This window comes from Elephas maximus, chromosome 25 (assembly GCF_024166365.1).
Source record: "Elephas maximus indicus isolate mEleMax1 chromosome 25, mEleMax1 primary haplotype, whole genome shotgun sequence".
NCBI lineage: Eukaryota > Metazoa > Chordata > Mammalia > Proboscidea > Elephantidae > Elephas > Elephas maximus.
In genome coordinates, this window is record NC_064843.1 from 33,024,037 (window position 1) to 33,311,066 (window position 287,030).

Below are 287,030 nucleotides of genomic sequence, written 5' to 3' on the forward strand. Positions count from 1 at the left end.
TGGATGGGTCCAGAGGGTACCATGGCTTCATGGAGACTGGGCCTGGGGGTGTCCTGTCTCATGGGAAGCTGGGACTGTGGTAAGAAATGGTCCTCTTCCATCCAAAACCTGGCTCTGGGGAAAGCTCTTACTCCTTAGCCCGGCATTCAGGGCCTGTCTAGCACTTCTCCCTCTCTGAGCACAGCACTGGTCCCACTCATGCCTCTCTGCTCACTATGCCTTTCCCTGCTACTGCTTGGAGGACTCCTACTCATCCCTCAAAGCCCAGCTCAAGTGCTGCCTTTTCTCTGAAGCCCCCCAACAAAGCCATTAATTGAAGAAATAGTTCTTGAGGCTCTTGTCTGTGCTAGGCACTCCTGCCCTCCCTCAGGGAGTCCATTATCTCCTCTGTGGAGACAGATTTTCACATATAACCACACAGATATAATTCATCCTCACGTTAGGGGCATCGGTGATGAACAGCAAAGAAAAGCCATGTGACTGTGGTGTAGCATGTAGAGGGGCTCACGGCGACCTGGCCCAGGCACTTGGCGGGGGCTTCCCTAAGGAAATGCCAACTGACCTGTAAACTAAGGAAAGAGAAGTTGTTGCCTGCGTTGGTGGGACATCCAGGGCTTCCTGCGCGAGGCACCGAGATGTGGCTGGAGAGCAGGGGGTGCTGTCAACGGAGGTGCGTGAGGACGGTGGGCAAGGGCCTCTGCAGCCAAGGTGAGGCCGGATTTTCTCCTGGGGGCAGTGGGCAGGCCACCGAGGGTTCTCAGTGGAGGGTGCGCCGCTCACTGGCATTTTGAGAAGTTTCCTCTGGCTGCAATGAGGAACAGGCAGGAGTGGCTGCAGGGATCATGTTGGTTTTACACATCATCCACAGAGTCAGGGCGGGAGAAACAATTTTATATTTCTCTTATAAACCCCACTCCACTGGTAGTGGTCGAAACTTCATCTCGCTCGGTGGTGGGATCTTCAGCAAAGTTTACCCTGCTGGTGCTTATGTGGTCCTTAGTCTTCAGGCTCATTCTTATCCCTTTGTCCTGTCCATAATGCTCCTGGACCCAGTGCTGTTCCAGGCTCTGGCCAAACCTTCTCTCTGGTCTTGAGGGCATAGGTAGGGGCTCTGCGACCCTGAGGGAGCGAGGGGGTCTGGAAGGGGAGCTTGCGTCTCTCTGCTGTCTCTGCCCTGTCTAGGAACAGACCGTGGTGGCTGACAAGCTTCTGTGCCCCTCTGCCTCTTCCCCAACCACCCTGCAGCCTTCCGGAGGTGCTTCTGTCTGTCCCTGTGCTGGGCCCTTCCTGTTTCCTCAAGGACTGGGCTTTGGACACTCATCCCCAACTGCTTTGGGAAGCTGCTTCTCAGCCTTTCCCTGAAGTGGAGGAGATGGGGCATCAGCTGTGTCATGCTCTTGTCAAAACTGTGTAATCTGAATGTAGTCACGAGAAAACAGACAAATCCAAGTTATGTGACATTCAACAAGATACTTGAACACTTAAATAATGTCCCTGTCCTGGAAAACAAAGCAAAAACAGTAGGGGAACTGTTTCTGATGAAAAGAGACTAAAGACACGATTACTGAATGCAATGGTTTCTGACCGGACCCTGGATGGGAACAAAGTCCATAAAGGACATTATTAGGGCAAGTGGGGAAATTGGATGACATCTGGGGGGTGGGAGCCCTCCCTGCATCGCTCCTGTGTTGTTTGAGAGATAATGGTGTTGTGGTCAGTAGGCATGTCCTCCTTCTCAGAGTTGCAGGACGTATTTTGGAGTGAAGTGTCATGCTGTTTGCAGCTTTGCCTCAGGAAAAACGTGTGTGTGTGTGTGTGTGTGTGTGTGTGTGTATATGTGTCTCCCAGGAGGGATAAAGCAAATATGGCAAAGTATGGCAAACACTGTGGCAAAATGGGTGATTCTGGGTAAAAGATATGGTGTTCATTGTAGTATTCTTTCAGCTTTTTAATTTTTTAAAATAACTAACTGGGGAATGAAATAAAGTCAAGGGTGGAAAACCTGCTTAATATTGACACCCCACACGTGGCATCGGGAGCAGTACCTTCACCTGCTCATCTGGGGCCTGCTGGGTGGATGGGCTGGAGGAAGCTGGCCGGAGGCCGCTCTGGAAACGTAGGGCTGTGCTCGGCAGCCCTGCTGGCCACAGCCTGGCACTAGGTGACCCCCTGGGTAACAGCAATAATACCCCCCAACCCCACGACATACCTTTGGGGCATTTTACTTCTGTTGGACTGGCCTGGCCCAGGCAAGCACCTTGCCTGGCTGAGCTCACACAGGAAGGTGGGGGCTGCTGTTGTCTTGATTTCTGGAGGAGGGAGTCAAGGCAGCAAAAACACTCAGAAGGGTCAGGATTCAGCCCCAGCCCCTAAGGCCCAACAGGAACAGAGCTGGGCCTCCTGCTGGACGGAGGTCTCAGGTCCAGCCTGGCCTCCCCCTGCATTCCACTCAAACCTCTGGGTGCTGGGCTCAGTGCTGGCCGCAGAAATGCAGACCCATCCAAGGCAACTGGAAACCTCTGCACTTCCCCTTCGAGTCGCCCCAGCCAGTCTCAGGGCAGGGACAGTTCTAGGAAGGCACCAGCCCCGGGATTAATCAGAGCCACCCATGGTCACCGCACTTTCATCTGCTGCTAACGGAGGCCAAGTACTGGGTCCAGTGTTCGGGGCAAGATGTTTCAAGCACACAACGTCTGGCCCCCACAGTTGTGATGAGCTTGTGGCAAAGGCTGGGGCAGCTTGAACAAAGCTCCTGGGAAGGTGGTTCTGTGCTCCCTGGGCCTAAGGTTGTTGGGATCCCAGCTGAGCAGGGAGGAAGGAAACCAAGTGTCTGTGTCTCCAGAGCCTGGCCCAAGAACTTTGCAAAAGGCATGTTCCCATCACAGGGTGCTGGACCTGCTATTCCTTCTGGAACAATTCTGTCTGGAATGTACTCTCTCCAGCTCCTACCCCTGCACACCACCCACCTTCCCCAGGTTGGTCAATACCCACTCGTCCTCCAGAATGCTCCTGCTCAGACTGCATTTGGTGGTGCTCTGCTCCACAGGTTCCCACGGCTTCATTCTGGTGTCTTCACTTCTACCACCCGCAAAATACTTGAGCTTATCTGACGTGGTCAGTGTCTGTCTCCCCGCCAGAGAGTGAGCTCTGAGAATGACCTCCACAAACCCCCCACCCGGCCTGGCCAAGTAGGGCTCTATTGACATGTTCAGTGCATGTAACCATCAAGTTGGAAGTAGTTGCCGGGGGGTTCAGAGTGCCCGTCCAGAGAGGCGTGCAAACAGCTGGGTGTGTGGAGGGGTGTGGACTGTCAGGGAGGGTGGCCTCGAACAGCTCATCTTGGTGTCGCAAGTCGTTATTTCTTGTGAGAAGCTGATAAGGTGAAGGTCGTGCCCTCATTTTCCAGATGAGGCAACGGAGAGCTTGGTTTCCTTGCTCAGGATCAGTGCTGGTGTGTGCTCGAGCTGGCATTACCATCTGCTTGATCTCTTGAGTCTCCAAAGAGCTGCCTTTGGGGGGGGGGGGTCTGGGTTGGTCTCCTGGGAGAGCCCATTCCCACCCGCCTCTTCCCAGCCTGCCATCCCAATGCAATAACACCAGGAGCCCTTGGTACACGTGACCTCATTTATTCTCACAACATGCCTGTGAGGTAGGGAGGGGCAGGGACTGTCCCCGTTTTACAGAGGAGGAAGTTGAGGCACACAGAGGTCAAGTGACTTGCCCAAGGTCACAGATGGTGGCCAAGCTGGAATGGGGCCCCAAGGGCAGCCCCAGAGCAGCAAGCGCCGGACAAGAGGATGTCTCCAATGTCATAGAGTCGTATACACAGTATAGAGCAGCCCCTTGCGTGCTGAGCTTGTGGCCTAGCTTGGCCCCTGCGCCAACGGCCTGCCCTTGCCCTCCCCACCCACCCTGCAGACCCGGGCCATTGCAGCTCAGGGCTCATGACACCCTGGGAGTAGGAGTGAGGGGCAGGGGAGAGAGGAGGAGGATTGGGGTTTAAAAAAAAGAAAACTGAGGCTGGGCAGATGGGCCCATGGGGGAGGGGGCAGGGTAGGAGACCAAAAAAATTGAAAAAAAAAAAAAAAAAGGGCTGCTTACACACAAGGTATATATTTTTACACACACTTGTACACACACCTAGATATAGTACATGTAAAAATATATGCTATTCACACACCCACCCCCTGCCGGGTGCCCCGAGAGACAGTGGTGGTGGGCATGGGTGAGCAGATGGGCATTTGTTAAATATACACTCTAAGGGTCTATGTGCATATGTACAGTACGTACAGACACAGCTGCCCCGCCCCTTGGGGACTGTACACAGGCTCGGCCGAGAACAGACAACCCCTTGGAAAATGGGGTCCCTCTCTTGAGTGCACCCTGTCATAAATTTTCTTTTGCTGAAGGAAGGGGCTGGAAAGAAGAAAAAGGCGGGAGTCTGGAGTACAGTAACTGTGGCTTTATCTCTTTTTCCCTCCAAAGACATTTTTAAACCCTCCTCATCTGCTTAGAGAGGCATCACCCGCTGCCACTGCTGAGGGCTGGAGGACAGCAGTGGGAGGTGCTGGGCCCGGGAGAAGGAACCTGCATGTGTGTGTGTGTGTGAGCACTTGGCAACGGAGGTGGGGGTGCATGGCTACCTCTCTGTCCTCTGGGCCCTCAACCACAAAAGAGGCTGAGAACCAGAAAGACCCTAGTCAGATGGTGGCCCCTGTGTGAGCTCTAAAGTGAAAAGAGAAACCCAAGAATGAAAAATCCAAGGTCAGAGGGGGAGTAGCTGGGAGAAGGAGGGACATGGAGGTGCCCAAGGCTGCCCTTGGACTGTCGTCATCTTGTAAACAAGCTAATTTCTCATTAGATAGAACAAGTAAAAAGACCGCAGTCTGGAGGCTGGGCCGGGGAGTGCCGGAGTCCATCTATCTAGTCCACCACGGCCAGCAAGAGGAAAAAAAGTTTTTTGTTTCTTGTTGATTTGTGTGTATGTGTGTGAAGTCTTCATAACCTAAAGCTGGGAGGGACCCAAAAAAGCCAAATTGTGAGCCCTTGTATGCATCAATTTGAAAGTTGGCTCAGGGTCTCTAGGCAATAATCATACTAAAGGTTGAGAAAATTTGTTCCATTTGCATTTAGTTTTTCTGTTTGTTTTTTAATGATGTAAAAATGATTTCCTTCCTCCTTCATGGTCTCAGAGCCGGGTCTGGGCCTCGGGGACGTAAATCTCGATGCTGTCTGCACTCTCTGTGGCTGAGTTCTGCCGCACAGAAGCTGCCCGCTTGGCTGCCAGGAGTCTCTTGCGGGCCTCCTGGCGCTGCTTGTCTCCGGCGTCTGAGGCCTTGTCGCGGCTCACTGCCGGCTTGGATTTGGCTGGCTTCTTTGGGACCGGAGGGGGTGGTTTCTTCTCCTCCTTTAGTAAGACAGTGAGCAGGGAACAAAAATAAAATAAAGGTGCCACATTTTGTGTGACACTACCCAACTATATGCTGGCAGCTGAAGTCTCTACCCCAGCCTCCCCGCATCGGCACAAGCAACACAAATTTGGAATCAGGAAGCCAAAAGAAGCAATGATAGTGGGAACAGCACAAGGCATAGGCGCAAAAGGCAAGCTTAGACCCCTAGAATGTTCTACCAGGAAGGCCTGGACAAATCACCTGTTCCTACCCTTGCTTGGAACCACTGGGAGTCTGAGTCATCCAGCTAGAGATGGGCCTTAAATGCAGGGTTCTTGACTCCCATCCCACATCTCACATGCTATTCTAGGGGATTAGAGCTTAAAGGGGCCACTATCCAATAACTACAGGGGTCATTGGGTTGTTCTACTGTTTTACAGAAGAAAGCCTGAGCCTCAGGGCAGAGGCTGGCAGAAGTAGGCTCAGCCCCAGTACTCCCAGCAGCATGGTCCCAGGAAAAGGATCATTTTGCTGCCTCCAAGGTACCAAAAGCCATGTCTAGGTTAGTACCCAATGGTGTGGGCATGTGTCTCCCAGGATCCCCATTTTCTGAACATGCAGGGCAGGATGGCATGCTTCAGGGGGCAGCCTCAACTACACAGAGCAAGCGGCATGCTGGACAAGTGCCAAGCATGGACCCCACGCATTGATGGATGCGAGCCCCCAGCTCAAAGACGACACACGGAGAAGGGAGCCAAGCAGCACTGACCGATGTGGGCAGCGTTACTGCCGACCAGGAATTTGTCCCTGGACTTCCCCTCCGCACTGCTCCATGCTCACCTTCCTCTTCTCGGGGGTCTCCACCAGCTGCCAGCTGTTGGCCTTGAGGTGGTAGAGCTCGTCAAACTTCATGCTGATGTCCTCAATGGACAGCTGCAGCAGGTCCCAGAACCCTGCCAGGTCCTGGGCTGTGGGACGTGGGTTGGCGTCGGGGTTCTGTGGGGCAGATGGAGATCAGTGGGGCTAACACAAGGCAGAGGCTTGTCCTGCACTCTACCCCACACAGGACCTCCCTGCCTGCACTGGTTTACATATACGTGGCCCGAGGCCATGGCCACGCCACCACTCTGGGTTATTAGAAGGAAGGCTCACGTATGCACTGGGTCCCTAATGCACACCAAGCAGACAAATGTTTTCGTTTACAGGGAGGTTAACAGGACAGATGGTTCTGCAGCAAGGCGGGGAAGCCAAGATTCGCACCCAGGTGGGTGTGGTTACAGAAGCTAAGTCAACACAGTGCTCATTACTGACTGTCCAAAGTCAAACCCCTAAGGGTCCTGGAGACATATGAACTCCCTCCTCTCCCAAAGTACACAGACTGGGCTAGCTGAAGAGCGCCTCCCCTGGGAAAAGCTACCTTGCTTCTGGCTTAACCTATTGCAAGCCCTCCTAACAGGTAAAGGTGAGGGAGTAGAAAAATACCACATCTAGTCTTTAGTTATTACCTTGAGGGTATTCTTAGACATAGGTTATGGTTTTGTTTGTTACATTCAGTGATTTTTAATTTTCATGCAGGGTTTAATTTCTATATATAAAGGCAGCAGAGATCTGAGAGGTCAATTTCCTGGGCCCTTTGTTGTGCTAGGCAGTGCCGACACACAGGCCAGTCCAGCTGGTGGGATCTGGCCGGCAGCCAGTCTGGAAGCCCCACTGTGGAGGAAGAAGAATCACACTTACCAAGTTTTGCTCACAGAGGCCCCGGAACTGCTGGAACTTCTGGGACATCAGTAGCTGGGCACTGCCCACAGCACTGAGGACTTTTCCTAAGACTGAGAAGGAAAGGGAAGAAAAAGACTGACTTAGCAGAGCACAGGGTTTGCTGGGGTAGAAGGGGGATCAGGTCATGGCTTTCATCTCCTACTTCCTTAAAATAAGATCAAATGCCATCACCAAATGATGATTTGTATTCTATCTTATTGTGAAACATACCAATAACACAGATAAAGTAAACCCCATCCTCTAGTTCCTAAGAACACTTTTATGGCAGTAAGTTTGGGGGGGAAAAAAAATTTAAATGGAAAAACTGAAGCAGAAGTTAAAAATCTTAAAAAGGATCTAGGCCTAGATAGTTTTATAGGTGGAATTCTATAAAACCTTAAAATAAACAAAAAAAACCCATTGTTGTTAATTCTGACTCATAGCAACCCTACAGGACAGAGTAGAACTGCTCCACAGGGCTTCCAAAGAGCAAATGGTGGATTCATACTGCTTACCTTTTGGATAGCAGCTGAATGCTTAACCACTGCGCCACCAGGGCTAAAACTTTAAAGGAACAGATAAACCCTATCTTATATATTCAAACTGTTCCAGAGATTAGGTACATACAGAAAATGACAACTCATTTCAGGAGCCCTGAAGAGGAGACAGGACACACCAATAACAGACCACTTTCATTATGAACATAGATGTAAAGGTCTTACTTATAAGATCTAACTGAAAGACACTAAAAACAAACAAAAACAAACCTTTTACCATTGAGTCAATTCCAACAGAGCAACCCTGTAGGACAGAGCAGAACTGCCCCAAAGAATTTCCAAAGGAGCTCCTGGCGGATTTCAACTGCCAACCTTTTGGTTAGCAGCTGTAGCTCTTAACCACTATGCCACCAGGGTCTAAATAAATGGAGAGACGTACCATGTTCTTAGAAAAAGCTCAATTCATAAAGATATTAATTTTCTCTATAGATTTAATACAATTCCAGTAAAAATTTCAACATGAAATTTGAAAAGCTGATTCTAAAATTTATATGGAAGAGCAAAGAGCCAAATTGGCCAAGACACTCTTGAAGAAGAATCCAAAAAGACAAATCACAAACTGAGAGAACATATCTACAATCCATATGACACAAAGGTCCAGAATTGTCCTTCCAATTATCAAGACTCACTATATAGTTACAATGTGACTGACCTAGGGAAAGACAAAACAGAAAGTTTAGAAACATATCTACACATATAGGGCAACCTGATAAGTGTTGGAGCTGGATCTGAGATCAGCAGGGTAGAGACGAACATTTCAATGTAACTATTCAATAAGAAAAAATAAAAATAAAGCCTTGCCTCACCCCAAACAGAAAAATCAACTACAGTGGGATCAAGGACTTAAATGTGGAAGGCAAAACTTGAAAACTTTTGAAAGAAAACAGTAGCATATTTTTTTGACCTTGTGATAGGGAAAGGTTCCTTAAGATAGACAAAATGCAAACTGTAACAGAAAAGACTGATAAATCTGACCACACTAAAATTAAGAATTTCTGTTCATCAAAAAATACCATAAACAAAGTGAAAAGACAAGTCACAAACTAGGAGAATATACCAGTGATACATGTAACTGACAAAGGTCCAGAATCTAGAATATATAAAGACTGCCTGGGAGGCACGAAGAAAAAGACGACCCAGTAGAAGTGCTCGGCTGCCAATGGAAAGGTTGGCGACCAGTGACTCCACGGTACAAATGATCTGGTGATCTGCCCCTGTACAGATGACAGCCTAGGAAACCACCCTACAAGGCACTCTATCTTATAGGTTGGTTGGTATGTTTTGGAATCGACTCGAAGGCACACAACAATAACAGTAGAAAAATGAGCAAAAGACATTAACAGGCATTTCACTGAAAGGGAAACATAAATGGCTAATACGTATAAAGATGCTCCACTTCACTAGTAACCAGTGCAATGCACGCTATGCTCATTATTTCATACCTACAGACTGGGGCAGGAAAAGAGCCTCTTACATACTATTACACAGTGCTCATGGCGGTATAAATTGGTATAACGCTCTGGAGTGCAGTCTGGCCCTTTACTGTAAATCTGAACATCTGCACACTCTATCCACATACCTAAGCATTTTTACTCCCAAATATGTACCATACAGAACTCTTGTACACCTGGAGACACAGTAAAAAATGTCCATAACTACCATTATAAAGGTGAATGAATGCTTTCCCGATAAGATCAGGAAATGAGACAAGGGTGCCCACTCTTGCCACATCTGTTCAACATTGTACTGGAGGTTCTGGCCAGGGTAATTAGGCAAAAAAGAAATAAAAGGTATGCATATTGGAAATAAAGAAGTAAAACTCTCTCTACCTGCAGATGACATGATCCTGTATATAGAAAATTCTAAGGAGTCCAAAATAAATAAATACCCCAAATAAATACCCTAAAACAATTAGAACTAATAAAGGAGTACAACAAGGTTGCACAAGGTTGCAAGATACAAGATCAGTATACAGAACTGAACTATATAATAATGAACAATATGAAACTGAAATTAAGAAAATTCCAATTATATCAAAACAAAATAGTTATGAATAAATTTAGTAAAATAAGTGTAAGATTTATACACTGAAAACTGCAAAACATTGTGGAAAGAAATTAAAAAGACCTAAATAAATGTATTCTCTGTTCATGGACTGAAAGGCTTAATATTATTAAGATGGCAATATTCAAATTAATCTGAAGATTCAATCTCTATCAAAATTCCAGCTGGCTTTTTTGCAGAAGTTGACAAGCTGATCTTAAAATTCATATGGAAATGTAAGGAACCCAAAATAACCAAAACAATCTGGAGAAAGAACAAAGTTGGAAAACTTGATGATTTCAAAACTTATTACAAAACTACAATATCAGAGCAGTGTTCTTCTACTGGCATAAAGACAGGTCAGTGGGCTAGAAATCAGAGTCCAAAGTCAAACCCATCCATGGTCAACTGATTTTTGAGAAGTGTGTCAAGACCATTTAATGGGGAAAGAATAGTCTTTTCAACAAATAGTGCTGGGACAACTGGATATCCACATAAGAAGTAGGAAGTTGGGTTGCTACTTAACACCATATAAAAAAATTAACTCAAAATGGATAAAAATTCTAACTGTAAGAGCTAAAACTATAAAGCTCTGAGTGACCTTGAATTAGCAATGGTTTCTTAGAGTTGATACCAAATGCACAAAGGAGAAAAAGATAAACTGGACTTCATGGAAATCAAAGAGTCAAATACGCAGATTAAAAAATGGACAAAGGATCTGGAAGGACTTTTCTTCACAGGCGACATACAAATGTCCAACAAGCAGATGAAAAGATTCTCAACATCATTAGTCAAAAGGGGAATTTCAAATCAGGACTTCAATGAGATACCACTTTATATTCACTAAGATTACTGTAGGAAACCCTGGTGACATAGTGGTTAAGAGCTACAGCTGCTAACCAAAAGATTGGCAGTTTGAATCCACCAAGTGCTCCTTGGAAATCCTATGGGGCAGTTCTGCTCTGTCCTATAGGGTCTCTGTGAGTCAGAATTGACTTGACAGCAATGGGTTTCATTGTTTTTTAAGATGACTGTAATCAAAAAGAGGGAAAATAAGTGTTGAGGGTGTGGAGAAATTGAAACCCTCATATACTGGTGGGAATGTAAAATGATATAATCACTGTGGAATACAGTTTGGCAGTTTCTCAAAAAGTTAAATATAGGACTACCATACGACCCAGCAATCCCACTCCTAGGTATATACCCAGAAGAACTGAAAGCAGGGACTTGAAAAGATACTTATATACCTTATGCTTATAACAGCACTATTGCCAATAGCCAAAAGATGGAAACAACACAGACAGCCATCAACAGATGAATGGATAGACAAAATGTGGTATATTCATGCAACAGAATATTACTTGGCAATAAAAAGGAAGTACTCGCACATCCTGCAACATGAATGAACCTTGCAAACATTATGCTAAGTGAAAGAAGCCAGACACAAAAGGCCATGCCATATATTGTATGATTCCATTTATATGAAATGTCCAAAATAGGCACATCCATAGAGACAGAAAGATTAGTGGTTGCCAGGGGCTGGTGAAGGGAAAATGGGGAGTGACTGCTCATGGGTACAGTGTTTCTGGGAAGATGGAAATGTTCTGGATTAGTGGTGATGTGCACTGAGTTGTACATTTTAAGATAGTGAATCTTGTGTGAATTATATCTAAATTTTTTAAATTGGCAAAAACTTTTTAAAAGACTACATTTTTTTAGCCTTTCTTGCAGGTCTAGAGATGAGTAGCTATAAGTATAAATTCCGGGCCAGAAACAGCTCTCCGGGGTCTCTAATGACCTCCATATTTCTAAATCTCACCGGTGCTCATCACTGGCATTTCACACAACTGATTGTCTCTTCTTCTTGAAACCTTTATTCAGTTGGCTTTTCTTGTATCTCACTGGTCCGTCCTCTAGTCCCAGAGCATCTCAGGACTCAGTTCTTGGATAGCTTTTCTTCTCTATTGTTTAGGCAATCACATCTCATTTTTGGCCTTCATCTATACTCTGAAGACTCCCAAATTTAATTTTCAACCTGGACCTCTCCCTGGACTTATATAGCCAGTTGCCTGCTTGACTTCTCTACTCAGTTGTCTAATAAAGCATATGAAATTGAACATGTCCATAACAGAACTCCTGACTTCTCTCCTGATACCTACAGCTCCTATAGTCTTTTCCATCTCAGTGGTAACCTCCATCCTGCTTGTCACTCAGACTCCAAACCATTTTTTACTCCACTCCTCCTACCGTGTTACCTAATCCATCAAGAAATCCTGTTCTAGGAAAGCAATAGGAGGCAGGCCCCAACTTCTCATAAAAAGACCAGAGTTAATGGTCTGACTGAGACTAGAAGGACCCTGGTGGTCATGGCCCCCAGACCTTCTGTTGCCCCAGGACAGGAACCATTCCCAAAGCCAACTCTTCAGACAGGGCTTAGACTGGACAATGGGTTGGAGAGGGATGCTGGTGAGGAGTGAGCTTCTTGGATCAGGTGGACTATTGAGACTATGTTGGCATCTCCTCCCTGGAGGGGAAATGAGAGGGTAGAGGGGGTTAGAACCTGGTGAAATGGACATGAAAAGAGAGAGTAGAGGAAGGAAGCGGGCTGTCTCATTAGGGGGAGAGCAATTGGGAATATGTAGCAAGGTGTATATAAGTTTTTGTGTGAAAGACTGACTTGATATGTAAACTTTCACTTAAAGCACAATAAAGATTAAAAAAAAAAAACCCTGCTCTAAGGGTCTGGGGTCCGGGGACCACGGTTTTGGGGGACATCAGGTCAATTGGCATAACAAAGTTTACTGAGAAAATGTTCTGCATCCCACTCTGGTGAGAGTGGCATCTGGGGTCTTAAAAGCTAGTTAGTGGCCATCTAAGTTGCATCAACCGGTCCCAACCCACCTGGAGCAAGAGAAAATGAAGAAACCAAAGACAAGAGGAAAATATTACCCCAAGAGACCGAAAGGGCCACATAAACCAGAGACTCCATCAGCCTGAGACCAGAAGAACTAGATGGCGTCTGGCTACCACCAATGACCGCCCTGACAGGGAACACGACAGAGAGTCCCTGACAGAGCGGGAGAAAAATGGGGTGCGGAACTCAAATTCCAGTAAAAACAACAGATACTAAATGGTCGGACTGAGACTGGAGGAACCCCAGATGACATGGCCCCCAGACTCGCTGCCAACCCACAACTAAAACCATTCCCAAAGCCAACTCTTCAGACCAAGATTAGACTGGACTTAAAACATAAAATGATACTCGTGAAGAGTCGCTTCTTTATTCCAGTACATACATGAGACGAAATGGGCAGCTCCTGTCTGGAGGTGAGATGAGAATGCAGAGGCAGACAGGAGCTGGCTGAATGGACCCGGGAAATACAGGGTAAAAAGAAGGAGTGTGCTATGGCATTACAGAGGGAGCAACTAGGGTCACGTAACAATGTGTGTATAAATTTTTGTATGAGCTGTAAACTTTGACTTAAAACACACACACACACACACACAAAAAAAAACTGTAAGCATTGAGAGCACAGCTGTCTCTTAAAATTGTCTAAGATCCCTGGACGCCCTGCTAACTCAGAACTAAAGCCGCTCCCAAAGTCCACTTTTCGCCAAAGATTAGATAGGCCTATAAAACAAACAATAACATGCATGAGGAACGTGTTTCTTAGTCCCAACAACTCATATGAGACTAATGGGCAACACTTGCCCCAAAGTGAAAATGAGAAGGCAGGAAGGGACAGGAAAACTGGACAAATGGACACAGGAAAACTGGACAAATGGACACAGGAAACCTGGGGCAGAAAGCGGAAGAGTGCTGACACATTGCGGGGTGCACCCAATGTCACAATTTGTATATAAATTTTTGAATAAGAAACTAATTTGCACTGTAAACTTTCACCTAAAGCACAATAAAGTCAAAAAAAGAAATCCTGCCCTATCTTCAAAATATATCCAGAATCTAACTGCCCCTCCTTCCTCAAAATCTCCATGGCCACCACTGTCTTCTCTCACCCAAATTGTTATATCCTCCTAACTCACTTCCCAACTTCCATTTGTCCCCCTGCCCCTCATTGCCCCAAGTCTTTGGAACAGAGAAACCATATTAATCCTTTAAAAAAGAACATCAGATCGCAGCCCTCGAAATCTTCCAGTGAGTTATCTTCTTAGAGTAAAAGCCAAGCCTTTAACAATGGTCTCTGAGGCTCTGTGTGATCGGGCTCTTCATGCCACTACCCTGACTTCATCTCTTATCACTCTCCTCTAGCTCACTCTGCTGCAGCCACATTGGCTGCCTTCTGGAGGCCTTGAACATGTACAGCACTTGCCTCCTGCTGTTCCCTCTGTCTGGAAGGCTTCTCCCCAGATCTCTACATGGCTTCTCTCCCTCCAAGGTCACCTTATCAGAGAGGCCTTCTGTGACCACTCTGAGTAGGACAGCAACACTGTTCCCACCCATGCAGCATTCACTATCCTGTTTACTGTGTTTATTTTCTCTGCTGCACATAGAACAATCTTGCATATTAAATTACTTATTTAACTGATTTAGTTTTCTGTCTCTCCCTAAAAGAATGTAAGCTCCATGAGGGCAGGGACTTTGTTTTTGTTCACTGCTGTATTCTAAGAAGTTAGAACAGTACCTGGCACATGATAGGTACTCAGTAAGTATTCACTGCATGAAGGTAAGGACTGAAAGGACACCTATTATAATCCTGGTAATTCCACACTGTCCTGGAGGTCCTTGTCATGCAGTTAGACAAGATATGCATGAGACATGGGACTAGAAAGGGAGGCCATAGATTGCCATTATTAATAAAAAGGTACACCTGAATGTAAGGAAAATGAAAATCTTCACAACTGGACTGATAAATGACACGGAGTAGAGGAGAAACTGAAGTTGTCACTGAAACTGTCAATGATTTCATTCTACTTGGATCAACAATCAACATCCACGGAAGCAGCAGTCAAGAAATCAAATGATGTACTGCACTAGCGATGTACTGCACTAGCGATGTACTGCACTAGCAAATCTGCTGCAAAAGACCTCTTTAAGGTTTGAAGAAGCAAAGATGTCACTTTGATAACTAAGGCACATCTGATCCAAGCCATGGCTTTTTCAATCGTCTCACATGCAAAAGTTAGATAATGAAAAAGGAAGCCACGAGAGCAAGTGATGCTTCTGCACTGTGGTGCAGGTGAAGAATATGGAATATATATTATCAAAAGGGTGAACAAATCAGTCTTAGAAGGAATACAACCAGAATGTTCCTCAGAAGTAAGGATGCTGAGACTGTGACTCACTTACCTTGGACATGTCACCAGGAAAGAGCAATTTCTAGAAAAAGACATCATGTTTGACAAAGCAGACAGCCAACAAAAATGAGGGAAGCCCTTAATGAGATCAGCTGACACAGTAATCGCAACAATGGACTCAAATGTACAAATAAATATGAAGATGGCACAGGACCAGGCAACGTTTTGTTCCGTTATATATAAGCTCGCCGTGAGTCTGAGTCAACTTGATGGCAACTAACAATGACAGTCATGGAGAAATTAGTCACACTTGACTGGAAGGATATAAAAAGAGATCTGAGTAAACAGCACTAAATTTTATTCATGGCTGTGAAGACTCAGTATTTTAAAGGTATCAATTTTTCCCAAATTAATCTATAAATCCACTCCAGTTCCAGTCAACATCCCAGCAAATTTTTTTTCTGAGGAATCTCACAAATTAATTCTGAAATTAATATTGAAAAAATGAAAGTATAAGAATACTTTCTCTTTTGTGGGGGCGGTAAAAAAAGCAGGGGAAGGGGGAATTCACCCTGCCAGGTATCAAGGCATATTCCAGAGCTATGGTAATTAAAATTGTATTAACACAAAAATAAAAGAACAGGAGACAGCCCAGAAATACACCCATGCACGTGCAGAAATCTGACAGAGGTTATGATTGACTAGCATCACTAATCGGTGGGCAAGGCAGAGACTCTTCAATAAACAGTGTTATGACAGGTGGTTTTTCATACGAAAAAAATGAGTGCTAGAATGCACACTATAAAACGAAGATGGATGAAACACCTAAATAAGAAAACAAAAACAAAAAATAATCAAAATGCAAATATTTGAAACCAGTAAAAAAATTTTATGCCGTTGAGACATGGAAAGTGTTCTGAAGACTCAAAGGCATGAGACATTTACAAAAAGATGAATAAATATGAATCTATCAATATTAAAAATTATAGTGATAAAAGATATCATTAATTTTAAAAGACAAGCAACAGTGTGGAAGAAAAAATATAAATAGTAAGTATCCACATATAATAACAAGTATCCACATATAGTAAGTATCCACATATAATAACTAGTATCCACATAGTAAGTATCCACATATAATAACAAGTATCCACGTATAGTAAGTATCCACATATAAGGACACAGTGTAAGTATCCACATATAACGCGAACTACAAATTAAACAATGAAGATGTGCAGAGCTCTTCCGGTAACCAAGTAAATGCAAAATAAATCAACCAGATACAATTTTTCACTCATCAAATAAAGTTTGACAGGGTTAAGTCAACGATGATCCTAGGGAAATATATAGCAATTTTCAAACATTGTTGGTGTAAAGATAAACTGGTATAACTTCTTTGGAAAGCAATTAAGGAAAGCAATTAAGCAGAACTGATTAAAATGTAAAAGGTGTGTTCCTTCCCACCCAACAGCCTGTCCGAGGTACCTACCCTAGAGAAATTCTCTCACGTGTTATACTCAGGGAGACATGCACCAGGATGCAAGATTGAAAATATTTAAATATCCATTATGAGGAAAATGGACAAAGAAAATGTAGTATATGCATATGATTGACCACTCTACAGAGTTTAATAGAAATGAGCTAAAGCTGTGTGTATTAAACTAGACAGAACCCCCAAAACACAACGCTGAGTAACAGAAATGTTTGAGAATCAAACCCACTTCATCACCACCTTGCCGTTAAGGTGTCTGAGTACCCCAGGCTTGCTCTCCTGATCTCTACTGTTATCTGACGGCTACGCAGCACACGGTGCTTAGGCAGCACCTGAAATGCAGCTTGTCTCAATCAAGATGCGCTGTAAGAGTAACATGCACGCCGGGTTTTGAAGACTTAGTATGGAAAGGAATGTAAGACATCTTATTAAGAATTTTTATACTGAATATATGTTGAGATAGTACTATTTTAAACATATTGAGTTACCTAAATTATTGATTACATTTTACTTTTCACATGTGGCTCCCAGAACATTTAAAATCAGACATGTGGCTCACATATTTCAGCTGGACAGTGCTGCCCTAGATGCTCTGAATCTGGGCCACCAGGCAGTGTGGAGGGCAACGGCTGATGCTGTGGATTAAATGACAGCCTGCAAGCTCTCTTCCTCTGCCTGGTCAGCAACCCGACACACGCATGCTCCCCAGAGAAATGGCAAGATTCCTTTCTGAAGGGTATTTGGGAAGATTCTCAAGAAAAGGTAATATTCAAGGTCCTCTCTCAAGGAAAGGGCCTGTCATCCAGTTACCTAGAGCAGGGATTCTCTGGGGTTCTCAGGACCCCAAGGGGTACATGGATATTCAGGATGTTCTTAAACTTGGATGGGCAACAAACTAGTTTCGTTTAATAACAGTACCTGTGACTTTGTCGCCAACAGAAATCACAGATGTCATATCACGTTACAGTTGTCACGGTTATCTTGAAATACTGTTTGTGGTCATCAATACTTTAAAATTATACTAATTAGACTCACTGCTAGATCTTGTTACTTAATGTGTTAACAAGTACATATATTGCTATATCACAAATTTATTTAAAATTGTGATAACTGTGTATTAATGTAATTGGTTTCCTTTGTAATTTTAATGTAATTATTATTTTATGTATTTAAACCTATGATTCTGAAAAAGTATCCAGAGAAGCCCACCTTTTGACAAGGCTGCCATCATAGAGCTTCCAGTCAACCTTCTCAAGTCCCTCAAACTTTTTTTATCCTAATTTTAATTTTTAGTAAATTAATGTATGTTCATAATTTAAAAAACCAAGTGAAAGCACAAGCAACGAAAGAAAAAATTAATTGGACTTCATCAAAATTAAAAATTTTTGTGTATCAAAGGACACTATCAAGAAAATAAAAAGACAATATACAGAATGGCAGAATGTATTTGATAATGGTCTAGTATCCAGAATATATGAAGAACTCTTACAACTCAGTATTAAAAAGACAAACCCAATTAAAAAATGGGCAAGGGACTTGAAGAGGCATTTTTCTCCAAAGAAGACATACAAACGATCAAGAAGTACCTGAAAAATGCTCAACATTACTAGTAAGGAAATGCAGATCAAAACCACAATGAGATACCACTTCACGCCCACCAAAAAAAATAAAACATGGCTGTGGAGTCAATTCCGCCTCATAGTGACCCTACAGAACAGAGTAGAGCTGCCCCATAAGGTTTCCAAGGAGCAGCTGGTGGATTCCAACTGCCAACCTTTTGGTTAGCAGCCAAATGCTTAACCACTGCACCACCAGATGGCTATAATCAGAAAGACAGATAATAACAAGTCTTGGTGAGGATGTATAGAAACTGGAAACCTCATACACAGCTGGTGGGGAGTTTAAGCTGGTGCAGTCGCTGTGGAAAACAGTTTGGCAGTTACTCAAAATCTTTAACACAGAATTACCATGTAACCCTGCAATTCCATTCCTAGGTATAAAAAACCCACTGCCTCTGAGTCGATTCCAACTCACAGCGACCCTATAGGACAAAGCAGAACTTCCCTAGAGGGTTTTCAAGGGGCAGCTGGTGGATTTAAACTGCTGACCTTTTGGTTGGCAGCCGAGCTCTTAACCACTGTACCACGAGGGCCCGTACCTAGGTACATACCCCGCAAAACTGAAAACAGATATTCACACAAATACTGGCACATCAATGTTCAGAGTAGCACTATTCACAACAGTCAGAAGGAGAAACAACCCAAATGTCCATCAACAAATGAATAAACAAAATGTTTATCCAAAATTCCATAAATGAAATATTATTCAGCCATAAAAAGGAATGAAGTATTGATAATGCTGCGATACAAAAGGTCACATATTGTATGATACCACTGATATGAAACGTTCCGAAGAGGCTAATCCACAGAGACGGAAAGCAGATTAGTGGTTGTCAGGGGCTGAGGGTGGGAGGGATGGGGAATGACGGCTAAGGGTATAGTTCCCTTTTGCTTGAGTGATGAAACTGTTTTAGAACTACACAGAGGTGATGGGTGCACAACATCGTGACTGAACTAAGTGCCACTAAACTGTACACTTTAACAGGTTAATTTTATGTTACATGAATTTTACCCAATTAAAAAAAAGAGCACGATCTGGAGGGAGAGCCAAAGCTGTGGGCCCAACAATCCTGAAGTCACCGAGGACCCAAGTCGCTACTCCTGCTTTGGTGAGAAGTCAGTCAATACATTTTTGGATGAATGAATAATTGAAAAGCATTAGTTTGTTTTAGTTTTCCTCGAGACTGACAGTACAGCAATGCTGTTTGTGTTGTGTTGTGGCTTTTAAGCAGAAACAAGAACAAAACTAATGTTGGTGACGATGTGGAGAAACTGGAACCCTCATACACTGCTGGTGAGAATGCTGAATGGCGCAGCTCCTGTGGAACACAGTTTGGCAGTTCCCCAGGAAGTTAAGCATTAAATTATCACATGACCCGGCAAATGGACTCCAAAGTATATACTCAAAAGAAATGAAAATGTACATCCACACAAAAACTTTGTACAAAAATGTTCACTGCAGCATTATTCATAATATCTAAAAAGTATCAACGACCCAAGGGTCCATCAACAAATGCATGGATCAACAAAATGTATATTCATATACAAAACCAAACCAAACCCAGTGCCATCCAGTCAATTCCGACTCATAGCAACCCTACAAGACAGAGTAGAAGTGCCCCATAGAGTTTCCAAGGAGCGCCTGGCAGACTTGAACCGCCGACCCTTTGGTTAGCAGCCGTAGCACTTAACCACTATGCCACCAGGATTTCCAATTATTCAGCCATAAAAAGGAATTAAGTACTGATACAGGCTAAAACATGCATAAACCCTGGAAACATTGTGCTAAGTGAAAAGAAGCCAGACACAAAAGGTCACATATGATATGATTCTATTTATATAAAATGCTCAGAATAGGGAAACCCACACAGACAGAATTAGTGACTGATAAGAGCTGGGAGGAGGAGGGAATATGAAGCGACTGTTTATTGGTAGGGGTTTCTTTTTGGGGTGCTGAAGATGTTCTGAAATTAGGTAGCGGCGATGGCTGCACAACAGTGTGAATGTACTAAATGCCACTAACTTGTACACTTTAAGGGGGTTAATTTTATGGTATGTGAATTATATCTCAATAAAAGTGTTACAGAGTGAAAAGAAAACCTTCCAGAAAGTACAACAAAAAGACAGACACGAGGGAAGAAAAGATGAGAAACTGAGGATCAATTCCGCAAGTCCAACATTTGACTAAGAGGAATTCCAGTCAGAGCAAACAGAGCAAACAGAGGTGAGAAGATTATTTTTACAAATTGATGGTGTAGGGTTCTGTCAAGTTCATCTGGACTCATACTGACCCCACGTGACAGAGCAGAACTGTTCCACAGGGTTTTCTAGGCTGTAATCTCTATGAGAGCTATCACCAGGTCTTTTTTCCTACGGAGAAGCTGGGTGGCAATCCAAAGGCAGTCCAAACGTCTGAACTGCCAGCCATGTGCCTAACCTTTGTGCCACCAGGGCAAGAATAGTTCTAAGAAGCCAAAGACCTGAGTCTTCAGATGGAAATGACCTACTAACTACTGGCACCATGAATATAAAAAGATCCATTCCCACAGCACGTCATTGAGAAATTCATAACGGAGATACTGGGAAGATTCTAAAAGCTTCCAGAGACAAAAAATACAAAGAACTGAGAATTGGAATGGCATCAAACATTTCACCAGAAGTAATGGAGCCTTTAAGATTGAGGGCAAAGTATTTTCAACTCCATTTTATACCCAGTCAAACTGTGTGAGGTCTGAATAAAAACATGCAAAGCTTCAAAAAATTGGTGACTTAGGCATTGCTTGTTAGGAAGCTAACTGAAGAGGTACTTCAGCAAAATGAGGGACTAAAAACCAAGAAAGCAGGGTGTCCATCACAGGAAAGTGGTCAATCAAAGGCACTCCAAGGTGATGAAGGGAAGTCTCAGGACAGCAGCTGGACAGCAGGCCCACAACCAGCCAGATCAGTGCAGAGGACCGAGGGCACCAGAGCAAAGCTGAGATCACGAGGTCATCTAATGTGTCTGCACATTTGGAAAATAAGAGCAGGTTGGCTGATCTGGTGGAATATGTGGAAAAAATTACAAATATATGTTTCGAAAATAAAGTATATGAAAAAATGAGGCAATCATTCATCTTAGGAAAAACAAAATGTATAAAAAAGAAAATGAAATAATGTATACTGTTAGGCTCTGCAGTGAACAATATTTGTGTGCTCAGAGTCAATAAAAATATTGGTTGTTATTTAACCAAAAACCAATGTAATATAGGGAGGGTGGGACAAAGGAGGTAGGGTGGTATGTAAGAGCTAAATCCTCATCTATTGTAACAAGAAATCAATACATAATGACAGTTTTAGACAAGAAATGTAATTATGTTTAAAAAAAAAAAAGAAACATGAAGGCAAATACCAGAATATACAGCTAATAAGAGCTGAAGGTGGAAAGGTTATGGTAGGGCAGTGGGCTGGACATTTTCTGTCAGAAGCCTTTCAGTACTCTCTGAATTTTGCCTCTGATTTTTTAATACTATTATTGCAAAAAGCTATTAGGCACATACCTCACAACAGAGCCCTACACACCAGTGGGTGTGACATCAAAGCTGGGAACTGGCCTAGAGGACAGTGAAAACAGAGACTCTAAAGTGCCCTCTGAATTATCGAAGGGTGCTTCCTTCAGGTCCCACCCCATCAGCTGGTCTATCTCATTTGGACACTGTAAAACTCTGTTCTTCCTGAACTTTCTGTCACAGAGGAGTTCACTGGGCACTGGAGCTCTGGCTGAATGAGGGCAGTATAGGGTGCGGCTTCTGGGGCAATAACCTGGAGCCTCCCAGGGACCTAGCTCCAAACTACTCCCTGCCCCTGCATCAACCGCCTATGAATCTAGGCTCCCTACATATTTCTAGTTCTTCAACTAATTTCCCAGGAGAATTTTTGGAAATAGGCATGGTATAGGTAGATGCCTAAGTGGAAAAGTAGATAATATCTGTCTTGCCCAGCACCCAGTCGAGATCCCTAGTGAGATCCCTGGAGCTCGGCACAGATGCTCTCAATAAGGAGCTGTTCAAGGCATAGTTATGGTGCCAGCTTCCTCTGTGCCAGGCACTGTAGTGGGGCCTTTATGTGCACTGCCACACTCAATCTTCACAATATCCTTATAAGGTTAGAAAGTAGTCTCACCCACATTTTATAGACGAAGAAACTGAGGCTCAGAGTAACTTGATCAAGGTCCCAAGAGATGGAATCCAAACCCAGGTGGTTAACCCCAGCTCGCACTACAATAACCAGCAGCTATGCTATAAATTTTTTGGAAAAAGGTATGGTTACATAGATGGATGGAAGAAAGGAACTGACCCAACATGAGGACCTAAGAGACCTTCCCCATTCACAGACTCTGAGGCAGACTGGAAGGAAGCTGCAGAACTAGCTGTGCACCCCTCTTGCCCCTGCCCCATGGGGGCTGTCCAAGCAGCACCCACCTTCTTCAGAGAGGTTGTTCTCTTTGGTCTCCTTGTCCATCTGGCAGCACCAGCCTTCCAGCCGCTCTGTCTCAGCCTGAAGTAGCTTCAAGAACCAGTAACCATCTCGGCGGCAGGCCCCTGGCTGTGCTGGCTCTGCTGGGGAGCTGGAGGTCGTCTCAAGCCAGGGGTCAGGCGGGGGCAGCGAGGACGCCTCTAGGGCAGGGTCGCTGTTGTCTCCATAGGAGAGGTTGCGCTTGATCTGGGCAATCTTGGGGGCCTGCCGGGGGCCAGCATCAATGCTGATGGAGTTGGGGTGTGGGGTACAGTCCGGGAGGCTCCTCTCAGAAGACTTACAGCTCGAGTCGTTGGCATCCTGGGTATCCGAGTCAGTGTCCCGTCGGGAGGACATGCTGTGGGAGGGGGCGCTGTTTCTGTGGGTTGGGGATGGAGCAGAGTGGGGTAGGAGAGGGTGAGAGTCACCAAGAGGGCCAGAGGCCGCCCCGACCCAGACACACAGGAGACAGAGAAACGGATGCATCATCTGCTCACCATGCGCCTGAAGCGGGTCCCACAGCCCCCATCTCATTCTCGGCTCAGCCCTTGCCCCAACCCACCCACATCCACACGCACACACACACAGACAAGGTCATAAGGTTGCCTGTTTACTGCAGTGGGGCCAGGAAGACCACCAACACCAGGGTAGCTGGGGCCACATCTCAGCCCAGCCATGGCCCCCCATGGTTGATGAATCTCACAGAGCAAGTGCTCACTGCCTGCCCGCCCGCCTCCCATGCCTGGGCTACCGCCCGCATCCCAAACCCAGCTTGGTTATTAGAAATCCAGCAAGGAAAAGTGGGTTAGGGAGAGCAGGAGGAGAAGGCACAGGAGAGGGGAGAGCAGAAGGAGGGAGAGGAGGGGGGGAGAAGCAACCACCACCTCTGTCCGACTTACCGCCAGTCGTCCTCTACCTGAACCCCGATGGACTGGAATTTGGTAGCGGGACTGGGCTCCTCTTTTGGCACTGGCTGAATGCAGTCAACCTTATTGAAGGACAACGACAGCAACGGCACGGAGACAAAGACAAAAATAAAAAACAAACACCACACTTGCTGCTGAAATTCACATTAGTGGGAGGACGCAAACAGACGTGTGGACAGACAGACGTGAGGCATGCGGACACTGCACGTGGGCCCGAGGCCGGACCAAGTTAAGCCGGGCACTGCTCATTCGCGCGGAGGCGGGAGGTGGGATGGGGTGGAGATGAATGGCTTTCCCTACTCTGAGGAGGGTGCCATCACATCGATCGCTTTGGGTCCGTTGTCCTCCAAGAGGTGGGAACCGTTCCTTCTAGTCCTCTCCTTTACACGCATCAGAGAGAAGAAATAAAAGAAGGACAACGAAAGAGAAAGAAAACACACACACAAAGCCACAGCCGTTATCTGGTGTAGTTGAAGCTGGGGGCTGTCTTGAGGCAAAGATCACTCCCCCAACCCTGTGGCTGAAAGCCTAGAAAAGCAACTGGAGGCACTGACCTAAGGGCAAACCTTAGACAGCAGCTCTTAGCTTGAAAACTACCACCAAGGCAATAGCCAGGTCCCTGGATACTGGGATGCTGTCCCTGGTCCCTGAGCCTCAATCACACTTGGCTAAGGTCACTTGCAGCTCTGGGTGGACCTGGGAACAGCAGGAGGGCCAGGGCCGACCCCAAAGTTAGCACTCTATGCTTCTGGGGAAGTGGGAAGAAACACGACAACAGCGATACCCTGGGCCTGCCTTTTTTCCTCAAAGGTGTCTGGCCATGAAGCAGCCAGGCCAGCCTTCCCATCACCTCTCATGAATGAGGAAGAACCCACACTTGGGCTAGGGCTTGAGGCACCAAGAGGTGGGACAAGTGTTATCAGGGTATCCTCAGAAAGCAGGGACTCAGAAGCAGGGGCCAGGGAAGCTTTCTGGGGCAGTGGGGCTGAGCCTAGGCTCCTCTTTGCCACGGGGCGCAGGCTCCTCTTCCCCTCAGCAAGCGCCAGCTCAGGGAGTACAGCATCATTACTTCCAAGGAACCACATGTGAGCATGGGATGCCGTGGGGCGAGCCCAGGGAAGGGGAAGCCCGGGATAAGCCCAAGAGGTAAAGAGCTTTTTCCCGCTATGATTTCCTGGGTGAAAGGAATCAAGGGTGGTTCTACTCTTTATAGGGTTATCTGGGAAGATGAGAGCATCTGGTTTGGTCAGGGAGTGAGTGAGTCTGCCCTAAACAAAGACCCTGGTGGTCAGAACTGAGGATCAGAGATTGGGCCACTCTGTTTTCCTAAGAATTCCACCTAGAAAAGCTGTACAGGACAGGGCTGGACCCTTAGGAAAAAGCCCAGCTGGATGATGCCAGACTAGTCCAGAAAACAAGAGCCTCCTGGTCAAGTTTCTTCTTGTATATATTGGGAAACTCAACCCAGAGCTACCTCTTAGGGAGAAAAAATCCAGGTGAGTGCGGGAAATTGGCCAGTGAGGCTTCTCTGCTACTCCTCCCTCCCACTGTTCCATTCAGTCTCCCCGTCTGTCCTATGGTCCTTCGCGTGCATTCTTGCACTTTATCATCAAACTGGCCATGCCCAGTTGCTCAGAGGTGGCAGGGAAATGGAGATTCTTGCCAACCCCAAGCCGTAATGCACACCACCTTGTCCTCCTTGATCCATTCCCTGGGTTTGGGATCCACCTCTGCAAGCGCTCGGCCCACAGCCACTGCCCCTCTCAGTGCCCTAAGTGTGCTCTACTTCAGTCTTGGGTGCCCAGCCAGGGTAGGTTCCAGGGCTGCTCCCATCTAGGGTAGGGAGAGGCCTCTCACTGGGGATTTTAAAGCAACACTTGAAAACCACATAGTAGGGCCCAAGTTTCCCAGCTCATCTAACAGAAGACAGATTATTCATGTGTGTGCATGCAGGAGGTGAAATGAAGCAGTGGAGAGGAAGCTGGCACACCCCGCCCTGCTGTCTGCCATGGCAACAGGTATGTAGAGAATCTGGCTTCCAGGAGGGTCTGCTGGCTTTGGGCACTTGGTCCTGGGGAACGATCTGCCTGGACCCTTTCCCATGGAGGGAGGCATCAGGACCAGCATCACACTTCTCAAACTGACATGGGCCTGGTGCCTCGAGCCACCTACCTGTCCCCAGGGCCCGAGAGGGCTCTGGGCAAAGTTCCCTTTGAGCAACCCCCACGGTTCAAGGGCCCTGGGCCCTTGGCCCATCGGTGTCTACGCTCCACGCTGCTCCCGCTGCCAGGCGGGGCTGTGGTCTCCGAGCCAGAGCTGACCTTGAATTAGAGAACTGTTAGGCCAGTTGTGCCTCCCGTGGGTCGGCGGCAGGACTAAGGGTGAATGAACAGACAGAGGACAGGCAAACGGGACAATCCAGCGGGAGCAGCAGGAGCAGGTACCCACAGCTGCAGACTCTGCAGCACGCACGGGTGACTGTGAGGAAGGCACGGCTACGGGTGGGACTGGTTTGGCCACTTGGGGCTGACCTCCCAAATAGACAGACAGACAACCTTTGCCCAGGAGACCTAGTGGGCCCCCGCCAGATGTAATTACACACAGGCAGGTCCATGGAGCAGACCGAGGACACAGAGTGCAAAGGGAGCCCCTACTTGTATTCCTATCGACGACAGTTTCCTTTTGGGGATGGCCTCAGGGTGGGACTCAGAGCTGGTCAGTGTCCCCTGGTCACTCTTCAGAGCTGCATGTTTTGAGGGCGGCTCAGGTGCCTCGGGGGCTGGTGCAACTCCACCCCGTGTCACGCTGGGTGGTCGGGTACTGCTGTCCAGGCTGTCCGATGAGTTGCTCAGGCCTGACTGACTTGTCACCTCACTCTTGTGGTCCTGGCTGTCCAGGTAGGTGTCCTGGGCAGACTCAGTACTGCTCTGAACTGTGACTGAGATGAACGGCTTTGATGTGGTGCGTGGAGGGACTGGTGGCGGGGTCTTCTTATATGCCACTAGGCATGATGAACCTGTAGACGGATGAGAGGAGAGGAAGGAAAAGGTGAGGCCCCAATTCTCTCAAGCCTCTTCCAAGTTTGAGGCCCTGCCTGACGTGGCCCTAGTTCTGACCTCAGCCATTCCCTCAGACAGGATTCCTGATGCAGGAGAATGGAGGTTAGACACAGTGGTGACCAAGACAGACAAAGATCCTGCTCAACTTCCTGCAAGGCCAAGTCTAGTGGAGGATGCCAACATTAATTAGACACCCTCCACCTCACAATCCCACACAAAGGTATGACCCAACTGGGGCAGCGGTAGACGGCAAGCACATGGTGCCAGAAGGCTGTGACAGAACCTTACTTGGGAAGTACTCCCTGAGGAGGTGGTGACAACAGAATGGAGGTCAAAGGCACAGCTAAAGGATTAAGGCTAACCTTGCTTTCTTCAAGCTCACTGAGAGACTTACTGAGTTCCCTCTGCCTGGATGCCCCCTCCCTGTATGTTCCAAGGCCAACGTATCTTCCAGGGCCCAGTTAACACCCCCTTCCCTGGCAATCTTGCTTTCCCCACTCTCCACACCAGTCTGCCTTCCCCAAGACTCCATCATGCCTGGTCCAACTCCCTCTTCTCCACCAAGCTTCAGGGAACCAGGATCTGCCACAGATGGGAGTTGAGGGTCATCTCTGAATCCCATTCCCAGCCTGCCCTGGGGCTGACTCATGGCAGGAGCGCAGAACACTAAAGGTCCACTGCATGCTTCTCAGGTGCTTTTTGTTTGAAATAGAAGGTATTTTTCAAACAGCGGTAGCTACTTATTGTGAGGGGCTGGGTCAGACTCAATGGCTTTTCTCAGCACCTTAACTCAAGTGCCCTTTCGCCAGTGACGGCTTAAATCAAGCCCCTACCCAGGGCCTGGCTCAGCCGAGGAGCTGGAGTCAGACAAGTAACTTCAGGCCCTGCCTTCAAGGAGCTTCAAATCAGCGGGGGTGATGGAGATGGCTCAATGGAAAAAACACAAAACGAAGCCCAGTGTCACAAGAGCTGTGGGCGTGGGACAGCAAAAACTCACCTATCTGCCACTATGAGGTATCACTACACACACCTATCAGAAGGACTAAAATTAAAAACAGTGACAACATCAAAGGCTGGTGAGGACGTGGAGAAACTGGATTGCTCATACATTGCTGGTAGGAATGAAAATGGTACACCTATTCTAGAAACGGTTTGACAGTTTATTATAAAACTAAACATGCGATTACTGTATGACCCAGCAATTCCATTCTTGGACATTTATCCCATAGAAATAACTTATATTCACACAAAAATGTATGCACATTGGTTTGGAGGTTTAGGGTCACAGTTTCATGAGACAGCCAGTTAACCAGCCTAGTAACATTTAGTGCTTCTATCTCCTAGTTAGTCACATTGTGCTTGGGGTCCTAAAAGCTTGCCAAGTGGCCTTCCAAGGTACAATAATTGGTCTCTATTCACCTGGAGCAACAGAAAAAAAAGGAAAATCAGGAATAGGGGAAGAAATGCAACATGTGGCTAGCTGCCTCCATGAGTAACTGCTTCCTTTGCCATGAGACCAGAAGAGCTGGATGGTGCCCCACTACTGTTACTGAACATTTGGATCCAAGATTCTATAGAATAATCCTCATCAAAAGGGGGAAAACGTAGAACAGAATTTCAGAATCTCATGGAATCCAGACTTTCTACAGCCATGCAGGCTACAAAAACCCGTGAAACTATTGCCCTGAGATAATTTTAAACCATAAATCTTAGACCAAAAATATCCCCTGAAGTCTTCTTAAAACCAAATAATTTAGCTTAACTAGTAAAGAATCACTATGAATCAGAATCGACTCAACGGCAGTGTGTTTGGGTTTTTTTTTGGTTTTGTAAAGAATATCTGCCTTGAGCACTGTGCTGTTTTAAGACTGATATGGGATCAAACTGACAACAGCAACTCGAAAGGTTAGTTAGGAAACTTAGGGGGCGGTGAGTTTATGTTAACGGCAGAACAACTCAGAAAAGGAGGGTGAGAGTGGCTGCACAGCTTGAAGAATACAGTCAGTGTCACTGAATTGTGCATGTAGAAATCCTTCAATAAGGTGTATGTTCTGCTGTGTATATTCTCAACAAAAAATTATAAAAAATTATTAAACAAATATATAGATGAATGTTCAAAGCAGCTTTATTTGTAATAGCTAAAACCTGGAAAAAGCCTAGAATGGTGAATGGTTAAACTATTGTACATCCATACCATGGAATATTACTCAGCAGTAAAAGGAATGAACTACTGATAAACCCAACAATGTGGATGAATCTCAAGGGAATTATACTGAGTGAAAAAGCAATCCCAAAAAGTTATCTAAGAGTCCATTTACATAACATTCTTAAAATTACCAAATTAGAGAGGTGGAGAACGATTAGTGGTTGAAAGGGGTGCGGGGCGGGGGGAGGGTGGGAGGGAAGTAGGTGTGCTTATCAAAGTGCAACAGGAGCCTTCCTTGTGGAGATGGGGTTACTTTGCATCTTGACTGTGGTGGTGCTTACATGAGCTTACACATGTGATAAAACTGCACAGGACTAAACACCCACACACAAAGATAACTAGTGAAACTGGTGAAATCGGGGAAAAATCAGTAGACTGTATGTCAGTATCCTGGTTGTGATACTGTACTGTAGTTTTGCAAGATGTTACCACTGAGGACACTGGGTCAAGGGTATACATGATCCCTGTGTATTCTTTCTTCCTATTGCTTGTGAATCTACAATTATCTAAAAATAAAAAAAACCCATCTATCCGTCCAACAGTTATTAAGCCAGGCCCTGTATTCCAGGAAAGCAAAGATCCCTCATCGGCAGAGAAACAGCTGTGAAATGGATGGTTCAAAAGTAACAGATACAAAAGAAAAAAAGTAGTAGATGTCACAACGCAAAGGCCCGGAGCTGGAAGCCATGTCTAGTGCCTGCTTGTCTGGGTATAAGAGAGGACTGTGGGAGAAGCACTCACTTTTCACTCCGTTCAACATTTCTCGGTCCTGCTCAGGCCTTGAGCAAACTAGGGGGGCCCTCCCAGAAAGACGCACTCACAACTTCTGACTCCCCAACCTAAGAAGGGCAGTGCTTGGGCAGAGGCAGCCACTGCTCTGGGCCAGGAGAACAAGGGTGGCGGGGGGCAGTTAGGTCAACAGAACAACCCTGCAATGCCCCACGCCTTAAGAACTGACAGGACCACTCAGGGACCGGAGCACCTCATGTTCACAAACTGGGTCATTTACTGAGCTGTGCTCAGTATCTTTGTGCCTTTGTCATTTAAGCTGCAGCGACCCTGTGAGGTGAAGACACAACTGTTCCCTTTTTACAGATGGGGCATGTGGGGCTCAGAAAGGGTTCCCAGTGGCTAAGTGGCAGCCACATCTGTTGTACAGAGCCTCCCTCCCTGCTGGGCTGGGGCTGCAGGTGTCTGGGGCCTTCGCTGATCACTGTGCCGACAGCATCCTGCTGGGCCCTGGGGCCAGTCTGCAGGCTGTGGAAGAGGAAAGGCCTCGATGGAAGGCAGACACTGGCTTCCAGGCCCTGGCTCTCCACAGATGAGCCCCAGCCCCCTCCTCTGGACTTCAGTTCCCTCATCTGTTCAGTAGAAGGCTTTAACTGGATAACAGCACACCACAGTCACACAGCCCTTGACAAGCTCAAAGCATTTTCCCATTTATTTTCTCATTCAAGGATGGTGCAGCACCTCCCATCACCCTGACTGTGGGAACGATCTCTGCCCTGAATCCCTTTCTCCCCACTTGCCTGAAACTCTACCATTTGAGAGTCACTCCTTTGGTGGGTAAAGTCCAGAAGCTCAGGGGCAGTGTGGAACCAGACAAATCCCAGTTCTGTGGTTTCCTCCTCGTAAAAAGGGAGTGGTTACACAGGCAACATCACAGAAGCTAAAGCCGAGACCGGCTGGGGCTGGCATGGTTCCTATTAGTCTCTGGTGACTAGAGGGAGCCGGGCCAGGAGGGAGGTGAGCCAAACTCTGCCACTCTCCTGCCCCTGCAGGGAGGCTAGCTGGTTCCCCCATGGACGGGATGTTTAGAGCAGCTCATTGAAGCCAGTGGCTACAGTGCTCAGCAGAGACAGGATGCACTGAGGATTTTCAGGAAAGGATTTGTTTGGCCTAACTCCCCAAGAAAGCAGACCTTCAGTGGGGTTTTCTGCCCTAGATCATAACAGTAGAGCCTATCTATTCAAAACGTTTAAGGGAAGAAAATCCCCTCTAAGGGGCAGCAGTTAATGTAGGGGAGGTAGGGCTGGTCTCTAAACCTGGCTGAGGTTGGGTGACCCCAGGCAGGGTCCTTGTTCCCTCTGGGTCTCCATGTCCTCATCTGTGGGACAGGACTGACACGGGGACAGAGGACTAAGCCTCCAGCCTCTCTCCCCAGGTGGCTGAAGCCCAGAGTCCTGCCGAAGCGTGCTTAGAGGCTCCAGTCCTAGTTGAGGCAGCCCATCGTTAGGGGGAAAGTGAAGCAGGAGAGGCCAGGCCAGCTGTGGTAAGAGGCAATGTGAACTTATCTGGGGTTCTCTGTGTCTCCTGGGGCACAGGCCACAGCCAGATAAACGGTGTGATTAGCAGAGAGCATTTTGGGGCCGTGAGGCTCCCTGAGTGGCAGGCATCCCTCAGCTCTGAGCACTGCCCTCCCCCTGGGGGGAGGTGATGGGACTTGGCAGTTCACCGGCCCCCTCCTAGCACTCCATACAGGACAGCTCTCACGCTGTGTGAATGTTGGGAAATACAGGCCAATACCTTGTCCTTGCCCTTCTGACACCATGCTCCAGCCACTCTTTGTGTTCCTAACAACTTAGGACCAGTGCACATGTTGCTCTCTCTGCCTGACAGGCTTCCCTCAGCTCCTCACATATTTCAAACATCACATCCTCAGAGAGGCCTTCCCTGACTACCCTCCACTCTTACTGCCCAGGAAGCTCCTTTAGAGCACCTATCACACTGGTTTCTGTGTTGATGACTGGAGACCTGGGGCAGGTTGGGGGAACTCTGTCTGTCTTGGCACAGAAGGTCATATCCCAGGCCCAGGGTAATACTTCATGCACAGAAGGTGCTCAATAAATATTTGCTGAATAGAAAAATGAACCTCATTATTGTTTAACCAAAAAAACTCAGTTGTCAAAAATCAAGATTATCTGGCCATAGTAGAGCCACCCAACACTTCAGAGTCCAAGGTTCTAGCCCACCTCCCAAATTCTGAGCCCTTTCTGCTGTTGCCCACCCACCCATCTTGGCAGCTTCATCTCCCGCCCCTCCCACTCCCATAGCATGCCTCTTCCAACTTCAGCAAACCACATGCATCATGTCCCAAACACACCACACTGTCATGCAGCCAAGTGTCTGCACATGCATGTTTCCTGAGTCCTCTGAGCTTCTCTTCCTGCAAACCCTCTGTCCCTCCTCCTGTTTCTGGCCCAAGGAGTCTACCCCCTCCTCCTTTCTTCTGTGGATCACTTGCAGCATCAATGCTGTGGTCATGTGCCAGCCTGAGAGCATTCTTGTGTGGCTCAGTGCCCAGTCCAGTGGGTACACAGCCATCATTTGCAGATTAAACTTTAAAAAGGGGGGCAAATACTCCAGAGACCCAACCAGCCCTGTACATTCCAGGATGTGACTGTCCTGGGGTGATGTGTGTGCCACAATTTACTGTAACATGGCACATGGGTCCAACCCTTTACCCATTCACTCTGGAAAACTTTTTGATTTGCCTGGGAAGCTCGGAGGCTGGCATCTCTTCAGTGTGACCAGGCCCCTCCAGCTGATCCTTGTTCAGATTTTCAAAGATCCCGAGAGGCATCTGGTGAGCCATAGACACAAGTATACCTGAACTGCCTGTCCCCTCGGGCCACATGCCTCCCTGCCCCACCTCTTGGCCATGCAGGTCCTTCATGCCAAAACTCAGACAGGAGCCAAGTGTAGAGTGCCTCTTCCATGCAGACATCCAGCCCAGCCTCCCTGCCCCTCAGCACACAAGTCCTTGCTTCATTTGAGCTAGAAGCTCCTGTCTCATTATAATTTCCACCTTCTGCTCCAAGATTTTATCCACCAAACTGCACCCACAAGGTCAGAATGAATTTGTTTCCTCATTTTGTTTTACTCTTAAGGTGATGGCCAAACACAGCTTCGGCTGCTCAGAGAAGTGGCTGGGATTCCAGTTCCTGAGAGATCTGGAGGACCCAGCAACCCCAGGAAGCTAGTGCCTTGGAAGCCAGGCTGGACCTGGTTCTGAAGCCTGGTATGGCCCCCATCCCGCTGGCTCCCAGGGGCACCAGCTTGGCATGGAGGCTGAAGGAGAAGAGGCCCGGACTCTTCACAGGGCCGCAGACAGCATGGGAGATGAGGCAGGAGGCTTTACTGAGGCAGCAGCAGAGCCCAGCTCAAGGCCTCACACAAGCAGGCAGAGCTGGCCTCAAAGAGAAAGAGGACCCCCTCAACCCTCTCTGGTGGCTCTACAAGGCTTGTCAAAGTAAGGGGTGAGAGCCTGTAAGATCCCATTCCCTCTCCCACCGATGAGTAACTTGTCAAATCAGGCAGCTAAACTGGGCAACTTATTTGCATGCCATGGTAAAACAAAACTCAAAGGCTTCCCCACCCACCCACTCCCAAATTCCTTCCTCCTTCCAAAAGCAGGGGAAGCTGGGAGAGAATTCCAAGCAGCTAGGTCAAGATGAGGGACAGTCTTAGAATGCCCTCAGAGCCACCTACCCTGACAGCCATGTCACACTCCCTCCTCCACTGTACCAGTCTGGGAGCCACCTCCCCACTGTGCCCTAAGAGTCTGCAACCTCAAACTTCAACTTCAAACTATGGCAAGGACTGGCAGCGGCTCTTACCAATATCCCCCCCAAGTCCTTTTGGGGATCTGCCACTGCTCCCCACAACCAGACACTTCCCAAGCACCTCTCCCCCTGGTCTCGAGCAGCCTTCTCCCCTGTCCCCAGACCACTGCCCCCCACACCACCACTTCCTGGACCTCCTGTCTGTCCTGCCCTTACTGTCCCTCTCTACTCCGGCCATCCAAGGAATCTGACCACATCACCTCTTTGTTTGAAACCTTTCAATGGTGCTACAACCCACCCAGCGGACTAGGTGCAAACCCTTTAGTGGGGCATTCAGGGCCTCCAGAATCTGGACCTGCCTCAGATTCCAGAGTCCACAGAAGCCAAAAGGTTACAAAGGAGTTACACTAGTGGAGACAAAGCCACAAAGCTGAGGTTGCCCTGGGCCTGCCTTCAGAACCCTGTCCAATGCCAGGATGTACTCTTGCTGTTAAAAATGCTGACGGTAATGGCTGACCTTACCGAGCACTAACTGGGGCCAGGCTGGAGCTGAGCACTTCATGTACCAAACCCTCAAATCCAGTATGTGTGAGGTAGGTGGTATCATTGCCCCAATTTACAGATGTGGCTCAGAGAGGTGGAATGACTCACCACAGCTCACCTCCCAGCTAGGAAGTGTTGGGGCTAGGCTTGAATTCTCCGAGCCTGAAGGCTGACCACTACATGCAGCCTTCTCTCCACTAAATCCTTGAGGGTCACGTGGAGGTAGCAGCCTTGGGCACACCAGTTGTTTCACCCCTAAAACGAGGTGTGATACCCAATGTGTTCTGGGTAGAAGCCAAGGAGATGACAACAGAAAGGTGCTCCGTAATCGTGGGGTGAGCCCATGTGACTCCTGTTACTGTGGTTTCTGGATGAAGGAAGGAGTGATCACCTCTTAGGAGACAGCCTGAAGACACTGAGGTTGAGTGGGTCTGGAAGGATGGGCCAGAATCACCAAGTGGCAAGAAATGCAGGGCATTCAGATGAAAGGGATCCTCATGAGCAAAGAAGCAGGGCAGGACAGCCCAGGGCAGAGCAAGATGGATGCTGAGCAGGGCCTGGCTTGGCAAAGTAGAATTTACATAGTTTAGCTGGTGAAGAGAAGATGGGGACTGAGGCAAGGAGGCCTGAGAGAGGGCTGCCTCCTCTTAGACAGCGTCCTTGAATTCTGCGGCTGTTTGGGTAATGGGAACAGAGCCACCTTCTTCCTGCTACAGCATCTTCATAAAGTCCCTCCAAACCAGCCTGTGGTTGGAGGACTTCACGGCATATAAGCTCTGACTGCAGCTGGGAGGGCACACTGCCCCTACTGATAGCCCCATTAAACTAGGCATCTCTGGAAGGTCAAGGCCATCTCAAGCTGAGCCCGTCCAGAATGAATATGAATCTTCCCCGCCCCCACTAGCACTGTTCTCCAGAGAGGGGATTCCATGCACTGAGTTACTCCCGAAGTCTGGGAATTCCCACACCTCTTCCTCACCCCCCTTCCCCATCTGCAAGGCACATCTTATAGAGACTCACTTTCCTCCATCCCCAAGCCTGGTCTAGGCTTCCACTGTCTTCCTCCTAGTCTGTGGGCAATCCCATCCACAATCACTCTCTAAACAAAACAACAGCCAGAGGGATTATTTTTAAAGTAAAATTGGATTGCTTCCTCCCCTTTCTGAAGCTCTTCAAGGGCTCCTGGACCCCACACAGAATAAAATCCACACTGCTCACCTTGGCTGTACAGTGCTCACTCGAGGAACTGACCCTGCCCGCCCTCTCCCTCTCTGATCCTATACTTTCCCCTTGCTCATTTTATCCCAGCTGCATCTGCCTTTGCTGTTCCTCAAACACTCTGAGCATGCTCCCACCTCAGGGCCTCTGAACCTACTGTTCCCTGTCTGAAGTGATCCCTACTCCCCATCTCTGCATGCCTACTCCTTCTCATCCTGATTTTAGGTCTCAGCTCAAGTGTCATGTCTTCAATGAGGTCCTGCCGCCCACCCTGTCTAAAGGTCCTATTCTTTCTTGAAGGACCCTGTTTGTTTCAATCAAGCACTGATCAACTTATTAGTTCACTTATCTTTGTCTCTCCTACTAGACAGGGATACTATCTAATGTGGGTTCCTGAGGGTGGGGACCTTATATGTCTTATATGATCACTACGCTGTCCGAACACCAGGCCCAGTACATGGCTAGGCTCAGTAAATATTTATTGAATGAATAAACAAACCCCTACCTGACAGGTAGATAAACTGAGGCTCAGGGAAGCAGAATGGTTTACTCTACAGACTGGAATCTTATGGTCAAACACACATCCCAGTGACCATAACGTGGTGGAAAGGTAGGACCTCAAGCAATTCTGCTTGAAGTTGGGCAGTGGGACTGTGGGAAGGAGAATCAACAAACCCAAAGCACTGGGCACTGAGAAGTGTTCAGGGGAGGGGAAAAAAAAAAAAAAAAACACTTCTGAAAGGTGGCAGAGAAAGCAAGCAAGCAGTGCATCCAGTGACAATTTTCCGGGCAAGGCCAAGTACTATTTTATCCTGGGAGGGGAGGTAGTTATCACGGATATTTCACAGATGAGAGGCCAGGCCCTTTAAGACTGGCAGCGGAGAAAAGCTCTGCAAGGCCAGGACGCCAGATTCTAATCTCTGGCAGGTCGTTCACCTTGTGCAGGGCCTGAGTCCTCTCTGGGCCGTAGTTTCTCCAGCTACAAACTAAGTGGGCTGGCTGAGAATGCGGGTCACAAGTTCAAATGTCTGCAGGGACCAGGCATCTAACAGCTCTGGCCCACGGCTGTCATGTGCAGCCTGGGCCCAACAATGTCAGAGCTGCCAAATGTTCAAGAGAAGCCAGAAATCTGGATTAAAAAAAATATATATAAGACCTCCGAATTTATTATTATTAACGTAGTTAATTCAGTTTTAAGAAAATCTGTACTGGTATGTGTCTGCCAGCTCATGTGGCCTCAATCCACAAGTCTGTGACTGTGATGCCCTCAGACCTCAGTGCTCTTTCTGGAGCTGCAGTCCCTCTCTCTCACTGCGCCCCAGGAAACCTGTCCCTAAGAGACTTCCTTTCTCTTGGAAAGGCCCAGGGGAACTCTGAAATGCGGGCAGCCAGGAGGCACTTCTGGTAGCCGGGTCTGGCTGCAGGCTCTCAGCACCACGGCACAGGTGGTGGAAGAGCCCCACCCGGAGTGCAGATGGCCATCTCCCCAACCCTTGCCCATGGGCCTGGAACAGCTGTCTGAGAGGTACAAGCTCGGTTGCCAGGGCAACACTCTCCACTCCACTCCAGAGACAGCTGCTCCGCAGAAGAGCTGCTCACACCCCAGTTAGGGTCCAGGGTGTGAGGAGGTTTTGTCCTTACGTGTTCAGGCCAGAGGGCCTGGGGAAGGGGGTTAAGCAATGCCCTCCAGTTGGGCCTGCAGCTCAGGCCAGCTGGTATGCAGTGGTCATGGGACTTTACCTGCTCCAGGGCATTGCCCACTGACTGAGGGTTGGCCATTAAGTTGGCCCTGCACGAAGCACTTCATATGTCTCAGCTTACTAACTTCCCTGCAGGCCTATCATCCCCATCTCAAAGGGGAAAAAATTGAGGCTTGGAGAAGTGAACAGCCCAAGGTCACACAGCCAATAAGTGGAAAAGCCAAGATGTGAGTGAACCCAGGCTTTCTGACTCCAGAGCACTTTTAGTCACTACTTAACTACATAGCCCAGTGCTGGGATTTAGGTGCTGCCTGCCAGGGTCTGGTTGAGGTCCCAGTCAGTGCCTCAGTGGGCCCCCATTTCCTGGGGTCTTCAAGCAGGGTTCACTATTTCCTCTGAGTCGATCAGGCTCTTCTGGCCAGGAGGCAGGGGCCTATTTGGCCCCTGGACCACAATTCCAACACCTGACAGAGAAAGACATCCTGCCCTGTCCTGCCGGTGATCACTGCTGCCCACAATCCATCCTCAGGCCCAGCTCCTCCAGACACATGGCTCCAGACCCGACTCCCACCAGGAACACCAGAACTCCTGACATGTGCTTTCCCGGGCACCTAGGTTTCCCCAGCTTGGCTGAGTCTCACAATGGTCTACAGGGTGAGGCCCAGAGAGGTGAAGCCACTTGTCCCAGGTCACAGAGCTGTCTGATGGGATTGGGAAAGGAATGTAGAGCCTCTAAATTCCAGTGATTTTCAAACTGGGTTCCAGGGATCCACTCCCAGGTCCCTTGGAGCAGCAGCTCCAGTTTGTTTTTTCCATACAGAATTCTCACATTACTATTCAGCTTCCTCAAAGTACAAATGATGAAACCAAGACTAAGGAGGCAAAGGGACTTATTCTTACTGAGGATCAGGTGGTGTAGATGTAGCAGAGCCAGGACCATCAACAGTTCTTCTCCACCTCACCCCAAATGAAGAAGAAGCCCGGCTTCAGATTCCCTAGCCAGTAGACCATCAGCTCCAGGCATTCAGGGAGGCACCCACCTGTAGCTGAGCCCCACCTCCTCCGGCCTCTGACTGGGGGTACCAGATAACATGCTGTTTCCCAGAAACCATCTGCTCCACCACCACAACCACGTCCAGTAAGCAACCTGTCAGGCAGTATTTGCTCATCATCCATTCCAGGCCAGAATCTGCCACAAATGTCACCTTGTTTATCCTCAGAGACCCGCCTGCAGAGTTGGCTCTGCCACCAGCTCTGCTCAGAGGTCCCTTCCCCACCCCTCAAGACACCTTATTACTGTCACCCCTGGGAGCTTGAGCTTTAAAGTGATGCCAGCTCCTAAGCTGGAGTTATTAAATCATGATTTCCTCATTGTATACCAAAGCTATAATCACCAGTAGGAGCTGCTGATGAGCATAAAATAGCCCGAGTCACAGAGCTGCTATGGCTTCAGCCCAATGCAAAAATTTGACATTTACAGCCCATCTGGCCTGGGGTGGGGAGAATGCAAGACTTGGCTTTTAAAATACTGTTTAGCTTAGTCTAAAGCAAAGATGAGAAGACAAGGGGGCAAAGAAACTAGAGCACTGGAAACAGAACAACCAGAACACAATTAAAGAGAATTTGAAACATTTTGAAAAATTTAACTAATGTCACTGAGCAATTTGTGTAGAAACTGTCAAATGGGAACCTAATTTGCTGTGTAAACTTTCACCTAAAACACAATAAAATAATATTAAACAAATAAAGTACCGTTCAGCTTTTCAAATATGGGCTCTAGTATATGGGCATCTTTGCTGTCTTTCCACAGCCCCAATATCCCAGGAGGGAGTCCCTGGGTGGCGCAAACGATTAAGTGCTGGACTATAAACTGAAAGGTTGGCCGTTTGAACCCACCCTGAGGTGCCTGGGAAGTAAGGCCTGAAGATTTGCCTCCAAAAGGTCATAGCCTTGAAAACTCTACGTAGCAATTCTACTCAGCACACATGCAGTTGCCATGAGTCAGAGCTGACTCGATGGCAACCACCACCACCACCACCACCAATGTTCCAGGAGCCCAGCCTGGGAACCGCTACTTAGAAAGAGCCTCCAAAAGCTACTTCTCACTTCAGGAGGGCTCATGTCAAGCCATGGTGGTGAGTCCCAAAAGCCTGGCTTTTTTTTTTTTTTACAAGCTGTCACAGGCCCCAGTGTCCAGTGTGCAAAGCCAGACATTGCCAGGCCCTGCACACCTCGATTGCTGGCCTCTTTCATCATTCTGAATGACCAAGCGAATCCTAGAATAGAAAGACAGTGTTAACAGGCTCATTCACTGTGCCTCGAGTGACAGGTGGTATATCGGGTGACAGAATCAGGAGCCAAAACCCTGGGCAGGCAAGAGATGGGATGAAACTAACTGGGCAGAACTGAATGGGGAAAACCATGAGTTCAGTTTGGGTCAGCACAGGCACTGCTGCCTACCTTTGTGCCATTGAAGGCTCTGGGAGAGACAGGCAAGACAGGAGGAGAGACAGGCCCTGTCCTCAGAGCTTATCTTAAGTCTTAAGATCCCAAGTTTGGGATCCCAGGCAAGATAATTACACAAGGATCACATGTGGAAAATGCCTCAGCAATTCCCAAAGCAAAACCAAACCAGTTCCTGTTGAGTCGACTCTGACTCATAGCGACCCTACAGGACAGAGTAGAACCGCCCCACAGCGTTTTCAAAGAGAGGCTAGTGGATTAACTGCTGAGCTTCTGGTTGGCAGCCTACTTCTTAACCACTGTGCCACTAGGGCGCCTCAGCGATGCCAGGTGACCCCACGTGATGACAAAGAGTGTGAGGCTGCATTATCAGAAGAAAGGCACAGGACCAGAGAGACCCTCTGGGTAAGATCATGGGCAATGTCAGCGATTCAGGGCAGTTTACAGTCAGATTGGAGCTGGATGAGAAGAGGTCAATCCGCATGGACAGAAGGCTCAAATCTACCCCGTTCTAACAAGTGCTATTTACAGAGGGGAAGCTATGGATCAGGCCCTAGGCGGGGCACAAGGGACCCAGAATGAGAAGCCCCTATCTGCAAAAAACATGCACTAAAGCGCCTCCTCTACTACCTGGTCATAGCCACAGGGAGAAAGGCTGGGACTGATTCATCAAGAATGCCATAACAGATCAGCAATGTCTATCACTGACTTGCCACACACCTGGTGTGTGACACACGTGCTCCGTAAGTCATGCCTAGTCTAACATGAAGGGCGGCTTGGACAGACTGGGATGCTTGGCCTGGAGAAAACAGACAACTTAGAAAGGCATGGCTACTGTCCTCAAATACCTAAAAAACATCATATATGCACATGGCCCCAGAGGGTCACACTACAACTGGGGTGGGGGGACGGGGTGGGGCAGGGAAGGTAGAGGTTGTTAGGGGGGAGCAGATTTTGCCTCAATATAAGAAGGAACTTTCTAAGAAGCAGAGCTGACCAAAGACGGAATAGGGATCTAGGAGGTAGCCAGCTAGGCTAGACACACAGGCACAAAGGACACTAGTGAAGGAAGTGGCGTCTCCATGGGTGTGACCTTTCAGATTTCTCTCAAGCCTGAGATGCCCATTCTTTGCCTTCCTACTTCATGCCCAGTTCTGGACATGATCCTGACATTTCTTTCTGTGTGACATTCACAGTTCAAACTTTTTTTTTCCCTCAGAGAACTGCTATCAACAAGCAGAAAAGGATAGCAGGGGAATGTTCATACAGCCTAGCTACACAGGGGAAGGGCGATGAAGACTAATATTAGGGACTCAGATGGCAAAGTCAAGGCAGCAGACTCCTCCCTGGGATGATAAATCCATCCCCAGAACATAAGACCAGCTGACACTTGCCAGCCACCTCCAAATACCTTTTGAGTTACAGAAACTGCTGGCAGATTAAGAATCCTGGGGGTCCAGCACTCGCTTCTATGTGACTTAGGCTCTCTGGGCCTCAATTTCTCCCATCTGTTGTTGCTGTTAGGTGCCGCTGAGTTGGTTCTGACTCAGTGACCCCATGTGCAACAGGAATGAAACATTGCTCAGTCCTGTGACATCCTCACAATCATTGCTATGTTTGAGCCCATTGTTGCAGCCAGCCACTGTGTCAATCCATCTCATTGAGGGTCTACCTCTTTTTCACTGACCCACTACTTTACCAAGCATGATGTCCTTCTCCAGGGACTGATCTCTCTTAATAACATGTCCAAAGTACATGAGATGAAGTCTCACTATCCTCACTTCTATGAAGCCTTCTGGTTGTACTTCTTCCAAGACAGATTTGTTTTTCTGGCAGTCCAGGTATATTCAATGTTCTTCGGCAGCACCATAATTCAAATGTATCAATTATTCTTCGGTCTTCCTTATTCATTGTCCAATTTTTGCAAGCATGTGAGGCAAATGAAAATATCATGGCTTAGGTCAGATGCACCTTAGTCCTCATGGTGACATCTTTGCTTTTTAACACTTTAAAGAGGTCTTTTGCAGCAGATTTGCCCAATGGAGTGTGCCGTTTGATTTCTTGGCTGCTGCTTCCATGGGCATTGATTGCAGATACAAGTAAAATGAAATTCTTGACATCAATAATCATAATGTTTTTCACTGGTCCCATCGTGAGGAGTTTCGTTTTCTTTATGTTAAGGTGTAATTTGTCTTCGATCTTCATCAGTAATGCTTCAAGTCCTCTTCACTTTCAACAAGCAACGGTGTCACCTGCAATCGCAGGCTGTTAATGATTCTTCCTCCAATTCTAATGGTTTGTTCTTCTTCACGTAGTCCAGCTCCTCGGATTATCTGCTCAGCATACAGATGAATAAATACGGTGAAAAGATACAACCCTGATGCACACCTTTCTTGACGTTAAACCATGCAGTACCCCCTGGGTGGATTGTTCTGTCTGAACAACTGCTTCTTGGTCTACGTACAGGTTCTGCATGAGCACAATTAAGTGTTCTGGAATTCCCATTCTCTGCAATGTTGTCCATAATTTGTTATGACCCATACAGTCAAATGCCTTTGCAGAGTCAATAAAACACAAGTAAACATCCTTCTGGTACTCTGCTTTCAGCCAAGATCCATCTGACATCAGCAGTGATATCCCTTGTTCCACGTCCTCTTCTGAATCTGGTCTGAATTTCTGGCAGTTCCCTGTCAATGTAGTACTTCAACTATTTTTGATTTACCTTCAGCATAATTTTACAATAACATATTAATGACATTGTTTGATAATTTCTGCATTCCACTGGATCACTTTTCTTTGGAATAGGCATGCATATGGATCTTTTTCAGTTGGATGGCCAAGTAGCTGTTTTCCAAATTTTCTGGCGTAGACAAGTAAGTGCTTCCAGTGCTGTATCCATTTGTTGAAAGATCTTAATTGGTATTCCATCAATTCCTGGAGCCTTGTTTTACGCCAATGTCTTCAGCACAACTTGGACTTCTTGCTTCAGTACCATCAGTTCTTGATCATATGCCACCTTCTGAAATGGCTGAATGTCAATCAATTCTTGTTTGTACGGTGACTGTGTGTTTCTTCCATCTTCTTTTGATCCTTCCTGTGTTGTTCAATATTTTTGCCCGCAGAATCCTTCAATAGTGCAACTCGAGGCTTGAATTTTTTCTCCACTTCTTTTAGCTTGAGAAATACAGAAAAATTCCCTTTTGGTTTTCTAACTTCAGGTCTTTGCACATTTCATTACAATACTTTACTTTTCCTTTTCGAGCCACCCTTTGAAGTCTTCTGCTAAGCTCTTTTACCTCATCATTTCTTCCATTCACTTTAGCTAGTCTACATTCTAGAGCAAGTTTCAGAGTCTCTTCTGACATCTATTTTGTTTTTTGTTTTTTTTCCTCTTTTTAATGACCTTTTGCTTTCTTCATATATGATCTAATTGATGTCATCCCACAACTCACCTGGTCTTCATTCATTAGTGTTCAATGCATTAAATCCATTCTTGAGATGGTCTCTAAATTCAGGTGGGATATACTCAAGGTTGTACTTTGGCTCTCGTGGACTTGCTCTGATTTTCTTCAGTTTCAACTTGAACTTGCATATGAGCAACTGATGATCTGTTCCACAGTCGGCCACCAGCCTTGTTCTGACTGATGATATTGAGCTCTCCATCGTCTCTTTCCACAGATAAAGATATTATAAATCCTGTGTATTCCATCTGGTGAGGTCCATGTGTATAGTTGCCATTCATGTTGTTGAAGAAAGGTATTTCCAATGAGTAAGTTGTTGGTCTTGCAAAATTCTATCATGCAATCTCCTGTATCACTTCTATCACCAAGGCCCTATTTTCCAACTCCTGATCTTTTTTCATTTCCCAATTTCACATTCCAATCACCAGTAATCAATGCATTCTGACTGCATATTCAATTTCAGACTGCAGAAGTTGGTAAAAATCTTCAATTTCTTCATCTTTGGCATTAGTGGTTCGTGTATAAATTTGAATAACAGTTGTATTAACTGGTCTTCCTTGTAGGTAGGTAGATATTATCTTATCGCTGACAGCATTATATTTCAGGATAGGCCTTTTTTTTTTTAAATAATAATTTTTATTGTGCTTTAAGTGAAAGTTTACAAATTAAGTCAGTCTTTCACACAAAAACTTATATACACCTTGCTACATACTCCCAATTACTCTCCCCCTAATGATACTGCTCCCTCCCTCCATTCTCTCTTTTTGTATCCATTTCGACAGCTTCTAACTCCTTTTACCCTCTTCAGGATAGGTCTTGAAACGGTCTTTTTGACAATGAATGCTGTTCCATTCCTCTTCAATGTGTCATTCCTCACATAGTTATGGACCACATGATTGTTTGATTCAAAATGGCCAATAACAGTCCATTTCAGCTCACTAATGCCTAGGATACTGATCTTCAAAGTGTTCCGTTTCATTTTTGATACCTTCCAATTTTCCTTGATTCATAGTTCGTAATTTCACATTCCAATTATTAATAGACATTCACTGCTGTTCCTTCTCCTTTTGAGACGTGCCACATCAGCTTTACTCCATCCACGTCATTAAGGTCTACTCTACTTTGAGGAAGCAGCTCTTTCCCAACCTGAGGGGCTCATCTTCCGGCAGTATATCAGACAATGTTCTGCTGCTATTCATAAGGTTTTCACAGGCCAGTGTTTTCAGAAGTAGATCGTCAGGTCCTTCTTCCCAGTCTGACTTAGTCTGGAAGTTCCAATGAAACCTGCCCACCATGGGTGACCCTGCTGATACCTGAAATACCACTGGCATAGCTTCCAGCATCACTGTACGACGAAATGACAGATAAGTGGTGCTCTCCCATCTATAAATGAGAACAATACTGGCCTGATCCACTGTTCTAGGAATCTCTTGAGAAGATAGGTGGGAAAGGCTTTGGAGTTCTAAACCACATGGGGATAAGTGAAAAATGTCATTACTTTATCTTTCGGAACTCATGCATCTCCTGAGCAAAGAGCCCACATAGTAGCTGCCCAATCACAGGCCCTCCAGAGACTTCACAGGTCAGAGGTTGAAGGCTTCTGGCCTGAGGCAGAGGTTGGGGTGGGGAGCACTACCATATCCTCTCCAAGGGGCTGCATTCCCTGCCTGAGGACTGATAGCTGTCCACCTATTCCATGCCTTGCTTGTACCCATCACCGTTCTAATATTTTACTGTAGTGACCACAGGTCTCTGTGCTTCCCAAGCACCCCTCTAAGTTCTCTCCACCATCCTCTTCATGCCAACATCCTTCAGGCCAACCCAGCAGGCTCTCAGCCTCCAGGCCTTGGCACTAGCTGTTCCCCTGCCTATAACATCCTTTCTCCTCCTCCTCTAGGTCTGTTCCAGCATCACTCCCTCCAAAAAACCTGTGACCACCCGCAGCTCCCCACACTGGGTCAGTTCTCCACGTTAAGACGTACCACAACCCCTTATCCAACATACTGTCCTATGGCTGGGTCTACTTTCCTGCTTCTCCCTTTAGACCCTGAGACCTCTGAAGGCAGGGCCCTTGCAATTTGCAATTCCCATCCTGTGACACCATCCGTGGCCCAGAAGAGGTACCTAAGCAAATGTTTGCTGACTCTAATGAAGTAGGAACCATTCTCTGACATGGCCCACACAATGGTGTAGACCTGCAGAGTCCTCTCACCGTAGAAGACCATGAGGATGCAGCAAATAGAGAAATGCAAGTCTGCCTGGAGATCTCCTTCCAAAAGGTCACAGCCTTGAAAACCCTAGGGAGCACAGTTCTACTCTGACACACATCGGGTAGTCGGAACTGACTCATCGGTAACTAACAACAGGCAATTTAGGAAACAGAAGACACAGGTGCAGGAGCAAGTCTTAGCTACATGCTTCCCCCTCATGTCAATAAACCTCCCTACTCAATTTTTCTCCCAGTCACCTCTGAAAATACAACATGATGACATTTGGGAAGATCTCTTTTGAAAGAACACCTATCAATAAAGGTTGCCAACCTCCCCATCCTGTATGCAGAATCCTGCCCCCACAAATGGCACAGTGTTGGGGACACAGCATGAACTGGTAGAATATCAGCAGCTAATAATTATGGCTACTAGATGTCTGTGCTCTGGCTCAGAGATCAGTGGCTATTGCCACCTTATACCTGCCATCATATTTGATCCTCACAATACTTTGCTAGGAATGTTTTCATCATCTCCCCTTTGATGCTGAGGAAACTGAGACTCAGAGAGGGTGAGAGATTTGCTCAGCGTTACACAGTAAGTCATGTTCTACCTACTGAGTGTAAACCCCATAGATTTCAACTTTTGGAGCCCATTTTTTTTTTTTAAACTGAGTTGAAGAGTTAATTTTATTCTTGTGTAATCTGCCCTAAAAGCAAGAGTTTTAACACAACAAATTTCTGAATATGATAATTTGCTATATCTTGACAATGTTCAAATCTCATAGAAAGCCAGAAAAGATGTTTCCATTTCATAAAGAGAAAAATGCATAAGAAGTTTATATGTTATGAATTACAGGAAACATATTGTCATATTGAGAACATTACCACATTTTACCTGAGTTAAAATGTATATGTCATAATTTTATTATTTCAATTGCTGACTTAGTTACAGTTATTGCTTCTTTTAAATCTAATATCATTAAGACCCTATTTCTTTATCCTATGGGAAAAAAATTTTTTTAATTTATTTTAAATTTTTATTGTGCTTTTAGTGAAAGTTTGCAAATCAAGTCGGACTCTCATACAAAAATTTATGAACACCTTGCTAACCAAACCAAACCCACTGCCGTTGAGTCAATTCCGACTCATAGCGACCCTGCAGGACAGAGTAGAACTGCCCCATAAAGTTTCCAAGGAGCACCTGGCGTATCTGAACTGCCAACCTCTTGGTTAACAGCTGTAGCACTTAACCACTACGCTACCAGGGTTTCCGAACACGTTGCTGTATACTCCTAATTGCTCTCCTCCTAATGAGACAGTACACTCCTTCCCTCCTCTATGTCTTTTCATGTCCATTTGGACAGCTACTGACTCTCTCTACCCTCTCACCTCCCCTTTAGACAGGAGATGCCAACATAGTTAGAGCCCAATTTTTATAGCATCCAGTCTTACACATAACAAAAATACAACCTCACTTCAACAAAACTGATGCACACATTTCTATAAAGCTTAGATGCTGCTGTTGAAAGACAAGTTTAGCCTCTTCCACCTGTCAGCAGACTCTGATGACAGTATATTTGCACAAAGACCCCAAAGTGACATTCCAAAGAACACATGAAGAAAAGGGACTTTACCTCCACAACTTCTACCCCTCTGGGAGCTGCTCTGCCCTGATGTTTTTGCAAATACACTGATCATCTCCTCAGGTGCAGGCTTTCCTGCCAAACACTTTTCTGCACTCACAAAGAGACCTGTGACATCACTTGACCCTCAAACCCTGTCCCTCCCCTCCCAGGACTGCCATCCATCCGTAAAAGTGGGGGACTCCACTAGGCTAAGGATGGCACAGGTTTCACTGAGCATGTCACTCCTGGGTGACTGGGACAAGGACCCTGAAGCTGTGTACGGGCTCAGTGGGAAAGAGTACAGTGAATGATTGATGCTGTCTGCCATGGGTCCAGAACGAGGAGTAACTGCCAAGTTTAAGGTATCTGTTGTCCCTGGAAAAGATGATAAGGACAGAAATGCTTTAAGACTCTATTCCTCTGACACAGAAGCACTGTCCCTGATTCTTAACCAAAACCTCCCTCCCTTACAGGCCCACTGCCATAAGAGCTTCTCAAGCAATGTTTTAAATCCAGGAAGATGAGAAAGACACCGTGTGTTTTACAATTCACTGTCCGCTGAAAGACTGGCCAACAACAAGCCCTAGATAGCTACAACTTGTAAAGTTAGGGTGACTGGCTTTCAGTCCAGTTTTGCCACTTAAGTGCTGTGTGACCTTGGGCAAATCACTTTACTTCTGAGTTTCTGCTTCTTCTGTAAAATGAAAATCAGGAGCCCTGTTCTCTTTGCATTTAACTACATCCGAACACTGTGCTAGAAGTCTCAAGGCTGCAAAGGGATACACATTAACTGCCTCACTGATTCTGGGAGGTACATACAATAGGAAGTATCATCCCACTTCCCAGAGAAAGAAGCTGAGGCTGAGAGAGGTGGAAGAACTTGGCCCAAATCCTACAGCGAGTAAGAAGCAAAGCAAAGGATTAAGTTTGTGTACTGTGATAAATTCATAGCCCTCCCCATCCCATTATCCTGCCTCCACAGAGAAGCTGTACCCAGGCTCCATGCAGCCATGACGCGAGTTGCAACCAACACTGCCTCTGCGGAGAAACCCCTCCCAGGAGATCATCAGTCCTTTAAGAATCCCGCTGGACTTGGAGAGAGAATTACCACCATCCCGAACCCACTGCTGTCAAATCAATTCCAACTCATAGTGGCCCTACAGGACAGAGCAGACTGCCCATAAGATTTCCAAGGCTGTAATCTTTACAAGAGCACACTGCTACGTCTTCCTTCCATGGAGTGGCTGGTAGGTTCAAACCACTGACCTTTTGGTTAGCAGCTGAGTGCTTAACCACTGCACCACCAGGGCTCTGTATCACCTCTAAATAATGAACTCTTATCACCACCATGAGTTCATTATTTGGGGACTTTGGCCTCACTTCTACCCTTTTACACTATCTCCTTAAAATGGTCTAGTGAGGACCACTGAAAAATTCCCTACAGTGAACCCCAGTTGTCAAACTGCTTTGCCTTTTCTCACCCCAAATATGAAAGTCACAAAATAAAACACTGGCGATTACTTCAGCATACGATTTTTTATTTCTAATTTTAATTAAATATATTCGTGAACAAGAGCTGATTTAAAATCTGCCTACGATCTTTTTCCTGAGATTCAATACAAAAGAAAATAAAGACACTGGAGGGCTACTGGGCAGTAATGGATCCTGGTATAACAGAGCCTGGAAAGGAGCCAGATGGGAGATGATGTGGTAATAAAAGAACAAAATTAAAACAAAACAAAACAAAGAATTTACTATAAATATATCGTGTGACATTATAGAAAACAGAAAGGAAGGGAAGCTACCTTAATCCCATTGCCCTAACACAATTACTATCATTCTACACCAGAATTTTTCTACTACAATCATTTCGGAATGATAACCTTGCTAAAAAGAAATCGAAACTTATGCTCTGACCTTAAACAGAAGCAGTGTGGTACAACAGAAAGAACAGCGAACTAGGGCATCCAGTCTTGACTAAGCCGTGTGACGTTGGGCAAGTCACTTCACCTCTTTATTCTATCACCCCTATAAACAGCAATCCTAACTGTATCCCTGCCTCCCTTGGCAGCAGAAGAAACAACAGGGCTCTGTGACTGTGAAGTAGTACATGAAAGAAGTTTGCAATAAACAGGGAATGCTGAAGAAGCCTTTTCTTAATGACTAGGGATCAGTATGAAAACCAACAGGATAAGGATTCATTAGTTCTGACATTAATTTTAAAACAAAATCACTTTCAGTACGTTCATTATCATACCTGTTAATACAGTGATGCCCTTGGCTCCTACGAGATGAGCAGAGCTGTTTGTCTCAGACCTAACCAGGATCACCAAGACTAGCAAGGCTCTGCCGGGCTCACTGGGACCTACCTGACCTTATATGCAGCGCTCCAGGTTTATCCCATGCCTCAGTGTACCAAACACTTCCTACCTCAGGGTCTTCACACTTACTGTTCCCAGCTCTGCCCTGACTGCCTCCTTTCATTCCTCACATCAACTTCCCAGAGATGCTTTCCCCATCCTCTGAGCAGGTCCCTCTCAGCACATTGTTTGTTTCTTTCAGGGCTCTTATCTCAATCAGATAGTATCTTGTTTGTTACCTGCTTGCATGAGGACTCCAAGCTGGATGGAAGCTCCAGGAAGAAAGGGACCAAGTCAAATCTTGCTCCCTCCTCTCCCCTGGCTCCCGGTACAGTACCTGGCACTTTAAGTCTAAGAATGGCTGATTGTTCAGGGAGAGCTGTGGGGTTGGACTGGGGAAGAAGGAGGAGCTGGACTGTTCCCACATACTGCTGCTGTTCCCACATACTGCTGCTCATGCTCCCTTTGAAGATACCGCTGGGGCAGCAAGAGCAGTGGCAGCCTTGTCTTTATTGGGTGCTGTCAGCAAGGCCCTGCTCCCCTGACCTCACCCCAGCTACAGGCAGGCAGATACCTCCTCACTGCTACCACACCCCTCTGCAGAGCAATAGCCATGCCAGGAAGCGTGGGAAGCTTGGGAGGCAAGAAAGAGTTCCAGGAGAGGCTGAAACCAAATCTATTTCCAATACATTCAGTAACGGCCCCAGCAGGAAACCCTGTGAAGAGAAGCCCCAGCTGAGTGCCCGGGCAGACCTCTCCAGCCTGATCTTAGCTGACCTCATCCCTGGACAACCCACCCCTGCCTCCTTTCCCCTCAAAATCTCCGCCCACTTGGAGTTTATCCAGCTTTTAAGGTCCTGAAGGTCACCTCCTCTCTATGGCCTGCCTCGATTCACTCCCTACGCCCCATCAGAGCCCTGTAAACTGCCACTGAACGACTGACTCCCCTCTGAACACCCCACCTAGTCCACCTGTGTTCTTTCCAGGCATGGAACACTGAGAATCTTTAGTTCTTTCAAGTCTTCTCTCCCCCTTTGGATATGATAGCGGCAAACATTTTTTTAAGTGCTTCCTCTGTTCCAGGTACTGTGCTTGGTACTTTACACACATTTGCTCTTGCTGAGACTACTGCCACATAGTATTTTCATCTCTATTTTGCAGGTGAAGAAACTGAGGCCCAGAGTTGTTAAGCAGCTTGCCTGAGGTCTCACAGCTTCTCGGTGGCACCCCCGGATCGGAACACCGTCAGCCTGACTCTAGAGCTCTGCTCTTAACTACTGGTCTGCACGACCTTCGGGTTGTGTGCTTCACCCCGCTGGCCCAGCTCACCGCACACAGCTGGGCTGTATAAATTCACCTTTCTGCATTCCAAGGGAGCAGCATGGCCAGGTATGGAACAGATATGGCCATTCCACAAATGGCTTCCTGATGCTACTACCTGCTGCGCACTCAGGGAACAGACTTGAACCTGATACCTGCTTTGTACGTGGAGGCTCTGATTTGCGCAGAGGAGAGAGTTACACAAAAATCATTATTTGTTGAAGCAACCAAACTGATACCATATCCGCTTTGGCAAGTCTGAGAATGTCCTTAGAACGCGCAGAGAAACAGGAACTTGAGACCCAGCTAGCCTAGCGAGGTATCAGCTAATCTTTAAAATATGCAAACCAACTAACCCAGGCATCATGATACTCTATCAGCTTTCAGGGATCAAAATCAATTCAGGTGGAATGGCAGAGCCGGAAGGAACTCCCTCCTGCTGAGAAACTAATGCAGACTCTGAGGTCCAGAGCCAAGGGTCTTGCCTGAGGTCACCCATCAACTCGGGGACAGAAAGAGGTGGGAGGCATGGCTCCTGCTCCCCCAATCCTCTGTCCTCTCCAAGTCCTTGGACTAAGAGCAGGGCAAAAAGGTTTTCAGGTTATCCTGGTACTGAGAAGAAACCACCGGCAGCTGAGGTAAGTGCCCACAACGGAAGAAAATTAAAATGTCTCTTCATGGTGGAGACAGGGCGCTTGCTCTTACCTTCAGAGACAGCAGAAATGTTCTGTGAAAGCTGGACTTGGAAGGCCAGGATTTCTTTCTCAGCCAACACAGGCCCAGCCCAGCTCAGCTCAGCCCTGCCCCGGAAGGGAATTTAAAAGGCAGCAGCTCCTCACCTGGGGCCCAGGCTGGGACCACACCCCATGAGGCTGACTTCACCAAGGAACCCGTCTGACTGGCCATCTCCCAGACAGCCACGGGCCAGACCAGAATGCCACCACCTGTCTGTAGCCTGGCACCTCTCTTTGACGGGAGCCCCGCCCAGCCCCCACCCCAGCCAGGCCTCCGGAACACGAAGAGTGCGTGTGGAACATGCCCACTCTCCTAGTCAGGCCAGCTTGGGCTAGGTCTCCCAGAGCCCACCCCAGCCTGGGCTGGGTCTAATGCAGCTGCTTCCTGCTTTGCCTTTTCTTTCACTTTGGTTTTTAACCCCAAAGTGAAACTAAAGACAGGGATGACAGGAGAAAGACGGTGAACGTTAGAGGTTGGGGGCAAAGGGAGATGAACACCTGCCTTCTAATCTGAAACTTGGAAGAAGGCCCTCAACTTCTCCAGGTTTCCCTGTCAAACAAATGGGAGGGAGGAACTAGGCTAGTTATTTAAACGTCATTTTAAGCTAGAAAAACTTCCTCATCCCTGCCGCCACACTGGGCTGAAAAGGAGCTGCGGGAGCGAACCATGGGGGCTCCGAAGAACCTTCCTGGAGGATGGAGTGGGCAGCAAAACTCTGGCCGCAGGGTAGAGACTCTGGTCTTCCTGAATACTTCTCCCCAAATGTGTCCCCACATCTGCCATCTGAACTCCTTTATCCAGAGCAGACCCTGGAGGTCCCAATAACCTGGGACAGAGAAAATTCAGGAAGTCCTTAAGCACAAGCCTGACCCTGTCTTGGCACAGCAAGAGGAGACACCTATCAACAGCTGACCTAAAATTCCCAGCCCAAGGGCTGATGAGGCCATCTACTAAGACCGATAGCAGCCTACCCAGGACTGGTCCAAACTGCTGACCCCAGCGTGCCTAGCACAGTGTCTGGCTAAACCACTGCACTCTATTTTATGTTGTTTGGCAACTGGCTGGCTTCTCACTAGCCAAGGACATAAGAAAGGCCGGGATGATTCTCCTGACCTTTCAGAAGAAAATTGAGGCTCAGAGGTTAGCAGGGACTTAGTGGCTGAGCCAGCACCGGGATTCAGGAACTCAGTAAATATCTGCTGGATGAATGAGCTCACCAGCCCAGCTGTTGCCAAGCAGGTGCAACACACACCAGAGACGCTCCTGGAGGAGGACTTGGCATGGGAGAGGAAACATGTCTCCCTGCAGACCAAGTCACAAACAGGTCCCAAGGTACCAGGAACAAAGCCCCCTTCCCCCCACCCCTGGCTCCGGTGCTGCCACTCCCCAAGCCCATTTCTTCCTTTCATTCTTCACTTCTCTAATCTGCACTTTACTCAGGAGATACTTCCTTGGTTGGGGACTGCTAAGTGACACTGGCCAGGGTCCTTCCCCTCCCTGGGCCTTGCCCCATGTATAAAATCATGGGCTGGATTAGAACAGTGGTTTCTTAACCAAGGAACTATATTGGACTCAAGGGATGGGCGGGGGGGGAGGGGAGGGGGGCTTTTTTAAAATATACATTCTCAGAACGGAAAAGGCAATTTGAAAATGTCTAACACAACTTTAAGTGCACAGCCTCTGAAGCAGTAATTCCACTTGCAGAACTGCTCCCACAGACAGGCAAGCACACATGCATAAAGACGGGTATCGCAAAGTGTTCACTGCGGCACTGTTCGCAGCAGCAACCCAGCGTCCTTCAGGAGAGGACTGGACAAACATCTGATGGTCTGCCCATCGATGGAATGCCACCACTGTGAAAAAAGGAGCCCAAGGATCTGGTACACCCACAGAGAATAACCTACAGCAGAGACTTGCGTGAAAATGAAAGGTACAGAACCGCGTGTGGAGAATACATCAACTTTTGGGTAATAACAGGGTTGTTCCTGACATAAAAAAAAAAAAACCCACTGCTGTCGAGTCGATTCCAACTCATAAAGGTCCTATAGCACAGAGTAGAACTACCCCATAGAGTTTCCAAGGCTGTAATCTTTAAGGATGCATACTCACACATCTTTCTCCCACAGAGCAGCTGGTAGATTCAAACCACCGACCCTTTGGTTTGGTAGAGTTCCTACCATGCACTTTAACCACTGTGCCACCAGGGCTCCTTGTCCCTGACATAGCTGCCTATATATACACAAAGTGTTTGGAGACTAGGAGTCTAGGTAGAGAGGCTAATTTTTCATTAAGTATATTTTAACAAAGTATGAAACTTTTAACCGCATACATGTATTGCTTTGTCAATAAAAATTAATTTTTATATACAGAAATGTTGTTGTTAGGTGCCATGAACTCAGTTCCGCCTCACTGTAATCCTACGTACAACAGAACGAAACACTGTCTGGTCCTGCATCATCCTCACAGATGTTGCTATGTTTGAGCCCATAGTTGCAGCCACTGTGTCATTCTATCTCTTTGAGGGTCTTCCTCTTTTTCACTGACCCTCTACCTTATCAAGCATGATGGCCTTCTACAGGGACTGGTCCCTCCTGATGATGTCCAAGGTACATAAGATGAAGTCTCACCATCCTCGCTTCTAAGGAGCATTCTGGCTGTGCTTCTTCAAAGACAGACTTGTTTGCTCTTCTGGCAGTCCATGGTATATTCAATATTCTTAGCCAACACCCTAATTCAAAGGCATCAATTCTTCTTTGGTCTTCCTTATTCATTGTCCAAAAATAACTCCAGCAAAACGCACACAGAGAAGCCTCTCCCTAGACCTCAGAAATCAGACTCCCTGAAGGCAGGGCCCACGCAGCTGGATTCGGAAGTCTCCTCAAGGGCTGCTGGTCTAGCCTTGTAGAACAGGAGGGCGGCCTCTGAGGGCAGACTGAGGCAGCCTGGACACTGTAGGGGAATAAAGTATCTGGGAAGACTCTGAGGATAATCTGGTCTTGAAGCATAGAAGGATTTAAAGAGGGCTTTGAGGGAACATCTACAACTGGGAGGAGAGGGTTCCTACCAGGAAGAATGAAGAAGTTAAGTCAGGCTGGTAGATGGGGAAAGGGAAGAAATCTCTCTCACTATGTGATCCTGGCAAGTCCCTTCACCTCTGAGGTTTGGTTTTCACTCATGGGAAGTGAGGGGGCTGGGCCAGAGTTCTTTCCAGGCCTGACACCCTAGGATCTGTCTTTATTTAATCTAATTTAATATTAAAGGAGGCAGGAAGGGTCCCCTGCTCAGCACATGGCCATAGGGCTCTACACCTGTGCAGACTCTAATCAAATATTTGGAGGCGGCAGAAAATTCAGGCCAGGATCTTGGGGCAGCAGCCTTGGGGCGACTGCCTCCAGGGAGTAGGAGCAGATGGCGTTCTGCTGAGATGCCCTTCCTCACCTTCTTGTTAATAATTAAGTCATTACTGGAGACCCTTTTGTCACTTTTGAAATACTGTTTGCAGAGACTTGCTGCCTGGGCTTGCTTACCATGATGTGCTAGGCTGAGGGCTCACGGGCCACAAGAATTTAGATCTAAGCCACAGGCCCAAACTGCAGGTGTCTGCAGTAGAAAAAGCCCAGGATAGCGGTCAGGAGCCCTGGGGTGAACCTGGCTAGACCTTTATGAGGCTGTGGGCTCTGGAAGGACAAAAACTAAGTCTGTTCTGCCTGCCACTGTATCTCCAAGGCCAGTCCACTGCCTGGCACACAGCAGGCCTTTAATTAAGACTGTTGAATACATGAGCAGCTCAGCCACTGAATCCCAGAGTGACCTTGGTCAAATCACTTTCTACTGCTGAACCTCAGTTTCCTCTTCTGGAAAATGAGGATGACAAGAATAGTAACGACCTCCCAGGGTTATGTAAGACTCAACCAAGATAACATGGGTGAAAGTGCTTTGCAAATCAAAATCAGGCTAAACAAAATTTTAAGGATTCAGAGCCAATGTGCTAAAAACAAAACAAAAAAAAGAATGAATATACATGAGAATGTGCAAATTTACGAGAATGTACTTGGCAAACAGTAAACCATTAATCAAATGAATTGTTACAACTGAAAGGAACAACACAGGTCACTCTAGTCCACTGTTCCAACGTCCAAATGAGATTCCTCAGGCTGTCTCTTTCTCAAAGGAGCACAAAAATTCCTCATCAAAACCTTTGTCCAGATTTTGGTGTGAAAAACTGGGTTATTGTTACAACCGTACTCTACATACGGCTGGACTCAAGAGTATTTGCCAAATTACACTGGCAGATGGGACCCTGGGGATGTTTAGTAGAGGCACAGGAGGAGTGGGGGTGAGGGAACACGGAGGCTGTGCCTGCCATGTGGTTGCTCTGCCTCATGACCAAGGTGGTGCTCAGGAGGGAGGTGCTGCACATAGGGGAGGGGAGAGGTGAATGACTGGCTGGGTGACCCCGGCCAAGCCATCAGTTTCCTAGCTATACACTGGGACCAACCATTGCTGCCTTCTACAGTAGTCACTCAGTAAGTACCCATGGGCATCCCTGGCTGCAGCCTGGAAAAGTGGAACTGAGCGCCATCACCCAACTCCAGATCTCCTGTGCTAAGCACATTGGGACAAGTCTCTTCCTGCCTTTATGGGTGACTGACTTCTCTGGCTGGGCCGGGTTAACACCTTTCATGGTGGGGGCTGGCTGAGAATTCCAACGGGCCCCACCGTAGACATGATACTGTTGGACTGGACACACAACTCAGGAGGATTCTCACAGCTTGGTGTGTAAAAGTGCTGGTGTGAAGGTCCTCCCCTTCCCTGACTCTCACTTTGAAGAAATTCTAGCTGGCACCCAACCCCGACCTTCAGGATCTTCAGAAAGCAGGGGCTGGGGAGCTGTAGGGAATGCGTTTGTGTGTGCCCCTAAATCAAGAGGCAAGAAGGCTCGGATCCCAGGGACTCTGACAGCAGGTGTTCTCCTCCCAAGAGCAGAGATGAACTGTGGGAAGAGCCTGGGTTTGGAGTCAGTCAGCCTTGGGCCTGAGCCACATTTTCTTAATCTGTAAAACGGGATGATTACATCCACCTGCCTGGAGCCTGTTGTAAGAATCTCATGAGTGTGCCTGTGGAGCACCTGGCACAGAGCAGGTGTTCAGAACGTTACTTCCTATTCCCACATCAGCAACACCCAACATCTTTCCCTCTGCTCCATTAGGCCCCCGCTGGCCTCATGGGCGTGGGCAGCCTTGGCTACTACTCTGGCCATGCTCTCCTCAGGGAGCACAGCATCCTCTGCTACTCCAACTGGCCCTTCCCATTCCTGTGGGCCCCACCCAAACCTCACCCTCTTCTCTCATCTGGAAGCTTGCAAAGCCTCCTCCCCGTCCTCACTCTTATTCATTCTAATTCACTGGCCCGATTCATCTTCCTGAAAAAGTCTCTGCTCTGAAATCTTCCATGGCTCCCCAAAGCCTCAGCTTTTCAGCTGGTGTTCAACACTGCCTGCAACTTCCTGGTCCATTCCCGATTTTCCATCCAGAGCCCTGATGCATCAGCAAAACTTGTCTACTCCCTGTTTCCTTAAATGCATGCTTACCTGCCAGTCCCATATCACTGTCTCTGCACAAACCATCCCTGAGAAGTCAGCCTCACCCTCTGCCTGGGTGATTCCAGCCCACCACCCCCTCCCCCACTCCCCGCCCCAAGAGGGCTGTTTCCTCTGGCTCAGGCTCATTTCTTCCTTCTCAGACAATGCTTTTCCTCAGCAGACACTTAATTATATACAGTCATGCAGTCTTTCATAATTGTAGCCTTGTTTTCCTATCAGGCCATAAGTTTCTAGGGGCAGGCCCTGTTTGTCTGTTCTTCCCTGTCCTCCCGGAGCCGTGCTCAGGACTGGGAGGGCAGGTACTTGCGCAAAAAACTGTTTTTTGAGCCCAGTTCAGTTCCAGGCTGAGCCAAGTCCAGCCCCCGATCCCTTGGGGCCACTTTTTTGCACTTGTCCTTTGAGGAAACTGTTCACTGGTCTATCAGAACCCAGTGCTCCAGGCCAGGGATGTGCAGAATGACGGAGGCCTGGGCGGGGAGGTAGGGCTATGGCTCTGGTTTGGCCCTGGCGTTGCCTTGCTCTGGGATCCTAGGGCTGGCCCTTCCCCTCTCTGTATCGGCTAACTTTACTACAACACAAGAAACAATCTTTTAGCTTTAGAATCTGCCTTTTGTCTTTAAGGTAGCCTTGGTTCTCAGGAGCAGGTAGGTGAGAAACAAGGCTGATTCCAACAAGGCTGTGTGAGGAGAGGTGGCCACAGCCACAACTGGAAGGGTATTCACACGCACACGTCATCAACCTCAATAAATTCGTGTTGACAACTAGATTTCATTCCTGCCCAGGTGTTCAATTCCACAGCCCCCATCCTGGCCAGGCCTGACAGTCTCTGCCAGGGCTAAGCAGGAGAAGGTAACTTGTTTCTGGAAATAACCAATCCTGTCCGAAACAAAGATGACAATATAACTGCCATTTCTTGAGGGGCCTTTACTACATGAGTTCTCATCCTCACAGCGGCCTGTGAGGTGGGTATTTCCATCCTAATGTGACAGGGAAGGAGACTGTGGCCCAGATAGTTGGCCAATCCATGGTCATACACAGGGACAAGTCAAGCTGTGATATAAATGCAAGACACTCCCAGTTCAGCTTTTCCCAGAGTTCACCCCATAGACTCTCAGTATCAGGGATCCTCCAGAGGGGTGGATAAAGCTGATTCCTACATCCAGACCTGCCAAATGAGCATCTTTAGGGGTGGAGCTCAGGAATGTGAATTGTACAGAAGAAAAACGTGAGGCATAGAGAGGTAAAATGACTGCCAAGGTCACACTTTCAGCAAGTATTGACCTGGGGCTGAATTCAGTCTGACTCCAGAGCCAAAGATCACAGACTTCCTGGAGAAGGCAGCATTTGACAATATGGGCCTCCAAGGGAAGAGAGGGCACCACCAGTACAGCACCAATAAAAGCTTGCGGCAGGAAAGGCCAGGCCACATGTACTCAACATGCTTTAGGGAGTGAAGAAACATGGAGCTGGCGCTGCAGCCTTTACCCCAAGAGCCTAGGCAGAATATTTCTGAGCCCATCTGAGCTTCTGGGCTGAAAGTCTGCCGTGCCTCGTGCCTACAACCAGCAAGTCTTCACAGCGGCCCTGTGGGTGTGTCTGACTGCTGCTCAGGATGAGACAGCCGGGGAGGTGGTGACTCAGTCTTCACCAAGCCTCAAGCTACCCCCGCTGAAATGCGAGATGAGCTCAGAGGCTGGGAAAATGTCAAACAAACCCTCCTTGCAGAACAGATGGCAGGCCTAGGGAAGGCGGCCTGAGGAGCCAGGCTACCAGGCAGGAGCAACAGACCTGGAGAAAAGCTGTGGGGAAAGAAAAGTCAAGAGGCCTGGGCTCCAAGCCCCCCACCAAGGCTGCCTTGCTGTGGGACTGAGCAAGTCCCTGCCCCTCTCTGGGACCCCATTCTTCATTCACCCCATGAAACGAGGAGAACTTCACTGGCTTCTGACTTCCTTCTAGGACAATTGTGAGAACAATGGTCAGGAAAGAGCCTGGCAGATTACACAATGCCTCACACAGCACGTGGGAGATTAGAGGATTACTCCTATTATTTATTAGACGAACCAAAGGTACTTTCCTTGTTACCTGAATCCCAACCACAAGGCGGTGGGGAAGAGGCTAGGCCTTTGTCTTGTTCCCACTGAGAGAAAAGTGACCCAGATATTATTGGGCGGGGAAAGGAGTTCACATTTACTAAGCACCTACAGTATATCAGTTATTTTTATATATACAATTCATTTAACCACCACAATCCTACAATGCAAATATGATTATCTTGAGTTTCCAGATGAAGAAAGTGAAGCTCAAAGTAATGTGCCCAAGATTACATAGGCAGTGAGTGATGGAGACCAATGAAAACCAGGTGTTTTGGGCTTAAAGCCCATACTCTGTCCCTGGAACAGTTTGTATAAGATAAGGGGGTCTACTCCTTAAAGATTTAGTGAAACAAAGCCTTTGCTATATTTACACAACCAAAGAAAGATGAGTTGCGAGTGGCCAAGGTTTCTAGATACGCACTCTTGATTTTGGACTTTCTGAATCGAAAATCTCGTGTTGTGCATTTTCAACACATTCAAATCCTACTGGACCTCATTCATCTCAGATTTCATGTCCAGTACATAGTAAGTATTCAGTAAAACCCAGATGAACGGAAGCCACAGGAAAGGCCGTGGGCGCTAGAGGTCAGGCTCTTGCCAAAAGGAAGCCGGAGGCAGGAGGAGGCTGAGCCTAGGACTTGGTTTCTTGAATTCTGATCTAGTCTATTTCCTAAGATGTTACAGAGCCCCTGAACCATAAGGATTTCAAAATCTCATAAATGACCACAGCAGAAGCATTCACAAACATTTTTCCTTGGCTGCCGGTAGGCGGCAGGCAGCCAGCGCAGTAGCTGGGTCAGCAGCAGAACATGTCTGGTAGGCTTGGCCAAGGCTCTGCGGCTGTCCCAGCAGATGCCCTCCACATCTTCCCCCATCATCAGAACCCTCAGCCCATGTCTCTGCCTCAGCCCAGGCCCAGCCCCCCACCTCCCAGCACAAACTCTCCCATTTCACCCAGTTCAAGGGTACTCTGTATAGGCAAAGCTGTACGGAAGACCAGCTTTGCAGGATCAGCCCTCCCAGCAAAAGGCATTGTTGTTAGGTGATGTCAAGTCAATTTTGATTCAATTGCTCCCTAGGGTTTTCTAGGCTGTAATCTTTATGTCAGCAGATCTTTCTTCCACGGGGCAGCTGGGCATCAAAACCAAACAAAACCAAACCCGTTGCCTTCAAAGTCGATTACGACTCATAGCAACCCTATAGGGTTTCCAAGGAGAGGCTGACAGTTTCAAACTGCCGAACTTTTGGTTATCCGTAGCTCTTAGCCACTATGCCACCAGAGTTTCCAACCAGATGTTAGCATCCTCCAAATTCAGGCTGTTCTACCTGGCAGTTGAAGCCCTTCAAGACATGGCTGCAGCTGATGCCTTAAACTCTATCTACAATTACTCTTTTCTTCAGGTTCTAGCAAAGTTGGTTTATTCACTGTCCCTGCTACATGTACTTTTTCTGGCCTGTGTCTTTGTTCACACAGTTCCCTTAGCCAAGAACGCCCTTCTCATTCTTTCCACCTCCACTTGTCCCAATCCTACACAACCATCCCAGCCCAAACACTGCCACCTCCCCCTGAAGCCTTTCTGATCCCTTTGCCCAGACAGGACCATCTCCTATGGAACACCACAGCTGGCACCCAGCTGGCAGCATTCAGCACCTCTCCCTCTTAGTCTGTGATTAAGCACACCTTTAAATGATAAGATGAGACATAGGTGCAAATAGGTGACCTTTGAGTTACCTTAAAATGCTCAAAATGTCAGAGCTCCAGCTACCTAAAAGACCATGGCATCCAACTCTGTCATTTTTCAGATGGAAAAGTAAGAGGCCCAGAGAGAGGAGGACACTCCTCTGAAATCTTAGCATCAGTGCCAGGAACAGGACCTTGGCATCTGCCTCGCATAATTTAAGGATCCAGTGAGTTTACAATGAGTCTTAGGACAAGGATTATTATTCCCATTTTACAGATAAACTGAAGCCCAGGGGAAAGTGACCTCCCTGAGAGCAGGTGACAATGTGGAGACCAGAAACCTGATCTTTGCACTTTCAGGCCAGGGACCAAACCCTTTCCCCTCCCCTCTCCAAGTAATGCGCTGAGCTCAAGGCACACAGTAAAAGGCCAACGGATGTTAGAGACTGTCATTATACACCAGTGAGCAGGTGACACTAGCCTGACAGTGACCTCTTCAGAGGCAGTGCCATGGAACACCACCTAGGAGTTCCGGGCAGGTCCTTGTCCTCTGGATCTCAGTCTCATATGTAAGACAACGGGGCTGCAACAGCTGATCTTAATTTCTGCTCCAAAGTTCTAGGAAATCCTAGGCTCCCTGACAGCAGACCCCAGCTGTCTGATGGAGCCTCTCTCAGCTGAGGTCTTTGTTCCTCAACTCTATGGGGAAGCAGGAAAAGCAGTGAGGCTGACAACTACAAATTGACTGACTTTATTCCTAAATGCCACTGGCTGGGCAGGGCCTACCCTTAAAAAAGATGAGACAGAAAATCCAGCTGTCTCCCAGCACAGACATCCCGCTGGGCACATCCACCTATCTTTACAAACTGACAAAGAGGAACCAGGAATCAGGGCGTAAGTAAGGGACAGTTAGCTCCCTGCTCTATTGGAAGGGCAAGCTGTATCCCTGAACAGTCAGGAGGCAGTGGAGTGCTGCTGGGTAAAGAACTCTGGACTGTGGAGCCTGGGGCCTGATCTCTGTCCCAGCTCTGCCACGAACTAGCTGGGTACGCTGGTGCAAACTACCTGTCCTCTCTGGGGCTCAGCTGAAAGACAGGCTGACAGTTCACATGCATGTCTACATGCTCACGACAACCTTGTGAGGTCGGCACAATTACCCCCTTTTTACAGATACGGAAACTGAGTTTTGAAAAGGCCAAGGGTCTCACTTTAGGTCATAAAGCTTTAAGCTGGCAGAAGAAGACCCCAGAGGCCTTAGACTTCCAAACTCAAGACTGTTCAGGTTAAGAACAACCTCTCTCCTCCCTCATCCTGAATCAAGGTTCTCAGCAAGACCAAGGAAGCACAGAACCTTGCTCACCTGCCCACTCTGGTGGCCTGCAGAATTCTGGCCACAAACTCCACAGCTCAGCTGCCTAGGAGGCTACACCTCCCTGTAAAATTTCATTAATTCAAGTTGGCAGGAACACAGCCCCCACCCCCAACCCGGTCTAAATAAACGCCCAAGTGATATCACATCCTGCCGGCTCCAAAATAGCCCAGGCCTGCCCACAAGCGATCACAAAGTGCCAGGCCATGCAGGGCCAAGTGGGCAGGGGTGCCCAGCTTGTGGCACCCCACACACACTCAAGCAACTAAAGCAGAAGCCTCAGGGCAGGAAGGACCCCTACTCCCACCTCTGCCAGACTGCCTGGCCCCACCCTCCTTCCCCCCCTTTGTTGGGAGGCCCCCAGAGCCTCCTGCCCCAGCACCAGCCCTTGCCCCAGCGCCAGCCCCCATGGAGCCTCGGCCGCTGCCAGCCTGCAGGCCGACTCCGGCCCAACCCAGACATCCCACCACTCACATTGCTTCAAGAGCTCCAGACACAAAGCCATGAGGGCCGGATGGGGGTCAGAGACCCAGAGACCGGCAAAGACAGAAAGAGGGAAAGGGAGAAACACAGGAGCAGAAAGAAGGGAAGACAGGGGTCCGGGCACAGAAAGCGAGGGTGCCAAGAGTCCTGGGCAAAGGAGCAGGCTCAACGGGGGACCTTTAGCGTGAGAAACATAAAGTGGTGTGACCACCCAGACAGATGTGAGGGCAGGAGCAGAGGCAGGGAGAGCAAGTCAGGGGATGCGACCCAGAGAAATGTGTGTGCTCGGAGGCCTGAGAGAACAGAGAGAAACAGCCAGCAGGGGAAGGCAGGCAGGAAAAAAAAAAAAAAGGCAGGGGAAATAACAGGGGTCCTCTACGAGGGAGACTCCAATGGACTTAGGAGGTCCTAGTGTATTAGGGACACCCAGAAGAGGAAAAACCCTGAGGGAATGGAAACTCAGGGGAGGCAAGACCCCAGGGACTTGGGGCTAAGGGAGGACCCCCAAGGATGTGCAGGAAGCGGAGAGGAGTGCCCTTGGGGAGTATAGAGGGTGTTCTGAAGAGGAGGCCCCAAAAGATCTGGGGGCACCCTGAGGAAAAGCTCCGACGAATGGGATGCTCAAAAAGGGAGGCTCTGAGGGACGAGAGGAGCGCTCTGGAGGGGGACCCCGAGATCGGGGAGCGAGGGAGGGGCTGTGAGGGAGCGCGAGGGCAGAGACAAAGAGACAGCGATGTAGGGAGAGACAAAGCAGGAGGAGCGGGGAGACCGGCCAGAGGGTTGGCGGCTGGACAGAGGGACAGAAGCGCAGGCGAGTAGGTGGACGGACGGACGGACTGACGGACAGACGGGGAGGAGGTCGGGGGCAGGGCCTGGGCGGGGGCGGCGCCCGTCTCCTCGCGGGGCCGCGGCTGCTCCGGGCGACGCTGGGCGGGCCCCGGCGTCCGGGCTAAGGAGGCAGCGGCGGCGGCGGCGACGTGGACCGGACAGAAGGACGGAGTGACGGATGGACTGGCGGCAGCTGCGGCCAGCGGCGGGCACTCACCCTCCTCCCTCACGCGGCCCGGCCCGAGGCTCCGGTTTTGTACGCCCGAGGGGCGGGGCCACTGGGTTAAAGCCCAGCGCCGGCCCCGCCCCGCCCCGCCTCCCGCGTCAGCCGCACGCGCGCGTCGCCGGGGACTCCCGGGACGGGCGGGGGCGCGCGCAGCCCCGTCGGCACGTGGCCAATCGTGCGCGCGCGCGGCTGGGGCCAGTGCGCAAGCGTGCAAGGCGCTCAGCCCAACCCACGCCCAGGCCGATTGACCATGAAAGGGAACGCGCGCCCACGTCGACACGCGCATGCCTGAGCGCAAGGGGGCTCCGCCCCTCGAACCGCCCCGGCAAACCGGTTCCAGCTGGAGCGGGACGCTTGCTTCGTGAGGGAGGCGGCGCGGGGAGAGTTCGGACTAGTTTACGGACGCAGCACCGGGGTGTGAAGGGCCGGGAACTGAGGCTCAGAGGAAGCAGCCTGAAGTCTACGTTTCAGCTTGCACAGTCCGCACTATGTCAAGTACTATCAAGTACGTCCTAAATGTTTCTGATTGTCCCTGCCGTTCCCGCTTTGCTCTCCTCGTCCTACTCAGCTTCTCCAAGCCTGTGTGACCTTGGACGAGATGCTTATTCAGCCTCCTCCGTAAAGTAAAAAAGGACCCCTTGATGCCCTGAAGGACGAAGCGCCTAGCACCAAGCCGGGCTGGCAGTAGGGTCTACCCAAATCGATAAATCGCCACTCCCTTTCTGCTGCATCACCACTGCCCCTGTGCCTCATCGCTTCTTCCCCTTCTCATTCCGCCTTCTCACTCTTCCTCCTCAGTCAATCCTGTCACTTCCTCTTAAGCCTAATCCCCAGGCCCTACCTACAGTAACCCCAAAGACCAACTAACTCCTCTGTTCCCTGACCTGGGTGACCTCGGGCAAGTCCTTTCCCTTCCTCTGTACGTCAGTTTTTCCCAACTGTAAAATGGAGAAAAGAATTTTAGGCATCCCATATGGCTGTTGTGAGGACTGAAGAAGACGATAATGTTGCTAATACCACAGTCAGGATTTTGCTTGCGTAAAGGTATAACAACAAAAGCAATTGAGGGGGGAAAAAAAAAACAACCTTGAAAACAATGGGAAAGATGGGAAGAAATTGGAGCCCTCATCCATTGCTGACGGGAATGCAAAATGGTACAACCACTGTGGACAACAAATTTGGTAGTTCCTCAAAAAGTTAAACAACACAACCAGATGATCCAGCAATCCCAATCGTAGGAATATAGCCAAAATAATTGAAAGCAGGAACGCAAACAGAAACTTGCACAACAAAGTTGATTTGGCTATTCACAATAGTCAAAAAGTGGAAACAACCCAAGTATCCATCAACAGATGGATAAATAAAATGTGGTATATACATCCAATAGAGTATTACTCAGCCGTAAGGAGAAACGAGGTTCTGATACATGCTACAACATGGATGAACCTTGAAAACATCATGCTGAGTGAAATAAGTCAGACACAAAAGGACAACATTGTATGTTTCTACTTATATGAAATAGGCAAATATCTAGAGACCAAAGTTAATTAGTGGTTTCGAGGGGTGGGAGGAGGGGGAAATGGATAGTCATTGCTTAGGAGGCCCTGAGATTCTGTTAATTGTGGTGGAATAATTTGGAAAAATAGTAGTGATGGTTGCACAACGTGGTGAATGTCATCGATGTCACTGAATTGTAAAAATTCTTGAATGAGCAAATGTTTTGTTATATGTATTTGAACCACCATAAAAAAAATTGAGGCTTCTTCAGCCATTTCCATGCTAGGCACTATGCTAAGCACTTTGAAAGTATTAGTTCACTTCATCCTACTCACAGTTGCTATGTTACACCTGTACTATTCACTTAAAATTTATGTTTAAATTGATTTACTTGGGGGGGAAGTAAATACATTCATGTGGCCTTGACAACCCAAGGCAGCACAGATTGAGACCTTATTATCCTACCCCCAGTCCTCCAAACTCAATACACACGCTCTGGGATCTTGGGCAAGTATCTTTTCTTCTCCATCTCACCAGCCTCACTTGTCCTCTGGAGAGAGAAACTGGACCAGGGCAGGGTTTTCTCAAAGCGTGGCCGTGGTTGACCCTTGCATCAGGGCACCAGTTGAAACACAGACCTGGGCCTGAACCCAGGTAGGCTCAGAGTTCACATTTTACCAAGTTTGAGACTCATTGAGCTAGGGGATTTCATTTGTTCTGCCGATGATAATGTTTTAGTATCCCAATAGACATTTATGGAGCATCTACTGTGTACAGGCAAGGGCTGGGTCTGGATGGAATCCCTGCAAAGTTGAGTTGGCTCTACCCTAGCCTGGGGGTGGGGAATAACCAGGACTCAGAGCCCTCACACTCAAATCCCCAGCTTGGCCCCAAGGCTTCCCTTCCTGGGGGGTAAAAAAAATAGGGATTCCAAAATCTTTCCCAATTTCCAGATAGTAGCTGTGCTGCCCCTGGTGGACAGAGCTGGCGGTTAGGGGCATGGACTCTACCTGGCCTGACTACAAAACAGTCTCTTCCCATCACCCCTTGACTGCTCAACTTCCCTACACCCTCCATCCATCCAAGCCACCAAGGAATCCTGTCGACTCTACTTTCAGAACCCGTCCAGGATCTGGCTAGTTGTCACGACCTCCTTTGCTGCCGCCCTGTGTAAGCCATCGCTGGCTCTCCCCTGCATTACTGCATCACCCTCCTATCTGGCTTCCTCAACCAAAGCTCCATACAGCAGCCTCAGTGTTTCTTTTAAAATGTAAATCAGGTTATGTCACATCTCTGCTCCAAATGCCCCAATGGTTCCCCATCCTGCTCAGAACAAAAGCTGAAGTCCTTTCCGGACCTATGGTCACACCCTGTGTGCTCAGCCCCGCTCCCTCTGACCTCATCTTTCACCACTCTCTCTTCTAGCTCACTCAGCCCCAGCCATACTGGCCCCTGCTCCTCCTCCTACACACCAGGCACCCTTCTGCCTCAGGGCCTTTGTACCAGCTATTACCCCTGCCTGGAGTACTTCCCCCCAGGACAGCTCATTCCTTCAGTTCCTTCAAGTCTTTGCTCAGTGTGTTTGACCGTACCTACCCTGCTTAGCTATAGGGTCGCTATGAGTTGGAATCGACTGCAACGGGTTTGGTTTGGAAACCCTGGTGGCGTAGCAGTTAAGAGCTACGGCTGCTAACCAAAACTCCTTGGAAACCCTATGAGGCAGTTCTACTCTGTCCTATAGTGTAGCTATGAGTCAGAATTGACTCGATGGCAACAGGTTTGGTTTACCCGGGTTAGTGGAAACCCTGGTGGTGTAGCAGGTAGGTGCTATGGCTGCTAACCAAAAGGTCGGCAGTTTGAATTCACCAGGCGCTCCTTGGAAACCCTATGGGGCAGCTCTACTCTGTCCTTTAGGGTCGCTATAAGTTGGAATCGACTCTATGGCAACGGGGTTTTTTTTTTTTTTTTTTTTTAACCCTGTTTATGGATCCCTGGTGGCACAGTGGTTAAGAGATCAGCTACTAGCCATAAATGCTGGCAGTTCGAATCCACCAGCTGCTCCTTGGAAACCCTATGGGGCAGTTCTACTCTGTGCTATAAGGTCTCTGTGAGTCAGAATTGCCTTGATAACAATGGGTTTTGACCCTGTTTATACTACAACACCTCTCCCCTCACCCTGCCAGCACTCCCAATAACCCTTACCCTGTGCTATTTTTTATACCACTTAACATTTTCCAATAAACCATATGATATACTTATTTATATTATTTATGTTTATTGCTTTACCTTCTCCCCACCACCCCCCATAGAATGTCCGCTCCGTGAAGGCAGGGGTTTTAGTTGTTTTGTTCACGGATGTCTCCCTGGTATCTAGAGCACAGCCAGGCACCTAGCAGGTGATTGTTCGATAAACATCTGTAGAATGAAGGGATGCCTGACTACAAGGCTCATTTCCTTAACTACCACGCTGTTTAGAGGGCCTCCATGGTTCTATTTAAGCACCTTAGTCTCTCCTCCTTTGGGGTGACTTCTCTCCCCTGAGGGCATAAGGGTGTCCCAGAGTCTCAGTCCTGGTATTTGAGGCCTGCCTACTAGTCCTTAAGTCCCCATCACTATTTCTCCAAGAAGGCTCAGCAGGTCTGCCTAAAAATGGGACTCAAGAGTGATGATCCCTGCACTGAGTACAAAACTGATGCTCAATAAACCAGGGATATCCTGGTCTAAGTGTGGCCCCAGGGAGAAAGCCTGCCCTCTATCCAGTGCGCTCTGTGGTGAGCTGCCCATTTCAGCAGTAGGGAATTTTGGCTACTTGTTACCCACTCTGAGAAGGCCTTCTGGGTCCTCCCACTCCTCTCTGACCCCAACAGCCCCTGGCCAGGCCTCCCTGGCCCTTGCCTGGAACCAGCCCCTGAGTGGCCTCCCTGCCTCCAAACCATTCTGCCCACGTAGCCAAATGATTCCCCCTGAAACTCTGTGACCATACAGTACCTCTTTTCCAGGACCACAGATGGCTCCCCCACACACGGAAGAACAAAGCTCAAGGCTTTTGAGTCAGGCAGATCCACCACCTGGGAAACTCAGTTCATTGACCCTCACCAAGTCATTCACCTTTGCTAGGCTATGGTTTTTGTGTGTAAAATGTATAAATGTGTGCATATCTGTGAATGTTGGGAAGAACTGGGTTGAATCAGGAATGGCAGATCTGTGTACCTATCCCCACCACGGCAGACATCACCAATCAATGGTGGCACACTTCTCTACTTATCTCAGTCCTGAGGGCCAGGGATCAGAGAGGACACATGAGTTGAAATCCATTTGCAATCTCTGGACAAGATGCTCTTTGGGGCTCTGGGGATTGGATGGGCTGAACTGAAGGTGGTGCCAGGGGACAAGGTTGACTAGAGGGTTGACTGCTTTCTGGAATTTTGTCAGCCTCTCCTCCTGTGTCTATTGGTGGGGGTATGGATCACAGAAGAAACCAGGAGAGCTCCAGGGGTGGGGAAAGAAGTAAAGGAAGGGAGGGGCAGAGCAGAGTGAGGGTCTTGGATGGTCACATAGGTACTCCAGGGTCTCCAAACCCAAGCCCTCACAACACAGATGGAGATTTTGAGGCCCAGAGGAGGGCAGGGACTCACCCAGAGTCACATCGCAGAGCTGAAACTAAAATTCAGGGCCCCTGAGCAAGGGGAAAGGGTGTTTCCCAGGTCTAGAATCTAGCCCAGCTCAGCCCAAGAGCCTCAAGCACTGCCAAGGAGTGACCCCAAGTGTGGGTACCTGTGTGTGTGTATGCGCACATGCATGCACAGGAGCAGAGAATGCAGGTGACAGGAGTGGGGGTGCCACCCCGCAGCCCACCACTACCACTATTCTGGCGCTTGCTGAGCCCCCTGGGCGATGTCACAGCCTCCCTTGTGATTCAGAGAAAGTGGGAGAAACATGGAAGTGAGGGCAGGGGGGAGGGGAGATCCAGAAACTGAAAGGGAAGAAAGGGAGAGCGTGGGGGAGAGGAACAGAAGGCTGAGGGAGACAGACAGAAGGCCAAGATGGAAGGGGAGAGAGACAGGGATGAAGAGGGAAGATGGAAGAAAGGGATAGAGAAATGCAGAGGACTAAATGGGAGATGGGCAGAGGAAGAGAGAAGAGGGAGTGGAAAGGAGGCTTCTTTCTTCCTCTCTTTCTCAGAGGCATACAGAGAGATGAGGGCTGAGGGGCAGACTGAGAGGTGAGGGTGCCTCTAAGGCCCCTCCTGGGGGCCCCTCCTCGGTAGGTCCCTTGACTGGGGAGGGGCGTGTATATGCAGTGAAGTTGCTGCTTCCCCCACCATCCAATGGAGCTGCCCCCTGCCTGCCAGTCACCTGCCAGAGCTATTTCTGGAATGTGGAATCTGGGTCAGAAAGGAGGAGGGAAGGAGGGGGTGGAGGCAGAAGCCCTGGCAGCAGGGAAGCTGGCCAGCTCTGTGAGGGTGGGTGGGCAGTTCCATGCCCTGCCCACAGTCACTCGGAGTGGCCCAGCCCCTGCCAGGCTCTCACTGCCTCAATAATGCCCCTCACCCGCGTCTACCCACCCACCTGCATATGGCATGAGGGCAAATGTGCCCATGTGGGAGTAACAGAGCTTTCATGTTCCTCAGCAACTTGGGGGCTTAGAATAGACTGACGAGGTAGGACAGCCTTCTGAACAGGGGTCACCCTGCAGGGGGACAGTGGCAGAGTGAGGGTGTGCTGCATGTGTGTCTGTGTGGAGGGAGGTGACTCTAGGCAAGACTGCCATGTACAGCTGCACACATTTTACATTGATTAAGGAAGCCATGTCTAAGGGGGGGTGGTGCTGTTCACAATACAGACATAACTGAATTATATAATTATTACAACAAATTTCTGGCAGATGGCAGTAAAGGGCCTTGTTCTAATAAAAGCTGTGTATGATGACAATTTTTAACAGATGGCAGTTAAGTGTCTGAAGGAGGGGCACCCTTTCCTAACTTAGCACAAACATGCCGTACGGACCAGCAGTAGCTCTGGCCACAGGCTCGGTGGTCTGGTGGCTTTGATTTTCCCTGTGAGGTAGGTGAGTTCACCTGCTGAGCATGAGAGGATCAGAGGCTTGAGGAGAAAGGAGTAAGTTAGTAGTGGTCCCTGTGGATACCTGAACAGAGGGCTGACCAGGGTAACACAGGAGGCCCCCTGAGGGCCCACGTGAGAATTGGTTTGGTGGCTCCAGCCTGCTAGAGACATGATTTGCTCACAGCTGTGGAGGTGGCATGAGCCTTGAAGGAGAAACACGTATGTGAGTGTGTCTGCAGGTACATGTAGATATTACCTGTATGTGTAACACGAGAATACCAGTATGCATGTGTTTTTACATGTTTTCCTATCACACGTAGGCCTAAGAGTACAAAAATTTATATCTATCTATAAGTAGACGAAAGGAGCCTTGGTGGTGCACTGGTTAAGCCAACCCACTGCCGTCAAATTGATTCCGACTCATAGCGACCCCATAGGACAGAGTAGAACTGCCCCACAGATTTTCCAAGGATCGCCTCGTGGATTTGAACTGCCGGCCTCTTGGTTAGCAGCACTTAATCACTACGCCACCAGGGTTGCACTCAGCTGTTAACTGAAAGGTCAGTGATTTGAATCCATCAGGTACTTCCAGGGAGAAAAGGCGTGGTGATCTGCTTCCATAAAGGTTATAGCCTAAGAAACCCTATGGGGCAGTTCTGCTCTGTCCTGTAGGGTCACTATGAGTTGGAATCGACTCGAGGGCACACAACAACAACAATGTAAGTAGGTACATAAGTTGTTGACCGGGTTTGTGTCATCAGGAATATAGTTGCAGTACCCAGTATTAACACTTGAAAAATAATAAAGTGCCATCTAGTGGATCCTCTCAGCTGGTTAGAAGGGCTTCCAGAAAACGTAAGGCCGTGGTCTCACAGATGTGCCCAACATAGTCATAATCAAGTCTGGGGCGAGAAGATCAGAGGGGATTTAAAAGGCAACAGTGAAAACAAAAGTTCACTTGGTCAAGAAGCTGGTTACCTGCATATAGAATATCCATGGAGGTTCATTTATTTACATCAAACACCAACTGAGCTGTTGAAACAGTTGTTTCTCTTCCTACAACAATCCGACCCCCAATTGCCTTTATGGCTTTGGCTCTAAGGAAGCTCAGGGTCAAGTCTGAGAAACCAGTAATAACAGCTACCACTTGTTAAGCTCCTACCAGGTACAAGGCTGTGGCGAAACCCTCCCTATGCATAGTCTTATTTCATCTCCCCAAGACCTCTCTGGGCTCTGGCTTGTACCCTCGATTTATATATGGAAAAACAGGCTTAGGAGGAGAGTTAGCTAGTGAGAGTAAGCCCAAAATCCTCTCTACTAAACCAGAAACCACTACATTTTTCTTTGGTCTTGATTTTCTGTTTATTATTTCATTCAGTGACTTAGGATCCAATTTTTCTCCTACCGGTCATCAGTTATCTTCAGGGGATTTGGAACAAGAATCAGGAAACGTAACTTATCTCTCCTTGTGGATATGAGAGAAACCTACTCAGTGCGAGTATTGTCCTTTCCCTGCAGGCTCTGCCTGCCTGCAGGTTCTGCCCCTCCTTATAGGCTTGCCAACCGAACTATCCAAACAGGTAGGTAGGGCTTCAGTAAGTCCTGCCCACAAGCAGGTGGCTGCACTAAGCCAGGGAGCCAGACTAGCTCAGGGGACTCAGGGGCAACCAAGTATCTGTAAGTTCCAGCACTCTCCACACCCCCACACCATGGGTGGCATCTGTCTCTGTGATACCCATTTGAGCTCCAGTTCGCCAGCTGGTGTGCAGTTCACCCCCGAGGCCTCCAGCCATCCCTCCAGTCCTAGGCAGCCCACCCTGGCTCCTCCCCAGCATTCCTTATGGGCTGGCCCAGAAGGCATGGTCCCTTGGGTCCCCTCAAAGAAACCCTTTCCCCCTCATCATGGGACTCACTTGGAAGCGTGCGGCTGTTGCTGAGGCTGCCAGTGCTGGGTGGTGGGGAGAGGGACTGCAGGGAGACACTGTCCTCCTCCTGCGAACAGCCTGCCTGGATGGCTCGCAGGTAGCTGTGGCTGCGGGAGCGGAAGTAGCTGGGCAGTGGCAAGTCAAGCGCCTCTGCCACTGCCGACTCTGCTTCGCTGCAGGCCGACTCACAGGCTGCCTCGTACTGGTCGCTCAGATCTGCCTCCCGTACCTGTCCCGGCAAAGGCAGGTGTCAGGGTCCAGCTCTGGTTATCCTGGGGGTAGGGGCACCTGGTGGTCGGCTCAGCTGCAGGGCTGGAGAGTCTGTGAGGCCTCACTTCCCATTCCCCCATCTCACTCAGGATATGGGATGGGCAGGCAGAGCCCTTAAGAAATACACAGCCTTTGCTGTGGGATCATGGGCAAGTCATTGCACCTCTCTGGGCCTCAATTTTCCATCTCTAAAATGGGGGAGGAAGTTGGAATATTATAGGATGTTAACTAGATTGTATCTTGTGTGTCCACACTGCTCAACTGATAGTAGATTTTGAGGTCACATCTGAGTCAGCAGGAAAGAAAAATGTAATCAATTAGTAATATTGGAATGGGAGTGGCAGCAGGCAAGCTGGCTATTTCCCATCCTATGGCCCAATCTCTCCATTTTACAGGCAAAAAAACAGAAGATCAGTGAGAGGAAGACTCTTGCCAGAGGCATGAATTGAGGAAGTGGTAGAGTCAACAATGTTTGAGGATGATTAACCTAGCCCTGGTGTGCAGGATAGATATTGGATGGGGGTCTGGAAAGGAGCCAGGAGGTTAAAGATGAAGCTGATGTAATAGTCTGGTGAGAGAAGATAAGACTGGTATGAGGATAGTGGCAGTGAGGATTGATTAGTGATGTCTGCCATGGGCAGTACTTAAAGTGGTGGCATACATGCTATTTGCCACTTGCATCTAGTTCAACCTCGTCTAGATGGTTTCTCAGTGTTCCTCCAGAGATGACCATGTAGAATCCTCCAAATCTATGGCTCTGCTTCTCTATTTTATCCCCTCACAATACATATTCTCCAAGAGTTCTGGAAGGGTCTGTCCGACCCATGCCTCAGGCCACGATGGTAACCGAGGACCACAGCATATAACCTAGTGAGTTAGCTGCCCAAAGATGGGCACTGGGCGGAGGTCCTAGGGGAAGGCCTGGGCTAGACTGAGGGTTATGTGGGGCAAAAGATGGAGTTGGGCCTGGGGGCCAGCTCTGCCCCGACCTGGCTGTGTGACCTCAGGCCATCACTGTCTTCTCTGGGTCAGTTTTTCCTCATCTAATTGAAATGGATGCCTGTGCACTTGTCTAAGACAGCATCAGATAAAATGACAAGATAGCTCCCACCCAATTTGGAGACTATGTTTGGAAAGGTCTAAATCTGTGCAATGTAGGAGCCACTAGCCACATGTGGCTAATTTAAACCTAAATAGCCACATGTAGCTAGTGGCTCCTATAGTCACGCTAGGACCCCTGCCGGCCACAATAATTAAGTGCTTGGCTGCTAACCAAAAAGTTCAGTGGTTCGAACCTACCGGTCGCTCCGTGGGAGAAAAAGGTGGCAGTCTGCTTCCATAAAGATTTACAGCCTTGGAAACCCTATGGGCAGTCCTACTCTGTCCTGCAGGTTGCTATGAGTCAGAATCGACTTGACAGCAACAGGTTTAGTTTTGGTGTAGAAACACTAACCAATTCGCTTGCTCAGTAGCCACATATGACTAGTGGCTACCTAATTGGACAACACGGATTATAGAACATTTCCATCATCGCAGAAGGTTCTACCTGACAGCGCTGATATATTAAAATATAGGCCATGTGGCAGAGCCAGAATTCATGGGAGTAGGCATTAAAGTGAGAACTGTTTATCCTCTCGCTGTGACCTGAAGCACACTGAGAGGCTTTTGTGACTGCCAAGGGCAATGAGGTCTTGCTTCGGGACTACAAGTAACAGCACAGCTCTTGAAGCAGTTTGCCAGGGCTTGGATCCTGGGTCCATCCCTTCCTCACAACTCACAGTACGAACTTAGGCAAGTCACTTAATCTCTCTGTGTCTCAGTTTCCAACCTATAAAATGGGGCTAATTATAGTCCTAATTTCATAGGGTTGTTGTCAAGATAAAATAATGCATATCATGTGCTCAGAACAGTGCCTGGGAGAGGAAGTACCCGGGAAGCTGCACCCATTATTACGGGCAGCTATGTAGCATGAACGTGAGGATTTATAAATGCTGGTAAGATGCTCCCAAGCTGGGGGTGTGGATGAGCTGGCCAGTGCTGCTGGTGTGTGTATCACTAAGGACCCGCTGTGTGGAGCACACTGCCCTGGGGCTTTGTATCTTAACACACGGCATCCTTACCACAAGCCTGTTGAAGTGGGTATTGTTCTGCTGTTAGAGGAGGCTCAGAGAAGATGGGAACAACCTTTACCACCTGGCCCACTGTGGACTCCCCAAAGACCTTCTGGAATAATGTGTTCAAGAGGAACTATGACAGGCAGAGTGAGGACAGAGGCATCTGTGGTTGGGATCAGGAGATGTGGACCCAGTTTTGCTCCTGCAGAACGTATGGCCTTGAACAAGTCCCTCACCAACTCTGGCTACCCTGAGGGGTTGAGCTCAGAGCACCTTTCCTGCCCCACTTTCTGGTCTTGGAGTTGCAGCCTGGGAGGGAGGGGTCCACTTCTGGGGCCAAGATAGGTGTGCCTGGGAGGCAGCACCCTTAGGGCACCCACACACTGCCAAGCCTGGCAGCGACTCCACCCACTTTGGTAAAACACTCTCCCCATTCACTCCAACACCCCAACATCCTTAAAGAGCTTGCTGGAGCCCTAGAAAGGAGAAAAGCCAGGGGACTTCAGGTCTGGGGTCTAGAGGCCAACAGCAGCAGACCCCAGCCACCAGCCCATCCAAATAAAACCCTCCTCAGGCCTGATCTAACTTTGAGGATGGAGCCAGAGGAATTTCAGGGAATGCCTTCCATTAACCTGAGGTCATTTCTTGTCTAATCCATAAAACCGAACTCATTCTTTACTATTTTTAAGAGGAAACTGAGGCACAGAGAAGTGAAGTGATAAGGGCAGGTAGGGGAGCATCAGGGCACCATTGTGGACCTAAACTCCATCCTCACTGGCAGTAGCTTTCTTGGTGGTGACTCTGCACCTGCCCAGGAGCGGGGCTAGGACCATTCAGATGCCAGGCCTAAGACCCGGCCCTAGACTCTGGGTTTAGGGGATGAGAGAATGGCAAACATACTGACCTGCTGCTCATGGCCAAACAACTGGGGGATCAGGGAGGCCTGTCCAAAAATCTGCAGGAAAGAGAGGGGGAAGGGTTATAGGGAGACCAGGGTTGGGGGCTGGAGTGGGGTATTTAGGCTTAGCTACAAGAAAACTTGGAGCTGGCTTGTCTAACCTCCTCCCAGACTGGGTGAAGCCCAGATGCTAGGATGTCTTACTTGGGTTCATCCTGGGATGGGAGGCTCACTCCTCGTGGGGCTGGGCATGGCTGAGGACTTATATGCTGCTCTTTATAAGTCCTTCTCTTGCCCTCACCCCTGGGCCATGGATCCCCCGTCTGCCATGTCTAACCTGGGTGGGCAGCTCACCAGGATCTACTGATCAGGGATGGTGCCCAGAGCCCTCTCTTCCCCAGGCAGGGCATAAGCAGTCTAGTACCTGGTGGGACAGGGGCTCCTTCTGGTAGGAATCCAGGCCTCAGAGACACAGCCCGAGCTGGGACATCTCCAACTTTGGGGCCACATATACAGCTTGGGTCAGCTCAAGCTCCTGAATATAGGGGCATGGGGGAGCCATAGGACCCTGGGCTAGGAGACAGCTGGGGCTGGGTAGAGGATGGTGGGAGAGAGCTGCCGGGGTCCCCAGCTTGGGTGATACCATAGGCCTTGTGTTGTCAAAGGGCAAAACTATTCCAGTTGCCAGGGCCAGTCAGGGGATGGAGATGGGGCATGCATGACAGACAGATACAGAGAGAAACATGGAAATGCAGACACATTAGAGAGACCCAGAGAAAAATGTGCATTAGGAGAGATAGAACACAGACAGAAAAATAGAGGGAGACAGACAGAGACAGGAAGACTGCGAGACAAGAGAACCTGGTAAACTGGGGGAGACAGGGAGGGGTACTGTCCATTCAGCAAACACCTGCTGGGCCCTGCCCTGGACTGGTATGTGCTAGATGCTGGGGACACCACGAGGAACAGGACAGCAAGATCCCCACCCTCTTAAGAGGGAGACAGTCATTAGATAAATAAACAGATATTTCAGATAGCATAAGTGCCCACAAGAAAATAAAACAGGGCGAGGAAACAGTGCCTGGGGTCTAGTTTAGACAGAGGCCAGGGAAGGTCTCTCTGAGGAGGTGACATTTGATTCTTGCTAAGATTTGAGAGGAGAGGGAACAATGAATGCAACAACCCTGAGGCAGGAATAAGATGGCACATTGATGTGTGAGGGGCAGAAAGGAGGCCAGAGTGGCTGGAGCTGAGTGAGCAGCAGAGCTTGTAGGAGATCAGCCCTGAGAGGGAGGCAGGGCCTGGACTTTGCAGGGCCTAGTGAGACCAAGTAAGGACTCTGGCTTTCACTCGGGGTGAGAGGGGAGCCATGGAAGGGTTCGGAGCAGGGGTATGGAGTGATCTGACTTACGTCTTTTACAAGCTCCCTCTGGCCGCTGGGAATGGATTGGAGGTGGAAGGCATGGAGGCCAGGCAGCCGTTCAGGTCAGACTTGGTGGGGCCTGGATGAGGGTGGCAAGGGCAAAGGGTTCCACGGGTTTGGAGCCCTCTACCCTACCCCACGTCTGAGGTTACTCTCCTGGGAGTCTGTGAATGATAGTGCTGGGGAGGGCTTGGCCAGGCTAGAACTGTGGAGTGGTGAGGAGGCGGGGCCCCAAAGCCTTCCTGTGGAGCCTAAGACCTATTCCTGCCCAGAGAAGAGCTGGTCTGCACCTGGCTGCCCCACTGCCTCATTGTGCTCCTACATGCGGGTGTCTGCCAGCTCCAGGCCTCGTCTCTTCTTCCACCCCATGGGGGCAGGGGTGGACTAAACAGTAAGCAGGCTACGCATGGGCTTACTTGCGTTTACTTACTAATCTGTAGTGAACAATTTCACTTTGACGTGGTGAAAAACTGGTGAAATTATTCACTACAGATTAGTAAGTACGCACAAGTAAGCCCATGTGCCCCTTCCTTATTGTGTAATTCATCCCTGCATGGGGGGAACCCTTGAGCCTTGGCTGGCCTTCCCTTTAAAAACCCTGAAGTACTGCACACACAGCAGAGGCTAGGGTCCAGGTCTGGGGTATGACAGTCCCAGATCCCTGCCCGGCTTTGCCTCCTCCTAGGTGCATGACCGCATCTCTCTGAGCCTCAGTTTCCTATCTGTGAAATGGGGATATGGACAACAAGGCCTCCTGGGGGTGACTGTGGTGAGGGCTCAGGGAGCTGAGGGTTGCGAGAGTAGCTTGTAAATTAAAAGCGCAGCACAGAATGCTTATTGCTCTAGTGGCAGAGTTGGCTGGGCCCTGGGAGTCCAGCTTTTCACCGAATAAGTGGGGCATTGAGGTCCCGAGTAGAAAAGCAACTTGCCCAAGGTTACACAGCAAGATGATAATAACAACCATAATGATAGCTGCCCTTTGCTGAGCACATTATTTATCTCATTTAGTTCTCACAACAACCAGGGCTTTGAACAAGTTCCCAGGAAGTTATACATAAGAATCACCTGGGGATCTTGTTTAAAATGTCGGTTCTGGTTCAGTATATCTGGGGTGGAAATGCAAATTCTCAGCAGGAGTTGTAACCAAAATGAACCGGTTCAAAGCCCTGCAACAACCCTTTGAACTAGGAGTGATCACCCTCCTGTGGTCAGTCAGGAAACTGAGGCTCAGGGAGGAGAGGTGACTTGTCCTGGGTCTTACTGTCAGAGACAAGACTGGGACTTGAACCCAGGTCTCCAGTTCCCTGTACTCATGGGTCAGAACCCAAGGAGAGGTGGCAAGACCCTGGGGCCTGTGGCCCCAGCCTGGTTGACAGCAGTGGTGTGGCCCCTCCCTCAGGGTCCTCGGCTCAAGAAGCCATACGTGTAGGCCCCATGACTGTGCTCTCCAGCCACAGGGACTGCAGGGGGAGCAGAGTGACACACACAGGGAGCCTTGGGGACGAAGACCAAACGGAAGCACACTGCAGACATGTGGGGACCACTCAACAGGACCTGGACATCTGTCCCTTTCCTGGGTGGGAGTCAATGAGCTAAGGGCCAGAGGCTGGGACCCTCCCAAGCCCACTGACCTTCCAGCTTGCTCACCACCCTCACCTGGCTGATGCAGCTGGAGTCGTTGAGGCTGTCGCTGATGGGATTGTAGTCCTCCTCCCAGCTCGGACACTTGGAGGGCAGAAGCATGTCCACTGAATCAAGGCGGTCCAGACTCCTGGTGGGGGTGGGGAGCAGACGGGGCTCAGCCCACCCATTGTTCAGCCTGGGAAACTGAGGCCCAGAGGGGGAAAGGCTGGCCAAGATCATCCAGTAGCAGAGGGTAAAAGGGAAGTCACTGCCAGCCCAGATGGTGGTTGGAGGTGCAGAGCAAGGGGAGAGCACCCAGCTTTCGGGAGGCCTTGACTATATGGTGAATCTGGAGAGTAGAGGTGGCCCTCGCCTGTCATGCCCATTGAAGCCACGAGATGGCAGCACCAGCTTGCATTTGACCATTCCGAGTCCAACCCCAGAGGAGCCCACCTTGACAGTCCCCTGCCTTCTTCCCTGCCCATCTGGGACAATCCTAGAGGCCTAATACCCTGGCCTCAGGCTAGGGCTGCCCAAACGGCCCCAGTTTTGCCACAGTGACCAGATGGACTCCACAGGTCCCTGGAGACTCATCCCTTCACCCCATTCCCTGCCTCCATCTTTCTCACACCTGCCTGACCCTGGGCCTCCTCCAATCCCTGCTCTGGGAATAAAGGCTGAGCAGCCAACAGCTCAGGTCCTAGACAAGAAGAAACTGAATTGGAATTCAGCTTCCTTGCTGGGTGACCTCGAAAAGTCACCAACCCTTGCTAGGCCTGTTTCCTCACCTGTACGATGGGGATGACACCACCTGCCTGCTGTGGCTGTGGTGAGGATTTCGTGATGCCGGTCATGGTGCACCGGGGCAGTGTGCAGTAAATGCTGATAGATAGCGGCCATTACTGGTACTGCTATTACTATAATTATTGATTTCAGGTCACTCAAGGTCCATGCCCTGGCCCTGCCCACCTCTCCCACCGTAATGCCCTCTGGTCATTCACAGAATCCTAGGACCTCAGGACTAGAAGGGGTCTTAGAGATCATCCAGCTCAGTCCCCTCACCTAAAGTGCAGATACCAAGGCTCAGAGAGGGGCAGACCTGGGAGTAGGCAGTAGTGTTCCACCCATTCCCCTGCCTTCTGCATCAGCCACCTGGACTTTTGCTCTGAGTACACTGCCCCCTCTCTGGTTGGTGCTACTGCTTGGTGCTATCTGAAGAACTAGGAATGAGCTTGTTCCCACTAACTCTTCCAAGTCTTAAAGCAAGAGAATGGGGCAGGATCGTGGACTTCCAGGAAGGGTAATGAGGCAGGTGAAGGCTGTCTCTCTCTTTGATTTCTGGAGCTGAATTTTGGAGCTTAGCATGGCGATCTGTTACAGAGGCTCTGGTCTCCTGGGCAGTGCTGATAAGTGTGATGGTCTCATTAAGGGCAGGGTTCTCCTGACCTGAAGAGGATCCAAAGGGGCAGCCTCTCTGTGGAAATAGAACTCACCTGGGGATGTAGCTCCTGTGGGCAGGGTTTACCTGAGTCAGGGATTCTCCTTATGTGCAGGGCTTACCTGAGGTCAGGACTTAACTGTGGGTGGGGTCATGGGGCGGTTCACCAAAGGGCAGGGTTCTCTGGGGTATACTCATCCAAGGGAGGAGCCAAGCTAAGGACGAGAATCTCAGGGACTGGGCTAACCTGAGGGCAGGTTCACTAAAAGGCCTGGATCTGAGGCCGGAGGGCAGGATTCACCCGTAGGGCAGGGCTGGGGGCGGGGGCTCACAGCTGGCGAGGTTCTCAGAGGCGGGACATACCTGCAAGGGGCTCACCTAAGGGACAAGGCTTCCCCGGGAGCGGGGCTTGCACGCGCAGACAGAGCTCAAGTGTGGGCGGGGCTCACCTGAAGGGGCGGGGCTCCAAGGGCCAGAATTAGTCTGTGGGCAGGGTTCCCACGGGGACGGGACTCACTTTAAGAGAGCGGGTCCCCTTTTCGGGCAGGACTCACTGGTGGGCAGGCCTCACCCCTGAGGTGGGGGCCCCTAGGAAGCAGGACTCACCAGTGCCCGAAGCTCTCACCGGGTGGGACTTAGGAGAGACTTTCCCAGGGGGCAGGGCCTGCCGGGGTCTAGGGGCGGGGCTGCGCGCTTACCTGCGGGGGTTGCTCTGCTCTCCGAGCGACTGCTGCGTGGCCCTCAGGTAGCTCTGGCGCCGCGCCGCCGTCTTGGGCGAGGGCTTGGGGCTGCCGCCGGACTCGTCACTGTCCTCGTCCCCCATGGCCTTGATGTAGCTGCCGCTGCGCATACGCCGGCACGGGATGGGGCCCTCGCCCGCGGCGTCCGCCTCGCGCGGGGACAGCAGCGCGGTGGTCCACTCGCCGCCGCCGCCGGGCACCTGCGGATGGAGGGCAGGTTTCAGCGGGGGTGGCGCAGGGGGCAGCCCACCCTCCCCGGCGCCCCACCAGGCCTCGGGCCACTCACCTGGAAAGAGAGCCAAAGGTGAGAACCCTCAGCTCCGGGCCCTGAAGCTCCCTCGCTCCCCACTTCGGAGAGTTTGGCCTCTGTGCTGGGTTTACTGACATGGAAACCACCCAGCAGCAAAGCAGGGCCCTGGTCTGGGAAGGAGGATACCCGGTTCCAGAACTGGCCCTACTACAACCTCACTAAGTGGCCTTTAGCAAGTCCCTGCCCCTCTGCTGGCCACAAGATTTTGCCACGGTTCCCAGACTGGGTTTGCCCCAGCAAAACTGTCCCAGGCCATGATCACAACGATCTCCACTGTAGCTACCTTTTCTGGCGCCCCTGTGTTCCGGTCACTTCACCCACACTCTCTGAGGGTACTTAACGATCCCCTGCCACTGTGAGAACATCAGGCCTGAGGACAGGAGAGGTCTTCAGACCTGGAACCCGAGCCTGGCCCTAGGCTGGTGGTGGTGGTGCTCAGAGGATACTGACACACCAGCATGGGGGCGGGGTCCTTAGAGCCAAACAACATTCCTTGTCTCACAGGTGGGAAAACTGGGATACAGAAAAATAGGGGCTTGCCTGGTCTCAAGCAGCCATGTGGTTAGGTAGAAAAGGGCTCAGTTTTCCCATCTGCACCTGGAACAGGGACAGTGACAAGGCTGGTGAGGTCATAGCTGTAAGGGCAGTGTGGACCCTGGTAGCCCTGCACCTCCCGCATCCCCAGGGGTGATGGTGGCAGTGAGGAGGCCTCCTCAGCCCTCCCCAGCCAAGCTCCATCGGCTGCTTTGAGGCAGCACACAGCCTACATCCTCCTTCACTTGATACTGTCATGTGCACACAGTGGATGTTCACCTCATGATGAAGTAATCACACACTTCAGCACTGTCACGAACTTCAGTCAGGGCAGAGTCAACACACTTCATTGCGTACACACATCTCACCGTGCACAGAGAGCCAGCATATCCTTCCCACACACCCCTCAGCAAGCACTTACAGCTTACTACACACCACCTCACCAAGGACACATGCTGGCAACCACTTCACCACGTACACACCCCTTAACATGTATGCAGAGTGTACTCACCTCACAGCCTCACCCTTGCTTGCATTTACACCTCATTGTGGACATACCCCTCCTCACAGACACACCAGCAACCGCTGCCTGTGGACACAACTTGACATGTCCCCACCTCACTGTGTCCTTGCCTCAACACATACAGTGTCCACCCCTTACATTCATCATGGACACACAGGTACACACGTTTCACAGTGTACATAGCACACACATTCTTCCCCCCACACACAAATGCACACTCCCCTCGTTACCATGCTCATACAGGTGCCACACCCTTCTCGGTGCCCTCAATGCCACTGGTTGACTTCTGGCTGAGGTTCCACCTCAGAGACCTCCCTCAGCCCTCCTATAACCCCTGTGATAACTGCCCAGCCAGTCAGCAGAGCCTGAGAATTCTGCTCCCAAACAACAGGCTAGTCCACCTGCCTTACCCTCACCTGTCCCTTGGGAACATGGCCTTGTCTCTCTCTGCTCAAAACCTGTCCCTGTCCTTCCCCCCAGCCCACCCCAATAACCCAGGCAGGCAATACAAACCCCAGGGCCTGCAGGGCTCAAGGTGCTTCCATGCATTTTCACACGACCAGAACAAACCACACCATTTTGAGAGGAAGCCAGGTCACACACCACCTTCCCTGATGTTTTTCAGGAAGGGGACTGCCCAGACTTCAGTTTCCTCCTATTGAAAAAGAAATTGTCCTTTCCCCCACAGTCTCACTGTCTCTGGAATTTAATACAGAATGATAAGAACCCAGGGCTTTGTCTGATCTTAAAGCTCACCGGGGTCAAAATGCAGCCTAAGGTGGGTTTCCAAGGCCGGCCAGGGCTGCTCACATACCCCTTGGGATGAGGTGCTCACTACCTACAGAAGCAACCCCTTCCATTGCGAGGTGTCCTGAAATCTGCTTCCTGTAACTCCCACCCACAGCTCCTTGCTCTGCTCTTGAGAGCCCTGTAGAGGTATGCAGCCAGGCCGCACCTCTCTGAACCTTCTGCTACTTTCAAGCTGTGTGGCCTTGGTGCATAAAAGCCTCAATCGATTTTAGCATTTGAAAGGAGAAATCGGTCCCCCCTGCTGGGCCAGGCCTCCTCGGGATCTCTATCACACCCCATAGCACTGACAGGACTATCTATTCATGCATCTTCCTCCTCCCAGCATGCTGATAGCCAGGACTGTGTCTTCTTTTTTTCTAGCTCTGTTCACTTAGTTGTCCACCTGTCCACCCAGCCCTCCCACCTCCTTCTTGCATTTCCTGAGTACCTCCTCCATGCCAGACTCTGTCCTGGGCCTTGGGGACATATGGCTCCAATAAAGGCGGTCCCTGTCCTCAAGGATTCCCTAGTCTGGTGGAGGAGGCAGGCATGAGGCTGACAAATAGCATGTGACAGTTGGCTCTACGATGGGGAGTGGGATGGTACAGCTTCCAGCTTTGTCTTCTAAAGGACAGGGACATGTTTTAGTTCCTACTGTGTCTCCCAGGACTGGGCTCAGAAGGGCCCTAATTAAAGCCTGCTGAGAGCATGACCAATGGAAGGAATTCCCTTATTAGTGGGTATCACAGCCACCCATTTCATAGCCCAGTAAACAGAGGCCCAGAGAGAAGCGATTTCTCAAGTAAATCTGTGGCACAGCTGGGCCTCAATCTGGTGTCTCCTCACCCTCCTGACCCTGGCAGAGACCCACCTGCAGGTAATGGTAGGCTAGACCCTGGTGGCAGGACTTGGACTTTAGCAGGCTCTTATCCAAGGTAGCTGAAGTCTTCTGGCAGACCTCATGGGCGTGGCTGAGGGTCAGAGTGGACCAGGAGCCTCGCTTGACATAGTTGGTGTCGGTACCCACCCCAAGGCTGGGGCACGTGGCTGGGGGAGCAGGCGGGGGTGGTGGGGCGGTCAGCTCTGCGGTGTTGTTCTTGGCAGCTTTGAGCATGTGCCCGCTGATAGTGTTGTAGGCATGCATGAAATAGCGTGGCTGGCTGCGCTCTGCCTGGCGGCCTAGGGTCATCAGCCCAGAGGCTGGACCGCTGCTGCGGAAGGCGCCTCCCTCACCATCCAAGTTGTCATCAGAGCTCCACCAGCCTGAGATGTTGGAGCGGCTGCGCCGTTTGGGCTCTCCGGCCTTGGCCCGCTCCTTGCTCTTGGCCCTCCGGCCTTTGCCGTCCTCCAGGCCACCTTTCTTGCTGCCATTGCCACCAACCTTGCCCGCTGTGCCCTCCAGTGAGGGTGCTTTGGTGAAGAAGAGCCGCTGGACTGAGTGGACCAGGTGGCGAATGCGGCCGGGGCTCTCGCCACGGGCCTTAGGCTCGCCGCGGGGGAACTGGAGTGTGCTGAAGCCATCGCGGTGGATGGGCAGCTGCTTCTCAAACTGGTCCAGGAGGTTGGCAGGCAGCCGGTTGATCTTGGTGGCCTGGGCATGGCTGGGGAAGGGGCTCTCCTCTGGCACCTCGAAGTGGGAGTTGTAGTGGATGCGGGGGAAGGTGCTGCTGGGTGGTGGCAGCTGGTTGTTGAGTGGGAAGAGGCCATCTCCTGGCAAGGCGTTCTGCCCAGGGAAGCGAGCCTCGCGGGCAAAGGCCTCTGTGGGTGATAGCAGGTAGGGGTTGCGGTCAGGCCCTGCGAACAGGGGCTCGTGTGGTGGGTCCAGGCTGTCGGAGAGGTGGCGGGGGCGGCTGTCACCGAGGCCTTTCATGATCCCGGCCCACGGGGCAGGGGCCGTTGCCCTAGCAGGGCGCCCAGGTCGCCTCTCCTGGGCGGCAGCTATCCTGGGGAGAGAAGACAGAGAAGGGTCAGACAGTTGAATGGACTGGGAGGGGACAGGTGCCTGGAAGGTCAGCCACACCGCTGCAGATCTCAGAGTTAGGAGAAGCTCTAAGATCAGTGGAGTCTCCAACTCTAGGCCTCCCCGGACACTGTGGGGCTCAGAACACGAGTACCTATGGAGGCTCACCTGCTATATGCGTAGATATTTAAAAGTTCCAAATCAAGTTAAAAAAAAACTGTCAAACAAAATATGTCCTACTCTCCTACCTTGACAAATATATCTTCATAATTACCCAGAAAGCCAGGTTTAAAGTCAGAATTCTTGGTCTCCTCCAAATTCTGTGTTGGAACGTGGCAGTGGGGGGGGAACTGCCCACCCTGCGTCTCTGCCCTTCTTTGACTCTGTCCCTCACCCTGAGGAGCTTCACACATGAAAGCACCCCAACCTACACATCTGTCTTAGTCATCTAGTGCTGCTATAACAGAAATACCACAAGTGGATGGCTTGAACAAAGAGAAATTTATTTCTTCATGGTAAAGTAGGCTCAAAGTCCAAATTCACAGCATCAGCTCCAGGGGAAGGCTTACTCTCTCTGTTCACCTTCTCATCAATCTTTCCCCGGACTAGAAGCTTCTCTGTGCAGGGACCCCGGGCATTGCTTTCTTGGTGGTATGAGGTCCTCCCCCCTCTCTGTTCACTTTCCTTTCCTTTTATCTCTTGTAAGATAAAAGGTGGTACAGGCCACACCCCAGAGAAACTCCCTTTACATTGGCTCAGGGATGTGATCTGGTAAGGGTGTTATAATCCCACCCTAATCCTCTTTAACATAAAATTACAATCACAAACTGGAAGATGACCAAACAATACTGGGAATCATGGCCTAACCAAGCTGACACATGTTTCTGGGAGACACAATTCGATCCATGATAACATCCAAACCCTGTCCACATGCCCCCACCAAAACAGCCACTCCAACTTGTACACGAATGTTCATAGCAGCTTATTCACAGCAGCCTAAAAGTGCAAACAACCCAAATGCCCATTAACAGGTAAATGGATAAACAAAATATGGTATATCCACAATGACTATTATTTAGCAATAAAAAGAAATGAAGTACTGCCGCATGGATGAACCTTGAAATATAAATGAAAGCAGAGAGACACAAAAGGCCATAAATTGTCTGATTTCATTTCTATAAAATGTCCAGAATAGGCAAATTCATACAGACAAAAAGTAGATTAGTGGTCGCTAGGGACTGAGGGGAAAGAGAAGGAAGAATAACTGCCGAATGGGAGTGGGGCTTCCTTTTGGAGTGATAAACGTGTTCTGGAACCAGACAGTGGTGATGGCTGCAGAACACTGTGAACATACCAAAGACCACTGAATTGGGTGAAAGGATGAATGCAGTAGGACATGGTACGGGTGCTGCGGTGGCCACCCAGATCCCTCCTTCAGTTTGGAGGCTCTCATGCCTTCAGTGGCCAGGAGCACTGGCTGCTGACATTCACAGCTGTGCCCCTGCCCAGAAGCTGCTCTCAGCCAAAGGGAGATCCTCATCCAAGGGTATGCTCCTTCCCTGGAGGCAGCCTGTGTCTGATAACCAGTTGACTTGGGCAGTACAAAGGCCTGGCTCCCCTACCCCAATTCAGAACAACCCTGAAGGACCATCCCCACTCCAGAACTGCCCACAGGGTCAGCTGCAGCCTTTTCTGTGACTGTACTTTGTTTCAACTCTTCCTTCTACACAATTCTGCTCCCCTCACCTCTCACAGGAGTTCCTGAGACTTCCCAGTAAACTTCAATGTGCAAATCTCAGAGCTGACCTGACAGGGCAGAACTGGGTTCTACTTCTTTCCCTCCTCCCTGTGATACCTTTGGCAGTTTAATTACTCTTCCTGGGCCTCAGATTTCCCTTCTATAACATGGGGACAGTGATCCCTACTTTCCAAGATTATGATGAGCATTAACCATGATGTCATATAGAAAGCCTCTGGAACTTAGTGCTAGATAAACATCAGTCACACTCCCCTCACTATACTTCTTGGGAGCAGGTCAAGGCTTCCAGTTTAGGGGTGTTGCCTAGCGGAATGGAAAGTGCATGAGTTGAACAGAATTCAAATCCTGGCTCTGCTATTTACTTGATGTGACCTTGGACTGGTCTCTTCCCCTCTCTGGGGTCAGTTTCCCCCTCTGGGAGTAGAGGGTTTGAGCAGGATGGGCTGAGGGTGTGGTCACACTGACTTCCTCTGAGCTCTCTGTCAGGTTTCCTAGCCCAGTGAGCACCAGCCCTCAGCACCCCTGGGTGGCAGGAGCCTCACCCTGGGGAGGTCTTAAAATAGGCAGGCCTCAGCCTTGCAGTAGGAAGCAGCTGGCTGCCTCGCACCGCCTTTGTCTCTGAGCTATACTTAGGCCCATCGGGTGCCCATAATTACCTCTCATTAATATCAGCCTCATTGCCCTCACGGAAATGTGGGGGAACCAGTGGAACTGCTGCCATCCCAGAGCCCTCCCTGCTCTGTGGTGCCTCTGTGCCTGTAGCCACTACCCCCGACTTGCACAGAGTGGGGCCTCCCTGCCCTACGCTGGCTCATCCGGGAGCCACAGTTGACCTGTGAGCATGGGAGAGCTAATTAGGGACAAGGCCAGGAACAAAACCCAGCATGGCTCTTCTTGAAGCAAAATTCATCTGTGTCATTCCTCTAATCCAGAATCTTCTTTGGATCCCTCGTTCTTCCTCAGTCCAAACTTCTTGGTGTGGCAGTCAAGACCTTCCCTGATCTAACCCATACCCTTTTTCAGATGTTCCCAATCCCACTTCCCTTCCTCATACCCTTTCCCTTCACTCAACCTAAACCCCTTAGCATTCCCCATTCATTTCTTCTATATATGCTGCTATCAAAAAAGTTGCTTCTGTCTAAAGTTGCATTAATAAAGGTAGAAAGTCTAAATAGAGGGAGGGGATAGTCCTGCTTAGCGCTGAGCCCTGCTTGGTAAGAGACAGACAACTGGAATGGGGCATGGGAGGGTGAGTCAAGTGATGAAGGGCTAGAAATGATATAACAAGGAATGACTGGACGTTCTGGGATGTTTACGACAGTCCATAGGGTCGCTATGAGTGGGCATTGACTCCACGGCAACAGGTCGGGTTTTGTTTATTTTATGGAGGACACAAATACTGCCTAAGATCTCTGAAGGAATGATGCATGGAAGGGGAAGGATGGGCTCTATGGGCCTCTAGGGCCTTGGTGCTGCTTGAGGTATAGGTGGAGGTAGAGAGAGTCAGGCTGTGTTGCACCGTGCCTTTCCTCTCTGGGTGTCCCCTCTTATTCTCCTCCTCCATCTCTTGTCACTTCTGCACCATTTCTTGCAGGCTTCTCCTCCTCCGAACTCTGAGCGCTAGAGGAACTCAGTGTTCTTTGCTTCTTTCTACACTCTCTCTCCTGGTGATCTCATCCAGCCGCATGGCTTTAAACACCACCTATATCTGACAACTCCTAAATTTACATCTTCTACCCATTCTCTCCTTCAAACACCAGACTCGCATGTCTAACTGCCTCTTTGCCATTCCCAGATGCCTGAAATGTCCAAAATCAAAAACCCCTGATCTCCCACCCCCAATCTGCTCCTCCCATAGTCTTCCCTACATCAGCTCATGACACCACCATCCTCCCAGGTGCTCAGGTAAGGCACCTTGGGATCATCCTTGACCCCTCTTTCTCTCCCACCCCAACCCAATCCAACAGCAAGTCTTTCAAAAACAACTCTACTTTCAACATACCTCTAGCATCCCACCATTGCTCACCAGCTCTACAGCCCCACCTGCTCAGATCCTTTCCAAGACTCCCATGACCCAGAGACTAAAAGCCAATCTTCTTACTTGGGCTTTTCCAACCTCATTTCCTGCTCCTACTCCCTGGCCTTCATTGTGTTCCTTGAACTTGGTCATCTGCTCCCACTATGGGGCTTTTGCCCTCACTGGTCCCTTTGCCTGAAATGCTTCTACCCCCGGTCTATGAATATGACTGTTCCTTCACTTCGTTCAAATCTCACCTCACAGGCCGTCTCCACTGAGAAGCCTTCCCTGACCACCCCATCCAAAGCAGCTCTGTACCTGCCAGCCTCTCTGCTGTATCGTCCAGACTTATGTCCTACGGTAGCCCAGAACAGCAGGGGCCAGGCTGCCTTCCTCACTGCAGTGTCTTCAGTACCCAGCACAGGGCCTGGAACACTAGGTGCTCAATAGACATTTCACTAAATGGGAGGATGGCGGAAGGTCTTCAGGATGCCTAGAAATGATGCAGAAAGTAAGAAGCAGTTATAGGGTAGTAAGTTTTCAGCTCAAGCTAATCATGGTATCCCTCTATACAGTGCTTACTATATATCTGGTACTCCATATATGTGAGCTCATTTACCCCTCACTGCAACTCTTCCTGGTGGGGACAAAGAGTGTACTCCAGTGATCCCCATCTCCTGGTGTTTATGCTCTTGTATAGTGTAACGACTAGGATATTGTGGAGAGGACAGTGTGACTTCTAAGGCTTGGTCATAAAGGATGTTGCTCTCTTCTCTTACTCACTCTGGGAGGAAGTTAGCCGCCACGCTGTGAGGACACTTGAGCAGTCCCAAGGAGAGGTCCATGTGGGGGAGAAACCAAGGCCCCTGCCAACAGCCAGCACTAACTTGCCAGCCACGTGAGGCACCACCTTGGAAGTGGATCCTCCAGCCCCAGAGAAGCCTTCAGGTGACTGCAGCCCCGGCTGACAACTTGGCGGCAACCTCCTAGAGACTCTGAGCCAAGACCACCCTGCTGGGCTGTTCCCAGATTCCTGACCCTCAGAAACTATATGAGACAATAAATGTTCATTGTCTTAAGCCACTGTCAAATTTTAGTGTGATTTGCTGTGCAGCAATAGGGAACTAACACACCACGTTGGGGGAGGAAAAAAGAGCTCAGATGGCTAACCTGTTCAGGCCCCACAGCTGGAAGGGGGTGGAGCTTGATGTGAATCTGACTCCTGAGCCCACGCTCCACGGCCCTGCCTGTTGGCCCAAAATTCCAGGATCCCTTTCATCTAAGACAGGTCCGTTACCCTGATGTTTTCAAGGTCCAAATTGTTTCCAGCCTAAGTCCGTGTTCATAGCAGCTGGTTGAAAAGCAAGCCATTCAATCAAGTGGTTATTTGGTCAAAAGATAGCAGGCAATGGCTTGAGCAGGTACCCCTCAGATAGGGCTGCTGGGAATGTGTGTGGTTGACACTGCCCCAGCTCGGGTCCCCTCCCCTCCTTGTAGACAGCCACTTGAAGCCAAATTCAGGTGTCCCTCCTAATGGTAAACACGCGGCTCAGAGTGTGGATGCAGCAGCTCCTCCGGGAAAGGGGCAGGTTTGAGAATGAGGGACTTGGTAGGAACAGGCTGCTTACCTGGGCCCTGAGTGACCACATCCCACTTGTACCTTGTCAGGGCTTCTGAGGTCAGAGGGACCCTATGCTCAACACCCATCTTCACGTGGTAGACATAGAAAAGACAGAAGGACACACGCACAGAGCTGAAGAATTGGAAGCCCCTAGATCCTCAGAACAGAGCCCTGGTGGCACAGTGGTAAGAGCTAGCACTGCTAACCAAAAGGCCAACAGTTTGAATCCACCAGCCGTTCCTTGGAAACCCTATGGAGCAGTTCTACTCTGTCCTATAGAGTCACTATGAGTCAGGATCGATTCAATGGCAATGGGGCGATGGGGTAGATCCTTAGAACAAAGGGACTACAAAGGAGGACCAAGAGCCATTCTTTAAAAATCCTGAATGGAATCACATCACCAAAACCATTGCCACTGAGTTGATCCCGACTCATAGCGACCCTATACGACAGAGTAGAATTGCCCCATAGGGTTTCCTAGGGTGTAATCTTTACAGAAACAGATTGCCACAGCTTTCTCCTGTGGAGCAGCTGGTCGGTTTGAATCACTAACCTTTCTGCTAGGAGCTAGCACTTAACCAGTGTGCCACCAGGGCTCCTTAAATCCCTTCAAGGTCCTCCCTGCCCTCAGTCAAAACTAGAGCCTCCTCACCCTGACTCAGCCATGTTGGCCGACTTGTTAGTTATTTCTCCAACACCCCCAGCTCCTTCCTGCCACAGGGGCTTTACACACGCTGTTCCTTCTGCCTGAGAAAGTTTTTTTAATCCCTCAACTCTTCACATACCTGGCTGCCTCTGTTGATTTGAGTCTCTGCTCAAACCTCACTCTCCCAAAGCCTTCCCTGTCCTCTGCATCTAAGAAGGTTCCTCCATCCTACTCCTGCTTCCCTCTCTCGACATCCTCATTGATTCCCTTCCAAGCACTCATCGCAGTCCCTAGTTACCCGGCTTGTTTACTTCTGTACTTGGGTAACACTTTTCTCCCACACTCTGTAGCTCTGAGAGGCAGGGACCACTCCTGTTTCATTTTCCACTGAATCCCTGGTGCTAGGCACAGAGTCAGTACATGATACCAAAAACCCAGCTGCTGTTGAGCTGGTTCTGACTCATAGTGGCCCCACGTGTATCAGAGAACTGGGATTTCAGTGGCTGATTTTTGAGAAGTAGATTGCCAGGCCTTTCTTCTGAGGCACCTGTGGGTAGACTCAAACCTCTAACCATTTGGTTAACAGCCAAGTGCCTTAATCAAACAGGAACTCCTGGTACAGATGTAGGTGCACAATAAATGGCTGCTAAATGAATGAGGTAGTAAGAACCTCAGAGGACGGAGAGCTGGGGAGAGGAGCAGGAGAGGGCTGGAGCTGCCTGACGACAATGAGTAGAGAAGGCAGTTGATCTTTGGGCTTCCTCATGCCCCTTTCTTCCTTCTTTCCCATGTCTGAGCTTCAGATGAGTTGGGTTGGTGCTTCCATTCCCCAGAAGCTTCCTGAAACATTCTGTCCCTAGCCTCTTCACCTGGTTAACATCCTTGGAGCTCAGAGGAGATAGCATCTCCCCTAAGAGGTCTTCCCTAACCTCACAAGTAGGGGACAGGAGTCTCCTGGGCTTCCCTGTGATGGTAGTTGCTGGCCTTAGGAGTCACAGACAATTTCGAGTGTCCCTGTGGCATGAGCAATGGCCCTGGCACAGAGCTGGCACTTTGTAAATGCTGATGCATGAAGAGGGTGACATGCACCCTGGTGTATCCAGGCTCTTCCTATTGTCCTGGAGTCCCTGGCGGTTAGTGCCCTGTTTCAGCCTCTAAAGTGTCATGATTTAGATGATGAATTATAAGCGCACCACATGCATGAGGGACCATTGGATGCAGGGCAAAGGAAGAGCATGGCTGAGATGGCGTGAACGAGGCCTGGTCTAAGCCTCCCTGGATTCCCAAGCCAGGACTCCCTCAACCCTAAGGGAATCAGGGTCACTCCACTCTCACCCAGGAAAAGCCTGAGTGGGGACGAGGGAGCGGCAGGAAGGTGATGGTCATGATTGCGACCCTGCCTTCCACTGCCAGGCCTCACCTGGGGGCCATGGCTCACCACTCTGGCCTCCCTTAGGCTGAAGACATGGGTTCCAGAGTCAGCCTCCTTGAGTTCACAATCTGGTGCTGCCGTTTACTTGCTGTGTGACCTTGAGCTAGTTACTTAACCTCCCTGAGCCCCAGGGTACTCAAAGGGCTGTTGGGAGAAATAAATGAATTACTACAGGCAGAAGGCTTTGCACAGCACCTGGCATACAGTGAGTGCTCCACAAGCATTCGCTGTTGTTTTTATCAAGGGGACCCACCCACAAGAGAGGGTCAGGGCGCTAGAAAAAGCGTGGGCCCTGGAGGCAGACAGGGCTGTGCACCATCCCTGTTTAGTTACTTCCTGTAGTTAGGTGCCATCAAGTCGATTTTGACTCCCAGTGACTCCAAGCGACAGACTAGAAGTATTCCATACGGTTTTCTGGCTGTAATATTTACAGAAACAGATCACCAGGTCATTTTCCCACAGAGTCGCTGGGTGGGTTTGAACTGCCAACCTTTTGGTTAGTAGCCCAATGCTTAACCATTTCTCCACCAGGGCTCCTAGTTAGCTATTTAGAAGTTCAGAAAAGGGACGGAATTTGGCTCAGATCACATAGCATATTGGTGGAAGCTGGATTTGAACCCAGTGCTCTCTGGAGGTCTCAAACCAACAAGGGCTGAGAGTGTTCTGGGCTGTGTGCACTTTCCGCATGGTCCTTACCTCTCTCCTCATGCCCCTCGGCCCAACTGTCTAGCCCTGCTCTAGGCATTTAGTTAAAATTAAATAAAAACTAAAATACAGTTCCTCAGTCACACTAGCCACATTTCAAGTGTTCAATGACCACGTGTGGCTAGTGGCTACCACATGGACAAGACAGATACACATTTCCATCACCACAGACAGCTCTAGGATAGAGCTGGCATCGGCCTTGATTGCTGTAATTATTTCCCATGATGCTTACATAAAACTGGAAGGAGGTAGAGATGTGGTCTTTACTCTCTGCAGTCTCCATAAAAGCCCCTTTAAATCCTAAGAATTGTGAGATGTTGTTCAGCACTGAATCTATCTTGTCTAACCCTCCCATGCTACAATTTGGTGAGCTGGGGCTCAACGAGGGGCTAGGATTTGCCCAAGGTCACACAGCAGGTGGAAGCTGCCAAGGGGTCAGATCTCCTGACTCGAAGCTTGCTGAGCCCCCACCATCCCCTTGGTCAGGCTGGAGAGTCAGCAGTTGGGCCCCTGTGCTTGGTGTGAGGAGCTGGTCACCAGAAATCATTTCCTGCTGATGAACAGCAGCTAAAAACCCACTTTGGGATTGATGTTCGTGAGGGGACAGCTGGCACAGCTGCAGACCCAGCATCTGTCAGCCCCATGGATGGCTCCCCAGGTGGCCACTGGAACAACTATGGAGCTGGAAAGGGGACAAGTGTAGGTGTACTTCTCTCCCCATCCCAGCAGGGTCTGGATGGACCTCAATAACCTTCTTGGCTGCCATTTTTAAACCAATATTTGTTGTTGAGCCGTGGGGGCTAGAGCCCTCAGTCCTGGGTAACTCATGGTGTCTCAGGCCAGTCAGCTCCCCCACCCTCAATTTTCCTATTTGGAAAATGGGGATGATTATCCTGACTCTGTTGAGTGCTTATGAGAAGGCAAATGGCCCTAGCTGGATGGAAAGGTGTTTGTAAACCAGACAGTGCTAAAGGAGGAAAAGAATGAGTTTTAGACCCCATCTGACTTGAGCTTAAATTCTAGCTTCACCTCTTCCGAGCGATGTGGCCTTACGTAGGTCAGGTGGCCTCTCTGAGTCTCGGTTTCTTCACTGGGAAGTGTGGATAAGACACATTCCATTGTCATACAATGGAATATTACTTGGCCATAAAAAGGAACAAGGTACTGCCACATGCTACGACGTGGGTGGACCTTAAAAATGCTATGCTGGCTGAAAGAAGCCACATATTGTATGACTCCATTTGTATGAACTGTCCAGAGTAGGCAAATCCATAGACAGAAAGTAGATTAGTGGTTGTCAGGGGCTGGGAGGAGGGAGAGTGGGAAGTGACTGCTTAATGGGTACAAGGTTTCCGTTTGGAGTGGTAAAAAAATTCTGGAGCTAGATAGTGCTGATGGTTGCACAGCATTGTGAATGCACTCAATGCCAGTGGCTAAAACGGGAAGTTTTATGTTCTGTGTATTCTACACAATTAAAAAAAAAAAGGATACTTTGTTTGCAAGGTATTTGTGAGCTTCAGTAAGAGTGCCTGCAGAGCACTCACTAAAGTTTCTGGTAGGTTCTTTGTAAAGAGGAGCTAGGATTTCTACAGAAACCCGCCAGTCTTGTGAATCAAATTCATCCCTAAGCTTACTTATCAAGTGCTTCCTACATACTAGGAGCCCTGGTGGCACAGTGGTTAAGCACTCGGCTGCAAACCGGTAGATCAGTGGTTCAAACCCACTAGCAGCTCCGCAGGAGAAAGATGCGGCAGTCTGCTTCTGCAAAGATTACAGCTTTGGAAACCCTACGGGTTTCCAAGTTCTACCCTGTCCTATAGGGTCATTGAGTCGGAATCAACTCAATGACAGGGGTTCCTACATACACGCGAGCACTTTAGACGAATTACCGTGATGAATCCTCATACCAGCCCTGTGAGGTGGAGCCTATTATTATTTTTTTTATAGAGGGAGAATCGAGGCACAGAGAGAAGTGACTTGCCCAAGGTCACATATGCAGGAAGTAGCCGAGCTGGGATTTGAACACAGGAAGTCTGGCTCCACGGCCTGTGTCTCTAATCATCTCCAGTGCTACCTCTCAGCTTTCAGAAAACAATGTCCGGACAGCCACCACTTCATAGACCCCCGTGCCTGGGCTGTGCTCAGGGGGCACACCTCTAACCTGCTGCTTACCATGACCTTCTTCCTGAGGTCTGGGAAGAGGACTGGTACGGATTAAATTATGTCCCCCCAAAATATGTGTTGTAAATAAATCCTAACCTCTATGGCTATGATTATAATCTCATTTGGGAGTGGGCTGTCTTTGTTATGTAAATGAGGCAGGATTCACGTGTAGGGTGTATTTTGCGTCAACCTCTTTTGAGATATAAGGGATTAAACAAGCAAGCAATCAAGCAGAGATGGGGGAAGACTGATACCAAGCCACAGGAGATCTCCAAGGAACCAGGAAACAGAAGGTGAAGAGACAAGGACCTTCCCCCCAGAGCTGACAAGGACAGAAAGCCTTCCTCTAGAGCTGGGGTCCTGAATTCAGACTTCTAGCCTCCTAAACTGTGAGAAAATAAATTCCTGTTTGTTAAAACCATTCACTTGTGGTATTTCTACTATAGCAGCACTAGATAACTAAAACAAGGACTATCTTGTCTTAGAGGACACAATGCCCCACCCCTTGGCCTTAGAGCTCTGACTAGGGGGTAGGTAGAACCCGGAGGCCGTCTGTCTTGGCCAGTTCTGTCCAGGCCCCCACTGAGAGACCATCACATAAGGTCGTGCTGGCAAACAGCAGAACAAAATGGTCAGGATGCAGCAATTACTGGCGCATTTAATTCAATTCCTCCAACATTTATGTGGGCCTGTTCTGTGACTCAGACAGTTCCAGCCCTGAAAGAGCTTGCGGCAAAGCACAGGAGGCAGAAATACACACAGTAACTAGACAACACCTAAGAAGAGTGTTGCCCAGTGGAGGGAAGAGAGTACTACTCCCTGGGGGCACCAGGAAGGCTCCCCAGAGGAGTCAGCACTCAAGTCGGCCATCTGAGGACAAGGAAGATTTCCACAGGTAAAAGTGCAGGGAAGAACATTTCATAAGAGGAAATGCAGAGACAAGATCATGGTCAAGGCTGAGAGGCTGCTGTGAGTGTTAGGCAACAGCAAATTGGCCATGTGGTGGGAATGGGCTTTGAGGGGAAGGGGGAGCCAGATGCCTAGAGTCAGATCAGGGTGGGCCTTGATGCCCCCCACCAGGCACTCTAGATTTAAACTGTAGGCCACTGGCCATCAAAATAGCACAGGGCTCCAAAGGTCACCAACACAAGCAATTCCACAATCCCGCCTTGTGCACATAGGAAATGAAAAATACGCAAGGTTCTTCTTGAAGCATTGTCTATACCGGCAAAAGCTTGGGGAAAAAAAAAACCTGATGTCCATCAGGGGACTAGTTAAATAGGTCACGATTCAGACTACAATGGAATACTATACAGCTATGTAAAAGAACAAGCCAGCTCTATGTGTATTGACGTGGAAAGGTCTCTAAGATATACTATTAAGTGAAAATAGCAAGGAGAAGAACAGTGCTAAGGTATCTGTCTTGGTTTGGGTTCTCTCAGAAGCAGACCCTCTGAGACAAGGATTCAAGGGTGAGTAGTCTATTTAGGAGGCGATCCCAGAGAGCACAATGAGGGGGGAACAGGGTAGCAAAAAAAGGCAAGAAAGAATGCGATATGGAGCTGTGGGAAACAGAAGCTCAATCCCACTGGGGAACTTTGGGCAACAAGGTAGAACACATCTCAGACTTCTCCACTGAGAGGCAAGAAAAAAAAAAAAAAAGGCTCTGGGGTATTTCTTCTCTGCCCCCTTCCACAAAGGCTGAGGGCTGCTCCTGGGTTATTACTCCCCAGCACATCCACCCTCCCCATGCAGGCTGCAAGGAAGCCTTCAAGCGGAGACTTGCAGGTGTTTCCAGAAGGAAGCAGTTGGCAGGAACCAGAACAGTGAGTCCGAGGTGGTAGGTGCAGGGCACCAACAGCATCTCTACAGTGTGGTATTCATCATCTAAAAAGGGGGGCAAAGGAATATTATTCATATTTTGTTTATCTGTGGGAGGGTACCCAAGACTAGGAACAGGAACTGGAAGGATGAAGGAAGAGGGTAGGAGAGAGATTTTTACTATGTTTCTTTAGAAAAAATATGTTTTTTAAATAAACGTTTTATTTTGGAATAATTTTAGATTTACCAAAGAGTTGCAAAGATAGTACAGAGAGTTCCCATATTCGCTTGATCCCGTCTCTCCTCATGTTAACATTTTACAGAACAATGGTGTCTTTGTCAATACCAAGATATTAACATTGGTACATTACTATTAAGTAAACTCCAGACTTTATTCAGATTTCACCAACTCCCCTAATGTCCTTTTTCTATATCCAGGATCCAATCCAGGATAAACCTGTTGCCATCAAGTGGACTTTGACTCATAATGACCCTACAGGACAGAGTAGAACTGTCCCATTGGGTTTCCAAGGAGTGGCTGGTGGATTCAAACTGCCAACCTTTTTTGGTCAGCAGCAGAGCTCTTAACCACTGTGCCATGAGAGGGCCATTCAAAAATTTATTAAAAAATAATAAACTGTAGGCTCTTGGGAGTCATTGAAGGCTTTTGATTGGGGTGACCTGACCAGGAGGGTCCTGGAGAGTGCCCCAGTGCCCCCTGCTTGGGGGAAGCGGAGCCGGGGCTGTGCAAAGAGCAGACAGGGGCTCCTGACTTTATAGAGGGTTGGGTTCCCTGGTATAGCTGTCTGTTTTTCCCTCTTCCCCAAAGGACAACAGAAGGATGGAATCCGTAGCAGATTCCATCAGTGTCCTGCCAATATCCTCTGGACACTTACCTCTACCTGTCAAAGGCTGTCTACCTGTGAGTCTGCCCCCTGGGGCATGCTCAGCCTATATACTTGGCAAGCAGGAAATAAGAGTTGATGCCCCCAGAAGCAGCCCTCAACTGATGTGGACAAGCACCCCAGCCTCCTCACTCCCAGGTGGGTGGATAACTCTGGGTTGTGTGTCCCCCATGGTCACCCAGAGGTCCCCAGTGGAACTGCACTTTGATCTTGGTCTCAGCCCTTTGAAGAAACATCATGGGGCCTAAGCGCTGCTCCGATCTTGGGCTCTTCTCTTCAGACCAGCCTGGCGTAGCTTCTCGGCCTTCCCTCCACGGAGACCCCTGGCCTGGTTTCCATTTGGGCTTGGGTATCCCCGCACAGCTGTGTCAACTTTGGAGCACCCTCATTCACCCTATCTCTCACATACAACAGGTCACCAGGCCCTTCTGGAGTGGCAGCATCCCCCACCCTAGTCCATCCCTTCCTTCCTTCCCCATATGCTGTGCCCAGTTGGACTTTCATGAGCTCTGGCACAACCTCAGCTATCCGGGGCCTCCCTGCTTCATCCACCATCATTATTAAAATAGCCCAAGCTGGTGATGTGTTCAAGAAATAGAAAGTCTCCCTCCCACCTGGGTGTCCCAGGTAATTCCCTGAAGTTTCTTGTGTGGTCTTCCAGAAATGGCCCATGTCTCCCTCCCATGTGTTTAATACTTAAAATAACTACATTTATATAGCAGCTTCACTCTGTGTCAGACTCTGATGTAAGCACTTCACATATGTTAACTCATTTTAACCTCTAGCGGTCCCACGAGGTAGCTACTATTTGTGTCTCCATTTTACAGATGAGGAGACTGAGTCACTGCGCTGTACTCACTTGCCTGTGGTCACAGAGCTTGTTGGTAGCGGAGCTGGGATTTGAACCCAGATTGTTTAAGTTCAGAGTCCATGCTTTTAACAACTCTATCTGTCTTCCTGATTCCAACCATGTCTTTACTGAAGACTCTTCCCTGGCTGCCCTATTTCCCCTGGCATTCAAGGCCCTGAACAATTCTGCCCCTGCCCACTTCTGCAACCACATTGCCACCAATGCCTTCCAGGTCCATGTCCTCTTCCCAGGACACATGCCCTCCAGGCCATTGCATGTGCTGTTGCTTATGCTGTGACCTTGAATGCCCCTCTCCTCCCCTCGGTCTGGAGAAAGAGCCAGCTCACACCTCCTCCTCAGAAGGCTCTTCCTGACCTACTAGCCTGGTCAAATGCCTCTACCCCCCAGGAGCTCTATATCCCTTGCAGAAGCTGCTGGAGCACCTCGCACATTGTGCTGGAATGAGCTGCCACAGGTCAGGGGTTCCCTCTTGTCTGGGGGCTCCTCACAAGCTGGGATGGCAACTTGCTCATTTGTGCGTCTGATTCATTCATTCATTCAACCAACCAACCAACCAATATTTACAGACACCGCCTATGAGTGAGGCCAGTGCTCACCAACAGGACTGTCTTGTGGAGGAGGCCTACGTCACACACAGAAACACTGTCTACACACGCTCATCCCTCTGCTCCTCCCACCCTACGCTGCCCCCTCACACACTGTCTCTTTCAGATTCCAAAAGAGCTCAGTGGAAGGGTAGATAGATGAAATAGGATCTGATCTATGAGGGATTTTTCAGGAGTGGAGGGGTGTGCCTGTTGCAGCCTACCGGCCCCCTTGCCACATCAGAAGTGGCCTGGTGCCTGGAGATGGCATCCTCCTAGGAAATGTCCTACAGCCTGCCTTGGTGCCCCTCAGGGACCCGGGGGTGAGAAGAGGCCTCCAATGTCCTCCCTGGCATGTCCCACTCCCAAGTTCTACCACCTGGGGCTCTGTGGCTGATCTGACATATTGACCCTGGATTCATCCACAGAGAACTGCAGGAGCTTTTAGGAATCACCAATCCACCCCCTCCTTGTACAGACAGGGAAACTGAGGCCTGGAGGAGATGCCTGATGCTGAGAGGGGGACTTCAGGTTCATAGTCCAATTTTGTGGACACCAGCCTCTAAGACGGCCCTCAATGAGTCTCGTCTCCTGGTATTCACACCCTTGTATAATCCCCTCCCATGTTGTATAGGGCTGACCCATATAATCAGTATAATATTACAGAAATGATGGGGTTAGGTCATAAAATGGCTGCTGGGGCTACGTCAGAAAAGGCATTTCAGCTTCCATCTTGCTCTCTGCTGGATCTTTTGTTCTGGGGAAGTCATCTGTCATGTCGTAAGGATACTTAAGCAGATCTGCGGAGAGCCTCCTGTTTACAGCTCTGTGAGTGAGCGTAGAAGCAAATCTTCCAGCCCCAGTCAAGCCTTCAGATGGCTACAGCCCTGGCTGACACTCTCACCGTAACCTCATGAGAGACCCTGAGCCAGAATCACCTAGCTAAGTTAATCCCAAATTCTTGATCCACAGAAACTGTGTGGTAATAAATGTTTATTGTTTTCGGCTGCTGAGTTTTGGGGTAATGAGTTACACAGCAATAGAAAATGATTACAAACCTTCTCCAGAAATACTCTGACTTTTTCTTGCATACTTTCAAGAATGGGCAGCTCACTACTTCATGAAGTAGTCTGCTCTACTACTGGGCAGTTCAGATTATCTAGCTCCCTGGGTTTCTTCCTCGGTCCCAGCTTTGTCCTCTGGGATTGCAGAAGTCACAAGTTCCCTCTGCCCTGGGCTGGCCCTGCAGGGACTGCATCCCCTCTGGTCTCCTCCTCTCCAGCTGTACAGCCCCAGGCCCAGCCACCATTCTCCTCCCCGGCCTCCTTTCTCAGAGGATGGGCTTCACGCTCCTCCCTGCTCTGTGCTCTCTCTCCGAGCCACAGTCCAAGTTATGACAGACCTAAGTGGCCAAGAGGAAGGAATATCAGCTACAGAATCCAGCAAAACCAGGTTTGAATCCCAGTTTCTCCACCAGCTGTGTGACCTTGAATAAGTTGCTTCCTCTCTCTGAGTCGGAATCGACTCGACGGCACTGGGTTGTTATTAACAGAGGGTCACTGGGAGGCATAAATGCGTTACTGTAATGATGATGGTACAGTAATAACAGCAACTAGTTCATTCACTGGGTGCATGTGATCCATCAGGCACTTGGCATGCATCGGCCCATTTAACAGACCTGAAGGGTAGGTGTGATTATTCTTCATTTTTACAGAGGAGGAAACTGAACCCAGAGAGGTAAAGTGACCTGCCCACCGAGTAAGTGATGGAGCTGAGATTTGAACTCCCAATGGCTCTGCCTGGGTTGAGAGATGTTCTGGGTAAGAGGCAGTTCCTTTCGCCAGTCTGTTCCCATCAGCAGAGCTCTGGCCAGGAACCTGGACTTGAACCACACTCATCTGGTGCCCCTCCCACTGGAGTGACTCATGACTTCCTGGCTGTGACCCCACCTGCTCATTTGTGGCTGTAAATGGTTTCAAATGCAACTCTTGGGCAGAGATACAGCATGAACCCACCCCCCCTGGCCCCCCGCCCCACGCTGATTCCAGTCCCCTCTCCCACCCCTCTCCCCCTCCCCCAGCCACATTGGTTTTCCTGATCCTCAACTCACCAAGCACTTTTCTACCTCAGGGTCTCTGCGCCTCCCCGGGGAGGCTTTCCCCGACCCTCCAATCTACAGTAGGTGCTCCCCGTTTTTCTCCAACACAGCAGCCTAACAGCATCCTTTGCAGCACTCAACTGTGTCAAAAGCGGTCTTTGTTTGTGTGTTTATTTCTGCCCCCTCCTCCCAGCTCAGGAGCTCTGCGAGGGTGGGGATTGGCCTGTCTCATTCATGGCTGTGTCCCCAGTGCCAACCACGTTGCCTGGAACACAGCAGCTGCTCAGTGACTATTTGTCAGATGAATGAACAAGTACTTCCGGCGTGTCCAGCACCTTGTTCAGCGCTGCAGGAGGGAGGAGAGACGGGGAGGGAGTTATTGCAAACCCATTTTGTTAGTAAGGCCACCCAGGCCCAGGATGGAAAAGCGACCTGCCCGAGGTCATGCGAGGGCTAAGCGGCAGCCAGCAGCATGTAGCATGGGACTCGGGCTCTGTCCTCCTAGCCCAGAGCCCCCTCCTTGGCCAGGACTGTTTGGACCCGCCAGGGAGGCAGCTGGATGCTGCTTGATATTCTGTCTGGGACTGCTTGGAATGGAATAAAATATTTATCTGCGGCTGGAGGTTTGCAGAGGACATTTAAGATGGATCTCGCTTCCATGTGCCCATGAAATCTAATTGGATTCATTGTAGGCTATTTGGTTTCTCAGAACAGACACACCATCTTCCCAGGGAGCGGCAGTCTCTGCCACCAGGACTGGGCGGGAGCTGCTTTGGAGAGGCTGCAGGCTGCCCATTGGCTGGGCGCGTTTGGGTCTCTGGTTATTACGAGGATGGGGTGGTGGGAGGGATCTGTCCCATCTCTCCGTGGGGTGGACTGATTTTCTCACGAGGTTCCCAGCCAGAAATGGTCAGCTCTTCCAGCAAAGGGAAGAATTCCTCAGGATTGAACTGAAGGCATGTCTCCCTCCCAGTGCCCCATGACAGCTGTCTGCCTGGCCTCCAAAATGCCCCCAAACTCTGCACCTTCTTTCCGGTCCCCAGTGCATAGCTACCCCTCCTCCCCCACTGTCCTGTCCCAGGCACCTCATTGGTCTTCTGCCTCCAACCCCCCATCCCAAAGTACAAGCTTTAAGCTCTGCCTCCCCTCGGCATATGAACGACGACGGCAAGTCTCTTCCCTCCCTGGACCTCGGTTTTCTCATCTGGAAGGAAGAAGTGGGCTACGGTAGTACTTCTCAACCCCATCACATCCCAAATCCCATTTTTATAACAAATATCTTGTAATGTCCCCCTTTACTATCCTGAAATGGAATTTATAGATAATATTACCTACCTACACACAGAATTTTAAAAAATTACAATGTCATAACTGAAATATAAAGAAGTGAAAGTAATTTATAATATAATACATATTACAAAGCATATATGCTGGGACACCACTCTTCTAGAAGGCACAATGAAGGAATCAGATGCTGGCACCTACACACAGAAGCAGTGACAGCTACAAATGCAGACAGAGAGAGATGTGTTGTTCAGTCGGTGACTTAAATATCACAATATAAGGGGAATGTAATTTTTTGAAGACGGTGACCAACTCTAGGTAAAGTTTTGTACAGACAGACAAAGCACACCACTCTCTTGGTATATATGATAGTTACATTCCTGGAAGACTCGGAGTGTACTAACACTGGGCAGAAAATACATCATTTTTTTTTTATACATGAAATATAGTGAGAGTCGAGGCCCAGGGACAGGTTTTTCACCTTCTGGAATGGCTGGTGAAACATTTGAAAGTTGCATAGGATGCAGGCAAGACAGTTCTTCATTATGAGCAGCTTCCCTGAGCACTGGAGGACATCTGTTGTTTCTGGGCCCCTGCCTCTAACAGCAAGTACCACCATCCATCTGTCAGTCTGTTGCACTGTGGTGGCTTGTGTGTTGTTATGATGCTGGAAGCTATGCCACCGATATTTCAAATACCAGCTGGGTCACCCATGGTGGACTGGTTTCAGCAGTTTCTGGACTAAGAGAGACCAGGAAGAAAGGCCTGGTGATCTACTTCTGAAAATTAGCCAATGAAAACCTTATGGATCACAACAGAATATTGTCTAATATAGTGCTGGGAGATTAAGTTCCCTAGGTTGGAAGGCACCCAAAATACACTGTGGCCACAACAGGGGACTCAAGCATACCAACCATCATGAAGATGATGCAGGACAGGGGAGCGTTTTGTTCTGATATACACAAAGTCTCCAAGAGTTAGAGCCAATGCGCCGGCAACTAACAAGAACACATGCTAGTATACTGCCTGCCCAATTACTGTGGTAACAAAAATGCCCCCTAGGGGGCAGTAACTGCTCCCTCGAGAGGCTCTGGACTGGAGTCTGAATGGCAGGTAAAGAATTTGCCAACACTTCGTTTCCGCACCCATAGCATGCATAGCTAATCAAAAGCTCACTTTCTCATAGATTACTTAAGGCTTGAAATCCTCACATCTGTACTTTGCAACCCTCTGGAATTGGCTCATAAACTGAAACTTGGCTAAGAGCTGCAATTCATCCAACTTTTACAAATATTTATTGAATGTGGTTAAGAGTTTGGCTGCTAACCGAAAGGTTAGCAGTTCGAATCCACCAGGTGCCCCTTGGAAACCCTGTGTCCCACAGGGTCGCTACGAGTCGGAACTGACTCGACAGCAAGGGGTTTGGCTTTTGGTAAATGAGGGTCTGCAAGATTCTTTTCAGCTTTGCTTTCAAAGGCTCCAGAATTCCCTGCCCCCTACCCCCCACCTCACAGCCCACCCATGGCTCCCCAGTGCTGACAGAATGCAGCCCTGTTTCCTTGGCCTGCCATTCTGAGCTCTTCCTGAGTTGGGCCTACGGTGGCACACATGTACACAGCACTTCACAAATCGCAAAGCACACACCATCTTATTTGATCTGTACACAAGAGGCAGGCAGGGCAGGGAGTAGCAGTCCCATTTTACAGATAAGAAAACTGAGGCTCTTCGGGTGGAAGTGACTTGCCCAAAGTCACATAGCTGGGAAACAATCAGCACTGGAACCCAGTTCTCTTGAGTGTAGAACTTTCATCTTGTCCAGCCTGTGCTTTTCAACCCTGCTTCATCTCAGGTATAACAAGCCCCAGTCACAGTAGGTCACATGTCATTCCTCAGCAAGAACCTGTCATGCCTGGGAAATAGCATGGCGTAATGGCTAAGAGCACGTGAGCTAGAGTCAGACTGTATCTGGCCAGTTTCAAATCCTAGCTGTGCCACCACTTGGCAGCTGAGGCAAGTTACTTAACCTCTTTGGCTTCAGTTCCCTAATTTGTAAAATGGAGGTGGTAATGGTATCTACCTCACAGAGCAGTTGAGAGGATTAAATGAGTCACTCCACGGAGAAATGTTTAGCACAGTGCTGGGCAAGGAGTAAGAGCTCAGCAGATGTAGCTGGTATTACTATTGTTACTCTCACAGTTCCTGCCAGCTGACATGCCCTTCTGCACAGTTTTATTAGTTGAAATCAGACTCATTGCACCATCCTAGGATCAATATGTTCTCCAATAAACATCACTCCCTGACTCTGCCATCTCAACCAGATTTATCTGACTTGCATTCCTAGAAACTTCTATGAGTGTTCCCATTCTTGCCCTGAGTTACTCCCTACCTCCAATATATCTTTGCCCGTGCTCTTCCTTCCAGTTAGAATGCTCTACCCACCTGTGATCATTAAGGTCTTTTGCAGCAGATTTGCCCAATGCAATACATCATTTGATTTCTTGACTGCTGCTTCCATGGGCATTGATTATGGATCCAAGTAAAAGGAAATCCTTGACAACTTCAACATTTTCTCCATTTTTTGTGATGTTGCTTATTGGTCCAGTTACGAGGATTTTTGTTTTCTTTAAGTTGAGGTGTAATCCATACTGAAGGCTGTAGTCTTTGATCTTCGTCAGTAGGTGCTTCAAGCCCTATTCACCTGCAGCAAGCAAGGTTGTGTCATCTGCATATTGGGGGTTGTTAGTATTCCTCCAATCCCAATGCCCTGTTCTTCTTCACAGTCCCACTGTCATGCTGCTGTTTAAATGGCATTCCCGACACTGCTCCATGCGCAGGTGCTGACCTCAGAGCTAGTGGCAAGGGCTAAGCTTGGAGACTGGGACTGGGCCGACCTGGACTTCAACCCCATCAGTCCAGAAGGCCTCAGCAACCCCTGGCACCTCTCCAGCCATATGCCCTCATTTGGAAAATAGGAAAAATAATAACTGTGCCTATATCATGGAATTGATTGTGAGGGTCACAAGTGATAAATGTGGAAGTGTCTAGCTCAAAGAGGTCTAATATTTGCCAAACTGCTACTAGACACCAGGATTAAGACTGGTAGTAATAACATGACTGGTCACTGAGGGCTGAACTCTGGGCTAAGTGCTTTAGGTTCATGCATTCATTCATTAAATAGATATTTACTGAGCACCTACTGTGTACCAGGCACTCGAGGCTCTGGGATACAACAGCAAAAAAGAGAAAGGCCCTGCCCTCACTGAGCCTATATTCTAGCAGGGAACGCAGGGAGAGACAGACAACAGACAAATGAATATATGATGTAATGTCAGGTAACAATACCTACCTCCTTGGAAGCAAATGACAGTAGGTGAAGAATGGGAGTCATGGGAAGCCAGTAAACACTTTCTGGAAAAGCGGCATTTGGGCAGAGTGAGGGAGTGAGTTCTGTGGATACCTGGGGAAAGGACATTCCAGGCAGAAGGAACAGCAAGTGTAAAAGTGGGAGTGCCTGGTGTGTCTGAGAAACAGCAGGGGAGCACCAGGACTGGAGCGGAGGAAGCCAGAAGAATGGAGAGGAGGGGCAGATCATGGGGCTTCATGCACCATAATGAAGACTTTGGATAACCCAAATCAGATGGTATTATCCTCAGGAGTGCCCTGTCTCAGGCGCACAGCCAGGGAGAAGGAGTTGGGACCCCATCCCAGGCAGCTGGACCCCAGTGCCCACTCTCTTTCCATGTAGTCTCAACAAGCATTGCTGGAATCTTGAGCTGATCCTGAATGAGAGCTTCTGGGGAGAAGTCCCTGAAGCTGGAGCTTCCAGAAGACAGAGCTGGGGGCAGGGTGGGCCCCACCGATGTGGGAGGCAGGCAGGTCGAATCTGGGTCACGGAGAAGCAGGGAGGGGAGCCGGAAAGGGTGGTGGAGGCAGCCATGTGGGGCAGGGGCGGGTGGGGGTGGCCTCTCCATGGAGATGCTGTTTGGAGGCACCTCTGGGATTACTCACAGAGGCCCGTGCGCACATGTGCACGCACCCAGGGCCACGCTCACACAGACACGCAGCACAAAGCCCACACAGCCCCAGCTCAGCTCAGAAGCCAGCCTAGTACCTGGCACTAGACCACAGCTGAGATGGGGCCAGAGAGTCCATCTCAAGAGCAGGGTTGGGGCCAGGAGCCCAAGAGGGCCCAGCAAGGCCAAGGCTCCTCATACCTCTCCTGCAGCCTTATGCCCGCTTGGGGAAGGACCACAGAGCAGCACCCCAGTCATCCACTCAACCAACATTTCCTGAGGTTCTAGGAGAGAATTCAGAAACAAATAACCACACAGAGGGGTAAGCGGGTCAAGGAGAGCATTTAATGGAGACAAAGTCAGAAAGGCTTTCTGGAGAAAGTGAGGTTGGAGCTGAGGTCTGAAGGATGGGTAGGAATTAACTGGATGAAATGTGTATGTGTGTGTGGGTGAGCTCCAGGCAGAGCGTAAAGTGTGTGCAAAGGCCCTGAAGCTGGGAAATGATTTGCAGGTTCAGGGAAATAGAAAGAAGGTCAGTGTGCCACAGGGAATGGGCAGGTGAGAACTCGCCCGTCAAGCTTCCTTGCGTGCACAGTAGGGACAAGGGCTGAGACTGTGCTGGAGATGGATGAGTCCCTGAGCCCCCTCCCCAGCTGCCTCAGGGTTGGCGGAGAAGAGGTTAGGGCTGGAATGCACTCATTCATGGTGTGACCTTGGGCAAGACACCTCTCCTCTTTTGGCCCCAAGTCCTCATAAGAACAATGGAGACCTTGATCTATACTTAATTCCAAGACAGCATGTATAAAGTGCCACAAAGGATGCAGACAAAGTAGTTGTCAGGTAAATGGAGCCTCTTTGCTTCTTCCCCTCTCCTGTGTTGGCTTCTGCCTTGGTTTCTCACTTCGCTGACCAGCTCTCCTTCCCAGGCCGGGGCCAGCTCTAGCTGAGCCCAGCACCCACAGCAGCTGGATCAGCTCCCAATCGTGCTCAAGCTGGGTTCCCTCTCCAGTCGTCCCCAGGGATCTTTGCCTTTGGAGACCTCAGGGGATTAAGTCCAGAAATCCACACCAGCCCTGCCCCTGACTCATTGTGTGAGCCTGGGCTGGTCCTTGCCCTCTCTGGGCCACAGTCTCCCCAGCTCACCAAAAGGGGCTGGACTTTCAGATCACCGTAGTGCCTCCTATGTGCATGGCACTTCACAGTTCAGCAGCCCCTTTTCCTGCTACCATCATCCCCTGGGGGGGAGGTATTGACTTTATCCTCATTTAACAGATGAGGAAGCTGAGGCCAGAGAGGGGGAGAACTGCCCAGGGTCACATAATGAGTGAGTAGAGGGGTCAGGGTTTTGACCCAGGCCTCTTTGACCCCAATGTCCAGGGGGCACTTCCAGGCGTTCTCCAGCTCTTGGCCAAGTCTGTGTTCCCCATTCAGCGCCCTCTCCCTGGGCCACCTCATCCCCTTTGGGATTTTAATCATCTTCTGCCCTGTTGATTTCTAGTTCTCTAGTCCCTGTGAGTTGGAATCGACTTGACTGCAGTGGGAGTGGGCTACTCCTACCCCAACCTTGCCCCTGAGCTCTTGGCCAAAACCATCACCTCCTGGAGGTCACAAGACTCCTTCCTGACCCTTCCGCACCTCCCCCTCATTCTCAGCCCTCAGCTGGCTTGGCCTCCTTTCCCCTCCTGGGACATGCCACACTTTCCTGCCTTAGGGCTTTTGCACTCGCTTCTCCCTCTACCAGGAATACTCTGCCCACAGATCCTCATGGGGCTGCTCCTTGCCTCATTCAGGGCTCAGCCTAAATGTCGCCTCCTCAGAGAGGCCTCCTTCACCTCTCCCCATCTAGGGGTACCCACTCCCTTACCTCCAATATGTCACCCAGATTTGGGTTATTTTCTTCAGAGCACTTGTTCATTTATTTTGCTTATTGTTTGTCTCTTCCACTAGACTATAAGCCCGTGAAAGCTGGGGCTGCGTCCTGTCTCCTGCAGTATCCTGCAGTCTGATACAGTGCCTGAAACACAGTAGGTGCTTAATCAATGTCTGTCAAGTGGCTGGATGCATAAATGAATAAGTGAATGAGGATCCACTGCCTCCTGGCTGCCTCTCCCTGGGTATCTGCAGGCATCTCAGACTCAGCACAGTTGAATGAATTCCGATCTCCTTGCAGCCTTGCTTGTTCCATGGCCCCAACCCAATGGCAGCCATCAGCACCTGAGCTGGATGCTGAGTTCCTTCTGGCTTCTCCTCTCTTGCCCCAACAGCACCCTCTCCTTCAGCCCACTGGCCAGGCCTGGTGGTTCCACCTCAGAGCTGGCTTTCAAATCTGCCTGTTTCTTCCTATCCCTGTTGCCTCAGCCCTGGACCTGGCCACCATCACCTGTCAGGAGGGTCACATCAGCCTAACCTCTTCAACCCATGTCACCTGACCATGCCTCTTAACCTTCTCCCTACTTCCCCGGTGACCACAGGCTGCAGCCCAACAGCAAGGATCCTTTGTGACATGACTTAGGCGGTTTCTCCAGTCTCAGCTGCCCAGCTGATCACATCTGGGTTTGCACCACCTTTTCGGAGACGCACCCCTGTCAGATTGTGGACCACCTCCCCTTGTCTGGGCAGTGTCTATTCCAGCCCTGGCCATGCAGCCCTCTGCCTGATCCCTCCAAAGGGACCATTTATCGGGTTCTGACCACATGGCAGCCCCCGTCCTAGCTTTACATACCTCACCTCCTATCTTCTTCTTCATGTAACCCATTTTACCATTGAGGACACCATGTCACAGAGGGAAAGTAACCTGTCTGTTATGGATGAACTTGTGTCCCCCTAAAAGATATGTTGAAGTGCTAACCCCTGGTACCTGTGTATGTGAACTTGTTTGGAAATAGGGTCTTTGCTGATGTTATTAGTTAAGATAGCATGAAGTCAAACCGGAGTAGGGTGGGTCCCAATCCAATATGAGTGATATCTTTATAAAAGAGGAGACGAGACACAGGGAGGCAAACAGACGGAAGATGAAGACAATGGGGCTATGCTACAGCTGCACACCGAGGAACACATGGAGCTACCAGAAGCCGAGAGAGGCAAGAACCTTCCCCCAGAGCTTTCAGAGAGAACATGGTCCTGCTGATAACCTGAATTTGGACTACAAGCCTCCAGAACTGTGGAACAATAAATTTCTGTTGTTTAAAGTCACCCACTTGGTAGCATTTTGTTATGGCAGTTCTAGGAAACTAATCCACTGCCCTGACTAACATAGGCAGGGTCAGGATTTGAACCCAAGTCCACCTGACTCTAAAATCTTGGATTATGAATTCCTTGACAGCAGGGATCAAGTCAGGCTTTTCTCCTGGGTCTTCATAGCCCAATGCACAGGCTAGGCTCAATGATAAATGTTTGTTCCAAGGGGAAGCATTAGGATAAGAGGGCAGAAATCACAGGGAGAAAGATTTTAGTGCAATCTAAGAAAAAACCCAGAGGTGCAAGGAGCTGCCTCAGGAGAAGGTGACCTCTCTGACCCTGAAGGGCTGCAAGCAGAGGCTGGAGGGACCGGCAGGATGTGAGAACAGGGTCCTGCCTGGGGGAAGGTGGTCCGGCAGACCTGTGTGGTCTCTGAGCTGTTGGTGAAGTGGACGTTGGGAGTGCGACTGTTCAGGCGCACAACCCCAAGGTGCTCCCTGCCCATTACCCCAGCCCTGAGGCCATGTGAAGTCAGGAGAGAGTCTAGGGAGGCCTCTGCAATGCCTCCAAAAGCCAGCATAAGCTGCCTCCCTTCCAGGGTGATTGATATTTTAACTGGGATTTCCAGATGACCCAAATGGTGCACCTTCAGGCGCTGTGATGGGCTGTGGGCAGTGGGAGTAGGTACTGGTGCTGGTTGGGTGGGGCGGTGCTAACCTCAGCTGCACCTCTCTGCAGGCTTATGCTGAGCCCTGTGCACCCGGCTCCCCCACCCCCACTGCCCTAAGGGCTAGGGGGCCACTGTTCCCATTTGCCAGACTTAGAGATGGACAGTGGCCCACCCACAGGCATCCAGGAAGCAAACTGCTGTCTACTTCCAGCGCCCGGGTCTCTCTGGGCTCACCCAGGGCTTGTGGATGTGGAAACAGTGTTCTGAGTCTCAGAGGGTGCAAAAGAGGGGCCAGCTGTGGAATGCAGGACTTCAATTGGCGGCAGGTGGGCTGTGATGAGGGCCCTTCGCGGTGGGTGCAGTTTGAAGTTTTTTGGGCTTTAGAGGATGAATAGAGCTGCTCTGGTTCTGGTCCCTGGGGCTGGCTTTATCAAGAAGGACACAGATTTTATAAATATCTCAGTCCTCGCTGCAGATCACATGGCATGGGGAATTAGACAGGAAGCAAACTGGGAAGGGGGGGAAGGGTTTCAGCTTTGCTGGCAGCCCATTTGGGGACATAGGTGAGTTCACGGTCAGAGAAGGTGGGACTGGAAGGTTTTGTCTATCATCCAGGGCTGCTGGTTCCCAGGCTATGGAGGCCACAATCATGTGTAGTGGGGGGCAGGTCTTTGAGATAGAATCCTCAGAGCACAACCTGAGTCAGGGACCACTGGCCCTCACTGAGTTTCCAGCAGTTATGAGGGGAAGGGCTGACCTCAGCTATTCCTGCCCCCAGCTCTCAGCCATCTGGGCTGAGGTCAGGGCCTAGTCTGGGGCCAGGTTCAGGGCTCAGTCTGAAACCAGGATCAGGGCTCTAAGTCTGGAACCAGGGTCAAGGCTCAGTCTGAAAGCAGGGTCAGGGCTCTCAGTCTGGAACCAGGGTCAAGGCTCAGTCTGAAAGCAGGGTCAGGACTCTTAGTCTGGAACCAGGGTCAGGGCTCTGAGTCTGGAACCAGGGTCAGGGCTCTGAGTCTGGAACCAGGGTCAGGACTCTGAGTCTAGAACCAGGGTCAGGGCTCAATCTGGAACCAGGGTCAGGGCTCTCAGTCTGGAACCAGGGTCAAGGCTCAGTCTGAAAGCAGGGTCAGGGCTCTCAGTCTGGAACTAGGGTCAGGGCTCTTAGTCTGGAACCAGGGTCAGGATTCTGAGTCTAGAACCACGGTCAGGGCTCAATCTGCAACCAGGGTCTGGGCTCTCAGTCTGGAACCAGGGTCAAGGCTCAGTGTGAAAGCAGGGTCAGGGCTCTCAGTCTGGAACTAGGGTCAGGATTCTGAGTCTAGAACCATGGTCAGGGCTCTTAGTCTGGAACCAGGGTCAGGATTCTGAGTCTAGAACCACGGTCAGGGCTCAATCTGGAACCAGGGTCAGGGTTCAGTCTGGGGTCAGGGTCAGGGGTTCAGTGTGCAGTCAGGGCTGCCCAGGTAATTACTTAACATTATCTCCTACACCCAAGTCTTAAGTAGGCCAAGACAGTTCTCCTCTTCCAACAACACAGGGGCCCGGAAGTTAGGACCCTACTTTCTCTTGGGAGCTGTGACCATAATAAGTTCAGTTAGACTACAGGGGAGGGTAGGGGAGGCATGGCTCCCTGGGGCTGCTATTCTGGGCCTCTGTAAGTCACAACATGGGAATTAAACATAAGGGGACACCACGTGGCAGGCAGTGGGTGGTTAATGACCCTGCAGGAGGCAAGTCAGAACCAGAGCAGGAGCTATGGGGTGGGGGTAGGGTGGGTGAGGGAGGGGGCTAGCCCAGGCCAGGGAGGCAGGAGGCTTGCGTTTGAGGCTGCTTTGTCCCAGACTCTCTGTGTGCCTTCTCCGTGCCTCAGTTTCCCCATCATGGGGATGGCAGTTGAACTCAAATCTCTGTGATAAAGAGGCTGGTGGGGATCTCATGACCTCCACCAGCATCTCCGGTAGTCAAAGCCTTACCTGGCCTTCGAGGCCCTGGGAAAGCACCACCTCCATGAAGCCTTTCCCAGCTGGAATTCATTGTCCCTTGGTCCACTTTACACAGTTATGAGCCTCCACTTCAGCATCAAGTCCACTCTGCCATGCAGAAGATTTGGTATGTTCATGGCTGTCTCCCCCACCAGACTTGGAGGCCCAGGCTTAGGCTACAGCACCCACTCCTTGGGATCATGGCCTCATGGGTCCCCTAGTCATGGCCTCAGACCCTTTGGAGGCTAGAGTTGTAGCAGTTCCGTCTCCCCTTACTCTACTTACTGTATGAATGGCACAGAGGACACAGTCACTATGCACCACCTGGGTAATTAGTTGGTTTCTTTTCCTTTCAAAAGCACTGTGAGTCATGCTGCTGTTTGTGTTTCCCTTTTCTCTTTGTGTAGTAGGAAGCTCAGAAGCAAATTTACAGCCTGCCTTTAGCAAAGTAGAACCTGGAATTACCTTATTTTCTATCTTTATTTTCTCTTCTCCTGATCTCCTTATTATTTCTTTTTTTACTATAAGGGAATAAGAAAAAAAAGAAGAAGAGAGGAAGGACAGGAAAAAAAGTAATGAATCAGAAATCCTCACAGCATAGAGTCACATACAACAGAATGAAACATTGCCTGTCCTGCACCATGGCTCCTGTGAGCGATGATAACCGCAGTTCATACAGAGAGACTGCTCAGTTTGTGACTTAGCTAAGCTCATGACTTGGCACTGATCATCTCCTACAATCCTCATCACACTTGTAAGGAAGACCCGAATCTGTTGCCATCGATTCGATTCCAACTCATAGTGACCCTATAGGACAGAGAAAAACTGCTCCATAGGGCTTCCAAGAAGTAGCTGGTAGATTCAAACTGCCAACCTTTTGGTCGGCAGCCAAGCTTTTAACCGCTGCACCGCCAGGGCTCCTGTAAGGGAAAGGTGGGCATTATTGTTCCTCTGTTTTAAGGATGGTGAAGCTGAGGCGCACGGCAAGGAAGTCCCAGGACGCACAGTGAGAAAGAGCCAGAGCTGGGACTTGAACCATCTGACTGCAGAAACTGCCTTCGTACCCACTGTGCTTTCTTGTCTCCCCAGGCACAGGACAATGCAATCTTTAGGCTGGTGGGGTCCTTAAGTGGGTCCATTGTTGTGAACCGGGACCCAGCTTGGGGCCTGGCTCAATGAATATTTGCTTTCAAACTTTCTAAAGAAACTTCTTACACAAAAGAATAAGGCCCATCTCTATGTACTGACTAGGAAAAAAAAAAAAAAAAACCTCCAAATCATAAGGATAAGAAAAGCAAGGTGCAGATCAACTGGAGTACAGTTCCATTTATGGGAAAAGCACACAAAATAAAACTACATCCGTGCAATTGCCTAGAAAGAGACCTGGACAGGTCATTAAAAAAAAAAAATTTTTTTTTTTTTTTTTTTATGTCTCTAGTCTGGACCCCTCCCCTGGACCTCAGACTTGCATACCCAATTGTCTGCTCAGAATCTGCACTTGGACAACAAACAGGCTTCTGGAATTTAACGTGCCTAAATCTGAACTTCTGAGTCTGCGAACCTCTTCTTCCTGAAGTCTCCCCATCTCAGTCGATGGCAGCTCCAGCCTCTCAACTGACCAGAAAAAAATCTTGAATTCAGTCTTGATTCCTCTTTTTGTCATCCCTATAACCCTGGTGGCGTAGCGGTTAAGTGCTACGGCTGCTAACCAAAGGGTTGGCAGTTTGAATCCGCCAGGTGCTCCTTGGAAACTCTACGGGGCAGTTCTACTCTGTCCCACAGGGTTGCTATGAGTCGGAATCAACTCAACAGCACTGGGTTTGTTTTTTTGATTTTATAACCTCCTATATTGGAAACCCTCGTGGCGTAGTGGTTAAGAGCTAGGGCTGCTAGCCAAAAGGTCAGCAGTTCAAAGCCACCAGGCGCTCCTTGGAAACCCTATGGGGCGGTTCTACTTTGTCCTGTAGGGTCTCTATGAGTCAAAATCAACTCGACAGCAATGGGTTTTAATGGGTTATAACCTCCAAATCCAAGTCAATCAGTAAATACTGTCATCTCAGTTTCTCAGACAAAGGAGAGGATGGTGGTCTTTACCCTGGCCAGAGTCCACCTGGGTACTCCTTTCTGCTCTAGACACCTTACCATGGATGGGCATGGCATGGTGTTATGGACTGAGCTGTGTCTCCCAGAAATGTGTGTTGTAAATCCTAACCCCTGTATCCGTGGTTATAATCCCATTTGGGAACAGGTTTTCTCTGTTATGTTAATGAGGCAGTATTAGTGTAGGGTGTATATTAAGTGAATCTCTTTTGAGATATAAAAGAGCAGATAAGCAAGCAGTAAAGAAGAGATGGCAGAAGACAGATCCCACACCACATGAAGATCACCAAGGAACCAAGAAACAGAAGCTAAAAAGAGACAAGGACCTTTCCCCCAGAGCCCACAGAGAGAGAGCCTTCCCCTAGAGCTGGTGACCTGAATTTGGACTTCTAGCCTCCTAAACTGTGAGAAATCGAACTTCTGTTTGTTAAACCACCCACTTGTTGTATTTCTGTTATAGCAGTGCCAGATAACTCAGACAGACGGTGACCAGGAGAGTCATGGAGGAGGAATACGTACACGAACAAGGTTAACAGCCATCAGGCCCAGGACATGTCATGCTCTAAATCTCTTACATCTCCCATCAACCTGTGAGGTGAAGGGTTGATCATACCCATTTAACAAATGAGGCACAGACAGGTTAACTGACTTTTCCAAAGTCATACAACTAATAAGTAGGAGAGCAAGAATTCAAACCGAGTTTGTCCAACTCAGTCTCAAACACGCCATGCTGCCTTTCACTGAAGCCAAATTCTTGAGGAACCTCTGAGGGAGCTGGGGTTACTGAGTCTGGGGACCCAGAGAGAAAACTCACGATAGAGGGAAGTGTCTGCTCTCATAGGTCAACGAAGGATAGGCCCAAGGATGAGCGACTTGTGTTCTCTGAGTTCCAGGGAGGCCAACTTCAGCTCAGGGTAGGACAGTGCTTTTCAATAATCGATGAAGGAATGGGCTGGCTTGGTTGAAGGAAGTCTCAACTCCAGAGTTGACTGACAGGGCATCATGCTACAGTTTCTACTCCTGGCAGCAAAGCAGAGTGGAAAGAGAATGTGAAAAAGAAGAACCAAGAAATACGGGTTCCCCCTAAAATCAGGAACAAGACAAAGATGCTCACTTTCACCATTGCTATTCGACATTGTACTGAAAGTTCTAGCCAGGGCAATTAGGCAAGATAAAGAAATAAAAGACATCCAAATCAGAAAGGAAGAAATAAAGCTATCTCTGTTCACAGATGACACAATCCTGTATGAAGAAAATCTGAAGAAATCCAAAAGAAAGCTGCTAGAGCTAATAAATGAATTCAGCAAAGTTGCTGGATATAAGATCAACACACAAAAATCGGCTATGCTTCTATATACCAGTAATGAACAACTGAAAAGGAAATTAAGAAAACAATTCCATTTACAATAGCATCTGAAAGAATAACTAACATACTCAGGAGTAAATTTAACCAGGTAGGTAAAAGACTTGTACATTGAAAACTGTAAGACATTGCTGAAAGAAATTAAAGAAGACCTAAACAAATGGAAAGACATCATGTGTTCATGGATTGGAATACTTAACATTGTTAAGATGTCAGTACTACCTGAAGCAATCTATAGATTCAAATCAATTTGTATCAAAATTTCAACAGCCTCTTTTGCAGAAATGGAAAGGCTGATCCTCATTTATATGGAATTGCAAGGGGCCCCAAGGAGCCAAAATAATCTTGAAAAAGAAGAACAAAGTAAGAGTACTCACACCTCTCAATTTCAAAACATACTATAGAGCTACAGTAATCAAAACAGCATAGGGCTGCTATCAGGACAGACACAGATCAATTAAATAGAATTGAGAGTCCAGAATTAAGCCCATACATCTCTGGCCAGCTGATTTTTGACAAGGGTGCCAAGTCCATCCAACGGGGGAAAATAGTCTCTTCAACATATGGTGCTAGGACAACTGGATCTCTACATACAAAAGAATGAAGTTGTATTCATGACTCACACCATATATGAAAACTCAAAATGGATCAATGGCTTAAATATAAGAACTAAAATCATAAAATCTTAGAAGAAAACATAGGGGGTAAAGTTTCAAGGCCTTGTTTTGGACAATGGATTCTTAGATATAACACCAAAAGCCTGAACAACAAAAACAGATAAATTGGACTTCATCAAAATTAAAAACTTTTGTGCATGAAAGGAATTTATCAAGAAAGTGAAGAGACAATCTACAGAATTGGAGAAAGTATTTAGTAACCATACATTTGATAAGGGTTTAATATTCAGAACATATAAAGAACTCTGATAACAACAAAAAGACAAACAACTCAATTAAAAAGTGGGAACCTAATTTGCACTGTAAACTTTCACCTAAAACACAATAAAATAAAAAATTGATCTATATACAGTCTTAGAAAAAAAAATTGGGCAAAGGACTTGAATAGACATTTCTCTAAAAAAGATATGCAAATGGCCAACAAGCACATGAAAAGACACTCACCATCATTAATCATTAAATCCACTGAAACCAAACCCACTGCTATCAAGTCGATTTTGACTCATTATGACCCCATAGGGTTTCCAAGGCTGTAAATCTCTACAGAAGCAGCCTGCCACATCTTCCTCCCACGGAGCCACTGGTGGTTTCACACCACTGACCTTTTTTAATCATTAAGGAAATGCAAATCAAAACCACAATGAGATATCACTTCATACCCACTAGGATGGCTATTATCAGAAAAAAACAAAATAACAAGTTTTGGAGAGGATGTCAAGAACTTGGAACCCTTGTGCACTGCTGGTGGAAATGTAAAAATGGTACAGCTGCTGTGGAAAACAAGTTTGGCAGCTTTTCAAAAAGTTAAACAGAGAATTGTCATATGACCCAGCAATTCCACTCCTAAGTATATACCCTAAAGACGTGAAAGCAGGAACTCAAACAGATCTTTGGATACCAGTGTTCAAAGCAGCAATGTTCACAACAGACAAAAGATGGAAACAATCCAAGTATCCATCATCAGGAGAATGGATAAACAAAATGTAGTATACACATACAACAGGATATTATTGAGTGATAAAGAGTTTTCTGATACATGCTGCAACACAGATAAACCCTGAAAATACGCTAAGTGAAATAAATCAGACACAAAAAGACAAATGTTGTCCCACTTACATGAAATATCCTAGAATAGGCAAACGCAAAGAGACCAAACTTTATTAATGGTTACCAGGAGCAGATGGGAGGGAAAAATAGGGAGTTATTGCTTACGGGGTACTGAGTTTCTGTGTAAGATGACGAAAAACATTCGGAATAGTGGTGATGGCTATAAAATATGGTGAATGTAACTGTCACTGGACTGTATACTTAAAAATGGTTAAAATGGCAAATTTTTTTGCTATACATACTTTACAATAAAAATGTGGGTGAGACTTGCTCTAACAGATATCAGAACACTTTATACAGCTATTGTTGTGGTTCACAACATGGGGTTGGAGGGACTCCCCTCCACAGTGTCTTTGGAAATGACCGTGAGGAAGGGGTGCTACTGGCATTTAGTGCTAAGGATTGGACCAGGGATTCTAAAGAACCTGTAATGAACGGTCCTGTCCAAGGAAGAATTCTGCTACCCCAAATGCCAATACATCCCCATTGAAAACACAGTGAGCTAGAGTAATTAGTATAGAATTGGAATAGACAAAAGGATAGACAAACAGATCAATGAGACAGAACAGAGTGCCCAGAAATAATCCGTAGAAACCTGAGAACTTGGCATAAAGCAAAGATGATATTTCCGATCAGTGAGAAAAGGATGGCATAGTCCATTAATGCTGCTGGGACATAGGCTATCCAAGTAAAAATAAAATTAGATCCCTACCTCACACCACAAGCAAAGATAACATCCCAGATGGATTAAAGCCCTGAATGTGAAACGTAAAACTTTAAAAATATTAGGAAAAAAAAAAAAAACAGAATATCTTTATGACTTTAGGTGGGAAAGACCTTTCTAAACAATTTGCAAAGAAGTAAAAGCAAATGAAGGGATAAATGATAAATTTTACTACACCAAAAATGTAAACTTCTGAATGAAAGAGACAAAAATAAAGTTAAATGACAAGCAACATGCTGGGAGAAAAAATCTGTAACAAATATAACAAAGGATTAATATCCACAAATATAGACCTCTTTTACAAATTAATAAGAAAAAGATAAGTGACCCATAAAGTTCTGCACAAAGGATATGAACAGGCATTCTGCAGGAGAGGGAATTCAGTTGACCATTAAACGTATTAATGAAACACTCAGCCTAATCATCAGGTGATGCTAATAAAAACGAGACGTTTTCTCTCAGCAGTTTGGGAAAATTAAAGAGTGATAAATCACCTGATACCGAGGTGCTGAAGAAATGGGAACTGAGATATATCACTAATGGAAGTGTGAAGTGGCATAACTACTCTGGAGGCCAATTTGGCAGCGCTCATTAAAATGGCAACTCCTACTTCCAGAGAAACCCAGTGAGGCAGGTCCCCAAGGGTGTTCACTGCAATGCTGCTTATGGTGAAAAGCTGGCAATGCCGATGCTTCCGCCAACAAAGGACGGACAAATGAAACATGGTATCAGTGTACAACGGAATACTACTCAGCAAAAGAAATGAATGAACTGCAGTTGGACTTATACTTGGATAAGTCTCGAAAACATAATACGTGAAAAGAAGTAAAATGCAAAGGTAGTTAATCTATTAGGATATAATTTACATACGAAAACTATTTAAACGATACCCCTGATCTTCCGTTTGTGAAAGTTCCCTCTACCTGGAATGCCTTTTACCAGGTCCTTCTCCCCTTCCTCTCTCCCATTCACCCTTCCTTCATCAAACGGGCTGGACCTGTACTGACAGGTGATGGAGATGAGGCCAAGGTCCCAGGTGCTACTCTTCCAGCTCCAGACGAAGCCTTCGCCTCAGACAACATGCCATGCCCTCCCTCTGGGTCATAATAGGGAGATGTCCTGCGTCTTGCTGGCTGCGCAGTTGAGACGTTCACAGGAGGGTATGGACGAAGCGAGTTTTGTGTCTCATAAAGTGAATGTGGGAGGGGTGAGTGCTATAGTTAGTAACAGCCTCCACTGAGGAGGTTGGCTGGTAGTGCTAAGTCCCCCACCTTCCTTTCCCTGCTGTTCTCTCTCCATCATTCCTGCCATCTTTCTTTCTTCACTTCATGATAGTGTTAGGCCTTGGAGCCAGGTTGGGGGCAGGGGAGGGTGCAGTCAAACATATCGGCCCAGGAACTGAGGCCTCCTGGCCTGGGCTGGGGTAGGTGGTCAGATTTCTGAGGTCACAGGTAACCAGACAAGCAGGTGGTCACCTCCTCCCAAAAGCCAAACAGCTGCCATGGGCAGCAGCCACGATCACGTCTAGGGCCTCAGATGGCCATGGCAGGGCACTGGAGAGAGGGTGGCTGAGGGCAGCTTAATTAGGCATGACAGCAGCCCCATGAGGCATATTAAGCTTGAATCCATTAGGGTGGCTGGTGGAGGAGCAGCCAGAGCTGGCCTGGCCACCGATCCCTGCAGGGACATTTGGCTCTAGGGCTCGAGTCTTCCTGTCTGGAGAAATGACTGTCAGCTGGGGTTGCCAGGTGCTAGCCCAGCCGTGGCCACCAGTCCTGCTGGGAAGTGGCACTGGTGGCTCAGGGCAGCAGTTCTTGGCCCTTCTCTGCTTCTAACACTTGCTGTGCTGCCTTGGGGGGCTTGCTTCCCTTCTTGGTCCTCATTCCTACTAATAACCACTAACCCGTCAACCCTTTCCCACCCATTGTCTCCTCCGATCCTCAAAACTACCCTGCAGAGCAGTGACTACAGTGCCCTTTTTTTTTTTTTTTCTAGCAGTGGGGAAACAGAAGCCCAGAGAGGGTAAGTGATTTGACTGAGACGACGCAGCTCTCAAATGGCAGAGCCAGGACTTGAATTTATTATTATTATTTTTTGACCCCTAGTGCCTGCTTGTGACATTACATCAACTCCTCGTATCCCCGAAGCCTAGGCTAGTGGTGAGGGGAAGGTGGTGAGGCCACATTCCTGGGAAAGACACCAAAGGGAGCCAAATTCAGTCACGGTCTTTCTGCCAAGTTGGTATGCCCCCCAGCAGGTCAATCCCCTTCTTTTGGCTGAACCAGGTGACACCCAGGATCCCTTCTAGTCTCAATGTTAAAGTATGGGGTTTCCAGTTCTCATGGCCTTTCTCAGCTCCCCCACTTTATAGCTAAGCAACCTTGGGCTTGCCCTTCCCCTCTGCTTCCATATCTGTAAAATGGACCCAGTTGCCCTTCTCAGTGTGGTTGTCAAGTGCCCAGCACAGGGCCTAGTACATAGTAGGTACTCCATAAATGGCCATCTCCTTCTTTTCCACACAGCTCACAAGCTTCACAGCCCCTTTTGGATCTGACTCAAACCTCACCCCTTCCAGGAAATCCCATGAAATTCTGAGACCATCTGTGCTGAACAATTCCCTCACGCCTTCCTCTCTGCATAAGGTTAATACCACCCCACCTATATATCAGTTTGCAAAGCCCACCCATTAGTTGTGTAATGCCACCAACAACTTTCCTTTTATGATTGAGGAAACTGAGACAAGAGGGGGAGAGAACACCCAGGTCACTTAATTTATCTAAGCTGCAGTTTGCTCATCTCTAAAATGAGAATAATATTAGTACTTCCTTTATAGGTTGATGTTTAAGAATAAGTGGCATAATAAAAAAAAGTTCTTAAAAGGGTGCCTGGTAGATGATAACTGAATCCTGCCTCGGATATTGCTGGAATTTGCTCAATGCCAGGGCCAAAGCCTCTGGCCTCCCAGCTGGTTCCCCAGAAAACTACAGCCTGGAGACAATTCCTGAGGCCTTTTGAAGGCAGAACCATGGACAGCACCTCCAGAGGCCTAGACGGGCCAGGCCCTCTCTTCAGTACCATGGACAATGCCACTGTCTACCAGCACCAGGGACAGGGGAAAAGATGCCCTCTGTACCCCCAAAGAGTCCATGCTCCTCCCCATGCTGGAATGGTGCTGAAAGCCTCTTTTTTCCAGCTTGTCACCTGCCCCATCAGGGTGGGGCAACATCATTTGTAAGGCCCCAAATGGGCCACTTCCATTTCCGTGTCTTTGATTCTAACTAAAGAGGCCTATTTCCTACGTGTTTCTCACCCAGCTTAAGTTCTGCGGATTGGGATAGATCATGGAGGCTTTCTCGAGGTACTTGGCAGGGAAAATACACCTCCCTAGGTCAGGGGAGCTGCTCAAGACTTCTCTTTTTTACCTCCTGGCCTCATTTCAGACACAAAGAGTGAGGGCCACTGGGTAGAGTGTCATGGCCAAGAGCAGCAGCAAGGGACAGGCCCATTGCCACCTCATCTCAAGGGCTGGCCTCAATACCCTTTCTCAAGTCACTGAATAAAGACTAGCATTTCTGGTCCTTCAGCCTGTCCCACTCCATCACTGACTCCTGAGGCCAGCTCTTATTGGTGTCTTGCCCATTTGATGAGGGCTAGATTTATTCCTGCCCTGACTGCCTCCACCCCTCACCTCACAGGCCACCCATGGTCTCACAGCAAACGTCTTGAGCTGTCTCAATCCCCTCTTCAACGACCCCCAGAGCTTTAGCTCATTGGGGGTCCCAGAAAAGCTAGTGACTCAGTCCTTCTGAGGCAGCTGGAGAGGAAGATGATGAGGCACAACAAAGTCCCAGTGTCCTCCTCTGATAAACAGGATGGAGGCCATCTCCTCAAAGTTGTGAAGAGATGTTGTGGCCAGCACTGAGCCTGGAATATAACAAGGGATCGATAAATGTCTGTCTCCCACCCCCTCCCGACAAGGAAAATATAATGATGGCAATGATGATTGCTACCAATGTTGAGTGCCTACTGTGTGCCAGGCACCGAGTAAAGGCCTTAAGGAGTAGGTAAGACAGAGATTATTATAAGTATTTTGTTGCTAAGGCTCAGAGAGGCCAAGAAACTTGCTAAAGGTGTCACAGCCAAGCGAGTGACAGAACCGTATCTCCATCCTCAAATTCTAGGCTGTGTCCCTACCTCCAGGTGTTCTTTGATAACTACAATCATCCTGACTTCCCACTTGGGGGATCCAGCACAGCCCATTCACTGCTTGACCACATCCAATGCTGGAAGCTCTATGTCCAGCTGACCTGCTATCAAAAAGCTGCCAGGCCCAGACTTGGAAGCAGTGAAAATGAATGCAAAACCTTGGCTTTCTGGGTCCTCAGCAGATGCTAAAGGGGCTCAGACGGAATCCCCTCCAATCCTGCAACAGTTGGCTCCTCTCCTGACATGGCAAGTTGGCATCTAGACTGCCTGCCTTTGTATCAGCCTCCTGCACACACACAGAGAAGCAGGGCTTATGAAGCACCCACCATCATCCCCAGCATCACTGATATCCCTGCACAGGGCTCATCATACCTGTCATACAGGTGAGGAAACTGAGGCCTAGTGAGGGGAAGGGACTTATCCCAGGACACATGAACACAATGCAATCTCAGGACTCCACACTTCTCCAGTGCTCTTCCCCCTAGACCCTGGGCTCAGTGAAGGTGGAACCACAACACTCTTGTTCACAGCACCCACCTCAGGGCCTGACCTGTAGCAATTTTCTTTCCTCACTTCTATAGGGAGGGACAGTGTGTCACATTCACCTCTTTCAGGCCCAAAGAACCTTGTATGTAGTAGGCACATAATGAATATTTCTTAGTATTATTTCATTCATTCAATAACTATTTACTGAGTGCCTAATGTTTGCCAGGAAACCCTGGTGGCACAGTGGTTAAGAGCTTGGCTGCTAACCAAAAGGTCAAGAGTTCAAATCTACCAGGTGCTCCTTGAAAACCCTACGGGGCAGTTCTACTCTGTTCTTTAGGGTTGCTATGAGTTGGAATTGACTTGATAGCAATGGGTTTGGTTTTTGGTTGAATGTGTGCCAGGCACTGTTATAGTGGACCACAGCAGTAAGAAAAACTAGACACAAATGTATGGATATTCCAATCTTCTGTTATGACACTGACTGAAGTGGAGCGAATATACCTGTCTTCCTTACTCACCGTTAAGTTCCAAGAGGCCAGGAACCATCACTGTCATGTCCCCAGCACTGTATACAGTGTTCAGCACACAAATATATGCTTGCTGAATGAATGAACAAATGAATGCAAGTAGAAGTAAAATAATGGCAACAACCATTTACTGAGAGATTGCTCTATTCCAGTTGCTAAGTGATTTATACACATCAATTATCTTGTGCAATCTTCCCAACAGCCCCTTTGAGGTTGGTACTTCAAGCAGGATTCTGCCAGCTATCTTGCTAGCCACTTTTCCCTTCTGCTGTGCTAACAGACGTGCCCAGTTAGAAATATTCATTTCATCAGCTTCACTTGCAGCTAGGGTGACCATGTGACCATATCTGACAAATGAGATGTAGGCAAAAGCCACTGGGTGGGGCTTCCAGGAAAGCTACTGTTTTCCTATAAGAAGGGCAGACTCATACAACATGCAACCTTTACTCCCTTTGTCCTGTCTGGAATTCAGATATAACATCTGGAGTAAAAGCAGCCATTTTATAGCCATGAGGATGAAAGATAGATGCTAAAGATGGCAGAGCCAGAAGCTAGAAGCCTGGGCCCTTGATCACTCACCTGAATCACTGTACTGGCCCCAAACTGCCCACCTCCAGGATTCTTGTTACATAAGAAGAATTACCTCCTGGGTATTTAAGCCACGGTTATTTATTTTTTTATTCTTCTGTTATACACAGCCAACTACAATTCCAACTGATTCAGTATTATTATAATGGTGAAGCTCAAAGAGGGGTCAGTTAGCTTTTCCAAGGTCACACAGCAAGTAAACAGATCTGGAATTGGCCTCTGGGTCTAACGCTAAAGGCTATGCTCACTCCACTACCTGCCTGCTGTCACCCTGGCTTGTGGTCCCATGCCATGAGGAAGCTTCTCCCCATATCCACACTCTGTTCTACTATAAGACCTTTTCTGACCAATCTGGGTCTGGCTCTGAGCTCCCCCCGACATCTCCTCACTTACCTGACCCCGCCCCAACTACACTCCAAAACCCAAACCCACTGCCATCGAGTTGATTCCGACTCATAGCAACTCTATAGGACAGAGCAGAACTGCCCCATAGAGTTTCCAAGGAGCACCTGGTGGATATCAACTGCCAACCTCTTGGTTAGCAGCTGTAGCACTTAACCACTACGCCACCAGGGTTTCCCAACTACACTCAGGTCCTCTCAAAACTTAGCCATCCCAAGTCCAGGATCCTTCTCAGACCCTGGCCCCAGTGGAAGAACCCTCTCCCTCCTCTCTGCTCATCCTCTCTGCCCAGAATCGCTCCCCAACTGCCTCTGACAGTGTACACCAAAAGTTATCGCAGACAGGTCTCTTGGCTTCCAGCTCTTCCCAAGGGCCCTGCATCCACCACCAGAATGACCTTCCTCAAGCATGGTTCTGAGTGGACTGGCATTCCAGCCCTCTGGGATCTGGCTCTTGCCACCTTCCCTATACTCGCTCTTGCTGGTCCTTGTTGCCTCCACCCTCTTACCCTCATCAGCATTTGCAGGACCAGCTCCAACCCATCCTTCGGGCCCCAGAGACACCCTCTCTGACCACCCCACCCCGATTAAGTCCTCCACCGCCACCCCGTGTCACCCTCTCTCAGCTCCTGGGTTTATTTTAGCACAACCTGGAGTCTTGTTCACTCACTGCATGCATATCATCTGCCTCCCCCACCAGAACCAGAGCTTCTTGAGGGCAGGAGGCAGGCCCATCTTTCCCACCAGTTTCCCCAGTGCCTGGCATGAGGCCCGGAACTCAGTCTCAGTCAAGAGTTGCTGAATGAAGCTCCAACTTGCTTCCCACACCTTCCCACCACCCACTTTCTACTCCAGCCAAGTAGAACTACACATGCTTCACTGAATCCTCCTGCTGCCGCTGGATGACCCAGCTTCCTCTCCAACTGCCTCCAGCCAGGCCTGAGGGATAGCCCAGGCCCCTGGCTGGCCCTCCTCTTCCCTTCTGTCCACCAAAACTAACCTGTTCTGTGTCTCACCCTCAGGACGTTGCTTATATCTCAGAACCAACAGAACTCAAGCAGATGGGCATTCCAGACACCAGCGGGGGAGAACAATACTCAGAAAGAGTATGTGTGTGTGTTTGTGGGGGGGTCATCTACACTGTACCCTGGGAGCCTCCTTCTGTACTTATTCTTGCATTTCTGCGCTGGTTACCCCTATTTGAGCTAAGTCTGAAATGCACCAGTATTCCCAAAGTAGCCACAGCTGCAGGAAAGGACAAGCGGAAACCACTAGTATTTACAGAGTTCCTATTCTGTGCCAGGCATTGTTCTAGCCCTAATAATAATGAAGATGATGATGACGGTGGCAGCTAGTATTTGTCAAACACTTTGCATGTGCCAGGCACCATCCTAAGTGTTTTTAATCAGACAGATCCTACTATTATCCCCATTTTACAGATGAAGAAAAAGACACTCAGAGAGGTCAAGGCAACTGCTCAAGGTCACAGAGGTCTCAAGTTCAGGTCTCTCTCTAATCCAAAACCTGATCCTCTGCCAGGTCGAGCTGGGCAACACCCAAGTGTCTTGGTATGGGGGGAGGGGCACTGCCGCCTCTTGTGAACTCCTGCTGCCTCTGAGCAAAGGGCTGGAGGCCACAACTTCCCAGCCCGGGGCTCGCCTGGGGAAAGGCTAGGCTGGTAAGACTTACCCTAATCTGCAAGGCTGTAGAACAGCGCTCCAGCCCCCCAGTGACCAGACCGGAGGAGTCGCGGGGTGGACGAAAGTCCGGATGTCAGCGAGCCTGGGCTCTGCTTCCCCAGTAAGGCGGAAGATTTTCCCAACAGCCGGGGCCAAATTTATCTGCCAATCCCCCCGAAGAGCTGATTCCAGCGTCTGTCTGGAAATGTCAGCCCGTGTGGTTGGAGGAACACAGGGAGAGTTTTCCTCTAAATAGCAGGAAGCATATGGGAGGCGGATGGCGCCCGCCACCCCAGCCTGCCAACTCTCCCTCAAGCAGGAGCTAAAAGGGGCCCAGAAGGGTCTGGAATTCCTACCATAGCTGGGGATGGGGGGATGTGGCAGTGGGGGAGGAGCTGGAGACAGAGACAGTAGCGAAGAGAAGGGCAGCAAGTGGGTCCAGAAAGGTGGGGCAGGCATAAGCACCCTGCTTGACAGATAAGCAACCTGAGGCTCTCAGATGGCAACAACACAGCCAAGAATTCAGCAGCAACTTCAATTACAGTAATAATAGCCACCACTCATCAAGCACTTGCTATGTACCAAATCTGAGTTTAGCACTTTATCTGGATGATTTCACTTAAACTTGGCAAGCAGATCGAAGATAAAAAAAAAAAAAGACCACTGCCATCGAGTCGATTCCGACTCATAGCAACCCTATAGGACAGAGTAGAACCTCCCCATAGAGTTTCCAAGGAGCACCTGGTGGATTTGAACTGCTGACCTTTTTGGTTAGCAGCTGTAGAACTTAACCCCTATGCCACCAGGGTTTCTACTATCCCCATCTTACAGATGTGGAAACTGAGGCTCAGAGAAGGAAGAGCAGAAATGCAGGGCCTCTCTGAGCTGGAAAGGATGTTCCACTTCTTCAGCCAAATCACAAATACTCTATGGACTTTTCTGGCAAGTTGTGGTGCAGCAGCTGCTTGCACACCCTCACTGATGGGAACCTCACTATCGCTCAAGTAAGCCCATCTGGAGAGATCTTTTTGTGTTCAAAATTCTTCTTATTTTAAGCTGGAATCTCCTTCCCTGTAGCTTTTCCTGTGAGTGACAGGCTCAGACCTTTTTGCCCATACTGGGGAATTCCCCCCAGCCAGGGACAGGAAGGTAGGACAAGGCTCTCAAGATCTGTTTCCCTCTTCCAGGCTAAACGCCCAGCTCCCTCTGCTGTCCTCACATGGCTGCCCAGCTGGGAGTCGAATTCCAGTGGCCAGTCTGGTCCTTTGCCACCTATGAACTCCTGACTGTGGTGACCAGAGCAGCCCTAAATCACCAAGTACTTCCTGAGTCCCAGGCAATGTGCACATCCTGCCCCACACACGCTCTCCTCCCACTATCATCCCCATTTTACAGAGGAGCAACCTGAGGCTCCACAAGTGGGGAGAATTGCCCCAGTCACTCAGAGGGGACATGGGAACCCTGGAAGCTGTTCTAAGTCTTATGTTATACATCTTATGAAGCCAAAGAGGTCCCTACTGGCCCTACTTGAGGGCCTTTCTCACTGACTCTGACCTAGTCTTTGCCAGGATTCACCTGGACGCTGGTCCACAGGGCCCCCAAGGGCACACCACCCCTCTCCCCAGGTAAACCTTAACCCTCCCTCTCCCCTCGTCCAGCATCCACTAAGTCCCCAAGTCTTGTTAAATTTCCCTCCTAAAAGGCTCCTCTGGTCCTTCGCCAGTGTCACCCTCAACACTAGCCCAAAGCAAGGAGCTTTCTTATCCCCACACCTGACCTGTCCACTTGGCTCCCTTTTACCCCAAGGATCAAATTCAAACTCCACCAACTGTTAAGGCCTTCCAAGCTCCGGCCACTGCAGACCTCTCCAGTCCTCTCTCTCCTCACCGTCCCTCACACTCTCTGGCCCAGTGACCTACTCACAGCTTCCTGCCTACCAGGAGGCAGGCCAGCTCTCTGCACAGGGCAGTTCTTCTGCCTGGCTCACCTTTCCAAGTCGTTTCTCCCTGGAGAACCCTGTTCATCCTTCAACGCTCTGCTCAGAGGGACAGAATCAGTGGCTTTGGCCCTGGAGACATGTGCCTGAGTGGCACCCACCTCTGATCTGCCATGTATCACCAGACCTGTCATTGCTAATGGAGACGCCTCCCTCCAAGGCAGAACTGAGAACTCCCCCAGGCAGCTGTTGTTCTAGCACATCTTTGTAGCCTGAGGCCTAGCACAGTGCCTGGCGCATGGCAAGTGCTAATACATGCTGGTGGAGTATGTGAATGAATGACTGACTGGGGACGGTGGGGCAAGATGAAACATTAGAGACAATAACAAAACACGGCTCATGGATATCACAGCTTTGATCGAACAGAAACAAAAAATGTTGCTGTTGAAATAAAGAGTCACGAAACATTTGATTGGTGAGGATTCTGCTGGGTACCTCCAAACTCAAAAGGTTATCAGGGGATGGTCTGGGATGGCTGGAGCTTCTAGAAAAAAGCTGCTCAAGCCTGAGTAGATAAAGTGACCAGGTCTCAAATGAAGGGTTGGAGCAGGCGACGAGGAGGGCTGTGAGAGGGCAGGGGCGAGAGAGACTGGGCCCACATCCTAGACTTGCTTCTAACTTGTTCTGTGTTGTTTTAAACATGGCTTGGCCTCTCTGACCCTCGGTTTCCTTGTTTGTAAAATACAAAGGGCCTTGGGGGAATTGGCTGAGGTAGGGGCCTCAATGCTCACTCTGCTGTCTAGTTGGTATTACTCTCTCTGCCTCCCATTCAAGCTGTCAGCAGCGTCTGCAGACAATCAGGGCTCCCTGGTCTCAGCCCTGGCCCCCCGGCCTGGAAATGCAGGCCCCTGCCTGCCCTCCTGGCAGGTCATTAAAGAGAGGGTCCTCAGTGGTGGGTGGGTGGGAAGAGTTTTAAGTGTGTCTCGGGCTGTGCCAAGATTGCAGACTTGGTCCCACGAAGGAGCTTTCTAAATAGGATTAGAAGGAACAAACAGTGAGCTTCCATCTCTAGGGGTATGCAATTGTGGCTGGGCACTGCCAGACAGGAATGCTAACCCAGAGTGAGAAGAACTTTAGGCCAGAAAATATCTAGGACCGCTTGAGGCAACCTGGGCACCCTTTCTGCTTCCCCACTTAGGACCTCAACCCACCCCCTCCAGGTCACGCTCCCAGCACCAGCCAGGGTGAGCTCGCTGACATTTCCCTCCTCCTACAACATCCCTCAAAGGCACACCAGTGCCCCCAGGATCAAGCCCAAGCTCTCACCCTGGTATCCAAGACCCCTGTGGTCTGAGCCTGCCCCTTCTCGTCCGCTTGTTGTTTCCCCATGCACACTCTGCTGTGCTATTTACACCTCTGCGCCCTTGGCAGGCTGTTTCCCTGCCTACAATGCTCTTCCACTGCTCTTCTTGGCTACGCAGCTTAGGCTTCATCTCCTCCAGGAAGTCTTCTTTGCCCCGCAGCTGGCCCTGGTGTGCCCTCAGTCCCATTCTTCCCACCTCAGCACCTCCTGCAGTCCAGATAAATCACCTGTGTGCTCCTCTCTCCCCGAAAGACTGCAAGGCCCTTGAGGGCCAGGCCCGCTCCCTCCTGGGCCCAGCTTGGGCTCTGGCATGGAGGCGGCCAACCAATGTCTCCTGGGCTGAAGTGGAAGTTCAGAGATTCTGTTGTTCTGATTCTAAGAGAGTCCAAGACTGCCTCAATGAGCTCCTGACTGCAAGATCCTGGGCTCAGGGCTCCTTTAAATGGTTGTATTTTGTTTGTTTATTTTTCCTGATTGAGAGTCATGTATCTTGGAAAATCAGATAAACACAGGGGCCAGGGAGGATTTGGGCTTCGCTACCATTTGGCCTACTTGAAGTCACAGGCTATATTTTTGCTTGGGAGAGCCACGCTTCCCCACTCTCCACTCTTGAGGCTCTGGTGATGTTGGCTCCACCCCAGCAGAAGGACGGTGCATAGGCCCAGGCTCCCAATCAGAGCACTGAATTCCCATAGCAATGGCAATTGATTGAGGGGTAGCAAAGTTTGACCAGTCAATGAAAAGGCTCAACTCTGGGACCTGTGTTTAGCTATTGGGGAAGAAGTCTTGCTTATTCCTCTGGACAGGAATCTCATCATCGTTGCAGGAGAGTCCTATGGAAGCACAGGGCCAACTCAGAGGAAGCACAGTTGAGAAACGGTAAGAGAAATCAGGTTCTGGTAACACTGTCTGACCTCCTGGATCCAGCTGAACCTGAAGCCAGACAAACCTCTGAATGTTACAGCTATGTTCCATTAAATCCCAGTTTTGTTTAAACCAGTTTGGGCTGGGTTTTCTATCACTTGTATCTGAAAAGACCCCGAATGATACAAGCAAAAAGGAAAGGATAGAGCGCACCCACATCTCACCATCCAGAGGAAATATCTATGAAGCGTTTAGTGGCTATCCTTCTGGGTGTTTCTCTAGGCAGGAGCATGCACACATTTATACACTTTTTTCTTAACAGAGATGAGCTCATACAATACGTGCCATTTTGCAACCTATTTTCCCCTTAACAATGTGCCACGGACATGTTTCCATGTCAACAAGTACAGATCCACGGCAGTGTGTCTCTCAGGTGCAGTGAACACTGCTGTCGGACTGGACCGAAATTTATGTAACTGCCTCTGACTGATAGATAATTGAGTAGTTTCTAATTTATCACCATCATCAAGAAAGGCACAGTAAACGTACTTGTAAAATGCATGTGTCTGCACTTGCCAGATTACTTATGACTAAGATCCCATGATTCCAAGAGTTTGACTTCACCAACATAGGTTTCCATGCCTGCGATTGAAGGTGCTAAGATTCTGAGTGTCTGTAAGGTAGTAGCTGTCTTCCCGGACATGTTTAGTGGTTGGGAGAAAAAAAAAAAAAGGCAAGAGAGTCCCATCACAGTGTCTCAGGCGTGAGTGCTCATTGGCAGATGTGAGTGAGCTGGTACGGAGGTAGCCAAGGCTTGAGTGGGTGAGGGTGTGGCTGGGGTAGGTACCCAGTCAAGCTGTCCAGCTCCCTGGGCCTTATCCCCCGACCTGGTCTGACTCAGTGACCCAGGGGAGAGGCGACCCTAGGGACCCAGAGCTGGGGCATGCATTACTGAGAGCCCCAGCATAATGTGATGAGCACACAATAGGTATCACCTCAGGCTGTAGAGGTGACAGCATCACCTCCAGTGATGCAACACTGGTATTGGTCCAGCCCTCTGCATGTTTTAACTCACTGAAGCCCTACAACCACCCACTGATAATATTATTGTCTCTGTCTCACAGAAGAGAAAACTCAGCCTCAGAGAGGGCCAGTGATTTGTCCAAGGCCACACAGGCAAGAAGTGGTGGAGCTCAGGTATGATCCAGAGCTGCTGACTCTCAAAGCCATGCCTTATTTAATTTTATTGGGGTAGGTGGAAGGAGAGGAGAACTGGCCCAGGCAGGACTGTGGAGGCCCTAAAATTCCCCATTCCTCTCCCTAAGTCTTAACCTTCAGGAAGGACCCCAAATCCAGGAAAGTAAGAAGACAGCAAAGACCACCCAGAGTCCCGCTCCTCAGAAGGAGCTACCACGAATGGTTTTCAGATACACACGATTATATCATGCTGCCCATGCTGTTTATAACCTCTTTGCTTTCTTTTTTTAACTCAATAACACACTACAAACTTCTTTCTGCAGCAATAAATTTAGATCCACAGCCCTGTTTCTGATAGCTGCAGAGGACATCACTGTACACTGCAGTAAAGTGGATTTAACTAGTCCCCTGGTGATGGAAGGAGGCCCCGTGGTGCAATGACTAATGGCTCAGCTGCTAACCAAATGGTCGGCAGTTTGAACCCACCAGCAGCTCTACGTAAGAAAAGACCTGGTGATCTGCTCCCGTAAACACTAATGCCTAGGAAACCCTATGGGGCAGTTCTACCCTGTCCTACCAGGTTGCTGTGAGTTGGAATCTACTCAACGGCACAAATAACTGGTGATGGACAAAGGGGTTGTTCTCAACTTTCCTGCTACTGTCAACAACACTACAATGAATATCCTCCAGCACAGCTGGGTCTGAAGCATCCTTTGGGTCTCAGCTCAAATGCCACCTCCTTAGAAAGGCCATCTTGGACTGTCCCATGCAATGCAGCCCCCTCCCCCTGTTAATCTTTACAGCCTCACTGCACTAATGCAGCCTCTTCTTCAGTTGGTTTATTTGGGTGATCATACACTATCTGTCCTTACCTGAGACTATGTGCTCTGTGAGGGACCTAGACCAGCAGCGAACTAGCACTCAATTAATGTCTTTGGAGTGTGGGAATACTTCTGGGGCTAGTGCCTTATCTTCAGGACTCAGAGAAGCCCTCGGCCATGCCCACCCTCTATGCCACGTCCCCACAGATCCATCTCCGAACTCAAGTCCAGTCCAGGCTGCTCGGAGCTTCTATGCCCAGGTGCCTGCCCTTCTGGGAGCACTGAGAAGTACTTGCTGCATGCATGGCATATGGGGTGCTGGAGTCTGAAAAAGCTGGACAGGGTGGCTCCACCACTCACTGGCTATGTGGCCTTGGGCCAGTCATTTCCCCTTTCAAGGCCTCAGCTCTCTCATTTGTAAAATGGGGCCAATATCACTGATCTCACAGGGCTGCTGTGAGGATTAATGAAGATAATGGATGTGCTTGGCACATAGTAGGTCCTCAGGAAATGGCAGCTTGCTCCACAACCAGTTAATTCAGAGACTGGGCCTGACCCCATCTCACATGAATGACCTCTTAATTTTGAATGAGACCTGAGTGTACCCTGGCCCCTTCCCTGGGCTGTCCCTGGGAATGTCTGATTCTTATTCTTCAACACGTCAAACGGCTCAGTGCTCCGCTGGGACCTCAGGTCAGACTCGCCAGATCCCTCACCTGCTGCTTAAGACCAGAGACACCTGCCTGGCCTCCCTGACTGCACCCTAAAAGCGCACCAGGTACAGACAGACGTCTGAAGAACAACTGGAGAAATGCTCTGACTTTTGGGGGGAACTTGGTGGCCCCTGATCCTTGCATACTTCGAGTGTAAAGAGACATAGCACAGGGCGGTGATGGCGCTTGAGCCGGCCTATCTAATCCCACCTCCACCACCTGAGAGCTCTTTGATGACATGGCAATAGCTTTGCCTCTCTAAGCCCGGTTTTCCTCCTCTGTAAAATAATGGAATCAGCAAGGCTTCAACGAGGTAAAGTAAAAGGCTTAGCAAAGAGCCTGGCATTTAGTAAGTACTCAATAAATATTAGCTATTACTGGTATCATTGCTTTTTAGCCTTTTCATCATGAAATACAGCGCATTGAGAAAAGCGGAGAGAACAAATTTGTTTAGTGCAATGAATTATCACAAAGCTGTGTAATCACCACCCAGATCAAGAAATAGAATACATCCAGCTCCTTGGAAGCTCCCTCACATGCCCCTCCTACAAAGGTAATCTCTTCCCAGACTGCTATGGTGTTGTTATTAATAATAATAATAATAATGTTGTCGTGTGCTGTTGAGTCAATTTCTACTCAGGGTGACCCTATAAAACAAACAAACAAAAAAACCAAACCCAGTGCCATCGAGTCGATTCCGACTCATAGTGACCCTGTAGGACAGAGTAAAACTGCCCCATAAGGTTTCCTAGGATGAAACATTTATAGGAGCAGATTGCCAGGTCTTTTCTCCCGTAGGGTGGCTAATGAGTTCGAACTGCAGACCTTTCAGTTAGCAGCCAAGTGCTTAAGCACTGCATCACCAGGGCTCCCTAATAATAATACTAAATGGATGAAAAATGAACGAATGAATGTGTGATCACTCTGCCTGCAGTGGCCAGGCTCCCAGGTCTCACCACCCTCGGTGACACCATCCCACCCTTGGGGACACCAGGCCTCTAGGCCCCTCTGCCCTAGGCATAGAGATGCCCCATCTGATTTCCCAGCCTTAGTGCAGCCTGTTCTTTAAATAACCAGCTTGTTAGGAAAACAGCAGCAGTAACACCTCCCTCGCTGCTGCTTGGGCCCCCATCTTTCCGAGCAATGCTGATGGCTGCTCTCTCAGCTCGTGCCAACGAATCTCGCTTTCCATCACTAGGCCACACACGCCAGGGCTGTCAGTGACGCTGCCTTCTCAGTGGCCACACTCCGTGCCTTTGGCTTGCCTGGCCCTGGACGGCGGGGTGGGCACTGAATGGCAGCATTGTTAGGAAAGACTGGGCTCTTGAAGGATGAGCCCTCTCCCCAGGGTCCATGCCCCTGTCTCTCCATCACCTCCCACAGGGCCATCAGGAGTGCAGTGAGGTGATGAAGAAAGTGAGGCACTTAGTGCAATGCCAGGCGCACAGTAATCACTCAGGAAATGTTCACTGTGTATCAGGCTGCTCCTGCTACACATTTAGTCCCTGGGGAGGACCTGGAGCCCAGGCATTCCTTGGGCAGGACCAGGAATGCTTGCAAATGAGTAAGTCCCAGAGACACATCCCTCAGACCGAGACGTCCTTATCACTGCTTCTCCCATGACAGCTTCTCAGTGAAGTCCAACAGCTGTCTGCGGTCCCTATGACAGGCTGCCGGCCAGGTGGGGGAGCTGGGTTGGGGGGCAGCTAATTAATGGGGCCCTTTTCACAGTTATTAAGAACAAGGCTGGCACCACGCGAGTGTACCGCCTCTCGTTCTCTAAGAAGCACTTCTACATACATTGTCTACAGCGAACTTCACAGGTTTTTTATTATCCTGTGGTATTTGCATATTATACATATTTACGAGTCCTTTCTCTTCTCATAACCATCCCACCAGGAGGCTGGGCAGATGTTCGCAGATGAGGAAATTGAGACCAGAGGGGCTGGCCTACCGGCTGAGGATCTGAGCTCCCCACCAGTGCTCTGAGAGTCAGCAGGGACCAGCAGCTGGCCCAAAAGCCAACTGGCTCTTGAGTCTTGCTGGTGTCTGGGTCGAGGGATGTGAGAGGGCCTTCCCTCCTTCTTTCCCTCTTCCCTTTCTCCTATAACAATTTATTGGGTGCCTCCTCTGTGCCAGGTGCCAAGGCCAACTGCTAGCTGACCAGTGGGGAACACAACTCTTGAGGACCTGAGGCCAGAAAAGGTGGCAGATCTTAATCCAGAGGACCCATGTCATGCCGAGTTGTGGCTGGGTGACTCTGGGAAGCCACTAGGCCTGGCTGAGCCTCAGTTTCCTCATCTTTGACTAGTCATGCCAGCACGGTTCTAGGAGGCAAACATGAGGATGAGATGACATGGGGAGCCGCCAGGCTCTGCGGCTAACACCAAGGGATGCAAGGTGGTGGCTCCTGTGTTGGGATTGTTACTGTGGGAAGCATGATGGAACGAGGCTTTGACCTTGAGTTGAGTGGTATGGGAGAGACAGATGGACATCAGAGGAGCTGCCAGGCCCAGCACCACCTCTGTGGCCAGGGGGCTAGGCAACATGAGCGGTGGAAGAGAACTGGTGAAACGGGCTGGAGAGGGAAGGAACAACAGGGGCCCCCAAGACTAAGGTACTCTGATAGTCCCCTTTAGCCACTAGGAAGGTCCTACTTGCCTACCCTGGGGGCCCGGGAGGTTCCTTGGCCTCCAACATGGCTCATGCTCCCCTTCCTTTTCTGAGTCTGCACTCACCAAACCGCCCTAGCCCCCTGGGTGTGGCAAGGGCTGGCCTTTGAGTTGAACAGAGCTGGGCTTGCTGTGCATCCTTAGGCAAGTGGCTTCCCCTCTCTGAAGCTGTTTCCTCCTTTGGAAAATGGACACAATCACTGTGCCCACCTCTTGTTGGGAGGACTAGATAAGACAAGCAGGAAAACTATAAAGTGTACCCAGTCATACGGAAGCTCTCACTGAGGTCCTCTGCCAGCACGTGGGTGCTGCTCGCCAGGAGGCTGGGCATTTCCCAATTGCGCCAAGCATGGATGGGCGTGTGAAGAGCTCTGATTCCCATGTGCCAAGGCCTGCGGATGCAGTCACTTACCAACCAGGGAGCTACACGCAGAGGAAAACCGGGAGCCAGTCGGGAATCAGCAGGCGTCACCTCGGGAGCAGGCACTAGACTGAGGGCTGGCACATTCATCCCTCTGGGAACGTGTCAGAGGTGCTGGCAGGAAGCAGCGTGAGACGGGGCCCTGCCAGGGCCTGGGGCTGTCAGGCTACGGGTCCTGGTCACGCACAGGGCCACCAGGTACCTGGCAGGGGGAGGTGCTGCTCACAAGGTCACAGATGCCTGCAGGGATGGGGGAGAATGGCAATTAGGAGGTGTCCAGGATAAGCCCTCCATCCTAAGCCCCCTCAGCCACGCCCTGGGGATGCATGGGAGGAGGACAACAGGGAGCAATCGTCATAGAAACCCAAGTGTTTGTACAACATTACATTTTTCAAAGCACTCTGGCATCCTGACTCATGTGGGCCCCCTCATTGTTTTTTAAGAGCCATATTTGCATGTCATGCATATTTACGATGCCTTTCCCACCACCCACAGAATCTCCACAGCAGCCGGAAAGTGGGGTTCCAAAGGCTCTGATCGTTAGAACATCGATGCTGCTGCTGCTGCTGCTCCCTGTCTTGTTTCTCTTCCCTTTCCCTGGATGGGGGGCAGTTAGGAATGGGGCTGGAGTCAGACAGTCCTGAGTTTGAATCCCAGCTCAGCCCCTCATTCAGCGGGTCACAACAGGCAAGGCAGCTCTGCCTTTCTGAGCCTCAGTTTCCCCATCTGTCAAATGGAAACAAGAGTGCCTCCTCTGAGAGCTACTGCGAGGATTAAGAAGAAAATGCAGGTAAAATCCCTGGCACATAAAAGTGCTTAATCAAGACCCTTCAAAGAGGCCCTGTGCAGTCCCCTGCACACAGAGCCGGAGCCCTTCACTGCAGCACTGCCTCCACCCACTTCCCACGTAACACGTCTTGTGCCAGAGGCAAAGGGAAGCCAGGTGTCCCTCTCCACCCACCTCCCCCAAACAGTTGCCATTGCTCCTGCTTAGATCTTTACATCAGCAGAGACCAGGCTCTCCTGGGAAAAGAAAAAGGCCCCTCCATCCCACCGCTGCTCCCCTCCACCCCACCGCTGCTCCGCTCTACCACTCCCTCTGCTCCACAGAACCACAGGAGCCTCCTGGCTGCCTTGGGGGCCTCAGTGGACACTCTCCTCCTGCACTTCCCCCGCCATTTTACACATGAAGAAACTGAGACACAGAAAGGAACCTGAGTTAACTCAGGGCACAGAGCCAAATGGTTAGGCTGGGATCTGATCTCAGGTTTTCCACCTCTCAGCCTAGGAGAGGAAACAAACAAACAAACAAAAAACCCAAACCCATTGCCGTAGCTCACAGCGACCCTAAAGGACAGAGTAGAACTGCCCCATAGGGTTTCCAAGGAGTGCCTGGTAGATTTGAACTGCCAGCCTTTTGGTTAGCGGCCGAGCTCTTAACCACTAGCTACCAGAGCTTCTGGGAGAGGAAGGACACAGTCAATTCACTGTAGGAACAGGGAAAAAGAAGTATACAATGGTGTGGCCAGGGAGTTACTTATCTCACCTGGTTCTCCCAAGGCCCTGGGAAGCCCCCACAACCTCTCCTGAGGGTCTGATCAAGAACCGAAACCTCCCACATATCAAGTGCCCACTTTGTACCAAGTCCGTCACGTGCTTCATCTCACTTCCCCCTTTCTACAGTCCCACAGCATTACCCCTACTTTACAAAGGGAGAAACTGAGGTACAGGCAGCTTCAGCAATTACCCCGGGCACACGCCTAGGAAGAGGCAGGACAAGACCTGGAGCCTGGGCACCCGACTTCAGAGCCCAGCATTTAACTTGGATGCTGCCCCGCCTCCCCCAGCGAGAACATCACCAACCAAAAAAACAGGCATAACAGTCCAAATAAAAAGTGTTTTTTTAAGATGTAGGAAAAGAAGATACCAAACTCCAAAACATTCTGAATTAATGGACACAAATTCCTAAAGACACATAAAAGATTTCAAGATGCACCACGGGCGGGGCGTGAAAACTTCCAGCGCATGAAAAACCAGGGCCGGGGAGAACACATTCTGGAAGAAGGTGTCACTTTGAACCAATTCGCCTGGAGCCCAAAACTGATGGAAAAGGGGACAGCAGAGTGAGGCATCCTGCGCATGGCACACGGGGACAGTGGAGCGGGGCTGGTCTGGGCGTTCGCAGTCCTGCCTTGGAGTACCCCCGGAACCGCCGTCTCCGCCCACTTCCTTGCTGAAGGGCTGGAGCAAGTCTGTCATCCTCCCGAATCCCCCATTCCCTGTCCTGTAAGCCTGCAGGAGGCAGGAAAGACAGCCTCCTAGATCCATGATGGTGTTTAAGACGCTGCAACTTCACATGGATGAGCCCTGAAAACATGATGCAAAGTGAAAAGCAGTCACAAAAGGCTACATATTGGATGATTCCATTTATAGGAAATGTCCAGGACAGACAAATCTATAGAGACAGAAAGAAGATTAGCAGTTGCCTAGGGCTGCCAGGTGGGGAGGCTGGGGGCGAAGAGGATGATGGCCAAGGGGCGTGGGGTTTCTCTTTGGGGTGATAAAAAAAAATGTTCTAAAATTGACTGTGGTGATGGATGCACAACTCCGTGAATAAACTAGAAACCACTGAACTGTGTACTGTAAACGGGTGAATTGTATGGTACGTGGATTATATCTCAATAAAGGTTTTTAAAAATCCAACACTAAAAAAAAGATTCTGCCAATTTGCCAGTAGGGGCAGCCATTCTCTGGGAGCCTGTGATCCCGTTGGGGTCTTCAGCTGTGACCTGGGAAACCAGGCAGTATTTTCCCAAGAAGTTCCTCAACCCCACCCCATCAGGATCCCTCAAGACCTTCGATCCAAGCAGCCTTTACACTGCATGCTCACCTCCTCCGGGAAGCCATCCCTGACCCCCCAGCTAGGTCAGGAGCCCCGTTACCGGCTCCTAGGTCTCCTCAGTTTCTCCTTCTTGTCACTTATCACACTGATGTGAGGTAATAATTTCTGCAATCATTGGTTAATGCTGCCTCCTCCATCAGACCAGGAGCTCCACGAGGGCAGGGTGCATGTTGGGTTTGTTTATCATCATTCATCAACACAGCAGTCGCATCAGAAACATGTGCCAACTGAATGAACAAATCAAAATTCTAAATCCTGTGATGTAGACTTAGTTTCCAGTGCTGGCTCCACCATGTTCCAGCCGAGAGATCCTGGGCAAGTCACGTAACCACCTGAGTATCCCTCAGAGGGCAGCAGGGCATTAAAAAGGAGAGTGGATGCTGAAAGCACTTCATGGCTCCTCCCACAGCCATCCCCATCTCTGTAGATGGAACCCTATCCTTCAAGCCACTCAGGTCCAAACCCCAGAGTTATCCTTGATGCTTCTCTTTCTGCCACCCACCAGATCCAAGCCATCACCAACTCCTACTGGATCCACCGTCACAATCTATCAACAAGCTGATCACTTCCCCCCACCTGTGCTGCTGTCATCACTGTGGACAGAGCCACCACATCTCACCTGGATCATTCCTGTCCTCACTGGTCTCCTTGCTTCTGCCCTTGCTCCCCACACAGCGGTCAGAGGCCTCAGGTTAGAACGTAAGTTACACCCTGCCCCTCCTCTGCTCTAAGCCTTCCATGGCCCCCTGACAGCCTTACAGATGCCACAGGTGGCCCCTCCACCACCTCTCCAGTTCTCTCCCTTCGCTCTCTGCTCACTCCGTCTCCCAGCTACACTGGCCTCCTTGGTGTACCTCAAATATGCCAGGTATTCTCCTGCCTGAGGGCCTTTCACATGCTCTTCCTCTCTCTGGAACATTCATCCCCCAGGTGTCCATAGGCCTCACCCCCTTGCCACCTTCAGGTCTTCGCTCAGACTCGACTTTTTCAATGAGAGGCAGTTCAGCACAGCAGTTAAGACTCTTAAGAACATGGACTCTAGGTAAAAATTTAGGCTCTGCCAGTTATGGAGCTGAGTGATCTAGGGCAAGTTTCTGAACCTCTCTGTGACTCAGTCATTCACCTCCAAAATGGGGGTAATAACAGCACTCTATGATTGTCGTGAGGTTTAAATGAATTCTTACATGTAAAACACTTGGAATAGTCCCATTCACATGAGTGCTATCTACCTGTCTTCTGATATCACGCGTCCCCAGCCACTCCACCTAACATTCCCAGTCCCTCCTCCCTCCCGGCTTCACTGTTCTCCTTAGCATGATCACTGTGTAACAGTATATGGAACTGAGTAATGCATCCTGATTATTGCCTGCCCCTCCCGCTAAATCACTCCCTCGAGGACAGGGACTTTCATCTGTTTGGTTCATTGCCATATCCCCAGCACCTAGCACAGTGCCTGTCACATGGGGGTAGAAGTCCTCAGTGAGTATTTCATTCAACAGATATTTCTGATGCTGATTAAATATTTATTGACCAATTATCATGAGCTCCGGCTTTCCCCTCATTGCCTGTCACAGATGTGACGTCTCTCTCCAGCCCAGATCGCTCCTCAGAGCTCTGGGTCCAACTAGCTAAATTCCTCCCAGACAGCTCTGTCTGCCCACCTGGTACACACCTCACACTCCACGTGTCCAGGCCCCCAAGACCCCGTCCTCGTCCGGTATTATCCACCCTCTTCAGTGACCAAGAAGCCAGGAGGCTCCCAGGCCCCTTCCTCCTACGCTCTCGCCTACCCCCACATGTAAAACCTGAGACCTCCGACCTTTTTTTTTTTAACTGGGTAGAATTCACAAAACACACAGTTAACCATTTGAAAGTGCACCATTCAGCGGCATTTAGTGCATTCAGCCTGTTATGTAACCTCTACCTCTCTCTACTTCCCACACTTTCTCAGGAGTACCCTAAGGTGTACCCGTTAAGCAGTCACTCCCATCTCCCCTTCCCTCAGCCCCTGACAACCACTAACCTACCTTCTGTCTCTATGGGTTTGCCTACTCTGGACATTTCATAGAAACAGAATCATACAATATGTGGCATTTTGTGACTGGCTTCTTTCACTCAGCATAGTGTTCTCAAGGTTCATCCAGGCCGTGGCACATATCAGTACTTCATTCCCTTTCATGACTTAATAATACTCCATTGTATAGCTATACCACATTTTGGTTATCCATTCATCAGCTGATAGAATTTGGGTTGTTTCTACCTTTCGGCTGTTGTGAATAATGCTGTTACAACATTCATGTACAAGTTTCTATGGGGACATATGTTTTCCTTTTCTTGGGTATATACCTAGGTGTGGAATTGCTGGGTTATATGGTAACTCTATGTTTAACTTTTTGAAGAACCGCTAAATTGTTTTCTCCTATATATATTTACAGTCCCTGGATGGTGCAAATGGTTTGCCCACGTCTACGAACTTAGAGGTTGACAGTTTGAACCTCTCAGTGGTGCCACGGAACAAAGGCCTGGAGATCTGCTTCTGTAATGATTACAACCAAAAAAACCCTACGGAGCAGTTCTGTTCTGTAACACATGGGATTGCCATGAGTTGGAATTGCCTTAACAGCAATGGGTTTTTAAAACATACACATATTTAAGTCTCCTAGTTGTTGTTGTTAGGTGTCATCGACACTGCCCAGTCCTGAACCATTCTCACAGTTGTTGCTACCTTGGGCCCACTGTTGCCACTGTGTCAATCCATCTTGTTGAGGGTCTTCCTCTTTTTTGATGACCCTCTACTTTACCAAGCATGAACTCCTTCTCCAGGGACTGGTCCCTCCTGATAACACGTACAAAGTATGTGAGACGTAGTTTCACCAACCTTGCTTCTAAGGAACATTCTGGCTGTATTTCTTCCAAGACCAATCTGTTCGTTCTTTTGGCAACCCATGGTATGTTCGACATTCTTCACCAACACCATAATTCAAAGGCACCAGTTCTTTTTTGATCTTCCTTATTCATTGCCCAGTTTTTGCATGCATATGAGGAAACTGAAAACACCATGGCTTGGGTCAAGCAGACCTTAGTCTTCAAGGTGACACCTTTGCTTTTTAACACTTTAAAGAGGTCTTTTGCAGCAGATTTGCCTAATGCAATGAGTCATTTGATTTCTTGACTGCTGCTTCCCTGGGTGTTGATTGTGGATTCAAGTAAAATGAAATTCTTGACAACTTCAGTCTTTTCCCCAGTTATTGTGATTGTGATGTGGCTTACTGGCCCAGTTGTGAGGATTTTTGTTTATGTTGAGGTGTAATCCATAGTGAAGGCTGTGGTCTTTCATCTTTATCAGTAAGTGCTTCAAGTCCTCTTCACTTTCAGCAAGCAAGGTTGTGTCATCTGCATTTTGAAAGTTGTTAATGAGTCTTCCTCTAAACCTGATGCCGTGTTCTTCTTCATATAGTTCAGCTTCTCGGATTATTTTCTCAGCATACAGACTGAATAGGTATGGTCAAAGGATACAACCCTGACACACACCTTTCCTGACTTTAAACCACACAGTATCCCCTTGTTCTGTTCAAACGACTGCCTCTTGATCTATGTACAGGTTCCTCATGACTGAGGACCAGATGAATTGTGGAATGACATCAAGGACATCAGACATGAAGAAAGCAAGAGATCATTTAAAAGACAGGAAAGGAAGAAAAGATCAAGATGGATGTCAGAAGAGGCTCTGAAACTTGCTCTTGTACGTTGAGTAGCTAAAGCAAAAGGAAGAAATAATGAAGTAAAAGAGCTGAACAGAAGCTTCCAAAGAGCAGCTCGAGAAGACAAAGTAAAGTATTATAAATAACATGAGCAAATACCTGGAGATAGAAAACCAAAAGGGAAGAACATGCTTGGCATTTCTCAAACTGAAGGAACCGCAGAAAAAATTCATGCCTCGAGCTGCAATATCGAAGGATTCTTTGGGGAAAATATTAAACGACGCAGGAAGCATCAAAAGATGGAAGGAATACAGAGTCACTACACCAAAAATAACTGGTAAATGTTCAACCATTTCAGGAGGCAGCATATGATCAGGAACTGATGGTACTGAAGGAAGAAGTACAAGCTACACTGAAGGCACTGGTGAAAAACAAGGCTCCAGGAATTGATGGAATACCAACTGAGATGTTTCAACAAACGGATGAGTGCTGGAAGTGCTCACTCGTCTATGCTAAGAAACTTGGAAGACAGCTACCTGGCCAACTGACTGGAAGAGATCCGTATTTATGCCTATTCCCAAGGAAGGTGATCCAACTGAATGTGGAAATTATCAAACAATATCACTAATATCACCCACCAAGCACAATTTTGCTGAAGATTATTCAAAAGTGGCTGCAGCAGTACATCGATAGGGAGCTGCCAGAAATTTAAGCCAGATTCAGAAAAGGACATGGAACCAGGAATATCACTGCTGATATCAGATGGATCTTGGCTGAAAGCAGAGAATACCAGAAACATGTTTACCTGTGCTTGCTTGACTATGCAAAGGCATTCGACTGTGTGGATCATAACAAATTATGGATGACATTGCGAAGAATGGGAATTCCAGAATACTTAATTGTGTTCATGTGGAACCTGTAAATAGATCAAGAAGCAGTCGTTTGGACAGAACAAGGGAACGCTGAATGGTTTAAAGCCAAGAAAGGTGTGAGTCACGGTTGTATCTTTTCACCATACTATAAGTCTCCTAAACGCACTTCAAATCCCCTTCTCTTTATGCCCAGAGTCGCCCCTCTCGGGGCACCACCATCTCTTGTCCAGACCACTACCCAGCCTCCACGCTGAGCACCCTGCTGCCCCCTCTGTCTGTCTTGTACAGCTGTTAGAAGGATCTTTTCAAAAACACGTTAGAACAAATAGGAGAAAGAATGATTCCCTCGCTCTGCACTCTTGAAAAGTCAAAATCCTCAGTGACTCAAAAAATAAACCAAACGGGGCTTTTCAAAAGAATTAAACGCGGGCTCCTCAAATAATGAACTCCGCACCTTTGCCACCCCAGTCCTGCTTAAAATGGTATTTGACGTACAAAAATTCAATTTACAAAATGGATTTACTTGGAATCTTTTAGCTCAGTAGGTATTTGTGGGGTGAACTGAAATGGAGAAATAGTTTTAAAAAGCAGCATTTACTGAGTGCCCCCATGCACCGGGGGCTTGCTACTCCCCCACATCTTAACTACTAATAGCAGACAAGGCAGCCGCATTGATGCCAGTTCTCAGATGAAACCACTGAGGCCCAGAGACAGGAGGTGACACAACTCCCAGATTTCCCCAGAATTCTCCCAAACCCTGGGCACCTAGTAAGCTGCAATTATTTTGTGTCATTGTTTATTAAACATGCGCTCCCTAGGGGCAGGGACAATGACGGCCTTGTCTTCTGCTGTATTCCCAACCCCACAGCTCCTGGCATACAATAGGTGCCCAAAAATACAGATATTATCTCAGTTTTGTTTTCACAACAGACCTTTGGGGTATTTATTTGTACCCTCATTTTCCAGATGAGAAAAAGAGGCTCAAAGAGGCGAAGGGACTTGCTTGAGATCATAAAACTGGTATGTAATGGACAGATATGGGCCCAGCTCTTCCTCAGCCAAATACCATGCTCTTTCCACCCCTCGATCCTTCCAGAGAGTCTCTTGTGCCACAATGTGGTGGTGGCGGAGGGGTGTCTCCTGCCTCTGTGCAGGGATGTCCCAGAAGCAGTGGGCCAGCTGCCCCTCCATTCTCTCCCTGACAGTCTCCAGGGACTGAAATAGCCCCTTGCATCACAAGAAGTATTTCCAGGAGAACTTGATGTCATTACCTGGTAACCTTTTCTCATTCTGGCAACCAGACTGGAATTCCCTTGCGCGTACACATGCACGGGAAATTTCTACACCAGGCAGGCCCCACTTCTCAGTGTCCACTGCCCCTCCTCCCCTTCCTGGTGGCCCAGGCATCAGAAGATGCCAGGTTGGCTCTGTCTTCCCCAGGTCTCCCTACAGTACCCTTTGTGCCCTCTACCTGCAGCAGAGCAGATTCAACTCCTCCCTACATAGCTCCCACCTGTCCACATAGCTCCCACCTGCCCACCCACCTATCCACTCATCCATCCACCCTCACACCCATTCATCCACCACTTTGCCAACCATCCGCTATCAATCTATCCATCCCTTGACCATGCATCCGCTCCACCCACCACCCTCACTCATCATCTATCCACCCACCAATCCACCATTTACAATTTACCAAGACCTCTAATGCTCCAAGCCACGCGCTGGACATCATGACACAAAAATGAACTAGACCCAGTCCTTGCCTCAAGATGCTCACATCAGAACTGGGTCGGGAGGTGAACAGGAATCTGTGGAGGGTAGAAGGGAAGTAGGAGGGCATCTAGGTCCAGCTATAATCAAGGGTACTTGGGGTGTCTGAGGGACTTGACTAGACTAGTGGGGAAGTGATGGAGTTAAAGATTGAAGGACAGACTGAGGACAGCTCCCCAAGGGCCTTCTGGACCACGCTGAGGAGTTTGGACTTTATCTAAAACATGGGCTCTGGAGCTGGGGTCAGATCACAGTTCCATCACTTCACACTATGTGACCTTAGGCAAATTACCTCAGTGTTCTCGGTCTCTATAATGGGAATGCTAAAATGCCTATTACAAAGGTTGTTGTGAGGATTCAAGGAGTTAATGCATACACATATTACATCCCTTAGCATGGTGCTGGTATAATGAAAATGTCCAATAAATACAGCTGCCATTACTGCCAAGATCATTAATGCCCTCCAGTCAACTGGTAGACAGTGGAGAATTCTACACAGAGAAGATGCACAATAACCTTGACTGCAAAGCCTCCTCCTCAGCAGCAGGCAGGCTCTGGAGTTCTATTGTTCCTGCCCAGGTTCAGTGGGGCTGCACTGGTCCCTGCCCCCCAGGCTCCGGCCAGTCCCAGCCTCACCAGCATTAGCCCAGCCTCTCTCACTGATTGTCCCTAGCCAGTCACACCACTGGACCCTGCCCCAGACCAGCCCCCAGGGCCTAGATGGGCTCCCAGCATGCCTTGCCCCAGTTTGAAGGGGATAAGCAGTTGAGTTCCAAGCTCCAAGAGCTGGAGGCTTCCCCTCCAAAAGGTGAACTAGGGTTTCTGACCCATGTGGCCTGTTCACTCTCTCACAGCTCTAGGAACACCACCTGTTACTAATTCCAGCTCCTTCCACTGAGTACCAGCTGAGAGCCCTTTACATCATCTCTCTCCTCTAACTCTCATTAACTCTGCATGGCTGTATGGTCGCCCATTCTGCAGGCGAGGACACTGAGGCTGCACAACAAGTAAGTGGCAAGCAGGGACTCAAACTCAGGTTGGTCAGACTCTCCCCCTAAATCTCAGAAGCTCCCCAAAAGCCCCCCAAAATTGTCACGGTCTAAGACAACACATAGACATGAACTTTCAATGTACTGAGGGGTGCCGTCCTAGAGAACTGTCTGCAATGATGGAAATGTTCTAATCTGCATAATCCGATAGGGTAGCTTTCAAGCACTCCAAGTGTGATTAATTCAATTAAAGAACTCAGTTTTTTATTTGATTTGATTTAAATTTAAATAGCCACACGTGGCTAGTGGCTACCCTACAGGACAACAGAGGATGGGGCAGATTTTAGCGTTTGCAACCCCGAGTCTATACTTCCAGGATGTTTATACTGTATGAACCACAATTCACAAGGCATTGTGTCCTTTCATTAGAAAGATTTCTACCACCTACCACTCAGCTCCTGGTTTTATAACTGAGGCACCTGCCATCCTCCAGTTAACTGTTTCAAGGTCATTCAAGAGATAGTTGCCAAACTCCAACGTAGAGGGCATGAGACCAACACTGAAGGAGCTCATGGTCTGGTGGGGGAGGCAGACCCCACCCTGTACATCAAGATCTTCAACAGAGCAGATGGTATGGGAATGAGGTTTATATACAGTCTGTGGGAGCCACAAGGACAGGGTGACTAACTCAGCTGAAGGAGTCCAGGAAGGCTTCATGAAGGAGGGGATAATGACATGGTGTCATTGCACTTCAGTTTGCAAGGCACTTCCACACCCACTGTCCTTTGCACCTCACTACAGCCCTATGAGGGAGGCTGGCAGGGAATAGCTTCTGTTCTCCTGTGCACTGGATTCTCATTAACATCACTTCCAGAATGAGTACAGTGTGGCCATAGCCCTAAGTCCTGAGATGCAGAGGCCAAGACTCACAGGAGCAGGGGGCAGAGCTGGCTCTGCCTCCTCCAGCCCAGGGCCCCACCGGAGTCCTCCAGAGCTGCTTCCTGGGGAGGTTCACCCAGGACCCAGATAGCTGCTGCCAAATTTATTTCCAGTAGAAGACTTGCAAGTCAGATGTTCCCTAAACCCTCCAATGGGCCAGTCCTATAAGTCCCTAAACTTTCCGGCAGCTCTGGTAGGACCCAGCTGCCCCTCGTGGACTATCTGGTCTTCTCTCTGCTTGCTGACTTTGGGAGGCCACAGAAGGTCATTTTTATGACACTTCCAGTAATCTCCCCATTTTCTATTCAGCACCCTCAGGGCCTGCCGCAATGGCCCACTCTCACCTGCCCTACTTTTCCTTTTTCTGAGTCGTTCTCCAAGCCATGGTTCATTTTGTCCTTCCTGCGAGGCAGTTCTCTGCACTTCCCGAAGGCCCTCCTGCCTTGGGGCTTTGGGCTTCAACAGCCCAGTAATCCAGTCCTTCCACCCCTGCCTCATTAACACTGAGCCCAGATGTTCCACAACTATCCATATGGGATGAATCATGTCCACCAAAAAGATACGGTGGCGTTCTAACCCCTGTACCTGTAAATGTGACTGTTTCTGGAAACAGGGTCTTTGCAGATGTAAGAAAGCAAAGACGGAGCCATACCGGAGTAAGGTGAGCCCTGATCCAATATGACTGCTGTCCTTAGAAGAGAAGAGATACAGACAGAGAAGGCCCTGTGCGATGGAGGCAGGTGGGAGTGATGTGTATGTAGGCCGGGGAACATGGGGACGGCCAGCAACCCACCGGAAGCTGCAAGAGACAAGGAAGGGTCCTCCCCTTCGGGGAGCATGGCCTTGCCAGCCACCTTGATTTTGGACTCCTAGCCTCCAGATCTATGAGACATTAAGTCTGTTGTTTCAGCCTCTTGATTCATGGTCCTGTGTTACAGCAGCTCTAAGACACTCATATATATTCTCTCCCACGTTCAAGCTTCTTCTGGCCTTGAGCCCTACCGCATCCTCACAGTGGCTTAGAAGCAGAAGGCTGGGAACACTGTGGCCCAAAAACACACATTTCTTGAGTCCTTCTCTGTGTACGGCTCCCAAGCTGAGCCAAGCCGAGGGCAAGGAGATGAATCAGCCACTGTCCCTGGAACCCCCAATCTGATGGAGGTGGCAGATGCGGAAACTGATATCGCGTCCAGGGTGACTGGAGCTGCCCTGGGAGGAAGTCCAGGGTCCTACATGAGCCCTGAGGAGTGAGAGAAGCCCTGACCCAGCCTGGGAGAATTAGAGAAATATCAAAAAGGAGGTGAGGCTTTGACTGGGTTTTGAAGGATACACAGGAGTCCACTAGGTGCACAAAGCTGGGCAGGGCACTGGCGGCAGAAGGAACAGGGAGTACAGAGGCCCACGAGAGGGACAAAGCATGCCATGTTTGGGAAATCGCGCACAAGTCAGCACAAGTGGGGGCTGGTTCGTGTGCTCAGGGAAGAAGGGGAGGCAGGACGGGCAGACAGGGCTGGAAATGCAGACAGATTCAAAGACATTTAGAGTACAGAAATCAGTCTGGGGACTGACTAGATGTGGGGGATGAGGTAGAGGATGGAGTAAGGATGACTCGCAGGTTTCTGTCCAGAGTGACTGGGGATAAGGGAATATATATAGAGAGTACTAAAGAGCCCTGGTGGTGTAACAATTAAGCCCTCGGTGCTAACGGGTAGGTTGGCAGTTCTAATCCAACCAGCAGCTCCATAGCAGAAAGACCTGGTGATCTGCTCCTGTAAAGATTACAGCCTAGAAAACTCTACGGGGGCAGTTCCACTCTGTCATATAGACTCACCAGGAGTCAAAATCTACCTGACCGCAGCTCAGACTAACAACAACAAGCTTGTGGCTGTACCAGGGTGGGCAAACTTAAAGGACCATGTGATGGTTAAGGTTGTGTGTCAACTTGGCGGGGCCATGGTTCTCAGTGGTTTGGCAATTATGTAATGATGTAGTCATCCTCCATGATGCGATCTGATGTGATCACTCCATCAGTTGTAAGGGGAGTTTCCACAGGGGTGTGGCCTGCATCTAATATATATATGGACCTTCTGGCAAAGCGCTCTTGTTCGCTCTGGATCCTGCATCCAGCTCATCATCATCTGACCTCTGGTTCTTGGTACTTGAGCCAGTGGCCTGCCATACTGCCTGTCGATCTTGGGATTCGTTGGTCTTCACAGTCTGTGAACCGGTAGTTTGCCGTCTTACCTGCGGATATTGGGTTCATCAGCCCCTGCAGCTACGTGAGTCAGGAGAAGCCTTCAGCCTGACATCTGGGTCACAAACTTGGGACTTGCCAGTCTCTACAACAACGTGAGCCATTTCCTTGAGATAAATCTCTCTATATACAAAATACACACACACATACACACATATATATATATGCTTCACTGGTTTTGCTTCACACAGCCCTTCAAAGCAGCCATAATCAACATGTAAATGAATGGGTATGGCTGTGTTCCAATAACATTTTATGTACAAAAATAGACTGCCTATGGGCCACAATTTGCTGACTTGTGAACGATAACAACAAAAAAGCTATCTCAAGCTGGCTTTAACAATAAAGTGAACTGATTAGTCCATATAATTGAAAAAGTCCAAAATTGGGGTGGACTTCAGGCACGGTTTAATCAGGGTCCCATCTCTGTTGCCCTGTTTTCTCAGTCTTTCCCTCCTCCATGTGTCAGCTACATTCTAAAGTGCACAAAATGGCTGCAAGTGTTCGACACAAACTACACCATCAACAGCATGAGGAAGGACTGCTGTTTCAGCTCGAGTCGTAAGAATCAATCTGATTGGGCTGGCTTACGTCACATGCTCATCTAGGAACCAATCATTGTGCCTGGAGGATGGAACACACTGATCTGCTTGGCTTGAGTCATGTGCTCTATCCCTGAGTGGTGGTGGGCGGGGGGTGAGTAGAGTCAGTTTCCCTGGAACCACATGGCTCCTCAGTAGAAATCTGGGTCTGGTGCAAATGGAAAAGGAAGGTTATGCAAGAGAAATGAAAACATGTCCCCAAAAAGGCTTACATGCAAATGTTCACAGCAGCGTTATTCGTAATAGCCCAAACTGGAAACAATCCAAATGCCCAGCAGCCACTGAACAGATAAACAAATGTGGTGTATCCATAAAATGGAACATTACTCGGCACTAAAGAGGAATAAAGTACTGACACATGCAACAACCCGGATGAACGTCTAAAACATTATGCTGAGTGGAAGACGCTAGACATAAAGACTACATATTGTATGTTTCAATTTATATGAAATTTCTACAAAAGGCAAAACTATAGAGATAGAAATAGCCACAACGATGGACTCAAACATACCAATGAACAGGAAGATGGCACAGGACCAGGCAATGTTTTGATCTGTTATACATAAGGTCACCATAAGTTGGAACTGACTCCACGGTCACTGACGACAAGCGACAGAAAGCCGACCGATGGTTGCCTAGGGCCTGGGGTGGGAGGGAGGACTGACTGCAAATGGGCACAAGGGAACTTTTGGATTGTGGTGATGACTGCAATTTATTAAAACTCATCAAATGGAATACTTAAAATAGGTGAATTTTAAGGTATGTGCACTATACCTCAATTAAGCTGGTTTAAAAAAAAATTATTGTGTTAGATGAATTGGCAGAACTGCAAGAACCTATCATACACTTTTATCCATTCACATTAAATCCAAAACTTCTCTCTCCAAGCTGTTGTTTAAAAAGGCTGGCAGGGGGTCTTGGATGCTGGGGTACAGCCGCCAGGGTCCACTTCAGAGGATGATGGTGCCACTCACCAGTCAGGGGGACACAAAGGCAGGGGTAGGCCTGCAGGCAAAGGCGAGGTCACTTTGGACATGCTGAGCAGGACGTGCTTCAGGAAGATCAGGGATGCTGTCAGGAGAGTCAGCTGCATGGTCTGGTGCTCCGCATGGGTTTGGAGCTCCAGGGAAAGGTCAGCGATGGAGCTGAGGGTTTGGGAATTGTGAGTGTTCACAGGTTAGTGAAGCAGGGGGAGGTGATGAGTTCCCTGGAATGGGTGTGACCTGAGGAGAGAAGGTGGCCAGAACAGAGCCTTGACAAACACCAACATTAAGAGGATCAACAGAGAAGAGAAGCCAGCAAAGGTGGTGAGATGGAGTAGCCAGAGAGGCACAGGGGATATCAGAGGACCAGCAGGCCATGGACGCCATACCTCAACAAGGAGGGAGTGGTCAGGGACCTGTGTCACTGCCCAGAACCCAAGGAGGATGAGGGCTGAGATGCCGCCATCAGGAGAACAAAAGGAGGCCCGACGGCCTTGGTGAGAGCAGTGACTGTGGGGAGGTGTGGGGTGAGGGATACATGGAGTCAGTGAGCATCATCAATGCTCGAAGAGGAGGACAGGCAGGGGCACATGCAGAAACAAAAGCCAGAAGCAGTGAGTTTAAGCATAAATGGAAGCAGTGAAGGCAGTCACCACTTCTGAGAAGTGATTGGGAAGAGGAGGGAGATAAGGGCAGAGGTGGGGACAGAAGACAGACTGCAATAGATGACCGTTGAGGAGTAAATGGTGCCAAAGAGAATGGTCAATGCATCTGAGATGTATAGCTGGGAAAGGGAGGTAAGATGGGGTGTTGGGGCAGGTGCAGCCACCCTAAGCTGCACTCCGGTTATCAGCTAGGCTGCTGGACGTCTGTGCTGCCAAGTCCAGGTGATGCTACTCATGCAGTAGAGCGGTGGCTCTTGTTGGGGCTGGCTCCCAACTAGCCTGGGTCACTAAGGAGGTGTCAAGACTCTTGGGTCTCCCAAGCATCAGGTGTTCTGGCTCCTTCTCCAGACCCCATCAGAGGCTCTGGCCTTGAGACAAATTCTGTGTGCAGTCTTTGTGACTCTGAGCTTCCCCTGGAAATATCAAGTGAGAATGCTCTCAGCATTACTTTCACATATGCTCTGGGCATCTTCTCCTCCCACTGGAGAACCAAGATGTGGGTCAGCCTAGGGGCCTCTTGTCCATCCAGTTCTACATGTTGCCCAGTTTGCTCCTCAACACAACCTTGGTAGGTTGTCATCATAATGCCCATCTGGTAGATTCAGAGAGGTTGAGTGGCTCACCTAAGGTCACACAGCAGTAAGTGGCAAAGTGGCTTGGACCTGCCTCAACAGCCTGCTTGCCTTCCCCCATTGACCCCTGACAACTATAGAAACAAAAAGGATAAGAAGGGTGGTGTGGGGATGGTGAGGGGAGACCAAGTTCTGAATAAGTGGTGGGTCCAGGTTTCGTCCCCAGCTCCTATGACCAAGGGCAAGTCACTCTCCCATCTGAGGCCTAAGTTTCCCCAGCTGTACAATGAGCTCTTATAACCCTTCTGTCTGCATATGCTGAGTTCCGCAACCAGGTGCTTATAGGAAACACTTCTGTCCTCTATGGTGGAAACAAAAAATGTTCCAAAAAGGTCGCAGCAGAGAAAGGCTATGGGGTTGGGGAGGACGGCAGAAGGAGCTTCCTCTTTTGAGCCAACCCCGGGAAATACAGCCCAGCCCAGCCTAGATGCTGGCTCAGCTGTTTTGCTGGGACAGAGGCCAGGCCTGGGTCACCATGACTCAGGCAGGAGCAGCCCCTTCTCAGTCACCCCAGCAGACCACTGCGGGGTGAGTGTTGTCTGCACGAGTCCCTCCTCTCTCCCAGCCATGGCTGCTCTGTCTACAAACCCCTCCAGGGAAGTGGCTCTGGAAGTCCAGCTCTGAGCGCACCAGGACCCCTGCCTGCCCTCCTCCTCCTCTTCCACCCCTTAGGGCCCTGTGAGCCTTTGCCAGCTGCCCCAGCACCTCCATCAGAGTCAAGGTCTGCAAAAAGAAAGCAGGGCCCAGAGGGTGTAGGTGCCTGATCAAAGCCACACAATGGGCACGGGGCGGGGGCGGGGGGGCAGCATGGAACCCTGGCCCCGTGACTACCTACCCACTCATTTCCTACCCTCCAATGGTTTTTATGACAGAAGAGGTTTCACTCTTTGTTAAGTCTTCATGTTATGATCATAACTCAAACCCTCAGCCTGATTTTTAGTTCACCAGACATGTTTCCCGTCACCTACACTTTGCTCTCTGAAGTGACCACGAGGGTCCCCCAGCTCAGTCCCTTCTCTGCCAACACTCACTCCCCGGGTGACCTCATCTAGCCTCTTGGCTGACACCCTTACTGACATGTCCAGACCCTTCACCCAGCACTGCCCACTTGATGACTCCACTCAGAGGCCTAAAGGATATTTGGAGACTTTCACCACTTTCCCAGCTTCTCCCTGACCTGCTCCTCCTACAGCTTTCCCTGTCTCAGTTGGTGGCAACTCCAGTTTCTGTTCCAGACCAAAAAGTCTGGATTCTTCCTGGACTCCTCTCTCTCTCCCTCTCACCCCACATTCTTTCCATCTGGAAACGCTGTTGGCGCTACCTTCCAAACATCTCCAGAATCTGCCCGCCTCTCACCACCTCCACCTCTGCCCCCCTGGTCCCAGCCTCTCTCTCCTGGTTTAGAGAGGCAGCCTCCCCACTGGCCTCCCTGCCTCCACTCTTGACCCCACAGCCTGGTTCTCACATAGCAGCCAGCGGGTCCTATTGAGACACAAGTCACTTCTCTACTCAAAGCCCTCAAGTTGCTCCCATCTCATTCGGAGTAAAACCCAAAGGCCTCGCCAGGACTTACAGGGCCCTACACAGTCTAGTGTCCGGGCGCCTTCCAATCTCACCTCCATCACTCTCCCTTGACACGTTCTCCATTCCCTCCACACTGGCCTCAGCTATGCTTCATTCACAACCTACTCCCACCCCAGGCTCTCTGCACTTGCTGTTTCCTCCACTAGGAGCTCTTTCCCAGATATCCGCATGGCCCTCTCTCTCATGTCCTTGAAGTCTCTGTCAAATGTTACCTCCTCGGGGAGACCTTCCAGGACCACCCTGTCTAAACCTGCCCTCACTTTCTAACCCTTTGTCCTGCTTTATCTTGCCTTTTAGCATTTATCGCCATTTGCCACTGCAGTACATCATACCTACTGGTTGGTTTAGTATCAGCCCTCGCCCCTGAAGTAAGCTCTAGGAGGAAGACACTGTCGCTTTTCTTATTGATGTATCTGCATCCCCCAGCACAGTAACTGGACCATAGTAAGTATTCAATAAATATTTGTTGAATGAATGAAAGAATGAGAGCTAGTGTCTACCCTACTGTCTTGTAGGGGATCCACCATTTACCAAGTACCTACGACATGCCAGGTCCTGCCAACCTGGTAGTCAGCATGAAAATAATAGCCACCCCTAGAATGGCAGTAGCAGGTGCCACGCACTACCCAACAACTCTGAGAACAGGCTCTTTGATTACCCCATTTTACACAGGAGGAACCAGAGGCTCCAAGAGGGGAAGTCCCCTGCCTAAGATCAGACAGCCAGCAACCACCGGAGTTGGGATTAAAACCTAGATCTGTCTTGGTGCACAGACGGCCCCCCCACAAACAATCTAGCTGCCTGGGTTTGGCATCTGACCCCTCAGGCCAACAAGATCCCAGAGTAGTTTGGGACCCATGGTGCTGTCCAGTGACAGGCAGGGTGGGGTTGTCCTGGAGGCAGGGACAGTCATGCCCAGCACTTACAACCAGCTTCTAGGGGCAGCAGAGGCCTCTCAGTCCAAAGGGGAAGGGGCCTGGGGGAGGGGCAGCCCTTCTGGCAGTGAGTGACTGTGTCCCCTCCAGTCTCTGCAAAGGGGGACAAGGCCAGCTTGGTTAGCACCCCCCGCACAGCCACGTCCCTGACATCTGCTGCTGGGACACACTTAGTAATCATTGCTGTGTGCAGAGGCCTGAGCTGGCACATGCAGGAAGACAGGCGTGTCCGCCCCCCACCTGCTGGCCCGGTACAGCGGGCAAACCTCATGACACCATGTGTCATCTAATTCTCCCGAAGACAATGACAGTCGAGTACCAACAAGCCCATTTTGCAGACAAGGAAAGTGAAGCGGAGATTCTTATTAAGCACTTGCAAATCCAGATATCTGAGGAAGCTGACCTCTGAGTCTCGGGAGGGTCAAAGGTGGTAGAGGAGGGAGGTCAGGCTGGGGCAGGTGCTGGGAAGGGACAGTACATCAGGGCCAGAGAGGGTGGATGAGGTCACAGAGGCTACCTCCACTGTCCTGCCAGGAGGGACTACCCTCACCACAACCCTGGCACTTGCTCCTGCCTCCCACAGCACTCCTACGCCCACAAGGGGTCCATATCTCCAGCATACGAGGGGAAGTGGAGCCCGGGGGAGATGGGGCCAACAAGACCCAAGGTCAAGCTGAGCATGGGGGACAGGCCAGGCCTGTACACACAGCCTCCTGCCTCCCTTTGCAGACCTCTTTCCTGGCCCCACAGCACTTACTCCAGAGACATGTCTGGGGAAATCAAGCAGTCCCCTGGGACCCACAGGATGAAATGTGGCAACCATGAGATGCTGGCACACTTGCACGCCTGGGAGCCTATAGGGATAGGGGGCTGGCACAAGCATACAGTGCCCACTGGGGCTGTTCCTCCACAGGCAGGAAAGTGGGCTGGGGTGCAGAGGATGCCAGCGAGGAGAAGGCAACCCATCTCCTGGGGATGCTGCTTTCCCAGAAACACCTGCGAGTTTAGCTCCCCTCAAAATAGTTATTATTTATGGATGCGATGACCACATACTTTATCATCCAAGCTGGGACACTTTTGAGATTGAAAGAGAAGCTGTTAAGAATTACTCCAGAACTCTCCAGGGCAAACCATGACATATGGGCACATTATCTATTGAATGTCTACTAGGTGCCAGGATGAATGCTGGACACTTTATATCCATCCTCCCTTTTTATCCTCACAATGACCCATGAAAAGGTACTGCAGCCACTCTGGCCTCCTCACTGGTTCTCTAACATGCCAGGCACATTCCTGCCTCAGGGCCTCTGCACTTGCTGTTTCCTCAGCTTGGAACCCATCTAATGGCTTGCCCCTTATTTCATTCAGGTCATTGTTCAAACATCTCCCTTCAGGCCAATGCAACTAAAATGGTACACCCTCATTGCTCTCTGCCCCTTTACCCTGCTGTTTTTCATTGTAATTCTTTTCACTAGTTAACGTTATTTGCTTAGCGTTTGCCTCCCCTTCTAGAAAATAAGCCCCATGAGAGCAAGAAGTTTGCTTGTTTTGTTCACAGCTGACCCAGCACCCAAAACAGTGGCCATGCATAGTAAGCATGTAATAAATATTTGTTGGGTGAATGAATGAAGAGTAACGATCTCCAATCAGATGAAGAAAACAGTGGGACAGACACTGCTAATCTGTCCCCGTTATCTCTTCTCTCCTTCTTCCTTAGTAATTGAAGTCCTAAATTTTAACTAGGCACTTGGACATCCAGAATAAAGTCTAATTTCCCAGCCTCCTCTGCAGCTAGGTGCTGCTGTACAGCCAAGTTCTTGGTAGAGGTTGTAAGCAGAAGTCACATGTGTAACTTCTGGGAAGAGGAAAGGGCTGTGCCCTTTTCTCCTTCCTGCTGCCTGGAATGGTGGATGTGATGGCTGGAGCTGGAGCAGTAGTAATGAATCATGAGGTGAAGTTGCATTGTAAGGGATACAGAGTAACAAGATTGAGAAGACTGGGTTCCTGATGAACATGGAGCCACCAATCCAGCCCTGACCCACCTACACAGATTCTTATGTAGGAGAAAATTAATTTCCATCCTGTATCTTGGGATTTTCTGTCACTTGGAGCCAGGGTCCTACAGCTTTTCTGTGGCCGTGTCAGGATTCAAACCCTAAACACCAGGTCTGTGTGGGTAGGCACTATGTCTATCCCATTCTCCACAGCACCCCAGGGCCAGCACAAGGCCTAGCCCATGGTAGGTGCTCAACAAATATTAGTTGAATCAATGCATAAATGAATGAATGAATGAACAAATAGATGATAACTGGATTTTCCTAGCCTGCACTGCGGCTGGTGCTTGGTGTCCCCATGATCTGGCCCTATCTGCCCCCTGACCCTTTTCTCACTGTCCCTTCTGCACATACCTGAGAATTGATCTTTTCTCCCTCTGAGGACTGACAGCCTTGGTTCTTGCCTGATTATACCTCTGACCTTTGTCAAACCCACTGGCACAGGAGTCAGGCTTCCCCTGAAGGACTCCCTGGGCCAGGTCCTGGCTGGGTGCTGGGAAGCTGGATAGAGATGGGCCAGACTCAGTCCTGCCCTTGAGGACCTGCCCCCAGGAACTCTGTGAATCCTGCACCAATGCATCTACCCCCCGCCCCCGACAGAGCATTCTGAGGGCAGGGATAGCATCCGGCACAGGGACAGACAGAGGAAAGGCTTAAGGAAGGAGGGAAAGACTGGAAGCTGCCAACATCACACGCTCTAGGGTGAAGGTCTTAGCAAAACTTAGCAAACGAGTGCTTTAACTACTGTGCCACCAGGGCTCCAATCCAGATAAACCTCATATATCATCTACTAGCTCATCTACACCACATACGAGGCACAACCTGCTTTTCCTGCCTCCACTACTTTGTGCCATCTGCCAATCTCAGCTGGGCAAAATTCTCCACACTCTTCAAGGCCTAGTTATAACACCACCACCTCCATGAAGCCTACCCAGATGGTTCTTCTCTGAGGTTTGCTCCTCCCTCCTCTGGGCTCTGGCATCTTGCTCAGGCTTCCAGTGCCAGTCTAGCCGGGCCCGAGGTCCTGCTGAGGGTGAACAGGGCTGTCTCATCAGCACCGAAAGCTCCTTGGCTGCAAGGTAGCTCATCCCTGAGCTCCTGAGGCAGCTCTAACAGCCTCTGCCCACTGACAAGAATGGGGTGCCTGCTAATGATGCAGACCCTGGGCTCTGCCCCAGGGGCTCAGATCTTGGAGTCTAGGTGGGGCAAGGAATCGACATTGCTGTAATGCATGCTAAATTTCAAGACCCTCTGACAAAGCGGGTGAAGAATAAAAGTCTGCTGAAATTAATTTTAAAATATAGGATCAGGGCACACTGCTCCTGATGTCCCAAAGGAAGCCCTTACGGTGGGGCTGGAGATGTCTTCTGCTCATTCAGTCAAAAAACATTTATTGAGCACTCACTAACTGGTGGTAACAGTAACAGCGGACATCGGTTGTGTACTCACCAAATGCAAGGCTTGGTACTTGTTTAATTTGATCTGAGCAAATCTTCAAACAACACTATAAGGCATGTGCTATCATTCTCTCCATTTCACAGATGAAGAAAATGAGGATCAGAGAGGCAAACTGACCTGTTCAATGTCCCATACCTGGTAAGTGGCAGAGTTGGGATTTGAACCCAGGCCAACTAACCTGAGTCCACATTCTAACCACCACAGTGTGTACCAGGCCCTGGGATATGACCATAAACAAATGTCCCTGGCCAAACAACAAACACATACTTTCAAATTTCAGTATGTGTAGAGAAGAAAAAGAGGCTATTTCTCTGGGAGACAATCTCAGGGGTTACCTAATCTGGAGAGTAGTCAAGACAAGGTCTCTCCGAGGAAGGCCCTTTGTCTCAGTCATCTGTATAATGGTGCTGTACGGCTAGGTGATCCCTAGGAACCTTCCAGCTAAGACATCCAGCCTTCCTTTTTCTGGGCCTTGCTTTCACTATTTGTACAGTGGGCATGAGGGAGAGCCTTCAAACTTACCTCCTGGGCTTCCCAAGGCCAAGTCAGCCCAGGATTTCTGGAGCCAGGTCTTAGAAAGTGCAAGCGCATTGCCATGGTGACACTAGAGCCTAGGATGGGGGTGTGGTGATGCTGGGACCCTGAAGAGGCACCTTGGCTCCTCCCCTCCCAGCAGAAAGGACCCTGCATCCATCGGCCTCACTGTGCCAGGGGAAGGGATGGACCCTTGGTTTTGTTGGCTCATCCAGAGCTCTGACGCCTTCACAGAGCAAGGATGAGGTGGAAGGTCCTAGCCCACTCAAAATGATTTGACACCCAGGGCCATAGGCAGAGCTGAAGCCGTTATCTCCTCTCAGCCTCTACCAGCAGGCCGCTGGGTGCTGTCCGCGGTGCTGAAACGCTCCAGCAGCCTCCCAAGACTGGGCCCCCCTTGGAAAATACTTGCAAGCACATGCTCAAGACCCAGGGCTGACAGCTGGGAATTCAGGAGGGAAGATGATCAGGGCCTTTCCTTGGAGACAGTGCACTGGCTCTGAACTTCAGGCTCCATACTTCCCAGCAGTGTGATTTCAGGTAGGTCTTCCCCTCTCTGTGCCTCAGTTCCCTCAGATGTAAACTAGGGACAACAGACATACTGACTGTAGTCAAAACTGAACGTGCACTGCAAATGCAGACACAGGACATGGCACACAGAGGGGCCTGAACCCGATCAGCTCTAATGTTAGGTTGTGGGTTTGTTATTACTCAGACAGCTAGCTTTGACTGGGGGCTTGCTGTATGTCTCATCTGCCAAGAGCCTACCTGCTTCTACTCACAGCATCCCTGAAAAGTAAGTACCAAAATAAGAATACAGATGAACATTCTGATGCTCAGAGAGGTGAAGTTAGTTGCTCAAGATCACACAGCTAGAGAAACAGGGAGCTGGGATTCAGAGAATGACCCTTTGAAATCACCGAATCTACCTCACTCTACCCCTACTGTCTAGATGGGGAACTAAGGACCAGAGAGGGACGTGACTTACTGCAAGTCACCAGAAAACCCCGGGTCCCATCTCCCAGTGCACTGCTCCAAGCTCTAAGGAGGTTCCATCTCCCAGGGCACTCTGCATGGCTCCCACCAGCAAGGTGAGCAGGACTCCCCCACACCCACAGTGGCTGGAGCCACAGGCAGGCGCATTCTGGCTATAGTGTTCCCTCTGCCCCACAGAAGGCCCTCTGTTGAAGGAAGAGACATGAAGTGGCCCAGAGACAACGTATGTCAGCTGCAGCCATGGGCCAGAGGCCACTTAGTGTCCGCCAGTGCCCTTGCCAGCAGGCATCTGAGTACCAGGGAGAGGGAGGGGCTGGGGCAGTGCCGCTGGGGGCCCTCTAGCTCTGCCCTGGTTTCCCAGCAAGGAGAAAGCCCAGACATGCACCCAAGCTGCTCCTGTCCCAAATTTCCTGCTGAGTGGAGCACACGCGCGTGCACAAACACACACACACACACACAGAGATATGATTCAAATCTGCCTGACGGGGCTCTCGGCAGCCTCAAAAATCTGATGCATTCTCTTCAGGAGGTGCAGCTTCGACCTTGATAGGAGACAGGGGGCAGGTGAGGCATTAAACAGTGGTGGGAGCCCGGAAGCCTGGCTTGCTATCCCAGCTCTTCCCCTTCCAAGCTCGGTGACCTTGGGCAAGTCATAAAGCTGCTCTGATGTGGTGTTGCCTCTATGAAACAGGGCTCCTGGGCCTGGTTGTGGAGTATCATTGATGGGAATAGGGTTCAATTCTTTAGAAGTGGTCACTGCCCAGTGGGGTTGGGATGAGAGGCTCAAACTAGAATCGCAGGGACAAAGACCAGCTCCCAGGTTTGGGCCCCCCTTGGCCACCCCGGGTCCAAGTCACAGCTGTCTCTCACCAGGATGTCTGCAGTAGCTGCCCTGCAGACTCCCAGTTGCCAGGCGTGTCCCTTCAATTCACTTTCCCACAGAGGCCAGGAGAGGGTGGTGTCTTTGTAAAAGGCAAAGAGAGCTGCTCACCCACCTCCAGAGGCTCCCAGTGCAGTTAGGAAAAGACCTAAGCCTCTGGCTAGGGTCTGATCAGCTCCTCCCCTTCCACTCACTCAGCTCCTCCATCCACCCTGCCCTTCTCGCGCCCCCATGAACATACCAGCCTATCCTAACTCAGCAAGAAGAGCCCTGGTGGTGCAACAGTGAAGCGCTCGGCTGCTAACAGAAAGGTCAGCGGCTCGAACCCACTCAGTGACTCTGCAGGAGAAAAGGCCTGGCGATTTGCTCCCGTAGAAATTAAAGCCTACGAAACCCTACAGAGCAGTTTTACTCTGTCACATGGGGCTGCCATGAGTTGGGATCGACTCAACGGCACCTAACAACAACCCCCACCACCTCAGCTCAGGCCCTTGCTGGCCCTCCTACCTGTTCCCTCATCTCTCCTTGAGCATTCACCCAGCTGGCTCCTTCCCTTCCTTCAGAGCTTAGCACAGATGTAACCTCCTCTGAGAGGCCTTTCCTGGCTACCCTGAAGTCCAAAGTACTTCCCAGCACTAGGCACTCACTCTGGATTTCAGAACAGGCCTCTCTCCTGCCGTCAGAGAAAAGCCTTTGCTGGCAAATGGAAGGGGTGCAGTTTGTGTGAGCCAGGCTGCTCTGGGCGTGGCTCTCCCAGGCTGCAAGCAGCAGGGTAACAAGTCCTGACATTGGGGAATCCCTCTGCTGAGCAGCCCTGGGCATGTCACCTGCCCTCCATGGTCCTCTGTTTCCCCACCAGGACAGTGGGCCAGAGGAACCAGTCTCTGATGCCCTTCCACTTGGCCAGGGCTGCCTCCATCCAGACCCCGCCCTGCATTGGCCCATTTTTCTGAGGCTTCTCTGAGCACAGAGAGTTGCTCCCTGTGGGCCCCAATCCCATAAATCACAGCTGATTCCACCGAGTGGCGCGGCTGCTGGCGCCCAGGCATTTTGTGGCCATTAATCAATATCGGCGGTACCGAGGCTGTCTCAGGGCAGCTTTGGCGGGAGCTGGGCCTGGCCTTCAAAAGGCAGGGGAGCCTGCGGGCTGAGGCCACCAGCCCCCACAGACTCCCTTTCCCCGATAGGCCCCTGCCCAGCCACATGCATTTGCCCACCCCGTCTATCTAGCCCCCACTCCCAAACGCTCTAGGGTGCTCCCTCTGGAAGCAGCCCCACAGCTTCCCATATCCTCACAGTGGTCTGAAGAGTTAGGAGCCACCACTGCATCCCAATTTACTAAAGAGGGGTCTGAGGCACAGAGAGGGAGAGTGACCAGCCCAGGGTCACACAGCAAATATGGACAGAAGGCATAGGGGGCTGAGCCACCACCCAGCTCCATGCAACCCCAGGGAGACACCGGCTGGCTGCTGCTCTTGTGCTCACAGCCCCTCGCCAGACCTCAGAAGCCTGGGCTCCAGCTGCCAGGGGCTCCTGGGAAATTAAGCCTCTCGTCCCTGACGCCCCATCCAACAGCCAACTTCTGTTTCCACTCTTCAATCTGCTCAAAGAAAGGAGAAAATCAAATGGGGTGTCTCCAAGGAGCCAAGCCTGTACTGCCAGTCGGCAGGAAGGCAGGAGGCTGTCATGGTGCCCACTGGGTGCTGAGGACGATGCTGTGGGCCTCTACACACCAGCAGCACCGGGCAAACGCTGGAAGGTGGACGCTGGGGTGACAAGCCTGGCCCTTCCTCCCTGTCTACGCGACTCTGGGAAAAGCCTGTCCTCCCATCTGTCTGCCCAAAGGATATTTACCAAGCAGCTACTGTGTGCACTAGAGTTGGGGGCGGGGGGCAGGCAGCACACTGCCCTATGTAAGAGTGCAGGCCTGGCGGCAGATGCCTGCCATTAGACCCCACCTCATTCTGGCATGATGATGTGACCTAGGACAAGTCTATCTGTGCTACCTCTAAAATGGGAATGACGAGAGCTGTGCCTCTCTTGCAGGGTTGTCTGGGGATCAAAGCCTATGAAGGTCGTCGCATTGTGACTGGCACATAGTACACACTCGACACACACCAGATATTGTTGTAGTTGAATGCCGGGCACTTGGTTGGGGGCTGGGACAGAGCAGTGAACAAGACAACGTAGACTCTGAGCTCTGGAAGCTCACCTCCTAGTAAGGGCGAAAGACAAAATTGGTAAAACAATTACAAATCATGATAGTGTTCCAAGGGCCACGGACAGGGAAAGACACACAGATAAGAAGAAACTTGTCATGGCAAAAACTGGGGAGAGTGTTCTCGGCAAAAGCCCTGAGGTGGGAAGCAGCTTGGTCTAGTGTTCAAGGGCCTGAAGAAAGAGCTGTGTAGCCAGGGAGGGGTAGCAAGAAGAGCCATCGTGCCTCAGTTTCCAGCTTTATGCAGTGGGGGTGATGGTAGTGCCTCCAACTCTCTGTCTACCACGGGAGCAGGCCCTGTCTGTTCCTCAAGAAGCCTTGGGAGCAGTGCAGGGCACTCAGGGATGCCTGGTAAACTTGCTTGCATGTGACCTTGGCCATGTCCTCTTCCCCTTCGCCCCCTGGGGCTGATTCAAAGCTACCACTGGGGCCTGACTCACACTGTGGTGACAGCTAATTATGATACCCCCTCTGCCCTCTGGATCACAGCACCTGCACAGGGTGAAGCACTTTGGCTCCTGACCACCTCACTGCTCCAGCCCCCTGAGGGAGCAGGATGGGGGCACAACCAACACTTCTGATCAGGTGTGGCCAGTTCTTGACCCCAGGGACCAAGATGCCCCAAGGCCAGTGGAGACCTCTGACCTAGGCTGGGGGCAGGCATCCTGGGGCTCCCTTTCTGAGCCCCTCCCTCCTCCTCTCCCCCATGTGCTGCTGGGAGTGTGAGTCAAGGAAGACCTGCTCAGGGCTCCTCTGCTCCCTCAAGCCTGCCAGGTGCAGGCAGTATCACAAGATGGGGCTGGGGCCAGATCTGGCCCAGCCTCTGTGTGGGGAGGGCCATCCCAAGGACACTCCCTTTCTGCACCATCTCCACTTCCGGAACAGCTGGAATTTCCAGAAAAAGAGAGGATGTGCAGGGACTGGCAGGCAGTCAGGAGAAGGGAGGGGCTGACATTGGAGGCCTAGGAACCCCTCATCCTACTCCTACTTGGAGCTCTGTTCTGTACTAGAGAAAAAAAAAAAATGAGAGAGGGGAAAAAAAGAAAAGAAAAAAAACAGCAGGGCTCATTAGCATATTCATGATTGGCTATCATGGTCATGAATATGCTTATTGGCCACCACTGGCTACTCCAGGTTCTTCTGCCTTCCCTGCTCTGCCTCTAGCCCTGCTGCTGCCATAGGCTCCTTCTGTCCCCGCCTCTGCCTCAAGTGCCCATCCCAGAATCCACACTCTTCCCCAGGTTTGGCATTCAGGGGCCCTCTGGGTCATCTGCCATTTCCACCTGAACTCCTTTGCTTGTCTGTGTTCTCCTGAGCAAAGGCCAGCCCCCAGTTCTGCCTCCTCAAAGGAACTGATCCTTCACAATTAACTCCAAGGAAAGGTGCCACATGGTTCCTGCAGCCGTCCTCAAGCAGCGTGTATGCCCCTCGCTCCCCCCACATCGCACTGGCCCCTCTAGCCTCCCTCACTTAGGGAGCAGAGTACACAACAGATCACATTACCTCCATGGCTACCACTGCTCTTGGGAGAAAGTCTGAAATGCTCCTGTGGCCTGAGTCCTGCCCCTTCTCCAGCCTCATCCCTCTCCCTCTTGCTCCCCTGGCTCAACACAGGCCAGCCTCCCAGCCTTTCCCCAGGCCTTTAAACTTGCCTGGCTTCCTCCTGATGCAGTGCCTTTGCCACACTGTTTCCCCTGCCCAGAATGCCCTTCCCTCCCTCTTCACCTAGGTAGCTGTCACTCATTCTTCAGGACTCAAGTGAAAGGTCCCCAGGGATGATGCCCCAGCCCCTGACTATGTTGGGACCCTGCACTTTACTGCATAGTTGCATTGATTATCTTGACAGCTATTTCTCCACTGGACTGGGAGCTCCCTCAGGGCAGAGTCCATCTGCACAGGGCCTTGCACACAGGCGGTGCTCAATAAATGTTTTCTAAAAGACCGATTGGTGGGTTTTACTATGGTTCCAGCAGATTCCAGATGGGCCTCCCCGCCTCTCTGCTACACAGCCGGCTGATTCAGCGCCCAGCTCTGAGCTGACAACACTGCCCGCACAGGTCTAGCACATTACCCAGTTCAAGGCACTTCCCCTCACTCCCCTGACCCTCCTGGCTGCCCAGGAAGCTGAGGACCACGAGCTCAAGGGTATAAGCTACTCATATCACACAGGGCATGTAGCCAGGGCAGGAATCCAGGCCTACCAGACACGAGTCCACTCCTCACCCCACGTCCTGTAGCCAAACCTCCCCCTTGAGGCCTCAGCTTCCGCATCCTCAAATGGGCGGGCCCCTCTCAGCGTAGTGGTGAGGATGATGAAAGCTGGGGGGAAGGGGGAGGGCCTGTAGGTGCCCAACAGGTTGGCATCTGTACCCCTCATAAGAGGCACCAAGTGGGTCATGGGTATCCTTCCCCACTTCCTAGCCCAGGTGGGAGGTGCAGCCAGCCTAGGCCTTCTTCCGCAGGGAGAGGTCAAAACCGCACAGAGGGTGGGCAAGTGAACCTTCACAGGGACAAACACAGAGCAGGGTGGGGCAGGTGAGACTGGGCCAGAAACACCCCGGGGGTGGAAGCTCTGCCTTCAGGGGCCAGGATCATTATTACAACTCCTTCCACTCTACAGCCTTTAAGCCCTGGGATAAAAGTCAAGAAATCCCTGGAGGAGCACGTGACCCCTCCAGCACCGCCCCCCCCGCCCCGTCATCTGTACCTGAACTCCTCCCCCACCCCAGCACCTGTAGAACACCACAGAAGGGGCTACTTCCCCCACTTTCTTCATGGGCCATCCCTGTTCAGTCTTCAGTGGCTGAAGCCTCCCTCTTTACCTTTGCCCATGCTGTACCCTCCACCTCACTTCCCTTCCCTCCTTCCCCAATCGCTGGAGTAAAGCCTGCTCACCCCCAAGCCCTGAATCTGGACTGCCTTCTCTGAGCCTGCCTCCAGCAATGCTAGCCCCTCCCCCACCATGAACAACACCCCTCTCCTCCCGGGACACCACAGACCTCCCCCATCCCTGCCTGCGGGACCACTTCCCACCGTACAACACCGTGCTGGACACAAAAATGCCACTTGAATGAATCTATGGGTGAGTGGGCAGAAAGGCCTAAAACACCCCATGGATTCTAGCTTTGCCCTCGGGGCTGGAACAAATCTAACCTCCAGGGGATAAATGAATCATGCTGGGGTTGAATTTGCATTCTGCCCCTGTCTCTGTGACCTTGGACAAGTAACTCAGACTCTCTGAGGCTCAGTTTCTAATCTGTAAAATGGGTTTAGTTGCCCCTAACCAAAACAGGGGAAATAACAATAATGTTGGGCCCTATACCCTCTCCTCACATCCCCAGTTCCCCACCCTGAATCTTTCAAGTCCAAGAACTTCTCATGTGTTAGCCGTCAGGAGGAGGCAGGGTCGTGGGCGCAGCAGGGAAAGGACAGACAGAGGGCTGGGGGCTCCATTGTGGGGGCCTCATGTGGGGTCCACTGGGCTCAGGTGCAGAAACACCAGGGGAGGTAGGCCCAGGAAGGAGAAGGGGGTTGTCTCTGCAGCCGTGAAGACTGGAGTGGGACCAGTGCCCACTCTGGCTCAGCACAGGGCACAGTCAGGTCAGGGCACATCCAAGGGAGCAAAGGAAACCAGGTAAGGGAGGAGAGGCTGATGGTGGGGCCTCATCCAGGTCCCACCAGACCCCCTTCCCCTGGGACTGCTGGACTCCAATACCTCCCATCCCTCCCACATGCCACAGGGGACCATCTGCAAGCCAGGAGAGTCACTCATCCACAAACACCTGTTGGTACTGAATGCCAGTCTCCGTTCTAGGGGCTGGGAATAGGACGTGAACAAACAACTTGGTGGCTGACCTTGAAGTCCAGTGGGGTAGACAGAAATTAAACAAATGTATGATATGTCAGAGTATGATCTCTGTTATGGGGCAAAATAAACAGGATAAAGAGTGCGGCAGTGACTGGCAGGGGGCTCTTTGAGGAGGTGACATCTGAATTCAGGTCTGAATTAAGTGAAGGAAGAAGCCCTGCAGGTATCTGAGGGCAAAGAGTTCCAAGCAGAGGGAACAGCAAGTGCAAAGGCCCTGGGCCATAAACATCACATTGATGGAGCTGCCAACATTGGTCAGGATGGGGTACCAATAGTTGCCAGCTGGATGACCGACCCAGGGGCAAGAAACCTCAGCTCTGTAGCCTTGGTCTTGTCATCAGTCAAATGAGTATCAGGGGTGCTATAAGGATGACAATGGGTGAAGTTAGTGATGGCCTGCAGCTCCAAGCGACACACAAGAGGTGTCCTATAAGCCTGGACTAGATTGGCAAACCTTCTCAAGGGAACTGTGCCCTGAGAGGGCAGATAGGGACCCGGCCGCAGGGTGGGAGCAGCTCTGAGAAACAGGAATCCTGCAAAAGGGCTGCAATTGTTCACGTCACAAACATTCGTCTCTGCCCTGATATGCCTGGTCCTAAAGGCCCCTGAGTTCAAAACCCCTGGAAGTAAATCAGCAATTAAAGGCAGCGAGACCAGGCCACTAAGAGAGAAAGCTCAGGCAGCTCTGGGAAGTCAGGGCCTGGGAAGAAGTGAAGGAAGGCTTCCCAGAGGAGGCACCACTGGCCTTGGGTGCGTCCCCTGGGATGGAGGAAGGCACCACAGATGGGAGACAGCGTGTGCAAAGGAAAAGAGGGGGTCAGGTTTCCTCAGTGTTCTGGGGAAAGAGGGAAGAAGGCAAGGAGAAAGTGTTGACGACATCAGTGTTAAGATCAGTTAATATTTCTCGAGCACCTACTATGTGCTGGGCTCAAATACACAGCCTCATTTGATCCTCACAATCCTGGTGGCCACGATGACATCATCTCCATGTACTGAGTGCTGAGTATGGGCAAGATGCCTGGATCATCTCTTTATTCCTCTTAACAACCCCATGAGGCAGGAACTCAGCATTCCCATCTCACAGAGAAGCAAACTGAGGCTGCAGGCTGTTAAGCAACCTGACCAAGACCCTGTAACCAGTAAGGAGCAATGACAAAATTCAAACCCAAAACTGCAGCCCATAAGCCCTCCACCACTGGGCCCATGGCCTCCTGTGCCAGGGAGGAGTCAAGTGGAACACTGGGGGGCCAGGGGAGGATTTTGAACAGGAAGGTAATGTTACAAGATCTGTTCTGGAAAAATCCTCTGGCTGCACTACAGGGAGACCTGAGGCCCGACTGCAGCTGCTGCCATTGTCTCAATGGCAGGGTCCCATGCCTCAGTCTCCCCATGCAAGGGGCCACGGACCCCATCTCAGAAGGCCCCCGCTTTCAAGGCAGGGTGAGCACTTGGCAAGGCCTCCTGCCACCAGCCCCGGGGGCTCAGGTGCCGGCTCCGACCTGCAGCTTTAATTAAAAGGCCTTTTCAAATGATTTGAGGCAAAAATAATAAAGCCCCAAATAGGAACAATAAAACAGTATGACTGTCGGAGAATTAAAATGGGCACCTGGTGTTCTGCCACCCCCAGGGGGCAATTTGGGGCACAGGCAGGAGGCATGATTTTCACCTCCAATAGACCCGCCAGTTCTGGACACAGGCTGGGAGAGGCAGGCTGGGGGGAAGAAACCCTGTGCTGGGGACATGGGGGCAGGGCTCCCCAGGTCCCAGCCACCCTTGGGCAATTTTGGGTCATCCTCTGAGAAGGACGACTTTGGCTACTGTGTCTCCAAGCCCCGTGTCAGAAACCAGCATCCCCCATCCCCAGAGCTCAGCTAGACCTTCCTCCTCTCCTCTCCCCTTACCCAGCCCAGTACAAAAACCTGCCGCTAAAATCCCTTCCCTCCACGTTCCTAGCCCGTTGGGTTTGGTCTACCAGGCTCATATCTCCTGAAAACTCCACTGGCCTCCCACAAGGATCTCCAAGACCACCCAGCCTCTGCAAACTGCTTCAGGCTGCGCCCACAGGGCGCTTTCCAAACAGAACCAAGCCTCCACTGCCGTCCCTTCAGATCCCACCAATGGCCCCCCACCTTTTCTGGTCCTCAGGTCATATCCCCTTCTCCTTTGTACTCTGAGTGCGCCCAGCCCTTCCCCACCCCAGGGCCTTTGTACAGTCTGCCCATAAGACCCTTTAGCCCACATCTCCCTGGCCAACTCTCTCTTCCAGTAGAACTCGGCTTCAATAACACCTCCCAAAAGAACCTCTAATACCCACTAGGACGCCTCGCAAGCCCCCTCCCCATCATTCTTTTCCACACTGTAGCATTGTTATCTATTTCTTGTCTATCCACCCTCCACCCTTCATATGTGAGCTCTGTGAAGGCAGGGACTGGGTCTAGCTCGTTCATGCTGTGCCCTGGTGCCTATAACTGTTTTGGCACACAGTAAGTGCTTAATGAATGCCTGAAGAACAACCCAGTAAACACCACCTTCCTGCTGTCCACAGATACCTGCCCTCCCTCCCTGCAGTCCAAGGAGTCACTGCTCCTCAAATACCTGGGAGCTTGTGCAGATGAGGTCACCCCAAGAGCAGCAGTCAGCCCTGTAGGGAGGAGGGTCAGCGGTTTTCCAGCATCCTTGAGTTTCCTGCTTCCAGAGCTTTTAAAAGGCAGGTCCCATGAGCCTTCTAAGCCTTTGCATTCACCCCATAATGACAATGACTGGAAAAAATGGTGTCCAAGGTTTTCAGATCTAGGTTTTCACTCATTTGACAAATACCTCCTGGTGTCTCCTCGCTGGCAGCCTTGAACTAGGTACAAAAGACCTAGATCCTGGGCCCACCCTCAGGGAGCTTCCAGCCCCGTAGGGGACACCCAGCCTGGTGGGGGAGTGGAGTGGTTTGGAGGGTGGGTCACACAAGCATTTGAATCCTCACCCTACCACCCACTGCTGTGTGACCTTGGGCAAGTGGCCTCACCTCTCTGAGCCTAGTTTCATCATGAACTGGAGGGGTAATCCTGAACGGAGTACAATGCCTAATGCACTGTAAACACAACAGTGAGGGTGACTGGTTCGGGGAGAGGGACAAGGGGCTCCAGGACAGACAGGCAGGCGTGAATGCTCAAGGGAGCCAGGGAGGCTTCCAAGAGGCGGGGACACCGGAACTAAGGCCTGAAGAATGAATAGGAGCCCGTGCTGCCTGAAGGTGGCACATCAGGAGGAGGGGAAAGCTCAAGCCAAGGTGTGGTGGCTGAAAGTGAAGGAGGGGCTTGGGGAGCAGAGAGCAGAACGTTCGCTGTGGCTGAGCGCCAGAGATGCGCCCCTCTGGGGATGGCCTGGAGTGCCACGCCCAGGAGGGCACCCCTCTCACAAAGGATGCCAGCCTGCAGAATGCTTTATGTTTTCAGGTTTTCTTTCTTTCTTTCTTTTATTAACTTTTTATCATGAAGGATTCCAAGCATAAACCAACATAGAGAGAAGAGCTACACTTTTGCTGGGCGAGTCGCCGTCCTGAAGCCCAGGTCACTTTGGTGTGCCTGTGCCCTCTCTGAGCCCCACACCCCACCCTCCATGACCCCAAAGTGGAACCTGATGGCCTTGGGGGCCACTGCGAGGGCAGCGGCTCTAAAGCCCCACAATTTCCAAACCGACCAGCCAGGACAAACTTTCAGTCTTCAGAAGAGCTGGAGGGAGCAGCTTTCTTTGACTAACTAGTAAAAAAAAGAAAAAACTTAAATTTTTTCCAGCCAGACTACATTTCCTGCATCTGAGAGGGTGAGAATTTGCTCTTGGAAGACTCCTGTCTGAAGCTTCCCCTTTGAAGTTCTATGAATATACATGGCGGCAGCCAGAGAAGGCTCTTTGAGATGCTAAGAAGCTGCTTTACCTTGGGAAACTGGGGTCATAGGCTTTGAGCAGCCTTTGGCTGATGTGGGGCTGGAATGGATGTGGGTGCTGGAGAGGCTGTAGACTCTGGCCTGGCCCTGCTCTGACGCTGGGCAACTCCTTTCCTCTCGGAGCTTCCATTTTCTCAACTGTAAAATGAGGACAATATCACTCCCTCCTGGGGGGCTGCCAGGGTCAGAAGATGATGCAAAGTAAAGTGCTCACCATGGCACTTGGTACACAGTGGTGCCTAATACATACTGGAGCTTATTTCATAGACCTCCAGGGCTGGAACAGATTGCTGGGACTGTTGGACGGTAGAGGAAAAAGCGGGGTTTGCTAATCCACCTGACCTAAATTCAAATCCCCACTCTGCCTTCCTCAATCTCTGTGCCCTCGGGCACAAAATATTGCCTCTTTGTGCCTCAGTTTCCTCGTCAATAAAATAGGAAGAAAATGGTTTACCTACTGCTATGGATTGAATTGTGTCCCCCAAAAATGTGTGTTGTAAATTCTGATCTCTATGCCTGTTGTTATAATCCCATTTGGGAATGGGTTGTCTTTGTTATGTTAATGAGGCAGGGTTAATGTAAGGTGTGCTTTGAGCCAATTCTCTTTTGAGATATAAAATAGATTAAACAAGTAAGCTGAGAAGGAGAGATGGCGAAAGAGAGATGCCAAGCCACATGAAGATCACCCAGGAGCAGAAGCTCAGAAGAGACAAGGACCTTCTTCCCGAGCCATCAGAGAAAGAAAACCTTCACCCAGAGCCGGCACCTGAATTCGGACTTCTTGCTTCCTAAACTGTGAGAAAATAAATTTGTTTGTTAATGCCCCCACTTGTGGTATTTCTGTTATAGCAGAACAAGATAACTAAGACATCTACCATGGGAGCTGTGAGAGTGAAATGTGTGGATACCTCCAAGACTTTCATCAATGCTAACGTACAAAGCAAGTTTTAGTCCGTTAGGTTCATGATCATGTCTGAGCTTGGTCCCCTCGCTGTACCTGAGGCCTGGGGTGGGTGGGTGGCAGGCAGTTGGGGCAAGGCATGGGCAGGGGCAGGGGAAAGGCTGCAAGTTGCCAGAAGGAGGGGGCTTGATCAGTCCTTTTCTTGGCAAAGAAAATGCAGCTCAAAAGCTGAGAAGGACTCACTGGAAGGATCTGCACACTCTGCCCTACCCAGCTCTCATTCCCAGTGTAAGCCAGCCTCATGCCTCCACACCTCTCAATCCAGTCTCCACAGCCACTCCTCACTGGGTGCCTCCCAGGCTCCTCCTCCAGCTGCTCTCCTCTTGATGAAAAGTCTTGTGAAATGCAAATCTCATCCATCTCCTTCCAGCTCCAAACTCTCCATCCACACCGGTTTGACTCAGAGAAGCGCCCAGCCCCTCCTACGACTATACTCGCTTGGTACATAGTAAAAAAAAAAAAAAAAATTTTTTTTATAGTAGATGCTCAATAAATAACTGTTGAATGACTGTGAGTGGGTAAGTAACAAAAGCCACAGCTTCCATTTCTGCACCTGTCTGTAGTGATGTAGGGAGCTCAGCTGCCAAAGAACCCCTTTTGCCAGGCCCTCTCCTTGTCTGGCTAAAGTTGGGCAGACGGTGGGCAAGGGGCCAGCAGCCTGGGTAATCCCCAGCCCGGCACCTAATACCACCCAGACTGCAGGCCTAATTGTTACAACTTCAGAGCAAAGCGAGTTAATGAGGCAGGTTAGTGCTCCCACATCAGTCTTGCTCCCTCCACAGGCATCAGAAGCTCGGGCGGGGGGTGGGTGGGTTGTGAGCTGGGGCTGTGGGGAATGGGCCTGCGGGTGGCTGACCCCAACCCAGCCCAGCGACCTGGCCTTTCTCACCCTCCTCGTCCCCTATCACTATGGGTCATTCACAAAGGAGGGAACAGAAATTTGTTACATGCCTTTGGCATGTGGGCACTGGACATGGGCACTCTTTCATTCTTCACGAGGAAGAAATGATGACCCCATTGGTGAGAGGGGGAATCCAAGAGCCAGAGAGATGGGGTCGCTGCCCAAGGGCCCCCAGCTGGCTTGGCCCACCTTGTGAGGAGTACGGTGCCCAGTTCTGGATTGATCAGCTCCCTCTCATCACCAACTGAACTGGAATCAAGGCAATGATGGATGGTAATAACAGTAAGAATAATACTGTGATGATAGCTAACATTCACTGCCCACTGGGTGCTGTGCTAAAAACTAAAGTCACTGAAGCCTCAACAACCCCATGAGGTAAAAAATTATATGTTCATTTTACAGATGAGGAAACCAGGGCACAGAGCTGTGAAGACACCTGGCCATAGTGACACAAGTAAGTAGGTCCAGCTCTAGAAGACATTCTCTACCACCTCCCTCCAAGGCCTCCATTTGCATTCCAACCCAGGCTCTGCTGGCTCTCAGTCAAGTCACCCAACTCTTCTCCTGCCTACTGCCCCCACTGTTGTAGTTGGAGCCCCCTCAAAAACCCTCCACAGGCCTGGTCCACTGAGTTCCTCGCCTCCTTCAAAAGTGGGCTCTGGAAGGACAGGCCGCATTGTTTTAGTCAGGGCCTCAAACAGGCTCTGCCCAGTTCAGTCACAGCCAAGGAAGTGTCACCAGAACAGATCCAGATTTTTAAAGTTACAGTGAAAAGAGTGGACAGGCCTATAACACAAAACAAGACTAAAGGGGCACACCAGCCCTGGGGCAAGGACTAGAAAGCAGGAGAGGACAGGAAAGCTGGTAATAGGGAACCCAAGGTTGAGAAGGGAGAGTGTTAACATGTCATGGGGTTATTAACCAATGACATAAAACAATATGTGTACTGTTTAATGAGAAACTAGTTTGTTCTGTAAAACTTCAGGAAAAAAATAAAATAAAGTTACAGTAGACTGGAAAGATAGCTGGAATGGGTAAAAAATTATAGGTCAAAGCCCTGCTAGAAACTTAATCTCCCTCTTAGAGAACAAGGGTAGCATATGTGCTGTATGGCAACCAAAACTCTTGCCCTCAGATTCTGGGCACAGTCTGAAGTAGTGCTGCCCTGCTCAAAGATGGTGGCACACTGCTCAAAGATGGCAGTGCCTCATTCAAAGATGGCGGCCAACTGCACCGCTTTGAATGTGTGTCACTCTCCTGCAGTCCTGCCAATAATCCAATGTCATGCATAAGGCTCCTGAAAGGGTTCACTATGCCTCTTCTGAGACTTCCTTTCTAGGGCTTCAACCCATACTTTTTCCCATTCCAGGTACCATGCTGAATCTGCCAAATTTGTAAAACTTTGGATCTATTCCTGTTTGCTTCGTTGGCCATGACTGAACTGGTTCAAATAGGTTTGAAGCCCTGGTTTTATCTGCCTTTTTTTTTTTCTTTCTCATCTTGAAAACAATATATATTCACTGTAGAAAAACGGGGAAAAAACCAGAAAGGCATTTGGGAAATAAAATTATTCCTCTCCTAAATGGTTATCTTTAAAAAAAAAAAAAAATTTTTTTTTTAAAGATAACCACTTTTGATATTTTTGCGCATGCCTTTCTAGCCTTTTTATTATCTATATAAAACCATCATCAAGATACCCCCATCGCCACAGGATTTGCTCTGTGCCTGGCGCTGTGCTGAGTGTCTTACACACATGATCTCATTCAACTGTCACTGCAAACAAGTAAAATAAGTATAAATATCCCTGTCTTATAAATAGGCAAATGGAAACTCAGAGAGACAAAGTATTTGTCCAAGGTCACAAAGCTGGTCAGTGGTGCAGCCACATTCAAAACCACATCTGTTTGGCTCCAATAATCTGAATTGTTTCCTCACGATAACTTCATGGAGCTGGAACTGCTGGTTCAAGCCTAAGCAAAATTCTAAGCTTTGTGATAACCCTGTACCAACCTGCCCCCTCAAAATGGGCCCCAGTTTAATACCCCTGCCAGTAGGATACAAGGTCTATTTCCCTATACACTTGCCCATGCTTTTTTAAAAGCCTGCTAGTTTGGTAGATAAAAAGATACACCATCACTGTTTCCTTGGCATTTCTTTAATTTCACTGTGTGCTTTTAGCCTCTGTGTGAATCTGGGGCCTATTGGTCAGGGCCTGATGTCCCCCAACTGGCAGGCCCTGCAGCCACATGACTCAGCACAGCAGGTACCTGGGATAAGCAGAATCATCAAGTTGAGGGACATGTCCTGCCACCAAGTACTTTAGCCACCATGTCAACCTGGCAAGAGGACTATCATCTCTGCCTATGGGCACTTTGGCCTGAGAAGCAAGTCTTATCTGGGCAACAGAATGTCCCTTGCCTTAGCTGACAGATGCGGGACTGAGGTGGGAGTGGCCTCCACCAAGCTTTTCGCCCTGGCACTTCCTCCCTCTCCCTGAGATTCAATCTGCCATGTGTAAAACTATAAATTCTATACCTATACACACTCAGATTCAAGAAACTCAATGAAACCCAAGGATAAGATTAAAAAAAAAAAAAAAAAGTTTTTTTTTTTTGATATATTAAGAAAAATATACCAAGATACAGCATAATCAAATTATTCAAAATCAGTGACAATGAGAAAATCTTAAGCCAGGAAAAAAAAAAAAATCACATACTGGGAAAAAAAGATAAGGATGACAACAGATTTCTCATCAAAAACAATGCAAGAGAGAAGACAGTGGAGCAACATCTTAAAGTACTGAAAGAAAAAAAAAATCTGTCACCTTAGAATTCTATGCCCAGTGAAAGTATTTTTCAAAAATGAAGACGAAAAAAGACTTTTTAAAGGAAAATGATACCAAAGAGAAGTATAGATCTACAAAAAGGAGGGAAGAGAACTGGGAATGTTAACTACACGAGTAAATATATAGGATTATTTTTCTCATAATTTATATCTTTTTAAAAGATGACTGACTGTTTAAATAAAACTAATACCAATGTAGCATTGGGTTTATAAACACATGTAAAAGCAAAATGCGTAATGATAGCACAAGCTCCAGAGAGAAATGAAAGTATACTCATTTATCACTTACTCATGGTTAGGGTCCAAAGACCAAGTTATTATGCAAAAATCATCATTAAGCGAAAATAGAGGTTTTTTTTTTTTTTCTGTTTTCAGACCACCCATTTGTCCAATTTTTATTTAGAAAATATGATCACAGAAATAATAACAGCTAAGATTTACTGATGTGCTCATCACTGTGATGAGTCCAGTTATGGATTATTCCTTTGCAGACAAGGAGGCTTGGAGGAGACAAAGCTGAATAAAGCCAGGCTGTGTGACTGGAGGGCCCACAGCTTAACCACTTAACCTTCCTCCTGTGCTGGGCCAGAGCTTCCATCACAGAACTGCCTCCAAGGCTCCACTCCCACCCCTGCAACCCCTGCATGATGTCAGAGCCTGCTCTGCCCTCTGGGCCTGGCAAGTCACCAACGGCTTCCTGTGAGGATGCTGGGAGCCTTGCCACACACCCAGCCCCACTGAAGCAGAGGTTTCAGGCCAGTTCAGTTCACCGTGGTATGTCTTTAAACTCCCACGCATTTCTTCCATGCCTCTTTCTTTCCTTCCTTCCCACCCCACATCAATTTTGAGCTGCAGGGCCTCAGGCTGCATAGGAGCTGAGAACCGATGCTGCCTGTGCATCCACCCGAAGGCCATGGCCATGGAGGAGGCCAGCCTAGCTTGGCAGCTGGATGTGGTGCCTCTGCTGTCAGGAGGGAGCGAAGAGTGTGGGGCAGTGCAGCCTAGCTTCCTGGAGGCTGCCCAGAGACCCTCTGCAAGGTAGGGGATGCTTTGCAGCCACTTCCTCCATGCCCACTGCATCATTAATACACAAAACTGTCAGATAGTAGATTTTTTTTTTTTTAATATTGTCATAAATGCAAAATGTCAGATAATGAGATAGTTGGTGAGGAGTAGATGTATACTATGGTAATGCTCTTATACTAAATATAAAGAGATAAAATTGTATAAGTTAAAGATTGTATAAGTTAAATATATACCAGAAACCATACAGCAACAACTAGATAATAAAACAGAGTTATAGTTAATGAATCAACAAAAGAGATAAAAGAGAATCATAAAAGCTCAATCCAAAAGAAGGACAAAAAAAGAGTAAAAGGGGAAGAACTGATGGAACAAATAGAAAACAAATATTAAAATGAAATATTTAAACATAACCATATTAATAAATCATATTTAAATGTAAAAGATCTAAATACTCCAATTAAAAGGCAAAAGTTTTCAGACTGGATAAAAAACAAGACCCAACTATGCTGCCTAAGAGAAATACATTTCAAGTATAAAACACAAACAGGTTAAAAGTAAAATAATGGAAAAATGTAGACCATGCTAACACTGAGGAAAAGAAAACTGAAGGGCAATATTAATATCATAAAAAATATATATCAGAGTAAAGAATACTACCAAGTAAAGAAAATCTTTCCATAATGATAAAGGGGTCAATTAACCAAAAGGACATAATTAAATACTTATACACACAATAACAGAGTTTCAAAATACATAAGGCAAAAACAGATAGAAATGCAAGGAGAAACAGACAAAACCCCAATTATAGCCAGAGATTTCAATATGCCTTCGCAATAATTGATAGAACAAGTAAACAGAAAGTAAATATGGATACAAAAGATTTGAATAACACTATCAACCAACTTGACCTAACTGATATTTATAGAACACTACACCCAACAAAAGCAGAACACACAATCTTTTCAAGTGTACCTGGAACATTTAGCAAGACACACCATATTCTGGATCATAAAACAATTTTAATAAATTTTAAAAGATTCAAGTCAGCACAGTATGTTACACGACCACAATAAAATTAAACTAAAAATCAATAACAGAAAAATTTCTGGAAAATCCCCAAATATTTAGGTACAAAACCACACGGTTCTAAATAACCCATGGGTCAGAAAAAAAACAAAAGGGAAATCAGAAAGTATTCTGAACTGAATGAAAATGAAAACACAACATATCAAAATTTGTGGTTTGATGCTAATGTAGTACTAAGGGGAAGCTTTTATAGCACTAAATGACTGTATTAGAAAAGAGAAAATGTTTCAAACCAATGACATCAGCTTTCACCTTAAAAAGCTAGAAAATGAAGAGCAAATTAAGGCCAAGTAAGTAGGAAAAATAATAATAATAATAACAAAGGTCAGAGAAGAAATCACTGAAACAGAAAAACAACAGAGAAAATCAGTGACAACAAAAGCTGGTTCTTTCAGAACATCAATAAAATTGATAAATCTCTAGCCAGATTGATCAGGAAAAAAGAGAGAGAAGATACAAATGACCAACATCAAGAATGAAAGAGGAGACATCACTACAGATTCTGCAGGTTTTAAAAGGATAATAAGGTTGAAAACTTATTAGAAAGCTATAGTAATCAAGACAGTGTGGCACTAGCATTAAGATAGGCATGTAAATGAATGGAATAGAATTAAGAGGCCAGAAAAAACTCTCTCATTTACAGTCAGTTGATTTTGAACAAGGATGCCAAGACCATTTGATAATCAAAGAATGGTCTTTTCAACAAATGGTAACGGCATAACGGGATATGTGCATGTTAAAAAAAAAATGAAGTTGTATCCCTACCTCACACCATACATAAAAATTAACTCTAAATGGAACAAACACCTAAATGTAATAGCTAAAACTATAAAACTCTTAGAAGAAAACGTGAGTGTAAATTTTTGTGGCTTTGAATTAGACAATGGCTTCTAAGATACGACACCAAAAGCACAAGCACCAAAAAAAGAAAAAAAGTAGATAAATTAGACTTCATCAAAATTAAATACTTTTGTGCTGCAAAGGACACCATCAACAAAGTGAAAAGACAATCCAAAAAAATACAACAAAATATTTTAACAATATATAAATTAGTTAGAAATAAAAGTGAGTGAGCACTTACTAGGTGCCATACCATATACACAATGATGAGTAGAACAGATACGGTCTCTGCCTTTATGGAGCTAAATAATATATCCGATAAGGAATTGTATCCAGAATATAAAAAGAACTCTTATAATTCAATAATAAAAAGACAAATAGCCCAATTTAAAAATGGACAAAGGATGTGAACAGACATTTTTCAAAAGAAGATATACGGATGGCCAGTAAGTACCTGAAAAGATGCTAAACGAATAATTTCTTTTATAAGGATCAGCACAAAGCTTGTTCCTATGAGGCAGAGATTAAAGATGTCCCAAATGTCTAACTTTTGCAAACTGCTGTACCACTCCATCATCTCTAACATCAACTACTCCCTCTCCCCTCAGTACTCTTCCTCCAGTCTTTGGGTTCCCTAATTCACCACAACGTCTTAGAGAACTCACAAACTGTATGCAGGAATGGTTCACGCAGCTGTGGAGGCTGGCAAGTCCCAGATTCGTGGGTCAGGTGTAGGCTTCTCCCAACCCACGGGGCTGCAGGGGCTGAGAACCCAAACCAGCAGTTCAGAACACAGGCTGCTGGCTCACAAGGCTGCAGAAGCTGGTGAATCAGATCACATGATATGCTATCAGCCCAAGGGGCTGTGGAGTTCGGAGAAGAATCAGCAGGTCAGTCAGCAAGCCTCAGGCTCGAGTCCCAAGAACAAAAGGTCAAATGATCACAAACCAGACATGGTGTTCAGATGCAGAGAGAGAAAGCCTCACCAGGACACACACATACCTCTTAGCTGTACGCCTAACCTCAGGGAGGGAATAACTTTAGTAAGGATGGGACTTCAGTCATGCCCTCCTGCAAACCTTTGACCCAAGACACACCCTACACCAATCCTGCCTCATCAACATGTAGAGGTCAAGATTCACAAGACATAAAATGGAAGACAACCATACAATATTGGGAATCATGGCCTAGCCAAGACACATAACCCCAAACATCACAGGTTCCATATACCTTATCTGCATAGTCCCACTCAATCATTGTGTGTGAGTCACAGGCTAGAAGGGCCATATTAAGTAATTCATTGCACCACAGATGTTCAGTATAACTAGCCATCTGGGAAACGCAAATCAAAACCACAATGAGATACCACTTCACAACCACTAGGATGGCTATAGTAAAAATGACAGACAATAACAAATGTTGACAAGGATCTGGATAAACTAAGACCTTCATATGCTGCTGGTAGGAATGTTAAATGGTACAGCTGCTTTGGATAACAGTCTGGCAATTCCTCAAATCTTTAAACACAGACCATATGACCTAGGAATTCTACTCCTAGGTACATACCCAAGAAAAATGGAAACCTATGTGCACATAAAAACTTGTACAAAAATGTTCACAGCAGCATTATTCATAATAGCCAAAAAAGGAAAAGTCATTCCTTAGGGGACACTGAGTTTCTGTTAAGGGTGATTAAAAAATTGGAAAAAGATAGTGCTAATAGTTGTACCACATAATGAGTATAATTAATGTCTCTGAACTGTACATGTAAAAAATGATGGAATGGCAAAAAGTTATGTTATAAATATATTTACAACAATAAAAAAATGGGAGTCCACAAGCTATTAAAAAATATGAAATACTTAGGAACAAATATGAGAAAAAATGTGTCTTGGTTGGAAAACTATAAAACATTGATACGTTAATGAACACTTAAAAAAAAAAGACAGAGGGAGAGAGACCTTTGTTCATAGAAGACTCAATATTGTTAACGTGCCATTCTCCCCAAACTGATCTACAGATTCAAACCAATTCCAATGAAAATACCAACAAAGTTTTCTGTAGAAATTAAGATTATTTTAAAATTCATGCGGAAATGCAAAGAATCTACAATATCCAAAACAACTTGGAAGAAGAGCAAAGTTGGAGGGCTAACACTACCTGATTTCAAAACAGTGTAATACTGGTATAAAAACAGTCAAGTAGGTTAATGGAACAGATGAGAAAGTCCAGAAATAGACCCATATATGTACACATCTACTCCTCATTTATTGACTTTCTCGTTATCTGACATTTCACATTTACAACGACAGTAAAAAATGTACTATCTGACTATTTTGCTCATTAATGACATAGGTCTGGCAGTAATGAACACCAGAGCGGGAGTAACGCTGGTTGTGATGGCTAAAATTATGTGTCAACTGGGCCAGGCCATGATTCTTGGTGGTTTAGTAATTATGTAATGATGTAATTTGCCAGTTATGTAATGATGCAGTCATCCTCCATTTTGTAATTTATGTCGTCACCCTCCATTTTCTCATAACACCAATTTCTGCACAACGACCTGGTCTTTGGAGCCTAATCATGTTGGCAAGTGAGGAGTCGGTATACGGACAACTGATTTTTGACAAAAGAGTAAGCAATGTAGTGGAACTAGGAAAGCCCTTTCAACAAATGGTGCTGGACTTTCTGGATAGTCACAAGCAAAAAATGAAATTTAATCCATACCTCAAAGATTAACTCAAAATGGATCACAGACCTAGATGTGAAGCCTAAAACCATAACATTTGAAGAAGAAAACATAGAGGAAACTTTTATGATCTTGGGTCAGGTAAAGAATTCTTAAATATAACACTAAACAAATTCATAAAAGAATAAATTGATAAACTGGACTCCCAACAAAATTAAAAATGTTTGTCTTTTGAAAGACAATTGTTAAGGAAATGAAAGGACAAGCCACAGACTGAAAGAAAATATTTACAAATCATATATCTAATAAAGGACTTGTATCCAGAATACATAATGAACCCTCAAAACTCAATAATTCATACATATAATGGAATACGACTCAGCCACAAAGAGAAATTAAGTCCTGATACATGCTACAACATGGATAAACCTCAAAGAAATTATGTGAATGAAATAAGTCAATCATAAAAGGACAAATATTGTATGACCTCATTTATATAAGATGACAAGAAAAGGTAAATACATAGAGACCAACGGTTATTAGTGCTTACCTGGGGAGGAAGGGGTGAGGGAGAGAGGGAATCATTCTCTGGGAAATAGTGAGTTTATGTCTATAGTGATGGGAAAATTGGCATCCATTAAGGGTAATGGTTATCCAACTTGACTAATGTAACTGATATCACTAAATTATACACCAAAAAAGGGCAAATGCCAAATATTGTGCTATATATAATTTTATAACAGCAGCAGCAGCAACAACAGAAAGGATACTGCTGCTGGAATCATTTAGGTATAAGCAAACACCTCATGGGATTAGTTTTCTTGGTTTGGAAGCTTAGGGTCAAGGCTTCGTGGGACTGTCCAGCCAATTACCTAACACTGTTTTTAGAGTTTCTATTCTATACCCCCCAGTTTGGTGAGTAGAACCTGAGGTCTTAAAAGCTTTTAAATGCCCATACAAGATACAACAATTGGTCTGTATTTGTCTGTAGCAGCAGAGGAAAGAGGTCGTAAGAGAATAAACTGGACTGCAGGTCTAGTTGCCTCCATGAGCTACTGCCTCCTTTGCCATGAGACTAGAACTAGATGATGCCTGGCTACCATTACTGAATGTTTTGATCAAGGACTTAATAAATATGGAACAGAATTTCAAATTTCTTACAGAATTCAGACTTGCTGTACCCACTGAGGCTGGAGGAGCCCCTGAATTGCCCTGAGAAAAATTTCTGAAGTTTGAACCAAAACTACACATTGAAGTCATATTTAAACTAAACACAGTTTAAATGAAATAGTAAAGAATGTTCACGTTAAGCACTGCACTCTTTTAAAGAATTCCCTATATAAGATCAATCTGACAACAGTAACTTTAAGGCACAGATGAGTAGTTTATGGAGCAACGAACAATATTGTGGTGAAACAGTATGAGGAGAGATAGTGAGAATGGTGATACAACATGAAGGATGATAACCAATGTCACTGAAATGTTGTTGTTGTTGTTAGGCGCCGTCAAGTCAGTTCTGACTCATAGCGAACCTATCTATGCACAACAGAACAAAACACTGCCCGGTCCTGCATCATCCTTACGATCGTTGTTATGCTTGAGCTCATTGTTGCAGCCACTGTGTCAATCCATCTCACTGAGGGTCTTCCTCTTTTTGCTGGCCCTGTACCAAGCATGATGTCCTTCTCCAGGGACTGATCCTCCTGACAACATGTCCAAAGTATGTAAGACGCAGTCTTGCCATCCTTGCCTCTAAGGAGCATTCTAGCTGTACTTCTAAGACAGATTTGTTCATTCTCTTGGCAGTCCATGGTATATTCAATATTCTTCGCCAACACCACAATTCAAAGGTGTCAACTCTTCTTCGGTCTTCCTTACTCACTGTCCAGCTTCCACATGCATATGATGCGATTGAAAATACCATGGCTTGGGTCAGGCGCACCTTAGTCTTCAAGGTGACATCTTTGCTTTTCAAAACTTTAAAGAGGTCCTTTGCAGCAGATTTACCCAATGCAATGCGTCTTTTGATTTCTTGACTGCTGCTTCCATGGCTGTTGATTGTGGATCCAAGTAAAATAAAATCCTTCACAACTTCAATCTTCTCTCCATTTATCATGATGTTGCTCATTGGTCCAGTTGTGAGGATTTTTTTGTCATACTGTGGGGGCTTGCGTGTTGCTGTGAAGCTGGAAGCTATGCCACTGGTATTCAGATACCAGCAGGGTCACCCATGGAGAACAGGTTTCAGCTGAGCTTCTAGACTAAGACAGACTAGGGAGAAGGACCCAGCAGTCTACTTCTGAAAAGCATTAGCCAGTGAAAACCTTATGAATAGCAGCAGAACATTGTCTGATATAGTGCTGGAAGATGAGCCCCCCAGGTTGGGAGGCGCTCAAAAGATGACTGGGGAAGAGCTGCCTCCTCAAAGTAGAGTCGACCTTAACGACATGTATGGAGTAAAGCTTTCGGGACCTTCATTTGCTGATGTGGCACGACTCAAAATGAGAAGAAACAGCTGCAAACATCCATTAATAATTGGAACCTGGAACGTACGAAGTATGAATCTAGGAAAATTGGAAATCGTCAAATATGAAATGAAACACATAAACATCGATATCCTAGGCATTAGTGAGCTGAAATGGACTGGTACTGGCCATTTTGAATTGGATCATACAGTCTACTATGCTGGGAATGACAACTCGAAGAGGAATGGTGTTGCATTCATCGTCAAAAAGAACGTTTCACTGAAATGAACATGTAGACATTGTTGAATGGGCGTATGACCTGCCGTGTATATTTTCACCAAAAATAAAATATTTTTAAACCTCAGTAACAAGAAAACAAATGCCCAATTAAAAAATAAGCTCATGAAAGATGTTCAGCATCATGAGTCATTAAAGAATTGCAAATGAACACCACAATGAGATCCACACTTATTAGAATGGCCAAAATTAGAAAGATTGGTTATGCAAAGTGTTGGTGAGGATGTGGAGGAACGGAAACCTCCATACACTGCCGGTGGGAATTTAAAATGGTACTTGGAGTTTTAAACAGTAAAATAGAAAAAAGTTTGGCAGGTTCTTAAAAAGTTAAACATGCATTTACCACATTATCCAGTCATTCCACTCCTAGATATTTACTCATAGGGTTGCTATGAGTCAGAATCGGCTCTATGGCAACAGGTTTGGTTTTGGTTTTATTTGTAATAGCCCAAAACTGGAAACAAACTCGAATGTCCAACAAGTAAATGGATAAACAAACTGTGGTATAACCTTACAATGGAATATTATTGAGCAATACAAAAGAATACATGCTACAACATGGGTGAATCTCCAGATAATTATGCTGAGTGGAAGAAGTCCAACGTCCTGCTCCCCCCCCAAAAATTATATACTTTACTGTATGCTTCCATTTATATAAAATTCAAGGAAATACAAATGAATGGCTGCCTTCAGACATGGGGTGTTGCAGGTGGGAATGGGGGAGTAAGAAGAAGGAAGGATTACAAAGAGGCATAAGGAAACTTTTGGGGGTGATGGATATGTTCGACATCTTGATTGTGGTGATGGATTCACAGACATATACATGTGTCAAATTTACCAATCTGTACAACTTAAAGCTGTGCAGTTTATGGTATTCAATTTTCTTTCAATAAAGCTGTGTTTTTAAAAAAGAAAATAAATCAAATTTATACGAGAAAAAAAAAAGATTAAACTAGAGTACTCTGGCTGGTTCTTTCAATTCAGAGGTTCTAAAATCCTTTGAGTCTTGAAATTTTAAGACTCATTTGTTCAAAGATCCATAATCATTTATTTCCAGAAGGTAAACACATTCCATTCTGTCATTTGAAAATAACTGTACGGAGATTCCAAGATATGTTGGTACCAAGTAAGACGCTGCGGTTCTAAATTATTTCTTCTAAAATAAAATGCCCATAATCTGAGATCCCGTGAATCTATCGCCTTAACAATCTCCTGTCTTTTCCTCCAAAGACAAACTCCATCACTGGAATTTAAATCACCTCTCCCTCTAGGTAGCCACTAAACATGATGTTTAGGAAGACTTTTAAGTCATACAGGGATGTCCTCCAACATAAGGATGAGCAGAGTGGGGGAAAAAGGAGTATGAGACACAAAAGTATTCCCAGAGTGTTATTCCCACCATGAAAAACAAAAAAATCCACAGTGAGAATATCTTTTTAATATTTTACATTAAATTGTTACAAAATTGTTTTATTTTGTTGTTATTGTCATTGTTGTTTTTTAAATCAAAAGTTGGCAATAACTTAAACACCTATTATTCAGGGACTGGTTCCAGGTGGTCTGACCACACAGTAGAGTTCTCTGCAGCCATTAGAAATGATCTGTAGGTAGTGTGTTGGTGAGGATATGGAGCAACTGGAATGCTCATAGTCTGCTGGAGGGAACGTAAATTGGCACAACCACATTGGAAAACTATTTGGTTGTATCTACTAAAGTTGAGAAATTCCCAGGCAGTGCAAACATATAACATGCTCGGCCATTAATCAAAAGGCTGGCAGTTGGTACTGATTCAACAACAGATACATAGACGAATAGAACAGAGTTGAGAATCTAGATATAAATCCATCCACATATGAAAAGCTGATATTTGATAAAGGCCCAAAGTCAGTTAAATGGGGAAAAGACAGTCTCTTTAACAAATAGTGCTGGCATAACTGGATATCCATCTGCAAAAAAAGGAAACAAGACCCGTACCTCACACCATGCACAGACACTAACTCAAAATGGATCAAAGACCTAAATATTTAATCTAAAACAATAAAGATCATGGAAGAAAAAATAGGGATAACGTTAGGAGCCCTAATATATAGCATAAACCGTATACAAACCATTATTAACAATGCACAAACACCAGAAGAGAAACTAGATAACTGGGAGCACCTAGAAATCAAACACCTATAGTCATCCACAGACCTCACCAAGAGTAAAAAGATTACCTACAGACTGGGAAAAAGTTTCTAGCTATGACATTCCCGATCAGTATCTGATCTCTAAAATCTACATGATACTGCAAAAACTCAACTACAAAAAGACAAATAACCCAATAAAAAAATGGGCAAATGACATGAACAGGCACTTTACTAAAGAAGACATTCAGGTAGCTAACAGATACATAAGGAAATGGTCACGATCATTAGCCATTAGAGAAATGCAAATCAAAACTACAGTGGGATTCCATCTCACTCCAACGAGGCTGGCATTAATCCAAAAAACACAAAATAATAAATGTTGGAGACATTCTAGAGAGACCGGAACGCTTATACACTGCCGGTGGGAGTGTAAAATGGTACGACCACTTTGGAAATCAATTTGGCTCTTCCTTAAAAAACGAGAAATAGAACTACCATATGATCCCACAATCCCACTCCTTGGAATATATCCTAGAGAAATAAGAGCCTTTACACAAACAGATATATGTACGTGCATGTTCATTGCAGCACTGTTTACAATAGCAAAAAGATAGAAGCAACCAAGGTGCCCATCAATGAAGGAATGGATAAATAAATTATGTCATATTCACACAATGGAATACTATGCATCAGTAAAGAACAATGATGAATCCGTGAAACATTTCATAACATGGAGGAATCTAGAAGGCATTATGCTCAGTGGAATTAGTCACTTGTAACAGGACAAATATTGTATGGGACCACTATTATAAGAACTCGAAAAGTAGTTTAAACAGAGAAAAAATATTCTTTGATGGTTACAAGAATGGGGAGGGAGGGAGGGAGAGGGGTATTCACTAATTAGACAGTAGACAAGAACTATTTTAGGTGAAGGGAAAGACAACACACAGTATAGGAGAGGTCAATACAACTTGACTAAACCAAAAGCAGTTTCCTGAATAAACTGAATGCTTCAAAGGCCAGCGTAGCAGGGGCAGGGGTTTGGGGAGCATGGTTTCAGGGGACATCTAAGTCAATTGGCATGATAAAATCTATTAAGAAAACATTCTGTATCCCACTTTGGAGAGTGGCGTCTGGGGTCTTAAACGCTAGCAAGTGGCCATCTAAGATGCATCAGTTGGTCTCAAACCACCTGGAGCAAAGGAGAATGAAGAACACCAAAGACACAAGGTAATTACAAGCCCCAGAGACAGAAAGGGCCACGTAAACCAGAGACTACATCAGCCTGAGACCAGAAGAACTAGATGGTGCCCAGCTACAACCGATGACCGCCCTGACAGGGAACACAACAGAGAACCCCTGAGGAAGCAGGAGAGCAGTGGGATGCAGAGCCCAAGTTCTTGTAAAAAGACCAGACTTAATGGACTGACTGAGACTATAAGGACCCCGATGGGCATGGGCCCCAGACCTTCTCTTGGCCCAGGACAGGAACCATTCCCAAAGCCAACTCTTCAGACAGGGATTGGACTGGACAATGGGTTGGAGAGGGATGCTGGTGAGGAGTGAGCTTCTTGGATCTGGTGGACACTTGAGGCTATGTTGGCATCTCCTCCCTCAAGGGGAGATGAGAGGGTAGAGGGGGTTAGAAGCTGGTGAAATGGACAGGAAAAGAGAGAGTGGAGGGAGGGAGCGGGCTGCCTCATTAGGGGGAGAGCAATTGGGAGTATGTAGCAAGCTGTATGTAAGTTTTTGTGTGAGAGACTGCCTTGATTTGTAAACTTGCACTTAAAGCACAATAAGAATTAAAAAAAAAAAAAAAAAGTTGGTAGTTCAAGTCCACCCAAAGGTACCTTGGAAGAAGGGCCTGGAGATCTACTTCTGAAAAATCACCACTGAAAACCCTGTGGAGCACAGTTCTACACTGACACACACAGGGCTGTGATGAGTTGCCATCAACTCAATCAATGGCAACCGGTAAAAAGTTTAAAGCTAAACGTATTAATCTCTTAGACCCAGAAACTCCATTCCTAGGTATACGCCCCTCAGCAATAAGTTCATAAAGTCGCCCAAAGACATGTGAAAGCAGTACTATCAATAGTCCAAGACTGGGGAGAATCCAAATGTCCATCAACAATAGAAGGGAGAAGCTGTGAAGTATTCACCCAACAGAACTCTAGGCAGCGGTATAAAAGGATGAACTACGGGTACATACAACAGCATGGGCGAGTCTCACAGGCAGAATGATGGGGAAGGAAGCCGTACTGTGTGATTCCATTCATGTGACGGTCTAGGAGAGGCAAACCTAAGCTATGGTTTTACAATTCAGAATACTGGTGACCTCTGAAGGAGGACTTAACTGAAAGACACACAAGGGAGCCTTTTAGGGTGCTGAAAATATCCTATAACTTGACCTGACTGGTGGCTGCATGGGTGATATACATGTAAAATGCAATACACTTAAAATTAATGCAATTTATGACATGTATTTGTACCTCAATACAAAAATTTTCAATCTAATAAATACTCTGTGGTCTCTGACTCAAAAAGATGGCTAGCATTGAGGGGAAAAGGAGTTGCAGACAACTTCTTTTATGCAAAATCGTCTAGAGCTATGCACTTCATTCACTAATGATTTCCAAATTACATGAGCTGCCATTATTACATCATTTCATCCTCACACCAGTACTATGAGGTAGGTGGGGATCATTACTGGCCTCCATTTTACAGATAAAGAAACTGAACAACAGAGAGGTTGGATAATTTGTCTGAGGTCATCCAGCTAATAAGTGGCAAAGTTAGATTTGAACCTAGGCCTTCTGGCGCCAGAGCTCATGCTCTTGTGTAAATTCCAGAACCCTGACCAGAGCCCACAAGGCCCCACGTAGTCTGGCTCCTGCCAACCCCTCATATTTCACCTGATTCTCCTTCCCTACCCAACACTCCAGTCTCATCAACCTCCTTTCTCTTCCCTGAAAACATCACTCCTCACAACACAGAGTATGCACATTTGCTGTTCCTTCTGCCAGGAATGCTTTTCCCTGTTCCTCTTTGCTTGAATAACTACTCCTCATCCTTTATGTCTCAAGTGGCAACTCCTCCAGGAAGTCTTCATGATCCCCAGCCTGGGCTGGGACAGCTAGTTTGCATGCATGGCTCCAATGATCCTCCCCTGAGGCCCTCATCACTTTTGGGGGCTCTACCTGTTTTATGAGTTCCTTGAGGGCCAGCAAGTGTCCCTTTCACTCAGAGCCATGTCTCCCTCTGTCCACCACAGGCCCTGGAATGGAGTAGACACTCAACAAATATTTGGTAAATGAATGAATCGATGAATAAATCCATTTGCCAGGGCAGAGTGACTTGGAGAGACATCTAGAAGGCTAATACTAAAGTGTTAGTGGTGGTCACCACAGGGAGGTAGGTTTCGGAGGAGCTTTACACTCATCTTTGTACTCTGGGGTTCATCTCGTTGGATATGGTTCTAGTGAGCACGTATTGTTTTGCAATCCCTCAGCACTTCATCTGCCTGAAGGACCCCCGGCTGCCACCCTTCCAGCCCCCTGCACACACACTCTCAGCTCTGCCTGCAGCCCCAGCGGATAGTGTATTAATAAACGGGAGGGAGAAGGTCACCCAGCTCGCAAGCACTGAGCTGTCCTTGACTCGGGCACCGATGAAATGCGCTGAGGCGGGGGAGCTGCTTCACCAAGCGCTGAGCACGTGTGAGCTATTTCTGATTCCCACCCGGCTGGGCACAGCGCGCATCTGCCGTGGGAGCCAGGGCCAGCCTGGCAAGCTGTGTGTCACCCTTGACCAGCCACCCTAGCCACGCTCACAGCTGACCTGGCCACTGCCCTGCTGAAGACTCTCCCAGGGGAGAAAGGTCAAGGCCCTTGGCCTGGCACTGGAGGCTCAGCGGGATCCTGTTCCTGCTCACCTTACTGCTTCCCACTCCCCCATGGACACTCAACTCTGGGTCTTTGCACCTGCTGTTTCCCCTGCCTGGAATGCCTTCCCCTTCTCCAGCTGTGGCTTGTTCCCACTTATCCTACAGGGCTCAGCTTGGACCACTCCCTCCTCCAGGAAGCCCTTCCTGATCACCACCTAGCTTGGGTATCCCCTGGCCCATCTCGATGCTGTCTTAGTGGCAGATCAGAGAGATGTGGCCTTTGCAGCAGGGAGGGTGGGACAGGAGAACTCTGTCTGGTAGGTCTCCCCTCAGCCAGCCAGCAGCCCCCTGGAGGGTCACCAGGTTTGGATACTCAGGCCCTGCCTCCCCCAGCCCTGACAAGCAGTCAATGCAGAAATCTGTACAGAGCAGAGCATTTTGTCTAAATATATCTGCTCCCCAACACAGGCTGCCCAGGGAGGGAGTTGGGGGCTCGAAGCAGGCCTGCAGTGCTGGGAGAATTGTCCCAGGAGCACCTGCAAACTCACCCTCAGCCATCTGGCCCTGGCAGAAGTCTACCTGGGCCAAGGGTCAGGGTTAGGCCTGAGTGGGCCCTTCCAAGTAGGGTTCCCGCTACCTGACCTCCCACCCAAGAGCTGCTGCCTAGAATGTGGGCCACACGCCTAAACCAGGCCAGCAGAGGAGGGAGGGGACACAGAGCTAGCGCCTGGGGGACAGGGACATAGAGGCAGAGCCTGGGGGGAGGGGGACACAGAGGCAGAGCCTGGGGGGAGGGGGACACAGAGGCAGAGCCTGGGGAGGGGAACACAGAGGCAGAGCCTGGGGAGGGTACACAGAGGTGGGCCAGGAGGAGGGAGGCACAGAGGCAGGGGCCTGGGAGAGGGGGACACAGAGGCAGCCTGGGGAGGGGTCAGGTGGCCCAGAGTCCAGGGTCTCCCCACCCTCTTACTGCAAGAGAGGTGCACAGAAGGAGACAACTCCGACGGGGTTACACAGAGGTCTGGGGATGGAGGACCCAGGCACCTGGGCTTCCAGGCCTCCTGGGCCTCCTGAGAGTTTCTAGAATTATCTTCAGCATCTTAAGGTTCTCCCAAAGAGCATTCAGAGTGGGCTGGCAGAAAGAGCATGGGACTGGGAGTCAAGCGGCTGCGATTCAGTCCCATTTCCACCACTAAGACCCTCCCTCAGGCAGCACATCTCCCCTCTGAGTCCCAGCACTTGGCAAATAGGAGCCCTCACTCTTCAGCCCTCTGTCCAGGCTGGGCCTGCAGGGAGGCAGCTTTCTGTGAGTTCATAGCAACTGGGAGGGAGTGCCCGATGGTTCCCCTTGGGGGTACCGAGAGAGCATTGACAACATCGGCAGCCGTTTCTTGAGCACCTACTATGTGCCGGGCCCATCGGAGGAACTTTCACTCCCAGGGCCTCACTTCACCTTCGCGCCAACCTCGGAGGCAGGCAGTGCTACTGTCATGCCATGGGGACAGATGGGGAAACTGAGGCTCAGAGAGGCTTCTGTGACATGCTCAAGGTCACAGAGCTGGTGAGCAAAGCCAGGATTCACTCGGGCCAACCCTCGGAACAGCTGGTATCCCCTTGTGGGTGGACAAGCTCTGGTGATCATGGCAGGGGGGTCCACCCTGTGGCACCAAAAAGCCTTCCAGGGTCCTCGGGACTGAGGCTGACGCCACCTCGCTACTCAGTTCTGCTCTTTCAATTAAAAGCAAAACAAGAAAGAAAAAAAACCCTGCTCATTAAAACAGCTGGACATAAATACTCACTATTAACTCCCATTTTAAACACGGTACAAAGATCCCACCCAGCCAGGAGCCTGCCTCCCCACCTCTGCCCACCCTCACCCTAGGCTGGACAGCACAGTGGTTAAGAGCCCGAGCTCTGGAGAGGGACTGCCCGACTGTCTGCCAGCTGGGCAACCTTGGAGTATTACCACCTCCCCATGACACGTTTGCCCCACCTGTGAAGGATGCAGTGGTCCCCCACCCAGGGTTCTAGGAATATTAGAGAGATGATGTATGTGCCATCAAGTCAATTCCAACTCATAGTGACCCCATGAGACAGAGCAGAACTGCCTTCACAGGGTTTTCTTGGCCGTAATCTTTACGAAAACAGATCGCCAGGTCTCTCTCCCAAGGAACTGCTGGGTGGGTTTGAACCGCCAACCTTTTGATTAGCAGCCGAGTGCTTAACCATTATACCACCAGGGCTCCTTATATTAGAGAGCTAGCCCAGGCATATTCGGGAACATTAGCCGCCTATCACTCCTGCATAAACTGATGATGGATCTCTCCCAAGGTGGGTCTAAACCAGATTCCCTCAAAGCTGCTCCTAGAGAGAGGTTTCAAACAGCCAGGCTTCTCCCCAGGTTGGCTTCAACAGTCCTGGGGGGTCCTTGCCCTAAACAGAGGGCAACCCACCAGCCAGCTTCCCATTCGCTCAGCCCCCAAGCACCCCCTTGGTGTCAGGTCTGAGTGCAGAAATAGCCGTCACAGAAGGCACCCCCGAGGGGCTCACACAGCCACTATGCCCACTCCCAGGGCTCAGGGAGGAGAGGCGTGGCAGTCTACAGCTGACGGGAGGAAGGGCAGCTTGGGCCGCTACCTGGGAGCCACATGCTGTGTGACTTGACTCCTTGTGGGTCACACTGCAGCTGAGGGGATCACAGGCTGACCTCTGGCTTGGCAACCCCCATCTGACCTGAGCGGCCTCCCTTCCATTTCCCCACCCTGTTGCGCCCTGCCTTGCCACCAGGCTCAACTCGCTCAGTCAACATGCATGAGCTGAGCACCTACTGTGTGCCAGGCCCCAGGCTGGGCACTGCTAGGGCACCAAGAGGCATCACCCACTGGTCCCTGCCCTGGAGGAGCCTCTCTGCCTGGTAGGAGAGGCAGACACACAACCAGACCTCCACAACCCAAAGGACTCTTGAAGTGCTAACAGAGCTGGCCCACGCAGGTGGGGAGGACAGTCAGAGCAGTTTCCTGGAGGGGAGGGGCCTGAGCTGAGCTTTAAATAACAAAGAAGAGTTACCAAGCCAACACTGTGGGGAAGGGTCTTCTGGGCAGAGAGAACAGCAAGTGCAAAGGCTGGGAGTCTAAAGGACAAGGTTCTGGAAATCCCATCATTCCACTGAGCTGCAGTTTAAAGCATGGTGGGGAACAACGGGAGGGGCTGCAGAAGGTCACAGAGAGCCTCAACAGCCCCACCCGGGGCTCTGGACTATAGACAGGGTGGAAGCCACTCTGGCATGACCAGGTGACCTGGCGTGGCTTCTGGATCAACCAGTCTGCCTGTGTGTGGAGGCACGTGGGCAGGAGACACAAGAAGAGGCTGGGACAGTTAACCTGGCCAGAGACCATGAAGGCTGGAGTCAAAAGACACCTGAGAAGGGGATGTGGGGTGGGAAGGAGCCCAACTTCTGCTTTGTTCCCGGACCCCCAGGCCCAATAAGGGCTCTAGGCACAAGGCCACCTCCCATGCTAGCCTCCAAGAACAGCCCTGTGATTTATCAAACCCAGCTTTGTAAATGGTTCCTGGAAGCCTCAGGGCTGTTAGGGGGTGGTGCCCGCTGCCTGTGCCCACCCCTCCAAAGCTGTCCCCGTCTTTTCCCCTGCACTGTCCGGCATCAGCAGAAGGAAACTATGGAACAGGTCAGCAGAGGTCAGTCAGCTCCGGCCTCTGCCCAGAGGGGCAGGAGGCCAACACAATGTGCCAGTGCCAGGAAGGCCTGGGGAGTGGCCAGTCAGAGAGCGTTGTGTGTCTGTTCTGCTCCGAAACCTTCTGTGGCTCCCTAGTTTTTTCAGAGGCAAGCACTCATGCAGCGGGAGGATGAGAGGCTGGGAGGAGGAAGCCCAGTTCCACAATGCCTTGCTGTGGGACCTCAGGCAAGTTCCTCAACCTTCCTGAGTAGGACTCACTGACGCCCAAGGACCCCACTAACCACGGCCATGCCAGGCCCTCCAGGACCCCTCAGGGTTCTAAGCCACCGCTGGCCAAGTTTCCAGCCTTCCCCGAGCAAGCTGCTTCACCTCTCAGATCCTTGGTTTCTTCATATGTCAGACGTCCACCTAATGGCTTACCTGGCCCACGCTACCTCCATCACGCCTCTGCACCAGCGGTTCTATCAGTTAACTCCTCACCCTCAGGCCTTAGATCCAGAGTCATCTCCTTGCGGCAGCCCTCCCTGATCCCCCATACTAGGCTGGGTCTCCTTGTAGCTCTCCCTGGTAGCATTGCCTGTCTCTGATGTGAGTTTACATTCATCTGGGAGATTATATAAGACTGGCTGCCTCCCAAGAGGATCATGGGCTCCGTGGGGCAGGGATCAGGCTGTTCAGTTCACCACCATCTCCCCAGCATCCAGCCCTGGCTTGGGCGCAAAGCGTGTGCTTAACCCATGAATTCATTGAATAAATACATGAAAGAAGAAAAGGAGGGAGGGAAGGGGGATGATAATATCTACCTCCCAATGTTGCGTAGATCAGACAATATACAAAAGACCTGGCCTGAGTGGAGGCAATGTCACACACATGCCACACACCACACACACACCATACACACCACATCCCCACACATCACATACGCACACACCATAACCCTACATCCCACACACACACACCACGCCCACATATCACAGACACTACATACACCATACCTCCACACAACACATAAACCATGCCCACACCATACACACATACCACACACACCCCACACATACCACACTTACCCTGTGGCTAGCCAAGACCCCTAGGCTGTCCACAGCCAACCAGCCTCTGCCCCCACCCACGTGTCCCTGGAAGGCCTCGCACACTCCCAGTCCTCCAGGAATCTCTCACACCCAAGAGGCGGGAGGTCCCCCAGAGGAGAGGTGCAAAAGGCTGACACCTTCTCGCCTGCCGTCACACCTCGGCTTCTGCTTCAAGGATGGGAACTGACAGACACTCAGAAAATTCCCAGCAGTGCCAGGTGGGGGCAAGGCATGGACCAGAACAGCCCACCCCCACTCCTTCTGCACAGATGGGGAAACTGAGGCCCAGAGAGGACACCGGGGGACTCATAGTCACCCAGTGATCAGGGCTTGGACCTGCCTTCTTCCAGAAGTCACCCAGACCTGGGCTCAAATCCTAGCTGTACCATCCACCAGCTGGGTGGCCTCAGTTTCCTCAGATGGAAAATAGGGATGATCATAGCACCCAACTCCCTCACAGGGCTGTGGGGCTGAACAAAACGCTGCACCCACAGCACACAGCATGATGCTCCCTTCCCACTTTTCCTCCACCTGAAGCTCTGACCTTTAGATGGAGCTCCCGATCCCCTCACCAGGCCTAGGCAACCCCCAACAGGGCCAGGCCAAGAGGGCACTGAGGGTGGGGTGCACAGGGGTGCACCGAAGCCAAGCGAGCATGAGTCCTGCCCAGTGCTCATGTGGAGTATACAAGTGGCTGAGGGCCCTGAAGCCACCTCCAGTCCAGAGTCTTTGGGGGCTGCAGCCCTGTCCCACAATAGCAGGCTGAGCCCACCCAGGAGCTCCTCCCCAAGTACGGGTGACCTCTCATAGTTGTCACTCCAAAACCACCTGGTCAGCTGCAAAATCCCAAAGCCCAGCCCCTCATGGTATACACTGCCCAGAAAAGGCAGGCGACCATGCCAGGGTCACGCAGCAAGGCTCCAGCAAGGCTGAGACTCGAACTTGGGCCCTGCAGAGCTTAGCCTCCAGCCCCAGGCCTCCCGCCCCACAACCGGATCTGGCAGAGCTGAGAAGGTGCCAGGGCTTGGCGACAGCCGAGAGAGGGAGGCAGGCAGGCAGGCAGCTGGGGGTGGTGGGAAGAACCTTTTTCTCTCCTGTCTTTAGCAAACCCGGATCCCCGTTTCCAAGCTGCGCTCCAGAGTCCTTGGTTGCTGCGTCACTGCGCGAAGTCAGCCTGCAGTGGGTGGAAGGAAAGGCTCCCTCCCTCTGGCAGGTGGGGAAGCCAGGCAGAGGGGTCAGGGGTGAGGACAGCAAGGGTTCCCTGCCACCTCCCAGAGTCACAGAGGGCTGAGCTGAGAAAGCCTGAGGCCAGCCCCCTCTTCCCCAGCAAAGAAAGAGATAAGAGACCATGAGGCCCAGAGAGGTTCAGGAACTCAGTCAGGGGCACACAGCAGCAAACCAGCTCACTACTCTTACTACAACCCCCCAAACATCTCCCACCCATCTCCTAACAGCTCCAAACAAAAGGTCCTCTGGACCCACCACGAGAAGCCTTATGTATCACCACAGAAAGAAAAATATCTCAACCCAGAGGCTGGCTTCTTGGTCCCAGGCACCAGCACCTGGGGTGCACAGATTCTCAGACCCCCCACACAATCATAAGCACCTCGTCAGGGTGTGGTTCTTATTCCCCTGTTGTGGAGCTCAGGACAGTGCTAGGTACACAGCAGGCGCTCAATAAGCAGTCTTATGTTCCATTTACCAGGCAGGAGGCCTGCCCCATTTCTACATCATCAAAGGCAGGCTCTGCCCACATCCACGTGTTTTCCAAAGATGACCACCTTCAGCACGAATGTCACTTTAACCATTTCTGAAGCAAATTCCCTAAGACGGATCACCTGCACAGGCCTTCAGCGGGGTGAGAGGAATATAAACGCAACGTTTGCTGTGCAGCCTTCTCTGGGGCACTGTGCCCCGGGGGGCCTGCTGCTGCTGGGAGGGAGTTTCTGCCCCTTCGTTGAATGGTTCCAGGAACCAGTTCTCCCTCACCAGTGGGCTGCCAGTTGTCACTTCTCATCACCTGTGTCACCTCTGTGCTCCCCCGAGAAATCTAAGAGATGGGCCAACTTACCAAAACTGTCTGTTAGTGAAGAATAAAGGAGCTCAGAGAGAGGCCACGGTTCTCTTCCTACCAACATGCATGCATTCCACCGAGGACTTGTCACAACCATCTTGCAGCTCAGATGGGGCCTCTGGAGGTCTGGGAGATGAGGATGCCAAAAGGTGACCATGGAGATCCAGGAACACTTCTGAGGTTGCACCCTCAAAATGCAACACACGCCCGGTTCCTTCTCCAGTGCGTGTCCAGGGTCCCCAAAGCCAGGAGCTGGGCTGGCTTACATTTGATTCCCATGGGCAAACGCCCAAACTTCATCCTCACTCATCACTTGCTACTGAACAAATTGAAACTTCAGAATACCCAGAACGCGGGGCTAAGGCCAGACTCCAAACCCTATGTGATTTGGATTCAAATTCCGGTGCCACCACTGCACCAGCTGTGGGGCTTTGGGCAACTTGTTAAACCTCTGTGTGCCCCAGTGTTCTCATCTACAAAATGGGAATAATAACAAGCGTGTGCGATGGGGATTGAAAGAGAGGCCAGATAAAAGGTGCTTAGAGTCGGTGCCCATCAAATAGAGGCTCTGGCACAGCGCTTGGTACCTAGGAGATGGTCAATTGCACTTTGCTGAATGAATGGATAAGAAAAGAATTAGCTAATGCTATGGTTTTTTATGGTTAATATTATTATCATCATCACCACCACCAGGGATCCCTAAGCCTGGTTTTGCAACCAGCCCTAGTGAGGAGTGTAGCAAAATTCTCCAAACAAAATTTGCTTCCATTCATTTTGGGTTTGAAAAGGCCACGTCAGATAGCTCGGAGGGGAGGAGGCGGCCCCGCGTTGCAAATCCCAGCACAGAAGGATCCAGGGTCTGCTCCTTGGCTCAGGAAGTGATGTTCGACCAGCAACCAGCGAGCAAGAGGCCCCTGGGCACTGGTCCCCTCGAGGGCCCAGTAGCAAGGGGTTCTTGGGCTGTGGGCCCACTCCTCACCTTCTGCGTGACCTTGGGCAGCCACCCAACCTCTCTGACTCTGTCTCGTCGTCCGTCAAACTGAGTCAATATCCTGTTCCATTCCTACCCTTGCAGGTGGTTGGGAGATGCGGAGGTAAATGTGTTCTGCAACCTATAAAGTGCTGCACACATTCTAAAGGCCTCAGTCCTGGCCTGAGGCAGTCACCTGGAGTCACCATGGAGAGGATGGAGGAGCAGAACAGGCAGGACCCCCGCCCCCACAGGCCACAGCAAAAGAAAGCCTAATCATGTGATTCCGAAATCACCCACAGTCTGATGGAGTGAGGAGTGGGCTGATCTTTGATCCAACACACAGGACGCCTCTATTCAGTGATAGCCTTCCCAAAAAGAACCATGGAGAGTTTGCATACCTCTGACAGCAGGGCGCTCCCTACCAACAGAGCCTGCCCCTTGCCTCCCTTGACTGACAGGGTCATCTGTTAAAAAAAACTGCCAGTCTCATCAGCCCCCTTCTGACCCCTGCCCCAAGCACTTATACCTGCAGCCCTCCAGGGCCACTAGAGTAAGCCAAGCCCAATCATGTGACAGCCCCACAGCTACCCAAAGAAGGAGGGGCCTCAAGGCTTTCCTTCCTGGGCTGTCAGGATCACAGGCTGCAGACCATGTAGGGTTAGGTCACTCTGAGATCCCCATATCCATGCCTTCCCTTTATCCAGGGAGCCCAGAGAGGGAACACGCCTCCGCTAAGGACACACAGCAAGTCTGCAACGGGCTCCCAGAACAGGGTGGACACCACCACAACTGCACTGCATGGTCACACTGCCCAAGACCAGCCTCCCCGTGGCCCACTCAGGAGGGATACCTCCTCCTGTAAGGACATGTAACCTCCCATCCCCAAGCCAGCTAGCACTTGGCTGCCTCCCTGCCTTTATCCACGCAGTTCCCTCGGCCAGCAGTGCCTCCCCATCATTGTCCGTCTACCCAAATCCCTCTAATCCTCCAAAACCCAGCTCAGGTCCTCAGGGAGCACTTCCCACAGGTCCAAACGAGTGGCCCCTTCCTAGCCCTTGAGAGCACGGTCCTCCTACCATCACTAGGAAGGGCTTGGCAGGAGGGCTATATATAGTTACAGGCAGGGATCGCGAGGGTTTGCCTCCGTGTCCCCATGCTTGACACACGGCTGGGCACAGAGCGGGCATCAGGAACAGGAGCAGTGTACAAGCTGGTGACCTAGTCAAAGAAGGGACAGATGAGTAAATGGGCAATTGTGAGCAAATGAACTAATGAAGGAGTAAATGCCTGACCAGATAGGCAGGCACACACCCTCTACCCTCCCTCCTCCCCCGCAAGATGCAGACTCCTGCCAGAGTGTGGTCCCCCCTTGTTCCCTTGTAGAGCCTCTGGGGTCCCACAGACACACTGGTATTCTAGAGATCACAGGCCTATAACCCCCACGGAACTCGGCCAAATGCTGCTGGGTTTGCAGCCCCAGCTGGAGGCCAGGAGCCCATGGGGGCAATTGTGTTGCCGATGGCCTGGCCACGGCTCCCACCAGAACCCACAGCCCAATCCTCCACTCAGAATGGACCAGACCATACTCATTCATTTGCTCATCCAAAAGAAATGGGCGAGTGGCCATGAGGGGCCAAGAGCTGCCCTCAGCACCAGGGAAACAGCTGAAGAGACGGAAGTGACACCCACCCCTCCCTGCACCAGCCACACCAAGAGATGTCCAATAAGGAATGGTGGCTGGGGCTGTGAAGGCGGTGACAGGGATCCAGCCTGGACTAGGGGACAGGGAAGGCTTTCCTCTGGAGGTGATGCTTAACCTGAGACCTGGGTGATAAGCCGTAGTTAATGGAGGGGCAAAAGGGGTAGGGATGTTCAGGCAGAGGAACCAGCAGGTACAAAGACCCTGGGGCTGAAGGGAAAGGGCCTGTTGTAGGAACTACAAGCTGGCCAGAGGGGCCAGAGCTAAAGGGAGAGGGGCAGTGGGTGGGATGCAAAACGTGGCTGGAGAGGTAGCTAGTTTACTGAGAAGGTTAGGTTTCATCATGGGAGCCATGGACATTTATTGAGAACCTACTGTATGTTTTTTTAAAAATCTATATTCAAGTTTTTATTAATTCACATTTCAGAACGTTTAAATTAGTGTTCAAACATACTGAAGTCAGATAATGCCATTTATTAGTGCTTTTTGAATGAACAAATCTATCGATCAATCAATCATGGACGTATGGGAGGGTAGAGAACCCCTGCTCCCTGTCACACAGTACCCAGGACACCAATTCTCAGAGCCTTTCCTTCTTGTAGAAATTCTAGCATTTATGAAGCCAGCAGCCCGTAAACCGCGTAAGAATCCAACGAGATGCCAGTTGGTGCCCCTGGTATGTCAGCCAAGTCACTAAGTCCTCTCAAAGCCCCAAAGTACACATTCAATCCTCAGTTCCCAGTGTCCCTTCAAAAACACCAACTTGGGTGACAAAAGGCCTCGCACCCAAGGCACAGCCCTCAAACCTGGACCCTATATACCCTCGGTCATCAGGCCCTTTCTACCCCACACTTTCTCTCCAGTCTGGGCCCAACGCCCAGCACAGGCAGTCTCCCCTGACAAAACTGGGGGTCCTCGAGGGTGGAGACCACATCAGGCCATCACATGCCCCCAGTGCCCAGTACAGGCCTCAGCTGGCCTCTGACAGATGAATGAGGTGCTGTGGACGCCACATACAGGCACACTCGCAGAAGTTGAGCTGCTGTTTCCTAGCTCTGGGAGGACCCAGGAGCCCTAGCGCACCCCTGCCACAGCGCAGGCACACGCACACACGCCTGCCCCACATGCACTGCCAGCATCTCCAGGAGCTGCTGGGAACACACTCGTCTGCCTCTGACTGGCCACCAACAGCCAGCTGAGGAGCCTGGCGGTGGTTCCCAACACTCCGGCCGCTGCTTGGCGAGGACACCAGCTCTGCGGCCCCACCCAGCCCTGCTGCCCCACAGGCATCTGTCTCAGGCCCCTCATGCCTCCCTAAGACCAGGCAGTTCAGAGTCCCCTCTGGTAGAGAAAGGAAAGGAGAGGTGGCTACCTAAGGAGGGACAGAAACTGGGCAGCGCTAACAGCCACTCTGAGACGGTCCTGTACAACCTTGTGCTTACCTCCCCCACCTCCAGCCTAGCAGGGAACACAGCCCCCTCCCAGAGTGAAGGCACAGATGCAGAGAGAGCCAGGACCCCCAGGACTGGGGACTAAGCTGCGAGGGGAGGTGTAATGTGGGTGGAAGCAGGCCAGTCCAGCCTCCTGCAGGGCAAGAGATAGCAGCCCCCTCCCGCTCAGTCATTTCCACTTCCAGGCAGGTGGGGATGCCTGTGGAATCCCCCCCCGATCAGCACTGCCCCCCAAGCTTGGGGTTTCCCATCCTCAGGACACCTCTTCCATCACCAGCCCCCCCCCCCACACAGCTGGCCTTCACCAACCCACAACCCCTCCCCCCATTTCATTTTTTTCCACAATATCAACAGTCTCTGGAAGCCCTCTTGGCAACATTGGCAGTGTGGAGGAAGAAGAGGAGAGGGATGGAGGGATGGAAGGATGGAGGGGGCTGGAGGAGACAGGTTCAGCCAAGGGGGGGCCAGGGACCATCACATGTCCAGGTAGCACATATCCCTCGCAACAGGCCAGGCACATCTGGACCCTGCTGCCCTCCCCGGCCACCTGGTCTACCCGCCACCCGCTCTGAACACGAACCCCTTTCACCGCGGGGCGCCGCACGTGGGGGCCTCCCGTTGCCATGTGAGGGCCCCCCCGCCCCGCCCAGGTGCCCGGGTCAGCCCGGCCCCTCCCGGACACGCAAACAGGGAGGGGGCGCTTTACAGCGGGGGAGGGGAGCCCCGCTTCCTCCCCAGATGCCCGGTCCGGGAGGAGAGCTCGGGAAGGGGGGAGCCGGCTGGGACAGGTTCCCGGGGGTACCAAGGCGGGGATCTGCGGCAGCTGTGTTGAATGGAGGAATGCCCGGACCAGCAGACCCTCTCTCTCCCTGGCTCCAAGATGGGCCAGGCAGGGGAGGGGTCTCCCGGACACCCTGGCCGCCCTGCGGATTGAGGGTCAGGCCTGAGGAAGGGGGCTTCCCAGCTTTGGCAGCCCCTTGACGTGGGGGAGTCCGCGGTAAAAAGCCGGAATGGAGGTTCGGCCCTGCACAGGGGGGGTTCCGGGCCCCAGCACCGCCGTCCCCCCCGCGATTTGAGGGTGCGAGGGACCTTGAATGGGGGATCCCATCCAGAGAAGGGGCTTCCCAGCCGCAGAGCCGTCCTCTCGGATTGGGGGCTCAGAAGACAGAACTGGCAGGGGGAGGGGGTGTCTCTGCGCCAGAGCCGTCCCTTGGCTTGTGAGGTGGGGGTCTGCCGGGGAGGAGACCCGGATTTGGGGGTCCTGCGGAGGGGCGCGCCGGCCCCAGAAAGGGGGTCTGGGCCACCGCGCGTCACCCCCGCGCCCTCACCTGCGCCCGGCGTCTTGGCTGTCTCCGGCCCGCTCGGCCGCTGCGCCGCGCCGCCGCCGCCACTCCGTCCGCTCGAAGGTCCGCCCGCCTAGGCCCCGGCCCTGGCCCCGGCCCCGGCCCGCGGGCGCTCCATGCCTCTCCTCCGGCCGGCGCGGCGCCCCAGATGCGGCTGCGGGAGGAGGAGCCGCGCGGCCCCGGCTCCCCGAGAGCGGCGGGAAGGGGGCGGGGGGCGGGGAGACGCTCGCGGGGGAGGGGGCCGCGCGGCTGCGCCCAAAACCAGGCGCGGATCCGGCCGCGGGCCCGGGCCCGGGGTGGGGGGGTAGGGGGCGCTCCTCTTCAGGGCCCCACCCCCGTCCACGCCTCCGCAGAAAGAGAGGAGTCTCCGCTGCAGGCCGCCCAGAGAGGGCAGGCGATTAGACCAAGGTCACACAGCGCGGGAACCTGGGACCCGCGGCTGCGGAGCAAGCCAGCAGGAACCTGTGCCGCCCCACGGAGGAGGGAAACTGAGGTCCAGAAAGAACGAGACTGGCCTGTGTCACAGCGAGTCAGGAGGCCTCGGGGATTCATACTTGGGGCTCCTGCCTCTGGGGAGGGGTGCCCCCTTCTGGTGACCTGTTTCCTGCAGAACTCTCTGCGAGGGGCCCTCTAGCCTTTGGCAGTGCAGGGGTTAAAAACAGGCTCTGGAGTAGCCTGGGCCCAGTACAAATTCTGCCTCTCCTGGGGCTCTATGATGATGGACAAGAGACTGCTCCTCTCTGAGACCCAGTGTCTCCACCTGTAAAATGGGGACAACACTAGTATCTACCCCCAACTTGGGTTGAGGAACCAAAGAGATAATGGCTGTAAGCTCCTGGCCGGTGCCTGGCATTTAGTAGGTGTCAAATGAATGTGCCCACTCTCCCTGAGTCCCACACAGAGCCATCTCCCCAGAATGCCCGTTGAATGCAAACAGATTCAGAACAGTGTTAAAGGGTGGCATTCAAGGCTCCTCAAGCCAGCTTTCCAGACTCCTTTCCTACCCACCCCACCCCACCCCCACATCCTTATCCCAGAAACGGCTCTTCCAGTGCCTCTGCCTTTCTGTCTGCTGGCAATGCCCTTCCACCATCTCTACCTGACAAACTCCTATTCATCCATCAAAACCCAGAGCAATCAGCCCTTCCAGTCTATCCACCCTCCTCTGCATGCCCTCCCCTAACCGTCGTGGCTGGTCTGGGTTTGTCTTTCTCTCATGGGTCCTGACAACTGTGGTGAGAGAATGTCACTCAGAGGAGAGGACGTGCTGCCCACAAGGAGGGGGTGGGGCTTCAGGAGGATCTTCAAGAAGAAGTGCTTTGGAGCTCTGGGGCGGGGGAGGGGGGCGGGAAGGAAGGAGACAGGCAAAGAGGTGTCAGCAGAGAGAAGAGTGGGCCGCCTCCGGTAGTTGAGAAGACCCTATTGGCTGAGCTTGGAGCCTGCGAGATCCGGGCGCTGGACAGCGACCTGGCAATACGTGGTCAGGCCAAAGATGAGCAGGCTGTGCCCTAGAGAACACCTCACACGGGTCCAGGGAGACTTTGTCCAGGATGTTCAAAGCGGCAGCATCTGTAATAGTGAAAAGCTGGACACAATCTACATGTGTCATCATCCAGAGACTGGGTAAACAGTGATGGATTCAGATAGTGGAGCGCTCTCCCACCGCCCTCAAAATGGGTGAACACAAGCCATTTATCCATGAGGATAAATCTCAAAACACATTGTTGATTCTGTTTGTGAAAATTCAAAGAGTTGTACACTTATGATGTACGCATGCTTTGTATGAATGTTACACTTCAAACAATTTTAAAAATAATATACATATATATTGTTAGATGAAAAAAGCAAGTTGCAGACAGATAACACGGTTTGATGCCAGAGACATAACATTTGAAAATATGCAGCACAATACTATATATTGTTTAGGGACATATATAAAGTAAGCCTAAAAACACACAAGGCAGTGATAAATAGCAAATTCAAGAAAGTAGTGACCCTGAGGGAGAGGGAAGGGAATGTAATAGGGGCTTCAAATATACTTGAAATCGTTTCTTTCTTAAACTGGGTTTTGGGTACATGGGTGTTTGTCATGCTGTTGTTTATACTTTTTTTATGAACATGCAATATTCATAATGTAATGCTTTTTTTTTTTAAAGCAGGCAGTGTCTGGGCAGGCAATGGGGATTATTTTTTGTTGTTTTTGAGAATCTACACAGCAGCTTTCAAGTTGTTGTTGTCAATTTGATCCCATATAGTTAGTTATTTTTTCTTTTTTTAAATTGTACTTGAAGTGAAAGTTTACAATTCAAGTCAGTTTCTCGTACAAAAACTTACACACACATTGTTATGTGACCCTAGTTGCTCTCCCTATAATGTAACATCACACTCCTCCTCTTCACCCTGTATTTCCTGTATCAGTTCAACCAGCTCCTGTCCCCCTCTGCCTTATCATCTTGCCTCCGGACAGGAGCTCCCCACTTAGTCTCATGTGTCTACTTGAGCTAAGAAGCACACTCCTCACCAGTATCATTTTATGTCTTATAGTCCAGTCTAATCTTTGTCTGAAGAGTTGGCTTCGGGAATGGTTTTAGCTTTGGGCTAACAGAGTCTGGGAGCCATGTCCTCTGGGGTCCCTCTAGTCTCAGTCAGGCCATGAAGTCTGGTCTTTTTATTAGAATTTTAGTTCTGCACCCCACTTTTCTCCTGCTCCATCAGGAACTCTTTGTTGTGTTCCGTTTTGGGGGGGTCATTGATGGTAGCCAGGCACCATCTAATTCTTCTGGTCTCAGGCTAATGGAGCCTCTGATTTATATGGCCCTTTCTGTCTCTTGGGCTTATGTTTTCCTTGTGTCTTTGGTACTCTTCATTCTCCTTTGCTTGACCCCATACAGATAGTTATTAAAAGAGCACAATATTCAAGGCAGACATTCTTTACTAGTTTGACTACATCTGCGGAAAGAGACGATGGAAAAGCTCAACATCATCAGTCAGAACAAGGCCAGGGGCCAACTATGGGACAGACCATCAATTGCTCATATGCAAGTTCAAATTGAAGTTGAAGAAAATTAGAAAAAGTCCATGAGAGCCAAAGTACAACCTTGAGTCATTTTACTTGGATCCATAATCAATGCCCATGGAAGCAGCAGCAAGAAATCAAATGACACATTGCACTGGGCAAGTCTGCCGCAAAAGATCTCTTTAAAGTGTTAAAAAAGCAAAGATACCACTTTAAGTACTAAAGTGTGCCTTATCCAAGTCATGGTGTTTTCAATCGCCTCATATGCATGTGAAAGCTGGACAATGAATAAGGAAGACCATAGAAGAACTAATGTCTTTGAATTATGGTGCTGGCGAAGAATATTGACTATACAATGGACTGCCTGAAGAACAAACAAATCTGTCTTGGAAGAAGTACAGCAAGAATGCTCCTTAGAAGCAAGGATAGTGAGACTTCGTCTCACATACTTTATACATGTTATCGGGAGGGATCAGTCCCTGGAGAAGGACATCATGCTTGGTAAAGTAGAGGGTCAGCGAAAAAGAGGAAGACCCTTAACAAGATGGATTGACACAGTGGCTGCAACAATGGGCTGAAACATAGCAAAGATTGTGAGGACAGCACAGAACCGGGCAGTGTTTTGTTCTGTTGTACATAGGGTCATTATGAGCCAGAACCAACTTGATGGCACCTAACAACCAACAACACTGTTTCATTTTAAGACTTCAGGGGATATTTTTGGTTTAAGTTTTAAAGATTATCTCCGAGCAATAGTTTCGGGGGTTCACCCAGCCTCCATGGCTCCAGAAAGTCCAGATTCCATGGGAATTTGAAACTCTGTTCTGCGTTTTCTCCCTTTAGATCAGAATTCTTCTACAGAATCTTTGATCAAAACGTTCAGTAATGGTAGCTGGGCACCATCCAGTTCTTCTGGTCTCATGGCAAAGGAGGCAGTTGTTCATAGAATTGCTGATTCTTGAACAGGGGTATGACATGATCAGTGGACTGGAGGCGGCAAGACTAGAGGCAGGAAGGTTGGGGAAGGCTGGTGTGATGGTTCAGGGGATCTGGGCTGCCAAGGCCTGATAGGGCAAGGTTATGGGGAGGAGAGGGGAGATTTAGAGGAATAACCAGCAGGCATTCTCAGAGAGGGTCACAAACTTAAATGCCCACAGGAACCAGGCCATTTAACCTGGGCAGGGTGTAAGCATGGAGTTATGGGGACTATAAAGCATGATCTGGTGGGGGCAGCACCCACCCAGCACTAGTTGATCGTTGCCAAGTGGGAAAGAAGGCCTAGCAGGGCCATATCAGCAATTCATATTTTTTAAAAATGCAAAAATCTCCTGGTTTTTTAATTATGGCAACTAAATTGAAAACAAAACAAAACTCTGAAGGGGCCAACCTGTAGAGATAACCAATCTCTTCAGGAAGGAGGAGATTCCAGGAGATGAAATGAAGGGACAGTGACACCAAGTTTTCTTTCCAGTGAGGCTGAGGCAGTTCACAACCCTAGCAGCAGTCAGAGAGGGCTTCCTGGAAGAAGCAATGCTGGACATTGAAGGAGGAAAGTATTCCACGTGGAAAGAACAGCATGTGTGAAGGCATAGGTTAAGTTGAGTGAGCCTAAAAGAAAACGTGCAAACTACATCAATGATAGTTCCACAGAAGGGAAAACACATGGCCAGGAAACATATGAGGAGGTGCCTGTCCTAAGCCATCATCAAGGAGATGCAGATCAAGACCAGGATGAGATGACACTTCACATGCATTTGACTGACAAAAATGAGGGAGTCTGACAATACCATGCATTGGTGAAGCGGTAAATCAATAGCAGCTCATATACTGCTTGATGGGAGGGTACACTGCTACTCCCGCTGTGACCCAGCAACTCCACTCTTGGATATATATATACCAAGGGAAACCCAAGCACGTGTACACTACTTCTCAAACCGTCATGTGCTCTGCATCGCCCAGGGACCTTATTAAAATGCAGATTCTGATTCAGTGAGTCAGAGTAGGCCCAAAATTCTGCATTTCTCACAAGTTTTAGGTGATGTTGAGCCTGCTGATCCCTGGACCACACTTCGCAAAGCATTAGGAGACATGTAGAAGAATGTTCACAGCAACACTATAATAGGATAGCAAAAGACCTGAAAACAATCCAAGTATTAACTGACGGGAGAATGGATGAATTGTGGTACAGGCACACAGCATTTACAATGAATGAACCACAACTACACAGACAAATTCTAACAAACATAGCACTGAGTTAAAAAGAAGAAGACTGTATACAGTATGATGTCTTTTATAGCAAAACTAATAAACAAGTAAAAACAACATATTATTTAGGCATTCATATATGCATTAAAATGGAAGATAAAGAACTAGGAAAGGATAAGCTCAAAATTCAAAATTTCAAGGACACAGGGCAGAGAGGTGGGGGACAGGGCAGGATGGAGCACAGAGGAGGATGTAAGTTATCCGTTCTGCTCTAGTTCTTGGGGCGGGCAGTAGTTCGCAGGTGTACATATTATGTGATCCATGTTTTATATTGTGTGATATTATATCCTATAAATAGGGCCATGCTGAGAGCATGTCATGAACTAAGGACTGCTTAATTCTGTGCACCTGATGTGCATATTAAAATAAGAGAGACAAAGAGACAGATGCCCAGAGAAACAGAAGTTCAAAGAGAGACAGAGTCCAAGAGAGATGAGAAGAGGGCGTTGAGCACAAGCATGGTCCATCTGCGATAGGGTTGTCAGAGGCAAGCATAGCAAGGAGTGACCTGAGCTGTGATGGGAGGACTTGCAGGAGTTGTGGGGGTCAGGATGTTTGTCTGACCCAGCCTGGGCCATGGAGCCCACATGGTGGGGAAAAGAGGCCTGGGATTCTCTCCCCCATGATGGCCATCAAGCCCACTGGCCAGATTGTGTGGGAGTCAGAGCTGGGGGATTCACAAAGCACACTAAAAGAGGACAGAGTGACTCAACTAGAAAATGTCCTAGTGGGAAAGTCCACTTGGCAGCAGATAACATCCAGCCCTGGGTAATAACCAGCTCTGGTAATGACCAGTTCCAGGCAGTGACTGTATCCAGCTAAGGATGAGACTTTGGTTGTGATCGAGATAGGACCTGGGGAATGCCCAGCACTGTTCTCCAGATTATTCAAGCATCTGGTCAGGCTGGGCCCACCCCTGGGGGAAATGGAGAGAAAGGACCCTCATAGGACATCCTGGGCTCAGGGCCACTGCATAGAGGCAGGATGGACCTGCCCCTCCTGACCTCATCCCCACTGACCATTTCGCTCCTAAATAGCACTTGGGTCTGACCCCTGCCCTTCCCATCGCTCTGCCCTGCCCTGGCTCAACTTCTCCATCCCCTGACTGGACCACTGTCCCAGCCTCCTCCCAGGGCTCCTGCTCCAGTCTCCCCTTTTCCAACCCATCCTCCACACCAGCCCCAGGGGGATCTTTCTATAACACACAAATGACCATGTCCCTCCACTGCTCAGAAACCTGCACTGGCTCCCTAGCACCTGGAGATAAACTTTGAAGGCATTCAAAGTCCTTTGCCATTTGGCCTTCACTCCCTCTCCTAACTCAATTCTGGTCAAATCCCCTGACTCAGGGACAGGCTCTGCAGTTTCTCCTGAAGACAACAGCAAGCCCTTTCACACTCCAACCTTTGCATATATGGTCCCTCTACATGAAGTGCCTTTTCCCCACTGAACAACTCATCTTTCAAAATTCAACTCATATGTCACCTACTCTGAGAAAGTCTCTCCTGACTTCTACACCCCACTCCCAGTTTGTCCCCCGCCCCGATACTTTATGATGACACAGACACACTATGTCTCAGTCACCCTGCAGCAGATGCTCGTGTGCCCCATGCCACATCCCCTTGCCTGCCATGGATTTCAGCTGCAGCTATGGTGGACAGCTCCCGAGCCCTGGTCCACCCCAAGCACCTACCAGTTTCTCCAACTTTCTGCCCTGTGATGTTTTCCGAGTCACAAGAAGCTCGCTCAGCCCAAGCACTGGGCAGCTTGGAAATGCAAGGGAGGTAACACCTCCAGGAGCAGCCCTCAATCCGTGGGGGATGGGAGTCAGTGGGTAAATGCCCCAGCCTTCCATCCTTCCGGGAGACAGTTCTGAGGCATGTTCGCCACGGTCCCTCAGCTGGTCCCTGGCAGGATTGAGCTCCGGTTGCCCACAGCAGTCACCTGCTCCCTAATGCACATTTTATTGGCTTTCCCTCCTGTCTCACTCTTCCTGCTCCCTCCCTCCTGCTTCTTCAGACCACCTCTCAGATAAACTACCTGCCTCCAAGTCCCTGTCTCAGGGTCTGCTTTGGGGGAACCCAAACTAAGACACACCTGTTTGCGTCCATCTCTCCCATAAGGCTGCAAGCAGCATTTTGAGGGCCAGGGCCACGTGGAATCCATCTCCAGATGTGGCATCCGACAGGCTGACTTCACACCCTGACTGTGCCTCGGGTCTGCATGATCTTGGCCAGCTCACTTCCTTGTACCTGTAGGCTCAGCCAAGACAAGGAGGGAATTCTCAAACTGTCAATGAAATTTATCCTGGGGTGTGGTATACAGGATTTCCTCCCTTCCTTCACTTTTCTTGAATTTTCCAAATTTTCTGAGTCATCGTGTATTCCTTTGCCTTGTTTTGCCTTGTCTTCACAGAGCAGAAGCGTGGGCACTGGAGTGATCAGGTCTGGGTTTGAATCTTGAGTCTGCCATGTACTGACTGTGACTGGGCAAGTCATTCAACTTCAATGGGCCTCAGTTTCTACATCTGGAAAAGGGACACAAGCATATCCACATCTGGAAAAGGGACACAAGCATATCCACCCACTTTTCAGGACGGTTGTGACATTTACAAAATGAGTTGCAAGTCTGAGTTACCAACATCCCTGGGGCTGGCATCAGGCCTGGGATGGAAGAGGTACCTTGGAAATGTTTGGAGAACAAAATGAAGCTAGGAGTGGAAATCCCAGGATGTTCTTTATCCCATTCATTTGTCACTCACTCATTCACTCAATACTCATTGATACTCACTGGGTCCAGCTCCATGCTGGGCACTGGGGATGCAGAGTTGTATGAGGAGTATCTCTGACCTTAGGAAGCTTGTGGTCCAAGCGGGAAGACCCAAGAAAGCCAACCACTGCTGAGAATCCCTGATGGGGCACCAGGTGAATGAGGTCACACCTGAGCTGTGCAGGACTTAGCCTGAGGAGCAAGAGGAGGACAGAGACGAGAGGACAGCATGCCAGAGGCCTAGAGGGCAGCCTGGGGTACATACAAGCCACTACAGGAAGCTCACTGTGGCTGAAGCCTGGAGAGTTCAAAGGCGAAGCCTGAAAGGTCAGCAGGGCCAGGTGATGACAACCTTGAGGGCCTTGCAAGGAGTCGGCACTTTCTTTTGAACATGATGGGGAACAATGGAAAATAAGGACATGGAAACAAATCGTTGACTTTCTTGGTGAACTTGGGCAACTCGTTCTGCTTCTTAGAACCTCGATGTCTTTGTCCATACAATGGGAACAAAAATATCACAACGGGGCTATTCTGAGGAGGTCAAGAAATGAGGTGTGTTCATTGCGACAGGGAGAAGGTAGGGGCTCAATGGATATGAGCAAATGAATGAATGAGCAAGTGAATGAGTAAATTTCAGGTTTAGGAGCAGCCTGGTACCTTCACTCATACTATTCTAAGCCTGGAACTCCCAGCACCCCCAAATCCTACCTTTTTCTTGCAGGAAGGCCTCGTACTCACCCACAGGGCCAGCAAGCTGGATGGGCTGGGGACTTTTCCAGGGCCACCCAGTGAGGTAAAAGCACAGCCAGGCCAATGCTCTATCCTCCACTCTGTGATGCCAGAAATTTTTTTTTTTTTTCCTATCCTCAATATGGATTTACCCCAGGCTCTGCCCTGGTGCTTTCTGGGATGCAGAGGCACCTGAGTCCCAAAGCCATTATCTCCATGAAGGGCCAGAACTTCCTGCCTCTGCCTCCCAGATGCCTGAGCCACCATCTGCTCCCAACCAAGCCCTCGGCTCTTTTCTTAAAATAATTCCTCTAGTTTCCTTGGAGACATCTCTTACACGGAAGAAAGGAAGAGCAAAGGAAAGAGGGATAGAACAGTAACAGGTTGGATCTCATTTCCTGAGTACCTACTGTGTGTCAGGCCTGATCCTTGCCACAGTCCTTTGAGCCAGGGATGATTCCCCTTTTCAAATGAGAAACTGAGGCATGGAGACCTGAACTCACTTGCCCCAGGTCTCACAACAAGTAACAGCAGAGCCAGGATTCGAACCCAGGTCTGTAAGACTCAAAAACTAGAGCCTGTGTGACATGGTGGGGAGGTATGTTTGGGGCTGGGAGAGAAGAGTCGTGCCCTTACCCCATGTCTGAATGCCCTAGCCAGGGTACTGCCTAGCCCCCAGCCTCCACCCTCCCTTGCTTGATTCAATTCAGAAAACATTTATGGTCACCTGCTGCATGTTAGGCCCTGGGCCAGGCATGGGGTGGAGGAGTATCTCAGGAATGAATAAGATGAGGTCTTCCCCTTGAAATGCTCTGAATATAGGGGAAGTGGGAGAGGTGGATGAACAGATAAAATTGACCACTGGCCCATTTATTTGCTGCACACAATACCAAAGGCTTCAGAGGAACCATTTTGGCTGATGGTTCCAATGCCCCAGCTGGTAGGATTTAAGAGTCCCATTTTTCAGAGGAGGAAACTGAGGCTCAAAGAAGTAAATTCAGTTATCCAAGGATACACAGAGAGTAAGTGATAGAACCTGGATAAAGTCCCAGATTATGCTAAAATACACAGAAGATGACTTGCTGGAATTGCCTCAGAGACCTGTACGAAGCACTGCTGTGGGGATGTGGGAGAGAGTGGTGGCTGGGAGCCGAAGGACCCTCGGGTGGAAGGGGGGAAATGAAAGGATGTGGACAGATGGGTCTCAGCCCTTTTCTGGCTTTAGCCCTCTCAAGCCAACTCTGACACTGATATCAGTAGCGTATCGGATACCATCAGCCCAACCAACTTGCCTAAACATCTAGTGGATCCCCATTCACAGCATCTCTTAGACATGCCTCACTCAGTGGACACTTGGTCAACCCTAACCCCTTTTATTCTCTGGTTGACCCCATCCAACCAGCCCATCTGGTTGGCCCCATTGGTTCAAATCTTGAGTTTGGAGGCAACTCTCATACCTGGGGGCTAAGCCTAAAACAGGAGAGGCTGTTCCCAAAGATTTCTGGCAGAAGCAGGATCACCATCACATCAAAAGGTGTATGCGCTGTGTGTGCATAGATTACACCTAATCTTTCATTCTCTCATGCTGAGGGGCCAAAGGCCCACCCTCTGCAGTGTGTATATTACTAGAGGGGTGTGGCAACCCCAGAGCAAGGAGGGAAAGCAGAGAGGGAATTCTAGGTGGGGTGATTGGCATGAACAAAAGGAAGGAAGCACGGTCATTCAGGGAGAAGCAAACAACCTAAGTGGAGATGCAGGGGAGAGTCACAGAGATGAGGCCTAGACCAGGGAATTTTCATAAGGCAAGACTATGAGTGCCAAGTGAACAGCTCAGCCTTCATCTGGGAGGCAAAAGGGAGCCACCACGGGGTACAGAGCACAGGGAGGATGTGATCGGACATGTGTTTAAAGAAGATCCCTGTGGTGGCCAGTGTGGAGGATGGCTGCCAAGAGGGGATGAGATGCGAGTCAGGAAAGCCAGTGAGGCAGCCACTACAGCTCTCCAGAGGACCTGGCTAGAGCCATGGGAAGGGAAAGAAGGAGACAGCTGGGAGAGATGTCAAAGAGTCAGAATCAACAGTTATTGCTGATGGATCCTCATGTGGGAATGCGGGGAGAGAAAGAGGGAAAAATAAGGTTTGGGGTCAAGGGAGCATGAAGAAAACTAAAGACACAAGGGAAGAGTAGTCCAAAGGACTAAAGGACCACAACTACCACAGCCTCCACCAGTCTGAGTCCAGCATAACTAGGTGGTGCCTGGCTACCACCACCGAAAGCTCTGACAGGGATCACAATAGAGGGTCCTGGAAAGAGCTGGAGAAAAATGTATAGCAAAATTCTAACTCACAAAAAAAAGACCAGACTTACTGGCCTGACAGAGACTAGAGAAAACCAGAGAGTATGGCCCCAGGACATCTTTTTAACTCAGTATTGAAGTCACTCCTGAGGTTCACCCTTCAGCCAAAGATTAGACAGACCCATAAACAAAATGGGACTAAACGGGCACACCGGCTCAGGGGCAAGGATGAGAAGGCAGGAGGGGACAGGAAAGCTGGTAATGGGGAACCCAACGTCGAGAAGGTGAGGGTGTTGACATGTTGTGGGGTTGGCAACCAATGTTACAAAACAATATGCATATTAATTGTTTAACGGAAACTAATTTGCTCTGTAAACCTTCATCTAAAGTACGATTATATATATATATATATATGTAAACAAAAAAATAAATAAATAAGGCTCCAGTTTCTCGTGTGAATGGCTGGTGAGGCTACAATGGGAGATCTGGGCAAAGGTCATATGAGGACTTGAGTCCTGTGAGGTGTCTACGAGACACATACTTTTGCTCCTCCTGTGGGTTCCATGTTTTACAGTTTACAAGTTGTCAATCCACGCTCTCTCTGAGCCTCCCAACAGTCCTGTGAGGGCAACATGATTTTTCTCAGAGGGGAAAATTCAAGGCTCAGTAAAGGGAAATTGTCAATAAACAAAAAACATAATAAGTGAGTAAATAATACAGTAAATTAGGTAGCTATAAGTTCTGGGAGAAAAAGAAAAAATGCGTATCAGGGTAAGAGGCAGTGCTGAAGTTGGTACAGATTATTAATTTTAAATAGGGTATTCGGGAAGCTCTCGCTGAGAAGATAATACCTGAGTAAAAGAGTGAAGGTGTAGTCCCTACAGATATCTGGGGAGAAAGCATTCCAGATGAAGGGAAATGCCAAGGCAAAGGTCCTAAAGTGAGAGATATTTAAATCTTCCCACTACAAAATATCTAAAAATGACAGATTAAAAAAAATTATATGGAAACAAATAAGTCCTAAAGACAGTAAAGAAAACCTCTGATGCCAGAAACAAAGCAGGAACATGAGACTAAGATGATAATACTGCACTGAGGCGGCAAGATCCCATGCAGACATCTATAGATCAGATAACACAAAATCTGGGACCCATGTGAGGTGGGGAGGCAAACAAGTCAAGGATCATCCTGCACAAATCATAGACTCAGGAGGCGCTATATCACTGAAGGAAGGACAAATTTTTTTAAATCCTGCCCCACAGAGACAGCAAAAAAAAAAAAAAAAACAGCCTGTCTCAGCCTTGGATTTGGGTGAATTAATGAAAAATCTCCCCGAGAAGTTGTGGGCATTGACTGGCCCTCACATAGGTTTGAGGCCTTAATTTTAAGTATATGGTCCAAAAAATGCAAGCAGACAATTTTAATTTAAAGTAATCCTGGAAATTAACTAAGCCATGAGTTGGTTCTTTAAAAAAAGATCAAGAACACAAAGAGAAAAGAAATAATCCAAACAAACAATATCAGGAAAGAACAAAGGGCATCTCTATTTTTTTTCTACAGATGCTACAGACATTAAAAAGGTAATGAGAATATTACAAATACCTTTAACCCCAAAATTGGATAATTTAATTGAAATGGACAAATTCTTTGAAAAAAATTACTTATCAAAAGAGGCACGAGAAGAAATAAAATTTTTGAATAGTCCTATATCTATTAATGAGCCTTTGTGGTGCAGTGGTTAAGAGCTTGCCTGCTAACCAAGAGGATGGTGGTTCGAATCCACCAGCCACTCCTTGGAAACCCTATGGAGCAGTTCTACTCTGTCCTATAGGGATGCTATGAGTTGCAATCAACTAGATGGCAACGGGTTTATATCTATTAAAGAAATTTAATCTGTAATTTAAAACCTTTCCACAAAGAAACCTTTATGCCAAAATGACCTCATTGGTGAATTCTTCCAAACATTTAAGAAAGACAAAACATCAATCCTACAAATTCTTCCAAAGAACATAAATTATTTCCTGACTCAGCTTATGAGTTCAGCATAAGTTTGATACCAAATTCTGAAAAGGACATTACAGTAAAGAAAAATTATAAGCCAATATCTCTCATGAACATAGATGTAAAAATACTAAACAAAAAATATATATAAAGTATAATACATCATGACCAAATGTGATTTATTCCATGAATTTATTCCATGAATGTAACATAGCTTGACATTCAAACATTGATCAATATAACTCCCCACTTTAACGGGTTAAAAAATAGTGATCATCTCAAAAGATGTGGAAAATGTATTTGAAAAATTTCAGCACCCATTCATAATAAAAATCATCACCAAACTAGGAATAGAAAGGAACTTTCTTAATCTTATAAACAGCATCTACAAAATGCTATAGCTAACTCCATACTTTTTTTTTAATAATTTTTATTGAGCTTTAAATGAATGTTTACAAATCAAGTCAGTCTGTCACATATAAGCTTATATACACCTTACTCCATACTCCCACTTACTCTCCCCCTAATGAGTCAGCCCTTCCAGTCTCTCCTTTCGTGACAATTTTGCCAGTTTCTAACCCTCTCTACCCTCCCATCTCCCCTCCAGACAGGAGATGCCAACACAGTCTCAAGTGTCCACCTGATACAAGTTGCTCACTCTTCATCAGCATCTCTCTCCAACCCATTGTTCAGTCCCTTCCATGTTTGATGAGTTGTCTTCGGGAATGGTTCCTGTCCTGGGCCAACAGAAGGTTTGGGGACCATGACTGCCAGGATTCTTCTAGTCTCAGTCAGACCATTAAGTCTGGTCTTTTTACGAGAATTTGGGGTCTGCATCCCACTGATCTCCTGCTCCCTCAGGGGTTCTCCGTTGTGCTCCCTGTCAGGGCAGCCATCGGTTGCAGTCGGGCACCATCTACTTCTTCTGGTCTCAGGATGATGTAAGTCTCTGGTTCCTGTGGCCGTTTCTGTCTCTTGGGCTCACAGTCATCATGTGACCTTGGTGTTCTTCATTCTCCTTTGATCCAGGTGGGTTGAGACCAATTGATGCATCTTAGATGGCCACTTGGCTAACACCATACTTAATGGTAAAATACTGAATGCTTTTCCCTTTAAGTCAACTATCTGTTATCATCACTTCTATTTAACATTCTATGAGATCCTAGTCAGTGCAATTAGGCAAGAAAAAGAATTAAAAGTTAAAAAATTGGAACAGAAGTAAAAAATTCATTATTCACAGATGCATTCTGTGCATGTGAAAAATCGAAAAGAATCCACAAAGAAAACAATTATAATTAACAAGTGAATTTAGTAAGGTTTCTAGGTACAAGGTCAATATTAAAAAATCAATTGTATTTACCAATTAAAAAATGGGAAAGGATATGAATAGGCACTTCACTAAAGAAGACATTCAGGTAGCTAACAGATACATAAGGAAATGCTCAGGATCATTAGCCATTAGAAAAATGCAAATCAAAACTACAGTCAGATTCCATCTCACTCCAGCAAGGCTGGCATTAATCCAAAAAACACAAATAATAAATGTTAGAGGCTGTAGAGAGACTGGAACACTTACACACTGCTGGTGGGAATGTAAAATGGTACAACCACTTTGGAAGTTGATTTGGTGCTTCCTTAAAAAACTAGAAATAGAACTACCATACGATCCAGCAATCCCACTCCTTGGAATGTATCCTAGAGAAATAAAAGCCATCACACGAACAGATATATACACACCCATGTTCATTGCAGCACTGTTTACAACAGCAAAAAGATGGAAGCTATCAAGGTGCCCATCAACGGATGAATGGATAAATAAATTATGGTATATTCACAGAATGGAGTACTATGCATCAATAAAGAACAATGATGAATCCATGAAACATTTCATAACATGGAGGAATCTGGAAGGCATTATGCTGAATGAAATTAATCAGTTGCATAAGGACAAATATTGTATGAGACCACTATTGTAAGAACTTGAAAAAATAGTTTAAACAGAGAAGAAAATATTCTTTGATGGTTACAAGAGTGGGGAGGGAGGGAAGGAGGGAGAGGGGTATTTACTAATTAGCAGATAAGAACTATTTTAGGTGAAGGGAAAGACAACACACAGTACAGGAGAGGTCAGTACAACTGGACTAAACCAAAAGCAAAGGAGTTTTCTGAATAAACTGAATGCTTCGAAGGCAGGTGCAGGGGTTTGGGGACCATGGTTTCAGGGGACACCTAAGTCAATTGGCATAATAAAATCTATCAAGAAAACATTCTGCATCCCACTTTGGAGAGTGGCGTCTGGGGTCTTAAATGCCAGCAAGTGGCCATCTAAGATGCATCATTTGGTCTCAACCCACCTGGAGCAAACGAGAATGAAGAACACCAAAGACACAGGTAATTATAAGCCCAGGATACAGAAAGGGCTACATAAACCAGAGACTACATCAGCCTGAGACCAAAAGAAATAGATGGTGCCTGGCTACAACCAATGACTGCCCTGACATGGAATACAACAGAGAACCCCTGAGGGAGTAGGAGAACAGTGGGATGCAGAGCCCAAGTTCTTGTAAAAAGACCAGGCTTAATTGTCTCACTGAGACTAGAAGGACCCCAGAGGTCATGGTCCCCAGATCTTCTGTCAGTCTAAGACAGGAACCATTCCCAAACCCGACTCTTCAGACAGGGATTGGACTGGACTATGGGATAGAAAATGATACTGGTGAAGAATGAGCTTCTTGGAACAAGTAGACACATGAGACTATGTGGGCATCTCCTGTCTGGAGGGGAGATGAGAGGAAAGAAGGGGTCAGAAGCTGACCAAATGGACACAAAAAGAGAGAGTGGAGGGAAGGAGTGTGCTGTCTCATTAGGGGGAGAGCAACTAGGAGTATATAGCAAAGTGTATATAAATTTTTGTACGAGAGACTGACTTGATTTATAAACTTTCACTTAAAGCATAATAAAAATTAAAAAAGAAAAAAAGTTATAGGGCTGACATTACCAGATTTCAGGGTATATTAAAAGCTATTGTTGGGAGAAAATATTTGCAAAGCATATATCCGATAAAGGACTAGTATCTAGAACATATAAAGAACACTCAAAACTCAACAGTTTTTTTTTTAATTACCTAATTAGAAAACGGGAAAAAGACATGAATAGACATTTCACCAAAGAAGATACACACGCACTCACACAAAACCCAAGCCAGTTGCTGTCAAGTTGATTCCAGCTCATGTCAACTCCATGTGTTTGGGTTTTCCATGTCTGAGATCTTTTGCAAGTAGATAGGCCTTTCTTCTAAGGCACTGCTGTGTGGATTTGAATCACCAACCTTTCAGTTAGTAGCCACGCATATAACTGTTTATGCTTCCCTGGACTCCACAGATGACAGATGAGTACCTGAAAAGATGTTGAACATCATTAGCCATTGTTGGTGTTGTCAGATGCCGTAGAGTTTGTTCCGACTCATAGCGACCCCATGTACATCCTCACAATCTTTGCTATGCTTGAGCCCATTGTTGCAGCCACTGTGTCAATCCATCTCGTTGAGGGTCTTCCTCTTTTTCATTGACCCTCTACTTTACCAAGCATGATGTCCTTCTACAGAGACTGGTTCGTCCTGATAACATGTCCAAAGTATGTGAGATGAAGTCTCACCATCCTTTCTTCTAAGGAGCATTCTGGCTGTACTTCTTCCAAGTCAGATTTTTTATTCTTCTGGCAGTCAATGGTATAATCAATATTCTTCACCAACACAATAATTCGAAGGCATCAATTCTTCTTCAGTCTTCCTTATTCATTACTTAGCTTCTGCATGCACGTTAACCGTTAGGGAAATGCAAATTAAAACCATAGTGAAATATCACTGTACACCTATCAGAATGGCCAAAATAAAAAATAGCGACAACACCAAATGCTGTAAGATACAGAGAAACCAGATCATTCCATTGCTGGTGGGAATGGAAAATGGTACAGCACCTCTGGAAAACAATTTGGCAGTTCCTTATTAAACTAAGGAAACCCTGGTGGCATAGTGGTTAAGTGCTACAGCTGCTAACCAAGAGGTCAGCAGTTCAAATCTGCCAGGCACTCCTTGGAAACTCTATGGGGCAGTTCTACTCTGTCCTATAGGGTCACTATGAGTCACAATCGACTCGACGGCAGTGGGTTTTGTTTTGTTTTGAGTATCAAACTAAATAGGAAATTATCATACAACACAGCAATTACACTTGTGAGCATTTATCCTAGAAACTTACATTCACATAAAAACCTGTACATGAATGTTCATAACAGCTTTATTTGTAATAGCCCAAAACTGGAAACACTCCAGATATCCTTCAATGGGTGAATGGTTAAATAAACTGTGGAACATCCATACCAAGGAACACTACTCAGCAATAAAAAGAAACAAACTGTTGATATATACAACAACTTGGATGAATCTCAAGGGAATGAGGCTGAATGAAATAAGCCAATCCAAAAGGATTAGATACTGTATGATTCCATTTATAGGAGTCCCTGAGTGATGCAAACAGTTAAGCCCTTGACTACTAACTGAAAGGCTGGTGGTTATAGAAATGAAGAACAGATTAGTGGTTTCCAGGGGTTAGGGACATGGAGGGGATGGGAAGTGAGGGTGGGAGGGGCTACGGTAATGTTTATGGTTAAAAGAGCAGTGTGAGGGATCCTTGTGGTGATGGAACTGTTCTATACTTTTACTGAGGTGGTAGATACACAACCCTACACATGTGATAAAATTGTTAGGATTAAATATACACACTCACAAGTACAAGTAAAACTGGGGAAATCTAAAGAAAATCGGTAGATTATATCAATAATCTGAATGTGATATTATACCATAGTTTTGCAAGATGCTACCATTGGGCAAAACTGGTTAAAGTGTACATGGGATCTTTCTGTATTTTCTCTTACAACTGCATGTGAAGCTACAATTATCCCAATATAAAACATTTAATTTAAAAATAAGCTATAGTAATTAAGACAGTGTGGCATTAGTGTAAAGATGAATAAATAGACTGGTGGTACAGAATAGAGTCCAAAACCAGACCCATACATATATGATCACCTCACTAATAAGGTGCCCTTACAATTCAGTGGGGAAAGGATGATGTCTTAGGCATCTAGTGCTGCTATAACATAAATACCACAAGTGGATGGCTTTAACAAAGAGAAGTTTATTCTCATATAGTAGAGTAGGCTACAAGTCCAAAATCAGGGCATCAGCTCCAGGGAAAGGCTTTCTTTCTCTGTAGGCTCTGGAGGAAGGTCCTTGTGATGCATCAGTCTTCCCTTGGTCTGGGAATATCTCAACATAGGAACCTCAGGTCCTAAGGACATGCTCTGCTCCTGGCACTACTTTCTTGGTGGTATGAGTTTCCCACTCTCTGCTTGTTTCCCTTTCCTTTTACCTCTTGAGAGATAAAAGGCGGTGCAGGCCACACCCCAAGGAAGCTCCCTTTACATTGGATCAGGGATGTGACCTGCCAAGGGTGTTACAATCCCACCCTAATCCTCTTTAACATAAAATTACAATCACAACATGGAGGAAAACCACAGAATACTGGGAATCATGGCCTAACCAAGTTAATACACAGATTTTTTTTTTGGGGGGGGGAACAATTCAATTCATGACAGAGGGTCTTTTCAATAAACAGTGCTGCCAAAGCTAGTTATCTGTATAAAAAAATGAACTTTGATCCCTACCTCACATCATACACAAAAATTAATTCAGGATGAATCATAGATTTATATGTAAAAACTAAAACAATAAGGTTCTAGAAGAAAACATGGATAAATACCTTCATTTCTTAAAGATTCCCTCATAAGAATATAAACACTAATAACAAAAGAAAATAATGATAAATTGGACTTCATTAAAATTGAATTCTTATGAGCAACAAAATAAAAAATAGATAAATTGGACTCCATCAAAATTAAAAACTTTGTGCATCAAAGGACATTATTGAGACAACCTACAGAATGGGAGAAATTATTTGTAAATCATATTTCTGGTAAGAGTTTAATATCCAGAATACATAAAGAACTCCTATCATTTAACAACAAAAAGACACACAACTCAATTAATAAAATGGGCAAATGACTTGAAAAGACAGTTCTCCAAAGAAGATAAGCAAGTGGCCAATAAGCACATGAAAAGATGCTCAACATCATTAATCAAATTAATTAAAAAACCAAACCTGTTGCCATGGAGTTGATTCCAACTCATGGTGACCCCCAAGTGTTGCAGAGTACAACTGTACTCCACAGGGTTTTGTTTGTTTGTTTTTTACTTTATTTTGTTGTTGTTGAGAATATACACAGCAAAACATACACCAATTCAACAGTTCCTACATGTACAATTCAGTGACGTTGATTACATTCTTCGAGTTGTGCAACCATTCTCACCCTCCTTTTCTGAGTTGTTCCTCTCCCATTAACATAAACTCACTGGCTCCTAAGGTTCTTATCTAATCTTTCAAGTTACTGTTGTCACTTTGATCCCATACAGATAGTTCTTAAAAGAGCATAATATCCAAGGCAGACATTTTTTACTAGTTAAGCTAAACTATTGTCTGGTTTTAAGAAGACCTCAGGGGATATTTTTGCTTTAAGGTTTAAAGACTATCTCAGGGTAATAGTTTCAGGGCTTTATCCAGCCCCCTTGGCTCCAGAAAGTCTGGAGTCCATGAGAATTTGAAATTATGTTCTGCATTTCCCCCCTTTGATCAGAACCCTTCTATAGAGTCTTATGATCAAAATGTTCAGTAATGGTAGCCGGGCCTCATCCAGTTCTTCCGGTCTCATGGCAAAGGAGGCAGTTGTTCATGGAGGCAATTAGCCACACATTCCACATCCTCCTCTTATTCCTGACTCCCCTTCTTCCTCTGCTGCTCCAGGCAAATAGAGACCAATTGTCGTTCCTTGGATGGCTACTCGAAAGCTTTTAAGACCCTAGGCACCACACAGCAAACCAGGAGGTAGAACAGAAGCACTAAACAGGTTATCAGGCCAATTAACTTGGATGTTCCATGAAACCATGGCCCTAAACCTCCAAACCAAAGAACCAAATCCCACTAGGTTTTTGGTTGTACACAAACTGCCTCAGTAGCTATTCTTTTTCTGTGTGTGTGTGTGTCATTGTTTTAAATATATCCACCATACAACTTTTGCCAGTTCAACCTTTTACAAGTTCACAACTTACTGGCAGCTATTATAACAATCAGCTGTGATTTTTTTTTTTTTTAATCATTGTTAACCCCCTCTGGTAACCATTCTGCCCCTGGTAACCACTAGTAAACTTTGGTCTCTATATATTTGCCTTTTCTTGTCTGTTTATATAAATGAAGTCATACAGTACTTGTCCTTCTGTGACTAACATATATCACTCAGTATAATGTCTTCAGACTCCATCAGTATTGTAGCATGTACCAAGACTTTGTTTCTTTTTACTGGTTGAGTAGTGTTCCATTGCATGTATGTACCAACCCACTGCCATCAAGTCGATTCTGACCCTATAACTGTCACAGTGATCCTATAACACAGAGTAGAACTACCTTATAGGGTTTCCAAGGCTGTAAATCTTGTGGAAGCTGACTGCCACATTTTTCTCCCTCAAAGCGGCTGGTGTGTTCTAACCACCAACCTTTTGGTTATCGGTCAAGCGCTTTAACCACTGCACCACCAGGGCTCCTTATGTATGTACCACATTTTGTTTATCCATTCATCTGTTGATGGGCATTTAGGTAGTTTCCACCTTTTGTCTATTGTGAATAGTGCTGCAGTGAACATTGGTGTACAAGTCTCTGTTTAAGTCCCTGCTTTCAAGTCTTTTGGGTATATACCTAGGAGTGGAATATCTGAGTCCACAGGGTTTTCAAGGCTGTGACCTTTCTTCCCAGGTGCCTCCAGGTGGGTTTGAACTGCCAACCTTTAACAACTAATAGTCAGCACTTAGTTGTTTCTGCCACCCAGGGACTCTTTGTTAGTCATTAGGAAAATGCAAATCAAAACCACGAGATACCACTTCACATTCACTAGGTGGCTATTATTAAAAAAAAACAGAAAACAGCAAGTGTTAGCCAGGGTGTGGAGAAACTGGAACCCTCATACATTGCTGGTGGGAATGGAAAACAGTGAAGCTGCTGTGCAAAACAGTAGGCAGTGTTTCAAAAAGTTAATGCAGAACTACCTTATGACCCAGCAATTTCACTCCTAAGTCTATGCCCAAAAAAACTGAAAGCAGGGACTCAATCAGATATTTGTACACCAGTGTTCACTGGAACATTATTCACAAACCCAAAAAGTGGAATTCACCCAAGTGCCCATCAACAGATGAATGGATAAACAAAATGTGGAGCTTACATACAATGGAATATTATTCAGCCATAAAGGGAAATGAAGCTCTGACACATGCTACAAAAATAAGGATGAACCTTGAAAACACAGTGCTGAGTTAAAGAAGTCGGACACGGAATGACAAACATTGCACGATTCCACTTCTAGGAAATATCTACCACTGCCGGTTGCTACTGAGTCAGTTTTGACTCATGACGACCCCACGGTGTGTTAGAGTAGAACTGTGCTCCATGAAGTTCTCAATAGCTGATTTTTTGGAAGTAGATTGCCAGGCCTTTCATCCAAAGTACCTCAAGGTAGACTTGAACTGCCAACCTTTGAGTTAGCAGCCAAGCCTGTTAACTGAGCTAACCAGGGTCTCCATACGAAACATCTAAAACCCAAAAAAACCAAATCCAGTGCCATTGAGTTGATTCCAACTCATAGCGACCCTATAGGACAGAGTAGGACTGCCCCATACGGTTTCCAAGGAGTGCCTGGCAGATTTGAACTGCCGACCCTTAGGTTAGCAGCCATAGCACTTAACCGCTACGCCACCAGGGTTTCCTGTGAAACATCTAGAAGTGGCAAATTCATAGAGACAGAAAGCACATTAAAGTTTATTATGGGCTAAGGGAGGAGAAGTGAGGAATTATTGCTTAACATATGCAGAGTTTCTATTTGGAGTAATGAAAGTCTTGGAAGTAGATAGTGGTGATGGCTGGTGATGGTTTCACAGCATGGTGAATGTAATTAGTGCCACTGAATTATATACTTAAAAATGGTCAAAATGGCAAGCTTTATTTATACGTATTTTACCACAATAATTTTTTAAAATTGAATTCTTCATCTAAAAGAGTTAAAAGACAAACCTCAGACTGAGAGAAGGCATATTCTCAATTCAACAAAGGGCTCATATCCAGAATATACAAAGAGTTCTTACAAATCAATAAGAAAAAGGCAGACAATCCAACTTTAAAAATGCACATCGGAACAATTCAAAGATGAGTACCTAACAAGGGTGGCCTCTAACCATGCTCACACCTCAAAGGTGCAACCCATCTTCCCCTCATGGATAGGATGAGGGTGGGTTCCCCTGGACCAGGCAGCACAAGACGTGAGCTTGGTCACAGCCTCTACCACTCCTCAGGGAGAAGAGAAGGATCTAAAGCATGGTGCTCCAGACAAGCCCTAGAAGACGAAAAGACTCAAGAAATCAGATCTGAGATCTCACAGCTATGAATTTCAAACTTTTTCAGAGTTGGAAGCATTAGATAGAATGCTTCCTCAGATGGGCACAGGATTTCCTGAGGGAGGGTATCAGTCTTGGGCCTGAGTGCCACTGACCAAGCAGCTGCCCCATCAGCTCCTTTGGGCACAGACTATTAAGAACCAGGCAATAGTTCTGTGCAACATTAGGTTCTCTTCTGGCCACTGGGAACTTTCTTCCCCTACATTCGCCCATGATGACTTACTGAGACACTTGATGTCATCTGGGGTGCCCAGGTATGAAGAAGCTTTCTGTAGGCAGCTCTGAGACGGTCACCAGGAATCCTTTTTTTCTTTTTAATGTCAGTTTTCATGATCAGATGAGTAAACCAAGGCACAGAGGGATTTATAAATCAAAGAGCAAGTAAGTGGTGGAGCCAAGAGGTGAATCCAGGCAGCTTGACTGTAGAAACTTTTCTGGGAAGAACCATGTGATGTCTGGATTTACTAGCTCCAGACTCATGTTTTCAAAGACTCCATCCCACAGCAATATTAAAACAAAAGTAAAGTGGACACTGAGTGAACTATTTCTTGAATTTTTAGCCATAGGCTTCCAGAACTAGAGGGGCCTTAGGGGTCATTTAGCTCAAATCATTGTTCACTGCTGAGCACGGAAGTTTAGCAGGGCTTCCTGAAGAGCCACAACAGCACCAGCAAATCTGCAAATGGTGGGTCATAAGCAGGTACACATCCGCAATCTTTTACATGCGATGTGACAATCCAAAGAGCTCTATAAACTGAAAGATCTTCTTTTACTGTTAATTGGTGGTTGAGTCATTTGCAGGCAAAAATCTGACCTCAACCGATATGAGGCTGTTTTTATACCAATTAGTGTGAATATTTACATATTTTGTGGCAGAAATATCAGTTAGTTTCATTAGAGGTGCTACCCCAGACTCAGTGGTGTCCTGGAGCTAATCCATACTGGTTCATGAGAGCCTCTTATTAAATATTTAGGAATTTTGTGAGCTGTTTAAAACTGGTAGCTTAAAATTGGCCGTGGTTGAAATATTTACACCACAGAAATAAGAAAATGCTACAAATCTTTTTTTTTTTTTAATTTCCAAGAGCTGGTTTATCAGCACACCACTGCCCTGGACTCTGCTGGCAGTGGTACCTAGTGTGGACTATGAACCACTTTATTTTTCTAACGAATTCCAGTGAATTCTAAATTTAAAAAAAGGGGAGGGGACAACAGACTTGAACGTGCATCAAATAGAGTATCAATGAACATATAAAAAGGTACTCCGTATCATTAATCATCAGGAAAACACAAATTAAAACCACTATAGAATACCACTACATCCACTTGAGAATGGTGAAAATTAAAGACTGATAATGCCAACCAACTGTTGGTGAGGATGTAGAGCAACTGGAACTCTCATACATGGCTGGTGAGAGAGTAAATTGGTACAACCCAATTGGAAAACTGTTTGGCAGTATCTAAGGTTTCAGTGGAGCTTCTAGATTAAGACAAATTAGGAAGAAAGGCCTAGCAATCTACTTCCAGAAACCAGCCAATGAAAATGCTATTGATCACAACAGTCTAATCCTGTAGCGCATGGGGTAGCCATGTGTCAGGACCAACTCAATGACAGCTAACACCAATAACAACAACTAACGCAAAAGATCCATACACTCCATGACCCAATAATTACACTCCTGAGTGCTTATTCAATTAAAATAAGTGCTTATGTTCACCAAAGATGATGTACAAGAATATTCATAGTAGCTTTATTCATTACAGCACCAAACTGGAAATTACCCAAATGTCCATCAATGGGAGAATGGATAAATGAATTGTGGTATATTCATGCAACAGAATACTATATAGCAATGAAGATGAACAAATTATTGCCTTATGCAATAACATGAATGGATCTCACAAATGTTACTTTAAGATAAAGAATATTGCATTATTCCATTTGTGTAAAATTTTACAATTAATCAGTGATGACAGAAGTCAGAATAATTATTACCTCTCTGGGTGGAGGCAGACTGGAAAGGGGCATGAAGAAACTTTCTGAGGTGCGGGAAATGTTCTATATCTTGATCTATATGGTAGTCTCATGGGTACGTACTTATGTAAAAACGTACACTTCAGATTAATGCACTCTCCTTCAATAAAAAACAAATTTAAACATTTTTGAAAAATTTATCAAACCGTGCTCTTAGTACCTGTGGTCTTTACTTTTTGTAGGTTATACCTCAATTTCTAAACATATTAAGAATAGAAAAATTAAGTCTGTGGTGCTCTCAAACCAAACCAAACCAAGCCCAGTGCCATCGAGTCGATTCTAACTCATAGTGACCCTATAGGACAGAGTAGAATTGCCCCCATACAGTTTCCAAGGAGCACCTGGCAGATTTGAACTGCCAACCCTTTGGTTAGCAGCCATAGCACTTAACCACTACGCCACCAGGGTTTCCAGGCGCTCAACAGAAGGAAAATCAAATTCTCCCTGAAAGAAAACACCCTCAATTCAGTCCTCAGTGAATTCCCACAGACACAGGACCAAATGACAGTTAAAATTCAAACCATACAAGAAACATACCATCCTGAGCAAAACAGAAGAAACAGCATAACTAGATCCCCCAAAGACTTCAGATATTAGTATTATAGGATTCAAAATATAAAATAAATACACTTAATATGTTTAGAGAAATAATAGAGGAAGTTGAAAACATGAAAAAGGAGCAAGAGATACTCCAAAAGAACAGGAAGATTTGAAAAAGAACCAAGCCAAACTTGCAGAAATGAAAAAGAAAATCATTGGAATTGTAAAACTCTTGGATGCGTTAAATAACAGGTTAAGCTCAGCTGAAAAGAAATTTTGTGGCTTAGAATATGAAGAAATTATATAGAATGTAGCAGAAGGAAAATATTAAAGACATGGCGGGTAGAGTGAGAATTTCTAACAAATGTTTACTTAGAGCTCCAAGAAGAGATAATAGATGGAATGGTGGAGAGGTAGTATTCAAAGAATTTTTCAGAACTGATGGGAGACATGAGTCCTCAGATTTAGGAATCACAATGAATCCCAAGAAGGATAAATTAAAAAGAAAAAAAATCTAGTCTAGATGTACCATAGTCAAAATTCAGACCCCAAAGACAAAGAAAAGACCTTAAAAACTATATGTCCAATGAGGGGCCCTTTCCAGCACTCAGTGGACTTCAGAGGATCCATAACTTAAGCCCTCCAGATGACCCATGAAAGGATTCATTTGTCTCTTTGATTTAGAACATTTGTGAAGAGGTATATTGGGAATGTCAAACCCAAAATGGGAAATGTGCCTAACATTTGGGCCCTACCTGAAAGGGAGGAAGAATTCACTCAGTTTACCTTATCCATGACTGTTTACTACAAAGCCTTCTAGAACTCACTGGAAGTTGGATGGGGCTCAGCCCCACCCACTGGTCTCTGTGGTTTAGACTCTTCCTTTCCTGTCCATTCTCCACATAGGAGCCAGAATGATCAAAAATACAACTTTGACACTTACTGCTTCTCTGCTTAGCCTTCTTCCATGGCACCCCACCACCTGCAGAATAAAGTTGAAGCTCCCTTAGCTGGCATTCGAGGTCTGTTGGATACAGTCCTTGATGACTTCTCCAGACTAATCTCCCACTACTCCCGCCTACCCACCCTAAACTGTGCTTTCTAAACCAGTTTTTTTTTTCTTCTTCTTCTCCTCTCTCTCTTGCGAAGAATATGGTTGAATTAAAGTTAAATGTGCGTATGATTCAAATGCACTGTTGAATCTGCATATGTTGAACCATAAAAGGACAGATGGATAGGAGACTGAATGGGCAGGCAGATTTATGGGTGCATGGCTGAATAACAACAACAGTACTAATGCTAATAATAATACCCCAAAACCAAACCCACTGCCGTTGAGTCGATTCTGACTCATAGCGACCCTATAGGACAGAGTAGAACTGCCCCATAGAGTTTCCAAGGAGTGCCTGGCAGATTTGAACTGCCAACCTCTTGGTTAGCAGCTGTAGCACTTAACCACTAGGTAACATTTATTGAGTACTTACTGTGTGCTGGGCACTACTCTAGATACTTTACATCTATTAGTTCATTGAATCTTCAAACAATTGCATGAGGTTTATACTATGATGAGGGAAAGTCACAGTGAAAGTGAATGGGATAGCTAGGTGGGTAGATAAGTGGATGGATGAAGAGATGTATGGAAGGATGAATGGATGAGTGAATGGATAAATGGGTGGATATATGAACAACTAGATGCATGAACAGATGGTTGGGTAGATGGATGGATGAACAGGTGAGTAGATGGATGGGATAAATGGGTGGGTGAAAGACTGGCTGAGCTGATGGTTGAGTGTTAGATAAACAAATAAAATAATGTCTATTTTCTGTGCCCAGCTTGGACCCTGCCTTGTTACCTCCAGTCTTGGTACATGAATCTCAGAAATCAAGCTCAATTTAAACTGCTTGTCCTCTGACTTACTCAAAGTGCCCGCCATTCCAGCATTCCCAATGCTAGCTACACCTTCACTCTGGTCTAATAGTTTTGAATGCAAACTCCCACCTACTGCCTTCTGTAGCAAATTATATTTTACGAAGATGACTACAACAATATCTCCAATTCCACATTCCATCCTATTAAGAGAGGAGGTCTATGTTCCCTCCCCTTGAATCTGCATGGGCTTGCGACTATTTCAGGAGTGACGCAATGCGATGATTTCCAAGGTTAGGCTATAAAAGGCAATACAACCTCCACCTGGTCTTCTTGGGATACTTGCTTTTGAAACCCAGCTCCCATGCTGTGAGGAAGCCCCAGCTAGTCCAGGTGGAGAGAAAGCATGGAAAGGCTACATTAGATGTTCCAGGTGACCTCTTAGCTAAGGTCTCAGCTGACAGTTAGCTGACAGACATGTGAGTTAAGATATTCCAGATGTAGTCTTGTAGGACAACTCAGTCGATTGGCATAACATAGTTCATAAAGATAATGTTCTACATCCTACTCTGGGGAGTAGCGTCTGAGGTCTTAAAAGCTTACAAGTGGCCATCTAAAATACAAATATTGGTCTCTACTCATTTGGATTGAGAGAGAATGAAGGAAACAAAAGACTCAAAGAAGAAACTAGTCCACAGGACTAATAGCCCATACGAACCACAGCCTCATGTAAGCTGAGCCCAGAAGAACTAGACGGTACCCAGCTACCACTACCAACTATTCTAACCAGGGACACAACAGAAGGTCCCAGATAGAAAGGAAGAAAAATACAGAACAAAATTCAAATCCCTAAAAAAGGCCAGACTTACTGTACTGGCAGAGACTAGAGGAACTTCCGAGACTATCACCCTAAAATACTCTTTGAACTTGGAACTGAAGCCACGCCCAGTGGTCAACTTTTAGCTAAATAATAGATTGGCATGTAAAATAAACAGTATTACCCATGAATACTGTGCTCCCTTAAATAATCAACTATGTAAGACCAAACGGTCAACATTTACCCTAAAACAAAGATGAGAAGCTAAGCGGGAAGGGGGCAGGGAAGCTACACCAATGGGAACAGAACAAAAAGAATGGAAATAATGAAAATGTTGACACATTGTGAAAAATGTCTTGGAACAAGTTGTATAAAATTATTAAATGGGAACCTAATTTGTTATGTAAACTTTAACCCAAAACACAATAAAATATTGGAAAAAAACAAAACAAAAAGGTACTCCAGATGATTCCCTCCTCCAGCTGTTGAGTCACCCCCAGCTATTAGGCCTCCCCAGTTAAGGCCCCAGATATCATGGGGCACATGTCCCTTCTGTGCCCTGTCCAGATTCTTGACTCACAGAGTCTATGAGCATAAAAAAATGGTTAGGTTATGCCACTAAGTGTTAGGGTGGCTTGTTTTGCAGCAATAGTAACTGGAACATTCTTCAGGGTCCTGCCACAGCTACCATCTGGAGAGGTAGTAGAGAGAGGGTCTGAGGCTGGGCTGCACTGAACCCTGTTAGTCTATGTTTGAGAACAGGGTGTGTGGGGAGCAGGGCCTCTGTCAAGGCCCTCTTCCCTTGCTCTTCAGGGTGAAATGAGGCCAGTTTCAAGGCATCCTAGATTCCCTACAGACAAAGGTCACAAACCAGGCTGGGGCTCCCTGTTGACAAAGTAGGGCCTCTGAGCAGAAGCTCAACCCCAGCAAAAGCTTGCTCTGGCTCCATCTGAGCATGGCCTGGTTTGTTTCCAGGTTTTGTTCTTTTTTAAACTGGTTCACTCAGTAGGAATTTAAGACAAAACCACAAACCTTGGTCTGATTCGAGGGGAAAAAATAGTATTGGGGGTTGGGAATCAGACAGATCTAGGTTGAATCCCAGCTGTGCCACTTACCAGCTGTGTAGTCTTGTAAGTTACATCACCTTTCTGGGCCTCATCGGTGTAGTGGGGATAAGGATAGCTCTCACCTGATGGATTTGTTATGCGAAGAAATGAGATGAACTATGGAAAGTGCCCTACTCAGTGCCTGGCACACAGTAGGAGCTTAATAAATGTCAGCCACCTTTCCGCCTTTCTGAGTAGAGTGTGACTGTAACCCATCTCTCTTCCATCCACAGGGCCTAATGTGGTGCCTTGTATACCATTAAGTGCTCAATAAATGTCTTAAATGAATGGATGTGTTTGTCTAAGTCCTCTCATCTCTAACCTCTATCCACATGTTTACACATCTCTCTTCCCCAATAGGTGCTGACCTCCTTAGGAACAAGGACACTTGCTCTCTTATTCTCTTTTTTTATCTTCAGCACACATAATTGGTGACCAGTGAAGCAAAGCAAGTGCCTCCCCTGGTTCGGCACACGGTCCTCAGTTCAGGATCTGTGTCTGATTCCAGATGAGGGGTTTGAGGTGAGGCTGGCCATACTACAGACTTCTCCGTTACCTGGTGTTCCATTTTCCTGCAGCTTCTATTTACCATGTGGTTCCTGGGTAGTGTGACTGGTTAATGCTCTTGGCCACTAACTGAAAGGTTAGAAGTTTGAGTCCACTCAGAGGCACCTCAGAAGAAAGGCCCGGTGATCTACGTCCAAAAAATTAGCCATTGAAACCCCTACGGAGTACAGTTCTATTCTAACGCACGTGAGGCCACCATGACTCAGTCACCTTGATGGCATCTGGTCCATTTCCCAGAGCCAGCTGCTGACCAGCTATCTCCCAACCCTAGCAGGTCTTGACATTTTTGGTCATCACAGCTCACATGTGCTACCACAGTATGAACAGACTTTGACACTTCTTAAAAATTATTGTAGGATAGTAAACTACGCACAATTTTAGAGTGTGTCCTAGGTTGGCTTCCCCCAAATGCAGACCCCGAGACAAGGATCTGGGTGCAAGTAGTGTTATTTGCTAAAAGTCCCTGCGTGGTGCAAATGGTTAAGTACTTGACTACTAACTGAAAGGCAGGTGGTTCGAACACACACCTAAAGGTGCCTCGGAAGAAAGACCTAATGACCTGCTTCCAAAAAGTCACAACCTTGAAAACCTTATGGAGTGCAGTTCTACTCTACAACCCATGGGGTCACCATGAGTCAAAATGGCAACTAGTTTGGTTTTGGGTTATGGTAGCGTATTTGGGATGAGGGGAGTAAGCCAGGAAAGGGAAGGAAACCAACAGCAGGTGTTGATACCTGAGTTACTGCTGTGGGCAGCTGTTCCTCTGAGGGGGCAAAGGGGCCTTTCTCTACCAATCTCTAAGCTCCCTTGGTTGAGGGTAGTTCCTGGAGCGTTAGTTCCTGGTGCTTTTGGCTGAGTAAGCCCCTGCAACAGAGAATGCTACAGGCGCAGAGTCATGGAAAGCCATCCTGGACCATGGGCAGGACACATTAGCCTCTGCTACGGGGTGGCATTCATATGAGAATTTGTATCTGCGTATGAGTAACTGTTAACAGGCATTAGTTACTCACTGGCTTGAAGCACATGTAAGAAAGGCTCCAGGCAATAGAGGAAGAATGAGAGTCAGGAATAGGTGGAGGACATGGAATGTGTGGCTAATTGCCTCCATGAACAACTGCCTCCCTTGCCATGAGACCAGAAGAACTGGATGGTGCCCAGCTACCATTACTGAACATTTTGATCAAAGACTCTTATAGAAGAATCCTGATCAAAAGGGGGAAATGCAGAACATAGTTTTAAATTCTCATGGATTCCAGACTTTCTGGAGCCAAGGAGGCTAGATGAAGCCCTGAAACTATTGCCCTGAGGTAATCTTTAAACCTTAAACCAAAAATATCCCCTGAAGTCTTCTTAAAACCAAATAATAGTTTAGCTTAACTAGTTAAAAAAAAAAAAAAAGTCCGCTTTGAGCATTATGCTCTTTTAAGAACTATCTATACGGGATCAAAGTGACAACGACAACTCAGATGATTAGATAAGGACCTTAGGGGGCAGTGAGTTTATGTTAATGGAAGACAAACAACCCAGAAAAGGAGGGTGAGAATGGTTGCACAACTCGAAGAATGTAATCAACGTCACTGAATTGTACATGTAGGAACTGTTGAATTGGTGTATGTTTTGCTGTGTATATTCTCCACAACAACAACAAAATAAAATAAAAAGAAAGGCTCCAATTTCTATGAGCTCCAGTTAACTCTGTCCCTTTATCTTCTACTCAGGCATTCAAGAGAGTTGGGGTGACCCTGTTACAGGAAATGGCTTTGAATCCACTCGAATTGATCAGATTTAAAGTAAATCATTTGGAGATCCTAGGACTTTAACAGCTATTTGTGTAACAAACCTCTGATCCCAATGGAGAGGTTAGAAACTAATGTCCCACAAAACAGAGATAATGATGCACCCAAACTGCCTTCTGAATTATCAAAGGCAGATTCCCTTAGATCCAATCTGCTTAAGTGGGCTGCCGACTTCAGCCCCTCTGGTCTCTCTGCAAGCCCAAAGCCCCCCTAAGGACAAGAGCAAGCGGTTCTTCCAGCTCCCCGCCCCCCGCCGCTCCTCCCAGGCTGTGACTCACTGGGCAGCTCCGAGCTTTCTGTAGCTGTCCCCAGAGATTCCCTCCAAAAGTGAGGTCTCCTTCAATCTGCTCCCCCACACCCATAGTAGCCACCAGTGAATTAAGGCTCCCTGCTTATTTCTAGACTTTTCCTGAACCCATTTCTAGAAGGACCACCTCTGAATGGCAGAATTGGAGCATAACAGTAATAATAACAATAATAATAAAAACCCATTGCTCTCAAGTCAATTCGACTCATAGTGACCCTATAGGACAGAATAGAACTGCCCCATAGGGTTTCCAAGGAGCGGCTGGTGGATTTGAACTGCTGACCTTTTGGTTAGCAGCCGTAACACTTAATCACTGCACTACCAGGGCTCTGATAATAATAATAGTAGTAGTAATAAGAACACTTGCCTCCCTGAATCCTTTTAGAACATAGAGAAAATAGTATATGATATGTAATTAGCACCTTGTAGCTTATCAGATGTTGTCATAGATAATAATAATTTACCAAACATTACCAAGTGACAGGTAGTGTTGCTGGGGACACAGCAATGAACAAGACAGACGTGGTTCCTGCCCTCATGGAGCCCATAATCCTAGTGCGAAAGACAAGAACAGTAGCATTTGATTAGCACTTGCTGAGTGCCAAGCATTGCCCTAAGTTCTTTGTGTGGATTGCTTCATCCAATCCTTATAACAGTACTTTGAAGTGATAGTGTTTTTGTCCTCCACGTACAGATGAAGAAACTGAGGGTGTTTCTTCATCAGGTACAAATAAGGTAGCAGGATGGTGTGTGATTCCAAAGCCCATGTCGTAACCAGGCTGGTTCAACTCTTTGTTCTCCACACCTCAGTTTCTCCATCTGTAAAATGGGAGGAGATAATAGTATCTCCTCATGGCATTGTTATGAGGATTAACTAAGATGCTAAATGGGAACACTCTAAATGGCTAAGCATGAGTTGCTGGTTTCCTTAATCCTGGATAAAGCTCTGGCCTCCCAAGCCTGCCTCTCACCCCCAATGCCCACCGTGCATGGCCTGGGCTGCTGCCACCTGGCAGGACCCTTGGCTTACGGAGAAGACAGTGGTTGCCCTCCCCAGCTCTCTAGTGACAACATGACTCCGGGGAGTCAGTGCTGAGTTAATTATAGATTCATCAGGAGACCCAGGGCAGGAGATTTCCTCTTTGCTCCAGCAAGATGGATGACCTTGAATGTACACACATGTGTGAGGGACAGAAGTGAGCCCCCCCCTACCTCCAGCTCCCTGTCTCAGGGGATGGCTGAAGTCAGTCAGAACCCCTCTGCCATGGCTCGTGGTTCTCCCAGCCTCTATCTGACCAACACCTCCTGTCTTAGGCTGGGTTCTCTAGAGAAGAAAAACCAATGAAGCATATATATATATATATACACATACACATACACATATACATATATATATATGTATATACAAATACAGAGAGAGAGATTTTTCTCAAGGAAATGGCTCAAGCAGTTGTAGAGGCTGGCAAGTTCCAAGTCCACAGATCATGTGTCAGGCTGGAGGCTTCTCCTGACTTGTGTAGCTGCAGGGGCTGAAGAACCCCAGATCCACAGGTCAGATGGGAGGCTGCTGGCTCACAGGCTGTGAAGGCTGATGAATCCAAGATGGGCAGGTAAAACGGCAGGCTCCTGGCTCAAGTCCCAAGAATCGGAGGTCAGATGTTGATGAGCGGAATGCAGGATCCAGAGCAAAGCAAAAGCCAGTGAGCTTTGCCAGAAAGTCCACATATATTGGATGCAGGCCACGGAAATTCCTTTTCAACTGATTAGTTACTCATAGCAGATCTCATCATGGAGATGATTACATTATATCAGAACTTATCATGGAGGCGATTACATCATCACATAATTGCCAAAGTACATCATGACTGCAAAGCCATGGAGAATCATGGCCCAGCCAAGTTGACAGCTTAACTATCACGGTCACCCCTCGTCATCTTGGCACCTGTCCACATCTCCTTAAACCATACATAATATCTAAATGCAGACAATTACAAAGTCATACTTCCAGGAAACATGATACAACTAACATGTGTAGAACCGAAAGCACACTAGCCCCTTTTACATCTTATATTTTATAAGTGAAAAAAACAAAAATATTTGATGCACACATAAAAGGAAGAAATATTGAAACCAATTACAGTCCTCGTTTCCACAACTTGTCATGTGGTTGTAACTGGTATTTAGAACTACCTTCTTCTACCATCCATTCCGTATTCTTATACCCTTAGCAAGCATCTCAGCTGGTCGTGGTTCTTTGCCTGGTGGGGTGACCCAAATCTTCATTCCTGAAGGGTGTGATTAGCAGTCACGTTGGAATTGGGTTGCTGTAGTTTCCATTGACTTTAATCACGGGGCATGGTACCACTAAGAAATGCCCTAATGGATCTCTTGCATTCCAGATATACTCTTCTTAACCTCCATTACATAATATAAATCCAATTTCTCCTTGGTAATCAGGATCAATCACACCAGCCAATATGGTAACTCCTTTCTTTGCCTGTTGATCCAGAGGTATAAGGAGCCCAAAGTGGCTGGGTAGCATTCTTAACCTCCAGTTCAATGGAATCAGTGATGTGCCCCTAGGTAGGAGCATTCCTCCGTTTGGAACTAAGACCTCTAGGCCTGCAGAGCATAGTGGGTCACTAGAGGTAATAGTGAGTGGTGCCACTCTCATTTCCACCCCTTGATTCCTGGACCCATGAATCCTGCCTGTGGGAGAAACAGCCCACCATATATTGGACACTGGTATAGTGGATACACAGCCTCCTGGAGAACATTGCCCCAACCCGGCAAGGTATTGCCACCTAGCTGGCACTATAATTGTGTCTTTAGAAGGCCATTCCATCATTCTATCAAGCCAGCTGCTTCAGGATGATGGGGGACATGGTACAACAGTGAATTCCATGAGCATGGACCCACTGCTGCAATAAATTTGCTGTGAAGTGAGTCACTTGATCTGAGGTGATGCTGTGTGGGATACTATGAAGGTGGATAAGGCATTCTGTAAGACCATGGATGTTAGTTTTGGTAGAAGCAGGGAAGGCAAATCCCTATCCAGAGTAAATATCTATTCCAGTAAGAACAAACCACTGCTCTTTCCAAGAAGGAAGCAGTCCAATGTAATCAATCTGTCACCATGTTGCTGGCTGATCATCTTGGAGGAATGGTGCCATATCGGGGACTCAGTGTTGGTCTCTGCTGCTGATAGATTGAGCCCTCAGCAGTGGCTGTAGCCAAGTTGGCTGTGGTGAGTGGAAGTCCATGTTGCTGAGCTCATGCATAACCTCCATTCCTGCCACTATGTCCACTTTGTTCATGAGCCCATTGGGCAATGACGGAAGTGGCTGGGGAAAGAGGATGTCTGGTTTCCACAGAATGCATTATCCTATCCACTTGATTGTTAAAATCCTCCTCTGCTGAGGTCACCCTTTGGTAAGGATTCACATGAGACAAAAATATCCTCACTTCTTTGGCCCACTCTGGGATGTCTATCCACATACCTCTTCCCCATACAATCTTGTCTCCAGTTTTCCAGTCATGTTCCTTCCAAGTCAGTGACCCACCTAAACCATTGGCCACAGCCCATGAATCAGTAAACAATTGCACATCTGGCCATTTCTCCTTCCAAGCAAAGTGAGCACAACCCGGGTGCACTGCTTGAAGTTCTACCCATTAGGAGAATTTCCCTTTACCGCTGTCCTTCAGGAAGCCCCCAAAAATGGGTTGTAGTGTTGCGATTGCCCACTTTTGAGTGGTGCCTGCATATCGCAAAGAACCATCTATAAGCCAGGCATAAGTTTTCTCTTCCTCAGTCAACTGACCATAAGGAATTCCTCATAAGGCCATAGGCGCAGAGTGGGAGATGGAAGATAATGCAACAGGAATGGACACCAGGGCATTTGGACCATTTCCTCATGTAACTTATTTGTGCCTCCAGGTCCTGCTCAGGTCTGATCTCATATATACTACTTCCATTTAATAATGGAGTGCTGCTGTGCACATCTGACTTTATGGCTCTGAGGGCCAGACAACATCCATTTCATGATGGGCAGTTAGGCCATATGGTGAGTTTGTGGCCCACAGTTAAGTGTTCAGTCTCTACTAAGGTCCAGTAACGAGCCAAAAGCTGTTTCTCAAAAGGAGAGGAGTTATCTGCAGAGGATGGCAGGATTTTGCTCCAAAATCCTAAGGGTCTGCATTGTGATTCACCAGGAGGGGCCTGACAAAGACTCCAAACAGCATCTCTATCTGCCATTGGATCAGCTGGATCATATGGCCCAAGTGGCAGAGCAGCTTGCATGGCAGGCCGAACCTGTTGCTGAGCCTTCTATTGTTCTGGGCCCCATGCAAAACTAGCAGCTTTTCAAGTCACTTGATAAATAGGCCAGAGTAGTATACCCAAATGAGTAATATGTTGCCTCCAAAATCCAAACAGGCGTTGTGCCTCCTAAGTTGTGGGAGGGGCCTGATGCAATAACTTATCCTTTACTCTCGAAGGAATATCTTGACATGCCCCACATCACTGGACCCCTAGAAATTTCACTGAGCTGGAAGGCACCTGAATTTTTGTGGGATTAATTTCCCACCCTCTAGCATGCATATGTTTTACCAATAAGTCCAGAGTCATTGACACTTCTTCCTTGCTAGGTTCAATCAGCAGAATGTCATCAATGTAATGGACCAGTGTGATATCTTGCAGAAGAGAAAGGCGATTAAGTTTCCTGTAGACTGAAGTATGACATAGCACTGGAGAGTTGATATATCTCTGAGGTAGGACCAAAACCAAAACCAAACCCAGTGCCGTTGAGTCGATTCCAAATCATAGCGACCCTACAGGACAGAGTAGAACTGCCCCGTAGAGTTTCCAAGGAGCACCTGGCAGATTCAAACTGCCGACCTTTTGGTTAGCAAATGTAGCACTTAACCACTAGGCCACCAGGTTTCCGGAGGTGGAACAGTGAAGGTATACTGCTGGCCTTGCCAGCTGAAGGCAAACTGCTTCTGGTGGTCCTTTGAAACAGGCATGGAGAAAAAGGCATTAGCCCGATCAATAGCTGCATACCAGGTACCAGGAGATACATTAATTTGCTCAAGCAATGAAACCACATCTGAAACAGGAGCTGCAATTAGAGTCACCACCTGGTTAAGTTTTCAATAATCCACTGTCATTCTTGAAGATCCATTTGTTTTTTGCACGTGCCAAATAGGTGAGTTGACTGGGGCTGTGGTGGGAATCACCACACCTGCATCCTTCAAGTCCTTGAAGGTAATCTCTGCAATCCCTCCAGGAATGTAGTATTGCTTTTGGTTTACTATTTTCCTAGGTAGGGGCAGTTCTAATGGCTTCCACTTGGCTTTCCCTACCATAATAGCCTCTACACCATTTGTCAGGGATCCAGTATGGGGGTTCTGCCAGTTTCTGAGTATATTCCAATTATGCATTCTGGAAATCACTACAGGATAGGTTTGGGGACAAACTGGACCCAATGTGAGACAGACACAAGCTAGAACTCCATTAATAAGCTGACCTCCATATGCCCCTGCTTTGATTGGTAGGCAACAATGATGTTTTAGGTCTCCTAGAATTAGTGTCAGGTCAGAGCCAGTATCTAGTAAACTCCAAAAAGTCTGATTATTTCCTTTTCCCCAATGAACAGTCACTCCTGTAAAAAGCCTTCCCTTTGGGGAAGGCTGGGACAAAGATAGCAGTATAAATTTTTGGCAGTCTGGTGGGATCCTTCCTCAAGGTGACCTGGCCTCCCCTTCATTCAAGGGATTGTGGGTCTGTAAACTCACTCAAGTCTGGAAACTGATTGAGGGGCTGTGACTCTCTAGTCTGGCAATTCAAGTTAAACTGCTGTTCACTTGACTTAGAATTCTTCTGCTTGCACAGATCAAGTAAATATTTAGTAGATTTCCTACCGATTTCACTCCTAGGGACAACATGACTAAGTAGCTAACGCATAAGTCCATACAAGTCAGGCTATCCTAACTAATGCTTTGACTCTGTTGTCCATTACGGTGGCCATGCGCACCTTGTCTTTGTTGATCGAGTACCACCACTTGGCCCCTACCACCAAGGAGTCCAATCAGCCCCATTTTAGGTAGGTATCTTAATTCAGTTATGCAGTTTCCACTGTCAAATCTAACGTACATAAGATTGCAATCACAGCAGTCTTCAAGGATGCTGGAGCTCCCTTCGCAAATTTATTCTTCACTGTTGTGGTAAATGGTGTGTCCTCTGGGCACTCCGTGTATGGGTCTGTGGGTCTAAACTGATAAATCCACTCTAACATGCCAATTTCCCTAAGCCTTTGGATGCCTTCTTGTACAGTATACCAAGGCAGATGTGGTAATTCAACTTGATTTAGTGTAGGCCACCATAAAATCCATACTTTAGCAACCCAACCAAATAAACTATTAGATCCTTCCCTAACCTCTCAAGCTGAAACACTGAATGAAAAATCTGTGCTTAGTGGGCCCATATCAATAAACTCAGACTGATCCAACTTTATGTTCCTTGCACCATTATCCCACACCCTTAATAGCCATTCCCAGACATATTCCCCAGGTTTCTGTTTGTACATAGTAGAAAAGTCAAGCTGTTCCTTTGGAGTGTACCATACCTCCTCCTGGGTCATACTTTGTACTTTACCTTTTGGGGCTCATTGAGACTTAAATCTAGTTATAGGTCTAGAAGCCAAAATTGGTGGTGGGGAAGTATTTTGAGAACACTCAGTAATGCCTTGTAAGGCCTCTGCTTCAGGCAATCCCCCAGGCAATGACTTAGACACCTCACCTGGCAATACCTCAGATAAAGGCTCTCCAGAGACGGCTGGGTTAATCTCTCAGATGGAGGTGGAGAGGCTAATGGTTTTGTTGGCAGGAGTTTTTCAATGGAATTTAGGGGCTGAGTGACCTCAGCTTCCTGATTATCTGCCCATATGTCCCCATCCCAAGTTTCAGGATGCCATTTCTTCCCAATCAATGCCCTCACTTTAGCTTCAGTCACCATTAGAGGTTGGCAATTGAGTTGGCATTGTAATTCAGCCACTCTTACAATAAGACTCTGGATTTGGTTTTCGGCACTATCAGCTCTATTAGTACGAGAAATAAGGTTTCCTTTCAGGGCACAAGTGGCAACTTTGAGATTGTTTATGTGGCACTTGAGTTTTGACTCTGAAGCCCTGAGCCCATCCTTTTCTTTCACCACTTTGTCTAGCAAAAGTAGGACCAACCAACCAGCTTCCTTATACTTCTCATTCTGACAAATTTTTTGTACTTTTTGTAGAGAAGTATCAAACGCGTGATCACCCAGAGCCCTGCCTCTCACCAATATTTGATCTATTGGTGGCATATTTTACGTAGTTCTATTGCCACCTCATGCCATGGATCAGCAGTGTCCACTTTACTGGAAGCAGAATCAACATCTTTAAGACTAATCAGGCTTGAAAACCAATTTAGAAAACTCACTCTTACAATTTTGTTTCTCTAGAACTACCTCGGTACCAAATGTCTTAGGCTAGATTCTCTAGATAAGCAAAACCAGTGAAGCATATGTATGAGCGTGTGTGTGCGCGCGCACGCGCGCGTAGAGAGAGAGACGGAGAATGAGATTTATCTCAAGGAATTGGCTCAAGCAGTTATATAGGCTGGCAAGTCCCAAGTCTGTGGATCATACAACAGGCTGGAGGCTTATCCTGACTCACATAGCTGCAGCCCAAGATCCACAGATCACATGGGAGGCTGCTGGCTCACAGGCTGTGAAGGGTGACAAATCCAAGATCAGCAGGTAAGACAGCAGGCTGCTGATTCAAGTCCCAAGAACTGGAGGTCAGATGTTGACAAGCCAAACGCAGGATCCATGGCAGAGAAAAAGCCAGCGAGCTTTGCCAGAAGCTCCATATATATCGGATGCAGGCCACACCCCCAAGGAAACTCCCTTTCAACTGATTGGCTGCCCATAGTAGATCTCATCATGGAGGTGATTACATTATACTAGATCTTATCGTGGAGGTGATCACATTATCACACAATTGCCAAAATACATCAAAACTGCCAAACCACTGAGAATCATGGCCCAGCCAAGTTGACATACAATCTTAACCACCACACCTCCCAAGGTGAGTTCCAACCCCAGGCCTTTGCCTTTTATTATTCCTTAGACCCCAAATGTCCTTCCTATTCCATCCGATCTTTTCACAGCCATGTTTTTCAAGGTTTAGCCTAAATGCCACCTCCTACAGGAAGCCTTCTCTGATGCCCCAGCTGTGACGACTTCCTCCTCTTCCAAACTTCTAGAGTTGTTGATCTGGCCCTATCTGAAGGAGCTGAGCACTCTGTATCCTGGGCTTACCTCTCTCATGACATGCAGTTCTCCTTGATGGTGCTGGCATCAGAAAACTGACAGAATGAATGGCCGAGTGAATGAATAAGTAAACAGAGTGAATCTACATAGAAAATTCCCATGGACCAATAGAAGCCAGAGCCGGGAGCTCAGCCTCTTGCCCATTCCTAGCCCCAGGAAGTGCTGCACATACCCAGATGATTTCTGTGGCCCTTCCTCAGAGACTGGATGGCTTCTTTGGGGTTCTCCTGCTTCCATAGGGATAAGCCTCCCAATGCTCACTCAAGGGGTGCTCACATCAGCAGACCAGAAAGACCTCCCACATCTTCCCCTGTCCAGAGCAACCCACGCATCATACTTCTGCTGTATTTGTCCCCCGAGAACCAGAACCACGATGAACCTCCACACAGCAGTAACTATGATGATAACAGATAAATCTATTAGCACCAGTGTGATCATTTATATGTATTATCTCATTCAATCCTCAGAGGGTTCAGGGGCAGTGGGCATTACTGTCCCCTTGCAGATGAGTAAACTGAGAGGTGAAGCAACCTCACTGGCAATGACAGAAAAGGATTTAAACTCTGCTTGGGTCCAGCGCCTCCGCCCAGGGACCACCCACCCACACACCCACGCACACACAAAGGATCTACACCCTGCACCACCTGCCTGACTCCAACCTGGGCCCTTGACCTCTGACACTGGGTTAACTTTGCTGTGGGTGAGATCCGTGGCCCCAGGCCGCTGCCCACGGCTGCCTGACATCCTCTCAGCAGCATGAATGAACCGGCTCATGAATATGCAGGCAGACCCGGCATGCTGAGCACTCTTGGCTAAATCTGATCACAATGCCGGATAAATTAAGCGGCAGGATAAATGCATTAAAAATAACGGTTGGAGGAACATGCTGTTCAAGGAGGGGTCTGGGGAGGAGGGGATAGGAGCAGTGGGGGAAGCTCCGCCAGGCGCTGCCAACCGCTCCCAAACAGCCCCAAATGAAGTTCCCTTCCGTGGGGGAGGACACCCCCCCATCTCCACCCTCCTCTGGTTCCTATGGAAACGCAGAGCGAGTTTAGGAGGGAAAATGCCTGGAGATGAGAGATACGGGAGGGACTAAGAATAGCAGCCAGGGCTGGGGCTGGGCACAGGTGTCAAGGTGGTCTCCTTCCTGACATAGACCACAAGGAAGGCCGGTCTAGCTCGGCTCCCTACAACCAAGTTGCTGGCAGCATCCAGAGAGGAGGTGTGGGGGAGAGAACCCATTTGGCTAGACCCAGGGTCAATACTGGCAGTGTCATTGGGTAATAACAACAGTAATAACAGCAGCTAAATATCCACAGAGCACTGATTCAGTGCCCCACAGTCAATCTGCACAGTAACGCTGAGAAGAAGACACTGTTATATCTTTATTTTACAGATGGGGAAGTGAGGCACAGAGGGGTGAAATGACTGGCCCAGGGTCACACAGCTGGGCCTGGGCCAGGCAGCCTGGCTCTAGGTCTGTTAACTCCCTTCTATCCCTTCTATGCCTACGACACCACTTCATCATCACAGCCCCTTCGTCACAGGGCAAAGTTGTTCATTCAGCGGGTATTTATTGAGCAGCTCCTCTGCTACAAGCACTGTCCTATGCACAGGGATACAGCAGGGAGCAGACAAAGTCCCTGCCTTCAGGTAGCATACTCTTCTTGGACAGAGGCTGTGGTTGACAGACTTCTCGGTCAGGCCCAGGCAGGGCTGGGTTCCAGGGTCCAGGTCAGAGAAAGAAAGGTTCCAGGAGGCCAAGGATGGACTCAAGGGCTTCCGAGGAGCTCAGATAACATAAGGCCTGATTACAGTTGGGCACAGTGTGACGAGCTGGCTATGAGATCTCGGGCCAGTTATTTAACCCCTCGTCCCTCCTTTTTACCTCCTTTTCTCCATGTATAATAGGGGATGAGAACAGAACCTACCTCTTGAGTCTCTAACTGAGGCACTACATTTAAGCATTTAGGATGGTGCCAGGCACATAACAGGGGTTCTGTTGTCAGGAGGGATCAGTCCCTGGAGAAGAACATCATGCTTGGTAAAGTAGAGGGTCAGCAAAAAAGAGAAAGACCCACAACAAGATGGATTGACACAGTGGCTGCAACAATGGGCTCAAGCGTAGCAACAATTGTAAGGATGGTGCAGGACCAGGCAGTGTTTCCTTCTGTTGTGCATAGGGTTGCTATGAGTCGGCACCTAACAACAACAACAAAGATGCAATATTTTTTTATTATTGGACCACTTTTTTGAGTTGGAATCGACTTGGTGGCAATGGGCATTTTAACTCCCCCTGAGCCGAAGTGGCCATGGGCTTCCTTCTGTCCTTTCTCCATCCCCTCCAAATTCAGCTTCCCAGACCCTAGGTGAAAAGGAAGTTCTCACCGGCTCACAGATCATTGTTCACTCTGCCTCCCATGATTAAGCTTGGGCACAGAGTGGGTGTTTGTGAGGGAAAGCACACCATGGCCCACCCATTCCTTCTCCTGCCCAACGGACCCAGTCCAGAGTGGAAAAAAAAAAAAAGGAGGCCACTGAAAGATGAACCTCACCTAAATCAAGTGACAAAAAGAGACTAGTGGGGGTGACTCTCCTCAAAAGAATCTCCCCTTCCCCGGCCAGCTGTCCACAGTGTCGAAGCCCATCCAATGAGCTCTCACTGTATTTTCACTGGGCAGCTCGAACTCATTACACTATACGGATTGGCTCAATTGTACCCCAGAAAGGAATGATAAAGATAGGAATTCAACAGAGAGCAAGAGTTAAAAGAAACGAATGCCTGGCCCTAATGCAAGATGCTCCTCCCTAGCTAGTGTCCAGATCCACTTGCCTTCGTTATGGTCGGAAGTGTCTACCCATACTTTTTAGAGTCAGGGTTGTCCCTGAACTCGGCCAGCTCAGGGTACCGAGCTTGGAGATCAGGATGTGAGAGCACTTGGAAAACTGCAAAAGGCTGTGTAACCCAGAGGGATAATTTGGAGCTACCTGAAAACTCTCTCTCTTGGCCTGAGGGACAGATGAGCCGACTATTTTCGCGTTTGTTCTCTGTCTCTCTCTCTTGCCCAAAGTTTGCTTTTCTTGAGATGGATCTTTCCTCTCCCAAGTCTGAACCAAGTGAGATCCAAGAGGGCAGAGTAGTGAGTGAAGGGAAGGAGAGGTGCTGGAGGAGAAAACGGACATCCCAGGGCAGCTGCGGGCAGTCCCTCCCATCTCTGTGCATGTTCTTCCTATTACCTAATGCTGGCTCCTGTCCCTTCCTGCTCCAAGCACCTTGGTTACATGATGTCACCTCCATCCCAAGCTGGTTACGCCCATTCTCGCCTTTGCCCGGGTCACTCTGAAGCTCCAGCCCCTGTGTGCTCTTCTCCAGCCTCCAGCCAGGGTCTGCCATGCCCTGCAAGTCCAGTGGCTCACAGCTTCTCTGCAGTCTCTAACATCAGTTGCCCCACAAAGATCTTGGCTCCATCTTTCCTCTCTTAAGAACAATGAAGCCTTTGGTAATATAGTTACATTCATCCTCCATTTGTCCACGGTCTCAGGCAAGCAGGGACTCGGACGCACAGAGAAGGTGCATGACCTGTCCAGGGTCATTGGGAAGTGGGCTGGGGAGAGCCAGCAGCAATTGGCTTGTGCGCTCATGGCTTCTTTGAGCCTAGCTTTGAGCCTGGCTTCCTGGGAGGAGCAGGAGCACAGACATACCTTCCCAGGCAAAGGTCCTATTCAAGGTCAAGGCCCTTCTCTAACCAATCAGCCTGGAGAGTAGGTAACCAGAACGGCTCCCTGCCTAATGCTACAGGTACAAGCCTTTCCCTGTAGACATTGTTGGAGCTTGGTTAAGCCTCCAGGGTGTTTAGACTTATGGTCAGAAATGACACTGCATAATTGACCAAAGGCCCTTGACCCAACAATTCCACCAATGCATGCAGACAAGAAGCAAAGCTGCTTCTCCAAAGCATGTTCATAACAGTTATTTATACTTGAGCAAAATCAGCAATCCATTGCCCAACAATTGAAGATTGGTTAAACCAAGATATATACATATAATGAAATATAATGTAACTGATAAAAATGATATTGTGAATATAAATTTATTGACATGAACAATTGGTCAGATTTTATCAAATAGCATGTAGACTATAATCACATGCGCATGTGTGTATACACACACACACATACAAATACATGCATGGAAGAGCCTAAATGTTTTACAGCAAAATTCTTAACCACATCATATCATGGTGGTAAGATTTGGGGGAACATACAGTTTTGTTTTCCTTACCTGTATTTTCCAATTTTTCTTTATTATATAATACTACATGTTCATTACAGAAAGAATAGTATCATTATTTTGCAGTTATCTCTTTGAAAAAGTGTAAACTCTTTGACTATAACTCCAATTCTAGGAAGTTGTTCTGAGAAAATAACTAAGGATGAGCACCAAAATTGAACTATAAGGATAAACAATGCATTATTATTTCTTATAGGTGAAAAATGGACACAAGCTAATATTTTCATCCATAGGGATTGGTTGAACAGAGTGTAGCATTGCCATATTCAGGATGCAGCCACTAGAAGTTGAGTTGTAGAAGTGCAGTTAGTGACTAGGAAATATGTTTGTGAATATATGACTGAAAGAAAAAAACCGGTTTCAGAATATCACGTCCCAAGTCAGCAACCCTTTCTGTATATGTGCTTGGTCCAGTGTCTGGAAGGATATATGTTTAGATGTTAATGGTTGTTTCATGTAGAGGGGGTGATCACAGGGATCTTAATTTTCTTCGTTACACCTTTCTAATTGTTTTACAATAAATAGGTATTATTACATAATTTAAAAAATCAAATTTTTAAGAAGGAAAAATAGGTCAGGCAGTGAGAATGACGCAGCGAGAGGTGGGAGCTGGACTCCACACATCCCTGGGGGGGAGGGGCTGGAGCACCTGGGGAGCAGGTTGGGATGGGGGGCAGCCAGCTCCCAGCCGCTATGGAGACTCCCTGTGCGCCTGCGCCAGCCTAGGAAGCAGGGCCCCCTCCCCCCGCAGGCCCGCTCTCTGCCATTCACCCTCTGGAATTAGCTTGCAGAGACCATTTTAGGAAGCCCGTGGGCGGCTGGAAAGCAGCTTGTTAGCAGAGCTGGAGGCCAGCTGAGAGCTGTGGAGAGTAAGTGCCCAGAGGAAGCCGAGGCAGAAGATAAGGGGAAGCCAGCACCTTTTCTCCATTTTGCTTTTTGCTTTGATTTTTCAAAAAATGGTTCAGAAAAATCCTTGCTTTGGTCCAATGTTTCTTCCTCCAGTCTTGCACAGAGGGGCGAGGTCTAAGCCTGTGAGGTTGGAGAGTGGGTTCCAGTTTCATCCCAACCGTTGCACTAACCTGCTATGCAACCTTGCACCAGTCACTTACTCTCTCTGGGCCTCCGTGTCCTTTTCTGTCAAACTGGACTGAAATGGACTCAAAGTTCTCTTTCCACTCTGAGGCTCCATGCTTCTGGGATTCCATCTCAGGAGCAAAGTAGCTGAGCCAGATGACTCCGAGGCCTCTTTGTAGCTCCCAGATGCTGAGATTCATGCTTTGAGAGCTTTGAGAGTTTAAAATATGCATGCAAGAGCCTCTGGTCCTTGTATTCGTGGTTCTAGAATGCAGTGGTATTGAACTGCAAAGCTTCTAGTCCAGGTTCTAGCAGAGCAGTTACTCACCGTTCAGTATCAAGTACTCTACCTGGGGATGGCCCCCTAGGCTGAGCCCTGCCTTTGCTGGGGGGTTGGGAGCTGTCTTTGCCAGCCTGGACACTGAGACCCTCAGGGATGCACCCTGAAGCGGGTGGTTCTGGGTCCCCGTAAGTGAGACATGTGGGTTCAGACTCCAGGGAGCTTCCTGAAGTAGACAGCTGTGAAAATGAAAGCTCACGCGTGTGTTCCACTCACCACATGCCAGGCTTTGATGAGTGAATAGTCACTTGACAACTGAGCCCCTGCCCTGAGACAAAAGCAACAAACTCTGTTTATTGAACACCTTTTATGTGCCAGACCTGAGGCTATAGAGGTCCCTGCTCCGAATCCTCACTCCACTCCTATGGCTGTAAGAGGCTGGTACAATGTATATGTCTGCTCACCAGGTGAGGATGCTGAGGCTTAGAAGTCCAGCGGCTTGCCAAGGTCCCAGGTGGTACAGCTAAAATCTGAACCCAGATTAGCTGACTCCAGAGCCTTGCTGAGCTGCTTTGCCACCTCCCTGCTTTATTCTCCACTCCACAGACCCCAGCTGGCCCTGCTGAACCCCAGTGGACAGGGTCAGACGTGGGGAGAGGCAGGGAATGGCTTCCACACAGTCAGGGAGGCTGACCTGGCACACCCACCCTCCCTGCCCTGCTCTGCCTTCCCCATCCAGGGTGGCTGAACTAGGGGTTCTAGAGTGTGTGGGGCTCAAGTTCGTGCCTGTGAACATAGGGGTGTCTGTGTGTGTGGGGGGGGGTGTTTGTGCATGATGTGTGAGTCTGGGGTGTGTGAGTGGTCTAGGTGTGGATGCTTTGTGAGAGACACAGACTGTGAGTGGGAAGCAGGCTGTGGAGAGTTCCAGAGCGCGTGCTCGCCTTTCTTCCTCCCAAAGTTGGGTTCACAGGCCTTCAGAGTTCCACATCCTTGGGCCCTAAAAAGCTGCCTGCCTCTTGGGGGACCCTGTATTTTGCTAAGTTGAGCCTGGAACATGGCTTTGGTCTCCCAGGAGCCCCCAGCTCCCATACCCGTCTCTGTCCCTTGCTCCCATATCTCCTGGTGGCTACTGCCCTCAACTCAGGACCATTTTGGGAGCCTCTTGGGCCAGATTAATTTCTCCCATCAGGCTTTGCCTTGATCTTCCAATGGGCTGTGAAACCCCTGCAAAAAGGCAGCTGGGATCCAGGGTCCATAGTCTGGAGCCCAGCCCTGTGTTCTCAAACAGTTTGCCTTTGGCTTCTGAACTCTCCTTTCCTCTGCCATAATGGGGCAATGCCCATGTCTCTCAAGTGGGTAGCTTGGGGAGAAAGTGCTGGAAAAAAGATTTGTGGCCTTAGACCTGGAAGGGGCCATCATGGTCATTTAGTGAAGCTATTCTCCTGATGGATGTGTGTGCTAGCACCCACTGAGTTGCCCACATTTTACTTGCACACCTCTGGGAACAGAGAACTCACTGTCTACAAAGAGCCCATTCCATTCTGAGTAGTGTTGAATGTAAGAAAGTTCTACTTCCTACGGAGGTTTTAAATTGGCCTCTCTGTGGCTTCTCCCCACTGGCCTCAGACCTGCCACATTGGGGCCATGAGGCTCAACCTCCATCTTTCCTGCTGAGGTGGGAGGGTCAACACGAAGCCTGGCAGGGACCCTCAGGCTGAAAGGCCATTTCTGAGGCCAGGTGAAAGGCTGAGAACCCTCAAAGCCATGCTGGGCTGAACAGGCATGGAGAGGTCAAGGTAGGACCATACTACTGGGGGCCCAACCTCATGGCTGGGTAGATGGGAGCCCCCAAATCCTGCCAGGCCAGGTATGCTGGAGGAGGCAGCAATTGCCTGAGGGTCTCAGGGAAGCTTGGGGGTGATGCCCTGGCCGGGCCCTGATCAGGGCTACCCATGGCTGCTGCAGAGATGAAAGATGATGCGTGCAAAGAGCTTGGCACATGGAGGGGGCTTGATGAGAACTGCTGTGAGGATATTATTCACCTGTCCACCCATTCATACTTGTTCTCCTCTGAGCCAGCCCCAGGGCTGAGGGCTAGTGGCCTGGAGATGAAGCAGGCCCAGTCCCCCCACCTGCACGTCCCCACCCCCAAGGAATGACAGGTTGGGGAGGCCAACCTGCTCTGGATATGTGGTCATTATGCAGTACATCCCCTGCACACAGATGTATCACACAGAAGGGGCCGCAGGCATCTCCAGCTCACTCTGTTTCTGGAGGTGGGGGGAGCCCAGTCCCCTCTTCCCAGAGGCCAGGCATTGTTGTTTTACAGGAACCAATACCTCCATTTTAAAGAGGAAAAACTGAGCCCCAGGGAAGCTAAAGGTCTTGTCCAAGAGGTCACAGCAAGGTCAAGACCCCTAACACCCTCGCAGAGCTGCAGCTTCCTAGGAGGGACCATGGCAGGGTTTCAGGCCCTGCAGGCTGCCCTGGAGCTTGGGGCAGGTAAGATAAGGCTGCAGGGACACCTGCCCTACTGAGCAGTCTCATTCTCACTGACCCACACTCCAGCCTGGAGGCAGCTGGCTGTAGTAGCCCTGGCCTGGATACAGGACATCGTGGACCCCAGCCCTGGCACGAACATGCTGTGTGGCCTTAGATAGAGATAAATAAAGACTTTCCCCTCTCGGAGCCTGTCTCCTCACCTCTAGGATGAAGGTTCTTGAACTGGATCAGGAAAGACAAACAGGCTTCCTCTCAGCCTCCTGTGATTGGGCAGCCGAGGTTACCTGGGGCACTGCATTGAGAAGGGGCGTCATGGTTAGTCACGTCTCTGCTGGTGAGGGACCAGAAGCGGCAGGGTGAGGGTCACGTCCCAAGAGCCTCCTCAAATACCCCTCACAGGTCCCACCTCACCACACAGAAGGCATGAAACACTTGGGGCCTCTTTCTGAGGAGCCCACAGGGCCTCTTGTGTTGTGACCCCAGAGGCCACTGCACTGTCCTGGCTTATTGATCTCTTCAGCCTCATAGCCCTGCCTGACCCGACCAGCTCCCATCCACCTTCCCTGCCAATTTGTCCTGGCAGATGACCAGGCTTGTGATAGTGGTGGGGAAAATTAAAGAGTCTCTGATGAAGGTACAAAAGACTCCACTCTGAGTGAGGTACATAAATGAAGACTGTTTTTCTGGCCTTGCTGGTTCTAGGTTGTGTTCCAGGCAGACAGGTGGGGAAGAAAAGGAAGGAAAGGGTTCACCTGCTGTGTGACACGCACTTTCACATTCTGTACTTCATTTCATCTTCACTGATATCCTGAGAGGTGGCTACACCAGTTGCTGTCAATTCCGACTCATGGCACCCCACGTGTGTCAGAGTTAGAACTGTACTCCACAGGGTTTTCAATGACTGATTTTTCAGAAGGGGATCACCAGGCCTTTCTTCTGGGTGCATTCGAAAATTTCAGTTCGCAGTTGAGCATGTTAACTGTTTGCACCAACCATGGACTCTGAGAAGCAGCTACTACCCCCATTTTACAGATAAGGAAACTGAGTCTCAGAGAAGTTCAGTGAGTTCCCTAGTATTATCATTATCATATCAGTGGTAAGCCTGGGATTCTGTCAGGTTCTATGTCTTAGGCATCTAGTGCAGCTGTAACAGACATACCACAAGTGGATGGCTTTAACTAAGAGAAATTTATTCTCTCACAGTCTAGTATTCTACAAGTCTGAATTCAAGATGCTGGCTCCAGGGGAAGGCTTTCTGTCTCTGTCAGCTCTGGAGGAAGGTCCTTGTGATGATGCATCAGTCTTCCCTTGGTCTGGGAGATTCTCTGTGCAGGGACCACAGGTCCAAAGGGCACATTCTGCTCCTAGCACTGCTTTCTTGGTGGTATAAGTCCCCCATGTCTCTCTGCTTGATTCTCTCTTTTATATCTCAAAAAAGACTGACTTAAGACACTATCTAATCTTGTAGATCTCATCAATATAACTGCTGCTAATCCATCATTTTTACATCATAGTGATAGGATTTACAATATATAGGAAACTCACATAAAATGGTGGACAGTACTGACAATACTGAGAATCATGGCCCGGATAAGTTGACAGATTTTTTGGGGGACACAATTCACTCCACGACACTCCAGAAGCCAAGTGTCTCCTCTATCTGGCCAAATGGCCACCAACAGGGTGCTCTGGTGATAATAAGACCTTACCCGTGGCTCTTAGTTTCCTAGAGCTGCCATAACAAAACATCACAAGCTGGATAGCTTACAAGAGCAGAAATTTATGACAGTTCCACAATAATACTAGGAGACTTCAACACACCACTCTTGGTAAAGGACAGAATGTCTAGAAAGAAATTCAGCAAAGATACAGAAGAGCTAAAGAGCACAGTCAGCCAACTTGACCCTCATAGACATGTATAGAACACTCCACCCAACAGCTGCAAAGTACACTTTCTTTTCCAATGCACATGGAACATTCTCCAGAATAGACCACATCTTAGGCCACAGAGCAACCCTCAACAAAATTCAAAACACTGAGATAATACAAAGTATATTCTCTGACCACAACGCCATCAAAGTAGAAATTAATGACAGGAAGAGTAAGGAAAAAAGAATCAATTACCTGGAAATTGAATAATACCCTGCTTAAAGTTTTTTTTTTATAAACATCACTGGATAATAGAAGAAGTCAGAGATGGAATCAAAAAATTCCTAGAATCAAATGAGAATGAAAACACATCATACCAAAACATTTGGGACACTGCAAAGGCAGTCCTCAGGGTCAATTTATAGCAATAGATACACAGATCAAAAAAGAAGAAAGGGACAAAATCAAAACATTAGCCACATAACTTGAACAAATAGAAGGAGAACAGAAAAAGAAGCCCAAGCCACCAGAAGAAAGAAAATAATAAAGATCAGAGCAGAAATAACTGAAATAGAGAATAGAAAAATAATAGAAAGAATCAACAAAACTAAAAGTTGTTTCTTTGAAAGGATCAACAAAATTGACAAACCACTGGCCCAACTGACAAAAGAAAAACAGGAGAGGACACAAATAACCCAAATAAGAAATGAAATGGGGGACATTACAACAGACTTAACTGAAATAAAAAGGATCGTACCAGAGAATTATGTTTTCACCAAATTTGAAAACCTAGAGGAAACGGACAAATTTCTAGTAACGCACTATCTACCCAAACTAACACGAAATGATGTTGGAAATCTGAATAGACCTATAACAAAAGAAAAAATTGAAAAGGAAAAAAAACCCAACAACAACAACAAAAAAGCCCTGGCCTGGATGGCTTTACTGGAGAATTCTACCAAACATTCAGAGAAGAGCTTACACCAGCACTACTCAAACTGTTTCAGAACACAGAAAAGGAAGCGCTACTTCTGAATTCATTCTATGAAGCCAGCATAACCCTGATACCAAAACCAGGCAAAGACACCAAAAAAAAAAAGGAAAAAGAAAATTACAGACCAATAGCTCTCGTGAATATAGATGTAAAAATTCTCAACAAAATTCTAGCCAATAGAATTCAGCAGCATATCAAAAAAATAATACACCACAACCAAGTAAGATTCATACCAGATATGCAAGGATGGTCCAACATTAGAAAATCAATCAACATAATCCACCACCTAAATAAAAAGAATCACATGATCATCTCAGTCAATGCAGAAAAGGTATTCAACAAAGTGCAACACCCATTCCTGATAAAAACTTTCAATAAAATAGTATAGAAAGAAAATTTCTCAACATAATAAAGGGAAAATATGCAAAATCAACAGACAACATCATTATTAATTCAGAGAGGCTAAAAACATTCCCCTTGAGAACAGGAACAAGACAAGGATGCCCTTATCACCACTTCTATTTAACATTGTGTTGGAAGTCCTACCTAGAGCAATAAGGCAAGAAACAGAAATAAAGGGCATCCAGATTGGTAATGAAGAAGTTAAACTCCCCCTATTTGCAGATGATATGACACTATATGAAAACCCTGACAGAAAATCCAAAAGACTCCATGAGAAAACTACTAGAACTAATAGAAAGATTCAGCACAGTGGCAGGATACAAGATAAACATACAAAAATCAGTTGGATTCCTATACACCAATAAAGAGAACGATGAAAAGGAAATCAGGAAAACAATACCATTTATAATAGCCCCTAAAAAAATTAAATACTTGAGAATAAATCTAACCAGGGATGTAAAAAACCTATACAAAGAAAACTACAAAACACTACTGTGAGATCTACATAAATGGAAAAACATACCATGCTCACGGATAGCTAGACTCAACATTGTGAAAACAACGATTCTACCCAATGCAATTTATAAATACAAAGCAATCTCAATCCAAATACCAACAACATTCTTCAAAGAGATGGAAAAACTTATCATTAACTTTATATGGAAAGGGCAGAAGCCCCAGATAAGTAAAGCACTATTGAAGAAGAATAATAAAGTAGGAGGATACTACCTGACCTCAGAACCTACTATACAGCTACGGTAGTCAAAACAGTCTGGTACTGGTACAAAGACAGATACATTGACCAGTGGAACAGAATTGAGAACCCAGATGTAAATCCATGCACCTATGGTCATCTGATCTTCAACAAGGGGTCAAAGTCCATCAAATGAGGAAAAGACAGTCTTTTTAACAAATGGTGCTGGCAAAACTGGATGCCCTCCTGCAAAAAAAAAAAATGAAACAGGACCCGTACCTCACACCATATACAAAAACTAACTCAAAATGGATCAAAGACCTAAATATAAAGCCAAAAACCATAAAGTTCACAGAAGAAAAAAATAGGATCAACTCTAGAGGCCCTAATACACGGGCTTAACAGGATACAAACCCAAACCAACAACACACAAGCTCCAGAGGATAAGCTAGATAACTGGGATCTTCTAAAGATCATCAAAAGACATCACCAAAAGAGTAAAAAGGGAACCTACAGACTGGGAAAAAAATTTTGGCTACTGTAAATCAGACAAAGATCTAATACCTAAAATCTACAAGAAAATCCAACATCTCTACAACAAAAAGACAAATAATCCAATTAAAAAATGGGCAAAAGAAATGAAAAAAAACACTTCACCAAAGAAGACTTTGAGGTGGTCAAAAGACACGTGAAGAAATGTTCACGATCTCTAGCCATTATAGAAATGCGAATCAAAACCACAATGAGATACCATCTCACCCCTGCATTACTGGCACGAATCAATAAAACAGGAAATAACAAATGTTGGAGAGGCTGTGGGGAGATTGGAACTCTTATGCACTGCTGGTGGGAATGCAAAATGATACAACCATTTTGGAAAACGATATGGCGCTTCCTTAGAAAGCTGGAAATAGAAATACCATATGATCTAGCAATCCCACTCCTAGGAATATATCCTAGAGAAATAAGAGTCGTCACACAGAGGGACATATGCATACCCATGTTCATTGCAGCATTGTTCACAACAGCAAAAGGATGGGAACAACTTAGATGCCCAACAACAGATGAATGGATAAACAAACTGTGGTACATACACACAAAGGAGTACTACGCAATGATAAAGAACAACGATGAATCTGTGAAGCATCTCATAACATGGATGAATCTGGAGGGCATTATGCTGAGTGAAATAAGTCAATCACAAAAGGACAAATATTGTATGAGACCACTACTGTAAAAACTCCTGAAAAGGTTTACATACAAAAAGAAACCACCTTTGATGGTTACAAGGGAGGGGAGGGGTGGGGATGGAAAAACACTTAATAGACAATAGATAAGTGGAAACTTTTGTGAAGGGTAAGACAGTACACAATACTGGGGAAACCAGCACAACTTGTACAAGGCAAGGTCCTGGTAGCTCCATGGAAACATCCAAACTCCCTGAGGGACCAAATTGCTGGGCTGAGGGCTGTGGGGACCATGATCTCGGGGAATATCTAGTTTAATTGCCATAACATAGTTTATAAAGACGCTAGCAAGTGGCCATCTAAGATGCATCAGTGAGTCTTAACCCACCTGGATCAAAGGAGAATGAAGAACACCAAGGACACAAGGTAATTACGAGCCCAAGAGACAGAAAGGGCTACATGAACTAGAGACTACATCATCCTGAGACCAGAAGAACTAGATGGTGCCCGGCCACAACCGATGAGTGCCCTGACAGGGAACACAACAGATAACTCCTAAGGGAGCAGGAGAACAGTGGGATGCAGACCCCAAATTTGCATAAAAAGACCAGACTTAATGGTCTGACTGAGACTAGAAGGACCCTGGTGGTCATGGTCCCCAAACCTTCTGTAGGCCCAGGACAGGAACCATTCCCGAAGACAACTCGTCCGACATGGATTGGACTGGACATTGGGTTGAAGAGAGAGGCAGATGAGGAGTGAGCTAATTGTATCAGGTGGACACGAGACTATGTTGGCATCTCCTGTCTGGAGGGGAGATGGGAGGGTGGAGGGGGTTAGAAGCTGGCAAAACGGTCACAAAAAGAGAGACTGGAAGGAGGGAGCGGGCTGTCTCATTAGGGGGAAAGTAATTGGGAGTATGTAGTAAGGTCTATATAAGTTTATATGTGAGAGACTGACTTGACTTGTAAACTTTCACTTAAGGTACAATAAAAATTACTAAAAAAAAACATAGTTTATAAAGAATATGTTCTACATTCTACTTTGGTGAGTAGAGTCTGGGGTCTTAAAAGCCTGTGAGCAGTCATCTAGGATACTCCACTGGTATCACCCCTTTGGGAGCAAGGAAGAATGAAGAAAACTAAAGATACAAGGGAAAGATTAGTCCAAGGGACTAATGGACCCCATCTATCATGGCCTCCACCAGACTGAGTCCAGAACAACAAGATGGTGCCGGGCTACCACCACTGACTGGTCTGACAGGGATTACAATAGAGGGTCCCAGACAGAGCTGGTGAAAAATGTAGAACAAAATTCTAACTCAAAAAGAAAAGACCAGACTTGCTGCCCTGACAGAGACTGGAGAAACTCTGAGAGTATGGCCCCAGACACCCTCTCAGCTCAGTAATGAGGTCACTCCTGAGGTTCACCCTTCAGCCAAATATTGAAGACATGGAACAAAACAAGACTAAAGAGGTGCACCAGCCCTGGGGCAGGGACTGAAAGGCAGGAGAGAACAGGAAAGCTAGTAATAGGGAACCCAGGGTTGAGAAGGGAGAGTGTTGCTGTGCTGTGGGGTTGTTAACCAATGTCATATAACAATGTGTGTACCAACTGTTTAATGAGAAACTAGTTTGTTCTGTAAACCTTCATCTAAAGTACAGTTTAAAAAAAAAAAGAACAGAAATTTATTATCTCACAGTTCCCAAGGCTAGGAGTCTGAATTGGGGGTGTCGGCAGGGCCATGTTCTCTCCAAAGGCTCTAAGATCTCTTCCAGCTTCTGGGAGCCCCAGGCATTTCTTGGCTGCTCCTTGGCTTGTAGATATATTGTCACATGGCCTTCTTCCCTGTGTCTGTATCTCTTCTCTTTTATAAGGAGATACTCAGATTGGATTAGGATCCGTGTTAACTGATAAATCTTCAAAGACCCTATTTCAACATATCTTTTTGGGGTACACAACTCAGTCCATAATAGGCTCAGAAAAGACTTAGGATCTAGTCCTAGCAGCTCTTTCAATGAGTTACCGTGGGGTCTGGAGCTGTTTATATTGCTTCACTTCGTCTCGATGTCTTCACCTGCAAAATGGGATAATAAGCCTTCCTCTGCTTTTTGAGCACTCCCATGTAAGCCTCCACTCTGCCCAAGCTCTTGGAGTTGTCTCGCATTTGAGGCACACTCGCGAATGCATGGGTGAGGAGGCCAGGCCGTGTTGGTATCCTACAGCATCCGACCTTGAAGAGGTCAATTCTCCTGCCAGGGGATGGACAGAGGTACCCAGAGATTAGAATGTCTTCCTGCACCCTCAGAAAGAATGTAGTAAAGCACAAAATTTGCAATCCACTGGCTTGCAAATGTGTTTTTGGTTGGCTTGCACAGTGTTGTTTTTTTTTTTTAATCTGAATTTGTTGCCAACATTTAAAAATAGAGAAGTTTCACTTAAAATCCAGATTTCTGGCTTCTCTTGAAAAACTGAAAGCTCTGACAAGTTTGGCCTTGAATTGGCTCAATCTGGGAGCAGCACTGCCCTCTCCTCGTCCGCGGAGGCTCTCCACGCACTGTGTGACTGCCTGACCCTGGCTGGCATCCCCATGTGCTTCCCCTGGTGTAAGTGAAGACCTTGGGGCTCAAGTCACACTGTGCCACTGGAAAGTTCCGTAACTTCTCAGGGCCTGTTTCCTCACTGGTCAAATAGGGATTCCCATAGTGCCTACTTCATAGGGATGCTGCAAGTCTTCAAAGAGCGAATGCCTGGCACATAGTAAGTATTCAGTACATGCTGGCCACGGTCTTTACGCCACCATCCTGCCCATGACTGGGACTGAGAAGTCAAGAGCAGCAGCAATAGCAGTGCTCACTGCCCTGCTCTGGCCCTGGTACTCTCCTTTGGCTGCATACATGCTCTCTTGCGTGGTGGTGCCAGTCCTGTCTGGGTAATGCATCCAAAACAATAGATCAATAGCCACTAAGAGCTCCTATGCCATTCGCAAGGCCCAAAGAACTGTCTAGGCTGCTGGCCAGTGAATTCAGGCTCTTTTTCCCTTTGGGCAGGAAACAAATCATCATGTGACCTTGGATGAGTTATTCTCCCTCCTGGGATCTTAGTTTCCCTAACTCTAGGATGAGAGCATAGGATGGTGGTCTCTAAGAGCCCTTTCAACTCCAACATCTTAGGAGTTTTGCAGATAATAAAGGCCAAAGCCTCACAATGCAGGAGTGAATTAATTAGGACTCTTTTGGCTGCAGTGGCAGAAAACCTGCCTCAAGGGGCTTAAATTAAAAGGTACTGTATTAGTTCATGTAGGAGCAAGCCCAGAGATTGTGAGCTACAGACAGGGCTGGATCCAGAGGCTCCAGTGATGCTGTTGGCTCTCTCTTGCTCTCATCTCCAGCTCAACTTCCTTCTGTATTAGCCTCATCCCCATCTCTGGTATAAGGGCTTCTTTATGATGAGGAATGATGAGCCTTACTAGATCCAACTGAGAATCTTCCCCCGCCATAACTCCAAAAGCAAGCCATATCCTTCTGTACTAGGTCTATCAGAAGTACCCCTGGAAGATGCCAGTTGGCCTAGCTGCAGTCACATTATCTATCCCTGTGGGTGGAAGGATGGGGTAAGGAGATGTGATTGGCACTCCTACCAAAGATGACAGGAAGCAGAAAAAGTCTTCCTCATAGCAAAGGAGGTCAGGTGTCAGATGAATAGTCTAAATTAACAGCTACCACTGGCCAGTCTAGGAGCCCTTTTGTGCAGAGGCAGAGCCTTCTCAGACAAGAAGGGGGCATCTTCAAGTCAAAATATTTACACACTTAGCCCCGTGCTTGGAGCATGAAGGATTCAGAATCATGAGGAAATGGTCCTAGCCCCAGAGAGTGGTAGCAAGGGCCAGCTGTGTGCATAGGATTCTGGTGGCAAACGGGGATTAGGAAGGCTTGTGAGAAGCCACCGGTGGCTGAGGAAAGGACAAGGACGGAGGCGTGATGCAGTATGTTAGCACTTAAAATTTGTTGAGAGAAACAGGGAACAGATGTGAGGCACAAAAGGTAGGAGTGGAGCGGGATTAAGTGGGAATAAGGAAACATGGTTTTGACTGTGGCAAAATAAAAATTAATAACACTGCGGAAACCTAGAACAAAAAGTAGGTTAATCTATGTTTCATCTTGAGATAGGATGGACTTTTAAGCATTAAAGCAATGGAAAAGTCAATTAAAAAAAAAAGCTAGACATATTGGATACCTTAACCGAGTAAACCACACATTCCAAACATCTTAAAAGGCAAGGGGCAAACAGGGGAAATATTTGTAATATTAGGATATTGGTAAGATAAATGCAAGGAGTCCTTGGGTGTGGGTGGTGCAAACAGTTAATGCACTCAGGTACTAACTGAAAGGTCAGAGGTTCGAGTCCCCCCAGAAGCACCTTGGAAGAGAGGCCTGGTGATCTACTTTTGAAAAAATCTGAAAATTCTGTGGAGCATAGTTCTACCTGGACATACATGGGGAGGCCAGGAGTCAGAATTGACTTGATGGCAACAGTTTCCACCCCCCCCCCCACAATAAATGCATATTAGAAAAACAAGCAAACCCATGAAGACCTCAACAGAAAAATGGACGAAAGATATAGACAATTTCCAAAAGGGAAATGAGCAATGGGGTAGCCTTCTTCACTCAAAACATACCACAGAAACCTCCCCTAAAATTCCACGGTGGAAGGGGGTGCATGAATGATCCCTGACCAAGAAAAATTAGTAGCCAACAGAGGCTTCACATGCCCTTGACTCTCATATCCACACAGGTGTTGAAATTTGACTGCAATCTCTCAGTGGGCCACTAACTTACCCAACAGCTTCTCAATAGACCCATCTCAAGTCCCCATCACCAATCCATTACCCAGAATTCCTGCGACAACCCTCATAAACCCCTGCTGATTGCTCCTCCTACCCAAGTGTCTTAGCCATCTAGTGCTGCTATATGAGAAATACCACAAGTGGATGGCTTTAACAAACAGAAGTTTATTCTCTCACAGTCCAGTAGGCTAGAAGTCTGAATTCACGGCGCTGGCTCCAGGGGAAGGCCTTCTCTCTCTCTGCTGGCTCTGGAGGAAGGTCCTTGTCATCAGTCTTCCCTTGGTCTGGGAGCATCTCAGCACAGGAACATCAGGTCCAAAGGACGTGCTCTGCTCCCGGTGCTGCTTTCTTGGTAGTGTGAGGTCCCCACGTCTCTCTGCTCGCTCCTCTCTCAAAAGAGATTGGCTTAAGATACTACCTAATCTTGAAGACCTCATCAATATAACTGACACTAATCCATCTTATTATATCATAGTGATAGGATTTACAGCTAAGGAAATAATGTCAGAAGATAAAATGGTAGAAAATTGTACATCATACAAGGGAATCATGACCTAGTCAAGTTGACAGATATTTTGGGGGGACACAATTCAATCCATGACACCAAGTGTACCATGGACATTTGAGACTAGGAAGGATTGACAGATATCCTGACAATAAAGAAGGGACTCCTGGGGGAGAAGGGGAACCCAGTGAGTTGGTACTCTTCCCAGATTCTGATACTTCAGAGATGTGGAGATTATCAGGATAGCAGGACCCTTGAAAGGCATCCAGTCCATCCCTCACCTGAATCATGAAGACAGCCCCAGCATGCACACCTGATACTATTCTGATCTGAGTCACCATCATTTCTCACCTGGATTCTTGCACTAGTCTCTTTTGTCTTCCTGCTTCCACTCCTGCCCCCCTATGGTCTACATCAAACACAGCAACCAGAGTGATCATGTTAAAACAAGTCTGATGGTGTCACTTCTCTGCTTAAAACCCTCTAGTGGGTTCCCATTTCATGAAAAGTGAAATGAAAAGCTCTTAAAACGTCCATAAAACCTAAACAATCTGGTCCCTCTCTAACCTCTCTGGTTTCCTCTTCTGTTGTCTCCTTTGATCACTCCACTCCTGCCATACTGACCTCCTGGTTCCTTCAACACATTGGACATGGTTCTGCCTGAGGGCCTCTGCACTCATTGTTCACTCTGTTTGGAAGGCTCTGTCTGGAACACTCTTCTCCCAGATACACTCATGGTTCACTTGCTCATCTCCTTCAAATCTCTTTAGAAGCGAGGATGGCTAGACTTTGTCTTCCTTACTTGGGATATGCTATCAGAAGGGACCAATCCCTGAAGAAGAACATCATGCTTGGTAAAGTAGAGGGTCAGTGAAAAAGAATAAGACCCTCAACGAGATAGACTGACACGGTGGCTGCAACAATGGGCTCAAACATACCTGCTGCTGTGAGGATGATGCAGGACCCAGCAATACTTTGTTGTTACAAAAGGGGTCACTACGAGTCGGAATTGACTTGATGGCACCTAACAACACCATCTTCCCCTCACTCTACTAGAATTCTTGATTTCCCTTATCCTGCTCTACTTTTTTCCAGAGCATTTATCCAGCTAACAAACTCTGTAATCTACTAATTATGTTGATTATCTGGCTCCCCTGACTAGGACAGAAGCTCCACAGGGGCAGGAGGCGGTGCCTGACACAAGTATGGGCTGGCTGAAGAAGCTGATGTAGGCCTCCCTGTAACTTCTCCCAGGGGTCTTAAGTTGGTACTCAGAGCTCATGCGGAGACCTTCTCTTTGAAACAGCTCTTAGCTGCTCTACTGTCCCGCATTTCTCTCCCCCTGCTCTTCACGCCATGCTCACTCTCCTCAAGGTATACCCCTGCCTGTCAGGATCCCCTTGGAAGTGTAGAGCCCAGAATGAAGTCAAGTAACACATTTTTGGGGGTGGACAGAGGAAAAATGGAGATATTTTGGGAGGGAAGAAGCAAGACAGAGATCCAAGGAAGAGGGACCTGTTCCATTCTCTCACAGTGACCATCTGACCCTGGACAACTCCAGTGGGTAGCTCCCTCCTTCCACCTTCCTCTCACCAAGCAGTTTAACAAACAGCAAGACAACCTTCAGGATCCCCATTTTCCAGAGAAATCTAGTGAGTTCACAGGGGTGAGCACCAGATCCAGAGCACCTGGCAAAACAGGTTATGTGTGAGGCCTGGCAGATGGGGGAGGGCCGGACACTAGATTTAAGATCATGGGCTGCCCTCCCCACCGCAGCAGTGAGCAGCTGACGTTATTTCTGCCTTTCATCCCAATTCGCAGCAGGGAGGCCGGGACACGGCAGGAGTCCAGGGTTAGGGGGAGAATGGGCAGCACAGGAGACCTTTGACACTCCAGAGATACAAGGAAACAAAGCTTGCCGGAGCCAGATACCATGAACTCTAACGTGAGGAAGCACCGTGCTCTGCAGGTGAAGGCAAGAGGCTTCTGTAGATTCACGGGACCACACAGCCTCACAGGATTGCCAGTTAGTCCAGGTGAGCGGCCCCACTCTGTTCTGCCTTCAGTCTGGCAGCTGTGACTCAGTGTTGGCTTTGTCCACTGTGTTCATTCTGCATTTTCAGCCCCCGTTTCAGCAGGGGATGGATTCTCGGTCAAGCCAAAGTCTGATTAGCTGGAGAGACCAACATGTCACAGTGCCCTGGGAATATTAAATAATATTTACAAGGGGGTGACGCTGGGAAAATAATTACTGGTGGTAACAGGCAATCAATGGCAGGGAACTCCTCCACTGCTCAAGTGGTGAGAAATTAGGCAGGGGGAGGCCCAGAGCAGTGAGGGTTTGTCACAGGGACGGCAGAAGGGGTTGGAAAGTCGCTACCTCTGCTGATTTTGCTAATAGGATAAGCCAGCCTTGCAAATAACAGCCAGACCCCAGGAGGCCTACATTTGAGGGGTTTTAAAACCAGGCCAGGTCCTGTCAATAGCTTCACTTTGAGATGTGTTAGAACTGGAAGGGAGCTGAGAGATCAGCAATGCCACTGGTCCGGCAGGTTGAAGGCTCTTGCCTTCCAAAAATACTGCAAGTATTAAGTAATACTTAATTTGTTTTCACAGTTTTTATTCATTATAGACACGCAGAGGACTGCCAGCTGGGACAAGGAGAAGACCTGGAGACTTGTTACTCCAGCCCCAAACAAGAGACCTGTCAGCCCAGCTATATTATCCTGTATAAACACACATTTTCTCTTCTGAAAAAAACTTAAAATAGCACAAGGGTTCACTTTTAAGTACCTGGAAGAGCCTGGAGAATCTATGTCAGAATCTCTGAATCCAAGTCAGCTAGGAGACTGAGGCCCAAAGAACGTTAAGTAGCTTGCCCAAGGCCACACCGCAGGCTGCCAGCTGGGCCAAGACAAGATGTGGAGCAGGGTCAAGGGGAAGGCTGCCCTGGACAGGCAAGGGCAGGGGGGGAGTAAATCTTGGTAGTGGAATGCAGTGCCTGAGAGTGGGCCAATAAACTTGAGCTTGAATCTTGTCCTCAATACTTAACCAGCTACGTGACCTTTGCAAAATGATTTAAGCTCTCTAAGCTCATTTTGTCATCAGTAAAATGGGGACAATAGTACTTACCACATATGATTGTTGTGAGGGTTAAGTGAATTAACAGCACTTAGTAAACAGTAAAAAAAAAAAAAAAAAAAAAAATTTTTTTTTTTAGTAAATAGTACCTACTTTTCTTTAACCCCCTGGTTTAAGTGTGTGTGCTGCGGGGACAGGGGTGTCCGTGTAGAAGGCTGACGAGTTTGGGGAACAAAGTCACGTGATCCAACTTCCAGGTGCTGCCCTGAAAATGCCAGGGGGAGACAAATTCTGTGCCAGTGGGGCCCTGGGTACTTCTTGTAATACTGTCACTTCTAGGTAATGTTTCTCAAAATTCAGTATGCTTCAGAACCCAGGCCCCATCCATTCACCTCTACATCCCTGCAGGGCGAGACCTGGGAATCTGCACTTTTAAAAAGTCGAGATATAATTCACATACCGCAACACTCACCGCTTTAAAGTGTACACATCAGTGGTTTCCGGTGCATCCACACGCTTGCACAACCATCACCACTATCTAATGCCAGAACATTTTCATTACCCCAAAAAGAAACCCCACACCCATTAGCAATGCCCATTTCACAATCCCCTTCCCCTGGCAACACTAATCTGCTTTCTCTCTGTGGAGTTGCCTATTCTGCACATTTCATATAAGTGGACTCATACACTAGGTGGCCTTTTGCGTCTGGCTTCTTTCGCTTAGCGCAGTGTTTTAAGGTTCATCTATGTTGTAGTGTGTATCAGTACTTCATTCCTTTGGAATCTGCCCTTTCACAAACTCCCCAGGTAGGTCAGGTCAGTGGGCCTTGGGGAAGAACAGCAGACTCACACAGTGTGAAACTGCCGGTTATTATGAAGACACAGGGCCTCACTCCTTTCTGGTGCTCCCCGTCTTAGCTGCCTGTGGGTAACATGAGGCACTGCTGGCTGCTGGCCTCCTCGTGAACGCTGGGCTGGGCTGGGCTGAACAGGGTCTCCTGGGCACTCAGTAGGGAGATGTGAGTCTATGGACAGTGTCCTGGCTGCTCCTGGAAGCGGGCAGATTGACTGCAAGAGAGACTCACACAGGGGATTTTGTCTAAACTCAAATACTTTAATGTACATCATGCCCTTTAGGAAAAAACACTGCCAAGGAAACAAGTGGAACCAAAAGTCTCAACCAGCAGGGATTCTCATTCGAAAACCTGGTGTGACCCCCAGTCTTGAGAAAGAATAACACGGGGCCTCAGATCCATACTACAGCGGTTTGAGGTCAGGGTGGCAGGGCTAGTGTGCCTGTCTAGAGACATAACTCCACCCATACAGCATGATGCGCAGGCCCTCGGACTCGCAGGAGACAGATGCATAGATCACTCCAATGGCTGGCAGTTCCACATCAGGGCTGAGAAGATTTAGGCTGACCAGGTCATCTCCAGAGTACTGAAGAAAGGACGCAAAACTTCAGCAGGGTCTCAAGCCTGCGCACAGCAAGAACTTTTCTTTTTGCTGCTGGACGTATAGGTCATGAGAAACAGTCTTGGTAGCTCTGCTGAGGAAGAGGGCTATACGGAGGTTCGTCAAGTCTCACTTTGCGGTCCAAGGCCTCAGAATGGAATAGAAGGGAGGTCTGTGGCAGCAGCAAGGCCCCTGATCCAGATACCACACTAATCTTGGGAGATTACCCCCTGGGGCCTCTGGCCCAGAGAATGGGATTTAGTTGGAGAAAGCTAGAGCTGACCACTTGTCATACTCAACTGTCTTCTGTGTTACTATCTCCCCAATCTAGGGCTCCTGAGGGGTGACATACCAACACATTCTGTGATATACCCTCATTCAACAAGGGGCAGGCAGAAATTCTGGCTCATCTTCCCATTACCCTCTGTTTATCTTAAAAGTCACCAAATGACAGCTCAGACCCCCTGGGCAGTCCAGAGCTTCTTGCTTTCTAACCATCCTATGGAATAAGTAATCAGCTCTCTTCGGCTTTTGCTTCAATCTCTTCTCGTTCAGAAGGAAACTCGGTCAGGTTAGCACCAATGCCAGGCTGATGGGGAATGTGCCTTCGGGATGAGTACAGCCTCTTTTGCACTGAAGGAACTTATTTATTGGTGAAGGAGGGAACTCTGGCTCCATCTTAGTAGATCCTGGTAGGATCCCTGCCCTGGCAGGTCCCAGGATAGGAAGGGGTAAGTGGACAGGCCAGGACTGCAGCCATGTGAGAAGTGGCTGAGAGTGTTTCCAGAGTTAGCCAGTCTCCATGCCCTCAGGGAGCTCCACCACCACTGGGGCACAGTCCTCGGGCTCTGCATCAAAGTCCCACCGGAACTTCTTGGTCAGGTGAGCTTGGAACTTTTCAGCCTTCTGCCTCAGGGTGGCATTCACAGCAACACTGCAGGCTGAGGAAAAGAAAACCTACAGAGAACAGAGGACAAGTCACTCCTGAGAACACAGAGGGGGCCAAGAAGGCTGTGGAAATTTCCTCATGGTGTTCATCTCACTGGGGCGGGTAGATCAGCTGCTGCTGGCATGGGCCCAGGGCACCTGCTATGCTCCCCCCAAACCAAGAAAAGAGGTCCAAACCCAGCTGAAAAGCTGGGGCAGGACTAGAATGGAAAATTACCATCCTGGGCAGAGATGTCTCCTCTGAGAGTAAGGCTACTGGGGCTACCACTCTGGTCCTGCCCTCTGGGGATCTACCAGGGCACAGGGGCAGTAACTCAGAGGAAGAGGTAGTAGCCGCCACCAGCTGGTACTAAGAAAGCCTTAGGGCTTATAAGTCTCTGGAACCCATAAAGTCCCAGGCCCCAAGCCAATGAGGCTGAATTGTGGCTCTAATCTTTGAAACAGGCCACAGACTGCCAGTTTGCGGGTTCTCTCCCCTTAAAAGTTGCCTTCATTGTTCTTTTGAATTCAGTTTCTTCTAATACAAAAATAGGCAGGGGGGAGGGGGGCAAGAATGGCAATTTTCTCTACCTTTGAAACCCCCATTCCAGTTTGTCCTAGATCCTGTTGTTGTTAGGTGCGGTCGAGTCGGTTCTGACTCATAGCGACCCTATGTACAACAGAACAAAACACTGCCCGGTCCTGCGCCATTCTCATTATCATTGTTATGCTTGAGCCCACTGCTGCAGTCACTGGGTCACTCCATTTTGTGGAGGGTCTTTCTCTTTTTCTCTGACCCTCTAAAAATAATAACAAACCCACTATTCCTTATACTACTTTACTGTTTTCAAAGAAGTTTCTTAGAGTATCCCACTGGGAAGATACACTAGAATATCTCTTTTTAAAGAACTGAGACTGACAGGAATTAAACGATTGGATCAAAACGATGCAGAAAGGAAGTATGGTTTTTCTCAGACTTCTCATCTGTTACCAAGAACCAATCGATCCACACAGGAGCAGGAAGGGAGAACATCCTTATGCCACGGCAGGCCCTCAGTCCACCATGGAATGATCCTGGAGTCTAAGAGACCTGACCTGACAAAGGCAACAGGCTCACTCTGAGGCTGATTCCATGAACAACACCCCCGCCACCTTCTTCTCCGATATCTTTCTATTAGCAGAAAGAGTGAGGCTCATTCTCAGTGGTCTTCATTGGGAGCCATTTTGTTGGAGGAGTAGCTGGGGCAGAGCGGGAGGTACAGAATTTGGCTTCATTAACTTGGAAACTGATTAAATGCAGGAGCAAGAAGCGTAGCCGTAACAAAATGTCAGATCAATAACTAATTAGAAGGGCTGTGTGACCTCGGTGGCAAAAAGGCAATGGGGAGAGCCGGTGGCCTGTTTGTAGGCAGCTAACGGAGCCTGCCCAGGTGTGCTGAATCTGGAGCATAGCTGAACTCAGGGGAGGGGCCTGTTACGGGAAGCAGAGAAGCCTTGGTCTCAAACAGCATTAGCTCTGGAGGCCCTGCACACCCATGGGTCTGTCCCCAGAGGCATTAGTGGGCTGACTTAGCACAAGTGTCTTCCTGTTACCCTCCTTACACAGTAAATTATACTACACTCTACACAGTCCTTCCTTTCCAGCCACATTGAGTAGTGACCCAGGCATGCTCTACTGTCCCCTTCAGTGCCTCTATGCACACATGCTTTGCCCTCTGCTTATAACACCCTTCCATCCTCTGCTTTCTCCTCCTTCACCTAGGTAACTAGGTAGAAGAGGTGCTCCTCTGTGCTCCCTCAGCACCCAAGGCTACCTCAATCATAGCCTCAATCTCACAAACAGTCCATTTACCAGTGATCTCTCCCGAAAGACCGGGATCAACTCCAAAGCAGTGACTCTTTCTTACCTGCATTTCACTCTCCTGGCACAGAGTCTGATGGTTAAAAAGCACTTATTAGATGTTTAATGACTGAAAGAATGAAGACCACAGATTCTATGAAAATTCATTTTTGGTTCACTTTTGCACAGCGCCTGGCAAAAAGTAGTTGCTCAATAACTACATGATGGTGTTGGACAGAATATGGGACTTATTTACCAGGCCTCTGAAATGCCACCAGTTCACAAGCTGCATCCTTGTGACAAGCCTCTTATAAAAGCCCAAGCTGAAATGAACTGCTCCAACCTCTGTGTACCCCTAGCACTGTGACTGAGCCCCTTAAGGCACTGATTATCCCATGCTTCCCGCACAGGGACCTGGCGAGTAGGGAAAGCATCTTGATTGTCGATGTATCCCACACAGCTGATCTCCTACCGCCTGGCACTGAGTGAGGGCCCATACGATGCTCACTGAGTAGATATGAATGAGACAGAAGGACTGACCTGTATTTGGCAATGGCCAGCAGGGGGAGGCTGCAACAAGCTGGGCTTACACTCATCACCCATCCTCCCCACCTCACCTGCAAACACTGCCTGGGAGTAAAATGAACTAAGGCAGGTACGACAGAAGCCTCTGTCTAAAAAACAAGGCTTCTCATTTGAAAAATGCTTCATACTTTTTAGAGCACCTACTGATTTAATCTTTACTACAAACCAGGTAGGTGGAAGGACAGGGCATTATGGATCTGATCATACAGCTGAGGACATGCTGGGCGTGCCACACCAGGTGGCCACAAATGCCGAGTGAGATCCAGTCCAAGTAGAGAAATCTTATGCCCCTTTTTTCTATCAAGAGAACCTTCTTTTTGTGTTGACATAGACTTAATACATTCTAGTTACTGTGGGGGTTCAAAGGGCTTGGTGGCCAGGTGCTTCTGGAACTGTCCCTGCTGCAAGCCTCAGAGACACAGGGTTGACTTTAAAAACAAAAAAAAAAAAAAACAAAAAAAACCCAACTTTATTGAGGTATAATTTACATAAAACTAAATTTCCTCGTTTCAATTGAATTTGTTCATTTTGACAAATGTACATACCCATGCAACCACCACCATAATCCAAGATATCTATACCTATATATCTGATAATATTTTTTTTGGGTATACAGGTCTATGAATTTTAAGGGCTTACATAACCATCACCACAATCAGGAGACTGAATAGTTTCATCACCCCAAAAAATTCCCTTATGTTGCCCTGTAGTCAGTCAAACCCTACCCTTATTCCTACCCCTGGCATCTATGGATCTAGTTTCCACTCTATAGTTTTACAAACTCAATATTTTAAAAAATTCCTCGCAATTCAGAAAAGAAGCTATTCAGATAGTACCTAGATTTCAAGCAATAATTTACTTGGATTCTCTTGATTTCAAATTAATGTTATACCTTCTTCAGAAAACTTAGTAATGATCTGGCCATTTTATTTACTAAAGCGAAATCAATTTAACACTTTTTAACACCGAGAAATGAATTATCATTACATCAGCAGATGAATCCTGAATATTTTAAAAATACTTTTATAAACCAGAGACTACATCAGCCTGAGACCAGAAGAACTAGATGGTGCCCAGCTATAACCGATGACTGCCCTGACAGGGAACACAACAGAGAACCCCTGAGGGAGCAGGAGAGCAGTGGGATGCAGATGCCAAATTCTTGTAAAAAGACCAGACTTAACGGTCTGACTGAGACTAGAAGGACCCCGGTGGGCATGGCCCCCAGACCTTCTGTTGGCCCAGGACAGGAACCATTCCCAAAGCATATTCTTCAGACAGGGATTGGACTGGACAATGGGTTGGAGAGGGATACTGGTGAGGAGTGAGCTTCCTGGATCAGGTGGACACTTGAGACTATGTTGGCATCTCCTCCCTGGAGGGGAGATGAGAGGGTAGAGGGGGTTAGAAGCTGGCGAAATGGACACGAAAAGAAAGAGTGGAGGGAGGGAGTGGTCTGTCTCATTAGGGGGAGAGCAATTAGGAGTATGTAACAAGGTATATGTAAGCTTTTGTGTGAGAGATTGACTTACTTTGTAAACTTTCACTTAAAGCACAATAAAAATTAAAAAAAAAAATTTTTTTTTGAAGATGTTAACATTTTGCAAACAACTACACTGGTCTAAAACAAAAAGCATACCCACTGAGTATTTTTCAAGTACAAAAAAAATTATTAATACTTTAACCATTAAGTCTGTATATTATTTAAACTGAAGATTAATCATAAGTGTGAAGGCTTTTTTTTTTTTTTGTAACCCAAATTAAATAAATTGAGTTTAGTCAGGTCAGCTTGAGAAATTCAAAATATCAAGGTAGATAGCTAAGTCACTATTTTATCCTTTTTCTTTTTGACTAGACCAACAAGATGAAATTTTCTTGTTTTTCAATTCCCAAATGATTATCAACTTAGAATGAACCTAACCAGAGGTAGAACATTTTATTTCTATTTGCAGAAGAAGAAATGGTATTAGAAACAAGACTATCACTTCACAGGGATGACCAGGAAAGTGAAAAGCACTAGGAACCATCTCTTCTGAGGCTGGTTTAAAGAATTTGGGATGTTTTGCCAAGGGCTCTAATCATACGGTAGCCCACCACAGCCTTTATAATTCAAAGCTCAGCCTTGCCACCCACTAGCTCTGTGATTTTGGGCAAAATTATGTGACCACTCTGATCCTGTGCCTCACCTGTAAAGTGGGATTATATACCTAAGAACTTCTCGCATTGTTGTGAGGGCTAAATGAGGCAATGTACAGCAAGTGCACAAAAGTGACAACGGATGGCGGGAGGTGTAGCAATAAGTAGGTAAAATTTATCACAGCTGATGTTATATTTAAATACCATACAGATCATTGTCAGAGTCAATGGTTTCCCTAAAGAGTTAAAGATAGACACTAGCATGTAAAATACTGGCAAGAAATGAAGCTCGAAATCATACATGGCCTACTGTGACAAAATGATTTAAAAAAGAAAAAAAAAATTTCTGTGACTATACGCCTAAATGCTACATGCACTCAGAAATAAGAATCCTTACTTTGTACATAACGCATTTTCTAACACACCATTAAATTCAGATTATCCTTTCAGTGGTTTTAAACAAATTATGATGACTTAAGTTGCTTTAGGGGAGAAAAAAAACTATTTTTGTAAAACAAGTAATTTTTATTCAAGGTAAATCCAAGGGATTTGTAAAAACCAGCGGCATCTATTCAAAAGGGGTTCACGTGGGAAAGCTGAAAAAAATTAATGGCAGAGGCCATTAATGGGGCTGTCTTTAAGTGCTTACACATACAAACATTGGTCCCTCTCCATGGGTGAGTAGCCATTTAAGCTCCTAAGTAAGAAAGCAAGCCAATTCCACTTACTTGACTACATGGGGGGAGAGCAGGCAGCTGGCTGAGGAAGGCTTTTATGGACTGATTCATTCACTCGCAAACACTCTGAGTGAGCACCTCCGTATGTGAGATCGGATTTTCACTGCCAAGATGGGACCAACGTGACTCTCCATTAAAATAAAGAAGTTTTGTAACATCCTTTTCCACATTATGCCTATTAAAATCCCAGTCATCTCTCAAGCTCATGGTCAAGTGCGCCCTTCACATAAAGCCACTGTTGACCCTCTAGTCCCTCAAATCTCAACCCCAGTCAGAATGAAACACTCCCTCTTTGGTGCTCCTAATTAATGCCTTTTGATCAGACTTCACTGTTCAAACCCATCGGATTAGGGCCATCCATTTACTCTGCCACAGGAATTATGTGCTCCATCCACCTAAAAGCACACAATAACACAAACTGAAATACATGTTGGGCCTTGTACTAGGTGCTGAAAATAACCAGCTGAACAAAAAATAGGTCTTGTTTAAAGGAGCGCAGGGCTCAGTGAGGGAGTCAACAGACAATATTTTAATTTCAGCAAGCACAATCCATGCAATGTAAAAGTGGTAAGTACAAGGTACGCTACTAGGATGGAAAGGAAAGAGAGGTTAGGGATGGCTTCACAGACAGTGGTGCCTTGAGGGCATCTTGTAGGATGAGTGAGTACATACCAGGCAGAGGGAAAATTAAGTTCAGTCAAGAAGACATGAAACAGCATGGCACATCTGCAAACTTGCAAGGAGGCCACTGTCACTGGAGTTCATGGAGGAAAACAGGGAAAGAAAGGAGAAGCTGAAGAACCAGACAGGAGCCAGATCAGAATGGGCCTTGTGACCTATGTTTGGAAGGTTAATTTTCTAGGCAATGAGGAGTCACAGAAAATCCCCAGAGAAAGACGGTCAAAGCGGCACTTAGAGCAGCCCTGCAGGTGGCAGTGTGGAAGGTGGAGGGATCAACGGGGTAAGCATGGAGGCTGAGAGACAGTTACAAGTCTGACACACTTGGGGGTAGTCTAGATAAGGCTAAAAGGCCTGGGCCAGGGAAGTGGTATTAAGGGTAGAGAGTACCACAGAAGGGAATCAGTAAAAAGGCTGTTATCAGAATTGGTAAAAATGCCTTCTAAAACACTATTCACTATCTGGCATTATTTGGTTAATTCATTTGTTTACTTTCCCACCCAAATATGAGCTCTAAGCCAGGGACTCTGTCTTGTTTACAACTATATTCCCAGTCCTAGAACAGAGCCTTGTATACAACGGGTGCTCAGTAAATACCTACTAAATCAATGAACAAATCCCTTGACAGCCGGAAGCCTGGCTAACTGATAAATGTATTCAATAACGCTTTCCGCAGTATGTTGTATATAAAGGAGGTTCAAAACCATGTGATGATGTATTTTCTTCAATGCACTTGTTTTGTTTTTTTCCAAACAACCGCATCAAATTACCTTGGTGAAAAGTTCAAAGACAGAATTTTTCCAACCATCAGCTTTGTACACCCCACCTGGGCATCTAGGAATCCAGCTGGGATCTTTCTGCTTCATAAATCATTGCTGGCAACAAAGTCTTGGCAATTAGAGTTCACATGTCAGATGTGCTGACAAATGGGTGGGACAGCCAGTGCAGTGCAGTGAATTACTTAATAAGGCTCAATAGCTCCCACCAAACAGCTGGATGAGACTGTGCAAATGAGGTGCTTGTGGCTCACCAAGGGGATTGATTGGCTAGCTTGTTAACAAAGTAAATAAGCTGTGTGGCATCTTTCTAGGGGTGGGACCATGTAAATAAGGTGTATGGAACCCTAACGAGGGGATTGGTCAGTTTTGCCATCCTGCTAGGCTTCAAGCAAGCCATCCCAGAGGTGGAAAGGGAGGATCTCACTACCACCAAGAAAGAAGTGCCAGGAGTGGACTGCATCCTTTGGACCAGGGATTCCTGCACTGAGATGCTCCTGTAACCAGTGGACTGAGAGAAAGAGCTGCAACATCGAAGACGGCAAGAAGAAGTGACAGAGAAACAGTGGCAGCAGAGGCAGCAGACTGGCAAAAGATGGTGCAGCAGACTTCCCAGCTCATGGGGCAAGAAAACTGAGTGCCTTTGGCCAGGAGGCTTGCTGGCAGAGTAGCGTACCTCTGGGCACTTGGTAGAGCTAGGCTTGCTGACCCAAGGAGCTACAGCTCCTTCTTCCTTGTGAAGTTAGAGGAGGTCGGATGCCCCTGCCACCCCATTTTTACAGCCAGCAACACAGCACCGGTTCCCATGTTGGTACAACAGCATGAACTACATCAGGAGGGCAGCGCATCATTCCCGGGGGTTGCAGCCTCCCCACAAGGCTCTACAACCCACAACCCAGTAACTCTGGGGGAAGATTTTTCCCTCAGAGGACAGACAAAGGGATTTAATGTCTCTGTTATAGTAAAAGCCAATAAAAGGACAGTTTTATAACTCTTCTGAAGTGGAATACACCAGGCTGAAGCCATCAGCTTGACTGACTCATCCCCCTGGTCTGTACCAGTATTCCAACTGCCAGAGTTTTAAGTTAGCTGCCTACTCACAAGGATTCTGCCAACAATAAGCTGGTTTTAGAAGTGTGTCCTGTACCTCCGAGAAGACAGGCCCCTGATGGTGTCTCCACTAAGGTCAATCAAGAATCTTCTTCGCGGCGGACCCACATGGCATTTAGTACATAAGGACAAAAGCACAGGCAGTAAACCAAGACTCAGGCCTGGGTATAAATTCTGACTCTGCCACTTAACAGCTGTGTGACCATAAGTAAATGAGTTAACCTTTCTGAGTTTCAATTTTCTCATTTGTAAAATGGGAATAATCCTCCCTGCCTTACACAGTTCCAAAGAGACAAAATGAGGGAACCCACATAACACGATAAATGTAGTGCCTAATACCCAACAGGCACTATGTGGCCGTTTGTTCCCTTCCTTAGCCTGGGTGGGAGTGGGTGGTTAGTGAAGAGCCACCTTGTGTGGAGCATGCCCCATGGGGATCTCACACAGGGTGAGAAAGTGTGGAAACTGACAGCCTGCAGCCTTTGCCTCTTCTATACTTGACAAAGTTACAAAATGTGAGTGGCAGAGGCTGTCCCAAGTTCATAAAGGAGGCTAATCTGTTTGCAAAGGGAGGAAATAGCACAGGATGAAGATTGTAAATTGTTTGAAGCTTCTTCCCTAATTACCACTCATAATGAAAATTTAATTGCCAAGTTAAAAGCAAATTTTACTTTTTCTGTCAGAGAATCTCTGCAGAAACTGGCACATTTTGTTTGAACAGGAAATCAAAGTTACTTTAATGCTTAAATGAGATCTAAGGAGCTGCAGATGTTTCACTGGGAATAACAAGCTTCAAAACTCTGCCCTACTGGGTTGCTGCTACTTGTGACTACAGGGTAAAAAACCAAAACCTGTTTTGAGGGAGTAACTCAAAGGGGTGGAGGTGATTCAAATCCCAAGTACTCCAGTGCTAGGCACTCTTGGGGCAGGGTGGGGAGAAGGTGGTATAGAGAGTCTCTGGCGTCAAGGAGCCTACAATCAAGCAAGAAGATAGAACAGAAACTGAAACCAGGAAACCTCTGGGTCTTGGAAGAACAGCCAGAAACCAATAGGTAACTTTCTTGAGGGTCCTTTCAAACACTCCTGCATAATTTGGAGCCTCATGGGTGCCAGTCGAAGGCTGCTCACCTGCAAGGTGCTGGTAAGGAAGTTGTTCTGGGAGACAATGTCCACAAAGAAGTCGGGGGGGATCTCACCGAGCTGGTGGTACAGAACGGAGATGAGGTTGACGTAGAGGCTGTGCTGCTTCACCATGGCTGCTTCTGACCGGCACAGGAGGTTTAGGAGCTGCTTCCAGTGCTCAAATGCCTCATACACGTTGCCCAACAGGAAGCATACAAAAGCAAACTGGAGTTCACCTGAAAGGCACAGAGAGGAGAAATGATCCTGGGGGAGAAGAGCACCAGCTGATTCAACACTGAGGTCACTACGGCACGTGTCTACCTTATGCTGTTCACAAGGCCATCAGTTCCACTGGCCCTCAGCAACAAGTGGCCTTTTATCCTTGTCACTCCTGCAGAACCTAGCACAGGGTTTTGCACCTAGCAGGCATTCAATAAATGTTTACTGAACTGCAATAAATTCAAGCCATAGGAGACCAAACCGTGGCTTTGGGTTTCTGTAAAATCAGAATGCAAGAGGTATACTTAGTCTTTGCCTGGCATTTTAAAAGTGTACAAAATGCATCCATGGATATTATGTGAGTGGATCCCAAAACTGGCTGCCTATCAGAATTACTAAGAGAGCTGGCTAAAAACAATACTGCCCAAGCCTCATCCCCAGAGACTCTGGCTGCGGACGGATGATACTGCCTCAGTATCTGTAGCTCTACAAAGCTCCCCAGGGGATTCTGAAGCAGAGCGTCTCCATCAGGGTCAGGGAAATGCTGCATTCCATTGTGTAATCCTCAGCCCAGCTCCATGAAGTGGTCAGGAAACGTGGTATTTACCTCATTTTATAGATGAGGTGAAGGGACTTGCCCAAGGTCACGCATATAATGCTGTGGCAATGTGAACAATGGAAAGATAAAACAGATTCCCTATTGGGTGAAAACAGTTCGAGAGCCTCCCAGAACAGGAAAATTCATGAGTACTTGTTCCATCAGTTAACCTGCCAGCCAGATTATTTTACCTTGTTTAATCACAAGACTCCATGATTTAATCTCTAAGAAGCTTGGTGACTAACAGCATGGGTTCTGGAGCCAGGATGCAGGGTTCAAATTCCAGCTCCAACATTTAGCAGCGGTGTGACCTTGGGCAAGTTATTTAATGTTTATGCCTCGATTTCTTTATTTGAAGGTCGCAGTCAAGATTAAATGAATCAATGCAGCACACGTAAAGCATCTAGAATAATGCCTGGCATACAGAACACTCAAGTGTTGTTGTTAGGTGCCATCGAGTCAGTTCCAACTCAGCGACCCCCCGTAAAACAGAACGAAACATCGCCCAGTCTTGCGCCATGCCCACAATCATTGCTGTGTTTGAGCCCATTGTTGCAGGCACTGTGTCAATCTACCTCATTGAGGGTCTTGCTCCTTTTCACTGACCCTCTACTTTACTAAACATGATGTCCTTCTCTTGGGACTGGAGCACATGAGACAAGGTCTTGCCATCCTCACTTCTATGGAGCATTATGGCTGTACTTCTTCCAAGACAGATTTGTTCATTCTTCTGGCAGTCCATGGTATATTCAATATTCCTCACCAGCATCATAATTCAAAGGCATCAATGCTTCTTTGGTCTTCCTTAGTCACTGTTCAGCTTTTGCATGCATATGAAGCAACCAAAAATACCATGGCTTGGGTCAGGCACATCTTAGTCCTCAAAGTTGACATCTTTCCTTTTTAAGACTTTAAAAAGGTCTTTTGCAGCAGATCACTCAATAAATATTAGTTATTATTCCCACATTTCTACCAGACACCTGTATCAAACAGAGACCTGAAGATCCAGAAGCCATTTTCTTTAGGCAAGCAACTAGTTCCCTGGTTGCCCCAGGCAATGTTTCGTTCTGTTGTACATAGCATTGCTATGTTGGTGGTCAGAGTTGTTCTCCCTGGCTTCAAAGGTGGCTGTAAATTCAATGACGGTTTCTGTGGTATACATATATGTAAGCCATAAAAAAAAAAAAACCAGATGTGCTCAACACCAAATACCTCTTAAAATGCATTACATTTAATCTCTGTCACCTCCAGAGACGTAGAAAAACTAGTTCCCTGTTCCTAGGCTTGATTTGTATGAATAAGCTGCCTTGTCTAAACATTGTGGATGTTTGATCACTATTTTCAAAATACAGTCAAACTTTCTTTGTATTAAAGAGGCACCTTTGCTTCTTCGGTTGGCTTTGCCTGGTTAGTTTGTGAAACTAAATATTGGCTTACTCCCTGAATTTAGGGCATTTATTTAAATTCATGCATTTATGGCCTAGTCTAAAATTAAATGATGAGATCAGAAATAATTTCAAAGCTATGTCATGTAGATTCAAAGTTATCCCTGTAACAAACCTTTTCACAAGATATACTCTGAAGAACTGAAATATTTAAGAGGCAGAAAACTAGATTTCTACTCATTTTTAAGTCAGAATTTCAAGTGTTATTATGAAATGAAAATGCTGTGGAATGCATTAAGGTGTACCCGCTAAAATGTCCCTTTTTATCACCCAGGTCAATGATAATAAAAGGCCCTGCACAGCAGTTAAGCAATGCAGCTGCTAACCAAAAGGTTGGCAGTTCAAATCCACCAGCTGCTCCTTGGAAACCCTATGGGGCAGTTCTACTCTGTCCTCTGGGGTTGCTATGGGTCAAAATCGACTCGACAGCAACGGGTGTATTTAAATCTCTCACCAATGTTCCAGCAGGAAAATATGCAAGTTACCTGGACAATATGTAAAAGAAAAAAATACAAATAGTTATAAAAGATGTGAAGACTGTTTGCTGTCTCTAGTAATCTAAGAAACATAAATTCAAACAAGATGGCATTTTCCAACCATTCAGTTGGAAGAGAACCAAAAACCCAAATCTACTGCTGTCAAGTCAATTCCTACTCATAGCAACCCTATAAGACAAAGTAGAACTGCCCCACAGGGTTTCCAAGGCTGTAAACCTTTATGGAAGCAGACTGCCACATCTTTCTCCCGAGGAGTGGCTGGTGGGTTCGAACCGCCGACCTTTCAGTTAGCAGCCATATACCTTAATTACTGCACCACCAATGTTAAATCACCATGCCCAAAGCCGTCAAAGGTGATGGCCACAGGCTCCTACCTGCTGGAGAGGATAAAACATGCACGTTCTGTTCCAATACTTCTAACCTTAAACGTGTGCATAAGCACACGTGAGACGGTCCTTAGGTGGTATTTATAATAGGGAAAAACAGGAACATCTTAAAGGCCCCTCAACAGAGGACTGGTTCAATAAACGGTGGAACGCTAAGTGACCACTGAAACAGAACTACTGATTCGGTGGCATGGAAAAATGTTTCTCTTAAAGCTCATAGGAAAATACATAATCTTATTTTTGTAAAAAAGCATACATACACACAAACATATATAATTGAATAAAAAAAGGGCACAAAGAAATGCATGGAAATAAAGAAAGAAATACACAAACATATATAGAAAAGGATAGAAAGTAAAGACAACAAAGTGTAAAAATGGTTATTTCTAGGTGGTGGTACTTGGAGTGATTTTTGTTTTTCTTCTATGATGAACATATATATATATTTTTCTTTTAAATAAGGAAAACAAAGCCAACAATAAAAAGTATAACAATTTAAAGAAATCACTGTCCTGGTCTAAGCCAGTGGAGAGACAACATTGTGAAAAGAGTCAGGAGCAAACTGAGGAGGCAGGCAGGAAGCCACTAGAAAAACAGGTCTGGTCTGGGAACTAGGAGCCCTGGGCTCTGGTCTCAGTTTGGCCACTCAGTTGGCCAAATCCTTTCCCTCTCTGAACCTCAATCCGTAAAATGATGGCCTGGGCCACATTAGTGGTTCCTAAACACAGGATTGCCTGAGGTTCACACAGGGTGCTTGTTTACTATATCTAACAATCGACAGATTGATAGCTAGAGCCCTACTCCAGATCTCTTGAATCAGTCTCCTGGGGTAAGATTTGGGCACCTGTACCTTTAACAAGTGTACTGGGAGAAGGCTGCCGAGTCAGGTTTTCAAACCACTGGACTGGGTAGCCCAAGATTCTATAACCCCTATCCTAAAATCTCATGGCCCACCCCCAAAGGGCCTTACTCCTTCTCACCAAGCACATCCTGGGGGCTGCTGGGGAACTGCTTGCTGAGCACTGTCTCCAAGGCATAGCTCAGGTCCATGCTGTGCCTGGTTATCTCTGCTGGTGTGGCACCATCAGGGAACATCTGTGTGGGCAGCTCTGAGAATCGGATCTCCGTGCCAGCTCTGGGCTTCATCTCAGGTAGTCGAGCCAGGCCCTCCTGGTAGCTTTTGCACTCAGTGCCATACTGGGGTAGATTCTGTCCTACCCGGTCCTTGGTATGCTTCATGGAGAGCACAGGCAGCACGTCTGAGAAGGCACAGATCTGCCGGCTCTCAGGCTGCAGCTTCTCCACCGTGGCCTCACTGATGAAGTTGGTGAGGGAAATCCACTTCTTGAGCGTGGCATATGGGTATGGTCCCAGGAACTGGTCCAGCTCCTGGAGGTTGGCCCTCATGGCCTCCACCTCAGCCTCTGGGGCTGGAGACAGATCCACCTCTTCCTCGACTGCGTTCCAACGCAGGACTGTCAGCCCCCGCTGCTGCAGGCTAAGGAAGAAGCCCATACGAGGACCCACGTCCTTGGGATTGGCCTTATCCACAGAGCTGTAGTGGAGGAAGTGGATGCCTGGCGGGATCATCTTCACGCCCCGGAACTTGGGCCCCACCTCCCAGGAGTTGTAGTCAATGCCAAACTCTGTCCCCTTGGGCATGTTCAGGATAATCACAGTGGCCCCTTCAAAGAAGAGGCGCTTGGCAAGCTCAGGATCCATCTGCATGGCAGCCATGAGGCCAGTGGTGGGTGCCCAAAAGGAAAATCTTTCTTCCTTGTCTTCCAGAACAGCTGAAAAAGAAAGAAATCGGCGTTAAATACAACTTGGGGAAGGAAGCTGCATTTGCCAGGCAGTCTCTGTGCCAGACATTGAAGCAGATCCCTGACATAATAATCTCCTGTAATCCTCACCACAATCCCGCAGGCCAGAATCATGAGTCCCATTTGACAGATGAGAAAAGGAGGCTCAGAGAGAAGAGGCTTTTTGTGTTTTGGTTAAATGAGCAAGAACACTCACTTCACAGCTAGAAAGACATAGGTCAAAGAGAAGTGATATACTCATGGTCGCACAAGGATCCCAATTAGAACCTGGGTGGCCTGCCCTCCAGGCCAGTGTTCTTCTCCCTGCTCACTCCTAAGATCAACTCTCAGAGCTCTCTCTCACAACAGAGGCTGTTCCAAACTAGAACTCCGCCTAAAACCTATTGCTGGAGAGTCCCAGGAAAGTCGGAAAGGCTGATTAAATCAAGCACATACCCAGTTTTCCACAAACCTCTGGGAAGGCCCAGAAATTGATAGAAGGTTAACAATGAAGACACTATGTAAAGTGGGTACACAGCATCTAAAATCCACAAAAGGTTTGAGGAGTGGACAACTTTTCAATCACAAACTCCCCCTTCTCCTTTTACTCATTTTTTTAAAAAAAAAACCCTAAAGTCCAGGGAGTGAAACACCTTCCCAAAAGGACCAGTCAGTGGCAGCTCTGGATTACTTGCCCAGAATGGATTCAAGTGGTGAGGCTAGCCTAGGATCAATGTTCACAAGAAAGAGGGCTTAGAACGCTTATATTATCTACCTTTGAACTATCCACAAGGACATATTGATAAAACCTCTGTAAGCTCCAGCATGAGCTAATTTAAACCAAACAATTATCTAACCATCTAGTCCCAAGACACCTATCTATTCAACAAATGTTCACTGAGCGCTGCACTGTACCAGGATCTTTGCTGAACACTAAAAGGAAACATCCACAGAGTAAGACAGTCACTGCCCTCGAGGTACTTAAAATTTAGCTGGATGTATAACCAAGATCCTAAAATTTCAAACAGAACAAGCTGCCTGTTTAATCCTGTTTACTCTTTTTCCCCCTTAAAACAAACAAAACAAAATACAGTGGGGAAAAGAAGACCAACTCTTTTCTACAAACATCAAGGGCATATCCTACCTTCTTAACTCAAAACCCACTACAAATAACTCTCTCTAAATCTGCCTATTTTTCAAACTGCAGCTCACAACCCATTAAGGGGTTATGATATCAATTTAGAGCGTCCCAACCAACATTTTCTTTTAATGAAAAGAACAGAATAAAAAAAAAGATCAGCATCCATCAAAAGTAGTGAGAAGTACTTGTTTTCTGAAGTTCCGTGTGTGTGTGTGTACAGTTGGTTGCAACATAAAATTTATGTTACTGTAGGTCACAATCAAAAAAGTTTGAAAGTGACTGTTCTAAATAATTTGCATCTTCATTTTTCTATCCCCTACCCTTTTATAAAAGGCACTTAATAAATATTTGTTGAATGAACATATAGCTCACTTAGAAAAACTGCTGATCAATTAATTACCCATTTCACCTTGTGACATCTGTGTGTTCCTCCTTGACAATGACAATTTCTTTCATTCTAATTCCACCAGCCTGTAACTCTCCATATCTGCAGCAGCCAGCACATGGCCTGGCACAGAGGAGGTGCTGCGAAAGGTTCACTGAATATGCACAGAACTCTACAGCCTACCAATCAATCTCACTGACAGCCCTGTGAGCTCCTCTCAGCCCTGGAACACAGAAAATCATTTCTATTCACTTCCCTCCACCAGCTCCCTCATCACCACTAAGCCACCATCATCTCTCACCCTGAGAGTGCTCGCCCCTTCAATCCATTTTCCATACAACACCCTGAGTGACCTTTTCAAAATGCCAATCTGATCATATCACCACCCACATTTAAAACCCTCGGAGTGGCTTCCCAAGCAGTTCTTGGGAAAGCGAAATTCTCAGCATGAACTACAAAGCCTTCACACTCTGGCTCCTGGCAACCTCCCCAGCTTCCTTTCATACCACTTTCCCCTCAAGCTCTCTGTTCCAGCTACACTGGCCTCTTTCAGGCTCTCAAACAAGAGAGCAAAATGCTCTTCCCTCTCCTCTTTTCGGATCTCAGCTCTATAATCACCTCCTCAGTAAAGACCTCCGTGACCCCGCGGCTAGGTCAGGTATCCTGTGACAGACACTCAGGGCACCTCTACCTCTCCATTTCACTTCTCACGGTTGTTTGATAGAGCGCTGTCACTCCTACGAGTCCTTTTGTTCCCTGTATCCCTAGCACACATCAGACGCTTGATAAACGTTTAATAAAACTATGATCTCTATTTAGCGGACAAAAAACCAGGGCTCGGTGCGGGGAACAACCTTTCCCGAAGTCACACACAGAGCCGGGCAGAGCCAGGCCAGGCGCAGTCAAGATCTCCGGCCCCCGAACTCTAAAGCCAGGAGGAAAGCGGAGCTAACCCGTGCGCCCCAGGAAGCCCTGGCGGACCGCGTCTCTAAAGACGGCTACTCAGGTAAAAAGACCTCGGAGACCCCAGCGTCCCACAGCCCGGGAGGCTGCCGCCCCGGAGAGGTGGGCTTAGTTCAGGGCACTCCGCGGTCCCCGGGTCGGGAAGAGGGGATGCCCCGCGCCCGCAGACAACGAAAGCAGAGGAAGGAAAAGAAGCCAGGAAGCCGCACTCACCAGCTCCCGCCTCGCCCCAAGCTCCCGCACCGCGGAAGCGCACCGGAAGTTCGCTCGCTTCGGTGACGGACCGGAGCAACGGAGAAAGCGGCCCGGTGGAGTTCTCGGTGATGGAAAAACGGTGCCTGCTTGCAGGTTCCGCCCCATCAAATGTTTTTTGCTACTCTTAGCTACTCGTTTTTCTTCCTAAATTGTAGATTAAGAACTTTCACTAAACTGTGCATTTTATATCCCCCTCCCAAAACGCACCAGCCATAGTCCCTGGTTCTCAAGAAGTCAAGGTCGTTGAAACGGGGTCATGGTCATGGTTGCCCAGTAGTCACAGGGGTGCTCAGTCACAGTCCTAGTTAGCCGATCTGTGGTCCTGGTCAGCCAGTCTTTCTCCGAGTCACAGCGTCACAGCTGGCCTGTTACCACCCAATCTCAGTTACCATCCACACTCAGGCCTAAAGGAGAGCCTCAGAAACCCAGCTTCCAGCCCAAGGAAAACCAGTCTCAGCAGTTGGAGAAATCACCCAGTCAGTCCCTCCAGCCATAATCACCCAGCGTCCTCTGGCAGCACAGGCCTAGTCTGATATCTCAGGCAGGCTATCAAGGTGTCCTGAGGGAGGTTACCTGCCTGTCTTGTTCTCCATTGTTTTCCTGAGGCTTAGCACAGAGCCACGAAGGCTCAGCTGGGTACATATATTATGTATTTAATTAATAATAACAGTAATTTGGTGTTAATAAATGGCTTCCATTTGTGGGTCTAGCCCTCTGCTAGGTGGCTGCATCATTCAGGGATCTACCAGAGAAACAGAGCCAGTAGGAGATATACATTAAGAAATTTACTGGGAGAAATTTGCTTCTCCTGTTGTGAGGACTGGCTAGGCTAAATCTGAAATCTGTAGGGCAGGCCATCATGAAGAGCAGGCTATCAGCAAGGGCAGGGTGGAACCCTCTGGCACATGCCAAAGATGCCATCCACAGGCTGGATTTCTTCTTCAGGGAAGCCTCAGCTCTGTTTTTAAGGCCTTTCAACTGATTGTCTCAAGCCTGCCTGATTATCTAGGATAATCTCCCTTACTTAAAGTGAACTGATTATGGACTCCGATCACATTTACCAAATAACTTCACGACAACGCCTAGATTAGTATTTGATTGAATAACTGGGGCCTGTAGCCTAGCCAAGTTTACACATCACAAAAAACCCATCACAGTGGTGTACATATATTATCTAATCCCTACAACCATCCTGGGAAGTCGATCTTATCCCTGTAACTCAGACTTTATCCACTGTAACACATATGCAATCGAGTTGGCTTGAGCCAAACTTGTTCTCACCCTATATCCACCTTGAAATCAGTTTTAGCACACTATTGCATCCCACAAAGCCCAAATATGACTTCAAAGCGTGGAAAAATGTCAGTTTTACTTGCAATTTCAGGGAAAGTTGAAGAATCCCACACAGCAAAATGTCCCCTTCATTCTCCTATCAATATATTTACCCTTTCCTGAGAGTTTCCCTAGAGCAGCTAGCTACGTTGTACACTATTTTCTCCCCACTCCCACCCACCCATCTACTTTTTCTAGGTTTCCGCTTCCTCCTCAAAAATTCATCTGCTCAGAGTAAAATAAACTTGAACCAAACAGCATTCAACAAAGCCCACAACCACCCACTCTAGCATACCACAGGGAACAGGGTGTATGTGTGGGGCAGAGTATTGCCCAGTTCATCCCACTGCTCAGATATTATTTCTAATCCCTACACTACCCTGTTGTTGTTAGGTGTCACTGAGTGGATTTTAACTCATAGGGACTCCATGTGACAGAGCAGAACTGCCCCATAGGGTTTTCTAGGCTGTAATCTTTATGGGAAGGAACCCTGGTGGCACAATGATTAAGTGCTCAGCTGCTAACCAAAAGGTTGGCAGTCCAAACTCACCCAGTGGCTTTTCAGGAGAAAGACCTGGTGATCTGCTTCTGTAAGATTACAGCCAAGAAAACCTTAGGGGAGCAGTTCTACTCTGTCACATGGAGTCACTATGAGTCAGAATCAACTCGATGGCATCTAACAACAACAATCTTTATCCTAGTAAGTCAGTGTTAGTAGTCCCAATTTACAGAAGAGAAAAATGAGGTTCAGAGAGGTTACAAAGCTACGATGCAAGCCAAGGTTTGACTAGCTGTTCTTGTCTCGGTGCTGCTGCTCCTTCGCTTACCTGTCGCGCTTTCTTAGTGACAGCTGGCCACACCAATCTGTCTCAGTCAAAATCCATCCCTTAGTGGGTCGAAGACTAGACTGAGCCCTGCAGCCATGGTTAATCACCATGAGCTGCTGCAGGATTAACCAGAGACAGCCTCCATCAGTCACAGTCATGGTATCAATCTCAGCCTGTCATGTCAGTTCCATTTCCCGCATGAAGAAGCTTAGCTCCCTTCCTTCACACACAGCTCCCAGTCTTAGACACTGAATTCTGTGATCTGGTATCAAAGCTCTCTGTTCCAGGTGGGCTCAGCATCTTCTCAGAAACTCCAGGGTACTCAACACTGAAGCTGTAGACAGTGACCTCAGAATCCCACCCTGTGGGGAGCATGTCCATCTAGATAGATCACGGTTTCTCAACCTCAGCACTATTGACATTTGGGGCCACATAATTCCTTGCTGTGGGAGGCTGTCCTGTGCCTTTTAAGATGTTTAGCAGCATCCCTGGCCTCTACCCCCACATGCCAGTAGCACCCTTCAGTCATGACAACCAAAACTGCCTCCAGACATTTTCAAATATTCCCTGGGGGGCAAAATCGCCTCCCTTCCCCCAGTGGAGAACCACTGATCTACATGAACCTGCTTCAGATTATTCCCAATGAGCACAGAGGCCGGCTCTGTATTAATGGAAGACAGAGATACAGATACAGAGTGTGTGGGGTCCTGAAGAATTTTGTGGTGACCCCATGTTTGTGAACCCAATTCTGTTCCAGAACCTCAGGGGGTGACAGAGAGCTAAAGGAAACCTACAGGGAAAATGCAGGGAAGGGTTCACAAAGCTCCTAGCAGCAATTGTCTCCAGCCATGGAGGAGGGGAGGGTGATTCTGGAGAAGAGAATCCTGCATAGCCTTTTGTGTGATTTAATGAACTACCTTTTCAAAGAAATGAAATAGCATCTAGTATTTGGCATTATGGGGAAATACTCAGAATATAAGCAAAAGAAGCATTTAGAGTGGTATTCACAATGTGACTTCAACTCTGAAAAAACACGTGTGGTCCAAGAGACAAGTTCAGGTTTTACATGGATTATGATTTTTCAGTATTTTTATGAGGACTATCTTTCTTTGGAAACCCTGGTGGCATAGTGGTTAAGAGCTACGGCTGCTAACCAAAAAGTAAGCAGTTTGAATCCACCAGGTGCTCCTTGGAAACCCTATATCGCAGTTCTACTGTCCTATATAGGGTTGCTATGAGTTGGAATCGACTCAACAGCAATGGACTTGGTTTGGTACCTTTCTTTGGCAAGTGATACTAGTTTTCCATTTGTGGAAATAATATATTTTCCTTTTTAAATAAACTTGATTTTGAAATGAGCCAATTTAAAGAAAAAAGATAAGTCAATAATGGAACAGGTGACACAGGGCTATGATAACCTATGTGAAGGTGGTAGGCAAAGACTGACGTTGAGGGTTCCAGTGTACGTTACTCACCAGGCATCCTAGAAGGAGCTGCCTGTGTGTGTGGGGGGGGGGGGCGTTGCAGGAAGTGACTTCAGTGTAGGTGCTCTTCTTTGAGGAAGAGAAGCAGGACCACACTGTTCCTTCACACACCAAGCCCCTCCATGTCTTGGAACCTACGCTTTTATTGTTCCCAATGCCTAGAATGCTCTTACCCAAGTTCTTCACATCACTGGATTTTCTCTTCATTCAGGACAAAAATCACCTCCTCAGGTAGGCCGTCTCTGACCACCTAAAGTGTCCTCCTGTAGTGACCTATCCCCTCCCCTGTGTATTGCCCTCCAAGTGCTGAGCACCCTGTA

At 48.0% G+C, this 287,030-nt stretch overlaps 2 protein-coding genes across 5 annotated transcripts; both read right to left on the reverse strand.

The window, feature by feature from the left end:
* Positions 1-4,984: 4,984 nt before the first annotated feature.
* Positions 4,985-202,313, reverse strand: DLGAP4 (DLG associated protein 4). Of its 4 annotated transcripts, XM_049868738.1 has the most exons (13): positions 202,188-202,313; positions 135,973-136,221; positions 83,297-84,368; positions 80,228-80,469; positions 78,125-78,239; positions 75,052-75,102; positions 71,752-71,992; positions 26,187-26,548; positions 23,506-23,594; positions 22,573-22,985; positions 7,128-7,219; positions 6,231-6,386; positions 4,985-5,407 (listed from the first exon to the last, which is right to left on the reverse strand). In XM_049868738.1, exons 3-13 carry the CDS (start codon positions 84,293-84,295, stop codon positions 5,189-5,191), a joined length of 2,979 nt encoding a protein of 992 aa, XP_049724695.1. In that variant the 5' UTR covers positions 84,296-84,368; positions 135,973-136,221; positions 202,188-202,313; the 3' UTR covers positions 4,985-5,188. The 4 variants fall into 4 exon arrangements, with proteins under 4 accessions (XP_049724695.1, XP_049724697.1, XP_049724698.1 ...); XM_049868740.1 differs by lacking the exons at positions 71,752-71,992; positions 75,052-75,102; positions 78,125-78,239; ... (2 more) ...; positions 135,973-136,221; positions 202,188-202,313 and adding an exon at positions 62,216-63,092; XM_049868741.1 differs by lacking the exons at positions 71,752-71,992; positions 75,052-75,102; positions 78,125-78,239; ... (2 more) ...; positions 135,973-136,221; positions 202,188-202,313 and adding an exon at positions 53,624-56,664.
* Positions 202,314-265,029: 62,716 nt separating this feature from the next.
* Positions 265,030-283,082, reverse strand: AAR2 (AAR2 splicing factor). Its single transcript, XM_049869691.1, has 4 exons — positions 283,026-283,082; positions 279,502-280,314; positions 275,383-275,612; positions 265,030-266,422 (listed from the first exon to the last, which is right to left on the reverse strand). Exons 2-4 carry the CDS (start codon positions 280,256-280,258, stop codon positions 266,255-266,257), a joined length of 1,155 nt encoding a protein of 384 aa, XP_049725648.1. The 5' UTR covers positions 280,259-280,314; positions 283,026-283,082; the 3' UTR covers positions 265,030-266,254.
* Between the last annotated feature and the right edge of the window lie 3,948 nt (positions 283,083-287,030).

Bases quoted from the DNA above. Each gene is read 5' to 3' on its own strand.
- DLGAP4 (XM_049868738.1), bottom strand. From the start codon at position 84,295: ATGAAAGGCCTCGGTGACAGCCGCCCCCGCCACCTCTCCGACAGCCTG. The intron at 80,470-83,296 runs GTGGGTCTCTGC...CTCCATCCGCAG, and splicing joins TAGCCTACCATTACCTGCAG to GTGCCCGGCGGCGGCGGCGA. The intron at 22,986-23,505 runs GTAAGTCGGACA...CCCAACCCACAG, and splicing joins CAGGTAGAGGACGACTGGCG to AAACAGCGCCCCCTCCCACA.
- AAR2 (XM_049869691.1), bottom strand. From the start codon at position 280,258: ATGGCTGCCATGCAGATGGATCCTGAGCTTGCCAAGCGCCTCTTCTTT. The intron at 275,613-279,501 runs GTGAGAAGGAGT...TGTGCCTTTCAG, and splicing joins CAGCCCCCAGGATGTGCTTG to GTGAACTCCAGTTTGCTTTT. The intron at 266,423-275,382 runs GTGAGCAGCCTT...TGTTCTCTGTAG, and splicing joins TCCTTACCAGCACCTTGCAG to GTTTTCTTTTCCTCAGCCTG.